The 288,358-nt window shown below is 39.0% G+C and overlaps 2 long non-coding RNA genes across 10 annotated transcripts; both read right to left on the bottom strand.

The window, feature by feature from the left end:
- Positions 1-51,204: 51,204 nt before the first annotated feature.
- LOC134736790 (uncharacterized) lies at positions 51,205-53,293 on the bottom strand. Its single transcript, XR_010121071.1, has 3 exons — positions 52,841-53,293; positions 52,139-52,170; positions 51,205-51,338 (listed from the first exon to the last, which is right to left on the bottom strand). It is a non-coding gene; the product is annotated as an uncharacterized lncRNA (long non-coding RNA).
- A 280-nt stretch (positions 53,294-53,573) lies between these two features.
- Positions 53,574-205,131, bottom strand: LOC129482497 (uncharacterized). Of its 9 annotated transcripts, XR_010121065.1 has the most exons (12): positions 129,495-129,626; positions 122,338-122,398; positions 120,608-120,849; positions 119,531-119,631; positions 101,331-101,475; positions 93,039-93,534; positions 83,548-83,669; positions 82,810-82,926; positions 75,524-75,684; positions 74,581-74,740; positions 72,530-72,670; positions 54,381-54,762 (listed from the first exon to the last, which is right to left on the bottom strand). It is a non-coding gene; the product is annotated as an uncharacterized lncRNA (long non-coding RNA). The 9 variants fall into 9 exon arrangements; XR_008657722.1 differs by lacking the exons at positions 119,531-119,631; positions 120,608-120,849; positions 122,338-122,398; positions 129,495-129,626 and adding exons at positions 53,574-54,007; positions 109,153-109,306 and having other exon boundaries at positions 54,601-54,762; XR_010121067.1 differs by lacking the exons at positions 119,531-119,631; positions 120,608-120,849; positions 122,338-122,398; positions 129,495-129,626 and adding an exon at positions 109,153-109,306 and having other exon boundaries at positions 83,548-83,696; positions 93,039-93,135; positions 93,498-93,534.
- Positions 205,132-288,358: the final 83,227 nt, after the last annotated feature.

The following is a 288,358-nucleotide window of genomic DNA, read 5'->3' as shown; positions in this document are numbered from 1 at the left end:
ATAGTTACAAATCTATTTGCTGAATAGAGCAAAATTATGTGTACATTTTCTAAGTGGCATTTTAAAAATTTGTCACTGAGACTATTTATTACTGCCTCAATGTCAGATCCATTCTTGGTCTGTTCAGGGATTCAGTTCCTCCCTGGTTCAGTCTTGGGAGGGTGTATTTGTGCAGGAATTTTTCATTCTTTCTAGATTTTCTAGTTTATGTCCATGGAGGTGTTCATTATATTCTCTGATGGTTGTTTATACTTCTGTGGGGTCGGTGGTAGTATCACCCTTGTTGTTTCTGATTGCATTTATTTGAATCTTCTCAATATCACTCATTATTCAAGCAATGCAAATCAAAACCAGTATGAAATACCATCTAATACCAGTCAGAATGGCTATATTAAAAAGTCAAAAAATAACAAATAACAAATAGTCAAACAAATAACAGAGGCTGGCAAGATTGTGGAGAAAAAGGAACACTTATATACTGTTGGTGGGAGTGTAAATTATTTAAACCATTGTGGAAGACAGTGTGGTGATTCCTAAAAGACCTAGAGACAGAACTTCCATTTGACCCAACAATATTTCTAAGTATATATCCAAAGGAATATAAATCATTCTGTTATAAAGACACATGAACACATATGTTCACTGCAGTGCTATTCACAATAGCAAAAACATGGAATCAATCTAAATTGCCCATCAACAATAGACTGTATAAAGAAAATACAGAAAAATAAAGAAAATGTGGCACATACACACCATGGAATACAATGCAGCTATTAAGAAGAACCAGATGATGTCCTTTGCAGGGACATGAATGGAGCTGCAGTCCATTATTCTTAGCAAGCTAACACAGGAACAGAAAACCAAATACCTCCATGTGCTCACTTATAAGTGGGAGCTAAATGATGAGAACACATGGACACCTAGAGGGGAACAACACACTCAGAGTTCCTGAAACCATCGGTTTGGTTTCCAATGAATGGAGCAATCAGACACAGGAGCACACCGGGGCTTAACCGTTCTGGCCACTGGAAGGGAAAGAAACTACCCAGGAACGCTACCTGCTTCCAACTAGCTGATCCCATGATTGGGGCTCTAGGGAATTTCTCTTTACCTCCCGAGATGTTTCTGTCTTGGGGAACTTCCTTTCTCTTCTTGCCACTGCACCAGCTGCCGACTACACTTCCTTACCACAGGGCAAGTGACATCTGAAGAGGTTAACCGACTTCAGAGCTGGGTAAGGCAACCAGAATACCCCCTGAACTGCCTCTGCCTGTTCTGTGATGTCACCTGAGTTCTGCTCTGTTTAGATATAGCTGCTTGTGACATCATCTGGGCATGTATGGTATCTGTATCTATGTCAAGACCCGGGCTTTGCTCCACCTGGAGTCAGCTGATTGGTGGGAGGGCATCTGAAATTGAGATGCGGTTTCAGGACTTTTACCTGGCCCTTTAGTGGGGATCTGTCCGGGACTGTGCAGTCTGAATCTGCAACTGTAAAAGTGTACAGTATCTACATTTAGGCCCTCATCTCTGTCTCTCTCTCCTCCTCCTTCTTTTCCCTGCAAGGTGATCTGCATCAGCCCCACTTCATCCAGGATCCAGCCCTGGAGGGAAATAGCCTCCACTGCCCTAGCAGGGTCATTCTTTTTAGGGCCTGGAGTACTTCTCACAACTGTGCCAGTTTTTATGGGGAAAGGAAGGATGTGAGCTATTCCATAGGTTATCTAAAGGGCTTGCCACCATGCTTATGGTGCTTAATGTTGTTTATGTGAAAAAAAGCTTAACAGGATATGGGATAAATATTTAGGCTGTCTTGACTCCAACCCCTCTGCCCTTTTTGTCTGCCTAATTTACCATTTAATTTGTTGCCATTCGGTTACCCTCTACTAGGGTACTAAGTACAGCAGAACATGGACTTGGGATGAAGTTGATGTGCTGGTGGGGCGGGGTGGGGTGGTGGTGGGGAAGTGCTGTGCTAGTTGGTGCTAATCACTAGCCTGCCCAAGGAGTTTATTCTCTGATCTCTTTGGCTGTCCCAGCTGTGCTGTGAGATTTGCACAAGTGTTCCTTTTAGGACCATGAGTGATATTAATTGCACTGCTTATATGAAGCTGGAAAAGTCTTTCCAACCCATAGAGGTCTGGTTGAAGGATATGAGCATTGCAGAACAGAAGAGAGACAACAAATAAAACTTGTCATCACTGTTTCAACACGAATGAGCAGTATGGATATAGAAACCAAGTCAGGAGGGGAAACAAAGTTTCTACCCACTCTGGGAGGCCCCTGGGGCATACCCCAGCTAACTGTAGATCCTATAGCTATGAACCCATGAGTAAGAGAAAAGTGGTCTATTATTGCAGTGCTGTTTGGACTGCGGACAACTTAGGATGTAAATTTTGACCTCTGAATGGACATAAGCAATACTAGTCTTTAATGCAGTTAAACTCATTTTGTCAGAGGTCTGGAAAATTAGAAAAAATACCGTATGTCCAAGCCTTCATGCTTTTCGAAAATCAGGATTCATACCATGAGGGAAGATGCCAGCTGCTAGCTGTACCAAAGGACAGAATAGAAAAAAGGCTCTTCATAAGCCAGAGAGCCAAACTCAGGCAGAAAGCAATGAAGAAGAATTTGGACTTTTAAATGTCCTACACCCAAGCTGTTTTAGCAGCTCCAACCACCACAGCCAGAACGCACCTGGCCTCTGCTCCATCCCAACAGCTCCCACTGCGGTACCGCCATACGGGGCCCTTAGCACTGGCCTCTGCGTTGGCCTGGATTGCCTTGATGCTACCAAGTGAGGCATCAGACCAATAAGAGGGAGCTACTCTGCCACCTGAGTATAATGAGAGAATAGAGATGGCCTCTCCCTCCAGTGCTTGACAGGGTACACGATTTAGCAAGGAAGTGCCATGGCAGGAGCAAGGGAATTCCCATTTACAAGGATGGCCATGGGTGGCTTAGATGCGAGTAGGCAACCTGTCAGACATTACTGGACATCCAGCGCATTTTCAACATCTAACTTGTGAAACGGAAAAACTCCACCCCACTTTATAGAATGGATCCCCTGAAAATGACTGATCTCTATGTGTCCATCTGTGGTACCTACCAGTGTACCTGAGCAGATGTGTAGTCTCTCCTAAATATGCTTCTGACTGCAGACCAAAGAAGATCCAGAGTCTTGGTTGCCTCCATGAAACAAATCCAAATACCCCAAACCTGAAGGGACCATTCTGGATGCAAACCCTAATTGGGGCTCCAATTAATAAGGTGACGTGGCCCATCTGGAATATTCACAAACATTCTTCCTGTTTGGACTCAGGAAAGGGGTACCAAAACAGAAAGCCTCACTAGGAATGACCCTTCCCCGATCGAGAGACAAAGAAACAGAAGTTTCAATCATAAATGTGGAATGAACAAGGAAGCCTCTGCATCAGAAAAATCGAGGCAAGCCTCTGGAACACAGCCAGTGTGCCTAGTGTAAGAAGAAAGGCCACTGAAAGGATGACTGTCCCAAAAGAAAGGACCAAGGGGCCAGAAAAAGGAGGAATATGACGAGGAAAAAGCCCACAGTCAAATAATGGAGCAAGGTCACTGCTCTGACCACGGACAGGGATGCCTGGGGGCTCTCTTTCATCTCTCAGAGACAATTAAATTTTCCCCACAGGAACCCTGGGTACAACTGACAGTGAGGAAAAAATTAAGTGATTTCCTGGTTGATATTGGGCAAACTATTCAGTTCTTAACACTTCAAGAGCAAAAAGCACCAAGATGATTGTACCTGTGAAAGGAGTTGCAAGAATAATGCAACAAAAGGCTTTCCTACAACCTTTAGAATGCAAACTAGAAAGTTTAGACCTAAGGCATTGCTATTTCTATATACTGGAATGCCCAATTCCCTTGCTGGGGAAAGACCTATTATGCAAAGTAAATACTCAAGAAATTTCTCCCCAGAGAAACAACTACAGCTGCAGGTCCTGCTAGAGCAAGCACTGCAACTAAGATGTTATTCACTTGCCTTAAGAAGAAACAAGAATTCTCCCTCAGAAGTCTATGAGAGAGTGTGGAATTGTGAATAGGCAGACGGAATCCCAGGAAAAACAAGAAATAAACAGTGAGTGCAGACAGAAAAAACAGAAGGGGCTACTGTGCCCTGGGAGGCGGGGGGGAGGCGAATAAAAAAATCAATATACATTAATAAAGGAAGTCTTGGAAGGAATACACCCTGTCTTTCAAAAATTTGAGAAGTAGACTGATTCATCCTTGGAGATCCCCATATAATAGCCCTATCATGCCTGTAAGGAAGCTACACTTCAACAAATATCAATTTGCCCAAGACCTGAGAGCCGTTAATAAAACAGTCTTGGATATTCACCCAATGGTGCCTAACCCATATACTCTACTGACTGCTATATATAGATATTATGAATGTTTTTCAGTGCTAGATCTAAAAGATGTTTTTTTCTGCATTCCAACTGAAGAAAAGACCCAGCAATTACTTTTCAAATGACAGGACCCAGAGACTAAAACAACCTTTGAATACTGTTGGACAGTGGGGCCTCAATGTGTTAAAAAATGCACCAACAATTTTTGGGGAAATAGTGGCAAAAGACTTAGGAGACCTACAACAAGATTAAGGAGTCTGGCTACAACACATAGATAATTAATACCAGCCACAACTATAGGAAATGCTTAGCTGACCTCATCTTAGTTCTAAATCACCTGGTACAATATGGATACAAAGTATTCCCAAGAAGCCCCAAATATGTAAGTAGAAAGTAACCTGTCTTGCCTTTAGGTTAAAGCAGGCCAAAGGAGCCTGGTCCGGTAAAAAAAAAAAAAACAAAAAAAAACAGGCAATCGCAGCCATAAAGCCACAGAGAATGGTGTCAACCACGGGGATTCTTAGAAAGGGTTAGCTACTGCCAGATTTGGATTCCTAAATTTGGACTAATGACTAAAACCCTTTATGAATCCCTAAAGGGACTAGACTCAGAGGCCCTTCTCTGGACATCTAAAGGCCAACAAACATTTTATACTATCAAAGAAAAGCTGATATCAGCCCCTGTACTGGGATACCAAATTCCCCAAAGTTGTTCAAATTCTATATCCAAGAGAAAAAAACCATAAGTCTGGGTGTGCTAATCCAAATGCTGGGAGGTGCCCCACAATCCATGGCCTATTTCTGTAAACAATTATGCCAAAGATTAAGGGATGGCCCCCTTTCCTCTGGGCAAAATCACCCACTGTGAAGTCCTACAGGAAGTAGAAAAATTTACTCTGGGACAGCCAGTTACCGTGTTTGTGCCCCATTAGGTGCTGACTCTGCTGGAACAAAAGGGAGGCTACTGGCTCACTGTGGGGTGAGTGGGCAGATACCAGGCCATCGTCTTACATGATCCAAATATCACCCTACAAACCACCGTGGCTCTAAACGCTGCCACACTGCTCTTAGCCACTGAACACAATCCTGGGTTAAAGCATGACTGTAAATCCTTGATGCAGCGTATTTGAGCATGCTGAACCTGTCAAACTAGACAATGAGTGCTCTGGACTTGAACTACACTGATAGGAGCAGCTTAATGAAAGATGTGTACAGAGCCTGATGTGCCACCATGACTACCAAAAGTGTAATGGAAGTCCATACCCTTCCTGCAGCTACCTCTGCACAAAGAGCTGAGTTAATTGCTCTTACCTGAGTCTTTAGAACTGTCCCAGGAAAAGACAGTACACATTTATTCTGATTCCATATATGCATTCCTGGAAATGCATGCCCACTGGGTGATGTGGAAACATAGTGGAGGCTGCTTGAAATTAGAAAATACACACATTAAACACCCAAGAGAAATCCTGGACCTAGTAAAGGCAATTGTCTTGCCTGCCCAGGCTTCCATCATGCACCTCCCCAACACCAGAGAGATAATTCACAACCAAAGGTAACCAGGCAGCTGGCAAAGCTGCAAAATGAGCTGCTTGGGAGGCACAGGTTCTGGGACATGAATACTCCATTTGGAATTACTAGATTTTGAACCTCATTACACTGAACAAGATCCCAAACGTGCCCAAGCCAGGGGTTTGAGAAAAGAGATTCCAATTCCCCTGGAAAACTGACACCTACAGGATGAGGCCTACAGGATGATGAAACCCCAAGGCCTTGGTTTATCCAATCTCAAAACATCTACGTAAAGGAACGCACTATGGGAGTGATGCCCTCGCCAACCTAGTGCAACCACATCTCAGTAGCCCACACTTCCAAAATAGCATTTGGAAAATTACACAAGGATGCATCTTGTGCACTGCAAACAATCCCAAGATGGAATGTAGTCCTCCTAAAAAGGAGATGTAGTACAAAGGGCTGAGTCCCTTCAAAGACTGAAAGGTGGGCTTCACTCAGATGCCTACCTGGTTATGTGAGCTAAAGAAAGATCTGAAGTTATTAATAAGAGAAAAAGGAGGAGAGATAAGCAACATACTTTTGTTAAGATGAAGTTCTCAGTTAATTCTAGAGTAATAAGTACACACTTGATCTTTGCTGAAACTACATGAATGGGTGTAGACAGTGGCATTCCTCCAAAACAAAACAAACTGCTGGGTCTGTGGGGGAGGTACCCCTTTCTCCACTGCTGACTTGCTGTTGCACATCTAAGCTACTACCTTGAGCACTTGGAGTTATGTTTATATGTAGGACAAGAGTAAAAATACTCACCCATTTCCCATCTATGATTACAGTACCACTCACCATGAGTGCTCCACTTTTGGGGAAACCTGGAAACCTATCTTCTATCTGGCTCATACGCAGGTTAATATCACCCCCTCTATAGACTATGCTGTACATGACAACATAGGATGGCTGATGATGGTGCAAATTCAGGCAATGAGTCATGAACCTGTATGCATCCAAAAACACAAGAGTAACACACCCCACAGTAGCAGCCAGGCTAAGGGATGGTTACCTCTTAGCAATGTGGCCAAACGCATCAACTAACTAATAATATGTGGCTAGGATGGCAAAATAGTATCAAGCTACATGGTGGGGCCTATCCTTTCTCTTGGAGTTAGCTATGGGTCTAAGGCAGTCATAGCTGGTCTTACTTACCTTGCAACTGAACAGGCAGGTCCAATCCCTTGGACAATACTGAAGCAATTTGAGCAATAAACCAAATAAATTATTTCAAGTGAAGTGTAAAATAAGTACCCATATTTGTCTATGGATAGAACAATGATGGAATGATATGGAATAATTGAAGAAAAATAGGCATTTTTTCTTTCTGATTAATTCCAAATAATTTTTGCAGACACTCTGCCTGTAGGAAGTGGAACATAATTCTTCACTTCTTATTTGTGTGTTGTGTGTAGTGACTTCTTTTGAAACATACAACATGGAAAGCAGAAGAAAAAAAACAGTGCCCTATAAGGCACCATTCCCCAGGAAGATCTGCCAATTTTCTTGTGGTAGGGTGATTACATTGGGCAGCTTTCATCAGGGAAGGGGCAGCATTTTGTTCTTCCTGGAATAGTAAGACAGTTAATCTGTCTATAAATTTTACTTCCTTGCATGCAAGTATTCTGTGGAAACTACCATCCACAGACTTAAAGAATGCCTATCTACCATCCTGGTATTCCACACAGCATTGTTTCTGAACAATGAACTCACTTCACAGACAAAGAAGGGCAGAATTGAGCTCATGCTCAGAAACTTCAGTGAATTCACCATGTTCCCTATCATCCTGAAGCAACTCACTTGAAACAATGGTGGAATGACCTTTGGGAGTTACAGTTCCAGCACCTGCTAGATGACAATACTGTGTAACTGTGGGGCAAGGTTCTCTAGAAGGCTGTATATGCTCTGAACCAGCATGTATTATATGGTGCCATTTCTCCCAAAGCAGTGTGGTCACAAACACTTCATCAATCTCTAAGGACTCCCAGATATTTCCTATCTTCTATACCCTCAGAAGAATACAGGCTTATACTAATCTGCCTCTCCAAGATTCTTTCAGCCTCTGCCCATCACCCAGTTTGAAAGACACTTTTATATTGTTAGGTATTCATTTCCAGCAACAACCTACTTGTCATTACCAGTTTTCTGTATTAGTCCCTTCTTTGTTGCTTAAAACAGAATACAAAATATTGGGTAATTTATAAAGAAAATGAATGTATTTCTTATACTTAAGGGATAAATGATGGCTTGGCAGCCTCCACAAATTTCAAAGTATTTTTTTTTTGACAGCCTGGGAGTCCAGAGAGAGAGTTGTCACAGGGCCAGATCCACTGCAGAGAGCCCCTAGTAGAAGGATGCCAAACACAAATGTGGGGTTGGAGCTGCTGCAAAGAGTCCCCAACAGGGCAATGCCAAGTGAAGCCACAGCACTGAAGTCACTGCAGAGAGTTCCACATGGGTAATGCCTAGTGGTACCAATACCAAGATCCCAGGATTGTGAAGTCCCCTGTGGCATTCAAAGACTGCCTGGAAAAATTTCAAGCAGTACAAACACCCATGGGTGATTCACCAAGGAAAACCGTAGGGGTGACACTGCCTAGGGCTTGCCACTCCAACCCTCACTGCAGTGTGGTAAGGAGTAAAAAAAAAAAAAAAAAGGCTCTCCAGCTTTCAGATGTAATGTTTGCCCACCTGGACTTCAAATTTACTTAGGGGCTGTTACTGTTTTCTTTGTGTCTATTTCTCTCTTATAGAATGGGAATGTGTAAATTATGTTTATCCTGAAAACACCTTTGAAAAAATTCTAACAGTGAGAAAATTATGACTGTAAAAGAGAGATGACCTGACTGAATCCATCTTGCCTTCTTGCCTTCATTTCTGTTATCTTCATTTCTGTCCTGTGTCGCAGGCTCTGCACTTGGTACGAAATTAAAACTGCTTTCACTAAAAATAAAAGTTGTGAAGTTTAACATTGTAACACATGTAATTGATACTACTGAGAAAAGATTTACATTCAAGGTGTATAAAAATTATAAAATGTGTTTTTGTAAAAAGTTATAAAAAGACCTAAAGATATTGTTTTTGTTTAAAAAAGTAATCTTGTCTAAATTAGAGGTTTTAAAAATTGTCTTAAGTTAAAAAATAATAGGAGCAAACAGAAGGTTTAAGCAAGTTATAAAAGGTTTGTAAAAGATGGGTCTTGTAAAGAAAGTTCTGTGTGTGAGTGTGAGCAACTTGCCAAAACTTGAAGCAGGTTACTTAGTTTTTCTACGGAATGATCATTAATGTAAAAATGACACTAATACAGGCCCAAAATCTGCCCCCTTATGTGTGATCAGCAGAGTTTTCATGGAGCGTTAATCAGTTGTTTAGTAGAAAATTGTAAACAGTTATGGTCAAACTGATTTAGATTGGATAGATTTGTTTATAAAGTTTTATGAAAAATTGGGTTTGACATTAATAAAACATTAATGGAAAGGTAAAATTTGGTTTTCTCTTTTTTTTTCTTGAGACGGAGTCTCGCTCTGTCGCCCAGGCTGGAGTGCAGTGGCGCAATCTCGGCTCACTGCAAGCTCCGCCTCCTGGGTTCACGCTATTCTCCTGCCTCAGCCTCTCCGAGTAGCTGGGACTACAGGCGCCCGCCACCACGCCCAGCTAATTTTTTTTGTATTTTTAGTAGAGACGGGGTTTCACCGTGGTCTCGATCTCCTGACCTCATGATCCGCCTGCCTCGGCCTCCCAAAGTGCTGGGATTACAAGCGTGAGCCACCGCGCCTGGCCGGTTTTCTCTTTAAACAAGATTTTTGTATAATACTGAGAGATAATAAAATATTTTTTATTTGTCTTTTAAATAAACTGAAAAAAGTAAGGGAGAGAGAAGATAGAGATTCAGATGGCCTCATGTGGTCGTTATTTGGTCCTGTTGCTTGGGAGCGGAGTCTCCTCTCTACCAATGAATAAAGGCTTTTGCCTTTTTAAATTTTTGAGCTATCATTTTGGCTAAACAAATGATTTGTGGTTATCTGGGATTCTATTTTGTGATATGAAGTGTTTTAAGCCTTTAATATTTGCACACTTTGAAAAATAAAATTATAAACTAAGAATTTTTATTTTAACTCATTAGCCTTTTAAGTGTTAGGTCCCCTGAAGTCCAAAAGAGACATATTTTGCTTATTTGGTTTATTAACCTACAGAAAACACTGTCAAATACAAAATCATGTTTAACTTTCTTTGAACTATATTTATATAAATATGTTATTAGTATGTATTCCAAAATTATATGGTTCCTATAATTCTAATATGTCTTAGTATATGTTATCAGTAATAATTATGATTATTACACTGAATTGTTATGTGCCACAGAAATGACCAGATTTCTTTGTTGATTGTGTCTTTAACAATGGCCTCGCTGGACACAGTGACTCATGCCTATAATGTCCTCACTGGGCACGGTGGCTCATGCCTGTAATCCTAGAACTTTAGGAGGCTAAGTTGGGAGGATTGTTTGAGCTCAGGTGTTTGAGATCAGCCTGAGCAAGATAGTGAGACCTTATCTCTACAAAAAATCAAAAAATTAGTTGGATGTGGTAGCACTTGCCTGTGGTCCCAGCTCCTCTGGAGGCTGAAGAAAGACGATTGCTTGATCCCAGGAAGATGAGGCTACAGTGAGCCATAATTGTGCCACTGCACTCCAGCCTGGGTGACTTGAGACTCTGTCTCAAAAAAATCAAAGTAAAATTAATAAAACAATGGCTGTCCTGAGATTATTCTCATCCACAGATTATTGTGCTCTTTTTTTTAAAAACTATTCAAAAGGTGTTTGCTCTTTGAAATGTTCTCTTGAATACAGGTTTCTGATAACTAAAGATTTTGGCATTGAAATAGGAAAAAAACAAAACCAAACAAACAAACTTCCAGGATTCTCAGAGATAGCTGGTATGTTTATGAGGACTGCAGGCCCAATGTCAGATAAAACTGACTGCATGGACTGAACTAATAGAAGACCACAATAATCATTTTATGACTTGTTGCTTGCAATGTTGCTCATCTTTTCTGTTGTTTTTCAGAGTCAAGACAACATTTTTCTTTTCAGCTATTTACAGCTTTTAATTATTAAGTACAGTATATTCCTGTGAGAAGTTGAAGGATATTTCATTTTCTCTACTCGATTTCTCCAGAATTTGAAAACTATTTATGAGTATTCTATACTATGGAGATATAGTTATTTACATAAGTAAAATAAGAATCTGATTTCTTTTGTAACAGAACACAATTGGAGACACTGCTTATTGTACCAAAGATATGGTTATTTTACCAGTGGAATGGCCTATTTTCAGATACAAACAGACAGGCTTGGGGAATTAAAGTTGACTAACAGAGATGATAAAAGCCCCTTAAGAAACTGACCTCATAACTGTCTACACAGGCCTTGTACAGGGTTCCTGACCAGTGGTAAGTATAAAATGTCACATTCTGACAGGCCTATGATTCCCAAATTATCTTGGGAGCTGAAGAAGAGAGAAATTCAACCAATCTGTACAAGTATTTGCAGGCACAGATACATCCTTTCAAGGCTTTAAAAAAGTCCAAACCGAGATTCCTTAGGGAACAAAGTTCCAGCAAACCCAATTTAGAGAGGGCTAATATGGCAAATAATTATTCTTGCTGAACTTTATGCAAATAATCAGGCTAAGTATAATAATACTAAAACTTATTTTGCAAATAAACGTGTCCTACTATGGTATGTCTTAAATAAAAATGAGAACTAGAGAGCGAAACATTGTATTTCAGAAAAATACTATAGCACATCTGTTGTTAGATTCTAGTCTTGTCCATTGTTTTTGAGCTTTTTATTGTTTTCTGCACTTTGGACTGAATCCTGAAATCTCTCAGAGCTGAAGTCCTCAAACTAACACATTCACATGTTTCTTCCACTTTTCTGACCTGGACTCAATGAAAGGGCTACGAACTTCTTCCTGAGGCCCTGCATGCTGAAGCTTATCCCTTGAGATACAGATGAGAAATACGTGAGACTGTCATCACTATCCTCCTTTGCAACTTAAATATGCTTTGAATCTAACATCTGGATGCATTGTGCCCAATATCAAGCTTTGTTATTATTTTCTATTTCCATACGAATGCCTGTTATTAAAAATATTTTTGCCTTAATCACATAAGGGGGCCTAGTTCATTTGCAGTGACATCTCCTGGAATGAAACACAGCTAGGATCTATTCCGAGGACTAGGAAACTAACTAAAAAGATATGAGATGGTGTATTTAAATTTGCTCTTTCCTGTTTATCCCAATTTGTCTTTCTAACAACCTCTGACCCAAATCTCTCTTGACTATTGACCCCATGTCTGATTGGTTCTTGGGGCTATTCACCCGAATCCCTCAGGGATTTAAACAAATTACATAAGGACTTCTGAAGCTAGGACTTCTACTCCGTACATTAGAACTCATTATCCTATAGTCAGCTGTTCACTTTAGTGCTGTACTAAAACTGTGGATGATAGTACTAACATCCTGGTCATGCAAGCCTAGGAACCCCAACCAGGCACCTGTGAATACATGCAGGCAGCTGCAAAGCAGTTTCATTCCATTTACCCTGGGGCCAAACCCTATCTCAAGTATACCCCTTGTCAGCAGGAAGAAGTTAGAATGGTCTTTGGCCTTTTCCCAACTCTGTATCTCACCCCTTAAGAATAAGAGGCAAGGAAACTTGAAAGAGGAAATTGAAATCACGTTCGCAAAAACAGTTAACAGTGAGAAAATTATGATAGGGAGAGAGATATGACCTAAGTGACTTCATCTTGCATTTAACCTCCAAGTGGCCCTTGCTTAATCCTGGGTAAAAACAAAACTAACTTTGGGAGAAATTTACTTTGTAGCTTAACTTTGAAACAAAGATAATAGCAGCTCCTCCCTGAAACAAAACCCCTCATTGTTTGGGGACCACATCACCTTAGTAAAACTAACAAATTAACCACAATATTAGAAAGTATGGCTCAGGAGTCATACAATCAGAGGCCACAATATTAATAACCTCCCCGATTGCTCCTATAAATAACATTACTATTGTAAAACCTAAGATTGGTGTTTGAGGTATTTTTCATAACTTGCATTCTGACAGATCAGGGGTGCCACCCAAACCAGTAAACTGGCTCATCTGGATACGTGGCCCACACCCAGGGCTGAGTCAGCAGAGAAGATGGCTTTGGCTTCCTGAGATTTCATCCCTGACCCAACCAATCAGCATGTCCCTTTCTCTAACCCCCTGCACACAAAAGTATCTATAAAACGTCTAGCCTCTGAATATTTGGGGAAGCAGTTTTGAGTAATAAGAAAACTCTGCTCTCTCCTTTAGCCGGCTCTACATGTATAAAATTTTCTCTACAGCAATTCCCCTATCTTGGTAAAGTGGCTCTATCTGGGCAGCAGCCAACATGAACCCATTGGCCATTAACAACCCAACTGATGAATATTGTATGAAGATAATTTGTTTTGATTTCATGGGCTGACAGAGGAGATTTCAGATTTGGGAACTTTCTGTTGGTGCTGGAATAATTTAAGCCTTTGAACTATCGGAATGAAACAAACTTTTTGTAAGTGACAGGGCGTGATTTTTAGAGTCAGAAGTGGAGTCCTGTGGTTGGAATATTGCTTCCCTCCCAAATTTATGCTGAAATTTCATCCCTAACATGGCAGTATTGAATTGTGAGACCTTTAAAAGGTGATTGGATCATGAAGAGTTTGACCCCATAAATGACCCCATAGTCCTCTCATGGATTAATAAATTAATATTTAAAGATGAACAGTCTATTATGAGAGAAGAGTGGCTTTTAAGAAGAGAGACATGATTTTGCATGCCAGCAAGCTCTACTCCATTGCCATACAATACCCTGTAGACTTCAGAACTCTTCAGAGTCCCAACCAGCAACAGGATCTCTCCACATACAACCTCTCAACCTCGGACTTTTCAGCCTCCATAACTGTATGAAATACATGTGTTTTCTTTATCAACTACCCAGTTTCAGGTATTCTGTTATAAGTAACAGAAAATGGACTAAAACAAAGTCTAAGTATTACTATGCCCTGTTATTAAGTTCAATGGATTATTACAACCATTCCAGACAAGAATACAAATGCTCCAGATCTTTCAGGAATGAAGGTTTGCATCACCCTGCCAGGTAAAGACCCAGGACCGGCAGAGGGGCTTGCTGAAGACAAAGAGAATACCAAATGGATAGCAGTAGTAGGGAGTTATAAATACCAGATACGATCAGGTGACCAGTTACAGAAACAAGGATTAAAATTGTCACTAGTACTTCCTATCTACTTTGTTAAGAATACATTTGCATGTTATATATAAATATATTAGGCAAATAACATTGTTTTTATTTCTCTCTTCTTCTTTTGTCACATAACACAAGAGTGTATTAACTTGATATTAGCAGTTAAGTGTTAGTAATTTAACATATTTGTATTGAAGTTATGGGGTATCGAGAGAAGAGTAAACATCACCCATAAACTTCTACTACTCTTAAGAAAAATAGTATAGTGTGTTCTGGTTGCACACAGGATCGTTGCATCACGTTAGGTAGAACTATTGCCTTGTTATTGTCTGTATCTGAAGATTAGTCAGGGCTTAAGGTGATACATATAGGTGCCAACTAGAAAGGTGCTGGACTTGTCATGGTTAATTTAAGGTGCTGACTGGATTACAGAATACCTAGAAAACTGGTAAAGCATTACTTCTGGGTGTGTCCGCCACTGTGTTTCCAGAGGAGATTGGTGTATGAGTCAGGGAGTTTAGTGGGAAAAATCCACCCTCAATGGGTGAAGGTAGCATACAATCTCCTTGGGGACCAAACAGAACCAAAAATGAAAAAATTTTAAAAAGTTTTCCTGTCTCTCTCCTGGAGAAAGTATACTCCCTTTCGTGTCCTTGGAAAACAGAACTCCATGATCTATGGACTTGAAACTCCAGAACTTACACCAGTAAACTCCCTGGATTCTCAGGCCATTGGTCCCAAACTGAGAATTACACCAAGGGCTTCCCTGGTTCTGAAGATTTCAGCTTTGGAATGAGCCACCACACTGCAGCATCCAAGGTCCTTAAACTCGCAGATGGCTGTCTTGGGAATTCTCCGTCTCTATAATGTTACATGAGTAAATCCCCAAACAAAATGCCGTTCATCTAACTATTGTCTATCTATCAACTCTCCATCTATGTATCCATCTATCTACCCACCTACCTATCTGCCTCCCTGTAGTTCTGTCTCTCTGAAAAAAAAAAAAAATACTGACAAATACACCCATAAAGACTTCAGCCAAATGGTGCAATACTATGTCTTTCTCTAGCTGCTCCTCTACCACCCCTGTTGCTTATGAGCATATGTCCTGGAGAGCTCTTCTCTTTCCATCGGCACTTCAAGGAATGCTGCCCTCTTCTTACTGGGATTCGTTAGTAATACATTACTGATGCCATTATACACATTTTGTTGAGTTGCCTCCTCTGTATTTCACTTTACGAACACACATGGACATCACTTTTCTCCCACTTAGCACTCTCCTAGAGAGTGGTTACCTTGGTAGAAATAAACTAGACACAGGTCAGACAGGAGCCACAGGGTGTCTTACGTATAAACAAGTACTCTGTGAGAAGGATACCTGGATGTAAGCTGGACAGTTGGGCTTTAGGCCATCGACCAGGATAAGTAAGCATCCCATGAAAGGCACAGCCAGTACCAAACCCCGAGTCATATTGGGCAAGGCTATAGGTTATAGCCACCATCCAGAGAGGCCTTAACAGCAAACAGAAGTAAAAATAAAACACATGCTGTGAGATAATTTTATAAACTATAGTTCCAGGAATCCTTGAGAGGGAAAGTAACAATGGCAAGGCATTATTTGAAAGTTTGCGCTGGAGTGGTGGCTCTCCAAAGATAAAGCAAAATCTCAGGCTGGGCGCGGTGGCTCCAGCCTGGGTGACAGAGCGAGACTCCGTCTCAAAAAAAAAAAAAAAATCTCTATCTAGAGGATATCAGCCCTAATCATAGAAATATAAACAATGATCTCTGTAACTTATTTATTTATTTATTTAATGGGGTTTCACTGTTGCCCAGACTGGAGTACACTGGTTATTCAGTGGCACAAGCATAGCACACTACACAGCCTCAAACTCCTGGTACTACATGTTCATCCTATCCACCCACCCTAGCAGCTGGGACTGACTACAGGTGTGTGCCACCACACTTGCACAGATACAATTTTTAAATCAAAAAAATTGCATTTCTTTTTCTTCTTTCCCATAGTCATTCTAATCATGTGAAGAATGACCATACAAATCATTTTATGATTAGTTACTGCAGATGTAGATGCATTATGGTTTCCATACAATCTTTAATGCTGTCTACTTGTTACTTGGATCAACTTTATTTTTGGATACTTGAGAAGAAGAATGGGTTTTAGTGTTCCCTGAAGAACAGAGTAAAATAGAAATTCATCTGATTTATATTTTATAATGTTACTGCATTTGTGCCATGAGATTTAGGTTCCATGAAGGCTCAATTAAGTTAACAGGAAGACCTGATCTCAAATATATGAGCCATGTCTACACTTCTATTTATTTTGAAATAATTTTAGATTAACAGAGAGTTGTTAAAATCTTACATAAAGTTGTATATACCCTTCAATTTCCTGTGATATTAATATCATACACATAACCATAGACTATCTATGAAAACTCAGAAGCTGATAAAGGCACAAAACTATTAACTAAAGTACTGACGGTCTTCATATTTTACCAGGTTTTCCACTAATGCCATTTTTCCTTTTTTTGGATCTAATCAAGGATAACATATTATGTTTACCATCAAGTGTATTATTGTTTGTTGCAGCATAGCCAATTACCACATAGCTTAGTGGCTCAAAAGCACATACAAATTACTCACATTTTCTCTGGGTCAGGAATCCAGATGTAGATGATGGCCAAGGCTGAGGTTCTCACCTGAGGATCAGCTGGGGAGGAATCATCTTCTAAGTTCACGTGATTGACCAGGTTGAGAAGACTTCACTGATGAATTATTCGAAACCTTTAAAATATCAACAGCAATTTTTTACTAACTGTTCTCCAAAAAAACAAAATAACAGAGAAGAGATCAGTGTGCAATACATTCTATGAGGTAGTTTCCTCTGAGGCCACAACCAAACAAAGACAGTTCAAAATAAGGAAAACTATAAACTAATATGCTTTATGGATACCCAGGCAATAATTCTCAAGGAAATCATCTGAACACAAATAAGGATCGTAAAACAGAATTAAACACTAATTTATTTTTTTATTTACTCAGGATCACAAGTTTGGTAAAACAGATAAAAAGAATTAGTGTAATAACTATATTAATATAATAAATGACAAAATTTTCATTATCACATCTAAAGATATGGAACAAGCACTTTCCAATTCAAAAACCCACTCACAGTAAAAACACTAAAATTTTGCATAAAGGGAATGTTCTCACTAACACAGGCACCTATGAAAAATTCACATGGCAACACATGGTATCAAGTAGGTTTCAGTAATTTTCCCAAAATTATAAACACAAAAGTTTACCTATTCCCACTAATTCAACTAAACATTATGCTTGAGGATGTAATCTATAAAATTAGGCTGGAAAATATAAGACTTCCAAATTGAAAGGGAAGAAGTCAAACATCTATTGGCCAGTGACATAATCTAACGTATAGAAAGTCCTAAAAAATCCACTAAAATAAGGTTGGAACAAAAAAAATTTTAGTATGCATGATCAATGTAATAAATTGCATTCTTATACAATAGAAACTAAACAAATAATGAAACTCAGAAAATAATTGCATTTAACATGGCATCATAAAGGAAATATATTTGAAAATAAACCCAATATAACTGCAAGATATATATACTGAAAATTACAAATGATATTGAAGTATTAAAGAAATCCTAAATAAACGAATAAAAGAATTAGTGTAATATACTATATGAACTAGATTTTCATTGATCGGAAAGCTATTAAGTATTAACCAAGATGGCTATACTTTCTAAATGCATCTTCAGATTCAATACAAGCCCTACTAAAATTCTAAAAGTATAACTTTAATTTTTTTTCATTTTTAGCAATTCTTGGAGCACTGATTCTAAAATACACAAAAAATGCAATTGATCCAGAAAAGCCCAAAGAATGTTAAATATTTTTTACAGAAACACAAATGACATTTATAGAAGGTCTGTCCATAGGTGAATGGGGCACAATTCCCCAATTTTTATGTATGTGCTGTGCATAGTGATGATTTTTCCAAAAGGTAAAACATGAAAAGGGGAATAATATTAATTTTATAGTGGAGAAAACTGGGCTAAACTGCCTCATCCATGTGATCAAATAACATTAACCATGATAAAGCAGCTGGGCACAGTGGCTCATACCTGTAATCCCAGCACTTTGGGAGCCTGAGGTGAGAGGATTGCTTGGGTCCAGGACTTAAGAGACGAGCCTGGGCATTGTAGTGAGACTCTGCCTCTATAAAAGTAAAAGTAAAATTAAATCACCCAGATGTGGTGGCACATGCCTGTAGTCCCATCTACTCAAGAGGCTGAGGTGGAGGATCATTCAAGCCCAAGAGCATGAGGCTGCAGCGAGCTTTGTTCACGCCACTGCACTCCGGCCTGAGCAACAGAGTGAGACCCTGCCTCAAAAAACAAACAAACAAAGTGATAGAGCATGTTGACACTATGTAGTCTTGTTATAATATCATGAGAATAAAACTTTCCCTCTGTGGTTTTCCTCTGCTAAATCCACAACAGCCATCAGCCATCCAATCATTAGGAAAACACCAGAGACATCCCAAAGGAAGGATTTCAATGACATCAGAAATAGGAAAAATCTGGGAAACTGGCACACGATACCTACATGTGATGGGGTGTCCTGGGCGGAATCCTGGAACAGAATATGGACATTAGCTAAAGACAGAACATCTGATTAATTGTGAATCTTGGTGAATGATAATGTATAATATTGTTTCATCAATTGTGACAAGTGTCTCGAATGTAAGAATTTACAAAAAGGAAATTATGTGTTGAATATATATAAACTCTATGTATGTACTTCTAACTATTCTGTAAATCCAAAACTATTGTAAAATAGATTTAAAATAAATAAATAAAATATATATTTTTAAAAAATTATACTATTGAGCTTACTAAGCAGAACATTGTCGATCTTGTAGTGTCCCAGGTGCTCACCTCCACATTCCCACCCTTTTTGTTACCCTGGTGAACATTGCTATTATTTTTAATTTTCCTTTTTCCATTCACAAACTTTTCTTTCTTAGTTTTTGATGTCTAAATTTGTATTTGTAAATAATGTCCTGTTCGCTGTTTCTTGTCTTCACAAATAGATAATTACATGTCTCTATCTATATTGCTCAGTAAAATTAAAAGAAACATTCATAGAAATCCAGATTGTGATACATTTTACAAAATATGTGACCTGTTTTCTCACAAAGGCCAAGGTCAGCAAAGTCAGTGAGGACTGAGAACTTCTCCCAGATTAAGCAGGACCTGACGTTGGCAGGTGAACTCTAAGATGGTGCATAATGATCCTCACAACTTGGTGTACACAACCCAATATTCTAATCCTTTCCTTGTGACTTTGGGGAGAAACTGAGACTTGCTTTGATACATCAGAAGACTACAGCGTGATAGGATGTCACTTGAGTAATCCTGTTACCTAAGATTATGATACCTGTCTTGCCGCAAGCTCTCTCTCATGATGGCTTTGATGACACATTCTGCCATGGGAGAGAAGCCAACATGGGAAATAACTGAATGCAGCCTCTGGCCACAGACAGCAAAAAACTGAGGCTCCTGGTTCAGTATCCTGCCCTAGAGGTTGCAATTTATATGTACAACTAATCTGAGTGCCTTTCATATAAAAATATACTACTTCAGAAGTAGTGTAACCATCTCATTAAAGAATAGTTCTAACTATTTCTTCCTTTTTCCTGTATTTTTCCTTTTGTCCCTCTTTCCCTATCTTTCATTTTACTTATAGGTGTGTGTATGTGTATATATATATATAAATATATATATATCATATACTTACAAAAATATAATTAAATAAATTGCTGCTTTTTTTTTTTTTGAAACAGAGTCTTTCTCTGTCACCCAGGCTGGAGTGCAGTAGTGCGTTCTCAGCTCACTGCAACCTCTGCCTCCCACATTCAAGCGATTCTCCTGCCTTAGCCTCTTGAGTAGCTGGGATTACAGACGTGCATCACAATGCCCAGCTAATTTTTGAATTTTTTTTAGTAGAGATGGGGTTTCACCACGTTGGCGAGGCTGGTCTTGAACTCCTGACCTCAGGTGATCCACCCACCGCGGTCTCGCAAACTGCTGTGATTAAAGGACTGAGCCACCACGCCCAGCCTTGCTACTATTTTTTTGAAAGGCACCTGTCTGCTATTGAATATAATTATTTTAAATAAGCTGTTATATGTAAGATCAATTAAGAATATGACAATTAAAAGTTTTTATCATCCTGAGTAACCGATAAAAAAGTATAAAAAAAGTCTGAGATGCTAAGAAAGATGACTGAATTGTATGAAAGGCTGAATACAAACCACAAAAAAAGGAAATGAATGGAAGACAAAAATGGAAATGGGCAGCGCAAAAACTAGAAGATAGTAACAAACATGGTGAATATTCATCCAACTACATCAATAATCACTTCGAAAAAGTGTCAAAACCTAATTCAGAACAATCACAAACAGAATACTAAGATATGTGTGAGTTAATTTATGAATTAATTTCAATATTGCTTTCATTTTTATATGAATAAAACATAAATTTAAAATTCTAGAAGGCCTTTTTCAATAAGTGTAAATAAGTCTATTATGTGTATAAGGGTTTAGACAGAGATATTATTCTTTCTTTGAGATCCTACTTGAGTTTTTGATTCACTGACAAACTGTGGATGTCCCCAATGAGACTACTACAGACATTACATATTCACCAATCTGACCTTCCCTTTAGTGATACAAAGGCCAGCTCGCTTGTCCATCTTTCTGCGTGAGTTTTGCGCACATTGTTCCTTACTCAGCTTCACACTGACAACTACATACATATAGGCGGTGGTACAGTAACGATGGAGTAATTGCAGGAAGAATGAAACAAAATGTTGTGGTAAAACTTATGGGGATTGGACATGGCTTATCACAGGTAAAAATGGACGATTTATCTGGAAGGATGGATTGCAAGACAGTGCACATCAAACAATGAAGGACAGTGACATCCGAGAGACACGAAACAATGAGGGTTATTACTGTTGCCTCAGGTTACTGCTTGGGGAGAGTTTCCAGGCTGTGGTGTGGCACAGACTCTGGAAGACACTCGGAGTTGAGAAGATGGAACTGACAGTCTGGACAAAGAGGTGACTGAATTTCATGAAGTCATTCTCCATGGCTGCATGAGGAGGGAGCACACGTGCCAACACCCATGCAGGCTGGACTGTGGTGCCATCATTACTCCACTGAGACATGGTTCACAGGACTACTGGAGCAGTACAGAAACAAAAAGCAAAGATACAAAGAAAAGTAATTTAAATGAATTCTTTAATAAAAAGTAATTCCCCTTTATGCTTTCACCTAATTTCTGACTACAAAAAGACAAAGTTTTCCATGACTCAGTGATCTTGCCTGAAACCCAAGGATGAAGGAATAGATACTGTTTAGAAATAAAGTAAATACTGTGTTAAGTAGGTTCAGTCACCCTGTGTGGACACCAACCTGCCTTTCCTATGTTATCCTGTTAGTTGTGGCTGGTAAAATCACTACATTATGACATAATTAAAGTACAGTTCTCTACTTATAAGAAAACAATACATTTGTCACCAAAAGAAGCCAATAAAGGTTTCTTCCTTCACTGATTTTCCTTAAAAATATCTCCAGTTTCTTTTGCACTTTAAAAACATTTTCTCTGTTCTTCACGACATGAATGCCACAGGCTATGTAGTTTGCATGAAGTATAGTGTTGCTCTTTAGACACAGTGAAATTAAGTTGTAACCCAGTATACTATTTTCCTAAAAATTACCTTTGCATTTTTTCTTTTTCTCAGTGTTCATCTCTTGCTTAGCTCCTTAGAAATGCAAATGTAACCTTTTCCTTCCTTTGTTTCCACCAGTGAAACAACCTGCAAGTATTGCCAGCTTGTCTAAGCGTATGTTTCCTTAGAAATTCTAAGGACCAAATGTTGAACCAAAGCAGGCACCATCCAGAATTCTCCCTCACAAGGAGACTGTCTCAAGACAATAGTTAATCCACATTCCGACTCTTTCCTCAATGACACTGGTCAGACTAACGGATGACCCTTTAGCTAAGTTTTACAGCAAATCACATAGACCTCGCACCTCCATGTTCCTTCTGCATACCCTGCACAAGAAAGTTTCTCTTTTTAAAACCCTGCTTTCTTCCCGGAAAACTGAAGCAGCCCCTTTAGATATGAACCTGGTTCTTCTCCATTGCTAAGCTGTGAAATAAAGTCACTTTCTTTTTATACCCTCATGTTTGTTATTTGATAGTGTAAGTGACAAGTGGCCAAACCTGTGTTTGGTAACAAATTTGGTGGCCCGTATGGGGAGCATTATGTGCTCTGGGCAACCCAAGCCTGTGAGCCTGGTTTTGCTACCAAGGGGGAGGGTTGCCTGTGAGCACCAGCAGCTGAAGGCTAGCAGACCCCATGGCAGGAACATTAGGGAACTTCCAAGCAGCTGCTGAAAATCTTTCGTTTCCTAGACCTTCCCTTTCATTTCCTCGCACAACTTCTGCAGCCATCAACACTTTGCTGGTACAAAGAATGTGACCTCTGAAGAAGCTGGCAGCCCTTGCAACCAAGTGAGCTAGTCGGAGTGCACCCGGCTTTCCAGTGTCTTCTGGGGTGTTGCTGGGGCTCTGCTGTTTCTTCTGGTCCACTAATGGGACTATCATTTGAGTCTTTTATGGATTTGTATTTGTGGCACTACTGGGCATTGCTCCATTTGGTCTCAGACACCCACGGAGCTGTTTTGAACAGAGGAGAGAAATTCAGGATTCTACCCAGCCCCTTAATTGGGGTTTGTTTGGAAGCTCACCATTTGTTTGGAAGTGTGAGTGTGTGACCTTTGAGTGTGGGTCCTCATCTCTTGCTATCCTTTTCACTTCCAACTTCATCTTCCTGACTATCTTGGAAGCCACCTACAGCCTTACTCATCTCAGTCAAAGGCACCCTTAGCTCTCTCCAGCTGTAAACAGTTTCCTTCACCCATGACTTGCAGAGGTGGGAGGGATTCATTCATCTCACACCGTGCGTGTGTAGGGTACTGGGGCTCTCCCTGATGGGATGTAAGCAAGAGTGTAGGGGTACCAACCCTATACCATGCAGTGGCTAGAAGGTTCACAAACCTCCTTTTCTTTCTTTTTCTCTTTCCCTCCTTTTAAAAGGCCTGGCAGGAACTTCATATTCTCATTCTCTTTGGGATTTCAGCTGGTTACTTATTAAGACCTAGTTTTGTGAACATTTTAAACAGGCAAATTACAGCAAGAAAACTTTAGAGCTCAAATGGTTAACTGCAACTATGAAGTTAAGCAGAGTCATCAAAACCTCTCTTTCTTCCTCTGTTTTCTTTTCTGCCTGCTTCAAATTGGCTGTTACTAAGCTGTTGGTGCTGTGATAAGACTCATTATTTATGGACTAACTAGAAAGTAAACATCAGAAACTTGTTTAAAACTGAAGAAAAAAAGGTAAAAGATGCTTTTTTAAAAACAAAACTGCAATAAAGATTGCTTTACCCAAATTTTGGTTCACAGTTTTCATTGGATTATATATTGGAGAAAACAAAATTTAGCCATGGAAACAGGTTTCAGTTTTGTCAGACAATAATGTGTATCCAGCTATTTTTATAAAATACTGAGTGTGTACTGTTATTTTGTGGTTAGAATCCCAAGGTAAAAGCTATTAGACCTTTGCTTGTGTGTATATACATATTTAGATATGTTTGTGTGTATGTCCATATATTGTGTGTTATGTCTAGCCTGCTACCAAATTGACTTACAAGTAAATAAGTGCTCACAAATTAAGTCAGGATGCTTTTCAAGTTCACGTAAATTTAGTAATCCTTAACAAATAAAACTGGTTTTAAGATTATTGGTGACACAATATTAGAAATATCTTCGAAATGATCAGCATATATTTTTATCTGAGTTTACTGAACAAATGGTTTTGTATTTATCTCTGTCTATATAATCAGGTGTCAGGATATGACATAAAGGTTATAAGACCATAAACCCAGCCAAAAACAGAATCATTTTTGTTTGTGTGATTTTACAGATGAGTTAGACTAATTTCATATTACCAGTTCAATGAAAACAGTTAAATCTTCTGTGCTATTGACAAAATGCCCATATATTCAACTTTAAGGTTCTTACTTAGGTAAAACACCTAATGTCCACAGACTTTAAAAATGGGTAATAGGGACATAACTAAGTAATTACTACTTTGGTGTAATATCCCAGTTTTCAAAACTACTCTAGGTAAACTGTCAAAATGGAAAAGCTGAGTACACATAAATGAGATCAATACTTCTAAGTGAAATTTTTGTATAATTTAAAATCCTAAAATCATTTTGGATGCTTACTAGATGTCTAGGTCATTTCCAATTAAGAAAGGGTTATTATATAGAGAAAACTGTTCTAAAAATTGTGAAATGGTTCTCATCTATACAATACTAATATCTGATAGTTCAGGATTTCTTTTCTCCTAGGTTTCTATAAAATGTGCCAAAGAAGAGGTGTCCTTATTGAGAAAAAGAATTATTTTGTCTCATTCCAAAGTTATCTAAAAGTTGATTCAAATTACGGGTTTGAAAATGTTATTTATGAAACAAACTAGAAAGGAAGCAGTAAGTGGTGAAGAGAGATGTGAAGAAAGATACAGATAGGAACATATACTTTTGGTAAGGAAGGTTATAAAAGAAAAAGAGTAATTTTATATTAGAAAGAATCTTGTATGGTAAATTATTCTCCTAAAGTAAAATGACTGGTTATTTAAGGAACATGTTCTTATTACAAGGTTAATCTAGAAAAAGAATATGGAAAAAAATTTAAAAAAGAAACAGGTACCATAGGACAAGTATACAGTCCAAGCATGTGACAGATGGTCTGTGTAAGTCATGATAAGGCTCGTGAAGGGGAATTTATAAAAGAAATTTTGTATGCAATTAAGTTAGCCATAATTAAAAAGGAATTGTTAATAATAGTCTTTCTAAAGAATGGTCCCCTAGGTTAAATCAAGATTTTCTTAAGGTATCAATTTACTCTTAATAAAATTACAATAAAGTTTGATTTTCTATTCTATAATCTAATTCTTTTGAAAACTTCTGAGATTCATATCTCAAATGTTCAATTGTTGTCTTGCTGCTATCAGCTTTTGCTCCCTTTGATGTGGCCTGGGATGATAACTCTATCCTTCAGCTTCTTGTCAGCTCCTATAACATTTTTCCTTAGTTCTAAATGTTGTTGTGGCTAATGCTGAAATATTTCATCTTAGAGGTCTATAAAAGAAATGTTTTCCTCCAGGATAACCTGATTCTATACTCTTGGGTTTTTTGTTGTTGTTGTTGTTGTTTTTGGTGTGTCTAAATTTTCACTGTAATCAGGAAACTTATCATGCAGCTACTAAGAGTCATGTATTCCCCAGTTCTACTCAAAACCTTGTACACATTCTTCCCATGTTTGATTAAATTCAAGCACTTTTTATCTTAAGTTGTACTTCCAGATTATCTAAATGGGCTTTGTTCTAAGGACAGGCAGTCACGCTAAAAAAGGTTTTCCTTTGACATTTTGGTAACTGGATTAAGAAACAAGATTTTACATTTTATCAAGATAGTTCCAATGCTGCCTTTATTAAGTGTTTAATTGCTTTTTAAAAACTCCTGAAATTTGAAAGGAGTAAGGTTTTTACACCCGTGTAACTTTTTCTATTGCCTTTAAATCACTTTGATTAAATGAATAACTATTGTTTTACAAGGACCTGTGCTTTAGTTTTGATCAAATATTTTAAGCTTTCTCACATCTTTCACAGATATCTCCAAAATTGAATACTAAACTAAGTCTGACTTATTGCTGAAGCTTATCAAAGCTAAAAAACATTAATCACTGTGAAGTGTATCACCACCTCCAACACCCTGAAAAAGTTCTTATCAGGTGCTGTTAACTAATCTTTGTGGTGTTAAGGTACAAGGAATTGACTCCTGGATACATGTAGCTCCTCTAAAGAAGACATAGACTCCTGCCAGCATCTAACATCAAACTCAACGTAACCAAAGCCTCATCTTTAGACTCAAGCAAAGGCAATAATCAAAGTACACTGCTTTCATGCAACACAGGGACAGGCCTGTATTATACTTTATTTAATAATTTTGCTTCTATCTGAAATAGAAATATATGAAATATAATTTATTCTGTGTCTTAATATTAAATAATTTAAATGTTTATCTACCTATAGGTTTCCTTTCCTGTCACTCATTCTTTATTTTTTCAGGAGGAGTCTCACTGTGTTGCCCAGGCTGGAGCGCGGTGGTGCGATCTTGGCTCACTGCAATCTCTGCCTCCCAGGTTCAAGCAATTCCCCTGCCTCAGCCTCCTGAGTAGCTAGGACTACAGGCGCCCACCACCACGCCGAGCTATTTTTTTGTATTTTAGTAGAGATGGGGTTTTACCATGTTGGCCAGGATGATCTCGATCTCCTGATCTCATGATCCGCCCATTTCAGTCCTGTCACTCTTAGAACAAGACAAGGCTTATGGCATTTTTGCTTAAAATGTTGTTAATGGTGAATATTTTGTTTTATTAATATATCCAGAATTTAAAACTGTTCAATTCCTCCAGACCCAAGGACTATAATGGAAGACATGAATGCAAGAGATTGTAAGGGCCGGTTCTTGTGGAATAAAATTAATTCAGACCCCCCAAATAAAGGATGGGCATACGGATGCCTAAACAGCTAAATAAAATACTTATGTTTTGTACATCTATAGTTCCTATAAGCCAAGATTACAACAGCTTAATGCATAAAATTCAGAGACAATTCAGTTATATAATCTTACCTTTTGACTTTTAGTTTTTGGCTCTTACATTGCTTAAAAGGGGTTTGAAGGATTAATGACTGCCTGCCCACATTCATTCCAGTCTGGCCTACAATATTTAATTGGATATAAGACTTTTGATTCTAAGTTCCTTGGCCATAGTTGTCGCACCAAGGAACATGGTGGACCCAGGTCAGGTAGCACGCCGCTCTGCCATTGACATGAGGGAAAATAGAAGTGTGGCTACCGATACTGCCTCTGGCATACCTTGACAAAAAAGGAGAATATAAACTATAAAATAAAGTCCTAAGCCCCCACCAACTTAATGGACACTCCCTACCCCCATGGTAGCCAAAGCAACCTGAAAAACTAATTCAGGCCATGACAACAAGAGGAGTGTTGAACATGCTTCACTATACCTTCCTCCCATTATGGGCATTTAGGCACAACTGATCAGCATTAATGTTACAATAAAAACTGTAAAACAGACTCTTTATAACAATAAAATACCAAATTATGAACAGGACTTAAGAACATGCCAAGTATGAGTTAAGTCTCACATTCCTACACTTCAAAAAAAAACAGACTATGTTTACAACTGCCACAAGGTTTCTGTGTTTCTCTAGCAGCCAGGCAAGCACTAGCCTCAGGAGAAGCTGATTGACTGACCCCAGCCACTGTTCCCCCAGCCATAACTACAGATTGAAGTAGACAAGAGACCAATTTTGGTAATTTTCTCCTGACAAAAGATCACTCACCATAAACTAGTTTTGAACAGTGTACAGTAAATGCACACTTGCATGCCTTTTTCCTAAAAAGAACTTCTGAAATATAGGGCATAATTATAATATATTTAAAAGTTAAGTCTCTGCCCCAAAATAAATAAGTCATATGTTCCATGGATAGTTGTTAATACACATGGGTCAGGATCACCTTCATGAATATTTACAACTCCTCCTGTAGCCTGTTAAGTATGTATAGTTAACCAACTTGTCCTCATATCTCCACAGGAGCTCTGGGTACAACTGACATTTGGGGCTTTGCACTATAATTAAGACTAAATGCTGTGTGTACTTCCTGGAAAACTCCAGAAACATATTCTCAGCCCTAAAAGATGTGCACAAGCAAACTAATGCTATGTCTAATCTCATGATGTCTTTAAATCATATGGCTTTAGATATCTTCACTGCAGCCCAGGGTGGTACTTGTGCATTCATTAAGGCTGACCATTTTACACACATACACACACACACTCACACACACACACACACACACACCAGATTATTCTCACAATATAACCCAAGCTATGCATGGAGACACCCGTATTTAAATATGTTACACGGATGTTCCATCCCATGTAGGAATGACACAAGACAAATATCCACATGTATGCACATTGAATATATTTTTTCCAGTAATTGTAATGTATTTATATTATTACTATATGATTTATTTATAAGTGATAAAAGTACTAGTTTCTTGATTTGTTCGTGGTTTTGTTCTTCCATTCTGGTGTATGAAATAATGACATGTTACAACTGACGCAAATGATATATCTCACAATTTATTAGAAAATTAATTTTTAGGGGTTAGTATAGGCTTGATAATATATTACATGCTTTATATGTTATCATTTCATACAGTCCACACTGACATCTCAAGAAGTAAGCACGATTTTCACTCCTCTGGTCCATTTCGGAGTCTGAGCTGACTTTCTGCAGGAAAGGTAAAAAGGAACTTTGATACTGTCTACCCCAGAGTCTTTGCTCACTTTGACTATGTAGAATGTGTCTTGTCTTACATGGTAAATAATTTTCAGGTCTAGTTAGACAGGTCAGCCTACCCTCTACCCTCTGTCATGAAGATATTTTCCTAAATTGTTTTCTGAATACTCTATTATTTTTATATTTAAGCCTATGAACCAACTAGAATTGATTCGGTATGTGAGGTCAAAGGTCAGATCTTGGTTGTTCCCTGTGGATATTCAATTTCCTGGAACATTTTAATAAAAATTGATCTTTCCCCCATGCATCAACATATAAATTAATTTTTATATATGTATATGTCTGCTTTCTAGCTCTGTTTTTATTTTTTAAGTTACTAGTTGTTTCTTCTTTGTGCAAATTCCACATTGTCTTATTATTATCATTATTATTATTATTATTATTATTATTATTATTATTATTATTATTATTTTTTGATACAGAGTCACTCTGTCACCCAGGCTGGAGTGCTATGGTGCAATCATGGCTCACTGCAACCTCCGCCTCCCAGGTTCAGGCGATTCTTGCGCTTCAGCCTCCGAAGTAACAGATTATAGGTGTGCGCCACCACACCCGGCTAACTGTCTTGTATTTTTAGTAGAGATGGAGTTTCACCATGTTGGCTAGGCTGGTCTCGAACTCCTGACCTCAGGTGATCTGCCCGCCTCGGCCTCCCAACGTGCTGGGATTACAAGTGTGAGTCACTGCACCTAGCCCACACTGTCTTATTATTGAGAGAGTCTATTTAGCACAATAATTTTCTCTCCAGAGATTGTTTTGTATTTTTTCTTTTTTAAGAGACAGAGAGGATTTCGTCCTTTTGTCTATCTAGGGTATAGTGGCTCAGTCATAGAGCATATTCTATGTTCGAACTACTGGGATCAAATGATCCTCCCCTCTCAGCCTCCTGAATAGCTAGGACTACAGGCACAAGCCACCATGCCTGGTTAATTAAATTTTTTTTTTTTTTTTGGTAGAGACCAGGTCTTCCTGTGTTTCCCATGCTAGTATAGAACTCTTAGCCACAAGCAATCCTCCCTGCTTTGTCTCCCAGGGTGCTAAGATTACAGGTGTAAGCCACTGTGCCTGGCCCAGAGCCTCTTCTTTTAGCCATGGTACTTCTCTATAATGAAGTAAAAAACGTAAGAACCTACATGTCTTGCACCTACACCAATACTTTCAGCTGTACCTTGAATAAAGCTGTAGGTTTAGAACTTTTTACAAAAAAGTTTTAATTTTAATTTTTTTTAAGTTTAATTTTAATTTTTTTTGAGACAGGATCTCGCTCTTACACCCGGGCTGGAGTGCAGTGGCAAGATCTTGGATCACTGGAGCCTCGACTTCTGGTATCAAGCAATCCTCCCACCTCACTTTCCCAAGTAGCTAGAACCATAGGTGCACAACTCCATGGCCAGTTAAATTTTTTTTTTGTATTTTTTGTAGAGATGGGGTTTCACCGGGTTGCCCAGGCTGATCTCGAATTCCCGAGTTCAAGCAATCCACCCACCTCAGCCTCCTGAAGTGCTGGGAGTACAGGCGTGAGCCACCGCATCCGGCTGGTTTAGAACTTAGAAGGTTGCTGTAGACTCTTAAATCCCTTAATATCCTTATGAATCTCGGACAATCCCCCAACACCACTCCCCACTTTATGTATAAATACTTTCAACAACAGCCAGTAGTATTGAAAACTTTGAGATGCAGCCATAGTAACCTCCTGCACTGGTGTACATGACCCTGTGACAGGTTGTTTCTCCTCCAGACCACGCCCACCAAAGTCAAAGCCACATGGGAGCCTCTGAGCTCAGAGCCACTGTATGGGGTCTCCATGCACAAGGGCAGCAGCTCCCTGTCCTTTCTGTTGGTGAGGTGGGGAATTCAGTTCTTTTGATTAAGGCTGAGTTTGTTCAATACTGATTCTGCTGGCTGACCAGTGATACCTTAAGACTTTATTTCTTGCATTGTAATATTTATCCTGGTTTTGATATCATTTGTTGTGCAAATGTGTTTAACACTTGGGTATAATTTTTTTCTTTTTTTGTTCTCATAAACATCATCTAAAACCAAATTTTTATTTTCGTGTTGTGTATTTAAGGTCTTTATTTCTCTGTTTTAAAAATGCATTCAGAATTATTTTTCAATGAGCACTTTTAATTATTTTAATCTTTTGTCATATTTCTCTCTCCTAAATTGAATGTGAATATCACTTTTATTAGAAAAGACAGATGTTACATATTCTCTGTTTTGTTTTTCTGTAAATTTTCTCTGAAATATCTGTGGTTGAAAAGGAGAAGGACAGAAACTGTTCTGGAAGCCACAAGGCAAACTTAGCTCAGATTCCTAAAAATACACAAAATTAGCTGGGCAAGGTGGCGGGCACCTGTAGTCCCAGCTATTTGGGAGGCTGAGGCAGGAGAATGGCGTGAACCCCAGGGGGCAGAGCCTGCAGTGAGCCGAGATCACGCCACTGCACTCCAGCCTGGGCAACAGCGAGACTCCATCTCAAAAAACAAACAAACAAAAAAATAAAAAAAAAAAAAACAAAAAACTGGCTCTGATCCTTATGCTTAAAAAGATGTGTGAAACTTTCCATTATATGGCTTAGTTTGCTGTACGTGTGAAAGGTTAACAAGGTATTGATTTGTGTAGCAGTACAGTAACACTTCACGTCTGAATACAAGGAGCAACCACTTCTTAATTGTGCAGGTATGAACTTCATGATGTTGCTTTATCTTCTCCTTATACAAATATTTAGACAATAGCTGGACTCCATAATTCCTTCCACCTCACTTCCATAAATGTGTACATTACATTTCTTTGTACAGATCACCTATTCTATTAGATATTAATTTTTCTTATTTTTGATGAGTGCTTATTAAATTTGGTTTTAGTTCTCAGAGATACAAAAAATACCACTTAGAAAATGTGTACATTGATCAATTCCCACCTATGAGTGAGAACATGCGCTGTTTGGTTTTTTGTCCTAGCGATAGTTTACTGAGAATGATGATTTTCAGTTTCATCCATGTCCTTACAAAGGATATGAACTCTTCATTTTTTATGGCTGCATAGTATTCCACGGTGTATATGTGCCACATTTTCTTAATCCAGTCTATCGTTGTTGGACATCTGGGTTGGTAGAGGAACATCACACTCTGGGGACTGTTGTGGGGTGGGGGTAGGGGGGAGGGATAGCATTTGGAGATATACCTAATGCTAAATGACGAGTTATTGGGTGCAGCACACCAACATGGCACATGGATATATATGTCACAAACCTGCACATTGTGCACATGTACGCTAAAAGTTAAAGTATAATAATAATAAAATAAAAAATTAAAAAAGGAAAACCCTGCAAGCAGTACTAACTGAAAAAAAAAAAAGAAAATGTGTACATCGAGTGCTGTAATCAGAAAATACTTCTGTGCCATTGAGTTGTAAAAAGGGAATTTCAATTTTTTATTTATTGTCATTTTCATCTACCTTAATATTCTCAAAAGGCTTTCATGCTTATGCCATTTTTAGATTTTAATTTTTGTTGTGTTAGTCAAAAAACATGTGAGGGTTGGGAACACTTGTTCAAGATGTGTGAGACATGAGCAATCAACAGAGCAAAAACACTGGTATTTTATGGGAATATCTATGTGTAACATTTAAATATTTATTTATTAATTTAATATTAAATTAATATTAATGAATCATTAATATTAATGAATTTAAATATTCATGAAGGTGGTTCTGACACATGTGTATTAACAAACATCCATGGAACATATGACTCATTTATTTTCAGACAGACTTAACTTTTAAATGTATGATAATTATTTCAAAAGTTCTTTTGAGGACAAAGACACACAAGTGTGCATTTACTGTAAACCGGCCAAAACTAGTTTATGGTGAGTGATCTTTTATCAGGAGAAAATTACCAAAATTGGTCTCTTGTCTACTTCAATCTGTAGTTATGGCTGGGGGAACAGTGGCTGGGGTCAGTCAGTCAGCTTCTCCTGAGGCTAGTGCTTGCCTGGCTGCTAGAGAAACACAGAAACCTTGTGGCAGTTGTAAACATAGTCTGCTTTTTTTAAAGTGTAGGAATGTGAGACTTAACTCATACCTGGCATGTTCTTAAGTCCTGTTCATAATTTGATATTTTATTGTTATAAAGAGTCTGTTTTACAGTTTTTATTGTAACGTTAATGCTGATCAGTTGTGCCTAAATTCCCATAATGGGAGGAAGGTATAGTGAAGCATGTTCAACACTCCTCTTGTTGTCATGGCCTGAATTAGTTTTTCAGGTTGCTTTGGCTACCATGGTGGTAGGGAGTGTCCAATAAGTTGGTGGGGGCTTAGGACTTTATTTTATAGTTTATATTCTCCTTTTTTGTCAAGGTATGCCAGAGGCAGTATCAGTAGCCACGCTTTTATTTTCTCTCATGTCAATGGCAGAGCGGCTTGCTACCTGACCTGGGTCCATCATGTTCTTTGGTGCGACCACTATGGCCAAGGGACTTAGAATCAAAAGTCTTATATCCAATTAAATATTGTAAGCCAGACTGGAATGAATGTGGGCAGGCAGTCATTAATCCTTCAAACCCCTTTTAAGCAATGTAAGAGCCAAAAACTAAAAGTCAAAAGGTAAGGTTATGTAACTGAATTGTCTCTGAATTTTATGCATTAAGCTGTTGTAATCTTGGCTTATAGGAACTATAGCTATACAAAACATAAGTATTTTATTTAGCTGTTTAGGCATCCATATGCCCATCCTTTATTTGGGGGGTCTGAATTAATTTTATTCCACAAGAACCGGCCCTTACAATCTCATGCATTCATATGTTTGATGATAGTCCCTGGGTCTGGAGGAATTGAACAGTTTTAAATTCTGGATATATTAATAATACAAAATATTCACCATTAACAACATTTTAAGGAAAAATGTCATAAGCCTTGTCTTGTTCTAAGAGTGACAGGACTGAGATGGGTGGATCACGAGATCAGGAGGTCGAGACCATCCTGGCCAACATGGTAAAACCCCGTCTCTACTAAAACACAAAAAAATAGCTGGGTGTGGTGGTGGGCGCCTGTAGTCCCAGCTACTTGGGAGGCTGAGGCAGGGGAATTGCTTGAACCCGGGAGGCAGAGATTGCAGTGAGCCAAGATCACGCCACTGCACTCCAGCCTGGGCAACAGAGCGAGACTCCGTCTCAAAAAAAAAGAATGAGTGACAGGAAAGGAAGCCTATAGGTAGATAAACATTTAAATTATTTAGTATTAAGGCACAGAATAAATTATATTTCGTATATTTATATTTCAGATAGAAGCAAAATTATTAAATAAAGTATAATACAGGCCTGTCCCTGTGTTGCATGAAAGCAGTGTACTTTGATTATTGCCTTTGCTTGAGTCTAAAGATGAGGCTTTAAGTTGAGTTTGATGTTGGATGCTGGCAGGAGTCTGTGTCTTCTTCAGAGGAGCTACGTGTATCCAGGAGTCAATTCCTTCCTTGTACCTTAACACCACAAAGATTAGTTAATAGCATCTGATAAGAACTTTTTCAGGGTGTTGGAAGTGGTGATACACTTCACAGTGATTAATGTTTTTTAGCTTTGATAAGCCCCAGCAATAAGTCAGAGACTTAATTTAGGATTCAGTTTTGGAGATGTCTGTGAAAGATGTGAGAAAGCTTAAAATATTTGATCAAAACTAAACCACAGGTCCTTGTAAAACAATAGTTATTCATTTAACCGAAGTGATTTAAAGACGATAGAAAATGTTACACATACACATACACATACACAGACACACCCACCAGATTATTCTCACAATAAAACCCAAGCTATGCATGTAGATACCCATATTTCTACTATAGATGTCCTCTCTCAGGACTCTATGACATCATGATTTAGTCAGCTTACTGGTGCATAAAATACTTTTATATATATTATTAATACTGTTAAATGCCCTCTTCAGCTGCTATGAACTTTTTTGCTGTTGCACACTCTGCATGGAGATGCAGGAAATCATTCTCAGAAATTATTGTTTCCTCACATCATACATGCACAGTAAGTTCCTGCTGAGAACTCAAGAATATTTCCAACTCCAGGTAAACAGATTCCATTCTAATGCTCTATAACTATGCCCTCTTTCAGTAGGAAGCAGACCAAATGAATATGATGCTCCAATTGAATAAAACTAAAGTGGAATTTGACAGAGGGGTGTTTAAACAAGTACTTCATTTTCCTTAAAAAATATTTCCTTTTTCTTTTTCCTGTGTGCTCATGTCTTACTTAGCTCCTTAGAAATGCAAATTCAAACTTTTCCCTCCTTCCTTTCCACCAGCCAAACCACCAGCAAGCACTGTCAGCTTATCTAAGTATATGTTTGTTTAGAAATTACCAAATCTTGAACCAAAATAAGCATCCACCAGAATTCTCCTCCATAGAGAGATTGTCTCAAGACATCAGTTAATCCACAACCTGACTCTGTCCCCAGTGATGCTGGGCAGGCTAACGAATGACCCACGACTAGAGATAAGTCATCCAGCAAGTCATGTAGATCCTACACCTCCACACTGCTTCTGCATGCCCTGCTTGCCAATATTTCTTCTTAAAACCCTGCTTTCTGCCCAGAAAACTTATATGGTTCCTTTAGATATGAACCCAGCCCTTCCACATTGCTAAACTCTGGAATAAAGTGACTTTCTGTTTTTTTTTTTTTTTTTGGAGACAGAGTCTCACTCTGTCCCCCAGTAGCTGGGATTACAGGCACACGCCACTGTGCCTGGCTAATTTTTGTATTTTTAGTAGAGAGAGGGTTTTGCCATTGGCCAGGCTGGTGTTGAACTCCTGACCTCAGATGATCATCCAGCCTCAGACTCCCAAAGTGCTGGGATTACAGATGTGAGCCACCACACCTGGCCATCGACCTTCTTTTTAATACCCTTTTGTTATGTGATTTTGCAAGTGGCCATGGCCAAACCTGGGTTTGGTAATAAAATGGTGCCAGGCTGTAATACCATAGATGAGGGGCACTTTTTCCCTTAAAGCAGGATCTGTCAATTCTGTTTACAGCACTGAAGCCCACAGACCCTGACTGCTGCCATACATAGCAGAGCAAGTGCCCATCTATTATTATATATTCCCATAACATATCAGTGTTTTTGCTCTGTTGATTGCTCATGTCTCACACATCTTGAACAAGTGTTCCCAACCCTCGCATTTTTTTGACTAAGACAACAAAAATTAAAATCTAAAAAGAGCATAATCATGAAAGCCTTAGGAGAATATTAAGGTAGATGAAAATGACAATAAATAAAAAATTGAAATTCCCTTTTTACAAGTCAATGGCACAAAAGTATTTTCTGACTACAGCACTCGATGTACACATTTTCTAAATGGTATTTTTTATAACTCTGAGAACTAAAACCAAATTTAATAATCACTCATCAAAAATAAGAAAATAATTAATATCTAATAGAATAGGTGATCTGTACAAAGAAATGTCATGTACACATTTATGGAAGTGAGGTGGAAGGAATTATGGAGTCCAGCCATTGTTTAAAGCTTTGTATAAGGAGAAGATAAGGCAACATCATGAAGTTCACACCTGCAAAATTAAGAAGTGGTTGCTCCTTGTATTCAGACTTGAAGTGTTATTGTACCGCTACACAAATCAATACTTTGTTAAACTTTCACACGTACAGTAAACTAAGCCATATAATGGAAAGTTTCACACATCTTTTTAAGCATAAGGATCTGGGCCAATTTTGCTTTGTGGCTTCCATAACAGTTTCTGTCCTTCTCCTTTTCAACCACAGATATTTCAGAGAAAATTTGCAGAAAAACATAAAACAGAGAATGTGTAACATCTGTCTTTTCTAGTAAAAGTGATATTCACATTCAATTTAGGAGAGAGAAATATGACAAAAGATTAAAATAATTAAAAGTGCTCATTGAAAAACAATTGTGAATGCATTTTTAAAAGAGAGGAATAAAGATCTTAAATACACAACACAAAAATAAAAATTTGGTTTTAGATGATGTTTATGAGAACAAAAAAAGAAAAAAATTATACCAAGTGTTAAACACATTTGCACAACAAATGATATCAAAACCAGGATAAATATTACAATGCAAGAAATAAAGTCTTAAGGTATCACTGGTCAGCCAGCAGAATCAGTATTGAACAAACTCAGCCTTAATCAAAAGAACTGAATTCCCCACCTCACCAACAGAAAGGACAGGGAGCTGCTGCCCTTGTGCATGGAGACCCCATACAGTGGCTCTGAGCTCAGAGGCTCCCATGTGGCTTTGACTTTGGTGGGCGTGGTCTGGAGGAGAAACAACCTGTCACAGGGTCATGTACACCAGTGCAGGAGGTTACTACGGCTGCATCTCAAAGTTTTCAACACTACTGGCTGTTGTTGAAAGTATTTATACATAAAGTGGGGAGTGGTATTGGGGGATTGTTTGAGATTCACAAGGATATTAAGGGATTTAAGAGTTTACAGCAATGTTCTAAGTTCTAAACTAGCCGGATGCGGTGGCTCATGCCTGTAATCCCAGCACTTCAGGAGGCTGAGGTGGGTGGATTGCTTGAACTCAGGAATTCGAGATCAGCCTGGGCAACCCGGTGAAACCCCATCTCTACAAAAAATACAAAAAAAAAAATTTAACTGGGCATGGAGTTGTGCACCTGTGGTCCTAGCTACGTGGGAAAGTGAGGTGGGAGGATTGCTTGAGACCAGAAGTCGAGGCTCCAGTGATCCAAGATCTTGCCACTGCACTCCAGCCCAGGTGTAAGAGTGAGATCCTGTCTCAAAAAAAATTAAAATTTATTTATTTTTGTAAAAAGTTCTAAACCTACAGCTTTATTCAAGGTACAGCTGAAAGTACTGGTGTAGGTGCAAGACATGCAGGTTGTTACATTTTTTACTTCATTATAGAGAAGTACCATGGCTAAAAGAAGAGGCTCTGGGCCAGGCACAGTGGCTTACACCTGTAATCTTAGCAACCTGGGAGACAAAGCAGGGAGGATTGCTTGTGGCTAAGAGTTCTACACTAGCATGGGAAACACAGGAAGACCTGGTCTCTACCAAAAAAAAAAAAAAATTAACCGGGCATGGTGGCTTGTGCCTGCAGTCCTAGCTATTCAGGAGGCTGAGAGGGGAGGATCATTTGATCCCAGTAGTTTGAACACAGAATCTGCTCTACGACTGAGCCACTATACCCTAAACAGACAAAAGGACGAAATCTTCTGTCTCTCTTAAAAAAGAAAAAATACAAAACAATCTCTGGAGAGAAAATTATTGTGCTAAATAGACTCTCTTAATAATAAGACAGTGTGGGCTAGGTGCAGTGACTCACACTTGTAATCCCAGCACGTTGGGAGGCCGAGGCGGGCAGATCACCTGAGGTCAGGAGTTCGAGACCAGCCTAGCCAACATGGTGAAACTCCATCTCTACTAAAAATACAAAACAATTAGCCAGGTGTGGTGGCACACACCTATAATCTGTTACTCGGAAGGCTGAGGCACAAGAATTGTTTGAACCTGGGAGGCTGAGGTTGCAGTGAGCCATGATTGCACCATAGCACTCCAGCCTGGGCGACAGAGTGACTCTGTATCCAAAAAAAAAAGATAATAATGATAATAATAAGACAGTGTGGAATTTGCACAAAGATAAAAGAAACCACTAGTAACTTAAAAAATAAAAACAGAGCTAGAAAGCAGACATATACAAATATAAAAATTAATTTATATGTTGATGCATGGGAGAAAGATCAATTTTTATTAAAATGTTCCAGGAAATTGAATATCCACAGGGAACAACCAAGATCTGACCTTTGACCTCACATAAACCCAAAATCAATTCTAGTTGGTTCATAGGCTTAAATATAAAAATAATAGAGTATTCAGAAAACAATTTAGGAAAATATCTTCATGGCAGAGGGTAGGCTGAGCTGTCTAACTAGACCTGAGAATTATTTACTATGTAAGACAAGACACATCCCACATAGTCAAAGTGAGCAAAGACTCTGGGGAAGACTGGATCAATCTCAAGGTTCCTTTATGCCTTTCCTGCAGAAAGTCAGCTCAGACTCCGAAATGGACCACAGGAGTGAAAATCGTCCTTACTTCTTGAGATGTCAGCGTGGACTGTATGAAATGATAACATATAAAGCATGTATTATACTATCAAGCCTATACTAACCCCTAAAAATTAATTTTCTAACAAATTGTGAGATACATCATTTGCGTCAGTTGTAACATGTCATTATTTCATAAACCAGAATGGAAGAACAAAACCACGAACAAATCAAGAAACTAGTACTTTTATCACTTATAAATAAATCATATAGTAATAATATAAATAAGTTAGAATTACTGGAAAAAATATATTCAATGTGCATACATGTGGATATTTGTCCTGTGTCATTCCTATATGGGATGGAACATACAAGAAAAATACATTGACAAAGGTTTTCCTAAATTTTCTCTCATTGAGATGTAACTCTCCTGAATCACTCTTCAACTCATCTGCCCATGATTTTCCCCATATTATTATCACCTGTGCTAATCTGAAGCTTTGGCGATGCTGCACTTCTTGTGAGATTCCTATGTTGCTCCTGTGAGTTTATCTTTCCAACCTTCTGAAACTCCCTATGCATCATATGATGTTGATGATATGACCTGAATATGTCAATGGAAGGTTTATAGACCAAGCTCATGTATATGTAAACGAGGACAATCACATTATGGTTGCCTTCTCGTCAATAATGTTTTAACACTATCAAATTTAAGGTGCATCTGTGTTTCATAAACGTGAAAAGGTGCCCTCTATGATGGATGGAATACACTGTCCTCTGTGACTGCCCATTTCTCAGTGTTAGATTATGGTGGCTCATCAACTGTATTCTTATCTGTTATTGAAGAAACATGCTTAAATCTTATCACATAAGTTTACCAAGTGCATTTACATTCTACATAGCTATTAGAGACATTAGAGTTATTAGTGGAATACTATAATTCTTCTGTTATGCATGAAAATGTAGTTTTATGAACTATGGTTTAAGAAATCCATTGAGGAAGAAGATAGAAATTATAAAGAGTTACTCGAAAAATTCACTGGAGTGATAGATTTCTAAAGACCTAGAAAAAGCTGTATCTTGAAACTTCCTACTGAAATCTTAGGAATATGACCAATGATCCTTGTAAGCTTCATTATAAATTCCATTCTTTCAGCTATAACATTTATGTAACTCTTTTTTCTTCATTCCCATTTGCCGTTTTAACCATACGGTTGGTGATTGTGGAAATCACTTTATAATTAGTCACTGCAGAAGTAGATGCATAATGGTCTTTATAAAATGTTTTAATCTGCCTGCTTGCTACTCTGCTCAACCCTAATTTGGGTACTTGGATTTGAGGATTGGTTTTGGTTTTCCCTCAGGAATACACTGATTGAAGAAGAAACACATAAAGTATGAGTTTCTGTATACCCAAAATTCAGTCAACTTCCTAAATTATGGGAGTTTCTTTATGTGTATGCAGAAACTCACATACACCAACATGGCACATGTATACATATGGAACTAACCTGCATGTTCTGCACATGTACCCCAAAGCTTAAAATATAATTTAGAAAAAGAAAGAAACTCACATACAAAAACAAAAACTCACATAATTTAGGAGGTTGACTGAATTTTGCCCTACAGTTTTAAATTCCAGGAAGGCTAAATTAAGTAAAGATAAAGTCATGCTCTCAAATATCCAAGACATTCTTCCATTGAACTCCAACTTCTAATCAGGTTAGAGTGTGGAGACAAAGTGTTGGGTGTTTGCCTCATGATCTGGTCTAGAATTTGATTTCTTTTAAATGGTATCTGTTTTAGAGTTGTGGTGTCCAGGCCAGCCTCTAAGGAACTGTTGGTTTAAGAGATTGTGGGAAATCACATCTTCCATGCAGTTAGCGTTTATCTGGGGACTCATTGCTCAGCAATTCGTCATCTGCTTTCTCCACTCACTAGCATCCAACTGCAAAAATCTTGTTGTGTAAAAGATTCATATCCAGGTCTCTGTAAGTAGAGACTGGCCTAAACCAATTTATTAGAAACATTTTTTGTACTCTGATTACCTGCTACCTTGGTGGCTTTAGGGTTGGCAGTGGGCAACATAATTCCACAATGTGAGTGTCAACAGAATGCATGGTCCCAAACAATTCCTGATGGAGGCTGTAGAAGGAAAAGAACTAAATTAGAACATATTTTTCTGAAAGGTTTGAACACACAGTTGTCTTTTGATTACTTGAAGAAGAAATCCCTGTACCAAGAAAACATCATCTTGAATGCAGAAATATGATTTATGTTCCCTGTCACTGAAATTTCTTATTCTTGGCTTCTAATATCTGAGAGTCATATCTCCCAAAAATGCTTCAGTGGGATCCTGAATATACACTGCTAAATGATGTCCACACATGGGGCTTTCTGGGATATGTGAATTAAAGGTAACTTTTTCTGAATAAGTGGTTGCTGGCACTCCAACTGCTGGGTAACGGAGAAGGAGAAAAAGGATTACAGTCCCTGGAGCTTGATGGTGCCTTCTTGAAGCAGGTGCACCTGGGTTTGGAAAGGTGATGAGATAAAAAGAACACTAGTTTGCTATTCTCTCCCTACGTGCCCATTCATCTCTGGAAGCCAGTTTTTTGTTTACGTCTTTGTTTTCTTTTTAAAATTATAATAGTTTTAGAAAACAAATTTATTTTGAAATGATTTCAGATTTACAAAAAGATACACAGGTAGAACAGACAGTTTCATATACCCTTCAGCTAACTAAACTGTCACTATTATAACCATAGTATATTCATGAAAACTAAGAATTTCACTATGTTTCAAAACTATTAACTGATCTACAGACTTCCTTAATATTTTACCAGAATTTCTAATAATGATATATTTATCTGTTACAAGACCTAATCTAGAATACCACATTGCAATTACTGTCAGGTATATTACTTAAGACTTGGTGCATAACAAATTACTATACATCTTAGTGGTTCAAAACCACACACATATTACTCACAGTTTCTCTGGTTCTTCAGTCCAGATGTAGGTGATGGCCCAGGCTAAGGCTCAGTTGGAGAAAGGTCTTCTTCCAAGCTCATGTAACTGTTCTTAGGATTAACCTCTCTGACCTCATCAAGAAGAATTCATTAGTGAATTATTGGAATCATTTAAACAATTAATACTAATTTATTACAAATTATTCCCAAAAAGTGGAGAAGGCATGATTTCCCATTGTATACTGAGTTAGTTTACCCTGATACCACAACTAGACAAAGACATTTTAAATATGGAAAATGAAGAGCAATATACTTTATGAATACAGGGGCAAAAATCATCAAGGAAATATTAGTAAAACAAATCAGAAACATGTAAAAAGTATTATACGTTATGTTAAGGGTATTTACCTCAGAAAAGCAAACTTTGGTTCAACATACAATACAACTAGTGCTATGCACTATATTCATATAATAAAGAACAAAAACCACATAATCATCTCAGAAGATGCATAGGCACTTGAGAATTCTCAAACTCCCTATGAGAAAAATATGCAGCAAATGAGGCAGATAAGGGAACTGTCTTCCTTTTAAAGAGGATTCATGAAAAACCAACATGTCATCATAGGTTATCTGAAACGTTCACTAATTTCTCCAACATTAGAAACAAGACAAGGATTTCCACTCTGGACAGTTGTTTTCAACATTGTACTGGAGGATATAGACATGGCAATTAGTCTAGAAAAATAAATATAAGGCTTCCGGTATGGAAAAAAAGTCAAACTCTGTCTGTTGGCACATGACATGATCTTATGTATAAAATTTCCAAAGGACTCTAATCAAATATGTTTAGAATTTATAAATGAGTTCAACAAACTTGCAGTATATAAGGTCAATATATAAACTCCTCTGAATTTCTATATGCTAGCAATTAATAATCTAAAACAAGAAACTCAATGTTCCATTTGAGATGACATCAAAAATAAGTTTATCAAATTAAGTATAAGATATATACACAAAAACTATAGAAAATGTTTTGATAAAAAATAAATGGAAAAAAACTTTGACTATTCATTGCTTATAAAGGTTAATGTTGTTAGGCTGGCAATGTTTTCCAAATGGATCTACAGACTTAACGCAACCTCTATCAAAATCCCAGGTGACATATTCTTTCTCTAAATTCACAAAGTTTATTTAAAATTCATATATAATGTAATAGACCCAGAGCAGCCTAAATAATTTTGAGAAAGAAGAAAAAAGGTTGGCATGGGAGATACATACTTCCTGACTTCAAAACTCACTATAAATTAAGAGTAATCAAGATTTACAGTACTAGTATAAGAATATAGATGTTGATGCATGTAATAGAATATAATGTTCAAAAATGAATACTTACATTTACAGTGAAATAATTTCATAATGTCACCAAATAAATTATATATGGATATTTTTACTCAAATATTTCTGAAACAAGTGCATATTCCATGTAAGTTGAACTCCTGCCTCACATTGAAAATGTAATTGACTCAAAATGATCATATATCTCTGTATAATAGCTAAACAAGCCCAAAATATATAAAATAACACAGGAATACATCTTCGTGGTCTTAGGTTAAACAATCTTTCCTAAGATATGATGCTGAAAGCAAAAGGGAAGAAGAAAAATCAGGTATATTAAACTTCATTAGAATTTGAAACTTCTGTGATTCATGCTACACCATCAAAAATAAAGACACCTAAAGAATGGGAGTAAATATTTGCAAACAAAAGCAAAAACTGGCAAATTAAATCCAATTAAACATAAGAGCTTGTGCACAGCAAAAGAAAACTATCAACAGAATATACAGACAACTTACAGAATGGGAGAAAGGTTTTGCAACCTATGTGTCCAACCAAGGTCTAATATCCAGCATCTATAAGGAACTTAAACAAATGTTCAAGAAAAAAAAAAACCTCATAAAAAAGAGGGCAAAGGACATGAACAGACACTTTCAACAGAAGATACATATGTAGCTAACAATCATATGAAGAAAAGCTCAACCTCACTGATCCTTAAAGAAATGCAAATCAAAACCACAATGTGATACCATCTAACACCAGCCATCTAACTAATTGGTGGATGTCTCAATTAGTTCAACCATTGTGGAAGGCACTGTGGAGATTCCACAAAGACCTAAAAACAGAAATATAATTTAACCCAGCAATGCCATTACTGAACATATACCCAAAGAAATAAAAAGCGTTCTATTAAGAAGGCACATGCATGCATATATTCATTGCAGCACTACTCACAATAGCAAGAATGTGGAATCAACCTAAATGCCCATCAATGTTGGACTGCATAAAGAAAATGGTACATATACACCATGGAACACTACACAGCCATAAAAAAGAATATCATGTCCTTTACAGGAAAATGGATGGAGCTGTAGGCTATTATCCTTAGCAAACTAATGCAAGAACAGAAAACCAAATACCATACTTTTTCCCTCATAAGTGGGAGGTAAATGACGAGACCACATAAACATACAGAGGGGAACAACACACACTGAGGCCTATTGGAGGGTGGAGGGTGGGAGGTGAGAGAGGATCAGAAAAAATAACTAATGGGTACTAGGCTTAGTAAATTCATGATGAAATAATCTACAAGAAACCACCATAACACAAGTTTACCTATGTAACAAATGTGCACTTGTACCCTGAAACTTGAGAAAGTTAAATTAAAAAGCAAATATTTGCAAATTTTATAGGTGATAATGGTCTATTGTTAATCATATATGACAACATCTTAGAGCTCAAAAATAAAAAGGCAAATATCTCAATCAAAAATGGAAATTATTTAAATACCCAAATCTCCAAAAAAGCTACAGTCATATCCAAATCACATGAAAAGACACTCAACGCCTTTTGCCATTATGAGGTAGGAGACCGGCAAGTTGTTTTCTAGTCACAACCCTGCTGATCAAAACAAGATCTGGTCCAGACGGCATACAGTGAAGAAACTGGCAAAAAGAGACACAGGGGTCCCTGGTTGTCCTCAGTGCTCACTGGCATGAGACATTCCCTCCAGCGCCATGACCGTTTACAAATTCCATGCCAACAACCTGGAATTTACCACCTCTTTCCATGGCAACAACCCAGAAGTCACTGCACCTTTCTTAGAAAGTTCTGAATAACCTGCCCATCAAGTTTCATTGATCCACCCCTCAATTTACATGTAATTGAAAGTGGGTTTACCTTAGTGTAAAGATAGTTGACAAGAGCCCATAGGTTACCAACCGATGCAATGCCTATGAGTTAGCCCTGCTCTTTAAGGAGCAGTACTGTTCAATAAAACATTTCTGTCTATCACCACTGGCTTGCCCTTAAATACTTTCCTGGGCAAAGCCAAGAACCCTGCCAGTTGAAGCCCCAAATTTGGGGCTTACCTGTCCTGCAACAATAGGGGAAGGGAAGTCTAAAAAAACATGATATATACTTCAAAAATCTAACAGGTATATTGCTATGTGAAAAAATATAAGTTGGAAAAGGCAAAATACTGTGTAATTCCACCTATATGATTCTCTAGAAAAGGAAAAAAGTATAGTGATAGCAAAGAGTTTGGTGGTAACACCCTTGTGTTATGGGAGTGAGAAAGGTGGATCAGTGAAATATAGGAGGTTTCTTTGGGGCAACAAAATCACTCTCTCTGATTCTTTAATGGTAGATACATAATAATGTTTTCAGAATCCTGAAGAACTTTATAACACAAAGAGTGTATCTAAATTATGCAAATGTAAAACCTCATTTAGTAGGTAGAGGGTTTCCAAGGAGGAATGCCCAAAAAAACAATATAACTATGTAATGAATGTATAGAATAGCCTCACTAAAGAAAGTGGAGGAAAGCAATGCACCTAAGTAATTTGGGTAATAAGTGGATATTCTGAGGCTAAAAGCCAAAGTATTTATACCTAAGTACTGTACTTTACTTGGTAAAATTGTTTCCCATTGGGGTATAAGTTACCAGTTCTGAAACCACTCTGCATGTATGTTAAGGTAGTATGACTAAGTGAACAGCATCAACTTCTTCACAGGGAGAGTAAGAGACTACATACATCATTCATATGGTGCTGGATTAGATCATATGGTATTGGAAACATTAGTAGAAATTACACAATTATACAATTAGCCTGGAGTACAATTAAATACACAGTTAGCCTGGAGCACCTAGTAGTGGTTAAAGAAAAGAAAATGCTAAACAACAACAAAACCAACCAACCATATAACATTGAACCTTAATTATGTGGGTATTTCAAAATTATACCAGAGACAACTAAAAAACCTTCCAACTGCCAACCATGGAACAATTTGAGCAATCAAATAAATTAGCATATGTAAATATAAAATAAATAGCCATGTTTAGATGATGATATAAATAATGTATAAATGAATAAATGTGTAACAGAATAGACACGCTTATGGTTGAGGGTTCAAATAAACTTGTAGACATTCTGCCAATAAGAAGGTAGATCATGAATCCCCACTTTTTTTTTTTTTTTTGAGATGGAGTCTGGAGTCTCGCTCTGTTGCCCAGGCTGCAGTGCAGTGGTGTGATCTCAGCTCCCCACAACCTCTGCCTCCCAGGTTCAAGTGATTCTTCTGCCTCAGCCTCCCGAGTAGCTGGGAGTACAGGCAGGAGCACTGTGCCTAGCTAATTTTTGTATTTTTAGTAGAGACGAGGTTTCGCTATGTTGGCCAGGCTGGTCTCAACCTCCTGACCTCAGGTGATCTGCCTGGCTCAGCCTCCAACAGTGCTGGGATTATAGGTGTGAGCCATCGTGCTTGGCCCATGACCCCCACTTCTTGAATGCGTGTTGTGTTAGTGACTTTGTTCTGAAACATTCCATGGGGAAACGGAAAAATAATAATAATTTCACAGTGTGTGATAATTTGATAAAAACAACCTCATTTAGGTGATCAAATTAACATTAACAGTGATAAAGCCTGTTGAGAGCCTGTGCCCTTGGTATAATGTGAGGAGAATTGCACCTTTCCTCTGTCATCTTCCTCTCCTAAAGCCACAAATCTAGTCTTATCATGAAAAAAACCTCAGATAAATCCCACATTAGGAATGTCAATGTCATCAAAAACTAGGAAACTCTAAGAAACTGCAACGGTTGGAGAAGTCTAAGAAGACATGATATCTAACTGTGCTGAGGTATCCTGGATGAGATCCTGGAATAGAAATTAGACATTAAGTGAAAACTGAGAAAATCTCAATAAAGTATGAAGAGTAGTTAATGATACTGTTTAAAATTGGTTAATTGTGACAAATGTCATACATTAAGAAGTTAATAAAAAGAACAACTGTAGTGGGATATATGGAAAGTCTATGTACTGTATTTAAAACAATTCTGTAAACCCTAAATGATTCTTAAATGTATAAAGTTTCTTTTTATTTAAAGTCACTGCTGATCTTATAAAATAGAACTTGAGCAATATGTTGATGGCCATTAATGGATCTCCTTAGCTTCATCATCTTTCTTAATCACTGAAGGTCGCTATTACTCTGATTTATCCTCTAATTTGTGTTTGTTATATTTATCTCTATGTTTATATTTCTAATATCCATAATGTTTAGTTTTTCTTGTCTTTGAACTTGGATGACATGTGTTTAATGTATACATGTCCCTAGTTTAATCATGAAAAATCATGAGACAAATCCATACTGTGGGACATCTTACAAAATATCTGACCTGTACATTCCAAAAGGGTCAAGGTCAAGAAAAATAAGTGAAGACTATGAAACGCAGATTGGAGAAGACCTAATGTGTCAGTTAGACCGTGCAATGGTGCCCAATGATCCCCACCTACAAGAAATACCTGTGCTTTGTTGAGTTGCCTCCTCCGTGTCTCACATGACCAACACATGTGAACTCAACTTTTTTCGAACTCAGAGCTCCCCTAGACAGTGGCTGCCTTGGTGGGATTGGAGTGGACACAGGTCTGACAAGTGCCACAATAGAGTCTGACAGTATAAACAAATAGCCTGTGAGAAGGATGCTGGGTCAAAGATTGTACACTTATGCTTTGGGGTATCCACAAGTATAAATAAGCATCCCATGAAAGGCAAACTGTAAACATCCAGGACACAGTTTCCTGGAGTCCTGTTGGGCAGGGTGATAATTTACAGTCACTGTCCCTAGAGAGACCTCAAGAGATTATTAGACATAACAAAAATACAAGAGATGTAGAGGTGATTTTATAAATTATGGCTCAAAGATCCCATGGAGAAGGAAGATAGAAATGGTAAAGTGTTACTTGAAAGTTTGCAGCAGAGTGCAGCTCTCTGAAGACAGAAAATCCTGTATCTTGAGACTTTTTGCCTTGGAAATATAAGCAGAGATTATTCTAAGTTGCTTTCCAAATCCGATTCTTCATCCAGATCAACTACATATTTTTTTCTCCCTCCCCTTTTATCCTTCATATCCCATGAATGATGGTCATATGAATCTCACTGTAAGCAGGGACGGCAGAAGCCTCTGCATTGCTGTTTTCATGAAATGCTTTGCTCTGACCACTTGTTACTCTTGCCAGCTCCACTTGTTGATACTTAGAAAATGAAACAGGCTTTGATGTTCCCCAAAGAGTGTACTGAATGAAGAAGAAACTCTTATAATTTATAATTTAGAATGTTGAGCATATTTGCACTGAGAGTTTCAGCTTCTACTAGGGCTCAATTCAGTGAACAAAAAGCCCTAATCTCAAGTACAGGAGTCATGCACACTTTAAACTTTATTCAGTATTCAGACTAGAGGGCGGAGATAGCATTGGGTTCTTGCCTAAGGATGTGGTCGGATGATGGGGTGTTTTCAATGGCATCTGTCTGAGAATTCTCGTGGCCAATCCAGACTCAGCTATCATGGTAATGTTTAGGAGCTTAGTGCTCAGCACTGTGTCCTCTGTGCCTAGGACATTATAGTAGTAGAGTTTTATGTGTCTATCACTTTTCCAGTCTTAACCCTGAGCACTCAGAGCTCCTCAACCCTCTTGCCACCTAGAGATGAGTCTGTCCTTCTACACATCTACTTCTGTCTCCTTCATGGCCTGCCACTTGGTGATTTTTTTTTTCCTGAAGAATTTGGTCATGGATGATCTTCACAGTACACATTATAATAGACCATATGTATGCATTGAAATAAGAGGAAAATGGGATTGTGCAAGTCACTTACCGTATAGAAACTCCTGTTATAATGAAATAAAAAGAGCAAACCTCCATTACTTAAGATTGCCAATTTAAATGAAACTGTCCTTTCCTATGGGGTGAACTGTAAGATTAGAGGGGTAAGAAGGTTTACTGAATTATAAACCCCCCAAATAATAGCACCTGAATTACTGCTACAATCTTCTCAGAAGTGAGAAATATGCTCAAGGTCAGCTGTGTCTCTGCAGGACACAGGAGTTTGTTTTCTCACTGAAGCTATGAATATGGTATGGAGAATGTAGCCCAGGATCACAGTCTGAAAAAGCAAGAGTCTTGACTTTGTGGATGTCCTTGGGAGTGTAGTATGCAGTCCCATGGCTTAGTAAGCTTTGTGAGCATGGTTCCTGGAACATCCCTGGTGTTCCTCTGTAAAGTGGTGTGGCCTGTGAACAGGGAGCTGTGTTGGGGAAGGGGGACAGTCCTCCCTGCTGTGGGGATCTTTGTGTAGCCAGCACATATGCAGAGTCAGCACTCAGCCTGTGTCCATCTCTTAGATAGCTGCATGGTGGGCTGGGGTACGTTATAATTTCTTTCCTTTTTTCTATTAGGCTATTTCCACCTCTGCACAACACACTTTGTATCACTAACATGCCTCACCTTCATATATCTGATGTCTGTCTAAAGGTTCATTTCCACGTCTTTTTGAGCAGGAATTAACCTACAACTGCATGATTATAAACTTTTTTCATATCTAGTTAACTTTCTTCCATGACAATGTCTATTCTGTGGCTTTTGGGCTTGTCGCTTGAAATGGTTTGGCTGTGTCTCAACCCAAATCTCACCTTGAATTGTAATAATCCCCATGTGTCAAGGGTAGGGCCAGGTGGAGAAAACTGAATCGTGGGGGCAGTTTCCCCCATACTATTCTCATGGTAGTAAATAAGTCTCGCAAGATTTGATGGTTTTATAAATGGGAGTTCCCCTGCACAAGTTCTCTTGTCTGCCACTATGTAGGATGTGACTTTGCTTCTCATCTGCCTTCTGCCATGATTGTGAGGCCTCCCCAGCCATGTGAAACTGTGAGCCAATTAAACCTCTTTCCTTTATAAATTACCCAGTCTCAGGTATGTCTTTATTAGCCTCATGAGAACAGATTAATATACCACAGGACAACATAGATCCATGGATGTGAGTGTCAAGAGAATGCGTGGTCCCATAAATTCGTGATGGAGTCTGCATGACGAAGAAAACTGAATTATCACAGTGTTTTCTCAAAGGTTTAAGGCATTATTTTCTTTTAAAACTTGGGGAAAAAAAAGAATCCCTGTACTAAGAAAACACTCTTAATGCAGAAATATTTATGTTCACCATCACTGGTGTTTCTCAATCTTCTCTTCTAATGTCTGGAAGTCATGTCTTCTAAAATGTCTTTATAGTGAGATCCTACAAAGACACTGCCAGAAAGTGCCTGAAAACAGGGCCTTCTAACATATGTGAGAAAGGCGTCTTTCCTCGGAAAAGTGTTTACGAACACAGGAATTGATAACTGGGTAATGGGAAGTGTGATGGGAAAGAAGAAAATGGATGAGTGTCCCTGGAGCTTGATGGTGTCTTTCTGAAGCAGATGCCCTGAGTAGGAATGGGGGATAATAAGGCAAGCTACTTTGCCATATTCTCCCTATATCTCCATTCATCCTCTGATCTGTGGTTTTATTGTGGTTTAAATCTGTCTTTCTTATTATTGTTTTATTTTTTCGTACCTGAATATTACATTTTAAGAAATAGTTTTATTTTACCATAGCTTTAGTTTTACAGAAAGTAGTAAAGATAATAGAGTTTCATATATCCTACAGCTTCCTGAAATGTTAACACCTTATATCCCCATAGCATATTTATGAAAACTCAGAAATTGACAGTGGTACAAAACTATTAACTGAAAAAGAATTTCTTCATATTTTACCAGGTTTTCCACTAGTGTCATTCTTCTGTTCTAGGATATAATCCAAGATATCATATTACATTTACTGTCAGGCATATAACTGACCAATTGTTGTATAACATATTACTACATAGTTTAGACTTTCAAACCCAGCCCTATGTAGTACTTACAGTTTCTCTGCGTCAGATGCCTGGCAGAGATTTCAAGAGAAGTCTCATCTGGGGAAGGATCCCCTTCCAAGCTCCTGGGATTCTTGGGAGGATTCAATTTCTGTCCAGGTCAAGATGACTTCACTGGTGAGTTATTCAAAGCCTTTTGAGAATTAGTAACAATCAATAAAAACAGACGAGTAGAGAACATTTTCTAATGCAATGTATGAAGCCAGAGTTCCCTGACACCACAGCTAGACAAAGACATTTCAAGAAAAGAAAATTACAGACCAATGTGAAACAGGTAAAAAGTATCAAGGAAATGCTATCAAAATTAACTAGTAACATATAAAAAGGAGTATACACTAGGAGCAAAACTATTAATCCCTGTGATGTAAGTCTGGTTAAACATACAAAAACAACTGGTGGTATAAACTATACTAATACAATTTTTTAAAAAGACTGATGGTCATCTCTAAAGACACAGAATAGGCATTTGACAAATTCCAAACTCATTCATGATAAAAGCTCTGGGAACATTGGGCATAGAAGAAAACTTTCTAAACCTACAAAGAGCATCCATGGAAAACTCACATAACATGAGGAAAGGCATATAAGCCAACAGAATAGAGTTGAGCACCCCAAAATCAATCTTTATATATAGGGCAGACTTATTTTCAAGGTCGAAAAATTAATACAAGATGAAAAATAGTTTTTCAGCAAATGTTACTGGGAGAAAGGGATATCCACATGCAAGTTAAACTGTTTCCTGCACCATGTATGTATTTGACTCAAAATAGAATATGTGGCTAAATGTAAGAGGTAAAACTAAAAATCCCACAGAAGAGAACATAAAAATAGATTTTCATGGCCTTACATGAAACAATGGATTCTAACATGTGATACAAAAGTACAAGTGACAGAAAAAAAAATAGATACATTGAACTTCATGTGGATCAATACCTTTTAAGATGCAGAGTACACCATCAAGACAACTGAAATAATGGAAGAAGATATTCTCAAGTCATATAACTGTTAGGAGACTATTATCCAGAATATATGAAACATTCAGGCATGCACCACCACACACAGCTAATTTTTGTATTTTTAGTAGAGATGGGTTTTCGCCATGTTACTTAGGCTGGGCTCAAACTCCTGGCCTCAAGTTATCCACCCACCTAAGCTTCCCAAATTGCTGGGATTACAGGCATGAGCCACAGTGCCCAGCCTCATTCTTCATTATTATTTTCTAAATTTGTATTTCTAAATAATATATTGCTCAGGATTTTTTTTGTCTTCAACATTAGATAAATACATGCATAAACTAATGTTTAATCTTACTCAAATTATGAAAAAATATAACAAATCCATATTGTGATACATCCTATGGAACACCTGACAAGTTCTTTTCACTAAGATCAAGGTCAAAAAAATAAGTGAAGACCCAGAAACTGATACAGATTAGACAGGACCTGATGTGGCAGGTAGGTTCTAAGATGCTTGCCAATGATCCACACCTCTAGATATGCAGAACCCTATTCTAATATCCTCACTGTGAGGTTTAGACAGGCCATACCACATGTATAAGCAAACACAAAAGGGGCAATGTGTACGGAACAATGGTTTGTAAGAGAGATTATATCAAACAGTGAAGGACAGTGATACCTGAGACATACAATACTGTGACATGAGCTCTACCACTGCCTCAAGATACCACGTTGGGAGATGTTCCAGGCTGTAGTGTGGCATGGACTTTGGAAGACACTGTGAGTTGAGAAGATGGAACTGAGAGTCGAGTACAGATTGGCTGGATTGCATCTAGCATTTCTTCACATCCAGTGGTAAGAATGGGAGACAGCATCCATGTCAGCACCCATGCAGGCTGGACTGCTATTGTCATCGTTACTCACTGAAATATGGTTCACAGAAGTACAGGAGCAATGCAGAAACAAAGGCAAAGACACGAAGAACAGTTCTTGAATGAAGATTTAATATTGCACAAAGACTGACGCCTTTACATATTGTACCAAAACCAAGGCTTAAAAAATAACCATTCGAAATAAAGTAAATGATGTGTATAAGTCGAATGAAACAACCAAGTGGACACAAACCTACTTTTACTATACAATTTTCATACATGTGGCTGATAAACTCACTATATTATAAAATAATGAAAGTGGAGCTTTCTATTTATAAGAGCAGAACAAAATTATCAGAAAAATAAGGATTAAAAATATTTTTACCTCCATTTGTTTCCCTATAAAACCTTAAGTTTGCTTTATATTTGGAAAATAATTTGTCACTTTCTTCACTACATAAATTCCACTGCCATTCTAGTTTGCATGGAGTATAGGGTTGCTATTTATACGCAGTAAAATTAAGTTAAATGGTGCCAGGCTGCAATATAATAGATGAGGGGTTGTTATTATTGTTGTTATTTTAACCAAGATCTGTCATTGAAATTCTGCACATACAGTATTGAAGCCGAGACCCTGACTGCAGCCCTAACTGGAAAATCAAATGCTCACCTACTGATTTGGAGTACTTGCAAAGTATCAAAATATCAGTATTCACGCTCTCTTGGTTGTTCACATCTCATAAATCTCAGACACACGTGCCCTATGTCCCCAGAATAATTTTACAGCATTATACTGATTATTACCTTTCTTGTACAGTCGACATATGTTATTGAGTTTCAGCAATTCATTCTGTATGAAGGCTTCACTCACAAGAGGATGTGTTGTCAACATAGTCGTGCTGGCATTAAGGCACTCCTCAGTGCAAGCTCTGAATAAATTCTGGTCTGTTTGTTGGAGTCCTGCTAAATAATATCTGAAAATGGGGCTTTTTGACACATGTGAGTAACAGGCATTTGTCTTTCAAAAACTGGTTACGTAGTTAGCACCAGATGCTAAAACTGGTGACTGAAAAATGCAGAATATGATGAAGAAGATGAAAGAGGACAAGTCTCTGGAACTTGGGGGGATCTTCCTGAAGCAAGTGTACCTGTGTTTGAGTTGGTAAATTGACATGGAAAAATGCTTTGCTATTCTCTCTCTCCGTGCCCTTTCATCTCCAGAGCTGAAGGTATTCTGTTTGTGCTTTAGAATTATTTTCATATCACATTTAATACTTTTTCAAAAATATTTTTTCTTTGAAATAATTTTAAATACACAGAAATATGCAGATAGTACAGAAAGCTTTAGATATCTTTGGATTACATGCAATGTAATAGATTATGTAACCATGAGCCCTAAAAAATAGTTGTCACAAAACTATTTATTGAAGTATAAGTTTTTTCCATATTTTACTAGGCTTTTAAGTAATGTGATTTTTCTGTCCAGGATACCATATTGCATTTACTGTCAAGTGTATTATTTATTGTTGAATAATAAATTCTCACACACTAAGTGGCTCTTACTCACAGTTTCTCTGTATCATGAATCCAGATGTAGATGATGGCCAAGGACGAGGTCTCAAGTGAAGGTTCAGCTGGGGAAGGATCCTCTTCCAAGTTCATGTGATTCTTGTTAGGAGTCAAGGCACTGTGCTGGTTGAGATGAATTCACTGGTGAACTATTCCAAACCTGAAAATAATTAATAACAATCTATCACAAACTCTTCATAAACACTTAAACAATAGTAAAAGTGGAGAAGAGATCACTTCCTGATGTATACTATTAGTTTACACTGATATTACAACTAAAGCAAGACATCTCAAGAAAGAAAAATTAAGACCAATATGTTTTATAAATAAAGAGCAAATGTCTTCAATAAAATGCTTGCAACACAAATCAGCAAATGGTAAAAGAATTATACACCATCACCAAAGGTATTTGTCTCAGGAATGCAAATTTGGTTCAACATACAAAATAATTAGTGTCATGCCATATAAGAATAAAATAAAAAACAAAAGCCATATGACCATCTCAAAAGATGCAGGAAAGGCACCTGAAAAATCCAAAATCCATTTTTGATAATAGTCTACAACAAATTAAACCTATAAGGAAAGTTTCTTTATTTTAAAGGGCATCCATGAAAAACTCAGTATCATCGTAATTTATTTTAAAGGCTCAATAATAGTATCAACGTGGATGTACAGATCAAAGGAATATAGTAGAATTGAATGTCCAAAAATTAATCTTTACCTTTATAGTCAAATGATTTTATAAGGTTGCCAAGCCAATTCAATATGGAAAAATATATTTGTAACAAATGTTGCTAGGACAATTGAATATCCACAAGCAAGTTGAACTTCTCACTCACACCATACACGTAATTGGCTAAAAATAATCATATATCCAAATGTAAGATCTAAATAGACCAAACCATTAGAACATAATATAGAAATACATAATTTGGGTCTTAGTTTGAACAGTAACTCCTATAATTTCTAAGATATGATACTTAAAGCCCAGGAAAAGGAAATAAAAAACATGAATATATTTAACTTTGTAAGAATTAAAATCTTCTGAGATTCAAAGTACATAATTAAAAGTAAAAAGATAATGCAACGAATAGAAGAAAATCTTCACAATCACATAGCAGAAAACAATCTATTAGCCACAACATATAAAATGTTTTACAACTCAAAATAAAAAGGCAAATATCACAATCAAATTGGTGAACTATCTGAATAGATATGTATCCAAAGATACTATATTCATGTCTAGTAAGCACATGATTTTAGGCCTAAGTCTTTTGTCTTTAGGAAAATGCAACTCTAAACAACCATGCGATAGACTTCACAAATCTAAAGGGTATATTGCAAAAAAAGGTAAATTTAAAAAGGCAAAATACTTCGTGTGATTTCGGTCATGTGATACTCTGCAATGTGAAAAAATATAGAGATAATAAAATGTTTGATATTTACTAGGAGCTTAGAAAAGAGGCAGGTCAAACTGGTGATGTACAGCAGATTTGCTCTAGGCAGTGAAATTATTCTGGTATCATACTGTAATGATAAATACATGATTATATTTTACAAATCCTAAGTAACTTTATAATACAAAAAGTGAACTTAAAATATACAAATTAAAAACCTTCTACAGTAGGTAGCAGATAGCATGGGGCTATACATATTTAAATAACACATCAGTGAAATAACCTCACTGAATGGAGTGGGGGAAAAGCAGCTGATCCAAGTAATGTAGCAAGTAAGTGGATATTCTGAGTCTAAAGGGTAAAGATTTATCCATAAAAACTTTAGTTGGTAAAGTTCTTTCTCATGGCCATATACATTTCTAATTCTGAAACCACCTATACAAGTCTTTTGGATTATGTGATTAAATAACAGAACCATCTTTATCACTGTTAGTGTGGTAGGCTACACACAAGTAAGTGGGAATAGGTGCCCTGATTCACGTGGTACTGGATTAGATCATGGGGTGCTGGAGGATTATTAGGAGTTCGTGTTTAACTTAAAGATACAGATATATGATAAAATATTTGTGTGTGTGTGTCTGTCTGTGTGTGTGTGTGTAAGAATCAGTATGCACAGATGTATTTGCTCTGTCAGCACACAAGATCACGAATCAACAGATGCCCCAGGAGCAATGAATATGCCAAGGGCCCAGATCTCCATTTCTAATTCAATTTTCCAATAAGAAGAACTAGGGCTCTGTGAAAAAAAAATGGTTAATACCAGGCATGTGAGGAAATCCACACAATTAGATTAAGCACCTAGTAGTGCCTGAAAACATAAAATGTCAAACAACAGTGCAAACAACTAAGCAACCACATAACAACAGCAAAGCTTAATTATGGTGGTGTTTCAAAATGACAAATGATCCAACTGAAAGACCTCCCAATAGCCAACACTGCAACAATTTAAACCAATAAATGACGTAGTAGAAGTAAAGAGTAAAAGAAATATTCATGTTTGCATACTGATAAAAATGACTGCATAAATACAATGATTACTAGAGGAGAATAGACACTTTCAGGATGAAAGTTCCAAATAACTTTTGGTAGACATTCTGCTCATAAAGTGGAGCATTTTTTGTTTTGTTTTGTTTTGTTTTGTGTTTCTCAAAATAGCAGGTTGGAGACTTTGTTAGTGTGCCTCACCTGCTTAGAGCAAAACAGTGTCTAGAGATTCACACTGTGAATTTGTATCCAACAAACACAGAAACTCAACAGAAAAAGTGAAAGAACCTTTGGATACTTTGAAAGGAGAAGCAGGCAGAAACTTGCACCATGTGTCAGAGGAGCAACTGAGCCTTCAGAGCGCAAAAGGGGGAGACTCTGTCCGTGATACATTCCCAATGGGGAACAAGGCATTTGAGGTCACAGGGAAGCACCTTAACCCTGCCCAGCGCTGGAGCTGACTTAGAGAGGAGGGGACCATGAAAGAAGGAGTGGCACCTGGGTGTGCTGCGTGTGCACTCCCAGATCCCAGTAGGGACAGAAGGAAGATATTCCTGACCCTAATTCATAGAAGATCTTGCAGAAATGAGCGAAGTAACCCAGGCAGCAGTCAAGCACTGGAAGAAGCTCCCAACTGAGGGAGAAGCCGACCAACTAAGGTTTGTATTTGATCTGATATTGAGCAGAGGATGAACCCCATAAGGCCCGAAGCAAGGGGCATGCAGGATGTGTTCTTGTGCCAGGGTCATGGGAGCCAGGTACTGCTGCTTCGCATGTCAAATCAAGGGTGTGGCCTCTGAGCTACTGTTTCAGTTTCAGTCTCCAGAGGGAAGTCTTGCAGCCTGGGGCAGGTTTGTGTTCTGAGCCTAGACTGCCGGGGAGTTAGCTGGCTGTCTTGGGTGTTGGCCAGCAGAAGTCTGCATGTGTAAGACCTTCTGTGTCAAGGTCATGGGAATTGACCTGCCACTTGCTTCCCCTTTCTCCATGTACAGACTCTCATGTGGCAGAGGGTGTTCTCCTCCCTGGAACATTATCCCAGTGGTCAGGGAACTGTCCACTGACCCCCATTGTGGCTTCTGCTTACACCCACACTTGGAGAGGCAGAGTATGGACTTTCCTGACCCAGCCCACACTCGGCTTTGCCCCTCTACCTGTCCTAGTAGCAGAATAGGAACAGGGACTTTTTAGAGTTCCGTGTCACTTCCCATCAGCTGACTACTTCCCTGGGTAACAAAAGTTAAGCATAAATCCCACCACCATGACTGCAGCTGGCTCTCTCCTGCAAGTGCCACCTTCTGGCCCACGGTCAACCAACACAGTCCATTACAACATCTGCTGGCATGCTAACATGGTACTGGTATACGATTAACTGATTTTCAACAAAGCAGACAAAAACATACACTGAGGAATGAACACCCCATTCAACAAAAGGTGCTGGGAAAATAAGATAGCCACATGCAGAAGAATGATTTTCAACAAAGCAGACAAAAACATACACTGAGGAATGAACACCCCATTCAACAAAAGGTGCTGGGAAAATAAGATAGCCACATGCAGAAGAATGAAACTGGATCCTTATCTGTCACCATATACAAAAATTAACTCAAGATGGATTAAATACTTTAAGACATGAAACCATAAAGACATTGGCCTAGGCAAATCTAAGACCCTGAAAGCAACTACAACATAAACAAAAACAAGTAAATGGGACTTAGCGAAACTGAAAAGCTTCTGCACAGCAAAAGAAATAATCGACAGAATAAAAAAACAACCTACAGAATGGGAGAAAATATTTGGAAACTGCCCATCCAACAAAGGACTAATCCAGAATCTACAAGAAACACAAACAAATCAGCAAGAAAAAAATAAATAACCCCATTAAAAACTGGGGAGATGACATGAACAGGCAAAATAATATATACAAATGGCCAGCAAACATATGAAAAAAAAATGCACAACATCATTAATTATCAGGGAATGCAAATTAACACCACAATGCGATACCAATCTTACCCTAGTGAGAAGGACCATTATGAAAAAGTCAATAAATGATAGATATTGGTGTGGATGAGGTGAAAAGGGAATGCTTAGACACCCTTGGTGGGAATGTAAATTAGTACAACCTGTATGGTAAACAGTATGGAGATTTTTCAATGAATTTTTAAAAGCAGAGCTACCATTCAATCTATAGCAATCACACCACTGTGCATGGACCCACATGAAAGCCACCTCTAGTCTTCCTAGACCCCGCAATTCGGGGGTTTCAGGCTCGGGACAGGTGCAGGGTTCTCCATAAAGGCAGCCTCGGTGGTGGACCTGACCCCTTGCAGCCCCATACGGAGGGAGCGGAGGGGCGCATTCGGCAGCCTTCTGCACAGGGTAAAAGGCAAATTCCACCTGGTGAGCAAGAGGCTCCTGTGGCACCTCTGCTGGGGCTGTGGGAATACAGGTGAGAGTGGCTGTTGGCCTGGCACACAAGTGTCTGCAAAGCACATGCTCAGAAAACTGGGCAGACAGGCAAAGGTGGTGGTCACAGAGACTTTGGTTCAGGGGCTCAACAGGCAGGCCAGGGATGTGGCCCATCACCTAGTCTCTGGAAGCACTTTGTGCTCCTCACTCGGCTTCCTGTTACAAATTGTGACAACGTATTTCAGAGGACTTGGGGGAAATTCGCCCTCTTGGCACCGTCAGGTTGGTTCTCTGTGGCAATCCGCCTGGGAAGGGAGGAAGTCCCCTAGGATGGTGTGAAGGAGGGGTGCCCGACCTCGGGCTTAGCACATGGGTGAGCTCCACTTCCCGGCCCTGAAGCCCTTATTGCATCTGCTGCAGACTCCGCCAGACTGGGCACGGTGATCCAAGAGTTCACCCAAGTGAGAAATCCAGGTTAAATTTGGTGTTGCTGCCCAGCGGGAGACTAGAGCCTGCCTTCTTCCTGGGCCTGAGTGAAGTGACATGGCCACTGCCAGGGCTGGGGTCCAGGGAAGCTGGTTTCTGGTGTCACTGTGCTCTGAGCCAAGTAGGGAGAAATGTTTTTAAGGAGTTGACAACAACTCCTGAGAAAGCATTTCAGTGGTTACTGGAGGACTTGCACTCTGGAAATGCAGAGAACCCAGGACTGTTGCCCGGATTAACTGGGTGACTACACAGGAGAGGGCAGACACAGCCTGGCTCATTTAGGTACTCTGCATGGGTTAGTTGCCACCATCAGCTGTGATGGGAATATGTGGTGATTGCTTCAGGAGATGACAGTGGCCCTGAGGAGTCTGGAGACTGGGAGGTCCCAGATCAAGGCGCCAGCAGGTTTGGTGTCTGGTGACAGCCCACTTCCTGGCTCATAGTCAGCGGGTTTCTCTTGTGCTGGCATCTCTCTCACTCCTAGGCTAGGCTCCTTCTGCAACCAATCCTTAGCTGCCAACCCCTAAGGGCCAGACAATACATTTGCAAATTACAACCTGGCACATCCAAGGTAGCAGGAGGAGAAAGAGCAACTTTTTGTCTTGGCAGCCAAACTTCGTTGTTGGCTGACACCCAATGTGCATTTCAGGTTTTTATGGTTCCTTGTCTGAGGTTATTGTAGCTGATTCCCAGGGTATCCTAATCAAAGAAGCAGTGAGTGAGAGTAAGTTAGAAGCAGTGAGTGAGCCTGAACTTTGGTAACTGGAGGGATTGGCCATCCCCTACCCTTACCTTCCAGTCTTTCTCACTGACTGCCCTGTACAAGATAGCCCCACCTAAAATAACTGAAGGCACTTCAGTTCTGTGGTGCTTTTCCTTGCAAAACATGGGTAAGATCTTAAAAAGATCTTGGAAGTGTGTCTTTGTGGCATGCATCGAGGTACGTATCCTTCCTTGAGGTGTGTTAGTTTCATCTTTCAGTACTCAGAGTTGTCTCCATAGTGCCAGGGAGGGAGGAGGTGCCAACCCCCTGTGCTCAGCTAGGATGCCCTGGCCTGGGCACACCTTCTCAGGTTTCCACAGACCTAAGGGGGACTAACAGCTGGGATCAAAATGTTCCTGTCACTGACGCGCTGCCTCCGGAAAGGAGATCCAGAAGGAAAAAGAAAAGATGTTGGGACCTTTTTTTTTTCTTTTCCTAGCCACATCCTTTGGGGGTTGGGGTGGGACAAAATAAATGTATGTTCAAGAAGACAGTCTATGCTGAAAATGACATACAGTGTAACCACCCAATCGATTCACCTTGTCTGCTGCCTAAAAGAGTTGATTTATCAAGGCAGGAGAATTGTAACAGAGAAAGAGTAATTCACGGAAAGCCAACTGTGTAGGAGACTGGAGGAGTTTTATTACACTCAAATCAGTCTCCCAGGACATTCAGGTGTCAGTGTTTTTAAGGATAATTTGGTGGGTGGGGGAAGGCCAGTGAGTTGGGAGTTCTGATTGGTCAGATCAGAGATGGGATCACAGGGAGTCCAAGCTGTCCTCTTATGCTGAGTCAATTCCTGGGTGGAGGCCACAAGATCAGATCAGGCAGTTTATCCACTAGGGTTGTGCCAGCTGATCCATCAAGTGCAGGGTCTGCAAAATATCTCAAGCACTGATCTTTGGAGCAGTTTAGGGAGGGTCAGAATCTTGTAGCCTCCAGCTGCATGGACTCCTAAGCCATAATTTCTAACCATGTGGCTAATTTGTTAGTCCTACAAAGGCAGTCTAGTCTCTAGGTAAGAAAGAGGTTTGTTTTGAGAAAGGGCTGTCATTGTCTTTGTTTTAAACTATAAACTGTAAAGTAAGTTCCTCCCAAAGTTAGTTTAGCTTATGCCCAGGAAAGAACAAAGGCTGCTTAAAAGGTTAGAAGCAAGATGGAGTCGGTTAGGTTAGATCTTTCACTGTCTCAGTCATAATTTTGCAAAGGTGGTTTCAGCCAGGTACAGAGGCTCACATCTGTAATTCCAGTACTTTGGGAGGCAGAGGCAGGTGGATCACTTGAGGCCAGGAGTTCCAGACCAGCCTGGCCAACAAGGCAAAACCCCATCTCTACTAAAAATACAAAAATCAGCCAGGTGTGTCACGCCTGCAGTCCCAGCTCCTCCAGTGGCTGAGGCACAAGAATTCCTTGAACCTAGGAGGCAGAGGTTGCAGCAAGACGAGATTGGGCCACTGCACTCCAGCCTGTAGGACAAAGTGAGACCCCCATTCTCTCTCTCTCTCACACACACACACACACATACACACACAGTCATTCTATCAAAAAGGCACTTACAGTTCTAGGTTTATCACAGCACAATTCACAGCTGCAAAAATATGAAATCAATCTAAGTTCCCATCAACCAATCAGTGGATACAGAAAATGTGTGTGTGTGTGTGTGTGTGTGTGTGTATCTATGTATATTACAGAATACTACTCAGCCATAGAAAAGAACAAAATAATGTTTTTCAAAGCAATTTGGCCATTATCATAAGTGAAGTAACTCAGGAGCAGAAAACCAAATACTGCATGTTCTCACTTATAAGTGTGGGGTAAGCAATGGATATGCAGGAACATGCAGAGGGGGATCACGGACATTAAAGATTCAGAAAGGAGGAGGGTTGGAGGCGAGTGAGGGATAAAAAATTACCTATGAGGTAAAATGTACACTATTCGGGTGACAGGTACACTAAAAGCCCTAGAATTCACCACCATACAATTCATGCATGTAACTAAAAACTACATGTCCCAAAGCTACTGAAATTTTAATAAATTTCAAAGAAAAAGCAGTGGTGTATGATTCTCCCAGTATTGAGTGTGTGTTGCACATAGTGACTTCTTTCTATACACACAACATGAAAAGGGAGAAAAAGAATAATTTTACAGAAGAGATTTTTAGAACTGAAAGACTTTTATCCAGGTGATCAAATTAACATTAACAGTGATAAAGCCTGTTGACAGCTTGTGCCCTGGATATTATGTGATAGGAATGGTACTTTTCATCTGTATTCTTCCTCCCTTAAGCCCAGAAGTCCAGTCTCATCATGAGAGAAACATCAGAGAAATCCCAAATTAGAAACGTCAATGGCATCAAAAACAGGGAAACTCTGAGAAACTATCACATTCAATGGAGCCTATAAAGCCATAATATCTAAATGTGACGACATATCCTAGAAGAGATCCTAAAACATAAACTTAACATTAAGCAAAAACTAAAAAATCAGAATAAACTATGTATAGTACTCAATGACAATACATGATATTGGTTGGTTAATTTTGACAAATGTTTCACACCATGAGATTAATAATAAAGGACACTGTGTATGGAGTATATGGAAACTCTCTACTAGATCTGCAACTATTCTGTAAATGTAAAACCATAGAACCATTTTTTTTTTTTTTTTTTTGAGACAGTCTCCCTCTCTTGCCCAGGCTGGAGTGCAGTGGCATGATTTCGGATTACTGCAACCTCCGCCTCCTGGTGTCAAGCGATTCTCCTGTCGGAGCCTCCAGAGTAGCTGGGATTACAATCGTCCACCACCATGCCAGGCTAATTTTTTGTATTTTTACTAGAGACAGGGTTTTGCCATGTTGGTCTCGAACTCCTGACCTCAGGTGATCTGCCCGCCTCAGTCTCCTAAAGTGCTGGGATTATAGGCGTGAGCCACTGTGCCCGGCCTTGGAAAACCATTCTTTAAAACTTGGTTTTTTTTGTTGATGTTGTTGTTTTGTTGTTGTTGTTAATGTCACTCCCAAGCTTAAAAAAAAAAATCATTAGCAATATTGTTGATACCTCCTTTGTGCATCTCCTTAATTTCTCAGTTTTCCTTAAGCACTGAACTTAACTATATTGTGAATTGTCATTCCGTACTTTAAAAATAGTTTTGCCTCTTTGAGTATTTCTGAATACTATATTCTTTAGGTCTTTTTTGTCTTCAAATTTAAGTGAAGGTGTTTAATTCATTAATATTCCTAGTTTAATCATGAGAAAACATCAGCTAAAACCATATCGTGGGACATCCTATTAAATACCTGACTGGTACTTTTCAAATGGGTCAAGGTCATGAAAAAGAAGTGAAGGCCAGGAGACTGTTTCATATACGAGAATACCTGATGTGTCAGGTAGACTCTAAATTGGTGCCCATTTATCCCCACCTTCTCATATACACAACCTTCTACTGTAATCCCATCCAAGTGAGTATAAGCAGGAATTGAGACTTGCTTTGAAACAATAGAATAGTGCAAAGGTATAGAAGTGTCACTTGGATTCTTATGTATGATTATGATTTTGGTCTTGCTAGAAATGTCTCTCTCGATGGGTTTTATGAAGCCATGTGAGAGAAGCCCCCTTGGCAAGGCACTTTATTTAGCCAATGGCCAACAGCCAGGAAGGTAAGAGGCTTTTTGGGCAATAGACTGTTCTACAGTTGGAAATATTATATTTAAAACTAACCACACTGCCCAAAGAAGTTTACAGATTAAATGCCGTTCCTACCAAACTACTAATGACATTCTTCACAGAACTAGAAAAAAACTGTGTTAAAACTCATATGGAACCAAAAAAGAGCCCCAATGGCCAAGGCAATCATAAACAAAAAGAACCAAGCTGAAGGCATCATGTTACCTGACTTCAAACTATACTACAGGGATAAAGTAACCAAACAGCATGGTGCTGGTACAACAGCAGGCACACAGACCACTTGAACAGAATAGACAGCCTAGAAATAAGGCCACACACCTGTGACCATCTGATGTTTGACAAAGCTGACAAAAACAATTAATGGGGAAAAGACTCTCTATTTAATAAATGGTGCAGGGAGAACTGGCTAGCCATATGCTGAAGACTGAAGCTGGACCCCTTCCTTACACCATATACAAAAATTAACTCAAGATGGATTAAAGACTTAAATGTAAAACCCTAAATTATAAAAACCCTGGAAGACAACCTAGGCAATACCATCCTGGTTATAGGAATAGGCAAAGATTTCATAATAAAAACTCTGAAAGCAATTGCAACAAAAGCAAAAATTAGCAAATGGGATCCAATTAAACTTAACAGCTTTGCACAGCAAAAGAAACTATCATCAGAGTGAACAAACTATAGACTGGGAGAAAATACTTGCAATTATGCATCTGATGAAAGTATAATATCCAGCATCTATGAAAAACTTAAAAAAATTTACAAGAGGAAAACAAACAACCCCAATAAAAAGTAGGCAAAGCACCGGGCGCAGTGGCTCATGCCTGTAATCCCAGCACTTTGGGAGGCCAAGGCAGGCAGATCACAAGCTCAGGAGATCGAGACCATCCTGGCTAACGTGGTGAAACCCCGTGTCTACTAAAAATACAAAAAATCAGCCAGGTGTGGTGGTGGGCACCCTTAGTCCCAGCTACTCAGGAAGGGGAGACAGGAGAATCGCTTGAACCCGGGAGGCGGAGGTTGCAGTGAGCCGAGATCGCACCACTGCACTCCAGCTTGGGCGACACAGCAAGACTCAGTCTCAAAAAAAAAAAAACAACAAAAAAGTAGCAAAGGATAAGAACAGACAATTTTCAAAACAGGACATACATGTGGCCAACAAGCATATGAATAAAAGCTCAATATCACTGATCATTAGATAAATGCAAATCAAAACCACAATGAGATACCATCTCACACCAGTCAGAATGGCTATTATTAAAAAGTCAAATTAACAGATGCTGGTGAGGTTGCAGATAAAAAGGATCACTTACACACTGTTGGTAGGAGTGTAAGTTCATTCAACCATTGTGGAAAGCAATATGTCAATTCCTCAAAGAGCTAAAATCAGAACTACCATTCAACTCAGCAATCCCATTACAGGGTATACACCCAGAGGAATAGAAATCATTATTCCAAAAAGACACATCCACATGAATGTTCACTGGAGCACTACTTACAAGGAAAAAGACATGGAATCAACTTAAACGCCCATCAATGACAGGATGGATAAAGAAAATGTGGTACATATATATCATGGAATACTCTGTAGCTGAAAAAAAAGAATGAGATCATGTCTTTTACAGGAACATGAATAGAGCTAGAAGCTATTATCCTTAGCAAACTAACACAGGAGCAGAATACCAAATTATCACATATTCTCACTTTCAAGTGGGAGCTAAATGATGAGAACTCATGAACAGAAAGAACAGAACAAAGGACATGGGGCCTACTTGTAAGTGAAGGGTAGAAGGAGGGAGAGGAGCAGAAAAGGTAAATATTGGGTAGTAGGCTTAGTACCTGGGTGATAAAATGATCTGTACAATAAACCTCCATTACACAAGATTACCTATATAACAAAACTATACATGTATCCACAAACCTAAATTTAAATATACAAAGTTAAAAAAACAAAATCATATAAAAACTATAAAAAGTAAAAAAATACTAAACTGAGCTACTTTTCAAATAAAGTTATATTGCTTCACAGTTACTGTATAATAACAAATAATCCTAATTCCTTTCTCCAGTCCTTTGCATTATTGCTGATATCCACTTCATATATACATATGTGTGTGTATATATACATATACACACATACAAACACACATGCACATGTGCATATATCTGTACACATATACACTTATACATAAGATATATGCATAGGCTTATATTATTTTATAATTTTTCTATTAGTTTCAAGAAATTGTTTTCCGTTATAATAAACTAAGAATATAAAAATGTTAAACCAAGAAAAAGTTAAAATTATATATAACTGATATTTTTAGAAATGCGAGAGATGGAAAAATATAAAATGCTCAATGAGAACCACAAAAGGCAGAAAATGAATTGAAGATGAAAATAGGAAGAAGGAAAAAGGACAACAAATTGAAAACATTGACAAATACGATAAATATTAATCCAGCTCTATCACTTACCACTTTGAATGTCAATGGTCTAACTGCACCAAGTAAAAGACACAGATTTACAAAGCGAATCAAAAAACAAGACACAACTGTTATTTATAAGCCCAATCTAAATATAAAGAGAAATAAAATTAAACGAATGGAACAAAATGTACCATGCTAACTCTAATCAAAGTAAACAAGAGGAGCTATATTAATTATAGGCAGAACAGACTTCAAAGCAAGAAAAGTTATCAGGAATAAAGAAGGGCATTACACAGAGATGAAGAGCCATTCTTCCAATAAGATGTCATAATTATTAAAGCCTATGAGCCTGATAACAGAGCGTAAAGTATGAAACAGAAATCAACAGAACCACAAGGAAAAAGACGAATTCAGTATTATAGTTGGAAACATTAAAACCCTGTATCAGATACGGACAGATCTAGCAGGCAGTAATTCAGGAGGGAAAAGCTGAACTCAAAAGCACCAACAAGCAACTGGGCATAACTGACACCTACAGTCTCCTTCCCTCAACTACTCCAGATGACACATTCTTCTTAAGCTCACATGGAATATTCAGCAAAATGTGCCACATTCCGGGACAAAAAATACCCTAACAACTTTTAAAAAGTAAATCATACAATGTCAGCTGTCAGACCACAGTGGAATTAAAATAGAAATCAAAGGATGACTGGAATGATAACTGTAAATCCCAAAATGCACTGAGATTAAACAACACACTTCCATATAATATATGGGTCAAAGAAGATATCTCCAGAGAATTTTTTAAATTAACTAAATGAAAATGAAAACACAATTTATCAAAATTTGCAGGATGAAACGAAAGCAGAACATACAGGCAAATAAATACCATTGAACCCATACATAGGAAATGATGAAAAGACCAAAAATCTGTCATCTGTGTTTCCACCTTTAGAACACAGAAAAGGAAGAATACATTAAATCTAAAGTCAGTAAAAGAAAAGCGATGACGTTGTTAACAGAGTAAAACAAAGGAAAAGTTAAAGCAACTGGATTTTTCAAACACATATTATCTTAATAGTTTTCAGAACACAGAGGCATCCAAAATTAACAGGGCAAACAAGCACATCCAACACCCCCTCTGCTTACGGGCATGCAGCCATGACCCCTCAGAAATGGGGACCCCGCGCTTCAGAAATGATCAGTCTCGGGCTACTGAGGCCGGGCAGTATCATTTCCTCCGAAGTCATGCTGTACATTTTAGAATAGCTAAATAATATATTTTTAGTGTTCTCACCATAAAGCATTAGTTAGCTGGTGAGTTGATGCACATGTTAATTAGTCTGATTGAATCTTCCCCCAATGAATTCAAGAATCAAAATATCACACTGTTATCCATAAATATACGCAATGTGTCGACTAAAAATAAATGCTTTGGTAAATTCTTTATGAATAATTCACAAATAGGAAACGTAGGTAAGTAACAATTGTTATGTTCATAATATAAAAGGGCATATGTGACAGAAAGAAAGCTTTTTAAATGTACGTTACGGTCTGGGACACACGGAGAAATCCTGAGGTTTGAGGAAGAACAGAGACGACGACACAGGCAGGCACCGCCTCAGGAACAAGCGCGCCTTCGCGGAGAAGCGACCCGGAAAGCCCAACGCGGACCCGGCAGACATCGCCCTTAGTTCCCCTGCAGATCTCACCGCCCTCTCCCCCTGTCAGCCTCGCCCTCCAATCTCCCCGCTCCACACTCCTCTCTCACTCCCTGTCAGCCTCGCCCTCCACCCGCGGCCCTCACGCCCCCTGTAGGACTGGCTCCCGCCCCCAAGCCCAGCCTGCAAGGCAGCCTCGGGTCCCCTCACTGCGCAGCTGCGACCCCCGCACCCGCACTTCCCTTCAGGCTGCTCCCAGCCTCACCTGTGTGGGCGCCAGGTGGAGAGGAGTCGGCAGATCTGAGTTCTCCTCCAGGGATCCCACCTACACCTGCAAAAGGACTGAGGGAGCAGAAACCTGCACTGGCAGGGAAGTGAGGGTCTGAGCGATAGAGAAAAGGCGGCGAACAAGGGCAGCCCCATGAGCCCTGCAGTCAGGCAGCCGGGGGTCCTCTTTGCTCTTCTCCACCCTAGTTTCTCCCAGACCCACGCCCCGCTGGCCGAGCCCAGGAGCCTCCCCGGGGGACAGGGCCCACTCACTCCTCAACGTCCTTCCCATAGGCTGAGCTCAGGGGCTGGGGTAACATCTCAGGGAACCAAACTCAGACATTCAAATCCCTCCCCACAGAGCTCAGTCCTCAGGGAGCGGCCCTCTCTGCCTCCTCTGCCCAGTCCCTCCGTGGTCTGCCCTTCCTGCTCCTGTTTCCTCACCAATTACTCATCCCAGGGGTCCTTCCAATCCACCGCCCTTTTCTCATGGCCTGACCTGTGCCGGGCACACACGTTTTCCTCCTCGCTTTCCCTCCTCTGTCTCCTGGACCCACTGCGCCTCACTCTCAGGCATCTCCTCCAGTGTTCCTCCTCCTGGAGGCTTCCCCTGTCCATCCCATCCCAGACCTGAAACCTGTCCTCTCAGTTCCCAAGGACAGCTCTTCCACCTTACAGTTTAATTTTTGTCAAGTTTCCTGAAACCCTATTGGACAGAAGCATCACAGAACATGGCAACTTTGTCTATGGTGTCTCTGAGCCCCACACATGTCCTGGACAAAAAGCAACTCTGAAAATTCTCTGGTAATCTATAAATTATAAATCACTTATTATCTGATAAAAGAAAATAAATTTAAGTTCCCACTTCTTTTCTACAGACAATAATTGGAACATTTGCTGTGTGGAGTTGTATGCACAAATTTTTGGAGTGGTTTTTTTTTTTTTTTAACTGAAGAAGCAATTTTGGTATTTACTCATCAAAGAGTAAGAGAAGAATACACACCTATATTATCAGCCATAAGTATAAGGAAATGTCTTCCAGACGTTTACAAATACTATGTAGAAGGAATCAGAGATTCAAGCCAGTATCTATAAATTTCAGGTAAAAGAAAAACAATATGCTTAAGTTTATTCATGCATATTAACAAAGTAACTGGTCTTTGTGTGCTTGATATTCTATCTGTTCAAATTAATGCTTTCAAATCTTGCAAATTAGAACAAACTAAGCCATATACAAAACCGTTTTGAAGTATGAGTCTCTATAGCAAATTTTGTCTTGTGGTTCCTAGCAAACTTTCTGCACCTCTTCAACTAGAAGTATTTCAGAGGAAATTTGTGGAAAACAATTATAGAGAATGGGTGATATTTCCATTAATTTAATAAAGAGTGATAAATATAAAAATGAAGATATTTTGAAAAATGATTATGAATAATTAAAATAAAAGGCATTAATACACAATACAAAAATTTAAATTTGGTCATACATGATGTTTATGTGATGATAAAAAAAGTACATTTACACGGAAAGTGTCAAAGGCCTTTGCACACCAAAACAAACACTGTTTCATTAGTTTTCAGACAGCAAACAGAATGATTCTTTGACACACTCAGTCTTTCCAAGAAATAACCGAGTTCTCTAACCAACACCAGAATTAGAGCAAGAAAATGTTGGTGTTTCCCATGAAGACACTACAGAGACAGGCTCAACTCTCCTGCATCTACTTAGGCACTGTCTTGGATAGCCGTGGTCTGGAGGAGGTAAACCTTGTCCAGTGAGTTGTCCGTATCTGTGCAGGAAAGTACACATTTGGTAGATGATGGCTATGTGACCAAGAAAAGAGTGTTTTCTTTGTGTTTAATACACAAGTGTTAAACACATTTGTACACAAAACCAAAAACCAAGATGTAACATTACAGCACCAGGACTGAAGGGGAAATGTGCCATTGGTCAGAAAGAAGAATGATTATTTAATAAATTCATGCTTATACAGAATAACTGAATTCCCCACCCCACCCAACAGGGAGCTCCTCCCCTTGTGCATGCAAACCCCACAGAGAGGTTCTGAGCTCAGAGGCTCCCTGCTGGTCCTGCCTTTGATGTGCATCCTCTGGAGGAGGAGACCCATGTCCACAGCATCATCTACAGCAAGGCAGGAGGCACCCGGGGCTGCATCTCCAGGTTTTCCCAATACTTGCTGTTGTTGAAGGTATGAAGTACATAAACTGAAGAGTGGGGTTCACGGATCTTATAAGATTAACAAAGACATTACAGACATAAGAGACAACAATGATATTCTAAAACTCTAAAGCCACTGACTGATTTAGAGTTTTCAGCATTAGGGAGGGACAGCACTAAGAGATATACCTAATGCTAAATGACAAGTTAATGGGTGCAGCAAACCAACACGGCACATGGATACATATGTAACAAACCTGCACATTGTGCACATGTACCCTAAAACCTAAAGTATAATAATAAAAAAAAAAACAAAGTCCAGCTGAGAGTATTGGTGTAGGTGAAAGGCATGGAGATTTTTAATCTTCTTTCACTTCATTATGGAAAAGCACAGTCATTAAGAGAATGGTCACAAAATTATTATATTAAATGAAGTCTGTTAGCAACCAAGAAAGTGTTGCATTTGCACAGAGGAATAAACCAATGAAAAAAGAAAACAGCATAAATACAGACGCGTACATATGAACAAATCATTTGTAAGTCAATAAATGGGGACAGATCAATTTTTCTAAAACTATTCAAAAAACGGAATATTCACAAGGGAATTAAAATCTGACCTTTAACTTCATTTTACACACAAAATCAGGTGGATTACAGACATATATATATATATATATATATATATTTAGTACAGATATATATATATATTTAGTACAGTATGTAGAACACATAAGAAAATACCTTTGGGACTATGTGGTAAGGTAAGATACCTGAAACTACACCTAGACAGCACTAATTATATAAGAAAATAGTCTACATATTCCACATAGTTGACTTGAGCAACGACTTTGGAGACAGACTGAATCAAACTCAAAGCACTTTTAATCCTTTCATGTAGTGCTTAGTGTCAGATTCAGAACTGGCCTGTGGCAGTGGTAACAGTGCTCATGTCTTGAGATGTCAGGTGGGTTTGTATAAAATAATATATAAAGCATGTAGTATAATATCATGTCTATACATATCACTAAGACTAATTTTTATAATAAATTGTGAGATTTATCTTTGAGATTTATATATCAGAATGAAATAATAAAACCACTAATAAATAATGAAGCAAATATTTCTAATTAGAGTTTTATAATTATTATAATAACTTTTCTCGACTAACACGTTTATATTTGTCTTATATCATTCCTGTGATTACATGAGACAGAACATATATGCAAAATACATTTACAAAGCTATTGCTAACAATTATTTCATTCAGAACAAACTCTGAATCACTTTCAACTCATCTTGTCCATGATTTTCCCCACAATATCATCATCTGTGCTAATCACAAGCATCAATGGTGCTGCATTTCTCATGGGACTCCTATATTACTCTATGTAAGTTTATTTTTCCAGTCTCCTGACACCCTTCTGTAAGTTTTGATGCTTGATGTAATTACCCAAAGATGTCTTTGGGGAGGTTTAGACCAAGTTCATGTGTATGTGCCCAAGGACAACCACATCATGACTGCTTTCTGGCAATAATGTTATAACCCTTTGAAATAGAAGATATATCTCTCTTTAAAAGATGTTAAAATGTGTACCAAAGAATTGCTTACACACTTTTTCTGTGTGACTGCCTACTTCTCAGTGTTAAATCATGGTGGCTGAGGCAGGAGAATCGCTTGAACCCCGGGGGCGGAGGTTGCAGTGAGCCGAGATTGCGCCACTTTACTCCAGCCTGGGTGAAACAGCGAACTCCACCTCAAGAAAAAAAAAAAAAATCATGGTGGCTAATCTGCTATATTTTAGTCTGTTATTAAGTAAACATTGTTGTATATATTTTCACATTAATTTACCAATTCTATTTACATTCTACTTAGTTATTAGAAATATTAGACTTATTAGTGAAGTGCTGTAATTGTTTTATAAACTATGGTTCAAGAAATCTATTGATGAGGAAGATATAAATTGTAGAGACACTTGAAATTTTTCCTGAAGTGTTAGTTTTCTAAAGACTAAGGAAAATCTATATTAAAAAAATTGTGTCCTAAAGTTAGAAATATAAGCTATGATCCCTGCAAGCTATATTACAAATTCAATTCTTTAATCTATAACATTCTTGATCTCTGTTTTTCTTCGTTCTCATTCACCCTTTTAATCACACAAATGGTGATAATACATAGTCACTATAGAAGCAGATGCATTGTGATCTTCATAAAATGCTTTGTTCTGCCCCCTTGCTACTCTGGCAAACTCTACTTTTGGACACTCGGATATTGAAATTAGTTTTCCTATTTCCTTGGGAAAATATTGAGTGAAGAAGAAACTCATACATTTCATAATTTAGGACTTCGAAATTTCACCTATTGTTTTAGACTCCAGGAAGGTTGAATTACATGGACATGAAGTACTGATGTTAAATATATGAGCCATTCATCCACTGAACTACAACTCCTAATCAGGCTAGAGTGTGGAGACAGCATGTTGGAGCGTTTGTCTTATATTGTGGCCTAACACTTGGGTTTGTTTGCAATGACATCTTTTTTTAGAATGGTGGTGGCCTTTGTGAATTTAGTGGCTTAGTATATTGTGGGAAATCATGCCTTCCATGCTATTAAAGCACTTGTTTGGGCACTCAGTGCTCAGCACTCTGTCCTTTGTGTTCATGACAAACAATATGGCAGTAGAGTTTTGTGTATAGTGCCTGTTTTCCTTTAAACTTGAGAACTCAGAGCTCAATTATTGTGACCACCATGCGGTAGTCCTCGTAACTCATGTCCAGGTCTCACTGTGGCTCGTGTCTGTTGCCCTGGCCATTTTTGGGTCCATTTATTGGTGGGCAGAATATTCACAGTATGCATCATAATAGATCAAAAAGTATGCATTAAAATAAAGATAAACAGAAGATCTGTCATTTAAGTATTGTACTATAGTATCTTCGGTTAAAATTTAAAAAAATGGAATAAACCTCCTTTAAGCTGTCAAATTTAAAAGAGGATTTGTGTCTTAAAGAGTAAAGTACATGGAACTTGGAAGACTTGGAAGGTTTCTTAAAGTATAGATGCTCAAATAACAGCACCTAAATCACTTCTATGCTGATATCAGAAGTGAAAAATGTGGTCCAGGTCAGCCATATCTCTGGCTCTAGGTCTCCAGGCTGCAAGATGTCATCTTCTCATATAAGCTATCAATGTGCTATAGAGAATATGCCCCATGTTTATGGACCATCATAAAGGCAATAGTCTTGGCTTTGTCTATGTGTGAGTGCAGCGTGCAGACTCACAGCTTGGTAGGCTTTGTAGGCATGGTTCTTTGGCACAACCCTGGTGCTAACAACACAGAGTGCTGTGAACTATGAACTGGGACCTATGTGGGGGATAGCTGGACAGTTCTTCCTGCTGTGAGATTCTTTGTTTAGCCAGAATATGTGCAGAGTCACCATTTAGCCTGTGTCCATCTCTTACATCACTGCATGGTGGGGGGAGATCTGTTACATACTGCTTTTTCTTGTATCTACTGAGCTTTCTCCAGCCATACACAGCATATACTGAATCACTCACATGACTTCACCTGCCAAAAACCAGTTGTCTACAGATCATATCAAGGTCTTAGTAAGCAAGCATTATCATAAACCACCATATTTAGAAGCATTGTTTGTGTTCTCTACTCACCTGCTGCCATGATGACATTTATTCTGTGGTCTTTGGCCTTGGAAATGGACAATATAATTCCAAGATGTGAAAAGCAACAGAATACATGGTCCCAAATAATTCATGACGAGAGAAATAGAAATTATCACAGTGATCTGATAATCAGTTGAAGAACAAATCCCTGTACCAAGGGAAATAAAACACTCTCCTGGTTGTAGAAATACAATTTGTGTTCCTTGTCACTGACATTTTGCGGTATTGGCTTCTAATGTCCAGCAGTCATTTTTTCCAGAAAGGCTTTAGTGGAATTATGTGAATAAACTGCCAGACAATGTCTGAAAATGGGGCGTACTGAGTTATATGAGGAACAGGCACCTCTCTCTGACGAAGTGGCTACTGACACTTAAAATGTTCCTGGATAATAAGTAGCATGATTTCAAAGACAAAAATGGATGAGAGTCCCCAGAGCTAACTGTGTTTAACTGAAGCAGGTGCACCCGGGTTCGGAATGCTGGCTAGATTAGGAAAGCTGCGCTGCTGTTCTTTCCCTACTTGCCCACCCCATCTCCTTAAACCAAGCTAATGTGCTTGTGTCTTTTTGTTGGTTTTTGTTTTGCACCAAAATATTATTCTAAAATTATTTTGAAATCATATTTGACTTACAGAAGGAGGTATATATAGTGCAGAAAGTTTCATATACCTTTCAGCTTAAAGGAATTTTAACACGTTATATAACCATAGACTATTAATGAAAACTGAGAAATTGACAGTGTTATAAAACTGTCAATGGAACTACACACTTTCTTCATAGTTGTCTTCAGGTTTCCAATAATGTCACTTTTCTATTCCAGTATCTAATCTAGGATACCACATTACATTAAATGCCAGGTGTATTACTTAGTTATTGTTGTATAACAAATTCCCACACAGCTTAGTGGCTGAAAAGCACATACACATTACTCACAGTTTCTCTTGGTCAGGAATCTAGATGTAGAAGATGGCCAAGGCTGAAGTCTCCCCTGAAGGCTCGGCTACGGAAGGATCCTCCCCAGGCTCACATGATTGTTGTTAGGATTTAATTCCGGTTCCATGTTAGGATGACTTCACTAGGAAATTATTTCATATCTTTAAAGAATTAATACAAATTCATTATGAATTCTCTAAAAACATTAAACAACAGCAATGACAGCGGTGAAGAGATCACTCCCAATGCACACTATGAGGTACTTTATCCTCATACCACAATTAGACCAAAACATTTCAAGAAAGGAAAATTAAGAACAATATGCCTTATGAATAAAGAGGCAAAAATCCTTAAGGAAATAATAGCAAAACAAATCAGCATCATGCAAAAAGTATTATACACTAAGGGTATTTCCTCAGGAATGCAAATTTTGTTCAACATACAATTCATGCACTGTATTAATGGAATAAAGCACAGAACCTACACAATCACCTCAAAGACACAGAATAAACACTTGACAAATCAAAAACACATTCATGATAAAGATATGCAGCAAATTAGGACTGTAAAGAAACTGTCTTCACTTTAAAGCATCCAAAAAAATAAAAACCCTCAGATGATATGAAAGTTTTCTGAAAGGCTCAGTACTTTCTCCAAGATTAGAAATAAGGAATTTCATTCTGGCCACATTTTTTCCCCACATTATGCTAGAGGATGTAGCAAGGACAATTAGTCTAGAAAAATGAATATAAGACATCTAGTATAAAAGAAAGTAAAACTCTGTTGGCAGTTGACGTGATTTCTGTACAGAACATCAAAATGACTCTAATAAAATAGAATGCAAATTAAAATATAAGTTCAATACAGTTCCAGTACACAAGGTCAGTATATAGATACATGTACTTCTATATAGTAGAAATTAACAAACTAAACAAAAAACTCAGAAACCCATGCTATTTAAAATAGCATCAAAAAGGGAAAATACATAAGAATAAATTCAACAAAATATGCGTACAACATATATATTGAAAACTGTAAAATACGTTAAATGTAATTAATAAAATTCTATAAAAATTGACAAATATTGAATGATCATTGATTAAAAGGCTTGATATTATGAAGTTGACAATACTTTTTATATGGCTCTATAGATTTAATGCAATTTCCATGAAAACCCAGGTGACCTTTTTTCACTAACTTGTCAAACAGATTTTAATTTGTATATATAATGCAATAGAGAAGAGTTAAAATAATTTTGAAAAAACCAGAATTTGTAAAATAGACTCATACTTCCTTATTTTAAAACTAAGACAAAGCCATACTAATTAATATGTGTGGTGTAGACATTCAGATAAATACAATAAAATTGAATATCAAAAATTAACCTTTACATTTACGGTCAAATAATTTTACAAGGGCTCCAAGTAAATTCAATATGGAAAAGTATTTTTTTCATCAATGGATTCTGGGACAAGTCGACATCATCAACATCAATAGGCAAGTTAAACTCCTCCCTCACAGCATATGCATAAATAGTTCAAATTAGTCACTGATATGGTTTGGACTTGCGTCCCTGCCCAATCTCATGCCACATTGTAATCCCCAATGTTACAGGAGGGGCCTGGTGGGAGGTGATTGGATAATGGGGGGAGATTTCCCCTTGCTGTTCTCATGACAGTAAGTGAATTTTCATGAGATACCATTATTTAAGTGTGTAGGACCTCACCCTTCTTTCTCTTCTTCCTTCTCAGGCCATAAAAGATGTGTCTGCTTTCCCTTCTCCTTCGGCCATGATTGTAAGTTTCCCGAGGCCTCCCCAGCCATGTTTCCTCTACAGCCTGCAGAACTATGAGTCAATTAAACCTCTTTGCTTTATAAATTACCCAGTTTCAGGTAGTTCTTTATAGCAGTGCAAGAACAGGCTAATACAGAAAATTGCTACTGGGAGTGGGGCATTGCTATAAAGATACTTGAAAACGTGGAAGTGACTTTGAAACCAGGTAACGAGCAGAGGTTGGAACAGTCTGGAGGGGTCAGAAAAAGATAGGAATATGAGGAGAAGTTTGGAACTTTCCAGAGACTGGTTAAATTGTTGTGACCACAATGCTGATAGTGACATGGGCTATGAAGTCCAGGCTGAGGTGGTCTCAGATGGAGATGAGGAACTTATTGGGAAATAGAGTAAGGGTCACTCTTGTTATGTTAGCACAGAGATGGGTGTCATTGTGCCCCTGCTCTAGCGACCTGTGGAACTTTGAATTTGAGACTGATGATTTAGGGTATCTTGTGGAAGAAATTGCTAAGCAGCAAAGTGTTCAAGATGTGGCCTGGCTGCTTCTAATAGTGTATTGTCATAGTGTGAGCAAAGTGATGCTATGAAACTAAAACTTATATTTAGAAAACAGGCAGAGCATAAAAGTTTAGAAAATTTGCAGTCCAGCCATTTTGTAAAAAAGAAAAACCAGACCAGGTGCTGTGGCTCGTGCCTGTAATCCCAGAACTTTGGGAAGCTCAGGTGGGCGGATCACAAGGTCAGGAGTTCAAGACCAGCCTGGCGAATATGGTGAAACCTCTTCTATACTTAAAATACAAAAATTAGATGGGCGTGGTGGCACATGCCTGTAGTCTCAGCTACTCAGGAGGCTGAGTCAGAAGAATTACTTGAACCTGGGAGGTGGAGGTTGCAGTGAGCTGAGATGACACCACTGCACTCCAGCCTGGGCAACAGAGTGAGACTCCATCACAAAATAAAAGTGAAAAACAAAAAAAGAAGAATCCATTTTCTGGGGAGGAATTCAAGCCAGCTGCAGAAATTCGCATAAGAGGAGCCAAATTAGCCGGGTACAGTGGTTCACACCTGTAATCCCTGCACTTTGGGAGGCTGAGATGGGTGGATCACTAGGTCAGGAGATAGAGACCATCCTGGCTAACATGGTGAAACTCCACTTCTCCTAAAAAATACAAAAAATTAGACGGGCCTGGTGGCAGGTGCCTGTAGTCCAAACTGCTTGGGAGGCTGAGGCAGGAGAATTGTGTGAACCTGGGAGGCTGGAGCTTGCAGTGAGCTGAAATCACGCCACTGCACTCCAGCCTGGGCAACAGAGCGAGACTGTCTCAAAAAAAAAAAAAAAAAAAAAAAAAAAACATGAACTGAATTTTAATAGCCAAGACAATAAGGAAAAAGCCTCATAGCCACTTCAGAAACCTTCCCATCAGCCCCTCCCATCATAGGCACAAAATCCTAGGAGAAAATAATGGTTTCAAGGACCAAGCCCAAGGCCTCAGTGCCCTGTGCAACCTTGGGCCACTGCTCCCTGTGCCCCAGCTGCTCCAACTCCAGCTATGACTAAAAGGTCCCCAGATACGTATCAGGTCACTGCTCCAGGAGGTGCAAGCCATAATCCTTGGCAGTTTCCACGTGGTGTTAAGCCTCAAGGTACACAGAGGGAAAGAGTTGAGGCTCGGGAGCCTCTGCCTAGATTTCAGAGAATGTATGGAAATGCCTTGATGCCCAGGCAGAAGTCTGCTGCAGTGATGGAGCCCTTAGGGAAAACCTGTACTAGGACGGCGCAGAGAAGAAGTATAGAGTTGGAGCCCCCACAGAGAGTCTCCACTGGGGGCCTAGTGGAACTGTGAGAAGAGGGCCACTGTCCTCCAGACTCCAGAGTGGTATATCCACCAACAGCTTGCACTATGTGCCTGGAAAAGCCACAGGCACTCCATGCCAGCCCTTGAGAGCCGCCATGGTAGCTGAGCTCTGCCAAGCCAGAGAGACAGAGCTGCCCAAGGCCTTGAAAGCCCATCCCTTGCATCAGTGTGGCCTGGATGTGAGATACAGACTCAAAGGAGATCATTTTGGAGCTTTAAGATTTAATGGCTGCCCTGCTGGGTTTCAAACTTGCATAGGGCCTGTTGCCCCTCTTTTCTAGCTGATTTATAACTTTTGGAATGAGTGTATTTACCCAATGCCTGTACCCCCATTGTATATTGAAAGTAATGACTTTGCTTTTGATTTTACAGGCTCATGGGTAGAAGGGACTTGCCTTGTCTCTGATGAGACTTTGGACTGTGGACTTTTGAGTTAGTGCTGAAATGAGTTAAGAGTTGGGTGACTATTGAGAAGGAATGATTGTATTTTGCAATATGAGAAAAACATGACATTTAGGAGGGGCCAGGGGCAAATTGATATGGTTTAGATTTGTGTCCCCTCCCAATCTCATGGCAAATTGTAATCTCCAATGTTGGAGGAGGGGCCTGGTGGGAGGCGACCGACTCATGGGGGTAGATTCCCCCTTGCTGTTCTTATGATAGTGAGTTATCACAAAATGTGGTTGTTTAAAAGTGTGTGGCACTTCCTTCTTCTATCTATTCCTCCACTTCCAGCCATGTAAGATGTGCTTGCTTCCCCTTTTCCTTCCACCATGATTGTAAGTCTTCCCAGTCATGCCTCCTGTACAGCCTCTAGAACTGTGGATATATTAAACCACTGTTCTTTATTAATTACCCAGTCTCAGGTAGTTCTTTACAGCAGTGTGGGAACAGAATAATACAATCATACACCTAAATAGCCAAAACTAAAAACAAAAACAAATTGTTTAACAATGGTTAAACAATGGTTTCTAAGATATGACAACTAATGCACCAGAGGAAGGAGAAAATAGATATATTGAAACATCACTAACAAAATATATCATAATTTAAAGTACATAATAAAAGAATAAAAACAATTTTAAAATGGGAGAAAAGTCTTTGTATGTCAAATAGCCAATAAGAATTTATAATCAAGAATATATTACAACATCTTACAACTCAAAAATCCAAAGGCAAATGCTCCAATCAAAAATAGAAAATTTGAATAGTCATGTCTCCAAAGAAGCTATAGTAATGTTTAATAAACTTATGCAAAGATGCTCAATGCCTCTGTCATTAGGGAAATGCAAATCCCAACCATAAGATATCCTTTACTAATCCAAAAGGCATATTACTAAGTCCAAAAAGCAATTTGGAAAAAGCAAAATACTGTTTTTTTTTAAATATATGACACTCTAAAAAAGGCATAAGCATAGAGACAGTAAAGAGTTTATTGGTTACCAGGATCTCAGCCAAAAGGAAAGACAAATCTGTAAAGACAGAAAATTTCTTTTTGTATATTATTACGTATGCTACTGTAATGTGGATAAAAGATACAGTTTTTCAACTCCCACAAAACTTTATAACACAAAGAGTGAACCTAAAACTATGTAAATTAACAAAAAAGCTTATTTAGTAGATAGGAACAGCCCAGGAAGAAATGCAGAGAAAATACTTTATACAAATCTATGAAATAATCCACAGAAGGAAGGGGAAAAAGAAGCTGACCTAAGCAACTGACATAGTAAGTGCAGTTTCTGTCTAAAGGCTGAAGGATTTATACATAAGCAGTTGGTATACATAAACAGGTGGTAAGGGTGTTTCCCATGGGGTTGTATGTTTCTTATTCCAAAGCCACTATGCATGCATTTTCAGGTGGTTAAATATTACAGTGGTAGGCTACACACAGTTAAATGAGATGGGTAGACAGATTCACATGGTGCTGAGTAAGATCATGTGGGACTGAGGACGCTGTAGGAATTCATGTTTAATTCAATGTGGATACACATGGAGACTTGTAGAAATCTGTAAACATATGTGTATATTTACCCTTTCCTCTGTTAGCTAACAAGGCCTCCAATCAACACATTCCCCAGTAACAATGTGTGCAACCAGAGAGTGCCCAAATCTTCATTTTTAATTTCATTCTCCAACAAAAAAGGAGGGATCTGTGAGAAAAAGGTCAATAACAGACTTGAACAGGGACTAAATACAATTAGCCTGGAGTATCTAGTGGTGATCAAACAAGACAAAATGCTCAACAACAATGCAACCAATGAATCGGCCACATAACAATGTCAAATCTTAAACATGGTGGTATTTCAAAATGACAGGGGACTCAATTGAAAGACTTTCTGATGGCACTCAGCCTCATACTGAGGGTTTAACCAAGGTTTTCTCTGGTTTGAGCATTTTGGACTTAGACTATGGTACCCAACAAGCATCCCAGGATCTCCAGCTTTACACGGCATGTGGTGGAAATGCTCAGCCTCCATAACCATGTGCTTCAGTTCCCCGAAAAATCCCTATCTATCTATCTATCTATCTATCTATCTATCTATCTATCTATCTATCTATCTATCTATCTATCGCTAGCTCCTACGTATCTATCCTATTGGTTCTGTTGCTCTAGATAACCCTGACTAGTATGGATTTAGGTAGTAAGAACGGTTCTATAGGAAGAGAATTTTAAGGATGAGTGTCCTTAATCAAATTTGGGGTTTCTAGAATAGGCCTTCTAATCTGATTGGACCAAAATTCTAAGAACTGTACTTCTAACAGTAGAAAGAGCAATGACAGTCAATGACATGAACTGTTTTTAGAGATCCCCAAAATATCTGCATTTGATACTCTTAATTAAACACTGATAAGAGGCAAGGAACTTGTATACAGACATTTGTGTAAAACCATGGAACATAATGATGACGGGTTTCTTGCTTCTAATTCACCAGGAAATTTGATGAAAGACAATAATGAGCTTAGGGATTCAATTTTGCAGAACCAACTCCACATAAACAGCCTCAGAGTTTCTACCTGTGCTCTGAGCCAGAAAACTCTCTTGTAGCCACAGGGAAGTATTTGCTAAAGGTCAAACACAAGCCCTTATCATGCCACTGGCTGAATTACAAGAAACATTGAACTCCTCAGTCTGGCAGGGTGTCTACTGTTGAGTGGAAGTTGAGAAAGAATAGCATCCTGTAACTTGGGATGAGGATGGACGGGAAGACTGATGTGGCTGGGGACATTGATCTCCTAAATTCTAATGAGTTTTTATTGCCAGCAGAAGTGGTCTCTTTACAGCCACCCCCTTGGCAATGGCCTTCCCACACAAAGTGATGTAGGCCTTTCCATATGTCTCTGAGTAGCTTACATCTACAATGCCCAAGGAAACGGTAATGGTTTCCCCTGAAGCAGCTGTCAAACAATACACTGCTTATTATCTTCAAGACCCACCCCTGACAGCTGTGTTTCTTCTAGACTCATGGTGACACTAAAGTTATAACAGGCCCCTAAAGCTGGATAGTATTTGCCATGAGGAGGTGTGATATACGTTAAAAAAGCTACCTGAGTTTTCTAACTAATGCAAACAGAAATCTGAAGATCCTATGTGGAAATAAAGATTATGGGTGTGGATAGCTGGGTGTGGTGGCTTGTACCTGTAGTCCCGGCTACACGCGAGGCTGAAGTAGGATGAATGCTGGAACCCAGGTGTTTGAAGCTGCAGTGAGTGACGATTGTATCACTGCACTCCAGCCTGGCCAAGAGAACAAGACCTCATCTGTAAGAAACCAAAACAAGAAAAAAAAAGTGTTGATAACAGTAGAAGGAATATAAACTTCAATCAGTCCAAATTTAATGATACCGGGCCATTAAGCAGATATTCTGGTTGAAGGTTACAGCTTGGGTATTTAAGGATGGTATTAGTAGTTTTATGACTGGTTGGCTGAAATATAGTTTAACAGATGTATGACCATGAGCAAGTCGGTGATTCTCCCATCTTCCCTGTATTATGTTGGATGAAGGAATTCATAGGCCTGGGGAGATAGGAATGCTAGAACGCATTTGCCATTTAAAAGCAACTTACAGCAGGGCATGGTGGCTCATGCCAGTAATCCCAGCACTTTGGGAAGGTGAGACAGGTCCATCATTTGAGGTCAGGAGTTTAAGACCAGCCTTGCCAACATGGTGAAACCCCATCTCTACAAAAAACTACAAAAATTAGACAGACATGGTGGCACACACCTGTTGCCCCAGCTACTCAGGAGGCTGAGGCAGGAGGATGGTTTGAATCCAGGAGCCAGAGGTTGCAGTGAGCTGAGATCATGCCACTGCACTCCAGCCTGGGCAAAAAAAGTGAGACTCTGTCTCTAAATAAATAAATAAATAAATGCAACTTAATCCATATTGATAGACTCCAGAAAACATACTGTTTATCAGGACTTTGTTAGGTAGATTTGTGAGGGGAGGCTGGGCACAACTGAAGAGCTCCCTGATCTCTCTTCTCTGTAGACCAGACCTTAATATAGAAACCACAGTACACCAACTGGAAAATCAAAATGCAATGTGAATAACCGGGTTTCAGGGAATCTTGGGAGCAAGTAGCAACACTCAATCTTCAAAGGCAAGGTTGGCATAGTTATGTCAATGCACAGCAAAGGCAAAGCAACAATCAGGTTCATCTGATTCCTATAGATTTATGTTGCTGGCTAGTTTATAATAGTGTTTTTGGAACTGAAGTACACAGGTAGCCTACTAAATGCTTACTTGATTTGAAGAAGCAGAAAATCTTTAGATCAAATGAACAAGATTCTGCCTCAAATCCTAAAAACCAGAGACTCATAGAACCTCACTCAATTCTCACAATTGAGCCAGTATGGAAGAAATTTTGTATGCAATTAAGTTAGCCATAATTAAAAAGGAATTGTTAATAATAGTCTTTTTAAAGAATGGTATCCTATGCTAAATCGAGATGTTCTTAAGGTATCAATTTACTCTTAATAAAATTACAATAAAGTTTGATTTTCTATTCTATAATCTACTTCTTTTGAAAAGTTCTGGGATTCATATCTCAAATGTTCAATTGTTGTCTTGCTGCTATCAGCTTTTTCTCCCTTTGATGTGGCCTGGGATGATAACTCTATCCTTCAGCTTCTTGTCAGCTCCTGCAACTTTTCTCCTTAGTTCTAAATGTTGTTGTCACTGATGCTGAAATATTTCATCTTAGAGGTCTATAAAAGAAATGTTTTCCTCCAGGATAACCTGATTCTATACTTTTGGGTTTTTTTTTTTTTTTTTGGTTGTTGTTTTTGGTGTGTCTAAATTTTCACTGTAATCAGGAAACTTATGCAGCTACTAAGAGTCATGTATTCCCCAGTTCTACTTAAAACCTTGTACACACTCTTCCCATGCTTGATTAAATTCAAGCACTTTTTATCTTAAGTTGTACTTCCAGATTATCTAAATGGGCTTTCTTCTAAGGACAGGCAGTCACACTAAAAAGGTTTTCCTTTGACTTTTTGGTAACTGGCTTAAGAAACAAGATTTTACATTTTATCAAGATAGTTCCTATGCTGCCTTTATTGTTTAATTGCTTTTAAAAAACCTATGAAATTTGAGACAAGTAAGGATTTTATACCCGTGCAACTTTTTCTATTGCCTTTAAAGTGTTTCAATGATCACTTTGGTTAAATGAATAACTATTCTTTTCAAGGACCTGTGGTTTAGTTTTGATCAAATATTTTAAGCTTTCTCACATCTTTCACAGACATCTCCAAAATTGAATCCTAAATTAAGTCTCTAACTTATTGCTGCGGCTTATCAAAGCTAAAAAACATTAATCACTGTGAAGTGTATCACCACCTCCAACACCCTGAAAAAGTCCTTATCAGGTGCTATTAACTAATCTTTCTGGTGTTAAGGAACAAGGAATTGACTCCTGGATACATATAGCTCCTCTGAAGAAGACACAGACTCCTGCCAGCATCTAACATCGAACTCAACTTAACCAAAGCCTCATCTTTAGACTCAAGCAAAGGCAATAATCAAAGTATACTGCTTTCATGCAACACAGGGACAGGCCTGTATTATACTTTATTTAATAATTTTGCTTCTATCTGAAATAGAAATATATGAAATATAACTTATCCTGTGCCATAATACTAAATAATTGAAATGTTTATCTACCTATAGGCATCCTTTCCTGTCACTCATTTTTTTTTTTGAGACGGAGTCTTGCTCTGTTGCCCAGGCTGGAGTGCAGTGGCGTGATCTTGGCTCACTGCAATCTCTGCCTCCCGGGTTCAAGCAATTCCCCTGCCTCAGCCTCCCGAGTAGCTGGGACTACAGGCATGCACCAACATGCCCAGCTATTTTTTTGTATTTTAGTAGAGACGGGGTTTTACCATGTTGGCCAGGATGGTCTCGATCTCCTGACCTCGTGATCCGCCCATCTCAGTCCTGTCACTCTTAGAACAAGACAAGGCTTATGGCATTTTTGCTTAAAATGTTGTTAATGGTGAATATTTTGTTTTATTAATATATCCAGAATTTAAAACTGTTCAATTTCTCCAGACCCAGGGACTATCATGGAAGATACGAATGCATGAGATTGTAAGGGCCGGTTCTTGTGGAATAAAATTAATTCAGACCCCCCAAATAAAGGATGGGCATATGGATGCCTAAACAGCTAAATAAAATACTTATGTTTTGTATAGCTATAGTTCCTATAAGCCAAGATTACAACAGCTCAATACATAAAATTCAGAGACAATTCAGTTACATAACCTTACCTTTTGACTTTTAGTTTTTGGCTCTTACACTGCTTAAAAGGGTATTTAAGGATTAATGATGGCCTGCCCACATTCATTCCAGTCTGGCCTGCAGACTGGAATTGGATATAATTGGATATAAGACTTTTGATTCTAAGTCCCTTGGCCATAGTGGTCGCACCAAGGAACATGATGGACCCAGGTCAGGTAGCAAGCCGCTCTGGCATTGACATGAGAGAAAATAAAAGCGTGGCTACTGATACTGCCTCTGGCATGCCTTGACAAAAAAGGAGAATATAAACTATAAAATAAAGTCCTAAGCCCCCACCAACTTATTGGACACTCCCTACCCCCATGTTAGCCAAAGCAACCTGAAAAACTAATTCAGGCCATGACAACAAGAGGGGTGTTGAACATGCTTCACTATACCTTCCTCCCATTATGGGCATTTAGGCACAACTGATCAGCATTAATGTTATAATAAAAACTGTATAACAGACTCTTTATAACAATCAAATAGAAAATTATGAACAGGACTTAAGAACATGTCAGGTAAGAGTTAAGTCTCACATTCCTACACTTTAAAAAAAGCAGACTATGTTTACAACTGCCACAAGGTTTCTGTGTTTCTCTAGCAGCCAGGCAAGCACTAGCCTCAGGATACGCTGACTGACTGACCCCAGCCACTGTTCCCCCAGCCATAACTACAGATTGAAGTAGACAAGAGACCAATTTCAGTAATTTTCTCCTGATAAAAGATCACTCACCATAAACTAGTTTTGGCCGGTTTACAGTAAATGCACACTTGTGTGCCTTTGTCCTCCAAAGATCTTTTGAAATATAGGGCATAATTGTAATACATTTAAAAGTTAAGTCTCTGCCCCAAAATAAATGAGTCATATATTCCATGGATATTTGTTAATACACATGGGTCAGGACCACCTTCATGAATATTTACAACTCCTCCTGTAGCCTGTTAAGTATGTATAGTTAACCAACTTGTCCTCATATCTCCACAGGAGCTCTGGGTACAACTGATATTTGGGGCTTTGCACTATAATTAAGACTAAATGCTGTGTGTACTTCCTGGAAAACTCCAGAAACATATCCTCAGCCCTAAAAGACATGCACAAGCAAACTAATGCTATGTCTAATCTCATGATGTCTTTCAATCATATGGCTTTAGATATCTTCACTGCAGCCCAGGGTGGCACTTGTGCATTCATTAAGGCTGACCATTTTACACACACACACCAGATTATTCTCACAATATAACCCCAGCTATGCATGTAGATACCCATATTTCTGCTATAGATGCTCTCTCAGGACTCTATGACGTCATGATTTAGTCGGCTTCCTGGTGCATAAAATACTTTTATATATATTATTAATACTGTTAAATGCCCTCTTTCAGCTGCTATGAACTTTATTGCTGTTGTACACTCTGCATGGAGATGTAGGAAATCATTCTCAGAAATTCTTGGATCCTCACATCATACATGCACAGTAAGCTCCTGCTGAAAACTCAAGAATATTTCCAACTCCAGGTAAACAGATTCCATTCTAATGCTCTGTAACCATGCCCTCTTTCAGTAGGAAGCAGACCAAATGAATATGATGCTCCAATTGAATAAAAATAAAGTGGAATTTGACAGTGGGGTGTTGTAAACAAGTACTTCATTTTCCTTAAAAAATATTTACTTTTTCTTTTTCCTGTGTGCTCATGTCTTACTTAGCTCTTTAGAAATGCAAATTCAAACTTTTCCCTCCTTCCTTTCCACTTTTCCCTCCTTCCAGCCAAACCACCAGCAAGCACTGTCAGCTTATCTAAGTATATGTTTGTTTAGAAATTACCAAATCTTGAACCAAAATAAGCAGCAACCAGAATTCTCCTCCATAGAGAGATTGTCTCAGACATCAGTTAATCCACAACCTGACTCTGTCCCCAGTGATGCTGGGCAGGCTAACAAATGACCCAAGACTAGAGATAAGTCATCCAGAAAGTCATGTAGATCCTACACCTCCACACCCCTTCTGCATGCCCTGCTTGCCAATATTTCTTCTTAAAACCCTGTTTTCTGCCCAGAAAACTTATATGGTTCCTTTAGATATGAATTCAGCCCTTCCACATTGATAAGCTCTGGAAATAAAGTGGCTTTCTTTTTTTTTTTTTGGAGACAGAGTCTCGCTCTGTCCCCCAGTAGCTGGGATTACAGGCACACGCCACTGTGCCCGGCTAATTTTGTATTTTTAGTAGAGACAGGGTTTTGCCATATTGACCAGGCTGGTCTTGAACTCCTGACCTCAGGTGATCATCCTGCCGCGGCCTCCCAAAGTGCTGGGATTACAGATGTGACCACCATGCATGGTCAGTGACTTTCTTTTTACTACCCTTCTGTTATGTGATTTTGCAAGTGGCCATGGCCAAACCTGGGTTTGGTAACAAAATGGTGCCAGGCTGTAATACAATAGATGAGGGGCACTTTTTTCCTTAAATCAGGATCTGTCAATTCTCTTTACCGCACTGAAGCTCACAGACCCTGACTGCTGCCATACCTAGCAGGGCAAGTGCCCATCTATTATTACATATTCCCATGAAATACCTGTGTTTTGCTCTGTTGACTGCTCATGTCTCACACATCTTGAACAAACGTCTCCAATCTTTGCCTAAGTTTTGACTAAGACAACAAAAGAAAAATCTAAAAAATTCACAAGCAAGAAAACCTTTTGAGACTATTAAACCGGATGAAAATGATAATAAATAAGAGATTGAAATTCCTTTTTGTAAGCTAATGGCACAAAAATATTTTCTGATTACAGCATATGATGTGCACATTTTCTAACTGGTATTTTTTATATCACTGAGAACTAAAAACAAGTTTAAAAATCACTCATCAAAAATAAGAAAATAATTCATATCTAATAGAATGGGTGACCCGTACAGAGAACTGTCATGTATACGTACATGAGGTGAGGTGGAAGGAATTATGGAGTCCAGTCAATGTCTAAATCTTTCGTACAAGGAGAAAGTGAAACAACATCATGAAGTTCACACCTACACGGTTAAGAAGAGGTTGCTCCTTGCATTCAGATGTGAAGTCTAACTTTCCTGCAACACAAATCAATACCTTAACCTTTCACATGTACAGCAAACTAAGCCATAGAATACAAAGTTTGACAGATCTTTTTAAGCATAAGAAGATCTTTTTAATGTGGGACAATTTTGCCTTGTGGCTTACAGAATAGTTTCTGTCCTTCTTTTTAACCAGAGCTATTTAAGAGGAAATTTCTGGAAAATCATAAAACAATGGGTAACGTCTGTCACTTCTAATAAAAGTGATATTAACATTCAATTTATGAAAGAGAAATAGGAGTAAAGATGAAAATAATTGATATGGTTCATTGAAAAATAATTATGAATACATTTTTAAAACAGAGAAATGAAGGCCTTAAATCTATGATACAAAAATAAATATTTGGTTTTAGATGATGCTTACATGACCAAAAAGGGAGAATATTTATACACAAGTGTTTAAGACATTTGCACAAGAAATTAAATCAAAATCAAGGAGAAATATCACAATGTAAAATCTAAAGTCTTAAGGTGTCATTGGTCAGCAAACAGAATCATTTTTGAACAAACTCAGCCTTTTTTAAAAGACTTGAATTCCCTACCTCAGCCCACAACCAAGGCAGGGAGCTGCTGTCCTTGTGCATGCAGAGCGTCCAGAGAGGCTCTCAGCTCAGAGGCTCCCCTGTGAACCTGCCTTTGTTGGGCGTGGTCTGGAGGGGGACCCTGTTCACAGGATCATCTACAGCAGGGCAGGAGGCAGCCAGGGCTGACTCTCCAGGTTTTCAACAACATTGGCTGTTGTCAAAGATACTAAATACATAAAGTGGGTAGAGGTGTTGGGCGACTGCCTAAGGTTCACAAGGACATAGAGATTTCAGAGTCAATAGCAACGTTCTAAAGTTGTATATCCACAGCCTTATTCAAGGTCCAGCTGAAAGGATTGGTGTAGGTGCAAGGCATGAAGGTCTGAACTTTTTTCACCTCATTATAAAGCAGCTCAGTGGTTAAAAGAACAGGCCCTGGGCCAGGCACAATGGATTATGCTTGCAATCCCTATGCTTTGGGAGACTAAGGAGGGTGGATTACTTAAGGCCAGGAGTTCTAGATCAGCCTGGGCAACAAAGAGAGACCTCCTCTCCATTAAAAAAAATTAAAAATTAGCGGGGCATGGTGTAGCTTGCACCTGTAGTCCCAGCTACTCAGGAGGCTGAGCGGGGAGGATCACTTGAGTCCAGCAGCTCACACACAGAATGTGTTCTGTGTTTGTGCCACTGTACCCTAGTTGGCGTGACAGAACAAAATTATCTCTTAAACAAGAAGAAAAAGAACAATCTCTAGAGAGAAAGTTCTTGAATAGACTGTCTTAAGAGTGTGGTATTTGCACAGAGATAGAATAAACAACCAATAACTTAAAAAACAGATATATGCATATATAAGCATATATTTAAGTTGCTGCATGGGGGAAACTTGGATTTTTATTAAAATGTTCCAGGGTATTGAATATCCACAGGGAGAAATTAAAATCTGACCCATGACTTGACATTACACACAAAATTAATTATAGTTGGTTCATAGATATAAATATAAAAATATTTAGTAGAGTATACAGAACACAATTCAGGAAAATAACTTCAAGACGACGAGGTAGGCTAAGCTGTCTGAAACTAGACCTGAAAAGCATTCACCATATAAGACAAAACATATTCTATGTAGTTGATGTGAGCACAGATTCTGGGGCATATAGAATCAAACTCAAGGTTCCTTTAGGCGTCTCCTGTCTAGAGTTAGCTCAGACTTGGAAATGGACCAGAGGAGTGGGAATAGTGCTTACTTCCTGAGATGGCAGGTGGATTGTATGAAATGATAACATATAAACCATGTAGTATATTACTAAGCCTACACTAACCCTGAAAAATAAATATTCTAATAAATTGTGAGATGTATCAATTGCGTTAGTTGTAACGTGTCATTATTTCCTGTATCAGAATGAAAGAACAAAACCAGTAACAGTGAAACTTAATACTTTTATCATTTGGAAATACATTGTATTATAATAACATCATTATGTTATAATTATTGGAAAAAAGCTGTTTTCAAGATATATATATGTGGATATTTGTCTTATCTTTTGTCACTCCTATGATTACATGGGATGGAACATAAAGGAAAACACACCCACAAAGGTCTTCCTAAATTTTCTCCCATTCAGATCCAACTCTCCTGAATCACTCTTCAATTCATCTTGCTCATGATGTTCCCCATGTTATCATCATTTGTGCTAATCTGAAGCTTTGGTGATGCTGCATTTCCTGTGAGATTCCTGTGTTGCTCCTGCGAGTTTGTATTTTCAACCTTCTGAAACCTCCTATGCAAGATTTGAGGCTGATGTTGATATCACCCAAAAACGTCAACAGGAGGTTTGCAGACCAAGCTCATATACAGGTAAATGAGGACAATCACATTACGACTGCCTTCTCGTCAACAGTGTTTTAACGCTTTCAAATTTAAGATGCATCTGTATTTGATAGAGGTGAAAATGTGCACTCTACGATGAATGGAATACACTGTTTTCTCTGTGACTGCTCATTTCTCAGTATTAAATTATGGTGGCTCACTGGCTATACTCTTGTTTGTTATTGAGGAAATATGCCTAAATTTTATCACATAAATTTATAAACTGCATTTATGTTCCACATGGAAGCTTCACCACTGTCCTCCATTAGGGAAGTCCAGTTTGTCCACTTCTCATTAAAGTGAGTGTCCAGAGAGGTGTTATAAACTGCATTTATAATTTTAGACACATTAGACTTATTAGTGGAGTACTAGAATTCTTATGTCACGTATGGAGATATAGTTCTATGAGCCATGGTTTAAGAAATCCATTGAAGACAAAGATGAAAATTGTAAAGAGTTACTTGGAAAATTTACTGGCGTGGTAGCTCTCTAAAGACCTGGAAAAAGCTGTATTTTGAAACTTTAAACTGTAATCTTAGAAATATGAGCAACGCTTCCTGTAAACTTTACAGTTTCCATTCTTTCAGCTGTAACATTTGTGTATCTTTTTCGTCATTCACATTTGTCCTTTTAATCACATGGCTGGTGATCGTAGAAATCACCTTATGATTAGTCACTGCAGAAGTGAATGCATACTGGTCACTTTAAGATATTTTGATCTGCCCCTTGCTACTCTGGTCAACTCTACTTAGGGTACTTCGATATTGGAATCAGTTTTGGTGTCCCCTCATGAGTACACTGAGTGATGAAAAAACTCATACAGTCATAGTTAAGGGAGTTGACTGAAATTTCACCTAGAGTTTTAGACTCCAGGAAAGTTGAATTAAGTAAACACAAAGTCATGCCATTACATATATGAGATATTCCTTCTTTGAACTCAATCTTCTTATCAGGCTAGAGCGTGGAGACAGAGCATTGGGTTTGCCTCGTGATGTGGTCTAAAAATTTGGTTTGTTTGCAATAGCATCTTTTGTAGACTTGTGTCCAGACCACCCTCTATACAAGTGTTGATTTAGGATACTGTGCAAAATCATATCTTCCATGCAGTTAAAGTTTGCCTGGGGACGCAGTGCTCAGTACTTTGTCATCTGTGCCTGTGACATCATGCTGTTCAAGATTTATGGATGTCAATGGGAGTTCAATATGTAGCTCCATGGCTTTGTAGGCCTTTTAGGCATGGTTCCTGAAAACAACTCTGCTGCTACTAAGAAGAGTGCAATGGCCTCTTAATAGGAAGCTGTGTGGAGAATTAGTGGGCAGCCAGTACGCAGGCAAAGTAATCAGGCAGCCTGTTTCTGTCTCTCAGATCACTGCATGGAGGGTTGGAGATATGCTGTATACTGTTTTTTTGTTTGTTTTGTTTTTGTTTTGCTTTTTGCCTACTGAGATTTCTCTTCTTGTGCACAACATGTATATATCACTCAGTAGCATTCGCCTGCAAAAACCCTGTTGGAAAGATTTATTCCCAGGTCTCTGGAAGCAGGGACTGTCCTAAACCAACTTATTAGAAATACTTTTGTCCTCTGCTTACCTGCTATCTTGATGGCTTTAGGGTTGGCCAAGGGCAATATAATTCCACCATGTGAGTATCAGCAGAGTGCACGGTCCTGAACAGTTCCCGATGGAGCCTGTAGAATAAAGAGAACTAAATTAGAACAGGTTTTCTGAAAGGTTTGAAGGTAAAGTTGTCTTTGGATTACTTGAAGAAGAAATCCCTGTATCAAGAAAACATGATCCTGAATGCAGAAATATGATTTATATTCCCTGTCACTGAAATTTCTTATTATTGCCTTACATCGTCTGGAAGTCATGTCTTCCGAAAAGGTTAGTGGGGTCCTGAATATACTCTGCTAAATGGTGTCCTAAAATGGGGCTTTCTGGGGTATGTGAAAAACAGGCATCTTCCTTTCAAGAAGTGGATGCTGACGCTGTAATGACTAGGTAGTGGGGAAGGAGAAAGAGGATAAGAGTCCTTGGAGCTTGATGGTACCTTCCTGAAGCAGTGGCGCCTGAGTTTCGAATGTTGCCTAGAAAAGAAAAGGTAGATTACTGTTCAATCCCTACATGCCCACTTGTATCTGAAGGCAAAAGTTTTTTGCTGATGTCTTTACTTGCTTACTTTTTTTAAAAAAACAAAATAATAATATTAAAAAACATATTTATTTTGAAATAACTGCAGATTTACATAAATGTACATAGGTAAGTACAGACAGTTTCATGTACCATTCAGCTAACTAGAATGTAAGTATCTATTATAACCATAGCAAATTCATGAAAACTAAGAATTTAACTGTTTTTCAAGACTATTAACTGATCTACAAACTTCCTTCATATTTTACCAGGTTTTCTAATAATGATATACTTCTCTATTCCAGGACCTAATCCAGAATACCACCTTAAAATTACTGTCAGGTATATTACTTACTACTTGGTGCATAACAAATTCCTACATATCTTAGTGGCTCAGAACCACACACATATTACTCACAGTTTCCCTGGGTCTTCGGTCTACATGTAGGTGATGGCTCAGGCTGAGGCTAAGCTGGGGAAGGGTCTCCTTCCAAACTCACATTATTGTTCTTAGGATTCACTTCCCTGCCCTCATCAGGAACTCACTGATGTGTTATTAAAACCACATAAAATTAATACCAATTTATCAAAAATATTTCAAAACACTACAATAATAATAAAGAAGTAGAAAATAGATTACTTCCCATTGTATACTATGAATTAGTTTACCCTGATTGAACAACTAGACAAAGACATTTCAAATAAGGAAAATGAAGATCAATATGCCTTATAAATACAGAGACAAAAGTCACCAGGGAAATATTATCAAATGAAATCAGCGTCATGTAGAAAGTATTATACACTATGGCAACGGGTATTTACCTCAGGAATGCAAATTTGGTTCAACATATGATACAATTAATGTCATACACTATATTAATAAAGAATAAAAACTACGCGATAATCTCAGAAGGTGTGCAACAAGCACTTGAAAATTCCCAGATTCAGTATTATAAAAACATGCAGCAAATTAGGCAGATAACTTTCTTCATTTCCCAGGGCATCTATGAAAAGCTCACATATCATCATAAGTAATCTGAAAGGTTCACTAATTTCTCTGATATTAGAAACAACTCAAATATTTCCACTGTTGACATTTGTTTCCAAAATTGTACTGGAGAATGTAGACAGGGCAATTCATTTAGAAAAATAAATATAATGTTTGTAGTATGGAAAGGAAGTCAAACTCTGTTTGCAAATGACATGATCTTATGTATAAAAAGTCCAAAGGACTCTAATCAAATATGTTTAGAATTTAAAGATGAGTTCAAAGAAGTTTGAAGTATATAAAATATATAAAATATTTTAAATTTCTCTATACTAGCAATTAACAATCTAAAAACAAAACTCAGAAAACCGTTCCAATTGAGATTGCATCAAAAATACTTAGGAATAAGCTTATCAAATAAGTATAAGATATGGACACTAGAAACTATAGAACACATATTGAACAAAATTAATAGAAAATCTTTGAATGCTCATTGTTTAGAAGGGTTAATATTGTTAGGTTGGCAATATTTTCCAAATGGATCTATAGAATTAATGCAACTTCTCTCAAAACCCCAGGTGGCATTACTTTCCCCTAAATTCAGAAGGTTATCCTAAAATTATACATAATATAGATCCTGAGCAGCCAAAACACTCTTGAGAAGGACAAAAAGGGTTTGTATAGTAGATATATGCTTCCTGATTTCAAAACTTACTACAAAGTAATAGTAATCAAGATCTGTGTTACTAGTATAGGGATACATGTATTGATCAATGGAGTAGAATATAATACTCAAAAATGAATCCTTACATTTATGGTGAAATGCTTTTATAATGTGGCCAAATAAATTAGGTATGAAGCGATATTTTCTTGTCAAATCTTTCTGGGTCAAGTGGATATCCACATGCAAGTTAGACTCTTGCCTCATACCAGAAACATAACTGACTCAAAATGATAATCCATCTACATATAACAGCTAAACAGGGCCAAGCCATAAAAAGGAACACAGGAATACATCTTTGTGGTCTTTAGTTAAACAAGGTTTTAAGATATGACACTGAAAAGCACAAAGGAAAGAAGAAAATATAGAAATATTAAACTTCATTAGAATTAAAACCTTTTGCAATTTAAAGTCCACCAGCAAATATAAAGAGGCACCCAAAGAATGGCAGAAAATATTTGAAAATTGCAAATTTTATAGGTGATAATGGTCTATTATCCAGAATATGCAATGTCTTACAACTCAAAGTTAAAAGGCAAATATCCCAATCACAAATGGCAAAATCTTAAATAGCCAATTCTCAAAGGAAAGCCATAGTCATATCCAAAACCACATAAAAATATGCTCAATGTCTTTTGTCATTATGAGGTAGCAGACTGGAAGGACTTGTTTTCTGGTTTCACAACCTTGACGACCAGAATAAGATCTGCTCCAGACAGGATAAAGTGAAAAAACTGGCAGACGCCTGTACATTGTGGCAAATGTGATCCCTGGCAGTCTTCATTTGTCACTCACATAAGACACTCCTACCAACCACATAACTGTTTACAAATTCCATGGACACAACTCAGAAGTTATCGCCCCTTTCCATGGAGACAACCTAGAAGTCACTGACCCTTACCTGCCTCAATTTGCATTGACCTGCCCCTCAATTTGCGTACAATTAAAAGTGGGTTTGATTGCATATAAATACAGTTGCCAAGAGGCCTATATGTTGCCAACTCTGAACACACTGCTTAAGAGTTAGCCCTGCTCTGCTAGGAGCAGTACCATTCAATAAAATATTGCCGTCTAACCTCACCCACTTGCCCTTAAATTCTTTCCTGCACAAAGCTAATAACCCTCTCAGGATAAGCCCCAATTGTGTGACTCACCTGTCCTACAAAAATTAGGTGAAGGCAAATCTAAAACCAAGAAGTGTACTTCAAAAATCTAAAAAGCATATTGCTAAAAAATATAAGTTGAAAAGGTAAAATACTGTGAAAAGGCAAACTTCTTACCTACTAAATAAGGTTTTTAATTTGCATAATTTAGCTAAACTCTTTGTGTTACAAAGTTCCTCACGATTTAGAAAACAATTATTATGTATCCACTATTACAGTATCAAAGACAGTAATTTCACTGCCCAAAAGAAATCTTCGGTAGTTCACTGATTTCACCTTTCTCTCTCCCAAGCCCCTTGTTACCACTGAACTCTTCACTATCACTACACTTTTTCCTTTTCTAGAGAGTCATATAAATGGAATTACACGGTATTTTGACTGTTTCAACTTCTATTTTTTTACATAGCAACATACCTTGTTCAGGTAGTATGATTAAATTAACAACATCAACTTGCTTGCAGGGAGTGCTAGATTACATACAAATGAGAATGAGTGGACCCATTTATATGGTGCTGGATTAGGTCATATGGTGTTGGAAACATTAGTAGAAATTATAAAATTACCAAATTACCCTGGAGTACAATTAAATTCACAGACTGGAGCATATAATAGTGACTGAACAAAAGAAAATGCCAAAAAAACAAGAAAACCAACCAACCACACAACATCAAACTTTAATTATGGAGGTATTTCAAAATGATACAAGAGACAACTTAAAAACCTTCCAGTAGCCAACACTGGAACAATCTGCGCAATTAACAAAAAATAGCGGCCGAGCATGGTGGCTCATGCCTGTAATCCCAGCATTTTGGGAGGCCGAGGAGGGTGCATCATCTGAGGTATGGAGTTCGAGACCAACCTGGCCAACATGGTGAAACCCTGTCTCTACTAAAAATACAAAATGTAGCCAGGTGTAGGGTCTCATGCCTATAATCCCAGCCAGTCGAGAAGCTGAGGCACGAGAATCACTTGAACCCAGGTGGCAGAGGTTGCAATGAGCTGAGATCACACCATTGCACTCCAGCCTGAGCAACAGAGAAAGGCTCTGTCTCAAAAAAAAAACAAATAGCATATATGCATTGTAAAATAAATATCCATATTTAGATAACGATATAAATAAAAGATGCATGTATAAATGAATAAATTAATACACATGAAATAATTGGAAAAGAATAGGCACATGTTTATGGTGAAGGTTTAAAGGAATTTGTAGACATTCTGCCAATAATGAATGTCTACTCTTGTTGATAGTTTGTAATCTTGATATGATATGATGAGAATGGCACTTTTTGGCCAGGCACAGTGGCGTGTGCTTGTAATCCCAGACTAGCCTGGCCACCATATTAAGACCCATCTCTATAACAAAATAAATATTAGTTGAGCCCAGGAGTTTGACCCCGGCCTGGGCAACATGGTGAAACCTTGCCTCTACCAAAAAAAAAAAAAACAACTAACAAACAACAACAACAATAAATTAGTCCAGCATGGTGGCATGTATCTGTAGTCTCAGCTACCCTGGAGGTTGAGAGGGAAGGATCCTTAAGCCCAGAAATGGAGGCTGTAGTAAGCCAAGCTCATGACACTGCACTCCAGCCTGGGCGAGATAGTGAGACACTGTCTCAAAATTAAATAAATAAAAATGACACTTTTCCTCATGATTTTTCTCCCCTAAGCCCACAAATCCAGTCTTATCATTAGAGAAACATCAGACAAATCCCACATTAGTAACATTAATGTCATCAAAAATAAGGAAACTCCGAGAAACTGTGACAGTCAGAGAATTCTAAGGAGACATGACATGTACCTGTGATAAGGTATCCTGGATGAGATCCTGGAACAGAAACAGGACATTAAGTAAAAACTAAAAAAAAAAAATGAATAAAGTATGAAGAGTAGTTATAGTGTTATAAAACTGATTGGTTGTGACAAATGACCTACATTAATGTAAGAATTTAATAAAAATGGAAACTTCGTGAGATATATGGAAATTCTATGTACTACATTTACAACTGTTCTGTAAACCTAAAACCATTCTTAAATTTATAAGGTTTCTTTATCTTTAAAGTCACTGCCGACCTTATAAAACAACATGAGCTATATGTCTGATGGCCCTTAGTGCATCTCCTTAGCTTCACCATCTTCCTTAAGCACTGAAAGTAGCTATTACTGTGAATTATTTGTTATCTTCTAATTTGTGTTTATTATATTTACCTCTATGTTTATATTTCTAATATCTATAATGTTTATTTTTCTTGTCTTCAAACATACATGCATAGTTTTAATGTATTTATGTCCCTAGTTTAACCATGAGAAATCATGAGACAAATTCGTATTTTGCAAAAACCAACAAAGTATCTGACCTGTACATTTCAAAACAGTCAAGTTCACAAAAAATAAGTGAAGACAGAGAAATTTGCAGATTGGAGAATACTTGATGTGTCAGGTAGACCCTACGATGGTGCCCAGTGAACCTCATCTGTAAAAAACACACTGCTTATGTTATTTCATGTGCTCTATTGAGTGGCCTCCTCTGTGTCTCACATGACCAATACACCTGAACTTAACATTTTTCCAATTCAGAGTTTTCCTAGAAAGTGGTTGTCTTGATATGAATGTAGTGGTCACAGGTCTGAAAAGTGCCATAAGGGCATCTGACAGTATTTAAAAGTTTACAGTAATCCAATCCCAATGACCACCAATCAATGAATGGATAAGGAAACTATGGTATATATAATGGACTACTACTCAACCATAAAAAGGAATGAGTTAATGGCTTTTACAGCAACCTGGAAGAGATCAGAGATTATTATTCTAAGTGAAGTAACTCAGGAATAGAACACCAAACATCGCAGGATCTCACTCATAAGTGGGAGCTAAGTTATGAGGATGCAAAGGCATAAGAATGACACAATGGACTCTGGGGACTCAGGAGAAAAGGGTGGGAAGGGGGTGAGGGATCAAAAACTACAAATGGGGTGCAGTGTATACTGTTCGGGTGTTGGGTGCACCAAAATCTCACAAATCACCACTAAAGAACTTACTCATGTAACCCAAACCACCTGTTTCCCAATAACCTATGGAAATAAAAAAAATTACAGTAAGGATGCCTGGTCAAAGACTGGACAATTAGGCATTGAGTCATCTGCCAGGGTAAATATCCCATGAAAGGTGCACTGTAAACATCCAGGACCAATTTCCTGGAGTCCTGTTGGACAGCGTTATAATTTGAAGCCATTGTCCCAAGAGAGACCTCAAGAGAGTATTAGATACTACAAAAATACAACATAGATGTAGAGGTAATTTTATAAATCATGGCTCAAACATCCCATGGAGAAGGAAGATAGAAATGGTAAAGTGTTACTTGAAAGTTTACGGAGTTGCAGAGCGTAGCTCTCTGAAGACAGAAATACTCATCTTGAGGCTGTTTGACTTAATCTCAGAAATATAAGCAGAGACTGTTCTAAGTTGCTTTCCAAATCCAGTTCTTCATTTAGATCAACTACCCATCTTCTTCTCCCTCTCCTTTTATTCTTCCTATCTCATAAACGATGGTCATGTGAATCTCACTGTAAGCAGTCGCTGCTTACGCAGGCACATTACAGTTATTGTGAAATGCTTTGCTCTGACCACTTGTTAACTCTTGTCAACTCCACTTGTTGATACCTGGAAAATGAAACAAGCCTTGGTGTTCCCTGAAGACTGTACTGCATGAAGAAGAAACTCATACAATTTATAATTTAGAATGTTGAGCATATTTGCCCTGAGAGTTTCAGCTTCTACGAGGGTTCAATTCAGTGAACAGAAAGCCCTAATTTAAAATACAGGAGTCATGCACCTTTTAAGCTTTATTCTCTATTCAGGGTAGAGGGTGGAGACAGGGTTGGGTTCAGGCCTCATGATGATGTCAGCCAATGAGATGTTTTCAATAGCATCTTTCTGAGAATTCTGGTGGCCAGTCCAGCCTCAGTACAATGTGGTCACAGGTGTTTTACTGTATTGTGAGAAATCATAACTTCCATGCTATGGTGGTAGTGTTTGGGAGCTCCGTGCTCAGCACTGTGTTTGTTCTCTGTGCCAGGGATATCATGGTAGCACAGTTCTGAGTCTATCACCTTTCCTGTCTTAACCCTGGGCACGCAGAACTCATTGACCCTCTTGCTACCTAGAGATGAGTCTCTCCTTATACACATCTACTTCCACCTCCTTCATGGCCTGCCACTTGCTGATTTTGTTTGTTCCCGAATAGTTTCGTCATGAATGATATTCACAGTACACATCATAACAGACCATTTGTATGCATTGAAATGAAGAGGAAAAAAGGGATTTGACGTCACTTACCTTATAGAAACTCCTCTTATAATGAAATGAAAAGAGAAAACTTCCATGTACTAAGATTGGCAACTTTGTTTTTTTGAGACGGTGTCTTGCTCTGTCCCACAGGCTGCAGTGCAGTGGCACAATCTCGGCTCACTGCCAGCTCCGCCTCCTGGGTTCATGCCATTCTCTTGCCTCAGCCTCCCGAGTAGCTGGGACTACAGGCGCCCGCCACCACGCCTGGCTAATTTTTTGCATTTTACTAGAGACAGGGTTTCACTGTGTTAAGCAGGATGGTCTCAATCACCTGACCTTGTGATCCACCCGCCTCGGCCTCCCAAAGTGCTGGGATTACAGGCGTGAGCCACTGTGCCCGGCCTAAGATTATCAATTTAAATGAGGCTCTCCATCTTACGGGGTGAATTGTAAGCTCAGAGGGGTAAGAAGGTTTATTGAATTATAAATGTCCCAAATAATAGCACCTGGATTGAGCCACTGCACTCCAGCCTGGGCGAAAGAACGAGACTCCATCCCCCCCAAAAATAATAATAATAATAATAATAGCACCTGAATTACTGATACAATCTTCTCAAAAGTAAGAAATATGGTCAAGGTCAGCTGTATCTCTTACTCCACGTCTGCTGGATGCAGGAATTTATCTTCTCACTGGAGCTATGAAGTTGGTATGGAGAATGTAGCCCATGATCACGGTCTGAAAAAGCAAAAAGAGTCCTAATTTCGTAGATGTCCTTGGGAGTGTAGCATACAGTCCCATGGCTTAGTAAGCTTTGTGGGCATCGTTCCTGGAACAACCCTGGTGCTCTCCCGTACAGTGGTGTGGCCTGTGAACAGGGAGCTGTGTGGGGGATGAGGGGACAGTCCTCCCTGCTGTAGGGATATTTGTGTAGCCAGCACAGATGCAGAGTCAGCACTCAGCCCATGTCCATCTCTTAGATCACTGCATGGTGGGCTGGGGGATGCTGTACTGTGCTGTTTTTTCCTTTTTTTCTATTAGGCTATTTCCACCTCTGCACAACACACTCTGTATCACTAACATGCCTCACTTTCATATGCCTGGTGTCTAAAGGTTCATTTCAGGTCTCTGTAAGCAGGAATTAGCCTACAACCCCATGATTAGAAGCTTTTATTTTCATACCTAGTTAACCTTCTACACTATGATATTGTCTATGCTGCAGCTTTTCGGCCTCTCACTGGACAAAAGAAATCCATGATGTTATAGCATCAGGGGACTGTGTGGTGCCATGAATTCATGATGGAGTGTGCATAATAAAGAGAACTTAATTATCATAGGGTATTCTCAAAGGCTTTAAAAAACTTTAAAACTTGAATAAAAGAATCTCTGAACTAAGAAAACACTCCTAATGTAGAAATATTATTTATGTTCCCGATCACTGGTGTTTCTCAATCTTGTCTGGAAGTCATGTCTTCCAAAATGTCTTTAGTGAGATCCTACAAAGACACTACCACAAAGTGCCTGAAAATACGGCCTTCTAACATATGTGGGGCGGGCACCTTTCTTTGAAAAAGTGGTTACTGATGTATGAACTGGTGACTGGGTAATGGGGCATATGACGGGAAAGAAGAAACTGGATGGCAGTCCCTGGAGCTTGATGAGCTGCCTGAAGCCTGAAGCAGGTGCCCTGTGTAGGAATGGGGATAATAAGGCAAGTACTTTGCCTTTCACTCCCTGCATCTCCACTCATCCTCTGGTCCAAGGTTTCTTGTTGTTTATGTCCATCTGTGTTGGTATTTATTTTTTGTTCCAAAATAATGCATTTTAAGAATATTTTTATTTGAAAATAATTTTAGTTTTACAGAAAGTTGCAAAGATAATGCAGTTTTACATAATCTACAGCTTCCTGAAATGTTAACAACTTATGTAACCTGAATGTATTTATGAAAACTCAGAAATTGACAGAGGTACAAAACTATTAAGCGAAATACAGTTAATAGTTTCGAAGCATTAACTGAAATACAGACTTTCTTAATATTTCGCCAGATTTTCCACTGATGTCATTTTCTGTTCTAGAATCCAATTACATTTACTGTCAGGTATATTACCTATAGGTTTCTGTATAACATATAACCGAACAGCTTAGATGTTCAAACCCACACATAAATATTACTTAACATTTTATCTGGGTCAGATGACCCAGGCTGAGGTTTCAAGCGAAGCCTCCCCTGGGGAAGGATCCCTTTCCCAGCTCATGTTAGTGTTGGTAGGATTCAATTTTTTTCTAGGTTGAGATGACTTCACTGGTGAATTATTCTAACCTTTGAGAATTAATAAGAATCCTTTATTAACTAATCTTTCAAGAAAAAAATAAAAACAGAGGAGTAGAGAACATTTCCCAATACGCCGCATGAAGCCCGTTTTCCCTGATGGCACAACTGGACAAAGAGATTTCAAGAAAGGAAAATCACAGACAAATATGCCCCATGAAATAGAGACAAAAATTCTGAAGAAAATACTATCAAAATAAACCAGTAATCTAATAAAAATATACATTATGAGCAAAGTCATTTGTCCCTGAAATATGTTTTGTTAAACATACAAAAACTATTACTGTAATACACTGTATTAATAGAATGAAGGACAAAAGCTTCATAATTATCTCTAAAGATACAGAATAAGCAGTTGAAAAATCCAAAACACATTCATGATAACAAGGCCGAGCAAATTAGGCATAGAAGGAAATTTTCTTAACTGATAAAAGGCATCTATGAAAAACTCACACAGCAACACACCATATTATGAATGTTTCAGCAATTTCTTCAAAAAATTAGCAACAGGACAAGGATGTATGCTCTTGCTACTTTTATTCAGTATTGTATTGGAACATGTAGCCAGGGTAATTAGGCAAGAAACATAAATATAAGACTTCTAGAATGAAAAGGATGAAGTTAAGCTATCTCTATTCATAAATGACATAATCCTGTGTATAGAAAATCCTAAGGAAATCACTAAAATAAGATTAGAACAAAAAATGAGTTCAGTAACACTTTAGTATACTAGGGCAATAAAAATCAATTGTATTTCTATATATTGTCAATTAATCTAAAATAAAACATAGAAAACAATTCCATTGAAAATATTGTCAAAAAGAAATAGACATTTGGGGGCAAAGGGGACCAACCTAAGAAATATAAAAATAAGGAGAGATTCTTAGTTTAAATGTCAAAGTATCTGTACATAAATTCTCTTGTTTAGTTAGAAACATTCTTTCCCATGGGGGTATGAGTTACCAATTCTAAAACTACTCTGCATGTATTTTGGACTCATTGATTATATAAAGGGGGCCAACTATCTCACTGTTAGCGTGGGAGGTTACATACAAGTAATGGGAATGGGGAAATTGATTCATGTGGTCTTGAATTAGATCATGGGTGCTGGAAACATTAATAAGAATTCATGCTGAACTTTACATAGCTATAAATGGAGAAATGTTGTAGAAATGCATGTACATATGTGAGTGTGAGTTACAAACATACATATAATCCTTTGCTCTGTCAGAAGACAAAGCATAGAATTAACAGACGCCTAGCAGAAATGAGAACACCATTGCTGACACCTTTGTTTGTAATGCCATTCACCAAAAAAGGAACTAGGAATTTGGGGGAAAATGGTTAATGGTAAGGTTGGGAAGGGAATCAACACTATTAAGGTTAAGTGCCTTGTAGAGCCAGAAAGTAAGAAAAAGTTAAACAACACAACCAACCAACACACTACACAAACCAAATCAAATAGCAATAATGTGGGTATTTCAAAGTGGTAAAGCAGCTGACTGAGAGGCCTTCTAATGACCAGCACTAGAGCAATTTGAACAATACAATAAACTAGTCTAATCACAGTGGAAATAAATATTTATTATTTGCCAATATGCCATATAATATAAATAATTGATTGAATAAATGTAAAATAAATGCTGGAGAACAGACGCATTGCCTATGGTAATGAAATAAAATACAAATGAAATACAGATACTATAGAAGTTCTGCCCTAAGGAGGTGAAGAATAATTCCCCACTTGTTAAGTATGTGCTTGCATGGTGACGTTTTTTTCAAAAAGTACGACATGGAAAGGGGGAAAATTAATTTTACAGTGGAGAAACTGGACCCACACTGCCTCATCCAGGTGCTCAAATTAGTATCAATAGTGATAAAAAGCATTTTGATAATATATGCCCATGGTACAATGAGTATTACACCCACCCCTGTCTCTTCTTCTTCCACATCTACAACTTCAGTCTAATTGTTAGTAAAAACAATCATAGAAATCCTAAATGGAGGATGTCAATGCCACGAAAAACATGGAAATTCAGAGAAACTGCAGAGACAAAAAAAGTTTAAGGAGACGTGATATCTAAATGTGTTATCTTGGAAGAGATCCTAGAACAGAAAACAAACATTAAGCAGGAAAAAAACAAATCTGATTAATATGTGGATATCAGTGAATGAGAATGCATAATGTTGGTGTGTTAATTGTGACAAATACCCATGCCAATATAAGAGGTTAATAATAATGGAAACTCTGTTTTATTTGCATATTAACTCTCCATGCTGTCTATGCAACTGTGCTGTAAGTCCAAAGCTAACGTAAAATAGAAAAGTTTTTTCTTTTTTTAAAAATTCACTGCTGACCTGAACAAACTGAATATTATCAATATTGTTGATGCCCCAAATGTGCATCTCCCCAATTTCATGGCATTTTTTACCCCCATGAAGGTTACTATTATTTTCAGTTTCCTCTTTGTCATTTCCTTTTTATATTATTTTTATGTCTAGGTTTATATTTCTATTTGTTCAGTTTTTATTATCTTCAAATTAAGATAAAGGTGTTCAAAATAAGTCTATAATTCTATTCAAATAATGAGAAATCATCCGAAGAATCCACATTGCAATGCTTCTTATAAAATACCTGACCAGTTCTTTTCTTAGGGGCTAAGATTCTTCAAGATAAACAAAGACTGGGAAACTGTTGCACATCAGACAGGACCTGATGTGGCTGGTAGACCTTAAGATGGTGCCCAGTGACCTCCACCTGCCAGGGTGCATGACCTTGTATTGTAATCCTCTCCCTGTGAGTATAGGCATGAAATGTGACTTGCTTTCATACAACACAATAATACAAGAATATTAGATGTCACATGACTGATCATGTTACGTAAAGTTGTGATTTTTTTTTTTTTTTTTTGTCTTCCTAGCAAGCTCTTTGCCTTGATGGCTTTGATAGAGCATTCTGCCACGTGGGAGAAGTCAACATGGGAAGAAACTGAATGCAGCCTCTGGTCAACAGCCAGCAAGGAACTGAGGCTGCCCTACAGTTTGCAATTTAAATTTCTGATTAATCCAAGCCCCCTTTCAAGTAACAATATATCACTTAAGATGTAGTGTGAACACCTTACAGTAACAGAATAACCCACATTCTTTCCTTCTGTCATTTATTGCAGTTATTCATCTCACTTATATAAGCATAAATGAACATAAATATTTGTATGTATATAGATATACACACACAATGACATATATTTTATCATATCTAATGAAATATATTCATTCTACTATTGTTTTTCACAAGCTGTTATTTGTTAGATTAAGAATAAAATTATTACCTAGATTAGCCACTAAAAAGGTAAAAAAAAAACAGAGATATGCTAAGAAATGAGATGAACTGATATAAAGTGCTCAAAACAACGAAAGGTAGAAAATGAGTGAAATACAAAAATAGGAACAAAGACAAATCAACAACTGAAAGATAGTAACAAATTTGGTAGATTTTTAATCCAACTGTATCAATCATCACTTTAAATGTCAATCTTCTAAATGCACTACTTAGAGGACAGAATGCATCAATAAAAGGGGACATGGGATAGAAAGAATAAATTCATGTAACACGTTACAATCTGAGAACCACGAGAACATCATGAGGTTTGCAGGAGAATATCAAAGAACATTTAAGAAGTCACGCAGACAGGCTGGGCATGGTGGCCAACACCTGTAATCCCGGCACTATCGGAGACCAAGGAGGGTGGATCACTACAGGTTACGAGTTAGAGACCAACCTGGCCAACATGGGGAAACGCCATCTCTACTAAAAATATAAAAATTAGCTAGGCATGGTGGCACCTGCCTGTAATCCTGGCTACTCAGGAGGCTGAGGGAGGAGAATCGCTTGAACTCGGGAGGCAGAGGTTGCAGTGAGCTGAAATGGAGTCACTGCACTCCAGCCTGGGCTACAAGAGCAAAACTCCATCCCAAAAATAAAATAAAATGATAAAATAAAGACCAAAACTACCAGACAGCTTATGGGTAGGGGATTTTAAAGACACAGAGGCAGGCGTAATACACAGTCACAAATTAATATATTGAGGTTACACAATGGTTTCAACCTAAAAGGAAGAAGTATCTTGAAGTGGACGCTTACAGGTCATAGGGGGATTCAAAGATTTTCTGATTTGTGATTATTTAAGGAAGTAAAATTTGTCAGAAAATTTGGGATCAGCAGAAAATAATGGTACTTCTGGCTCATAGACAGAACATCCTGTAGGCCCCTCAGGAAGAAATTCAGATTAACGAATGGCAGAGTTCGTTTCATAGATCCCCTTTACCTGAGGTCTATGTGCCAGTGGATCCATTTAGTAGAGGGGCAGCTTTCTGAAAAACAACTCAGGGATATACGTTAAGCTTTGATTTTTAGTTTCTATAGGGAACCCCATATTCTCATGACTCTCAATTCCTTGCTACTGTTTTAACTTACTATTACCTTCTTGCTTCTCAAGTGGCTCATGTACTTCTCAGAGGTAGAAAGGTGCCTGGAATTTCTCTGAAGGGACTCAAGATTTTCCTTTATTTCCATGCTTGGGGTGGTACACAGGCCCCTATGAGGGGACCCTGCACCTTCTCAGGCCCTAAATAAATCCTCATCTGCTTGTGGGACTCCTGAATTTCTTCTAACATGTTCTTGCTTTTGTATTGCTTGCTGCTTTCAGGTGAGAAAATTCCTGTCCAACCTTGGTGGATGAATCTCATCTTCACTGGCCAAGACATTTGGATGACTATTCATGTATGAATTGTGTCAAGAGTGCCAAAGTTCAGTACAAAATAATACACATCAGTTGATCCACTATTATTTAATAGAAAGGTGGGTAAATTATTGACTATGTCAATGAAAATGGAGATATAAATAGTTGCCAGCAGAAAAATATTTTTAAAATATTAAGCTAAATGAGAAAAAATAATAAAATATTTTAACATCCTTCCTAAAAGTGATTGTTCCAAATCTATTTGCTGAATAGAGCAAAATTATGTGTACATTTTCTAAGTGGCATTTTAAAAATTTGTCACTGAGACTATTTATTACTGCCTCAATGTCAGATCCATTCTTGGTCTGTTCAGGGATTCAGTTCCTCCCTGGTTTAGTCTTGGGAGGGTGTATTTGTGCAGGAATTTTTCATTCTTTCTAGATTTTCCAGTTTATGTGCATGGAGGTGTTCATAATATTCTCTGATGGTTGTTTATACTTCTGTGGTGTCAGTGGTAATACCACTGTTGTTGTTTCTGATTGCATTTATTTGAATCTTCTCAACATCACTCATTATTAGAGCAATGCAAATCAAAACCAACATGAAATACAATACCATCTAACACCAGTCAGAATGGCTATATTAAAAAGTCAAAAAATAACAAATAACAAATAGTCAAACAAATAACAGAGGCTGGCAAGATTGTGGAGAAAAAGGAACACTTATATACTGTTGGTGGGAGTGTAAATTAGTTAAGCCATTGTGGAAGACAGTGTGGTGATTCCTAAAAGACCTAGAGACAGAACTTCCATTTGACCCAACAGTCCCATTTCTAAGTATATACCCAAAGGAATATAAATCATTCTGTTATAAAGACACATGAACACATATGTTCACTGCAGCACTATTCACAATAGCAAAAACATGGAATCAATCTAAATGGTCCATCAACGATAGACTGTATAAAGAAAATGTGGCACATACACACCATGGAATACAATGCAGCTATAAAGAAGAACCAGATGATGTCCTTTGCAGGGACATGAATGGAGCTGCAGTCCATTATTCTTAGCAAGCTAACACAGGAACAGAAAACCAAATACCTCCATGTGCTCACTTATAAGTGGGAGCTAAATGATGAGAACACATGGACACCTAGAGGGGAACAACACACTCAGAGTTCCTGAAACCATCGGTTTGGTTTCCGATGAATGGAGCAATCAGACACACAAGCACACCAAGGCTTAAGCGTTCCGGCCACTGGAAAGGAAAGAAACTACCCAGGAACGCTACCTGCTTCCAACTAGCTGATCCCATGATTGGGGCTCTAGGGAATTTCTCTTTACCTGCCGAGATGTTTCTGTCTTGGGGAACTTCCTTTCTCTTCTTGCCACTGCACCAGCTGCCGACTACACTTCCTTACCACAGGGCAAGTGACATCTGAAGAGGCTGACCGACTTCAGAGCTGGGTAAGGCAACCAGAATACCCCCTGAACTGCCTCTGCCTGTTCTGTGATGTCACCTGAGTTCTGCTCTGTTTAGATATAGCTGCTTGTGACATCATCTGGGCGTGTATGGTATCTGTATCTATGTCAAGACCTGCGCTTTGCTCCACCTGGAGTCAGCTGATTGGTGGGAGGGCATCTGAAATTGAGATGCGGTTTCAGGACTTTTACTCAGCCCTTTAGTAGGGGTCTGTCTGGGACTGTGCAGTCTGAATCTGCAACTGTAAAAGTGTGCAATATCTACATTTAGGCCCTCATCTCTGTCTCTCTCTCCTCCTTCTTTCCTCTGAAGGTGATCTGCATCAGTCCCACTCCATCCAGGATCCAGCCCTGGAGGGAAACAGCCTCCACTGCCTTAGCAGCGTCACTCTTTTTAGGGCCCTGGAATACTTCTCACAAATGTGCCAGTTTTTATGGGGAAAGGAAGGATGTGAACTATTCAAAGGGTTATCCAAAGGGCTTCCCACCGTGCTTACATGCTTAATGTTGTTTGTGTGAAAAAAAGCTTAACAGCATATGGAATAAGTATGTAGGCAGTCCTGACTCCAACCCCTCTGCCCTTTTTATCTGCCTAATTTACTATTTAATTTGTTGCCATTCGGTTACCCTCTACTAGGGTACTAAGTACAGCAGAACATGGACTTGGGATGAAGTTGATGTGCTGGTGGTGCGGTGGTAGGGGAGTGCAGTGCTAGCTGGTGCTAATCACTAGCCTGCTCAAGGAGTTTATTCTCTGGTCTCTTTGGCTGTCCCAGCTGTGTGGTGAGATTTGCACAAGTGTTCCCTTTAGGACCATGAGTGGTATTAATTGCACTGCTTATATGAAGCTAGAAGTCTTTCTAACCCATAGAGGTCTGGTTGAAGGATATGAGCATTGCAGAACAGAAGAGAGACAACAAATAAAAGTTGTCATCACTGTTTCAACAGGAATGAGCAGTATGGACATAGAAACCAAGTCAGGAGGGGAAACAAGGTCTCTATCCCCTCTGGGAGGCCCCTGGGGCATACCATAGCTAACTGTAGATCCTATAGCTATGAGCCCTTGACTAAGAGAAAAATGGTCTATTATTGCAGTGCTGTTTGGTGGACAAGTTAGGATATAAATTTTGACCTCTGAATGTACGTAACCAATACTAGTCTTTAATGCAGTTAGACTCATTTTGTCAGAGGTCTGGAAAATTAGAAAAAATGCCATATGTCCAAGCCTTCATGCTTTTCGAAAATCAGGATTCATACCATGAGGGAAGATGTCAGCTGCTAGCTGTACCAAAGGACAGAATAGAAAAAAGGCTCTTCATAAGCCAGAGAGCCAAACTCAGGCAGAAAGCAATAAAGAAGAATTAGGACTTTTAAATGTCCTACACCCAGCTGTTTTTGCAGCTCCAACCACCACAGCCAGAATGCACCTGGCCTCTGCTCCACCCCTAACAGCTCCCACTGTGGTACCGCCATATGGGGCCCTTAGCACTGGCCTCTGCATTGGCCGGGACTGCCTTGATGCTACCAAGTGAGGCATCAGACCAATAAGAGGGAGCTACTCTGCCACCTCAGTATAATGAGAGAACACAGATGGCCTCTCCCTCCAGTGCTTGACAGGTACACGATTTAGCAAGGAAGTGCCATGGCAGGAGCAAGGGAATTCCCATTTACAAGGATGGCCATGGGTGGCTTGGATGCGAGTGGGCAACCTGTCAGACATTACTGGACATCCAGCCCATTTTCAACATCTAACTTGTGAAACGGAAAAACTCCACCCCACTTTATAGAATGGATCCCCTGAAAATGACTGACCTCTATGTGTCCATCTGTGCTACCCACCAGTGTACCTGAGCAGATGTGTAGTCTCTCCTAAATATGCTTCTGACTGCAGACCAAAGAAGATCCAGAGTCTTGGTGCCTCCATGAAACAAATCCAAATACCCCAAACCTGAAGGGATCATTCTGGATGCAAACACTAATTGGGGCTCCAATTGATAAGGGGACATGGACCATCTGGAATATTCACAAACATTCTTCCTGTTCGGACTCAGGAAAGGGGTACCAAAACAGGAAGCCTCACTAGGAATGACCCCTTCCCCACTCGAGTGACAGAGAAACAGAAGTTTCAATCATAAATGTGGAATGAACAAGGAAGGCTCTGCATCAGAAAAATCGAGACAAGCCTCTGGAACACAGCCAGTGTGCCTAGTGTAAGAAGAAAGGCCACTGAAAGGATGACTGTCCCAAAAGAAAGGACCAAGGGGCCAGAAAAAGGAGGAATATGATGAGGAAACAGCCCACAGTCAAATAATGGAGCAGGGTCACTGCTCTGACTACGGACAGGGATGCCTGGGGGCTCTCCTTAATCCCTAAGAGACAATTAAAATTTCCCCACAGGAACCCTAGGTACAACTGACAGTAAGGAAAAAATTGATTTCCTGGTTGATACTGGGCAAACTATTCAGTTTTAACACTTTATGAGCAAAAAGCACCGAAATGATTGTATCTGTGATAGGAGTTGCAAGGATAATGCAACAAAAGGCTTTCCTACAACCTTTAGAATGCAAACTAGAAAGGTTGAACCTAAGGCATTGCTATTTCTTTTTTTTTTTTTAATTATACTTTAGGTTTTAGGGTACATGTGCACAATGTGCAGGCTTGTTACATATGTATCCATGTGCCATGTTGGTTTGCTGCACCCATTAACTCGTCATTTAGCATTAGGTATATCTCCTAATGCTGTCCCTCCCCCCCTCCCCCCACCCCACAACAGTCCCCGGAGTGTGATGTTCCCCTTCTTATGTCCATGAGTTCTCATTGTTCAATTCCCACCTATGAGTGAGAACATGCGGTGTTTGGTTTTTTGTCCTTGCGATAGTTTACTGAGAATGATGTTTTCCAGTTTAATCCATGTCCCTACAAAGGACGTGAACTCATCATTTTTTATGGCTGCATAGTATTCCATGGTGTATATGTGCCACATTTTCTTAATCCAGTCTATCGTGTTGTTTCTCTGGGGAGAAATTACTTGAGTATTTAATTTGCATAACAGGTCTCTCCCCAGCAAGGGAATTGGGCATTCTGGCATATAGAAATAGCAACGCATTGATTTGCATGGCCATCAGAGAAATGCAAATCAAGGCGTTGCTATTTCTATATGCCAGAATGCCCAATTCCCTTGCTGGGGAAAGACCTACTATGCAAATTAAATACTCAAGTAATTTCTCCCCAGAGAAACAACTACGGCTGCAGGTCCTGCTGCAGCAAGCACTGCAACTAAGATGTTATTCACTTGCCTTAAGAAGAAACAAGAATTCTCCCTCAGAAGTCTATGAGAGAGTGTGTAATTGTGAATAAGCAGACGGAATCCCAGGAAAAACAAGAAATAAACAGTGAGTTCAGATAGAAAAAATAGAAGGGGCTACTGTGCCCTGGGTGGCAGGGGGGAGGCAAATAAAAAAATCAGTATACATTAATAAAGGAAGCCTTAGAAGGAATACAGCCTGTCTTTCAAAAATTTGAGAAGTAGACTGATTCATCCTTGCAGATCCCCATATAATAGCCCTATCATGCCTGTAAAGAAGCTACACTTCAACAAATATCAATTTGCCCAAGACCGGAGAGCCATTAATAAAATAGTCTTGGATATTCACCCAGTGGTGCCTAACCCATATACTCTAATGACTGCTATACATAGATATTATGAATGCTTTTCAGTGCTAGATCTAAAAGATGTTTTCTTCTGCATTCCAACTGAAGAAAAGACCCAGCAATTATTATTATTTTTTTTATTGACAGGGCTGAGAGACTAAAACAACCTTTCTATACTGTTGGACAGTGGGGCCTCAATGTGTTAAAAAATGCACCAACAATTTTGGGGGAAATAGTGGCAAAAGACTTAGGAGACCTACAACAAGATTAAGGAGTCTGGCTACAACACATAGAAAATTAATACCAGCCACAACTATAGGAAATGCTTAGCTAACGTCATCTTAGTTCTAAATCACCTGGTATAATATGGATACAAAGTATTCCCAAGAAGCCCCAAATATGTAAGTAGAAAGTAATCTGTCTTGGCTTTAGGTTAAAGCAAGGCCAAAGGAGCCTGGTCTGGTAAAAAAACAGGCAATAGCAGCCATAAAGCCACAGAGAATGGAAGCAACCACGGGGATTCTTAGAAAGGGTTAGCTTCTGCCAGATTTGGATTCCTAAGTTTGGACTAATGACTAAAACCTTTTATGAATCCCTAAAGGGACAAGACTCAGAGGCCCTTCTCTGGACATCTAAATGCCAACAAACATTTTATACCATCAAAGAAAAGCTGATATCACCCCCTGCACTGGGATACCAAATTCCCAAAAGCTGTTCAAATTCTATATCCAAGACAAACAAACCATAGGTCTGGGTGTGCTAATCCAAATGCTGGGAGTTGCCCCACAATCCATGGCCTATTTCTCTAAACAATTAGGCCACAGATTAAGGGATGGCCCCCCTTCCTCTGGGCAAAATCACCCACTGTGAAGTCCAACAGGAAGTAGAAAAATTTACTCTGGGACAGCCAGTTACTGTGTTTGTGCCCCATGAGGTGCTGACTCTGCTAGAACAAAAGGGAGGCTACTGGCTCACTGTGGGGTGAGTAGGCAGATACCAGGCCATCGTCTTACAGGATCCAAATATCACCCTACACACCACCATGGCTCTAAACCCTGCCACACTGCTCTCAGCCACTGAACACAATCCTGGGTTAAAGCATGACTGTAAATCCTTGATGCAGCTTATTCAAGCATGCTGAACGTGTCAGACTAGATAATGAGTGCTCTGGACTTGAACTACACTGATGGGAGCAGCTTAATGAAAGATGTGCACAGAGCCGGATGTGCCACCGTGACTACCAAAAGGGTAATAGAAGTCCATACCCTTCCTGCAGCTACCTCTGCACAAAGAGCTGAGTTAATTGCTCTTACCTGAGTCTTTAGAACTGTCCCAGGAAAAGGGAGCAAACATTTATTCTGATTCCATATATGCATTCCTGGAAATGCACGCCAATTGGGTGATCTGGAAACATAGTGGAGGTTGCATGAAATCAGAAAATACAGACATTAAACACCCAAGAGAAATCCTGGACCTAGTAAAGGCAATTGCCTTGCCTGCCCAGGCTTCCATCATGCACCTCCCCAACACCAGAGAGATAATTCACAACCAAAGGTAACCAGGCAGCTGGCAAAGCTGCAAAATGAGCTGCTTGGGAGGCACAGGTTCTGGGACATGAATACTCCATTTGGAATTACTAGATTTTAAACCACATTACACTGAACAAGATCCCAAATGTGCCCAAGCCGGGGGTTTGAGAAAAGAGATTCCAATTCCCCTGGAAAACTGACACCTACAGGATGAGGCCTACAGGATGATGAAACCCCAAGGCCTTGGTTTATCCAATCTCAAAACATCTACATAAAAGAACGCACTGTGGGAGTGATGCCTTCACCTACCTAGTGCAACCACATCTCAGTAACCCACACTTCCAAAATATCACTCGGAAAATTACACAAAGATGCATCTTGTGCACTACAAACAATCCCAAGACGGGAATGTAGTCCTTCTAAAAAGGAGATGTAGTACAAAGGGCTGAGTCCCCTCAAAGACTGAAAGGTGGGCTTCACTCAGATGCCTACCTAGTTATGTGAGCTAAAAAAAGATCTGAAGTTATTAATAAGAGAAAAACGAGGAGAGATAAGCAACATACTTTTGTTAAGATGAAGTTCTCAGTTAATTCTAGAGTAATAAGTACATACTTGATCTTTGCTGAAACTACAGTGTAGTCAGTGGCTTTCCTCCAAAACAAAACAGACTGCTGCATCTGTGGGGGAGGTACCCCTTTCTCCACTGCTGAGTTGCCGTTGCACATCCAAGCTACCACCTTGAGCACTTGGAGTTATGTTTATAAGTAGTACAAGAGTAAAAATTCTCACCCATTTTCCATCTATGATTACAGTATCACTCACCATGAGTGCTCCACTTTTGGGGAAACCTGGAAACGTATCTTCCATCTGGCTCGTAAGCAGGTTAATATCACCCCCTCTATAGACTATGCTGTACATGACAACATAGGATGGCTGGTGATGGTGCAAATTCAGGCAATCGGTCAGGCACCTCTATGCATCCAAAAACACAAGAGCAACACACCCCACACTAGCAGCCAGGCTAAGGGATGGTTACCTCTTAGCAATGTGGCCAAACCCATCAACTGACTAATAATATGCAGCTAGGATGGCAAAATAGTATCAAGCTACATGGTGGGGCCTATCTTTTCTCCTGGAGTTAGCTATGGGTCTAAGGCAGTCACAGCTGGTCTTACTTACCTTACAACTGTACAGGCAGGTACACCTGGGGGTGCCCTTACCTACCAGGACACATCCTGTCCCATCTGGACTCTTTGCCTGACAACTGGGAAAATGTGAAGGCCAGACAACACCATCAAAAATGGGCACCCTGTTGGTTCTACTCACTAGCTGCCTTTTCCTCCCAGATAGCAAACATAGATGTAGAATTATAAGTAGAGACCTTAAGTATAGAGCTGCTGCCTGTAATAACACCTAACCCAAGATTACCCTTCCCACTGAAAAAACTCGCAGATTAGACAAGTGACCCTATAGAACCCTTTGGCCTTAGATATCCTAACTGCAGCCCAGTGTGACACTTGTGCATTAAGACTGAATTGTGCATATACATACCAGATTATTCTCACGATACAATCCAAGCTATGCATGCTCTGAATACCCATATTTCTGCTATAAATCTCCTCTCCCAGGATCCTTCAATATCATGGTTTAGTCGACTTCCAGGTCCATGGAAGACTCTCATATATGGTATAATTGGTATTCTGCTCCCTGTTCTGTTTGGTTGCTGTAGTTTTTGTTGCTTTGCAAGATCTGTATGGAGATGCAGGAAAAACTTTCCCAGAAATTTTGGGTCCCCACACTATAATGCTCCAACACATTCTCACATTAGTCTGGGAACCCACGAATATTTCCAACTCCAGGTAAACAGATTCCAATCTGATACCCTCTAACTGTGCCCCTTCTCAGCAGGAAGAAGCTAGATGGACTGTGTTGCCCACTTTCCTTGGAAATGGAATTGTCTTTTATGGTGAAGGATTGCAATTGAGTCATGTAGCTTCAAAATACACTTAAGTTTTTCCTTTCTCTTTTTTTTTCCTTCCTCCCAGTCTCAAGATGTAACCTTGAAGCAAACTGCAGAAACCATTGCCTTAGTCTTGAAACATACTTTGGAACCACACCCCATTCAGTTTCCCACTGTACACGTCGATGCCTTATACACATTTATCTAACTGTTTGCTGGCTAAACTCACACCATGCATACTTATCTAACTATATGCCTGTCAAAAAATACCAGAGGGTAATTTAAAACGAATCAAACATAAAGGCCCAGCTGTGGAATTGTCTCTCTCTTAAAGATTGCCTCAGGATGGATACCTACGGCCTGGCACTATCAAGATGGTATCAATCTGTGGCTCCAGGTGGACCATAACTCAAGATACACATTGGAGTAAGACACAGACTCCCTGAATCTGCACAACTCCTGCATGCCTCCCATGTCATGAGTTATGCTTCCCTTTCTTTAAATCCCTGCCCTCAGCCCAAACTTCTGAACTGGTTTATAGAGGTGTAATCCAGCCACTTCCCCACTGCTGGATTTGAAAAATAAAGTCACTTTCCTTTTAGCCTGCACGTCCTCCTTGTCATTGCTTTTGCATGCATAGAACAGCCGGACCTGCACTAGGTTACATGTGTATCATAGGAGGAACAGAATATGGCACTTTTCTCCCTGACTGCCAATGACTACTTGGAAAAAGGGGTACCACATCTTCTGTATTACGGTATATTATTGAAGAAATAGACTTATACTTTCACATAAGCTGACCAACTACATTTACCCTCTACTTAGCAGTGGAGGCAAAAATAACTCAGTCTTGAAAGCTAATTCACCTTGTTGACTTCTGATTAACCCCAGTTCTGGGACTGCCTCTAAGCTTTCTGTATAAATATTTTTTCCTTTATATGCTCACTAGGGGATAAGATTTCTATTGTATCTACTGTTCCTTCTGAAAATCATGATTTTTCTGTAAATCCTGCCCTTAGGTCAGAACCACCATGACTATAAATCCTGTGCTTAGATTCACATGGCATTTCTGTCTCTCCCTGACAGGTAGACTTCCGTTTTCCTACACATTCTTTCCCCATGGTATATAAGTCCTATGTGAGACTCAAATATTTGCTCATAAATCCCTACTAAATGTTTCTTTCTAAGAGACTGGTTATATCAGCCTCTATCTTCAGCTGTTCAGCTTCCTCATATTTTGGTAGCAGGTTTGCATAGATCTGTCCTCCATGGAATGCTAACTATTAAAAACGTAGAGCTTTTTGTGGAGTACTGAAATCCCTGTTTTACGTATGTAGAAGTAATTTAAAAAATGATGGTCCTAGAAATCTGTTGAGGAGGAAGCAGAATTGTAATGAGTTACATGAATATTTCCGAGATTTAAGGCTTCAGGAAGACTGAATAAAGTGAACATGAAATCATGATCTCAATTATATGAGCCATCCATCCATTAAACTCTAACTTCCAATCAGTCTAAAGTGTGGATGGAGAAAGAGTGTTAGGTACTTGCCTCATGAAGAGGTCTAGGAATTTGGCTTGTTGCAATGATAGTTTTTGAAAATTGTAGTGTCCAGGCCAGCCACTCTGAAACCTGGTAGCTTAGTATATTATGGGAAATCATAATTTTTGTGCTGTCAGAGAGGTTGTTTGGGAACTTGGAGCGCCACCCGATGTCATCTGTGCCTCTGACATCATTTAGCACAGCTTTCAGTTTAGTGCCTGTTTTATTTTAAACCTCATCTCTCCAATCTCCATCTCCCTGATATGCCACATTGAGATGGGTTACACCTTGTATGCATTTACCTATGTCTAACTTATGGCTTGCCATTCTAGCTTTTTTTTTTTTATTGCTTCCTGGTTTGGTGAAGCACAATCTTCACATTCTTCATCATGATAGATTAGAAAACATACATTGAAATGAAGAAAAAAAGGGATTTGACAAGTCACCTAAGTATGATCATATCTCCAGTTCAAATGAAATAAATGGAAACACCCACCATGTTTTAAAATGGGAACCTTAAATGAAGCTGTCATGTCTCAAGTAATAAAGTACAAGCTTAAGGAAGTTAGTTTTCTTGAATTACAAATGGTCAAATAACACCACATAAGTAACATTTATCCTCATCTAAGAATGAGAAATAACATCCATGAAGCTGAATGTCTCTTCCAAGTTTCTAGGTCACAGGAGCTCATTTTCTCACTGTCACTATTACCGTGGTGTAGACAATAGACCCCATGTTTATAGACCAAAAAACAAGTCAACATTATACATGGCCATGGGTGTGCAGAATAAAGTCTGATGTCTTTGTGGGTTTTTAGGCATACTCCGTGGAAACAACCCTGGTGCTGTCCAGCGGTGTGTTGAACAGGAAGTTGTGTGTGGGGTGAGTGGAGAGTCCTTCCTGCTGTGGGATTCTTTGTTTAGCCAGCACATATGCAGAATCACCACTCATCCTGTGTCTATCTCTTAGATCACTGCTGGAGGGTTGGGGTTATGTTGTATTTTCTTCCTTCCTTTCCTTCCTTCCCTCTTTCCTTCTTTCCCTCTTTCCTCTCTTTCTCTCTCTCTTTCTTTCTCTCTTCCTCTCTTTCTCTCTTTGGTATCACTTTATTGCTCAGGCTACAGTGCAGTTGCACAATCATAGCTCACTGAAGCCTTGACCTCTTGGGCTCAATCCATCCACCTGCCTCAGACTCCTGAGTAGCTGGGACCACAGGTGTGTGCCATTATACTCAGCTAATCTTTCTATTTTTTTTTTTTTTTTTTTTTTTTTTTGTAGAGACACAGTTTCTCCATGTTGCCTAGGCTGGTCTTGAACTCCTGCACTCAAGCAGTCCACCCATGTTGGCCTCCCAATATGCTGGCATTACAGGCATGAGTCACCACACCTGGCTTGTTGTTTAGCCTCTATCAGGTTTTCCATGCCTGTGCAAAACCTATTTTGAATCTCAGCTGCCAAAAATCTGACGTGAAAAGATTTTTTTGTTCAGGTCCAGATAAGTAGAAACTGCCAAAACCACCAACCACCATAAATATATATATATATTGTATTCCACCCACCTGCTGTCATGATGATGCCCATTTGGTGACTTTGACTTTGGGGCTTGGGGATTGCTGATATAATTCTGGTATTCAACAGAATACAAGGTTCCATAAAATTCCTGATGGGGAACGTGGAGTGAAAAAAAATTATCACAGAATTCCAACAAGGCTTCAAGGCAGAATTATCTTTAGAAAACTAGGCCTGTATTAATAAAAAAATCATAATATGAAAAAATAATTTATATTTCTTGTCATTAACATTCCTCTATCTTGCTCTTTGGTATCCAGAAACTTTGTCTACCAAAATATGTTCAGTGGGATCCTGTAGATATGTTCCTAAATGATATGTGAAAATGGGCCTTTCTGGGGTATGTGAGGCATAGGCAAATACCTCTGAAAATGACACTCAAACAAGTTACTTGGTAATAAAGAGTGTGATGGGGAGGTCAAACGTGGACAAGACTTCCTTGAGTTTTGTGATGGCTTCCTGAAGTAGATAGATTTATGTATGGAAGGTAAATATATGCGGAAATCTGCTTGGCTATGTTTTTTCTATGTGTCCATTCATCTCCTGAGGCCAATCTTTTTTTTTGAGTCATGATCTCACTCTGTTTCCCAAGCTGGAGTGCAGTGACACAATCATGGCTCACTTCAGCCTGGAACTCCCGGGCTCAAGCAATCCTCCCAAGTCAGCCTCCCCAGAAGCTGGGATAACATATGCATGCCTGTCTTTTTTAATTAAAAATAAAATATCAAAGATTTCATTTTAAAATAATTTTGATATACATAAAGATGCAAACATAGTACAGCTAGTTTTACATACCCAGGAGTTTACTAGAATGTTAACATCTTATTTATATGCCCATAGTGTATTTATGAAAACTAATAAATTTATAGTGGTATAAAACTATTAACTGAACTACAGACTTTCTGGAGAGTTAACCAGGTTTTCTAGTAATGCCATTTTTCTGTTCCAGAATCAAATCCAGGGTAGTATTATAAATTAAAGGTACTATCTTTTGTATTAGTTATCAGTTGCTGCACAACAAATTGGCACATAGCATGGTGGCTCAAAACCACACACACATTACTTACAGTTGCTCTGGGTCAGGAATCCAGATGTAGATGATGTCCAAGGCTGAGGTCTCAACTGAAGGCTCATCCAGAGAAGGATCCCCTCAAAGCTCATGTGATAGTTGTTAAGATTCCATTTCCTACCCTGGACTGATCATGGTGGGTCAAACATGTAATCACAATACTTTGGTAGGTTGAGGCAGGAGGATTACTTGAGGCTAGGGGTTCAGGACCAGCTTGGGCAACATAGTGAGAACCTGTTTCTACCAAAAAAAAAAAAGAAAAAAGAAAGAAAGGAAAAAAAAGAAAAGATTAGCCAGACATGGTGGCATGTGCCTGTGGCCCCAGCTATTCAAGTGGCTGAGGCAAAAGGATTGCTTGACCCCAGGAGTTCATGTCTGCAATGAGATACATTCATGCCACTGTGCTCCAGCCTGGATGCAGAGTGACACCCTGTCTCTGAAAAAAAAAAAAAAAAAAAAAAAATTCCTGACTTGGTCAAGAAGACATCACCAGTGAATGATTTTACATCTTCAAATAATTGATACCAATTTATCATATCTGTTTCAAAAAAGAAACAGTAAACCCAAGCCTGTGGCACCCAGCAGTGAAATGAGGAGCAAGCAACCCAGCCAAGGATTTTGACATAATGTGGTATTGTCCCTCCGTCCATCAGCCATCAGCACCTGCAATTCAAATTCCACTTCCCAGAGAGGGAGGAAACTGGTGGCAGCCACATGTGCAGCACAGCAGTTTTGGCTCCAGCAACAGCCCAGTTCCCAGGGTGTGCCTCTGGCTTTAAGGAAGTCACCTGCTGCACTGGTTTGCCAACTGTTTGTTTTTCTAAGTCCTCATCTGGGAATAGGTAACAACTTTAATAATAATATTTAAATCCTTGTTTTGTTCAACTTTTAAGTTTTTAAAAACTCTACTTTTTATAGACAAAATGTGTCACTTCAAATGTCTACATGTTAGGTCTCCTGAGCATACAAACTAAATTGACCTTAATGAAATACCAGAATTTAAATTTTGTATTTCTTCTAAATAATGAGCACCTGTTTGTCAACCCATATTTTCATCTTTGTCTATACTTGTAGGTACTGTATTTAAAGAAAAAAATATGCAAAATAGTGAAAATCATATTAAAAAGAGTAATTTATCACCCACCTTTCTCTCTCCCTTTCTAGTGTATTGTAAATCTCCATCTATGTAGCCCAATTACATCTCTTTACTACTCTGATTTGGTTTTATTCACTTACGCAATATAATTGTTTGCAAAGTCTGAAAATTATCTTGAAAAAAATGTACATTTCTTTCTCCTTTTTATGTGTTCAATTCTATGTGTGCTAAATAAATTTAGACCTTTCACATAAAAAACAGTAAGAACAGCAGTGAAGAATGGATCACTTTCCAATGTCAATTATCAGCCTTATACCACAGCTAGACAAAGTTACTGAAGAAAAACTATGATCAATATGACTTATGAACATAAACACAAAAATTAAAGGAAATACTATCAAAACAAATGACAGACATGTAAAAATTTATAAATTTTGACGAAGGTATACATCTTACGAATGCAAATTTGGTTCAACATACAAAAAGAATTGGTGCCATAAACTATATTAAGAGATAAGGGACACAATACACATGGTCATTTTAAAAGATGAGCAACAAGCACTTGCTAAATGGAAATTTCATTCATTATAAAAACATGCAACAAGTTAGGCAAATAAGAAAAATTTCCTCACCATGAAAGCACAGAAAACCTCACATGACATCCTAAATGTTCTGAGAAGCTCAAAAACTTTCCTGTAAAATTAGAAACAGAAGGATATCACTTTCACAGTTTTATTCACCACTGTATTAGAGGATGTGGCCAAGGTAATTGGTGTAGAAAATAAATATTAAAAAGTCAGATTGGAAGGAAAGTCAAATTATGTCTCTAAATGACATGATCCTGCATAGAGACATCATAAAAACTCTAATAAAACATAACAAAATACGTCCCACTTCGGGGACGGCTGTCTTTTATGGTCGAAGCTGTAGGGATGAAATAAGCCCCAGTCTCTGGTAGCACTCCCAGGCTTACTAGGACGAGGAAATTCTCGCCTAATAAATTTTCGACAGACCGGTTGTCTGCTCTCAAACTCTGTCTCCTAATGTTATCAATGACAATGCGTGCCCGAAACTTCATTAGCAATTTTAATTTTGCCCTGGTCCTGTGGTCCTGTGATCTCACCCTGTCTCCATTTGCCTTGTGATATTCTATTACCTTGTGAAGCATGTGATCTCTGTGACCCACACCCTATTCGTACACTCCGTCCTCTTTTGAAAATCACTAATAAAAACTTGCTGATTTTATGGCTCGGGGGCGTCACAGAACTTGCAGACATGTGATGTCTCCCCCAGACACCCAGCTTTAAAATTTCTCTCTTTTGTACTCTGTCCCTTTATTTCTCAGACCGGCTGACACTTAGGGAATATAGAAAAGAAACTACGTGAAATATCGGGGGTGAATTTCACCCGATATCTGGCTGAATTTCCCCTGATAGAGAGACATATATATCAATGGAATAAAACCAAACGTCGAAAATTTATTCTTACATGCATGGTAAAACAATTTTACAAGGTTGCTAAATCAATTCAATATAAAGAAATATTTCCTCACACAGTGTTGCTGGGACAAATGGACATTGACATGCAAGTTATCTCCTCCCTAGCACCATATACATGACTGAATCAAATTAATAATGCATCTAAACATAGGAGCCAAATAGACCAAATCCATAGAAGAGAACCTAAGAATACATCTTCATCGCTGAAATAAATTGGATCTTTGTCCCCACCAAACCTCATGTCAAATTGTAATCTGCAGTGTTTGCCGTGGGATCTGGTGGGAGGTGATTGGATCCTGAGGGTGATTTTTCATGAATGGTTTAGCATCACTGGTGTTGTTCTCCTGATAGTGAGTGAGTTCTCACAAAAGCTGGTTGCTTAAAAGTGTGTAGCACTCCAGCCCCTCTCTTCATCCTGCTCTGGCCATGTGAAGTGCTGGCTCCCCCTTTGCCTTCCACCATGATTGGAAATTTCCTGAGGCCTTCCCAGAAGCAGAAGTCACTATACTTCCCATACAGCCTGCAGAACCACGAGCCAATTAAGCCTCTTTTCTTTATAAATTACCCAGTCTCAGTATTTCTTTATACCAATGGGAGAACAGACTAATACAGTAGCCTTGGGTTAAAAAATGGTTTGTAAGCTACGACACCTAAAGCAAATGAACATAATTTTAAAAAGACATAATGAACTTCATCAGAAATCAAGTATTAAAATTAAAAAACAGACACAATGAACTCATTACAAAAAAGTATTGTGTGATTCAAAGTACACCCTTAAAAGAAAAAACGTAACATCAAAGAATGAGAGAAAATCTTTAAAAATCTCACAGCTATTTAGGGTCTGTTACCCAGAATAGATAAAAAGTCTTACTTCTCAAAAATAAAAAGGCAAACCATCTTAATAAAAAAGGCAAATAATTTGAAGAGTCATTTTTCCAAAAAAAGTTGTAATCTTGTCCAATAAACACATGAGAACATGCTCAATTATTTTGTTATTCAAGAAATGCAGATCTAAACAACCATAAGACATACTTTACAAACCTAAACGGTATTTTGATAACTAAATAAAACAAGTTGGAAAAGGCAAAATACTATCTAATGCCATTTATATAACACTCTGAAGAAGAAAAATGTACAGAGACAGTAAAGTATTCGGTGAGTATGAAGGGATTGGATCACAGAAAATTTGAATCAGTGAAGTACAAGAAATGTCTCTGGGGCTGTGAAATTGTTCTACATGACAATGTGACACTTAATATGTGACACTGTTATTCAAGACCTACAGAACTTCGTAACACACAGACAGTAAAATAAAAAGCTTATTTAGGCTGGGCACCGTGGCTCACGCCTGTAATCCCAACACTTTTGGAGGCTGAGGTGGAGGGGATCACTTAAAGACAGGGGTTTGAGACCAGCCTGGCCAACATGGAAAAACCCTGCCTCTACTAAAAATACAAAATACAAAAATTAGCCATGCATGGTGGCACATGCCTGTAATCCCAGCTACTCAGGAGGCTGAGGCAGGAGAATTCCTTTAACCTGGGAGGCAGAGGTTGAGCTAAGCCAAGATCGCACCACTGAACTCTAACCTGGGCAACAGAGCGAGACTGTATACAAAAAAAAAAGCCTTATTTAGTTGATATGACAGAGAGATTAACTAAATAATATAACTGTATAAAAAATGTGTGAAATAAGCTCACTAGAGTGGGAAAAGGGGGCTGACCTAAGTAAATTAGGAAATAGAGGGAGATTCTGAGATTCTAAGTCAAAAGGACAAATAATTTGTATATAAGGACTTAGTTTTAGTTGGTAAAGTAGTTTCCCAGGGGTGTATAAATTACCACTTTTGAAAACACTATGCATGTATTTTTGGATGATACCATTAAGTTAACAAAGCCAACCAGTTCCACGTTAGAGGTGCAAGCTACATACAAACAAGTTGGAACAGGTAGATAGCTTCATGTGGTACTGGATTAGATCATGTGCTTCCAGAAACATTAGATGGAATTCATGGTTAGTTTAATATAGATACATATGCATACATGTTGAAATATTTATACACATGTATATATTTGTAAGTCAGTAAACACATGTGTATTCTTTTGCTCAGTCAGCTGACAAGGCCTCATGTTATCAGATGCCCTAAGGGCAATGAATATACCACAGTCTCTAGATCTTCATTTCTAATTCCATTTCCCATTCAAAGGACCTAGGGCATTGTGAAGAAACGGAGGATAATAGGGTTAGACAGAGAATAAATACAATCAGCCTGCAGCACCTAGTAGTGCCAGAAGAAAAGAAAATGCCAACAAACAATGCAACAAACCAAACAGCCACACAACACCAACAAACCATAATTATGGGGAGATTTCAAAATTATAGACGATCCAACTGAAAGAAAGTCCCAGCCAGGCGCAGTGGCTCACGCGTGTAATCCCAACACTTTGGGAGGCCAAGGCGGGCAGATCACGAGGTCAGGAGATCGAGACCATCCTGGATAACATGGTGAAACCCTGTCTCTACTAAAAATACAAAAAATTAGCCGGGTTTGGTGGCAGGTGCCTGTAGTCCCAGCTACTCGGGAGGCTGAGGCAGGAGAATGGCGTGAACCCGGGAGGCAGAGGTTGCAGTGAGCCGAGATTGCACCTCTGCACTCCAGCCTGGGCAACAGAGTGCAACTTCATCTCAAAAAAAAAAAAAAAAAAAAAGACAAGAAAAAAAAAAAAAGTCTCTTGGACAATACTGAAGCAATTTGAGCAATAAACCAAATAAATTATTTCAAGTGAAGTGTAAAATAAGTACCCATATTTTCCTATGGATAGAACAATGATGGAATAATATGGAATAATTGAAGAAGAATAGGCATTTGCATTGTGATTAATTCCAAATAATTTTTGCAGACACTCTGCCCCTAGGAAGTGGAACATAATTCTTCATTTCTTATCTGTGTGTTGTGTATAGTGACATCTTTTTGAAACATACAACATGGAAAGTAAAAGAAAAAAAACAGTAATTTCGCAGTGTAGAAATTTGATTGGAACTATCTCATTCAGGTGATTAAATTAACATCAAAAGTGATAAAGCATGTTACAGTCTGTACCCTTAACAGGATGTGATGAGAATGGCACTTTCCCTCTGTGGTCTACCTCCCTGAAACCCACAATCCAGTCTAATCACGAAAGAAACACCAAAGAAATCCCAAATTAGAAATGCCAATGTCATAGCAATCATGGAAACTTGGAGAAATTGTCACGGTCTAAGACGATTAAGGAGCATGAATTGTAAATGTAATGAGGTATCCTGGATAGGATCCTGGAACAGAAACTCAACATTAAATGACAACTCAATCAATCTGAATAACGTGTGGATAGTTAATAATAGTGTAATATTGATTGGTTCATTGTGACTAGTATCCCACACTAATGTAAGGGAGTTATTAAGGAACATGGTGTATGGAGTCTGTGGAAACTCTATGTATTATATTTGGAACCGCTCTGTATAGCTAAAACTATTCTCAAATTTCAAAAGTTTATTTTAAGCCTTTGCTGAGCTTATAAAACAGAAAGAACATTAACAGTATCATTGATGCCCCATGAATGTATCTCCTGAATTTCATCATCTTTGTTAACAGCTGAAGGTAACTATTATTATGGATTATCTTTGTCAATCTCTAATTTTCTTATATTCATTTTTCCTGTATGTTTGCGTATATAAATACTATATTGTTTAGTCTCTTATCTTTAAACTTAAATAAATATAAATATTGAAAATATTGAATTTAATCCATTCGCTAGTCTAATTATGAGAAGACATCAGACAAATTCATATTGTGGGAAATTTTACAATAGAACTGACTAGTGGCCCTTGTCAAAAGGGTCAAGGTAATAGAAAATAAGTGAAGACTGAAAAACTATTTCATATTGGAGAAGATCAGATATGGTAGGTAGAACCTAAGATGGTACCCAATGACTCCCACCTCAAAGTATAAGTAACGTTGATAAGTAACTCTGTATTTTAATTCCTTCTAAAGAATGTAGTCAGAATCTGTGAGTTGCTTAAAATCAACAGAATACTACAATGGTGATGGGACATTAGTAGGATGATTATGTTATATTAGCCTGTGATTCTTGTGTTGCTAGCAAAATCCCTCCCTTAGTGGCTTTGATGGAACATTTGCCATATGGGAGAAGCCAACATGGGAGGAAACTGAATGCAGAAACAGGCCAAAGCCAGCAAAGAACTGAGGCCCTTGGTCCAAAACCCTACCCAGAGTTTGCAATATTACATTTAAAATGAATCCAAGATACTTTTCAAAAAACACTGTATCACTCACAGATAGTGTGAATATCTTAGAATAACAAAATAATCTTAACTCTTTTGTTCTCCCTATTAGTGCTGTCATTCATTTCACTTATACCTGAGTACACATTCACATATACATGTATATTTATATACACATAACACGTAGACATAAGCACGCCTAATCAAATACATCAGTGCTATTATTATTTTCCAGAAACCATTATCTGAGAGACTAAATTAAGAATATGATAAATAGAAGTTTTATTCCATAGGGCAACCATTAAAATAGTAAAAAAAAAAAAGTTATGTAATTGATATGCTAAGAATGGAGAGAAAACAGAATTGCATAAAATTCTCAATTAAAACCACAAAACACAGGAAATAAGTGAAGTATAAAAATGGGAAGAAAGAACAAGGGCAACAAATCAAAAAGAGTAACACATGTGGTTGATATTAATCCAACTCCACTGGTTGTCAATAGTCTAAAAGCATCAATCAAAGAACTGAGAATGTCACTGTAGATCAAGAAAGTCAACCCAACTGAATGATGTTAATTAAAATCTATGAAATATAAAGACATGTATACATTTAAAGTAAATACATGAAACCAAATAGCCTAGGCTAACACGTATCAAATAAAGGAAGAGTCGCTGCATGAATTACACACAGAGCAGTCTTCAAGCAAGGAAAGTCACTAAAAATAAAGACGGGCATTACACAAAGATGAAGGGGTCAGTTCTCCAGTAGAACATGATACTCCTTAAAGCATTTTCAGTGCCTAAAAACAGAATGTCAAACTACGTAAGGCCAAAACTGACATAACTGCAAAGAGAAAGAGATTAATTCATTATTATAGTTGGAAACCTCAACACTCTGTCAGACAGTATTTGTCTGCAACTGTACAGTTACTGCCATCTATACACAACGGTTACCTCAGCTCCACCCATCTAATTGCGAAGCGTTTTCAGGAATGGAGATGTGCCTTCGTATATTACTGGTGGCATCTCCTGCAGGGGCTCCACAACAGGGGCAGCACTGGTCTCATAGTGTCCTGGCCCTAAGATAGCATGCATCTCCCAAGGGACTCATGGAGAGGGCACTACATTGTTGCAGGTATGCATGTCACTGCTGCATAATGCAGGCTTGAGAAATAGCTGATATAGGCCTGGAAAACAACCCTTCTATCCAGCCCTTAATGGAGAGATCTGTTCTCATTGTTACTGGCAGATGATCAGTTATAGGCTCAATGTGCTGCATGGCCTTACATGCTCCCAGAACCTGTTGTTCAATTGGAGAATACTGGGTTTCAGCACACTTCCATAGCTGTGACCAGAATCTCAGAAGAACTGCTTTCCCATGCTGAATGTGCCAGAGGACCTGTCTTGTCCCTTCAGGGTTTACAGTCACATCAAAAGACACTGGTATCCCGGAAGGGGGGAAATAGAGCTTGTGCCTGAGCCATCAATATTTTACCTTTCTCAAGTACTACCACTTGTTCTTTATCCTAGATAACTTTTTTTTTTTTTTTGAGACAGGGTCTCTCACTCTTGTCACCCAGGTTGGAGTGAAGTGACATGATCTCAGCTCACTAAATCCTCTGCCTCCCAGGTTAAAACAACTCTCATGCCTCAGCCACACAAGTAACTGGGATTACAGGTATGAATCACCATGCCTGGCTAATTTATTGTATTTTTAATAGAGAAGAGGTTTCACCATGTTGGCTACGCTGGTCTCAAACTCCTGGCCTCAAGTGATCTGCCCGCCATGGTCTCCCAAAGTGCTGGGATTACAGGTGTGAGCTACTGTGCCCAGCTTAGATTGCTTCTTTAATAGTCAGTATAGGGGAGGCAAACGTTGAGATAAATATGAGATGAAAGCCCACAAGTATCCCAAAAGATGTAGGAAACTTTGAAACTGTTTAACTGCTTTAGGTATGGAAAACTGTTGTATTTTTTCAATGACCAAGCCTGAAGTACGGTATGTCTTACCTGGCCAAGTGATCCGTAGGAACTTTGCAGCTGGTCCCAAGCCTTGTACTTTTTGAGTTGATGGCCCATCCTCTGGACTGAAGAGTGCCAATGCATCTCGGTGTTGCTGTAGCAATGACAAGTCTTCAGAAGTTAGAATATCATCCATAGAATGCCTGCAAGTCAGGGTAAAAGGGATGCTTAAGAAGGCATTAGCTAAATCTAACACAGCATGATAAGTGCCTATGTTTTGTATTAATTGCTCAATCACTTGAGTTATATTACACACAGCAACATGTATCTTGGAAAGATTAGTAGTGTCCAATTGTCTACTGTCATATCCAAGTGCCATCAGATTTTCTTAGTGGTCATACAGGATGGTTGAAAGGACTCTGGGCTGGCCGGATAATATTAACTTTGGCCAGTTTCCCCATGGTGGCTGTGATTTCTTGTATTCTACCAGGAAGATTATATGTCTCACATTAACAATACATCGTGGGGAGGGAGGTGTACACCTTCCCATTTTGCTTCCCCTCTTAATATAGCCTTTTGCCATGGGTGAAATTCCCCCACAGATGTTTGTAAAGTGCATCCTAAGAAGACATCTATCAAGATGTTTACTGAAATAGATGAGTTAAAGACAGGAGAGTAAGAAAGGGGGGGACTCCAGACAAAACTAAGGAGCAGAGGGGTTTGTTTCACTCAGATTTTTAACCCCTCACAACCATCTATAGCTTCCCACTTACCAGGGCGTCTCTGGATTTCCTTCAATTAAGACACATTCTGCACCTGTGCCCACTAAAACTAAGGTTCTCCAATCAACAGTGAGCTCCAAATATGGCCTCTGGTCACCCCCTATTGCTCTTACACAGAAGCAGCCTTGACCCTACCTATGGTCTCCAGGCTGGAAAGAAGTCCACCACTAATTGCAGAGATTGGGATCCTTCTACCAAGGGTTTCTTCTTGTCTTTCTCCCTCTTCTGTTGGAGCACGGGTACTAAGAAGGGGTCTACAGTATTGATCAGGGGTCAGGTCTTTCCAAAGCCCCCTAATATGCCATTGGGTAGCCAATCTGTATTCTCTTTGTCAATCCCAGCTGAAATCAGATCACACCACACTTGTTTCCTAGTAATCCTAATTGCGCCTTTTTTAACTCCTTTTTTCAGTCCAGCAGACTTTGTTTCTCCCTTTTTCCATTTTCCTTTAGCAACCAGTCATACCTAATCTCTTCCCTTTTGAGTTTTCAGGAAATCTGAAATGGCTTTCCCTGTAACTTGTCCCATAAAGTTGTCCCTGTAACTTGTCCATAAAGAAGCAAGGATTCTTTATGGGACAGGACTATTTCACCTCCGGGGGTACTCCTGTCTCGATTTTTCAGGTTCATTCCCTTCTAGGGAGATATCATCCTCACTAGTGTCCCATAGCAGCACCATTCATGTACATAAGGCTTTCTCTTGGCAACTGTTTAAAAGTTTTTGCTATATCCAGTAATCCTCCCCAGGCCTGTGTGTGTTGGAATTTTGCTTTCCACTGCATGAACAATTTCACTCTCAAATGGGGAGGATAATGATCTTCCTCCTCTGAGTTAACCTCTATGTCATCATCTGGCTCACTGGTTGGTTCCCAAGAATTGCAGGTATTTGCATCCCAGCCTGGATTGGTAAGGACAGTCCACACATTCAGCTGGCACAGCTTTCTCTCTCCCAGCCACACAAAGTGGCAAGGTACAATTTCCGACTGTGCCTCTTGAGTTTCAAGTTTATCAAAAAAAACAGACATTAAAACAGACGTGGAAGTTCTCATTCCTTTCTCACTGCGATTCTTTTCCTAGCTTCTCTACACTTGCCACAGCTGCTACCTGTGCTTTCGTGACCACTCACATAGAAAATAACAGCAGCAAACTCACTGCTGTCACTGCTTGGCAACCTTTCTCACCACCGTGAGTCATACCTTTTAGTAGCATTTTACTAACAACCTTTCTACACCCTCTGTCACTTTTGAGGCACCCTCAAACACACATAGTGGCCGACAGACATGTAGCATATGGGCAATGCCACCCACATGGATGAGGAAGGCCGCTTGTAGAACTTCCTCCACAGATGCTTCCTTCCCCTTGTCCATACTTTGGTTTCCCGGCTGGCCATTTGCTCCGTTAAAAGGCCATACACACAAAGCAACTCTCAAATGCCAAAGGATCCGAAAAATTAAAGAAGGAGGCAGAAAATCAATGTAGTCAGTACTGGTTAATTTATTGATGGAACTTACACACAGAAGCATAACCTTTGATGGCTGCAGGTAGGTAGTTATTCACACTGTTACTCTCCAGACCCAGGGTTAATACTCCACAGGGAAAGAGTATACATGCTTTAGCAAGGCAATGAAAAGCAACCCTCCAGAATGGACAAGGAGGCCACATGCATCATAGCCTATAATTTTTGTGATAACACCCGGGTTGACATGATTTTACACTAAGGACAGTAAATAAATGGGAGATCAGAAGGCATTCATGGAACTGGGGCAAATCAGAAGTAACGTGGTGGACTAGCATCCAAGATGGGTCATTTTGTCTTCACAGATTCTATGACCTGCTGTTTTTTTGAAGTACAGCTGGGAATATTAATGTAAGTGCAAGACATGCAAGGTTTTATCCTTCCCTGTCTTCAGTAGTACAGTGATGAAGAGAACAGTCTCTGGAGGGAAATTTCTAGTGTGAAATGAACTCTCCAAAATATAAGAAGATGTAATATTTGAGCACAGATACAAGAATAAATAGGTCAGGCATGGTGGCTCACGCCTGTAATCCCAGCACTTTGGGAGGCCAAGGCAGATGGATCATGAGGTCAGGAGTTTGAGACCAGCTTGACCAACATGGGGAAATCCCATCTCTACTAAAAACAAAAATAAAAAATAAAAATAAAACTAGCTGAGCGTGGTGGCATGCATCTGTAATCCCAGCTACTCAGGAGGCTGAGGCAGGAGGATTGCTTTAACCCAGGAGGCAAAGGTTGTAGTGAGCCAAGATCGCAACATCTCACTCCAGCCTGGGTGACAGAGAGAAACTCTGTCTCAGAAAAAAAAAAAAGAAGAAGAAGAATCAGTAAAAATAAAAAAGAGTTGAAAATATGATAGATGTATATATAAACAAATAATCCAAAAGAAAAATTAATGGAAAAAATGAATTTTCAATAAATATTTCAGGATACTGAATATCCATCTGGAGAAATAAAATTTACTTTTAAACTCATGCACAAAACAAATTTCAGGTGGATTGTAGATCTCAATAGAAAAAAGAATTAAATAGAGTATTTAGAATTTAACATAGGAAAATAATTTCATTATAACAGGGTACGTGAGGAATTTTTAAAAAGCATCTGGAAAGTGTTCACTCTAAGAGACAAATGCTATTCTAACATAGTTGATGTGAGTAGGGACACTGGGTCAAGCTCAAGGTTGTTCTAAGTCTTTTTATGTAGGGCTTTAGCTCAGATTCAGAGCTAGAACTTTCAGAAGGTCATAGTAGTGTCTACCTCTTGAGATGCTGTGACAGCTTAATGCACTCATACACAAAATGTGTAGACTAATAGCAGGTTTGAAAGGAAAATAAAATCTCAGGACACTAAATCATTATGCCCAATGGCAAAGTTAGGCTTGGGAACCGTGTCACACAAAAACTGACTTCCCTTTTTTCCAAAATAGATAGCTGTAATTATACATGGTCACTTTATCTTATGCAAAATGTAGATCTAGTAAACATGAGATGAATGCATAATCAACTTTATCCCCCACTCCTCTATTTTCACATATAAAATGTGGTTTCAGTGAGTGCTAATCAAAGCCTCATGAGAATGCAAACACTTGCCTCATTGCTTTGCCCTCTTTTCTTCTTTTTCCCTCCTCCCTGTACTGCTCACTTTTTCCCCTTTAAATGCTTGTCATCAAAACTCTTTGGAAAAAGCACAGACCACAGATCCTGCTGTAACTTGTGTTTCTTTTTCCCATGAACATCCTCAATGTTGGCAAGATCCAGCTCTAAATTTATTGAGACCCGCCTCAGTCACTTTTTGGTTTACATTTTGGAAACCACAATGAGTTCTGTGCAGAGTTTGGCCCTTTGGCCTGCAGCAACTCTCCTAGCAGGGCCCTGGTATAGCCAACTGGAAGCTTTGTATTGCTCTGACTGATTGGATGATTTGCTGAGGTCTGGGAGCCTCCCCCACAGAGATCCCTGATCTCCCAAACTTTTTGTTTGAGGTCTGAGGTATGTTCTCTTATAGAACTCCCTTTCTGGGAGTTTGCTGCTTCTGAGGAGGCAGAGAGCAGTCTTCCGCTTGGGCCAGCATCTCCAAGTAAGGAGCTGGCTGGGGGTTTTTTAATTGGATTTGGTAGCTTTAAGTCTAGGTTTCTTGTTAGCCAGTTATAAATTCTTTGGTTCAAAGATCTCAACTTATGTAAATTGTGCAATCATTTTTTCTTCCTGTTTTGGTAAAAATCACTGTTTCTCTCCTCTACAAAGTTTTGATTGGAGATACATAAAAAAGGTTTTAGAGATCTCATATTCTTAATAATTGATTAGAAAATCAAATTTTACAAATGACTTACAATAGCCTCACGACTGTCCTTGAGAAGTCTGGCTCTGTACAATAAAATCTCTTAGCATTGCTTAAAATTCATAAGACATATCCTTGATTAAAGGGCATGGTCAAATATTTAACTTTCTTTGGATTCAATGAACATACATGTGTTAGTGTATGTTCCAAAATTGTACACCAAACCTCTGTGACACACAATTTACCTGTATTATAAACCTGCAAATGTACCCCGAAGCTAAAACCAAATAATTGGTAAAATAAAATAGAAATGCCTTCAGAATTTAATTTAGATATTTGGTCTGAACTGGTCAGGCAAGTCAGATTCTGTTTTTGCTGGATGTTTTAGGGCCATAAACTGCTCTGTGATATTTTAAATACTTGTTTGACTTATCTTTCTTATAGCCATAGTAAGGTCAGGGGACATACAGTGTTCTCCCTAGCCCAACTGTGCCCTCTGACTACACTGGGAAGGGTCAGATGTTATTGGCAGCTCTGTGTTTTGTCCCTGGCTCTGCACCTGATACACAAGTAAAATTTCTTACTTCCTAGATTTTTTCACTAAAAATAAGAGTTACTGAGAGGTAACATTACAATTATCATATATAATTAAATCTGCTAGATGCATCCAAAGTGTATAATATAAGCGAGATGTTTTTAGAAAAAAATTGCTATAGAAAAACCATTAACACCTAATAAATATAGTATGAGACCAACTGAACTTTACTCCCCTCTTCTTTTTTTGCAATTTGCCCAAAAGACAAACAAAAATCTTTCAGTCTCACATTTCGGTATGAGAAATGTGTTTTCCTTACAACGGGAAAGTAATTTCGTCTACTGTAGAGGTTTTCAAGTTGTCTTTAAATAGAAGACAAATTGATGGATAAAGCTAAATGGATACAGAAAGTTGGGGCTTGGTGTGATGGTTCATTCCTGTAATCCCAGCACTTTTGGAAGCCAAAATGGGAGGACTACATGAAGCCAGCAGTTTGTGACCAGCCTGGGCAACAAAGTGAGACACCACATCTACAAAAAAAAAAAAAAAAAAAAAAAAAAAAAACTGAGCCAGGCACAGTAGTGTGTGCCTGTTGTCTCAGCTACTCAAGAGGCTAAGGTGGGAGGACTGCTTGAGGCTAGGAATTTGAAGCTATAGTAAGCTATGATTGTGTCACTGCATTCCAGCCTAGGTGATAGAGTGAGACCTTGTCTCAAAAATAAGGTAAAGGAAGCTTTTGCAAAAAAAGTTTTTTGTTGTTCCAAGGTAAAATGAAGGGAAAAAACTGAAAGTTTGACAGAATTGTAGATTTGCAGCAGATTGATCTCACAAAAGAAATATTGTGTGTGACCAAGTGGGCTGAAATTTAAAGGGTATTATTTAGTCTTTCTATAAATTGAACGTTAAAAAGCACACTTACGCAAGCCCAGTATCTGGACATGATTTTCTCAGTGAACTTATCTGCTCCTCAGTAGAAAACAGTAAAAGGTTAACAAGCATTTCTTAAATCATACCTTATGATTAAACTGATTGATATTTGATGAATTCATCTATAAAATTTTATTAAAATTGCTTTAGTATTAATACCACACCATGCAAAGGTGAAGCTGGTTTTCTTTTTTGAACCAGGATTTTGTTTAATATTAAGAGACACCGAAAGATTTTTGTTTGTCTTTTGGGCAAATTGCAAAAAAAGAAGAGGGGAGTAAAGTTCAGTTGGTCTCATACTATATTTATTAGGTGTTAATGGTTTTTCATTTTTTCAGGGTATTTTTGTTCGTTTTTCTGAGACGGTCTCACTCTGTCACCCAGGCTGGAGTGCAGTGGTGTGATCTTGGCTCACTGCAACCTCCACATCATAGGTTCAAGTGATCCTCTTTCCTCAGACTCTGTAGAAGCTAGGACTACAGGCACACACCAATACAAGCAGAAAATTTACAAATTTCTTTTTTGTAGAGACGAGGTCTCACTATATTGCCCAGGCTTGTCTTGAACTCCTGGGCTCAAATGATTTTCCCATGTTGGCCTCCCAAAGCAATGGAATTACAGGCACAAGCCAGTGCACTCAGCCTGATATTAGACCTTATTATTTGAGAAACTGAATCTCCCTTCTCTATATCAAAGAAAAAGGTTTTTGCTTTCTAGAAATATTTAAAATATCATTTTGGCATAATGAGTAATTTATTTCATCGTGATTGGTGATTTTACTTTGTAACATCAAGTGTTTCAAATCTTTGACATTTCACAAACTTTCCAAATCAAATTCCAATTCAGCCTTAGTGACCTAATTCATTTTTTGAATATTAGGTCACCTGAAGTCCTACAGGGACACATTAGCCATATTTAATATGTTAAAATCATACAGGAAGCATGGATGAATATTTAACTTTCTTTGAGTTATATTTACCTAAGTGTTAGCATGTGCTCCAAAATCATAAGAGATGCCAATAATTCTGACATGCCTTATTATATGTCATCAGTAATAATTATGATTATTATGTTAAATTGTTGTATGACACAGAAATAACCAAATTTCTTGTCAACTGTACCTGTAACTACGACTGTCCTAAGAGTTTTTCTTTCACAATTATTGTTTTACTTTGAGTATTCTCAATAAGTAGTTTATAAAAAACCAGTGGTGCAAAACTTGCTTCTTTAGGGGAGTTCATGAAAATGATTCTGATAGGTTTTCTTGAATTTAGGTTTCTGATAACTTTGGAGATTGTGCCATTGTACTAATGAAAACAACAACAATAAAAACAACAAAACTCCCAGGACTCTAATTAACAGGCTGATGTGTTCATGAGGATTGCTAAGCCCATATAAAGTCGAACAAGGTAATTATGTGGGACTGAAGTAACAGAAGACTGAAACAGTTTTTTAGGACTTTTTGTTTGAAACATTGATGACTATTTTTGTTTTGTTTTTCAAAGTAAACTTTATTCTTAGATATTTTTAGTTTTTAACAATTGAATATGGTATACTCTTTATAGAGAAAAATTTGAAGTATACTTCTTTCTCTTACCTGATTTCCCCAGAGTTTGAAAACTATTTATGAATATTCTTAATTGATGGTATTATAAGTTATTTGCATATGATCAATAAGATTTTTTTTTTGTATCGGGACACAATTGGAGACACTGGTTACCTTGCCAAGGCTTTGGCTGGCTATGAGCAGATTGCTTTGAGAAATTTAGGTTGAATAATACAGCCAATAAAATTCCCTTGGAGAGACTGGCCTTGTACCTTCTCTATGCAGTTTCTTTATAGATTTTCTAACCTGTGGTAAGAAAAGCATGTTACTTTCTGACAGGCCTAGAAACTCCAAGTAATCTTGCGATCTCAAGATGAGAGGAATTCACTCAGTTCATACAGTTATTTTCAAGCACAATAAATCCTTGTTTGAGCTTGAGGGGCTTTTTGAAAAGTGAAATCTTAGACACTTTGTTTAAGAAAAAAGTTCCATCAATGCCAAATTAAAAGAGTCTATATGGAAAAAAAAATATCCTTGCTGCACTTTGTGAAAATAATCAGGCCAAGTACAATAAAATGAAATCTTATTTTGCAAATAAATTGGTCTTACTATGATTTTTCTTTAGTAAAAATGGAAGACCATAGAAAGAAAAATGTATTTCAAATGAAACTACAGTACATCTTTTATTGGATTCTCGCCCTGTTCATTGCTTTCCAGTTTTATTATTTGTCTACAATTTAGCTAGACTGGATCCTAAATTCTTTGCTGGTTACAAGTCTCCAAACTAACATTTTCAATGTTTTTTTTTTTTTTTTCCCATTTTTTTCTGACTTGGAATTAGTAGAAATTAAAACTGTGCTTTTTGTAAAGCCATGCAGACTGAAACTGGAAAACTTAAACTTTGGGAGAAATAACAGCATCTTATTTATTTACATAAAACATTTCATGACTGTCTAGTTATCTATGGACTGCTGTGTAATATAGTCTATTGGTTTTCAAGGATTGCTTTCTACTTTGTTGCTATAATCCAGCTGTGTCTCTTTTTTCTTATTTTTCCCTTTATTTCTTATTCCTCCTATTTCTTCACATCCTTCTAGAATGAGTCTCCTTAAAAATGTGGATCCTAATCTTCTAGGAATAAACCATCCTATTGTTGAAAGATCAGGGGAAAAATATAACCAAACACTCATTTTCTTCTAAAATGCTTTCTCTGAAATATTTTGAAGAACAAGGAAAATAAAATTTTGGGATCCCAAACTCACTATGCCAAAGGAAAAGTTGGGAACTGACTCATGCTAATACTACCTTCCTTTTGTTCCCAAAGAGCCAGCTGTAATTTCACATTTGCTTATCTTATGTAAAATGTAGATCTACCATGCACAAGACAAATGCACAATCAACTTTTTCCCCATTCCTCTTTACACATGCAACATCCGGAGGCAGTGAGGGCTAATCCAGGCCTTATAAGGATGTAACACTTGCCTCACTGTCTTTCCCCCTCTTTCTTTATGCTCCATCTGCTCCTCCCTGGTCTCACCCCTAAAAATACGGAAGTCAGCAAAACCTTCCTTGGAAAAAGCAAAGGCCACAGAGCCTACCATGACTTGTGTTTCTTTATCCTTAAACTTGGCAAAATAATTCACTGAATTGAATGAGATTTGTGTCAGTCATTTTTGTTTTACATAGGTCTACACTAAACACTGTCAGTATTTGCTACTAGTGACAGCTTTTTCCAAGTAATTGCAATAGTATCATATGTATCAACTGTAAAATACATCATTATTTTACATCACAACCAGAGCATATAACTAAGGAAAAACTATGACATCACAAAAATTTTATCTCATATATGTTGAAAATAATACTTTTTGTTTGAAATGCCTGTTTCACGGTGCCATAAAGAAATAGCACTTGCATATAATTTCCTCAGCAAGGCCATTTTTATATTTTCTGCAGAAAGAGTACACTTGCCAGCAGTTTTGCCATGAGAGTACACCGAACAAAGGAGACAGGGTCATTTATAACCTGATGCATCAACCCTACTGCTGTGTCTGATTTCCATTGGCTGGAACAGGACCACACATTCTGTATTTGTCCTGACTGGCTAGCAACTTAGAACTTTTTAAAAGAGGCAAAGACAGAGGAGAACAAAGGAAGGAGGAAGTAACTTTTGGAATGTTGAGAAAGGTAAAAACACCTTCAAATAAGGAAGGGGAACAGGCTATGACCGAATGCTTGCTTGGACCAGTATAAGAATGCCAGGGCAAATATTTAGGCTAAATTGTGGGAGCTAAGAACATAAAGTACATTGATTTCTTTATTACAGCTAGCAGATATTTAAGAATGTTAAAACAGGTCTTTGAATAAATTTTGCTTCTAAAAGAAGTTACTATTTATTCCTAATTAGATGGGGAGGAAAGTCTTTGAAGAGGAACCTCTACTTTACTTTTTACACTTTTGAACTCATATAAATATGTGTATTTATTTATATCACTCCTATGATCACATGAGATAGAAAGTGAAAGCAAAATAGGTAATAAAAGTTTTCTAAAATTTCTCATATTTGGATAAAACTCTTCTAAATCACTGTGCAACTCACCTTGTCCATGGATTTTTTTCTACATTAGCATCATGTCTGGTAATTAGGAGCTTTGCAGATGCCATATTTGTAGTGTGAGAACTATAAAAGTTTATGTTAGATTATGTTTCTCATCTACTAATGTCGCTCTCCAAGTTATGATGTTAAAGATACCACCAGAATGTGAAAATGGAAGTTTTTTACATCAAGTTCACTTGTGTGCACACAAAGTCCATCACATTATGACTGTCTTCTAAACAATAGTCTTTTTACAATATTATGGTCCATCTCTATTGGGAATACGTAAAAAATATGCCTTTTAAAATAAATGGAACACACTATTTTTTCTCTGTGACTGTCCCCTTCTCAGTATAAAATTGTGTCGGCTCATCATACGTATTCTGGTCTATTATTGCGAAAACATGCTTACCTATACTTTCAAATTAGTTGAACAACTCGATTTACCTGCTACCTCAGGATCAGAGAGAGAGTTATTATTGGGCGACTAGAATTCCTATTTTAAATGTTGCTGTGAATTGTTTTAATTTTATATAACCTGGGCATTCATTTTGTACATAGTTTTGACATTCTCATACCAGAAATAGGGTTTAGAAATCCATGAGTTTCCAGTTTTTGGCCTCTTCCACGTTCCTCAAGGTGGTCATTGAATATAGTCCCTTATAAAACCTGCTCAAGGTGAGACTACTCCATATAAGACAGCTGAATACCACCTTTATCTCACCTCACTGTACCCTGTGGGAACTGCACAGATATTCGGCAACAACCACCTCTCAGTCACACTTTGACCCTAAGGAAATCATCGTTGCTTCACCTTAACCCAGCAATTTGAACTCCTCATGAGAAACTGCTTGGGTAACACTCCAAAACTCAACGTGATGTTTAGTTTTAGGAGTCAACTAACTGTATTAAGGAATACCTAGAACACTGGCAAAGCATTACTTCCAGGTCTATGAGGTTTCACCAGAAAGGTCTGAAATGTGAGTCGGTAGACAGACTGGGTAAGATCCTGTGATGGAGCAGGGACCCTTTGTTAGGGGCCTGTAGCTTCCCCAAGCAGGGAAATAAACGAAAATCATGAGTCCCTTCAAGGGAATTCCCTGGTACCTAGCTAGCACTGAGAAGGAAATGAGGAACTTGATAAGCAAGAAGGTAATAGTAGCCTAAACAACAGCCAAGGAAGTTACAGTCAGGAGATGTTTGTTTTGTTCCAAAGATCACATCTTAACATACATTCCTGAGTCATTTTTCATAAACCTAGACCCCCACCAAATGCATCTGCTGACAAGTACACCTCAGATAAGGGGGTCCTGAAAACTGAATTCTGACTGCCATTCTTTGTACTAAATTTCTTCCTGAGGGGCCTAGAGGGAGGCAAATCCATTAGCCAAAGAGCTAACATTTTTTTCTGCTGACCCCCAAATTTTAAAACAAACCTTCTTTTCTTTAACCAATTACAAATCAGAAAACCCTTGAATCTATGTATGGGCTGTAAGCCCCTGCTTCCAAATATCATGACTTTTCAGGACAAAACCAATGTGTAACCTCCATGTACTGATTTATAATTTTGCCAGTAACTTCTGCTTTCCTGAAATTTACCTCTGCTTTAAAAAAAACCCTTACCTGCAAGCCACCGGGGAAGCCAGAACTTAAGCATTAGCTGCGTCATCTACCTTGCTTCACAATGTCCAGATAAACACCTCCTTTTCTCCCACTGCAAATGTCAGTGTGGATATCTAGTCTTGAGCAGACCTGAGCTGAATTCTGTAACAATCCACCCTCTATGTGGGTACGCACCATTCAGTGGGCTAGGGGCCCTGATAGAATGAAAAAGTAATGAGAATGATTTTGCTCTCCCTCTCTCCTGGAGCTGGTACACTCTCTGCCTCCTGCCCTTGGACATCTTAACTACCGACTCTCTTCTTTGGGACTCCAGGACTTACTTCTGCATCCCTCCACATTCTCAGGCCTTTGGCCTCAGACTGAGAATTGCACTGTCAGCTTTCCTCATTCTGAGACTTTCAGCCTTGGAATGAGCCATGCTACTGGTACTCCATGGTTTATAGCTTACAGAAGACCTGTCTTGGCTTCCATAATCACGTGACCCAATTTATCTAATTAATGCCCCCCCCATCTGTCTATCTATATATGTATCCTATTGGTCCTGTATCTCTGAAGAATGCTAAAACAGGTTTTATTTTTTAAACCATGAATGATTGTAGAGAACCAGAATTTTAGGAATGAGTTTCTTTCATTGGTTTTGGGGTTCCTAAAATTAGATCTCTAAACTGATGATACCTAAAAATGCTAAAGACTCCATTTCTAATAGTCCAGACAGCATTGCTAGTCTATGTCATAAACAGCTCAAGAGATATGCAAACATCTACCTTTGACACTCCTAATCAACCACTGATAAAAGACAAGGAACTTGGTGACTCTGACAGCACATCTTTAAACATCTGTGGAAAATGAAGGACTCTGCTTCTAGTGTTCATGAGTAAAGTGATCGATAAAAAAGATAAGCTAAGAGATTCAAATTTCAGAATTCGGCTTCACATAAAACGCCTTAGAGCTTCTTACAGTGCTCTGAGTGAGAATTTTATCTCCTATAGTCATGGGGCTGAAAATGCTAAAAGTCAAACACAGACCCTCACTGTGCAGTTGGCTGAATTACTATGAAAGTTGAACTTTCAGCCTGGCAAGGTATCTACTATAAATTTACAGCACTGTACAGAGAAGAATGGAACTCTGTAGATTGGGTTGGGAACATTTTGGGAGACCATGTTGAGGCTGGAGACATTGAACTCTGAAATTGTGATGTCTTCTTTGCCAGAGGACCTGACCCACTACTGATATCCTCTTGGCAGTAGCCTCTTCACCCACACTAGTATAGGTGGTTCCACCTCTGTCTGAAGGGATTACGCCAGCATTGCCTGAAGGAAAGTCAACGAACTCCCCTGAGGCAGTTGCCAAGGAATGCAATGTGGATTCTCCTAAGGCCCCACACCCATTACTACTTTTTGCTTCTAGACCTGTAAGGAGACTCAAATCTCAAATTGCCCTTAAAAATGATATACAATGTTTGGCCCACGGGAGGTTCATGACAGTTCAAGAAAACTATTTGAGTTTATAATTTATACAAGCAGAAATCTGGAGAACATGTGTGGAAAAGGGTATTAAGAGTTAGGATAATAGTGGAGGAAACATTAAGTTGGATCACCCAGATTTACTGATATGGGCCCATTAAAAAAGATACTGCTTGTAGTTTTGCAGCATGGGAAATTAGAAAGGGCCCTAACAGTTTGGTTGGTTGGCTGAACCATGAATCAAAAGATGGCCCTTATTTAGCCAGTTGGATATACCTGATCTCCCTTGGACTAACATAGAGGAAGAGATTTAAAGGCTTAGAACAAATGGAACTCCAGAGTGTATTTGTCATTTGGCCCGTGCCCGGCCAGTGGGAGAGCTTTTATATCTTAAATTACTCAAAAGGTAGCCCAAGGCCTACAAATCCCCTGAAAACTCCACACAGCAAGGAGACCCCAGTCCTCAGGAGAAGCAGAAAAAGCCACTTAAAGCTTAAAGAGAACGTTGGCTAAACTGTGCTGGGAAACAGAGGAAAACTGGCTCACTCTCTTATCATAGCTCTTCTGGACCCTAATCATCCAGTGGATGTGCTCATGCATTCTCTGACAGTAGTCAGCCTCTTTTCCCAGGCACCTATGTCATCAGTCACCGGGCTTATGAATAAAGTGGCCACAGTGGTAGGGGCTGAGGTTTTGCATACACACAGCAACTTGGAATTCCTTTCACCATGGCCAACCAGGTTACAGCCACCTCTGAGTGTTCCAACCGTCAGCAGCAGAAACTAACACCGAGCCCCTATATGGCACCATTCCCCAGGAAGATCTGCCAATTTCCTTGTGGTAGGTTGATTACATTGGGCAGCTTTCATCAGGGAAGGGGCAGAATTTTGTTCTTCCTGGAATGGTAAGACAGTTACTCTGTCTATAAATTTTACTTCCTTGCATGCAAGTATTCTGTGGAAACTACCATCCATGGACTTAAAGAACGCCTATCTACCATTGTGATATTCCACACAGCATTGCTTCAGAACAAGGAACTCACTTCACAGACAAGGAAGGGCAGAAATGAGCTCATGCTCAGAAACTTCAGTGAATTCACCATGTTCCCTATCATCCTGAAGCAACTCACTTGAAACAATGGTGGAATGACCTTTGGGAGTTACAGTTCCAGCACCTGCTAGATGACAATACTGTGTAACTGTGGGGCAAGGTTCTCTAGAAGGCTGTATATGCTCTGAACCAGCATGCATTATATGGTGCCATTTCTCCCAAAGCAGTGTGGTCACAAACACTTCATCAATCTCTAAGGACTCCCAGATATTTCCTATCTTCTAAACCCTCACAAGAATACAGGCTTTTACTAATCTGCCTCTCCAAGATTCTTTTAGCCTCTGCCCATCACCCAGTTTGAAAGACACTTTCATATTGTTAGGTATTCATTTCCAGCAACAACCTACTTGTCATTACCAGTTTTCTGTATTAGTCCCTTCTTTGTTGCTTAAAACGGAATACAAAATATTGGGTAATTTATAAAGAAAATGAATGTATTTCTTATACTTAAGGCATAAATGATGGCTTGGCAGCCTCCACAAATTTCAAAGTATTTTTTTTTCGACAGCCTGGGAGTCCAGAGAGAGAGTTGTCACAGGGCCAGATCCACTGCAGAGAGCCCCTAGTAGAAGGATGCCAAACACAAATGTGGGGTTGGAGCTGCTGCAAAGAGTCCCCAACAGGGCAATGCCAAGTGAAGCCACAGCACTGAAGTCACTGCAGAGAGTTCCACATGGGTAATGCCTCGTGGTACCAATACCAGGATCCCAGGATTGTGAAGTCCCCTATGGCAATCAATGCCTGCCTGGGAAAATTTCAACCAGTACAAGCACCCATGGGTGATTCACCAAGGAAAACCATAGGGGTGACACTGCCTAGGGCTTGCCACTCCAACCCTCACCCCAGTGTGGTAAGGAGTAAAAAAAAAAAAAAAAAAAAAAAAGGCTCTCCAGCTTTCAGATGTAATGTTTGCCCACCTGGACTTCAAATTTACTTAGGGGCTGTTACTGTTTTCTTTGTGTCTATTTCTCTCTTATAGAATGGGAATGTGTAAATTATGTTTATCCTGAAAACACCTTTGAAAAAATTCTAACAGTGAGAAAATCATGACTGTAAAAGAGAGATGACCTGACTGAATCCATCTTGCCTTTCATCTCCAAGCTGCATGTGTTTGTTCCTGGACAAAGGGAACATGAACATTACAGCCTAACTTTGAAACAAAGATGACAGCCCTTCCTTGAAACAAATCCCTTAATTGCTTGGGGACCAGATCACCTTTGTAAAACCAACAAATTAACTACAACATTAGAAAATATGGCTCAGGAGTCATACAGCCAGAGGCCATAAGATTACTAACATCCTCAATTGCTCCTAGAGATAGCATTCATACCGTGAACCCTAAGGGGCCTAGGATCCCTATAAGCCCACTGTTTGGGCTGGCCCTGTAGACTCCTCAGTTACATAATTTGCTACACCTCCCTGAAACAAAAACGTTGAAGTTTCCCTCTTATCTTGTTTTATGTCCTTGAAAACTTGAATTCATAACCATGTGAGGGTGCTGTCCCTTGTTCTCCCACATACAGAGGGTTGGAATTCTTGGATTCATGTCAGGCAGCCAGTCTGAAAGGATACATGATAATGTCACAGCTAGCTTTAAGGATTCTCTTGAACAGTTAAAATCCTTGAAGCTTGGAGCTGACTGACCTACATTATTTCTGACCAACAGCAACTGCCCCATACTGTAGCTCAGTAACTAAGGTTTTTCCCTTTTACTGCAGCAGCCTGGGTTTGATTCTCAGCTACAGCAGTAAGCCCTTTCTAGTGTGATATTTGGAGACTTTTTGCCATTCATTCGATGATTTTCTTCACCATGGACATCTTCTAAATTTCTGTCTTAAATTTTCCTTTCTAAGCTATCTTTGGGGAAATTCTAAATCTTGCAAAAAACTGCTTGCCATCTCTCTGAGACACCTCATGCATCCATGGTTAAGTCATAACCTTAGTTAGGCTTCTAAGTTTCTCATGGGCAGTTACCTTTGGAAAAGTTTAAAGCCAAAAATACTACCTATTTGTCCTGGCTGAAATCTATTAATAAAAGATTTTAGTAGATTTTCTTTTGAGATCTCTGTAATCAAAAATCAACTTGATTAAGGCTGATATTGAGCTACATGTGTACAGATACTATTTTAAAGCCTTTGCTCTCCCTCTGTAAAAGTTTCTCATTCAATGGAATTCTTTCCGTTCCCCATTTACTCCTGTCTTTTCCTCCTTCCTCTTGTATCTAACCTTAATCCCATTTAAAAACTTAACAACTTTATGAAAATCTCCACATATAAGAGTGTCTGCTTTTCCTGGCCATCGTGACTGAACTTTTGCCCCCACATTTTTCCTTGGTTTAGATAAAATATAAATTTTCTATAATTATTTCACCTAAGAATTATCCCTTTAAAATAAAAATTTGGAACTGCATGGTTAAAAACTGTTTAGGGCAGGAAACAGGTAATCAAGAGACTGATGATCTAAAATGAAAAAGAAAAACTTAAAAACTGACAAATGAAGAATCCGTATAACTCTACTAGATCTGCTCCTCTATGTCTGTGTATATGCTTCATATATGTAATATTTTGCTAACAAACTATATAAAAGACTCTAATCAACTGGCATATATATGCACTTAAATAAAATATTTTATCAGAAAAAATTTAACTAAAATGCTTTTTAGTTCACATGACTCTAATAATCTTTAAATAATAAAGATAGCTTTAAAGATCATTGGTACAATAAAATTATTTCTTCAACATTTAGACATTTGGTCTAAATTAGGCAGGTCAGATATTCTCTTTGCTGTTTTAAGGTTATGAATATCTATGACTTTTTGTAATTGTCCAACGTGCTAGCATTAGAGCCAGCAGCTTCTAGGTTAAAGCCTGGAGACATGTTGAGTTAGCCATGCCCCCGAGCTATGTTGGAAAGAGTCAGACATTATCTTCATTTCTGTCCTGTGTCCTAGGCTCTGCACTTGGTATGAAATTAAAACTGCTTTCACTAAAAATAAAACTTGTGAAGATTTAACATTGTAACACATGTAATTGATACTACTGAGAAAAGATTTACATTCAAGGTGTATAAAAATTATAAAATGTGTTTTTGTAAAAAGTTATAAAAAGACCTAAAGATATTGTTTTTGTTTAAAAAGGTAATCTTGTCTAAATTAAATCTTTTCTAAATTTTTAAAACCTCCAAGTTAGAGGTTTTAAAAATTGTCTTAAGTTAAAAAAATAATAGGACAAAACAGAAGGATTACGCAAGGTATAAAAGTTTTGTAACAGATTGGTCTTGTAAAGAAAGTTCTGTGTGTGAGTGTGAGCAACTTGCCAAAACTTGAAGCAGGTTACTTAGTTTTTCTACAGAATGATCATTAATGTAAAAATCACACTAATACAGGCCCAGAATCTGCCACCTTATATGTGATCAGCAGAGTTTTCATGGAGCATTAATCAGTTGTTTAGTAGAAAATTATAAACAGTTATGGTCAAACTGATTTAGATTGGATAGATTTGTTTATAAGGTTTTATGAAAAATTGGGTTTGACATTAATAAAACACTAATGGAAAGGTAAAATTTGGTATTCTCTTTAAACAAGATTTTTGTATAATACTGAAAGATAATAAAACATTTTTTATTTGTCTTTTAAATAAACTGAAAAAAGTAGGGGAGAGAGAAGACACAGATTCAGACGGCCACATGCGGTCATTATTTGGTCCTGTTGTTTGGGAGCGGAGTCTCCTCTCTACCAATGAATAAAGGCTTTTGCCTTTTTAAATTTTTGAGCTATCATTTTGGCTAAACAAATGATTTGTGGTTATCTGGGATTCTATTTTGTGATATGAAGTGTTTTAAGCCTTTAATTTTTGCACACTTTGAAAAATAAAATTATAAACTAAGAATTTTTATTTTAACTCATTAGCATTTTAAGTATTAGGTCTCCTGAAGTCCAGAAGAGACATATTTGGCTTATTAGGCATATTAACCTATAGAAAACATTGTCAAATACAAAATCATGTTTAACTTTCTTTGAACTATATTTATATAAGTATGTTATTACTATGTATTCCAAAGTTATATGGTTCCTATAATTCTAATGTCTTAGTATATGTTATCAGTAATAATTATTACATTGAATTGTTATGTGCCACAGAAATGACCAGATTTCTTTGTCGATTGTCTTTAACAATGGCCTCGCTGGACACAGTGACTCATTCCTGTAATGTCCTCACTGGGCACGGTGGCTCATGCCTGTAATCCTAGAACTTTAGGAGGCTAAGTTGGGAGGAATGTTTGAGCTCAGGTGTTTGAGATCCACCTGAGCAAGGTAGTGAGACCTTATCTCTACAAAAAAATCAAAAAATTATTTGGACGTGGTAGCACTTGCCTGTGGTTCCAGCTCCTCTGGAGGCTGAAGAAAGACGATTGCTTGATCCCAGGAAGGTGAGGCTACAGTGAGCCGTAATTGTGCCACTGCACTCCAGCCTGGGTGGCTTGAGACCCTGTCTCAAAAAAATCAAAGTAAAATTAATAAAACAATGGCTGTCCTGAGATTATTCTCATCCACAGATTATTGTGCTCTTTTTTTAAAAACTATTCAAAAGGTGTTTGCTCTTTGAAATGTTCTCTTGAATACAGATTTCTGATAACTAAAGATTGTGGCATTGAAATAGGAAAAAAACAAAACCAAACAAACAAACTTCCAGGAGCTGGTATGGTTATGAGGACTGCTGGTCCAATGTCAGACAATACAAGAGTTAACTGCATGGACGGAACTAATAGAAGACCAAAGGAATCCTTTTATGACCTGTTGCTTGAAATGTTGCTGATCCTTTTTGTTGTTTTTCAGAGTCAAGACAACATTTTTCTTTTCAGCTATTTACAGCTTTTAATTATTGAGTACAGCATATTCCTGCGAGCAGAAGTTGAAGGATATTTCATTTTCTCTACTTGATTTCTCCAGAATTTGAAAACTCTTTATGAGTATTCTATACTATGGAGATATAGTTATTTACATAAGTACAATAAGAATCTGATTTCTTTTGTAACAGAACACAATAGGAGTCACTGATTATTTTACCAAAGCTATGTTTACGTTACCAGTGGAATGGCCTACTTTCAGATACAAACAGACAGGCTTGGGGAATTAAAGTTGACTAACAGATGATAAAAGCCCCTTAAGAAACTGACCTCATAACTGTCTACACAGGCCTTGTACAGGGTTCCTGACCAGTGGTAAGTATAAAATGTCACATTCTGACAAGCCTATGATTCCCAAATTATCTTGGGAGCTGAAGAAGAAAGAAATTCAACCAATCTGTACAAGTATTTGCAGGCACAGATACATCCTTTCAAGGCTTTAAAAAAGTCCAAACCGAGATTCCTTAGGGAACAAAGTTCCAGCAAACCCAATTTAGAAAGAGCTAATATGGCAAATAATTATCCTTGCTGAACTTTATGCAAATAATCAGGCTAAGTATAATAATACTAAAACTTATTTTGCAAATAAACGTGTCCTACTATGATATGTCTTAAATAAAAATGAGAACTAGAGAGCGAAACATTGTATTTCAGAAAAATACTATAGCACATCTGTTGTTAGATTCTAGTCTTGTCCATTGTTTTTGAGCTTTTTATTGTTTTCCACACTTTGAACTGAATCCTGAAATATCTCAGAGCTGAAGTCCTCAAACTAACACATTCACATTTTTCTTCCACTTTTCTGACCTGGACTCAATGAAATGGCTACGATGTCATTCCTGAGGCCCTTGCATGCTGAAGCTTATCCCTTGAGATACAGATGTGAAATATATGAGATTATCATTGCTCTCCTCCTTTGCAACTTAAAAATTCTTTGAGTCTAACATCTGAATACATTGTGCCCAACATCAACCTGTTATTATTTTCTATTTCCTTACAAATGCCTGTTATTAAAAATATTTTTTGCCTTAATCACATAGGGAGGCCTAGTTCATTTGCAGTGACACCTCCTGGAATGAAACACAGCTAGGATCTATTCCGAGGACTAGGAAACTAACTAAAAAGATATGAGATGGTGTATTTAAATTTGCTCTTTCCTTTTTATCCCAAATTGTCTTTCTAACAACCTCTGACCCAAATCTCTCTTGACTATTGACCCCATGTCTGACTGGTTCTTGGGGCTATTCACCTGAATCCCTCAGGGATTTAGACAAATTATATAAGGACTTCTGAAGCTAGGACTTCCACTCCTTATATTAGGACTCATTATCCTATAGTCAGCTGCTCACTTAAGTGCTGTGCTAAAACTATGGATGAGAGTCCTACCATTTTGGTCATGCAAGCCCAGGAACCCCAACCAGGCACCTGTGAACACATGCAGGCAGCTGCAAAGCAGTTCTATTCCATTTACTCTGGAGCCAAACTATATCAAGTATACCCCTTGTCAGCAGGAAGAAGTTAGAATGGTCTTTAGCCTTTTCCCAAATCTGTACCTCATCCCTTAAGAGTACGATGCAATGAAACTCAGCAAGGGGAAATTGAAATCACATTTGCAAAAACAGTAACAGTGAAAAAATTATGATAGAGAGAGAGACATGACCTAACTGACTTCAGCTTGCATTTAATCTCCAAGAAGCCCTTGTTTATTCCTGGGCAAAAACAAAACCAACTTTGGGAGAAATTTACTTTGCAGCTTAACTTTGAAATAAAGATAATAACAGCTCCTCCCTGAAACAAAACCCCTCATTGTTTGGGGATCACATCATCTTTGTGAAACTAACAAATTGACCACAATATTAGAAAGTATGGCTCAGAAGTCATACAATTAGAGGCCACAAGATTAATAACCTCCCCAATGGCTCCTATAAATAACATTACTATTGTAAAACCTAAGATTGGTGTTTGACTTATTTTTCATAACTTGCATTCTGACAGATCAGCGGGTGCCACCCAAACCAGTAAACTGGCTCATCTGGATATGTGGCCCACACGCAGGAGCTGAGTCAGCAAAGAAGATGGCTTTGACTTCCTAAGATTTCAGCCCTGACCCAACCAATCAGCATGTCCCTTTCTCTAACCTCCCGCACACAAAAGTATCTATAAAACCTCTAGCCTCTGAATATTTGGGGAAGCAGTTTTGAGTAATAAGAAAACTCTGCTCTCTCCTTTAGCCGGCTCTACATGTATAAAATTTTCTCTACAGCAATTCTCCTATCTTGGTAAAGCGGCTCTATCTGGGCAGCAGCCAACATGAACCCATTGGCCATTAACAACCCAATTGCTGAATTTTGTATGAAGATAACTTGTTTTGATTTCATGCGCTGACAGAGGAGACTTCAGATTTGGGAACTTCCTGTTGGTGCTGGAACAATTTAAGCCTTTGAACTATTGGAACGAAATAAACTTTTTGTAAGTGACAGGGCATGATTCTTACAATCAGAAGTGGAGTCCTGTAGTTGGAATATTGCTTCCCTCCCAAATTTATGCCGAAATTTCATCCCTAACATGGCAATATTGAATTGTGAGACCTTTAAAAGGTGATTGGGTCATAAAGAGTTTGACCCCATAAATGAATTAATCCTTTCATGGATTAATAAATTAATATTTAAAGATGAACAGTCTATTATGAGAGAAGAGTGGCTTATAAGAAGAGAGACATGATTTTGCATGTCAGCAAGCTCTACTCCATTGCCGTACAATACCCTGTAGACTTCAGAACTCTTCAGAGTCCCAACCAGCAACAGGATCTCTCCACATATAACCTCGCAACCTTAGACTTTTCAGCCTCCATAACTGTATGAAATACATGGGTTTTCTTTATCAACTACCCAGTTTCAGGTATTCTAAGTAACAGAAAATGGACTAAAACAAAGTCTTAGTATTACTATGCCCCGTTATTAAGTTCAATGGATTATTACAACCATTCCAGACAAGAATACAAATGCTCAAGATCTTTCAGGACTGAAGGTTTGCATCACCCTGCCAGGTAAAGACCCAGGTACAGCAGAAGGGCTTGATGAAGACAAAGAGAATACAGAATGGGTAGCAGTTGAAGGGAGTTATAAATACCAGACAGGGCCAGGCACGGTGGCTCAGGCCTGTAATCCCAGCACTTTGGGAGGCCAAGGCAGGCGGATCACGAGGTCAGGAGATCAAGACCATCCTGGCTAACACGGTGAAACCCCATCTCTACTAAAAATACAAATAAATTAGCCAGGTGTGGTGGCAGGCACCTGAGGTCCCAGCTACTCAGGAGGCTGAGGCAGGAGAATGGTGTGAACCTGGGAGGCAGTGCTTGCAGTGAGCCGAGATCGCGCTACTGCACTCCAGCCAGGGCGACAGAGCGAGACTCTGTCTCAAAAAAAAAATAATAATAATAATAAAGCAAATAAATAAATATATACATACCAGACAGGACCAGGTGACTAGTTACAGAAACAAGGATTAAAATTGTCACTAGTATTTCCTATCTACTTTAAGAATACATTTGCATGTTATATATAAATATATTAGGCAAATAACATTGTTTTTATTTATCTCTTCTTCTTCTGTCACATAACACAAGAATGTATTAACTTGATGTTAGCAGTTATGTGATAGTAATTTAACATATTTGTATTGAAGTTATGGGGTATCAAGAGAAGACTAAACATCACTGGCAAATTTTTACTAGTCTTAAGAAAAATAGTATAGTGTGTTCTGGTTGCACACAGGATCGTTGCATCACCTTAGGTCCAACTAATTGCCTTGATAGTGTCTGTATATGAAGATTAGTTATGGCTTAAGGTGATACATATAGGTGTCAACTAGAAAGGTGCTGGACTTGTCATGGTTAATTTAAGGTGCTGACTGGATTACAGAATACCTAGAGAATTGGTAAAGCATTACTTCTGGGTGTGTCTGCCAGGGTGTTTCCAGACGAGACTGGTGTATGAGTCAGGGAATTTAGTGGGAAAAATCCACCCTCAATGGGGGAAGGCAGCATACAATCTCCTTGGGGACCAAATAGAACCAAAAATGAAAACATTTTTAAAAGTTTTCCTGTCTCTCTCCTGGAGAAAGTATACTCCTTTTCCTGCCCTTGCAAAACAGAACTCCATGATCTATGGCCTTGAAACTCCAGAACTTATACCAGCAAATGCCCTCGATTCTCAGGCCATTGGTCCCAGACTGAGAATTACACCAAGGGCTTCCCTGGTTCTGAAGATTTCAGCTTTGGAATGAGCCACGACGCTACAGCATCCAAGGTCCTTAAACTCGCAGATGGCTGTCTTGGGAATTCTCCATGTCTATAATGTTACATGAGTAAATCTCCAAATAAAATGCCGTTCATCTAACTATTGTCTGTCTATCAACTCTCCATCTATGTATGTATCTATCTACCTACCTACCTATCTACCTCCCTGTAGTTCTGTCTCTCTGGGAAAAAAAAAAAAAAAAAAAAAACTGACAAATACACCCACAAAGCCTTCAGCCAAATGGCGCAATACTATGTCTTTCTCTAGTTGCTCCTCCACCATCCCTGCTGCTTATGAGTGTACGTCCTGGAGAGCTCTTCTCTTTGCATTGGCACTTCCAGGAATGCTGCCCTCTTCTTACTGGGATTCGTTAGCAATACATCACTCATGCCATTATACACATTTTGTTGAGTTGCCTCCTCTGTATTTCACTTTACGAACACACATGGACATCACTTTTCTCCCACTTAGCACTCTCCTAGAGAGTGGTTACCTTGGTAGAAATAAATTAGACACAGGTCAGACAGGAACCACAGAGTGTCTTACAGTATAAACAAGTACTGTGTGAGAAGGATACCTGGATGTAAGCTGGACAGTTGGGCTTTAGGCCATCGACCAGGATAAGTAAGCATCCCATGAAAGGCACAGCCAGTATCAAACCCTGAGTCATATTGGGCAAGGCTATAGGTTCTAGCCACTACCCAGAGAGGCCTTAACAGCAAACAGAAGTAAGAATAAAACACATGCTGTGAGATAATTTTATAAACTAGAGTTCCAGGAATCCTTGAGAGGGAAAGTAAAAATGGCAAGGCATTATTTGAAAGTTTTCACTGGAGTGGTGGCTCTCCAAAGATAAAGAAAAATCTCAGGCCAGGCACAGTTACTCATGCCTGTAATCCCGGCACTTTGGGAGGCCGAGGCAGGCGGATCATGAGGTCAGGAAATCAAGACCATCCTGGCTAACATGGTGAAACTCCGTCTCTACTAAAAACACAGAAAAATTAGCTGGGCGTGGTGGCAGGCACCTGTAGTCCCAGCTGCTGGGGAGGCTGAGGCAGGAGAATGGCATGAACCTGGGAAGTGGAGCTTGCAGTGAGCTGAGATCACGCCACTGCACTCCAGCCTGGGTGACAGAGCGAGACTCTGTCTCGAAAAAAAATATATCTCTATCTAGAGGATTTCAGCCCTAATCATAGAAGTATAAACAATGATCTCTGTAACTGATTTATTTATTTATTGAGGTTTCACTATGTTGCCCAGGCTGAAGTGCACTGGTTATTCACTGGCACAAGCATAGTTCACTACACAGCCTCAAACTCCTGGTACCACATGTTCATCCTACCCACCCTCCCTAGCAGCTGGGACTGACTACAGGTGTGTGCCACCACACCTGCACAGATACAATTTTTAAATCAAGAAAGCTGCATTTCTTTTTCTTCTTTCCCAAAGTCACTCTAATCATGTGAAGAATGATCATACAAATCATTTTATGATTAGTTACTGCAGATGTAGATGCATTATAGTTTCCATACAATCTTTTATGCTGTCCACTTGTTACTTGGATCAACTTTATTTTTGGATGCTTGAGAAGAAGAATGGGCTTTAGTGTTCCCTGAAGAATAGAGTGAGTAAAATAGAAAATCATCTCATTTATATTTTATAATGTTATTGCATTTGTACCATGAGTTTTATGTTCAATGAAGGCTCAATTAAGTTAACAGGAAGACCTGATCTCAAATATATGGGCCATGTCTACACTTCTATTTATATTGAAATAATTTTAGATTTAGAGAGTTGTTAAAATCTTACATAAAGTTGTATATACCCTTCAATTTCCTGTAATATTAATATCATGCACATTCCCATAGACTATCTATGAAAACTCAGAAACTGACAAAGGCACAAGACTATTAACTAGAGTACTGACTGTCTTCATATTTTACCAGGTTTTCCACTAATGCCATTTTTCCTTTTTTTTGGATCTAATCAAGGATAACATATTATGTTTACTGTCAAGTGTATTATTGTTTATTGCAGCATAGCCAATTACCACGTAGCTTAATGGCTCAAAAGCACACGCAAATTACTCACAGTTTCTCTGGGTCAGGAATCCAGATATAGATGATGGCCAAGGGTGAGGTCTCACCTGAAAGATCGGCTGGGGAGGAATCATCTTCTAAGTTCACGTGATTGACCAGGTTAAGAAGACTTCACTGATGAATTATTCCAAACCTTTAAAATATCAATAGCAATATTTTACTAACTGCTCTCCAAAAAAATAAAATAATAGAGAAGAGATCAGTGTGCAATGCGTTCTATGAGGTAGTTTCCTCTGAGGTTACAACCACCAAAGATAATCCAAAAAATGAAAACTATAAACTAATATGCTTTAACCCAGGCAATAATTCTCAAGCAAATAGCTTCAACACAAATCAGGATCATAAAACAGAATTAAACCTAATTTATTTATTTACTCAGGATCATAAGTTTAGTAAAACAGATAAAAAGAATTAGTGTAATAACTATATTAATATAATAAATGACAAAATTTTCATTATCACATCTAAAGATATGGAATAAGCACTTTCCAAATAAAAAACCCACTCACAGTAAAAACACTAAACAAATTTTGCATAAAGGGAATGTTCTTACCTAACACAGGCACCTATGAAAAATTCACATGACAAAACATGGTATCAAGCAGGTCCGAGTAATATTCCCAAAATTATAAACACAAAAGGTTATCTATTCCCACTAATTCAACTAAACATTATGCTTGAGGATGTAATTTATAAAATTAGGCTAGAAAAATAAATATAAGACTTCCAAATTGAAAGGGAAGAAGTCAAACAATCTATTGGCCAGTGACATAATCTAATGTATAGAAAATCCTAAAAAATCCATTAAAATAAGGTTAGAACAAAAAAAAATTCAGTATGCATGATCAATGTAATAAAGGGCATTCTTATACAATACAAACTAATCAAATAATGAAACTCAGAAAATAATTTCATTTAACATGGCATCAAAAAGGAAATATATTTGAAAATAAACTTAACATAATAACTGCAAGATATACATACTGAAAATTACAAATGATATTAAAGTACTAAAGAAATCCTAAATAAATGAATAAAAGAATTAGTGTAATATACTATATAAACTAGATTTTCATTGATCAGAAGGCTATTAAACATTAACCAAGATGCTTATACTTTCCAAATGCATCTTCACATTCAATACAAGCCCTACTAAAATTCTAACTTTAATTTTTTTCATTTTTAGCAATTTTTGGACCACTGATTCTAAAATACACAGAAAAATGCAATTGATCCAGAGAAGCCCAAAGAATGTTAAATAATTTTTACAGAAACACAAATGATATTTATAGAAGGTCTGCCCATAGTGGGATGCGGCATAGTTCCCTACTTTTTATGTATGTGCTGTGCATAGTAACGTTTTATCCAAAAGGTACAACATGAAAAGGGGAATAATATAAATTTTATAGTGGAGAAAACTGAGCTAAACTGCCTCATCCATGTGATCAAATAACATTCCCATGATCAAGCAGCTGGGCACAGTGGCTCACACCTACAATCCCAGCACTTTGGGAGCCTGAGGTGAGAGGATTGCTTGAGGCCAGGACTTAAAGACCAGCCTGGGCAATGTAGTGAGACTCTGTCTCTACAAAAGTAAAAGTAAAATTAAATCACCCAGATGTGGTGGCATATGCCTGTAGTCCCATCTACTCAAGAGGCTGAGGTGGAGGATCATTCAAGCCCAAGAGCTCAAGGCTGCAGCGAGCTTTGTTCACGCCACTGCACTCTGGCCTGAGCAACAGAGTGAGACACTGCCTCAAAAAACAAACAAACAAAGTGATAGAGCATGTTGACACTATGTAGTCTTGTTATAATATCATGAGAATAAAACTTTCCCTCTGTGGTTTTCCTCTGCTAAATCCACAACAACCATCAGCCATCCAATCATTAGGAAAACACCAGAGACATCCCAAAGGAAGGATTTCAATGACACCAGAAATAGGAAAAATCTGGGAAACTGGCACACGATACCTACATGTGATGGGGTGTCCTGGGTGGAATCCTGGAACAGAATATGGACATTAGGTGAAAACAGAACATCTGATTAATTGTGAATCTTGGTGAATGATAATGTATAATATTGTTTCATCAATTGTGACAAGTGTCTCAAATGAATAAAAGAATTTATAAAAAGGAAATTATGTGTTGAGTATATATAAACTCTGTATGTACTTCTAACTATTCTGTAAATCCAAAACTATTGTAAAATAGATTTAAAATAAATAAATAAATATATGTAGTTTATTAATTATATTATTGAGCTTACTAAGCAGAACATTGTCGATCTTGTAGTGTCCCAGGTGCTCACCTCCACATTCTCATCCTTTTTGTTACCCTGGTGAACATTGCTATTATTTCTAATTTTCCTTTTTCCATTCGCAAACTTTTCTTTCTTAGTTTTTGGTCTCTAAATTTGTATTTGCAAATAATGTCCTGTTCGCTGTTTCTTGTCTTCACAAATAGATAATTACATGTCTCTATCTATATTGCTCAGTAAAATTATAAGAAACATTCATAGAAATCCAGATTGTGATACATTTTACAAAATAAGTGACCTGTTTTCTCACAAAGGCCAAGGTCAGCAAAGTCAGTGAGGACTGAGAACCTGTCCCAGATTAAGCAGGACCTGACGTTGGCAGGTGAACTCTAAGATGGTGCGCAATGATCCTCACAGCTTGGTGTACACAACCCAATATTCTAGTCCTTTCCTTGTGACTTTGGGGAGAAACTGAGACTTGCTTTGATACATCAGAAGACTATGACGTGATAGGATGTCACTTGAGTAATCCTGTTAACTAAGATTATGATACCTGTCTTGCTGCAAGCTCTCTCTCATGGTGGCTTTGATGACACATTCTGCCATGGGAGAGAAGCCAACATGGGAAATAACTGAATGCAGCCTCTGGCCACAGACAGCAAAAAACTGAGGCTCCTGCTCCAGTATCCTGCCCTAGAGGTTGCAATTTATATTTACAACTAATCTAAGCTCCTTTCATATAAAAGTATACTGCTTCAGAAGTAGTGTAACTGTCTCATTAAAGAATAGTTCTAACTATTTCTTCCTTTTTCCTGTATTTTTCCTTTTGTCCCTCTTTTCCTATCTTTCATTTTACTTATAGGTGTGTGTATGTATATATATAAATCTTATACTTACAAATGCCTTGCTACTATTTTTTTGAAAGGCACCTGTCTGCTATTGAATATAATTATTTTAAATAAGCTGTTATATGTAAGATCAATTAAGAATATGACAATTAAAAGTTTTTATCATCCTGAGTAACCAATAAAAAAGTATAAAAAAAGTCTGAGATGCTAAGAATGATGACTGAATTACACGAAAGGCTGAATAAAAACCACAAAAAAAGGAAATGAATGGAAGTCAAAAATGGAAATGGGCAGCGCAAAAACTAGAAGATAGTAACAAACATGGTGGATATTCATCCAACTACATCAATAATCACTTCGAAAAAGTGTCAAAACCTAATTCAGAACAATCACAATCAGAATACCAAGATATGCGTGAGTTAATTTATGAATTAATTTCAATATTGCTTTCATTTTTATATGAATAAAACAAATTTAAAATTCTAGAAGGACTTTTTCAATAAGTATAAATAAGTCTATTATGTGTATAAGGGTTTAGACAGAGATATTATTCTTTCTTTGAGATCCTACTTAAGTTTTTGACGCACTGACATACTGTGGATGTCCCCAATGAGACTACTACAGACATTACATATTCACCAATCTGACCTTCCCTTTAGTGATACAAAGGCCAACTTGCTTGTCCATCTTTCTCCGTGAGTTTTGCACACATTGTTCCTTACTCAGCTTCACACTGACAACTACATACATATAGGCGGTGGTATAGTAACGATGGAGTAATTGCAGGAAGAATGAAACAAAATGTTGTGGTAAAACTTATGGGGATTGGACATGGCTTATCACAGGTAAAAATGGACGATTTATCTGGAAGGATGGATTGTAAGACAATGCACATCAAACAATGAAGGACAGTGACATCCGAGAGACGTGAAACAATGAGGGTTATTACTGTTGCCTCAAGTTACTGCTTGGGGAGAGTTTCCAGGCTGTGGTGTGGCACGGACTCTGGAAGACACTCGGAGTTGAGAAGATGGAACTGACAGTCTGGACAAAGAGGTGGCTGAATTTCATGAAGCCCTTCTCCATGGCTGCATGAGGATGGAGCACACATGCCAACACCCATGCAGGCTGGACTGTGGTGCCATCATTACTCCACTGAGACATGGTTCACAGGACTACTGGAGCAGCACAGAAACAAAAAGCAAAGATACAAAGAAAAGTAATTTAAATGAATTCTTTAATAAAAAGTAATTCCCCTTTATGCTTTCATCTAATTTCTGACTACAAAAAGACAAAGTTTTCCATGACTCAGTGATCTTGCATGAAACCCAAGGATGAAGGAATAGATACTGTTTAGAAATAAAGTAAATACTGTGTTAAGTAGGTTCAGTCACCCTGTGTGGACACCAACCTGCCTTTCCTATGTTATCTTGTTAGTTGTGGCCGGTAAAATCACTACATTATGACATAATTAAAGTACAGTTCTCTACTTACAAGAAAACAATACATTTGTCACCAAAAGGAGAAGCCAATAAAGGTTTCTTCCTTCACTGATTTTCCTTAAAAAAATCTCCAGTTTCTTTTGCACTTTAAAAATATTTTCTCTGTTCTTCACGACATGAATGCCACAGGTTATATAGTTTGCATGAAGTATAGTGTTGCTCTTTAGACACAGTGAAATTAAGTTGTAACCCAGTATACTATTTTCCTAAAAATTACCTTTGCATTTTTTCTTTTTCTAAGTGTTCACCTCTTGCTTAGCTCCTTAGAAATGCAAATGCAACCTTTTCCTTACTTTGTTTCCACCAGTGAAACAACCTGCAAGTATTGCCAGCTTGTCTAAGCGTATGTTTCCTTAGAAATTCTAAGGACCAAATGTTGAAAAAAAGCAGGCACCATCCAGAATTCTCCCTCACAAGGAGACTGTCTCAAGACAATAGTTAATCCACATTCCGACTCTTTCCTCAATGACACTGGTCAGACTAACGGATGACCCCTTAGCTAAGTTTTACAGCAAATCACATAGACTCTGCACCTCCATGTTCCTTCTGCATACCCTGCACAAGAAAGTTTCTCTTCTTAAAACCCTGCTTTCTTCCCGGAAAACTGAAGGAGCTCCTTTAGATATGAACCTGGTTCTTCTCCATTGCTAAGCTGTGAAATAAAGTCACTTTCTTTTTACACCCTCATGTTTGTTATTTGATAATGTAAGTGACAAGTGGCCAAACCTGTGTTTGGTAACAAATTTGGTGGCCCGTATGGGGAGCATTATGTGCTCTGGGCAACCCAAGCCTGTGAGCCTGGTTTTACTACCAAGGCGGGGAAGATTGCCTGTAAGCACCAGCAGCTGAAGGCTAGCAGAGCCCATGGCAGGAACATTAGGGAACTTCCAAGCAGCTGCTGAAAATCTTTCATTTCCTAGACCCTCCCTTTCACTTCCTCACACAACTTCTGCAGCCATCAACACTTTGCTGGTACAAAGAATGTGACCTCTGAAGAAGCTGGCAGCCCTTGCAACCAAGTGAGCTAGTTGGAGTGCACCCAGCTTTCCTGTGTCTTCTGGGGTGTCGCTGGGGCTCTGCTGTTTCATCTGGTCCACTGATGGGACTATCATTTGAGTCTTTTACAGAATTGTATTTGTGGCACTACTGGGCATTGCTCCATTTGGTCTCAGACACCCATGGAGCTGTTTTGAACAGAGGAGAGAAATTCAGGATTCTACCCAGCCCCCTTAACTGGGGTTTGTTTGGAAGCTCACCATTTGTTTGGAAGTGTGAGTGTGTGACCTTTGAGTGTGGGTCCTCATCTCTTCCTATCCTTTTCACTTCCAACTTCATCTTCCTGACTATCTTGGAAGCCACCTACAGCCTTACTCATATCAGTGAAAGTCACCCTTAGCTCTCTCCAGCTGTAAACAGTTTCCTTCACCCATGACTTGCAGAGGTGGGAGGGATTCATCTCACACCGTGCGTGTGTAGGGTACTGGGGCTCTCCCTGATGGGATGTAAGCAAGAGTGGTAGGGGTACCAACCCTATACCATGCAGTGGCTAGAAGGTTCACAAACCTCCTTTTCTTTCTTTTTCTCTTTCCTGCCTTTTAAAAGGCCTGGCAGGAACTTCATATTTTCATTCTCTTTGGGATTTCAGCTGGTTACTTATTAAGACCTACTTTTGTGAACAATTTAAACAGGCAAATTATAGCAAGAAAACTTTAGAGCTCAAATGGTTAACTGCAACTATGAAGTTAAGCAGTCATCAAAACCTCTCTTTCTTCCTCTGTTTTCTTTTCTGCCTGCTTCAAATTGGCTGTTACTAAGCTGTTGGTGCTGTGATGAGACTCATTATTGATGGACTAACTAGAAAGTAAACATCAGAAACTTGTTTAAAACGGAAGAAAAAAAGGTAAAAGATGCTTTTTTAAAAACAAAACTGCCATAAAGATTGCTTTACCCAAATTTCGGTTCACAGCTTCCATTGGATTATATATTGGAGAAAACAAAATTTAGCCATGGAAACAGGTTTCAGTTTTGTCAGACAATAATGTGTATCCAGCTATTTTTATAAAATACTGAGTGTGTACTGTTATTTTATGGTTAGAATCCCAAGGTAAAAGCTATTAGACCTTTGCTTGTGTGTATATACATATTTAGATATGTTTGTGTGTATGTTCATATATTGTGTGTTATGTCTAGCCTGCTACCAAATTGACTTACAAGTAAATAAGTGCTCACAAATTAAGTCAGGATGCTTTTCAAGTTCACGTAAATTTAGTAATCCTTGACAAATAAAACTGGTTTTAAGATTATTGGTGACACAATATTAGAAATATCTTCAAAATGATCAGCATATATTTTTATCTGAGTTTACTGAACAAATGGTTTTGTATTTATCTCTTTCTATATAATCAGGTGTCAAGATATGACATAAAGGTTATAAGACCATAAACCCAGCCAAAAACAGAATCATTTTTGTTTGTGTGATTTTACAGATGAGTTAATAATTTCATATTACCAGTTCAATGAAAACAGTTAAATCTTCTGTGCTATTGACAAAATGCCCATATATTCAACTTTAAGGTTCTTACTTAGGTAAAACACCTAATGTCCACAGACTTTAAAAATGGGTAATAGGGACATAACTAAATAATTACTACTTTGCTGTAATATCCCAGTTTTCAAAAGTACTCTAGGTAAACTGTTAAAATGGAAAAGCTGAGTACACATAAATGAGATCAATGCTTCTAAGTGAAATTTTTGTATAATTTAAAATCCTAAAATCATTTTGGATGCTTACTAGATGTCTAAGTCATTTCCAATTAAGAAAGGGTTATTATACAGAGAAAACTGTTCTAAAAATTGTGAAATGGTTCTCATCTATACAATACTAATATCTGATAGTTCAGGATTTCTTTTTTCCTAGGTTTCTATAAAATGTGCCAAAGAAGAGGTGTCCTTATTGAGAAAAAGAATTATTTTGTCTCATTCCAAAGTTATCTAAAAGTTGATTCAAATTACGGGTTTGAAAATGTTATTTATGAAACAAACTAGAAAGGAAGCAGTAAGTGGTGAAGAGAGATGTGAAGAAAGATACAGATAGGAACATATACTTTTGGTAAGGAAGGTTATAAAAGAAAAAGAGTAATTTTATATTAGAAAGAATCTTGTATGGTAAATTATTCTCCTAAAGTAAAATGACTGGTTATTTAAGAAACATGTGTTCTTATTACAAGGTTAATCTAGAAAAAGAATATGGAAAAAAATTAAAAAAAGAAACAGGTACCACAGGACAAGTATATAGTCCAAGCATGTGACAGATGGTCTGTGTAAGTCATGATAAGGCTCGTGAAGGGGAATTTATAAAAGAAATTTTGTATGCAATTAAGTTAGCCATAATTAAAAAGGAATTGTTAATAATAGTCTTTCTAAAGAATGGTCCCCTAGGTTAAATCAAGATTTTCTTAAGGTATAATTTACTCTTTATAAAATCACAATACATTTGGATTTTCTATTCTATAATCTACTTCTTTTGAAAACTTCTGAGATTCATATCTCAAATGTTCAATTGTTGTCTTGCTATCAGCTTTTTCTCCCTTTGATGTGGCCTGGGATGATAACTCTATCCTTCAGCTTCTTGTCAGCTCCTATAACATTTTTCCTTAGTTCTAAATGTTGCGGCTGATGCCGAAATATTTCATCTTAGAGGTCTATAAAAGAAATGTTTTCCTCTAGGATAACCTGATTCTATACTCTTGGGTTTTTTGTTGTTGTTGTTGTTGTTTTTGGTGTGTCTAAGTTTTCACTGTAATCAGGAAACTTATCATGCAGCTACTAAGAGTCATGTATTCCCCAGTTCTACTCAAAACCTTGTACACATTCTTCCCATGTTTGATTAAATTCAAGCACTTTTTATCTTAAGTTATACTTCCAGATTATCTAAATGGGCTTTGTTCTAAGGAGAGGCAGTCACGCTAAAAAATGTTTTCCTTTGACTTTTTGGTAACTGGCTTAAGAAACAAGATTTTACATTTTATCAAGATAGTTCCAATGCTTCCTTTATTAAGTGTTTAATTGCTTTTGAAAAACCACTGAAATTTGAAAGGAGTAAGGTTTTTACACCCGTGTAACTTTTTCTATTGCCTTTAAATCACTTTGATTAAATGAATAACTATTGTTTTACAAGGACCTGTGGTTTAGTTTTGATCAAATATTTTAAGCTTTCTCACATCTTTCACAGACATCTCCAAAATTGAATACTAAACTAAGTCTCTGACTTATTGCTGAGGCTTATCAAAGCTAAAAAACATTAATCCCTGTGAAGTGTATCACCACCTCCAACACCCTGAAAAAGTTCTTATCAGGTGCTATTAACTAATCTTTGTGGTGTTAAGGCACAAGGAATTGACTCCTAGATATATGTAGCTCCTCTAAAGAAGACATAGACTCCTGCCAGCATCTAACATCAAACTCAACTTAACCAAAGCCTCATCTTTAGACTCAAGCAAAGGCAATAATCAAAGTACACTGCTTTCATGCAACACAGGGACAGGCCTGTATTATACTTTATTTAATAATTTTGCTTCTATCTGAAATAGAAATATATGAAATATAATTTATTCTGTGCCTTAATACTAAATAATTTAAATGTTTATCTACCTATAGGTTTCCTTTCCTATCATTCATTCTTTATTTTTTGAGACGGAGTCTCACTGTATTGCCCAGGCTGGAGTGCACTGGCGTGATCTTGGCTCACTCCAATCTCTGCCTCCCGGGTTCAAGCAATTCCCCTGCCTCAGCCTCCCGAGTAGCTGGGACTACAGGCACGCACCACCACACCCAGCTATTTTTTTGTGTTTTAGGAGAGACCGGGTTTTATCATGTTGGCCAGGATAGTCTCGATCTCCTGACCTAGTGATCTGCCCGTCTCAGTTCTGTCACTCTTAGAACAATACAAGGCTTATGGAATTTTTGCTTAAAATGTTGTTAATGGTGAATATTTTGTTTTATTAATATATCCAGAATTTAAAACTGTTCAATTCCTCCAGACCCAGGGACTATCATGGAAGTTATGAATGCATGAGATTGTAAGGGCCGGTTCTTGTGGAATAAAATTAATTCAGACGCCACAAATAAAGGATGGGCATACGGATGCCTAAACAGCTAAATGAAATACTTATGTTTTGTATAGCTATAGTTCCTATAAGCCAAGATTACAACAGCTCAATGCATAAAATTCAGAGACAATTCAGTTATATAATCTTACCTTTTGACTTTTAGTTTTTGGCTCTTACATTGCTTAAAAGAGGTTTGAAGGATTAATGACTGCCTGCCCACATTCATTCCAGTCTGGCTTACAATATTTAATTGGATATAAGACTTTTGATTTTAAGTCCCTTGGCCATAGGTGTCGCACCAAGGAACATGGTGGACCCAGGTCAGGTAGCACGCCGCTCTGCCATTGACATGAGCGAAAATAGAAGTGTGGCTACCAATACTGCCTCTGGCATATCTTGACAAAAAAGGAGAATATAAACTATAAAATAAAGTCCTAAGCCCCCATCAACTTAATGGACACTCCCTACCCCCATGGTAGCCAAAGCAACCTGAAAAACTAATTCAGGCCATGACAACAAGAGGGGTGTTGAACATGCTTCACTATACCTTCCTCCCATTATGGGAATTTAGGCACAACTGATCAGCATTAATGTTACAATAAAACCTGTAAAACCGACTCTTTATAACAATAAAATACCAAATTATGAACAGGACTTAAGAACATGTCAGGCAAGAGTTAAGTCTCACATTCCTACACTTTAAAAAAAGCAGACTATGTTTACAACTGCCACAAGGTTTCTGTGTTTCTCTAGCAGCCAGGCAAGCACTAGCCTCAGGAGAAGCTGACTGACTGACCCCAGCCACTGTTCCCCCAGCCATAACTACAGATTGAAGTAGACAAGAGACCAATTTCAGTAATTTTCTCCTGATAAAAGATCACTCACCATAAACTACTTTTGAACAGTGTACAGTAAATGCACACTTGCATGCCTTTTTCCTAAAAAGAACTTCTGAAATATAGGGCATAATTGTAATATATTTAAAAGTTAAGTCTCTGCCCCAAAATAAATAAGTCATATGTTCCATGGATAGTTGTTAATACACATGGGTCAGGATCACCTTCATGAATATTTACAACTCCTCCTGTAGCCTTTTAAGTATGTATAGCTAACCAACTTGTCCTCTTATCTCCACAGGAGCTCTGGGTACAACTGACATTTGGGGCTTTGCACTATAATTAAGACTAAATGCTGTGTGCACTTCCTGGAAAACTCCAGAAACATATCCTCAGCCCTAAAAGATGTGCACAAGCAAACTAATGCTATGTCTAATCTCATGATGTCTTTAAATCATATGGCTTTAGATATCTTCACTGCAGCCCAGGGTGGTACTTGTGCATTCATTAAGGCTGACCATTTTACACACATACAGACACACACACAGACACATACACAGACACATATAACCCAAGCTGTGAATGGAGACACCCGTATTTCTGCCATAGATGCCCTCTCTCAGGACTCTATGACATCATGATTTAGTCAGCTTCCTGGTGCATAAAATACTTTTATATATATTATTAATACTGTTAAATGCCCTCTTCAGGTGCTATGAACTTTATTGCTGTTGCAAACTCTGCATGGAGATGTAGGAAATCATTCTCAGAAATTCTTGGATCCTCACATCATACATGCACAGTAAGTTCCTGCTGAAAACTCAAGAATATTTCCAACTCCAGGTAAACAGATTCCATTCTAATGCTCTATAACTATGCCCCCTCTCAGTAGGAAGCAGACCAAATGAATATGATGCTCCAATTGAATAAAAATAAAGTGGAATTTGACAGTGGGGTGTTTAACCAAGTACTTCATTTTCCTTAAAAAATATTTACTTTTTCTCTTTTTCCTGTGTGTTCATGTCTTATCTCCTTAGAAATGCAAATTCAAACTTTTCCCTCCTTCCTTTTCACCAAACAACCAGCAAGCACTGTCAGCTTATCTAAGTATATATTTGCTTACAAATTACCAAATCTTGAACCAAAATAAGCATCCACCAGAATTCTCCTCCATAGAGACTGTCTCAAGACATCAGTTAATCAACAACCTGACTTTCCCCAGTGATGCTGGGCAGACTAACGAATGACCCATGACTAGAGATAAGTCATCCAGCAAGTAATGTAGATCCTGCACCTCCACACCCCTTCTGCATGCCCTTCTTGCCAATATTTCTTCTTAAAACCATGTTTTCTGCCCAGAAAACTTACATGGTTCCTTTAGATATGAATCCAGCCCTTCCACATTGCTAAGCTCTGGAATAAAGTGACTTTCTGTTTTTTTTTTTTTTTTGGAGACAGAGTCTCTCTCTGTCCCCCAGTAGCTGGGATTACAGGCACATGCCACTGTGCCCAGCTAATTTTTGTATTTTTAGTAGAGAGAGGGTTTTGCCATGTTGGCCAGGCTGGTCTTGAACTCCTGACCTCAGGTGATCATCCTGCCTCGGCCTCCCAAAGTGCTGTGATTACAGATGTGAGCCACGGCACCTGGCCAGTGACTTTCTCTTTACTACACTTCTGTTACTTGATTTTGCAAGTAGCCATTGCCAAACCTGGCTTTGGTAACAAAATGGTGCCAGGCTGTAATATGATAGATGAGGGGCACTTTTTTCCTTAAAGCAGGATCTGTCAATTCTGTTTACAGCACTGAAGCCCACGGACCCTGACTGCTGCCATACCTAGCAGAGCAAGTGCCCATCTATTATTACATACTCCCATAAAATACCAGTGTTTTTGCTCTGTTGATTGCTCATGTCTCACACATCTTGAACAAGTGTTCCCAACCCTCACATGTTTTTTGAGTAACACAACAAAAATTAAAATCTAAAAAGGGCATAAGCATGAAAGCCTTTTGAGAATATTAAGGTAGATGAAAATGACAATAAATAAAAAAATGAAATTCCCTTTTTACAAGTCAATGGCACAAAAGTATTTTCTGATTACAGCACTCGATGTACACATTTTCTTTTTTTTTTTTTTCAGTTAGTACTACTTGCAGGGTTTTCTTTTTTTATTTTTTATTTTATTATTACTATACTTTAAGTTTTAGAGTACATGTGCACAATGTGCAGGTTTGTTACATATGTATACATGTGCCATGTTGGTGTGCTGCACCCAGTAACTAGTCATTTAGCATTAGGTATATCTCCTAATGCTATCCCTCCCCCCTCCCCCCACCCCACAACAGTCCCCAGAGTGTGATGTTCCCCTACCAACCCAAATGTCCAACAACCAACAACGATAGACTGGATTAAGAAAATGTGAGGGGTGGAGCCAAGATGGCCAAATAGGAACAGCTCTGGTCTACAGCTCCCAGCGTGAGCGGCACAGAAGACGGGTGATTTCTGCATTTCCATTTGAGGTACTGGGTTCATCTCACTAGGGAGTGCCAAGCAGTGGGTGCAGGACAGTTGGTGCAGCGCACTGTGTGTGAGCTGAAGCAGGGCGAGGCATTGCCTCACTCAGGAAGTGCAAGGGGTCAGGGAGTTCCCTTTCCTAGTCAAAGAAAGAGGTAACAGATGGCACCTGGAAAATCGGGTCAGTCCCACCCTAATACTGCGCTTTTCCAACGGGCTTGGGAAACGGCACACCAGGAGATTGTGCCCCGCACCTGGCTCGGAGAGTCCTATGCCCACAGAATCTCACTGATTGCTAGCATAGCAGTCTGAGATCAAACTGCAAGGCGGCAGCAAGGCTGGGGGAGGGTTGCCCACCATTGCCCAGGCTTGCTTAGGTAAACAAAGCAGCCAGGAAGCTTGAACTGGGTGGAGCCCACCACAGCTCAAGGAGGCCTGCCTGCCTCTGTAGGCTCCATCTCTGGGGGCAGGACACAGACAAACAAAAATTCAGCAGGAACCTCTGCGGACTTAAATGTCCCTGTCTGACAGCTTTGAAGAGAGTAGTGGTTCTCCCAGCATGCAGCTGGAGATCTGAGAACGGACAGACTGCCTCCTAAAGTGGGTCCCTGACCCCCGAGCAGCCTAACTGGGAGGCACCCCACAGTAGGGACAGACTGACACCTCACTCGGCCAGGTACTCCTCTGAGACAAAACTTCCAGAGGAACTATCAGACAGCTGAATTTGTGGTCTCACAAAAATCCGCTGTTCTGCAGCCACCGCTGCTGACACTCAGCCAAACAGGGTCTGGAGTGGACCTCTAGCAAACTCCAACAGACCTGCAGCTGAGGGTCCTGTCTGGTAGAAGGAAAACTAACAAACAGAAAGGACATCCACACCAAAAACCCATCTGTACATCACCATCATCAAAGACCAAAAGTAGATAAAACCACAAAGATGGGTAAAAAACAGAGCAGAAAAACTGGAAACTCTAAAAAGCAGAGCACCTCTCCTCCTCAAAAGGAACGCAGTTCCTCACCAGCAATGGAACAAAGCTGGACGGAGAATGACTTTGACGAGTTGAGAGAAGAAGGCTTCAAACGATCAAACTACTCCGAGCTACGGGAGGAAATTCACAACAATAGCAAAGAAGTTAAAAACTTTGAAAAAAAATTAGACAAATGGATAACTAGAATAACCAATGCAGAGAAGGGCTTAAAGGAGCTGATGGAGCTGAAAGCCAAGTATCGAGAACTACGCAAAGATTGCAGAAGCCTCGGTAGCCAATGCGATCAACTGGAAGAAAGGGTATCAGCGATGGAAGATGAAATGAATGAAATGAAGCGAGAAGGGAAGTTTAGAGAAAAAAGAATAAAAAGAAACGAACAAAGCCTCCAAGAAATTTGGGACTATGTGAAAAGACCAAACCTACATCTGATTGGTGTACCTGAAAATGATGGGGAGAATGGAACCAAGTTGAAAAACACTCTGCAAGATATTATCCAGGAGAATTTCCCCAATCTAGCAAGGCAGGCCAACATTCAGATTCAGGAAATACAGAGAATGCCACAAAGATACTCCTCGAGAAGAGCAACTCCAAGACACATAATTGTCAGATTCACCAAAGTTGAAATGAAGGAAAAAATGTTAAGGGCAGCCAGAGAGAAAGGTCAGGTTACCCACAAAGGGAAGCCCATCAGACTAACAGCTGATCTCTCAGCAGAAACTCTACAAGCCAGAAAAGAGTGGGGGCCAATATTCAACATTCTTAAAGAAAAGAATTCTCAACCCAGAATTTCACATCCAGCCAAACTAAGCTTCATAAGTGAAGGAGAAATAAAATCCTTTACAGACAAGCAAATGCTGAGTGATTTTGTCACCACCAGGCCTGCCCTAAAAGAGCTCCTGAAGGAAGCACTAAACATGGAAAGCAACAACAGGTACCAGCTACTGCAAAAACATGCCAAATTGTAAAGACCATTGAGGCTAGGAAGAAACTGCATCAACTAACAAGCAAAATAACCAGCTAACATCATAATGACAGGATCAAATTCACACACAACAATATTAACTTTAAATGTAAATGGGCCAAATGCTGCAATTAAAAGACACAGACTGGCAAACTGGATAAGGAGTCAAGACCCATCAGTGTGCTGTATTCAGGAAACCCATCTCACGTGCAGAGACACACATAGACTCAAAACAAAGGGATGGAGGAAGATGTATCAAGCAAATGGAAAACAAAAAAAGGCAGGGGTTGCAATCCTAATCTCTGATAAAATAGACTTTAAACCAACAAAGATCAAAAGAGACAAAGAAGGCCATTACATAACTGTAAAGGGATCAATTCAACAAGAAGAGCTAACTATCCTAAATATATATGCACCCAACACAGGAGCACCCAGATTCATAAAGCAAGTCCTGAGTGACCTATAAAGGGACTTAAACTCCCACACAATAATAATGGGAGATTTTAACACCCCACTGTCAACATTAGACAGATCAACGAGACAGAAAGTTAACAATGATATCCAGGAATTGAACTCAGCTCTGCACAAAGTGGACCTAATAGACATCTACAGAACTCTCCACCCCAAATCAACAGAATATACATTTTTTTTCAGCACCACACCACAACTATTCCAAAATTGACCACATAGTTGGAAGTAAAGCTCTCCTCAGCAAATGTAAAAGAACAGAAATTATAACAAACTGTCTCTCAGACCACAGTGCAATCAAACTAGAACTCAGGATTAAGAAACTCACTCAAAACCGCTCAACTACATGGAAACTGAACAACCTGCTCCTGAATGACTACTGGGTACATAATGAAATGAAGGCAGAAATAAAGATGTTCTTTGAAACCAAAGAGAACAAAAACACAACACACGAGAATCTCTGGGACACATTCAAAGCAGTGTGTAGAGGGAAATTTATAGCACTAAATGCCCACAAAAGAAAGCAGGAAAGATCCAAAATTGACACCCTAACATCACAATGAAAAGAACTAGAAAAGCAAGAGCAAACACATTCAAAAGCTAGCAGAAGGCAAGAAATAACTAAAATCAGAGCAGAACTGAAGGAAATAGAGACACAAAAAACCCTTCAAAAAATTAATGAATCCAGGAGCTGGTTTTTTGAAAACATCAACAAAATTGATAGACCACTAGCAAGACTAATAAAGAAGAAAAGAGAGAAGAATCAAATAGATGCAATAAAAAATGAAAAAGGGGTTATCACCACCAATCCCACAGAAATACAATCTACCATCAGAGAATACTACAAACACCTCTACGCAAATAAACTAGAAAATCTGGAAGAAATGGATAAATTCCTCGACAAATACACCCTCCCAAGACTAAACCAGGAAGAAGTTGAATCTCTGAATAGACCAATAACAGGTTCTGAAATTGTGGCAATAATCAATAGCTTACCAACCAAAAAGAGTCCAGGACCGGATGGATTCACAGCCGAATTCTACCAGAGGTACAAGAAGGAATTGGTACCATTCCTTCTGAAACTATTCCAATCGATAGAAAAAGAGGGAATCCTCCCTAACAAATTTTATGAAGCCAGCATCGTCCTGATACCAAAGCCTGGCAGAGACATAACCAAAAAAGAGAATTTCAGACCAATATCCTTGATGAACATTGATGCAAAAATCCTCAATAAAATACTGGCAAACCGAATCCAGCAGCACGTCAAAAAGCTTATCCAACATGATCAAGTGGGCTTCATCCCTGGGATGCAAGGCAGGTTCAACATACGCAAATCAATAAATGTAATCCAGCATATAAACAGAACCAAAGACAAAAACTACATGATTTTCTCAATAGATGCAGAAAATGCCTTTGACAAAATTCAACAACCCTTCATGCTAAAAACTCTCAATAAATTAGGTACTGATGGGACGTATCTCAAAATACAAGAGTTATCTATGACAAACCCACAGCCAATATCATACTGAATGGGCAAAAACTGGAAGCATTCCCTCTGAAAACTGGCACAAGACAGGGATGCCCTCTCTCACCACTCCTATTCAACATAGTGTTGGAAGTTCTGGCCAGGGCAATGAGGCAGGAGAAGGAAATAAAGGGTATTCAATTAGGAAAAGAGGAAGTCAAATTGTCCCTGTTTGCAGATGACATGATTGTATATCTAGAAAACCCCATTGTCTCAGCCCAAAATCTCCTTAAGCTGATTAGCAACTTCAGCAAAGTCGCAGGATACAAAATCAATGTACAAAAATCACAAGCATTCTTGTACACCAATCACAGACAGACAGCCAAATCATGAGTGAACTCCCATTCACGATTGCTTCAAAGAGAATAAAATACCTAGGAATCCAACTTACAAGGGATGTGAAGGACCTCTTCAAGGAGAACTACAAACCACTGCTCAATGAAATAAAAGAGGATACAAACAAACGGAAGAACATTCCATGCTCATGGGTTGGAAGAATCAATATCGTAAAAATGGCCATACTGCCCAAGGTAATTTATAGATTCAATGCCATCCCCATCAAGCTACCAATGACTTTCTTCACAGAATTGGAAAAAACTACTTTAAAGTTCATATGGAACCAAAAAAGAGCCCGCATCACCAAGTCAATGCTAAGCCAAAAGAACAAAGCTGGAGGCATCACGCTACCTGACTTCAAACTATACTACAAGGCTACAGTAACCAAAACAGCATGGTACTGGTACCAAAACAGATACATAGATCAATGGAACAGAACAGAGCCCTCAGAAATGATGCCTCATATCTACAACTATCTGATCTTTGACAAACCTGACAAAAACAAGCAATGGGGAAAGGATTCCCTATTTAATAAATGGTGCTGGGAAAACTGGCTAGCCATACGTAGAAAGCTGAAACTGGATCCCTTCCTTACACCTTATACAAAAATTAACTCAAGATGGATTAAAGACTTACATGTTAGACCTAACCATTAAAATCCTACAAGAAAACCTAGGCAATACCATTCAGGACATAGGCATGGGCAAGGACTTCATGTCTAAAACACCAAAAGCAATGGCAACAAAAGCCAAAATTGACAAATGGGATCTAATTAAACTAAAGAGCTTCTGCACAGCAAAAGAAACTACCATCAGAGTGAACAGGCAACCTACACAATGGGAGAAAAGTTTTGCAACCTACTCATCTGACAAAGGGCCAATATCCAGAATCTACAATGAACTCAAACAAATTTACAAGAAAAAAACAAACAACCCCATCAAAAAGTGGGCAAAGGACATGAACAGACACTTCTCAAAAGAAGACATTTATGCAGCCAAAAAACACATGAAAAAATGCTCATCATCACTGGCCATCAGAGAAATGCAAATCAAAACCACAGTGAGATACCATCTCACACCAGTTAGAATAGCCATCATTAAAAAATCAGGAAAAAACAGGTGCTGGAGAGGATGTGGAGAAGTAGGAACACTTTTACACTGTTGGTGGGACTCTAAACCAGTTCAACCATTGTGGAAGTCAGTGTGGCGATTCCTCAGGGATCTAAAACTAGAAATACCATTTGACCCAGCCATCCCATTACTGGGTATATACCCAAAGGACTATAAATCATGCTGCTATAAAGACACATGCACACGTATGTTTATTGCGGCACTATTCACAATAGCAAAGAGTTGGAACCAACCCAAATGTCCAACAATGATAGACTGGATTAAGAAAATGTGGCACATATACACCATGGAATACTATGCAGCCATAAAAAATGATGAGTTCATGTCCTTTGTAGGGACATGGATGAAACTGGAAAACATCATTCTCAGTAAACTATCGCAAGGACAAAAAACCAAACACCGCATGTTCTCACTCATAGGTGGGAATTGAACAATGAGAACTCCTGGACACAGGAAGGGGAACATCATACTCTGGGGAGTGTTGTGGGGTGGGGGGAGGGGGGAGGGACAGCATTAGGAGATATACCTAATGCTAAATGAGGAGTTAATGGGTGCAGCAAAAGAACATGGGACATGGATACATATGTAACAAACCTGCACATTGTGCACATGTACCCTAAAACCTAAAGTATAATAATAAAATTAAATTAAATTAAAAAAAAGAAAGTGGGTTTACCTTAGTGTAAACATAGTTGACAAGAGCCCATAGGTTACCAACCGATGCAGTGCCTATGAGTTAGCCCTGCTCTTTAAGGAGCAGTACTGTTCAATAAAACATTGCTGTCTATCACCACTGGCTTGCCCTTAAATACTTTCCTGGGCAAAGCCAAGAACCCTGCCAGCTGAAGCCCCAAATTTGGGGCTCACCTGTCCTGCAACAATAGGGGAAGGGAAGTCTAAAAAACATGATGCGTACTTCAAAAATCTAAAAGGTATATTGCTATGTGAAAAAATATAAGTTGGAAAAGGCAAAATACTGTGTAATTCCACCTATATGACTCTCTAGAAAACGAAAAAAGTACAGTGATAGCAAAGAGTTCGGTGGTAACAAGGGGCTTGGGAGTGAGAAAGGTGGGATCAGTGAAATATAGGAGGTTTCTTTGGGGCAATGAAATTATTCTCTCTGATTCTGTAATGGTGGATACATAATAATGTTTTCTGAATCCTGAAGAACTTTATAACACAAAGAGTGTATCTAAATTATGCAAATGTAAAACCTTATTTAGTAGATAGAGGGTTTCCAAGGAGGAATGCCCCAAAAAATAATATAACTATGTAATGAATGTATGGAATAGCCGCACTAAAGAAAGTGGAGGAAAGCAATGGACCTAAGTAATTTGGGTAATAAGCAGATATTCTGAGGCTAAAAGCCAAAGTATTTATACCTAAGTACTGTACTTGGTAAAATTGTTTCCCATTGGGGTATAAGTTACCAGTTCTGAAACCACTCTGCATGTATGTTAAGGTAGTACAACTAAGTGAACAGCATCAACTTCTTCACAGGGAGAGTAAGAGGCTACATACATCACTCGTATGGTGCTGGATTAGATCATATGGTATTGGAAACATTAGTAGAAATTACACAATTATACAATTAGCCTGGAGTGCAATTAAATACACAGTTAGCGTGGAGCACCTAGTAGTGGTTAAAGAAAAGAAAATGCTAAACAACAAAACCAACCAACCATACAACATTGAACCTTAATTATGTGGGTATTTCAAAATTATACCAGAGACAACTAAAAAACCTTCCAATTGCCAACCATGGAACAATTTGAGCAATCGAATAAATTAGCATATGTAAAGTATAAAATAAATAGCCATGTTTAGATGATGATATAAATAATTTATGTATAAATGAATAAATATGTAATAGTTAGAATAGACACATGTTTACAGTTGAGGGTTCAAATAAACTTGTAGACATTCTGCCAATAAGAAAGTAGATCATGAATCCCCACTTTTTTTTTTTTTTTGAGATGGAGTCTGGAGTCTCGCTCTGTTGCCCAGGCTGCAGTGCAGTGGTGTGATCTCAGCTCACCACAACCTGTGCCTCCCAGGTTCAAGTGATTCTTCTGCCTCAGCCTCCCGAGTAGCTGGGAGTACAGGCACGAGCACTGTGCCTAGCTAATTTTTGTATTTTCAGTAGAGACAAGGTTTTACCATGTTAGCCAGGCTGGTCTCAAACTCCTGACCTCAGGTGATCTGCCTGGCTCAGCCTCCAACAGTGCTGGGATTATAGGCGTGAGCCATCGTGCTTGGCCCATGACCCCCACTTCTTGAATGCGTGTTGTGTTAGTGACTTTGTTCTGAAACATTCCATGGGGAAAGGGAAAAATAATAATTTCACAGTGTGTGCTAATCTGATAAAAACGACCTCATCTAGGTAATCAAATTAACATTAACAATGATAAAGCCTGTTGAGAGCCTGTGCCCTTGGTATAATGTGAGGAGAATTGCACCTTTCCTCTGTCATCTTCCTCTCCTAAAACCACAAATCTAGTCTTATCATGAAAAAAACCTCAGAGAAATTCCACATTGGGAATGTCAATGTCATCAAAAACTAGGAAACTCTAAGACACTGCAACGGTCAGAGAAGTTTAAGAAGACATGATATCTAACTGTGCCGAGGTATCCTGGATGAGATCCTGGAATAGAAGTTAGACATTAAGGGAAAACTGTGAAAATCTCAATAAAGTATGAAGAGTAGTTAATGATACTGTTTAAAATTGGTTAATTGTGACAAATGTCCTACATTAAGAAGTTAATAAAAAGAGCAACTGGAGTGGGATATATGGAAAGTCTATGTACTGTATTTAAAACAATTCTGTAAACCCTAAATGATTCTTAAATGTATAAAGTTTCTTTTTATTTAAAGTCACTGCTGATCTTATAAAATAGAACTTGAGCAATATGTTGATGGCCATTAATGGATCTCCTTAGCTTCATCATCTTCCTTAATCACTGAAGGTCGCTATTACTCTGATTTATCCTCTAATTTGTGTTTGTTATATTTATCTCTATGTTTATATTTCTAATATCCATGTTTAGTTTCTCTTGTCTTCAAACTTGGATGACATGTGTTTAATGTATACATGTCCCTAGTTTAATCATGAGATATCATGAGACAAATCCATACTGTAGGACATCTTACAAAATATCTGACTTGTACTATTCAAAAGGGTCAAGGTCAAGAAAAATAAGTGAAGACTATGAAATTTGCAGATTGGAGAAGACCTAATGTGTCAGACCCTGCAATGGTGCCCAATAATCCCCACCTACAAGAAATACCTGTGCTTTGTTGAGTTGCCTCCTCCGTGTCTCACATGACCAACACATGTGAACTCAACTTTTTTCGAACTCAGAGCTCCCCTAGACAGTGGCTACCTTGGTGGGACTGGAGTGGACACAGGTGTGACAAGTGCCACAAGTGTGTCTGACAGTATAAACAAATAGCCTGTGAGAAGGATACTGGGTCAAAGATTGTACACTTATGCTTTGGTGTATCCACCAGGATAAATAAGTATCCCATGAAAGGCACATTGTAAACATCCAGGACACAGTTTCCTGGAGTCCTGTTGGGCAGAGTGATAATTTATAGTCACTGTCCCTACAGAGACCTCAAGAGATTATTAGACATAACAAAAATACAAGAGATGTAGAGGTGATTTTATAAATTATGGCTCAAAGATCCCATGGAGAAGGAAGATAGAAATGGTAAAGTGTTACTTGAAAGTTTGCAGCAGAGTGCAGCTCTCTGAAGACAGAAAATCCTGTATCTTGAGACTTTTTGCCGTAATCTTAGAAATATAAGCAGAGATTATTCTAAGTTGCTTTCCAAATCTGATTTTTCATCCAGATCAACTACATATTTTTTTCTCCCTCCTCTTTTATCCTTCATATCCCATGAATGATAGTCATGTGAATCTCACTGTAAGCAGGGACTGCAGAAGCCTCTGCATTGCAGTTTTCACGAAATGCTTTGCTCTGACCACTTGTTACTCTTTTCACCTCCACTTGTTGATACTTAGAAAATGAAAGAGGCCTTGATGTTCCCCAAAGAGTGTACTGAATGAGGAAGAAACTCATATAAAGTATAATTTAGAATGTTGAGCATATTTGCATTGAGAGTTTCAGCTTCTACTAGGGCTCAATTCAGTGAACAAAAAGCCCTAATCTCAAGTACAGGAGTCATGCACCCTTTAAACTTTATTCAGTATTCAGACTAGAGGGCGGAGATAGCATTGGGTTCTTGCCTAAGGATGTGGTCGGATGATGGGGTGTTTTCAATGGCATCTGTCTGAGAATTCTCTTGGCCAATCCAGACTCAGCTATCATGGTAATGTTTAGGAGCTTAGTGCTCAGCACTGTGTCCTCTGTGCCTAGGACATTATAGTAGTAGAGTTTTATGTGTCTATCACTTTTCCAGTCTTAACCCTGAGCACTCAGAGCTCCTCAACCCTCTTGCCACCTAGAGATGAGTCTGTCCTTCTACACATCTACTTCTGTCTCCTTCATGGCCTGCCACTTGGTGATTTTTTTTTCCTGAAGAATTTGGTCGTGGATGATCTTCACAGTACACATCATAATAGACCATATGTATGCATTGAAATAAGAGGAAAATGGGATTGTACAAGTCACTTACCTTACAGAAACTCCTGTTATAATGAAATAAAAAGAGCAAAACGCCATTACTTAAGATTGCCAATTTAAATGAAACCATCTTTTCCTATGGGGTGAATTGTAAGATAAGAGGGGTAAGAAGGTTTACTGAATTATAAATGCCCCAAATACTAGCACATGAATTACTACTAGGATCTTCCCAGAAGTGAGCAATATGGTCAAGGTCAGCTGTGTCTCTCATTCTAGGTCTCCAGGACACAGGAGTTTGTTTTCTCACTGAAGTTATGAATATGGTATGGAGAATGTAGCCCATGATCATGGTCTGAAAAAGCAAGAGTCTTGACTTTGCGGATGTCCTTGGGAGTGTAGTATGCAGTCCGATGGCTTAGTAAGCTTTGTGGGCATGGTTCCTGGAACATCCCTGGTGTTCCTCTGTAAAGTGGTGTGGCCTGTGAACAGGGAGCTGTGTTGGGGAAGGGGGACAGTCCTCCCTGCTGTGGGGATTGTTGTGTAGCCAGCACATATGCAGAGTCAGCACTCAGCCTGTGTCCATTTCTTAGATCACTGCATGGTGGGCTGAGGTACGTTGTACTTTCTTTCCTTTTTTCTATTAGGCTATTTCCACCTCTGCACAACACACTCTGTATCACTAACATGCCTCACCTTCATATATCTGATGTCTGTCTAAAGGTTCATTTCCATGTCTTTTTGAGCAGGAATTAACCTACAACTCCATGACTATAAACTTTCTTCATATCTAGTCCATGATAATGTCTACTCTGTGGCTTTTGGGCTTGTCACGTGAAATGGTTTGGCTGTGTCTCCACCCAAATCTCACCTTGAATTGTAATAATCCCCATGTGTCAAGGGCAGGGCCAGGTGGAGAAAACTGAATCATGGGGGCAGTTTCCCCCATACTATTCTCACGGTAGTAAATAAGTCTCACAAGATTTGATGGTTTTATAAATGGGAGTTCCCCTGCACAAGTTCTCTTGTCTGCCACTATGTAGGATGTCACTTTGCTTCTCATCTGCCTTCTGCCATGATTGTGAGGCCTCCCCAGCCATGTGAAACTGTGAGCCAATTAAACCTCTTTCCTCTATAAATTACCCAGTCTTAGGTATGTCTTTATTAGCCTCATGAGAACAGATTAATATACCACAGGACAACATAGATCCATGATGTGAGTGTCAAGAGAATGTGTGGTCCCATAAATTCGTGATGGAGTCTGCATGACGAAGAAAACTGAATTATCACAGTGTTTTCTCAAAGGCTTAAGGCATCCTTTTCTTTTAAAACTTGGGGGAAATAAAAGAATCCCTGTACTAAGAAAACACTCTTAATGCAGAAATATTTATGTTCACCATCACTGGTGTTTCTCAATCTTCTCTTCTAATGTCTGGAAGTCATGTCTTCTAAAATATCTTTATAGTGAGATCCTACAGAGACACTGCCAGAAAGTGCCTGAAAACAGGGTCTTCTAACATATGTAAGAAACGTGTCTTTCCTTGGCAAAGTGGTTATGAAGACAGGAATTGATAACTGGTTAATGGGAAGTGTGATGGGAAAGAAGAAAATGGATGAGTGTCCCTGGAACTCGATGGTGTCTTTCTGAAGCAGGTGCCCTGTGTAGGAATGGGGGATAATAAGGCAAGCTACTTTGCCATATTCTCCCTATAACTCCATTCATCCTCTGATCTGTGGTTTTATTGTGATTTAAATCTATCTTTGTTATTGTTGCTTTATTTTTTGGTACCTGAATATTACATTTTAAGAAATATTTTTATTTTATCATAGTTTTAGTTTTACAGAAAGTAGTAAAGATAATAGAGTTTCATATATCCAACAGCTTCCTGAAATGTTAACACCTTATATCCCCATAGCATATTTATGAAAACTCAGAAATTGACAGTGGTACAAAACTATTAACTGAAAAAGAATTTCTTCATATTTTACCAGGTTTTCCACTAGTGTCATTCTTCTGTTCTAGGATCTAATCCAAGATACCACATTACATTTACTGTCAGGCATATAACTGACTGATTGTTGTATAACATATTACTACATAGTTAAGACTTTTAAACCTAGCCCTACATAATACTTAGTTTCTCTAGGTCAGATACCTGGCAGAGATTTCAAGGGGAGGCTCATCTGGGGAAGGATCCCCATCCAAGCTCCTGGGATTCTCAGGAGGATTCAATTTCTGTCCAGGTAAGATGACTTCACTGGTGAGTTATTCAAAGCCTTTTGGGAATTAATAACAATCAATAAAAACAGACAAGTAGAGAAACTTTCCTATTGCAATATATGAAGCCAGTGTTCCCTGACACCACAGCTAGACAAAGACATTTCAAGAAAAGAAAATTACAGACCAATATGAAACAGGTAAAACGTATCAAGGAAATACTATCAAAATTAACTAGTAACATATAAAAAGGAGTATACACTAGAAGCAAAACTATTAATCCCTGTGATGTAAGTCTGGTTAAACATACAAAAACAACTGGTGGTATAAACTATACTAATACAATTTTTTAAAAAGACTCATGCTCACCTCTAAAGACACAGAATAGGCATTTGACAAATTCCAAACCCATTCATGGTAAAAGCGCTGGGAAAATTAGGCATAGAAGAAAACTTTCTAAACCTACAAAGAGCATCCATGGAAAACTCACATAACATGAGGAAAGGCATATAAGCCAACAGAATAGAGTTGAGCACCCCAAAATCAATCTTTATATATAGGGCAGACTTATTTTCAAGGTTGAAAAATTAATACAAGATGAAAAATAGTTTTTCAGCAAATGTTACTGGGAGAAAGGGATATCCACATGCAAGTTAAACTGTTTCCTGCACCATGTATGTATTTGACTCAAAATAGAATATGTAAGAGCTAAAACTAAAAATCCCACAGAAGAGAACATAAAAATAGATTTTCATGGCCTTACATGAAACAATGGAATCTAACATGTGACACAAAAGTACAAGTGACAGACAAAAAATAGATGCATTGAACTTCATGTGGATCAATACCTTTTAGGATGCAAAGTACACCATCAAGACAACTGAAATAATGGAAGAAGATATTCTCAAGTCATATAACTGTTAGGAGACTATTATCCAGAATATATGAAACATTCAGGCATGCACCACCACGCCCGGCTAATTTTTGTATTTTTAGTAGAGATGGGTTTTCGCCATGTTACTTAGGCTGGGCTCAAACTCCTGGCCTCAAGTTATCCACCCACCTAAGCTTCCCAAATTGCTGGGATTACAGGCATGAGCCACAGTGCCCAGCCTCATTCTTCATTATTATTTTCTAAATTTGTATTTCTAAATAATATATTGCTCAGGATTTTTTTTGTCTTCAACATTAGATAAATACATGCATAAACTAATGTTTAATCTTACTCAAATTATGAAAAAATATAACAAATCCATATTGTGATACATCCTATGGAACACCTGACAAGTTCTTTTCACTAAGATCAAGGTCAAAAAAATAAGTGAAGACCCAGAAACTGATACAGATTAGACAGGACCTGATGTGGCAGGTAGGTTCTAAGATGCTTGCCAATGATCCACACCTCTAGATATGCAGAACCCTATTCTAATATCCTCACTGTGAGGTTTAGACATGCCATACCACATGTATAGACAAACACAAAAGGGGCAAAGTGTATGGAACAATGGTTTGTAAGAGAGATTATATCAAACAGCAAAGGACAGTGATACCTGAGACAATACTGTGACGAGCTCTACCACTACCTCAAGATACGACAGTGGGAGATGTTCCAGGCTGCAGTGTGGCATGGACTTTGGAAGACACTGTGAGTTGAGAAGATGGAACTGAGAGTCGAGTACAGATTGGTTGGATTGCATCTAGCATTACTTCACATCCAGTGGTAACAATGGGAGACAGCATCCATGTCAGCATCCATGCAGGCTGGACTGCTATTGTCATCATTGCTCACTGAAATATGGTTCACAGAAGTACAGGAGCAATGCAGAAACAAAGGCAAATACACAAAGAAAAGTTACTTGAATGAAGATTTAATATTGCACAAAGACTGACGCCTTTACATATTGTACCAAAACCAAGGCTTAAAAAATAACCATTCGAGATAAAGTAAACGATGTGTATAAGTCGAATGAACCAACCAAGTGGACACAAACCTACTTTTACTATACAATGTAAATCACACATGTGGCTGATAAACTCACTATATTATAAAAAAATGAAAGTGGAGCTTTCTATTTATCAGAGCAGAACAAAATTATCAGAAAAATAAGGATTAAAAATATTTTTACCTCCATTTGTTTCCCTATAAAACCTTAAGTTTCCTTTATATTTGGAAAATAATTTGTCACTTTCTTCACTACATAAATTCCACTACCATTCTAGTTTGCATGGAGTATAGGGTTGCTATTTATATGCAGTGAAATTAAGTTAAATAGTGCCAGGCTACAACATAATAGATAAGGGATTATTATTATTGTTGTTATTTTAACCAAGATCTGTCATTGAAATTCTCCATGTACAGTATTGAAGCCAAGAGACCCTGACTGCAGTCCTAATTGGAAAATCAAATGCCCATCTACTGATTTGGAGTACTTGCAAAATATCAGTATTCACGATCTCTTGGTTGCTCACATCTCATAAATCTTGGACACCTGTCTCCTATGTCCCCCGAATAATTTTAGAGCATTATTCTGATTATTACCTTTCTTGTACAGTAGACATATGTTATTGAGTTTCAGCGACTCATTCTGTATGAATGCTTCACTCACAAGAGGATGTGCTGTCAACATAGTTGTGTTGGCAGTAAGGAACCCCTCAGCACAAGCTCTGAATAAATGCTGGTCTGTTTGTTGGAGTCCTGCTAAATAATATCTGAAAATGGGGCTTTTTGAGACATGTGAGTAACAGGCATCTGTCTTTCAAAAACTAGTTATGTAGTTAGCACCAGATGCTAAAATTGGTGGCTGAAAAATGCGGAATATGATGAAGAAGATGAAAGAGGACGAGTCTCTGGAACTTGGGGGATCTTCCTGAAACAAGTGTACCTGTGCTCGAGTTGGTAAATCAATAAGGAAAGATGCTTTGCTATTCTCTCTCTACATGCCCTTTCATCTCCTGAGCTGAAGGTATTCTGTTTGTGCTTTGGAATTATTTTCATATCACATTTAACACTTTTTTCAAAAACATTTTTTCTCTGAAATAATTTTAAGTACACAGAAATATGCAAAAATAGTACAGAAAGCTTTAGATATCTTTGAATTACATGAAATGTAACAGATTATGTAACCATGGGCCCTAAAAATAGTTGTCACAAAACTATTTATTGAAGTACAAGCTTTTTCCATATTTTACTAGGTTTTTAAGTAATGTAATTTTTCTGTCCAGGATACCATATTGCATTTACTGTCAGGTGTATTATTTATTGCTGAATAATAAATTCTCACACACTGAGTGGCTCTTACTCACAGTTTCTCTGTATCATGAATCCAGATGTAGATGATGGCCAAGGATGAGGTCTCAAGTGAAGGTTCAGCTGGGGAAGGATCCTCTTCCAAGTTCATGTGATTCTTGTTAGGAGTCAAGGCCCTCTGCTGGTTGAGATGACTTCACTGATGAACTATTCCAAACCTGAAAATAATTTATAACAATCTATCACAAACTCTTCATAAAAACTTAAACAACAGTAAAAGTGGAGATCACTTCCTGATATATACTATTAGTTTACACCGATATTACAACTAAAGCAACACATTTCAAAAAAGAAAAATTAAGACCAATATGTTTTATAAATAAAGGGCAAATGTCTTCAGTAAAATGCTAGCAATACAAATCAGCAAATGTAAAAAGAATTGTACACCATCACCAAGGGTATTTGTCTCAGGAATGCAAATTTGGTTCAACATACAAAATAATTGGTGTCATGCCCTATAAGCATAAAATAAAAAACAAAAGCCATATGACCATCTCTAAAGATGCAGGAAAGGCACCTGAGAAATCCAAAATCCATTTTTGATAACAGTATACAACAAATTAAGCCTATAAGGAAAGTTTCTTTATTTTAAAGGGCATCCATGAAAAATTCAGTATCATCATAATTTAATTTAAAGGCTCAATAATAGTATCAACTTGGATATACAGATCAAAGGAATATAGTAGAATTGAATGTCCAAAAATTAATCTTTACCTTTATAGTCAAATGATTTTATAAGGTTGCCAAGCCAATTCAATATGGAAAAATATATTTGTAACAAATGTTGCTAGGACAATTGAATATCCATAAGCAAGTTGAACTTCTCACTCACACCATATACATAATTGGCTAAAAATAATCATATATCCAAATGTAAGATCTAAATAGACCAAACTCTTAGAAGATAATATAGAAATACATAATTTGGGTCTTAGGTTGAACAATAACTCCTGTAATTTCTAAGATATGATACTTAAAGCCCAGGAAAAGGAAATAAAAACATGAATATATTTAACTCTGTATGAATTAAAATCTGAGATTCAAAATACATAATTAAAAGTAAAAAGATAATGCAACAAATAGAAGAAAATCTTCACAATCACATAGCAGAAAAGAATCAGCCACAACTTATAAAATATTTTACAACTCAAAATATAAAGGCAAATATCACAATCAAATTGGTGAACTATATGAATAGACATGTATCCAAAGATACTATATTCATGTCTAGTAAGCACATGATATGAGGCCTAAGTCTTTTGTCATTAGGAAAATGCAACTCTAAACAACCATGCAATACACTTCACAAATCTAAAGGGTATATTGCAAAAAAAAGTAAATTTAAAAAGGCAAAATACTTTATGTGATTTCAGTCATGTGACACTCCACAATGTGAAAAAATATAGAGATAATAAAATGTTTGGTATTTACTAGGAGCTTGGAAAAGAGGCAGGTCAAACTGGTGAGGTACAGCAGATTTGCTCTAGGCAGTGAAATTATTCTGGTATCATATTGTAATGATAAATACATGATTATATTTTACAAATCCTAAATAACTTTATAATACAAAAAGTGAACTTAAAATACACAAATTAAAAACCTTCTACAGTAGGTAGCAGATAGCATGGGGCTATACACATAATAGATTTAAATAACACATCAGTGAAATAACCTCACTGAATGGAGTGGGGGAAAAGCAGCTGATCCAAGTAATGTAGCAAGTAAGTGGATATTCTGAGTCTAAAGGGTAAAGATTTATCCATAAAAACTTTAGTTGGTAAAGTTCTTTCTCATGGCCATATACATTTTTAATTCTGAAACCACCTATACAAGTCTTTTGGATTATGTGATTAAATAACAGAACCATCTTTATCACTGTTAGTGTGGTAGGCTACACACAAGTAAGTGGGAATAGGTGCCCTGATTCACATGGTACTGGATTAGATCATGGGGTGCTGGAGGATTATTAGGAATTCATGTTTAACTTAAAGATACAGATATATGATAAAATATTTGTGTGTGTGTGTCCGTGTGTGTGTGTGTGTGTCAATCAGTATACACAGACGTATTTGCTCTGTCAGCACACATGATCACAAATCAACAGAGGCCCCAGGAGCAATGAATATGCCAAGGGCCCAGATCTCCATTTCTAATTCAATTTTCCAATAAGAAGAACTAGGGCTCTGTGAAAAAAAATGGTTAATACCAGGCTTGTGAGGAAACCCACACAATTAGCTTAAGCACCTAGTAGTGCCTGAAAACATAAAATGTCAAACAACAGTGCAAACAACTAAGCAACCACATAACAACAGCAAAGCTTAACTATGGTGGTGTTTCAAAATGACAAATGATCCAACTGAAAGACCTTCCAATAGCCAACACTGCAACAATTTAAACAAATCAATGAAGTAGTAGAAGTAAAGAGTAAAAGAAATATCCATGTTTGCATACTGATAAAAATGACTGCATAAATACAACGATTATTGGAGGAGAATAGACACTTTCAGGATGAAAGTTGCAAATAACTTTTGGTAGACATTCTGCTCATAAAGTGGAGCATTTTTTGTTTTCTTTTGTTTTTTGTTTTTCAAGATGGCAGATTGGAGACTTTGTTACTGTGCCACACCTGCTTAGAAAGAGCAAAATAGTGTCTAGAGATTCACACTGTGAATTTGTATCCAACAAACACAGGAACTCAACAGAAGAAGTGAAAGAACCTTTGGATACTTTCAAAGGAGAAGCAGGCAGCAACTTGCACCATGTGTCAGATGAGCAACTGAGCCTTCAGAGCGCAAAAGGGGGAGACTCTCTCCGTGATACATTCCCACTGGGGAACCAGGCAATCCAGGTCACAGAGAAGCGCCTTAACCCTGCCCAGCGCTGGAGCTGACTTAGAGAGGAAGGGACCATGAAAGAAGGAGTGGCACCTGGGTGTGCTGTGTGTGCACTCCCAGATCCCAGTAGGGACAGAAGGAAGATATTCTTGATCCTAATTCATAGAAAATCTTGCAGAAATGAGCGAAGTAACCCAGGCAGCAGTCACGCACTGGAAGAAGCTCCCAACTGAGGGAGAAGCTGACCAACTAAGATCTGTATTTGATCTAATATTGAGCAAAGGATGAAACCCCTAATGCCCAAACCAAGGGGCATGCAGGAAGCCTTCTTGTGCCAGGGTCATGGGAGCCAGGTACTGCTGCTTCACATGTCAAATCAACGGGTGTGGCCTCTGAGCTACTGTTTCAGTTTCAGTCTCCAGAGGGAAGTCTTGCAGCCTGGGGCAGGTTTGTGTTCTGAGCCTAGACTGCCTGGGACTTAGCTGGCTGTCTTGGGTGTTTGCCAGCAGAAGTCTGCATGTGTAAGACCTTCTGTGTCAAGGTCATGGGAATTGACCTGCCACTTGCTTCCCCTTTCTCCATGTACAGACTCTCATGTGGCAGAGGATGTTCTCCTCCCTGGAACATCATCCCAGTGGTCAGGGAACTGTCCACTGACTCCCACTGAAGCTTCTGCTTACACCCACACTTGGAGAGGTAGAGTATGGACTGTCCTGACCCAGCCCACACTTGGCTTTGCCCCTCTACCTGTCCTAGTAGCAGAATAGGAACAGGGACTTTTTAGAGTTCCGTGTCACTTCCCATCAGCTGACAACTTCCCCTAGGTAACAAAGGTTAAGCATAAATCCCACCACCGTGACTGCAGCTGGCTCTCTCCTGCAAGTGCCACCTTCTGGCCCACGGTCAACCAACACAGTCCATTACAACATCTGCTGGCACACTAACATGGTACTGGTATAAATGCAGACATACAGACCAGAGGAACAGAACACAGACCCCAGAAATGAAGCCAAATACTTATGATTAACTGATTTTCAACAAAGCAGACAAAAACATACACTGAGGAATGAACACCCTATTCAACAAAAGGTGCTGGGAAAATAAGATAGCCACGTGCAGAAGAATGAAACTGGATCCTTATCTATCACCATATACAAAAATTAACTCAAGATGGATTAAATACTTAAATGTAAGACATAAAACCATAAAGACATTGGCCTAGGCAAATCTAAGACCCGGAAAGCAACTACAACATAAACAAAAACAAGTAAATGGGACTTAGCGAAACTGAAAAGCTTCTGCACAGCAAAAGAAATAATCGACAGAATAAAGAAACAACCTACAGAATGGGAGAAAATATTTGGAAACTGTCCATCCAACAAAGGACTAATTCAGAATCTACAAGAAACACAAACAAATCAGCAAGAAAAAAAATAACCCCACTAAAAAGTGGGGAGATGACATGAACAGGCAAAAGAAGGTATACAAATGGCCAGCAAACATATGAAAAAACAATGCACATCACTTATCATCATGGAATGCAAATTAACACCACAATGCGATACCAATCTTACCCTAGTGAGAAGGACCATTATGAAAAAGTCAATAAATGATAGATATTGGTGTGGATGAGGTGAAAAGGGAATTCTTAGACACCCTTGGTGGGAATGTAAATTAGTACAACCTGTATGGTAAACAGTATGGAGATTTTTCAATGAACTTTTAAAAGCAGAGCTACTATTCAATCTATAGCAATCCCACCACTGGGCATGGACCCAAATGAAAAGAAGTCATTCTACAAGGCGCCACCTCCAGTCTTCCTGGACCCCACAATGTGGGGGTTTCAGGCTCAGGACAAGTGCAGGGTTCTCCATAAAGGCAGCCTCAGTGGTGGACCCGACCCCTTGCAGCCCCACAGGGAAGGAGCTGAGGGGTGTGTTCTGCAGCCTGCTGCACAGGATAAAAGGCAAATTCCACCTGGTGAGCAAGAGGTACATGTGGCAGCTCCGCTGGGGCTGCGGGAGTACAGGCGAGAGTGGCTGGTGGCCTGGCGCTAAGTGTCTGTGGAGCACATGTTCAGAAAACTGGGGCAGACAGGCAAAGGTGGTGGTCACAGAGACTTTGGTTCAGGGGCTCAACAGGCAGGCCAGGGATGTGGCCCATCACCTAGTCTCTGGAAGCACTTTGTGCTCCTCCTGTTACAAATCTTGACAACATATTTCAGAGGACTTGGGGGAAATTCGCCCTCTTGGCACCGTCAGGTCGGTTCTCTGTGGCGATCCGCCTGGGAAGGGAGGAAGTCCCCTAGGATGGTGTGAAGGAGGGGTGCCCGACCTCGGGCTTAGCACATGGGTGAGCTCCACTTCCCGGCCCTGAAGCCCTTATTGCATCTGCTGCAGACTCCGTCAGACTGGGTACGGTGATCCAAGAGTTCACCCAAGTGAGAAATCCAGGTTAAATTAGGTGTTGCTGCCCAGCGGGAGACTAGAGCCTGCCTTCTTCCTGGGCCTGAGTGAAGTGACATGGCCACTGCCAGGGCTGGGGTCCAGGGAAGCCGGTTTCTGGTGTCCCTGTGCTCTGAGCCAAGTAGGGAGAAATGTTTTTAAGGAGTTGACAACAACTCCTGAGAAAGCATTTCAGTGGTTACTGGAGGACTTGCACTCTGGAAATGCAGAGAACCCAGGACTGCTGCCAGGATTAACTGGGTGACTACACAGGAGAGGGCAGACACAGCCTGGCTCATTTCAGTACTCTGCATGGGTTAGTTGCCACCATCAGCTGTGATGGGAACATGTAGTGATTGCTTCAGGAGATGACAGTGGCCCTGAGAAGTCTGGAAACTGGGAGGTCCCAGATCAAGGCGCCAGCAGGTTTGGTGTCTGGTGACAGCCTACTTCCTGGCTCATAGTCAGCGGGTTTCTCTTGTGCTGGCATCTCTCTCACTCCTAGGCTAGGCTCCTTCTGCAACCAATCCTTAGCTGCCAACCCCTAAGGGCCAGACAATACATTTGCAAATTACAACCTGGCACATCCAAGGCAGCAGGAGGAGAAAGAGCAACTTTTTGTCTTGGCAGCCAAGCTTCCCTCCCCTTACCTTCCAGTCTCTCCCCCTGACTGCCATGTACAAGATAGCCCCACCTAAAATAACTGAAGGCACTTCAGTTCTGTGGTGCTTTTCCTTGCAAAACATGGGTAAGATCTTAAAAAGATCCTGGAAGTGTGTCTTTGTGGCATGCATCGAGGTACGTATCCTTCCTTGAGGTGTGTTAGTTTCATCTTTCAGTACTCAAAGAGTTGTGTCCATAGTGCCAGGGAGGGAGGAGGTGCCAACCCCCTGTGCTCAGCTAGGATGCTCTGGCCTGGCCACGCCTTCTGAGGCTTCCACAGACCTAAGAGGGACTAAGAGCTGGGGTCAAAATGTTCCTGTCACTGACGCCCTGCTTCTGGAAAAAAGGAGATCCAGAAGGAAAAAGAAAAGATGTTGGGACCTTTTTTTTTCTTTTTTCCTAGCCACATCCTTTGGGGGTTGGGGTGGGCCAAAATAAACGTATGTTCAAGAAGACAGTCTATGCTGAAAATGACAGTGTAACCACCCTATGGGTTTACCTTACCTGCTGCCTAAAAGAGTTGATTTATCAAGACAGGAAAATTGCAATAGAGAAAGAGTAAGTCATGGAGAGCCAGCTGTGCAGGACACTGGAGGAGTTTTACTTTTTTATTTTTTTTTACTTTTTTCTTTTTTTGAGACGGAGTCTCGCTCTGTCGCCCAGGCTGGAGTGCAGTGGCACAATCTCGGCTCACTGCAAGCTCCGCCTCCCGGGTTCACGCCATTCTCCTGCCTCAGCCTCTCCGAGTAGCTGGGACTACAGGCGCCTGCCACCACGCCCGGCTAATTTTTTGTATTTTTAGTAAAGACGGGGTTTCACCGTGGTCTCGATGTCCTGACCTCGTGATCCGCCCGCCTCGGCCTCCCAAAGTGCTGGGATTACAAGCGTGAGCCACCGCGTCCGGCTGGAGGAGTTTTATTATTACTCAAATCAGTCTCCCAGGACATTCAGGTGTCAGTGTTTTTTAGGATAATTTGGTGGGTGGGGGAAGGCCAGTGAGTTGGGAGTTCTGATTGGTCAGACCAGAGATGGAATCACAGGGAGTCCAAGCTGTCCTCTTATGCTGAGTCAATTCCTGGGTGGAGGCCACAAGATCAGATCAGGCAGTTTATCCACCAGGGTTGTGCCAGCTGATCCATCAAGTGCAGGGTCTGCAAAATATCTCAAGCACTGATCTTTGGAGCAGTTTAGGGAGGGTCAGAATCTTGTAGCCTCCAGCTGCATGGACTCCTAAGCCATAATTTCTAACCATGTGGCTAATTTGTTAGTCCTACAAAGGCAGTCTAGTCTCTAGGTAAGAAAGAGGTTTGTTTTGAGAAAGGGCTGTCATTGTCTTTGTTTTAAACTATAAACTGTAAAGTAAGTTCCTCCCAAAGTTAGTTTAGCTTATGCCCAGGAAGGAACAAGGGCTGCTTAAAAGGTTAGAAGCAAAATGGAGTCAGTTAGGTTAGATCTTTCACTGTCTCAGTCATAATTTTACAAAAGTGGTTTCAGCCAGGTGCAGAGGCTCACACCTGTAATTCCAGTACTTTGGAAGGCAGAGGCAGGTGGATCCCTTGAGACCAGGAGTTCCAGACCAGCCTGGCGAACAAGGCAAAAACTCCATCTCTACTAAAAATACAAAAATTAGCCAAGTGTGTCACGCCTGCAGTCCTAGCTCCTCCAACGGCTGAGGCACAAAAATTCCTTGAACCCAGGAGGCAGAGGTTGCAGTGAGACGAGATTGGGCCACTGCACTCCAGCCTGTAGGACAAAGTGAGACCCTGTCTCTGTCTCTTTCTCTCTCTCTCTCTCTCTCTCTCACACACACACACCCATACACACACAGTCATGCTATCAAAAAGGCACTTACACTTCTAGGTTTATCACAGCACAATTCACAATTGCAAAAATACGAAATCAATCTAAGTGCCCATCAACCAATTAGTGGATAAAGAAAATGTGTGTGTGTTTGTGTATGTATGTATGTATATTACAGAATACTACTCAGCCATAGAAAAGAACAAAATAATGTTTTTCAAAGCAATTTGGCCATTATCATAAGTGAAGTAACTCAGGAGCAGAAAAGCAAATACTGCATGTTCTCACTTATAAGTGTGGGGTAAGCAATGGATATGCAGGAACATGCAGAGGGGGATCATGGACATTAAAGATTCAGAAAGGAGGAGGGTTGGAGGCGAGTGAGGGATAAAAAATTACCTATGAGGTAAAATGTACACTATTCGGGTGACAGGTATACTAAAAGCCCCAGAATTCACCAACATACAATTCATGCATGTAACCAAAAACTACATGTAATCCCAAAGCTATTGAAATTTTAATAAATTTATTTCAAAGAAAAAGCAGTGGTGTATGATTCTCCCAGTATTGAGTGTGTGTTGTACGTAGTGATTTTTTTTTATACACACAATATGAAAAGGGAGAAAAAGAATAATTTTACAGAAGAGATTTTTAGAACTAAAAGATTTTTATCCAGGAGAGCAAATTAACATCAACAGTGATAAAGCCTGTTGACAGCTTGTGCCCTGGATATTATGCGATAGGAATGGTACTTTTCATCTGTATTCTTCATCCCTTAAGCCCAGGAGTCCAGTCTCATCATGAGAGAAACATCAGAGAAATCCCAAATTAGAAACGTCAATGGCATCAAAAACAGGGAAACTGAGAAACTATCACATTCAATGGTGTCTATAAAGCCATAATATCTAAATGTGACGACATATCCTAGAAGAGATCCTAAAACATAAACTTAACATTAAGCAAAAACTAAAAAATCAGAATAAAGTATGTATAGTACTCAATGACAATACATGATATTGGTTGGTTAATTTTGACAAATGTTTCACACCATGAGATTAATAATAAAGGACACTGTGCATGGACTATATGGAAACTCTCTGCTAGATCTGCAACTATTCTGTAAATGTAAAACCATAGAACCATTTTTTGTTTTTGTTTTTGTTTTTTGTTTTTGAGACAGAGTCTCCCTCTGTTGCCCAGGCTGGAGTGCGGTGGCATGATCTCGGCTTAATGCAACCTCCGCCTCCTGAGGTCATGCGATTCTCCTGTCTCAGCCTCCCGAGTAGCTGGGATTACAATCGGCCACCACCATGCCAGGCTAATTTTTTGTATTTTTATTAGAGACAGGGTTTTGCCATGTTGGTCTCGAACTCCTGACCTCAGGTGATGTGCCCGCCTTAGTCTCCTAAAGTGCTGGGATTATAGGCGTGAGCCACTGTGCACGACCTTGGAAAACCACGCTTTAAAACTTGTTTTTTGTTGTTGTTGTTAATGTCACTCCTAAGCTGAAAAAAACCAATCATTAGCAATATTGTTGATACCTCCTTTGTGCATCTCCTTAATTTCTCAGTTTTCCTTAAGCACTGAACTTAACTATATTGTGAATTGTCATTCCATACTTTAAAAATAGTTTTTCCTCTTTGAGTATTTCTGAATACTATATTCTTTAGGTCTTTTTTGTCTTCAGATTGAAGTGGTTTAATTCATTAATATTCCTAGTTTAATCATGAGAAAACATCAGCTAAAACCATATCGTGGGACATCCTATTAAATACCTGACTGGTACTTTTCAAAAGGGTCAAGGTCATGAAAAAGAAGTGAAGGCCAGTAAACTGTTTCATATACGAGAATACCTGATGTGTCAGGTAGACTCTAAATTGGTGCCCATTTATCCCCACCTTCTCATATACACAACCTTCTACTGTAATCCCATCCAAGTGAGTGTAAGCAGGAATTGAGACTTGCTTTGAAACAATAGAATAGTGCAAAGGTATAGAAGTGTCACTTGGATTCTTATATATGATTTTGGTCTTGCTAGAAATGTCTCTCTCGATGGGTTTTATGAAGCCATGTGAGAGAAGCCCCCTTGGCAAGGCACTTTATTTAGCCAGTGGCCAACAGCCAGGAAGGTAAGAGGCTTTTTGTGCAATAGACTGTTCTACAGTTGGAAATATTATATTTAAAACTAACCATACTGCCCAAAGAAGTTTACAGATTAAATGCCGTTCCTACTAAACTACTAATGACATTCTTCACAGAACTTAAAAAAAACAGCCCCAAAAGCCAAGGCAATCATAAACAAAAAGAACAAAGCTGGAGGCATCATGTTACCTGACTTCAAACTATACTACAGGGATAAAGTAACCAAACAGCATGGTGCCCGTACAACAGCACGCACATAGACCACTTGAACAGAATAGAGAGCCTAGAAATAAGGCCGCACACCTATGACCATCTGATCTTTAACGAAGCTGACAAAAACAAACAATGGGTAAAAGACTCGCTAATCAATAAACGGTGCTGGGAGAACTGGCTAGCCATATGCAGAAGACTGAAACTGGACCCCTTCCTTAAACCATATACAAAAATTAACTCAAGATGGATTAAAGACTTAAATGTAAAACCCTAAATTATAAAAATGCTGGAAGACAACCCAGGCAATACCATCCTGGATATAGGAATAGGCAAAGATTTCATAACAAAAACTCTGAAAGCAATCATAACAAAAGCAAAAATTGGCAAATGTGATCCAATTAAACTTAACAGCTTTGCACAGCAAAAGAAATTATCATCAGAGTGAACAGACAGACTATAGAATGGGAGAAAATATTTGCAAACTATGCATCTGATGAAAGTATAATATCCAGCATCTATAAAAAACTTAAACAAATTTACGAGAGAAAAACAAACAACCCCATTAAAAAGTAGGCAAAGCACCGGGCGCAGTGGCTCGCGCCTGTAATCCCAGCACTTTGGGAGGCCAAGGCGGGTGGATCACAAGCTCAGGAGATCGAGACCATCCTGGCTAACATGGTGAAACCCCGTCTCTACTAAAAATACAAAAAATCAGCCAGGTGTGGTGGCATGCACCTGTAGTCCCAGCTACTTGGGAGGGGGAGACAGGAGAATCGTTTGAACCCGGGAGGCGGAGGTTGCAGTGAGCCGAGATCACACCACTGCACTCCAGCTTGGGTGACAGAGTGAGACCCAGTCTCAGAAAAGAAAAAAACAAAGTAGCAAAGGATAAGAACAGACAATTTTCAAAACAGGACACACATGTGGCCAACAAGCATATGAATAAAAGCTCAGTATCACTGATCATTAGATAAATGCAAATCAAAACCACAATGAGATACCATCTCACACCAGTCAGAATGGCTATTATTAAAAAGTCAAAATAACAGATGCTGGTGAGGTTGCAGATAAAAAGGATCACTTACACACTGTTGGTAGGAGTGTAAGTTCATGCAACCATTGTGGAAAGCAATATGTCAATTCTTCAAAGAGCTAAAATGAGAACTACCATTCAACTCAACAATCCCATTACAGGGTATACACCCAGAGGAATAGAAATCATTCTTCCAAAAAGACACATCCACATGAATGTTCACTGGGGCACTACTTACAAGAAAAAAGACATGGAATCAACTTAAATGCCCATCAATGACAGGATGGATAAAGAAAATGTGGTACATATATATCATGGAATACTTTGTAGCTGAAAAAAAAGAATGAGATCATGTCTTTTACAGGAACATGAATGGAGCTAGAAGCTATCCTTAGCAAACTAACACAGGAGCAGAATACCAAATTATCACATATTCTCACTTTCAAGTGGGAGCTAAATGGTGAGAACTCATGAACACAAAGAACGGAACAAAGGACACGGGGCCTACTTGTAAGTGAAGGGTAGAAGGAGGAAGAGGAGCAGAAAAAGTAAATATTGGCTAGTAGGCTTAGTACCTGGGTGATAAAATGATCTGTACAATAAACCTCCATTACACAAGATTACCTATATAACAAAACTATGCATGTAGTTCAAACCTAAATTTAAATAAAGTAAAAAAATCAAAATCATATAAAAACTATAAAAAATAGAAAAATACTAAACTGAGCTACTTTTCAAATAAAGTTATATTGCATCACAGTTACTGTATCTTATAACAAATAATCCTAATTCCTTTCTCCTGTGCTTTGCATTATTGCTGATATCCACCTCATATATATATGTGTATATATATACATGTACACACACACAAACACACATGCACATGTGCATATATCTGTACACATATATACTTATACATAAGATATATACATGGGCATATATTTTTTTATTTTTTCAAGAAATTGTTTTCTCTTATAATAAACTAAGAATATAAAAATGTTACACCAATAAAAAGTTAAAATTATATATAACTGATATTTTTAGAAATGCGAGAGATGGAAAAATGTAAAATGCTCAATGAGAACCACAAAAGGCAGAAAATGAACGGAAGATGAAAATAGGAAGAAGGAGCAAGGATAACAAATCAAAAACATTGACAAATATGATAAATATTAATCCAAATGTATCACTTACCACTTTGAATGTCAATGGTCTAACTGCACCAAGTAAAAGACACAGATTTACAAAGTGAATCAAAAAACAGGACACAACTGTTATTTATAAGCCCAATCTAAATATAAAGAGAAATAAAAGTAAATGAATGGAACAAAATGTACGATGCCAACTCTAATCAAAGTAAACAAGAGGAGCTATATTAATTATAGGCAGAGCAGACTTTAAAGCAAGAAAAGTTATCAGGAATAAAGAAGGGCATTACATAGAGATGAAGAGCCATTCTTCCAATAAGATGTCATAATTCTTAAAGCTTATGAGCCTGATAACAGAGAGTAAAGTATGAGACAGAAAACAACAGAACCACAAGGAAAAAGACGAATTCAGTATTATAGTTGGAAACATTAAAACCCTATATCAGATACGGACAGATCTAGCAGGCAGTAATTCAGGAGGGAAAAGCTGAACTCAACAGCACCAACAAGCAACTGGGCATAACTGACACCTACAGTCTCCTTCCCTCAACTACTCCAGTTGACACATTCTTCTTAAGCTCACATGGAATATTCAGCAAAATGTGCCACATTCCGGGACAAAAAATACCCTAACAACTTTTAAAAAGTAAATCATACAATGTCAGCTGTCAGACCACAGTGGAATTAAAATAGAAATCGAAGAATGACTGGAATGATAACTGTAATATCCCAAAATGCACTGAGATTAAACAACACACTTCCATATAATATATGGGTCAAAGAAGATATCTCCAGAGAATTTTTTTAAATTAACTAAATGAAAATAAAAGCACAATTTATCAAAATTTGTAGGATGAAAGGAAAGCAGAACATATAGGCAAATAAATACCATTGAACACATACATAGGAAACAATGAAAAGACCAAAAATCTGTCATCTGTGTTGCCACCTTTGGAACCTAGAAAAAAAAGAATATATTAAATCTAAAGTCAGTAAAAGGAAAGCGATAACGTTGTTAACAGGGTAAAACAAAGGAAAAGTTAAAGCAACTGGATTTTTCAAACACATATTATCTTAATAGTTCTCAGAACACAGAGGCATCCAAAATTAACAGGGCAAACAAGCACCCCCAACACCCCCTTTGCTTAGGGGCATGCAGCCATGACCCCTCAGAAATGCGGACCCCGCGCTTCAGAAATGATCAGTCTCCCGCTACTGAGGCCGGGCAGTATCATTTCCAGCGAAGTCATGCTTTACATTTTAGAATAGCTAAATAATATATTTGTAGTGTTCTCACCATAAAGTATTAGCTGGTGAGTTGATGCACATGTTAATTAGCTTGATTGAATCTTCCCCAATGAATACAAGAATCAAAATATCACACTGTTATCCATAAATATACGCAATGTGTCAACTAAAAATAAATGTTTTGGTAAATTCTTTATCTATGAATAATTCACAAATAGGAAACGTAGGTAAGTAACAATTGTTATGTCCATAATATAAAAGGGCATATATAACAGAAAGCAAGCTTTTTAAACGTACTTTACGGTCTGGGAAACACGGAGAAATCCTGAGGTTTGAAGAACAAACAGGGACGACGACACAGGCAGGCACCGCCTCAGGAACAAGCGCGCCTTCGCGGAGAAGCGACCCGGAAAGCCCAGTGCGGACCCCGCACACATCCGCCCTTAGTTCCCCTGTAGATCTCACCGCCCTCTCCCCCTGTCAGCCTCGCCCTCCAATCTCCCCGCTCCACCCTCCTCCCTCACTCCCTGTCAGCCTCGCCCTCCACCCGCGGCCCTCACGCCCCACGTGGGCCTGGCTCCCGCCCCCAAGCCCAGCCTGCGCGGCAGCCTCGGGTCCCCTCACTGCGCAGCTGCGACCCCCGCACCCGCACTTCCCTTCAGGCTGCTCCCAGCCTCACCTGTGTGGGCGCCAGGTGGAGAGGAGTTGGCAGATCTGAGTTTTCCATTGATCCTACCTACACCTGCAAAAGGACTGAGGGGGCAGAAACCTGCACTGGCGGGGAAGTGAGGGTCTGAGCGATGGAGAAAAGGCGGCGAACAAGGGCAGCCCCATGAGCCCTGCAGTCAGGCAGCTGGGGGTCCTCTTTGCTCTTCTCCACCCTAGTTTCTCCCAGACCCACGCCCCCCTGGCCGAGCCCAGGAGCCTCCCCGGGGGACAGGGCCCACTCACTCCTCAACCTTCTTCCCATAGGCTGAGCTCATGGGCTGGGGTAACATCTCAGGGAACCAAACTCAGACATTCGAATCCCGCCCCACAGAGCTCAGTCCTCAGGGAGCGGCCCTCCCTGCCTCCCCTGCCCAGTCCCTCCGTGGTCTGCCCTTCCTTCTCCTGTGTCCTCACCAATTATTCATCCCAGGGGTCCTTCCAATCCACCGCCCTTTTCTCATGGCCTGGCCTGGCCTGTGCCGGGCACACACGTTTTCCCCCTGGCTTTCCCTCCCCTGTCTCCTGGACCCACTGCGCCTCACTCTCAGGCATCTCCTCCAGTGTTCCTCCTCCTGGAGGCTTCCCCTGTCCATCCCATCCCAGGCCTGAAACCTGTCCTCTCAGTTCCCAAGGGCAGCTCTTCCACCTTTCAGTTTAATTTTTGTCAAGTTTCCTGAAACCCTATTGGACAGAAGCATCACAGAACATGGCAACTTTGTCTGTGGTGTCTCTGAGCCCCACACATGTCCTGGACAAAAAGCAACTCTGAAAATTCTCTGGTAATCTATAAAAGTATAAATCACCTTTAAAAGATTATTATCTAATGAAAGAAAATAAATTTAAGTTCCCACTTCTTTTCTACAGATGATAATCGGAAAACATTTGCTGTGTGGAGTTGTATGCACAAATTTTTGGAGTGGCTTTTTTTTTTTAACTGAAGAAGCAATTTTGGTATTTACTCATCAAAGAGTAAGAGAAGAATACACACCTATATTATGAGCCATAAGTATAAGGAAATGTCTTGCAGACGTTTACAAATACTATGTAGAAGGAATCAGAGATTCAAGCCAGTATCTATAAATTTCAGGTAATGGAAAAACAATATGCTGAAGTTTATTAACGCATATTAACAAAATAACTGGTCTTTGTGTGCTGGAAGGGAGTCTAGATGTCTTGATGTTCCATCTATTCAAATTAATGCTTTTGAACCTTGCAAATTAGAACAAACTAAGCCACATACAAAACCCTTTTTAAGTATGAGTCTCTAGCAAATTTTGTCCTGTGCTTCCTAGCAAACTTTCTGCACCTCTTCAACTAGAAGTATCTCAGAGGAAATTTGTGGAAAACAATTATAGAGAATGGGTGATATTTCCATTAATTTAATAAAGAGTGATAAAATATAAAAATGAAGATATTTTGAAAAATGATTATGAATAATTAAACAAAATAAAACGCATTAATATGCAATACAAACATTTAAATTTGGTCATACATGATGTTTATGTGATGATAAAAATGTACGTTTACACGGAAAGTGTCAACATCCTTTGCACACCAAAACAAACACTGTTTCATTTGTTCAAAACAAATACTGTGTCATTTGTTTTCAGACAGCAAAGAGAATGATTCTTTGACGCAATCTTTCCAACAAATAACCGAATTCCCTAACCAACACCAGAATTAGAGCAAGAAAATGTTGGTGTTTCCCATGAAGACACCACAGAGACAGGCTCAACTCTCCTGCATCTACTTAGGCACTGTCTTGGATAGGCGTGGTCTGGAGGAGGTAAACCTTGTCCAGTGAGTTGTCTGTGTCTGTGCAGGAAGCACCCAGGGATGTTTGTTTCGTAAAAATACAAAAGTATAAATTTGGTTGTACATGATGGCTATGTGACCAAGAAAAGAGTGTTTTCTTTGTGTTTAATACACAAGTGTTAAACACATTTGTATGCAAAACCAAAAACCAAGATGTAACATTACAGTGCCAGGACTGAAGGGGAAGTGTGCCATTGGTCAGAAAGAAGAATGATTATTTAATAAATTCATGCTTATACAGAATAACTGAATTCCACACCCCACCCAACAGGGAGCTCCTCCCCTTGTGCATGCAGACCCCACAGAGAGGTTCTGAGCTCAGAGGCTCCCTGCTGGTCCTGCCTTTGATGTGCATCGTCTGGAGGAGGAGACCCATGTCCACAGCATCATCTACAGCAAGGCAGGAGGCACCTGGGGCTGCATCTCCAGGTTTTCCCACCACTTGCTGTTGTTGAAGGTATGAAGTACATAAACTGAAGAGTGGGGTTCACGGATCTTATAAGATTAACAAAGACATTACAGACGTAAGAGACAACAATGATATTCTAAAACTCTAAAGCCACTGATTAATTCAAAGTCCAGCTGACAGTATTGGTGTAGGTGAAAGGCACAGAGATTTTTAACCTTTCACTTCATTATGGAAAAGCACAGTCATTAAGAGAATGGTCACAAAATTATTGTATTAAATGAAGTCTGTTAGCAACTAAGAAAGTGTTGCATTTGCACAGAGACAGAGGAATAAACCAATGAAAAAATAAAACAGCATAAATACATACGTGTATATATGAACAAATCATTTGTAAGTCAATAAATGGGGACAGATCAATTGTTCTAACACTATTAAAAAAACTGAATATTCACAAGGGAATTAAAATCTGACCTTTAACTTCATTTTACACACAAAATCAGGTGGATCACAGACATATATATATATATATATATATATATATATTTAGTACAGTATGTAGAACACATAAGAAAATATCTTTGGGACTATGTAGTAGGGTAAGATACCTGAAACTAGACCTAGGAAGCACTAATTATATAAGAAAATATTCTACATAGTTGACTTGAGCAACCACTTTGGAGACAGACTGAATCAAACTGAAAGCACTTTTAATCCTTTCATGTAGTGCTTAGTCTCAGATTCAGAACTGGCCCATGGCAATGGTAACAGTGCTCACTTCTTGAGATGTCAGGTGGGTTTCTATAAAATAATATATAAAGCATATACTATAATATCACATATATACATATCATTAAGACTAATTTTTATAATAAATTGTGAGATTTATCTTTTAGATTTATATATCAGAATGAAATAATAAAACCACTAATAAATAATGGAGCAAATACTTCTAATTAGAGTTTTATAATCATGTTAAAAACTTTTCTCGATTAACAATTAACACGTTTATATTTGTCTTATTCTTGTGATTAGGAGACAGAACATATATGCAAAATTCATTTACACAAGTATTGCTAACACTTATTTCATTCACAACAAACTCTCTGAGTCACTTTGAACTCACCTTGTCCATGATTTTTCCCACAATATCATCATCTGTGCTAATCACAATCATCAATGGTGCTGCATTTCTCATGGGACTCCTATACTACTCTATGTAAGTTTATCTTTCCAGTCTCCTGACACCCTTCTGTAAGTTTTGATGCTTGATGTAATTACCCAAAAATGTCTTTGGAGAGGTTCAGACCAATTTCATTAGTGTGTGCCCAAGGACAACCACATCGTGACTGCTTTCTGGCAGTAATGTTATAACCCTTTCAAATAGAAGATGCATCTCTCTTTAAAAGATGCTAAACTGTGCCAGTTTTCAAATGGAATGCTTCCAGGTTTTGCCCATTCAGTATGATATTGGCTGTGGGTTTGTCATAGATAGCTCTTATTATTTTGACATGTGTCCCATCAATACCTAATTTATTGAGACTTTTTAGCATGAAGGGCCCTCTCTCACCACTCCTATTCAACATAGTGTTGGAAGTTCTGTCCAGGGCAATTCAGCAGGAGAAGGAAATAAAGGGTATTCAATTAGGAAAAGAGGAAGTCAAATTGTCCCTGTTTGCAGATGACACGATTGTATATCTAGAAAACCCCATTGTCTCAGCCCAAAATCTCCTTAAGCTGATAAGCATCTTCAGCAGTCTCAGGATACAAAATCAATGTACAAAAATCACAAGCATTCTTATACACCAATAACAGACAAATAGAGAGCCAAATCATGAGTGAACTACCATTCACAATGGCTTCAAAGAGAATAAAATACCTAGGAATCCAACTTACAAGGGACGTGAAGGACCTCTTCAAGGAGAACTACAAACTACTGCTCAATGAAATAAAAGAGGATACAAACAAATGGAAGAACATTCCATGCTCATGGGTTGGAAGAATCAGTATCATGAAAATGGCCATACTGCCCAAGGTAATTTATAGATTCAGTGCCATCCCCATCAAGCTACCAATGACTTTCTTGACAGAATTGGAAAAAACTACTTTAAAGTTCATATGGAACCAAAAAAGAGCCCGCATCGCCAAGTCAATCCTAACCCAAAAGAACAAAGCTGGAGGCATCACGCTACCTGACTTCAAACTATACTACAAGGCTACAGTAACCAAAACAGCATGGTACTGGTACCAAGAGAGATATAGATCAATGGAACAGAACAGAGCCCTCAGAAATAATGCCACAGGCCGGGAGCGGTGGCTCATGCTTGTAATCCCAGCACTTTGGGAGGCCGAGGCGGGTGGATCACAAGGTCAGGAGATCGAGACCAAGATGAAACTCCGTCTCTACTAAAAATACAAAAAATTACCCAGGCGTGGTGGCGGGCGCCTGTAGTCCCAGCTACTCGGAGAGGCTGAGGCAGGAGAATGGCGTGAACCCAGGAGGCGGAGCTCGCAGTGAGCCAAGATTGTGCCACTGCACTCCAGCCTGGGCGACAGAGCGAGACTCAGTCTCAAAAAAAAAAAATTAAATTAAATTAAAATTAAAAAATAAAAAAATAATTTAAAAAAAAGACATAATGCCGCATATCTACAACTATCTGATCTTTGACAAACCTGACAAAAATAAGCAATGGGGAAAGGATTCCCTATTTAATAAATGGTGCTGGGAAAACTGGATAGCCATATATAGAAAGCTGAAACTGGATCCCTTCCTTACACCTTATAAAAAATTAATTCAAGATGGATTAAAGACTTACATGTTAGACCCAAAACCATAAAAACCTTAGAAGAAAACCTAGGCATTACCATTCAGGACATAGGCATGGGCAAGGACTTCATGTGAAAAACACCAAAAGCAATGGCAACAAAAGCCAAAATTGATGAATGGGATCTAATTAAACTAAAGAGCTTCTGCACAGCAAAAGAAACTACCATCAGAGTGAACAGGCAACCTACAGGATGGGAGAAAATTTTTGCAACCTACTCATCTGACAAAGGGCTAATATCCAGAATCTACAATGACATGAACTGTTTTTAGAGATCCCCAAAATATCTGCATTTGATACTCTTAATTAAACACTGATAAGAGGCAAGGAACTTGTATACAGACATTTGTGTAAAACCATGGAACATAATGATGACGGGTTTCTTGCTTCTAATTCACTGGGAAATTTGATGAAAGACAATAATGAGCTTAGGGATTCAATTTTGCAGAACCAACTCCACATAAACAGCCTCAGAGTTTCTACCTGTGCTCTGAGCCAGAAAACTCTCTCGTAGCCACAGAGAAGTATTTGCTAAAGGTCAAACACAAGCCCTTATCATGCCACTGGCTGAATTACAAGAAACATTGAACTCCTCAGTCTGGCAGGGTGTCTACTGTTGAAGTGGAAGTTGAGAAAGAATAGCATCCTGTAACTTGGGATGAGGATGGACTGGAAGACTGATGTGGCTGGGGACACTGATCTCCTAAATTCTAATGAGTTTTTATTGCCAGCAGAAGCGGCCTCCTTACAGCCACCCCCTTGGCAATGGCCTTCCCACACAAAGTGATGTAGGCCTTTCCATATGTCTCTGAGTAGCTTACATCTACAATGCCCAAGGAAACGGTAATGGTTTCCCCTGAAGCAGCTGTCAAACAATACACTGCTTATTATCTTCAAGACCCACCCCTGACAGCTGTGTTTCTTCTAGACTCATGGTGACACTAAAGTTACAACAGGCCCCTAAAGCTGGATAGTATTTCCCATGAGGAGGTGTGATATACGTTAAAAAAGCTACCTGAGTTTTCTAACTAATGCAAACAGAAATCTGAAGACCCTATGTGGAAATAAAGATTATGGGTGTGGATAGCTGGGTGTGGTGGCTTGTACCTGTAGTCCCGGCTACATGGGAAGCTGAAGTGGGATGAATGCTGGAACCCAGGTGTTTGAAGCTGCAGTGAGTGACGACTGTACCACTGCACTCCAGCCTGGCCAAAATAACAAGACGTCATCTTTAAGAAACCAAAATAGAAAAAGAAAGTGTTGATAACAGTAGAAGGAACATAAACTTGAATCAGTCCAAATTTAATGATACGGGGCCATTAAGCAGATATTCTGGTTTAATGTTGCAGCTTGGGTATTTAAGGATGGTATTAGTAGTTTTATGATTGGTTGGCTGAAGTATAGTTCAACAGATGTATGACCATGAGCAAGTTGGTGATTCCCCTATCTTCCCTGTATTATGTTGGATGAAGGAATTCATAGGCCTGGGGAGATAGGAATGCTAGAATGGATTTGCATTCCTATCTCCCCAGGCCTATATAAATAGAATATATTTAAACTATATAAATAGAATAGTTTAAAAGCAACTTACAGGAGGGCATGGTGGCTCATGCCTGTAATCCCAGCACTTTTGGAAGTCAAGACAGGTCCATCACTTGAGGTCAGGAGTTTAAGACCAGCCTTCACACCTAAGGTTAAATGACGAGTTAATGGGTGCAGCACACCAACGTGGCACATGTATACATATGTAACTAACCTGCACGTTGTGCACATGTACCCTAAAACATAAAGTATAATAAAAAAAATTGAAAAAAAAAGAAAAACTCATTCTAAAATTCAAATGGAAAAAAGAAAAAAAAAATAAAAAAAGACCAGCCTTGCCAACATGGTGAAACCCCATCTCTACAAAAAACTACAAAAAAATAGACAGACATGGTAGCACACACCTGTTGCCTCAGCTACTCAGGAGGCTGAGGCAGGAGGATGGTTTGAATCCAGGAGGCAGAGGTTGCAGTGAGCTGAGATCATGCCACTGCACTCCAGCCTGGGCAAAAAAAGTGAGACTCTGTCTCTAAATAAATAAATAAATGCAACTTACCCACATTGATAGACTCCAGAAAACATACTGTTTATCAGGACTTTGTTAGGTGGATTTGTGAGGGGAGGCTGGGCACAACTGAAGAGCTCCCTGATCTCTCTTCTCTGTAGACCAGAACTTAATATAGAAACCACAGTACACCAACTGGAAAATCAAAATGCAATGTGAATAACTGGGTTTCAGGGAATCTTGGGAGCAAGAAGCAACACTCAATCTTCAAAGGCAAGGTTGGCATAGTTATGTCAATGGACAGCAAAGGCAAAGCAACAATCAGGTTCATCTGATTCCTATAGATTTATGTTGCTGGCTAGTTTATAATAGTGTTCTTGGAATTGAAGTACACAGGTAGCCTACTAAATGCTTACTTGATTTGAAGAAGCAGAAAATCTTTAGATCAAATGAACAAGATTCTGCCTCAAATCCTACAAACCAGAGACTCAAAGAACCTCACTCAATTCTCACAATTGAGCCAGTTGACAATCTCGGAATCCCTTGAAAGGAGCAGCAGCCCAGTCCTCTTGAAGTAGGACACAAGTACACCACCAAAATGTTATAGTTTATATTTCTGCTATTCTTCCTAAAAGGAATGTACAACCATTTACTAGAGTAATGACAGCAGCAGCAGGTAGACACATCCTTAGGCAGATATGGGCCACTCCCCGATGAAATCCCACCTTCAAACCAAAGACTGTTTAAAGCCTGCAAGCCAAGCTCCAAGACTCGGATAAATCCACAGACCATATTGGGAAACTCCTCATTTGGCACACTTTCCTCTGATTGGTCCCCATCCTTCACCTACTTTACATATACCTACTCTTTCCTAATTTTTTTTTGCACCATTGCACCCACCTTTGAGTGGTCACTTATTTTACTGTTTTATGCATTCTCACAAACCAATCAGCATGCACTCCCCCATTCTGAGCCGATAAAAGCCCTGGAATCAGCCACACCTGGGGACTACCTGCCTCTGGGTGGTGAGGACCACCTGCTTCAAGTACTCTCTCTACTGAGAGCTGTTCCATCACTCAATAAAACTCTTCTCTGCCCTTCTGACACTTTGTCAGTGTAACCTCATTCTCCTTGGACACAAGAACTCAGGAGCTACCAAACAAATGCGAGTACAAAAAAGCTGTAACACTGTTGCCCTCCACACTCTGCTGGCACCCAGCAACCACTGCACACGATGGGAAGCAGCAGCAGGGCTGGGCCAGCTCTAGAGTCATGAGTCAGAGTGAGGCAGTGGTACTGAACGAGCTCTAGCATGCTATAACACCCACTTTGGCGCTTTGGGGTTACTGATGTCTCTGAGTTTTTTGGGTGCCACTGCATTCCCCTCATCCAGATGCCAGTGCCCAAGGTGAAGGAGCTTGTGGCAGGCCCAGCCCAGCTGCGGGCAAAGCATGGATCTCACGGCCAGTGTGGGATCCAGGGCAGAGTGCAAGCCAGGTGCCATCCGGAAGGGTGAGAGGGCGGGGTGCCTCCTGTGGTGAGCCCGAGGTGGAGGGAGGCCTGAGCAGGGGCATCGCCAGCCATGGAAGTCTCCAGCTGTTTAAGTGGCACTGAAAATCATCCTTCGTTAACTGTGCTTTAATAAAATAAATTTTAGGGATCACTGGACACTGACTGCATTTGACATTGATTCCAGGAGACCAACAGTAACCCTGTAGTCCACTAATTAGAGTACCTTCTTATAGAGGTCAGGTGATTAATGGAGTTTTAGCTCATGTCTGACTCACAGTGGGTCTGGTGGGTCCCTGAAGCCATTCTCTAATAATTTTCCAGTTCCTGATGCATAATCGGAATAGAAACCCATAACAGCTGAAAGAATGCCCATATTGGTAGCCTAACCTGTGGTGTGAGAGTCATTATGGTGAGAAAGCACAAATGAAATCCAAGAGAGATGCTTCTATCTAGGAAAATATTAAGTCAAAAACATAACTGCATCTTTGGAGGAATTTAAGGCATTAGTGCCAAGAATGGTTATTTTCACCACATTCCCATGCAACTCTCCTATTTGGCCTATGCAGAAGATAGATGGATACTAGATAATGACAGTATATTCCCAGAAGCTCAATCAAGTATCAACTAAAATTGAAGTTGTTATACAGAATGTTGTTTCATTGTTCCAGCAAATTAACACATTTCCTGGAACTGGTAGGTAGCTACTGATCTAGTGAATGCTTTATCTCTATCTCTGTCCATAAGTTTCAAAAGAAGTTTGTTTTCAGATGCCAAAGACAGCACTAAACCTTAACTGTCCTACCTGAGGAGTGTATTAACCCTCTATCCCATGTTACAAACAGAACACTTCATTAACTTCCCTTCCACAGGTATTACACTGGTCCATTTCACTGATGGGATAATGGTGATTGGACCAAGTGAATGTCAAGTAGCATCTACACTTAGCATAGCCATAAAATATTTTTATGTTAGACAGTGGGCAACATATTTAACTGAAATTCAGAGGCCTTCTACGTTAGTGAAATTTGTAGATATCCAGTGGTGTGGAACATTTTGAGGTATTCCTTCTAAAATAAAGTAAAATTGGTTGCATCTGGTCTCACCAACAACCAAGAAAAAGGCACAAGGCCCAGTGGGCCTATTTGGATTTTGGAGGCAACACTTTTGTCCTTTGGGTGTGTTACTCTGGCCCATCTACCAGACAACTCAAAAAGCTTCTAGGTTTGAGGGGGCCCAGAACACAAGACTTCAGCAGTCCAGGCTGCCATGCAAGCAGCTTTTCCACTTAGGCCATATAATCCAGCAGGTCCAATGGTACTTGAGGTGTCAGTGGCAGATAGAGATGTTCTTTGGAGTCTTTCTTAGGCTGCCACAGGTAAATCACAGTAGAGGCTCTTCAAATTTAGGAGCAATGCACTGCCCTTATCCATAAATAAATACCCTCCTTTTCGGGGTCAGTTTCTGGCCTACCACTGGGTTGTAATAAAATAAAATGCATGATTTTGAGCCACCAAGTTCCACGTATCCTGAGCTGCCCATCATGAATGAAGTGTTTCCTGACCCACCTAGCCATAAAGTTGGGTGTGCATGGTAGCACTCTATCAAATGGAAATGGTACATATGTGATTGGGCCAAAACAGGTCCTGAAAACACAAGTTACATGAAGAAATATACAACTGCCTACAATCTCCACTCCTGCCACATTGCCTTCTCTCTCCTAGTCTGCACTTACGGCCTCATGAAGAGTTCCCTATAATCAGTTGACAGAGTAAGAGAAGACTGTTCAGATGGTTCTTCAGGATATACAGACACCACCTGAAAGTAGACAGCTGCAGCACTATGGCCCTTTATGGGACATCCCTGAAGGACAGTGGGGAAATAAATCTTCTCTATCGACATAAATCAGTCACTATATCTAGCTGTGCACTTTGCTTGGAAGGAAAAATTACTGTGAATGTGCTTACATATTGATTCATGGGCTGCATACAATGATTTGATCAGTCAGAAACTCGGAAATACATGATTAAAACATGCTGACAAAGTAATTTGCAATAGAATCATGTGGATAGCCCTCTCTGAGTGTCAAAAGAAAATGTGAAGATATTTGTGTTCCATATGGATTCCCACCAAAAGACCAACATTGAGTCCCTGATAAGGCACCATTCCCCAGAATAGTCGACCATTAACCTGGTGGTAGGTTGGTTATATTGACCTACTCTGATCATGGAAGGGGCTGGGGTTTGTTTCTTACTGAATAGACCCTTATTCTGATTATGTATTTTCCTTTTCTGCATGCAGACCTTTTGCCAAAACTCATCCATGGACTTAAAGCCTGCCTTATACACAATGATAGTATTCCACACAGCACGCCTTCTCAACAAAGAACTACACAACTATAAAATTGTTGCAATGAGCTTATGCTCATGAATTTCACCGGTCTTTCCATGCACACCATAATCTTGGAGAAACTGGTTGGATAAAATGGTGGAATATGCCTTTGGAAGTGACAGGTATGGTACCTGCTAGGTGACAATACTATGCAGGTTTGAGTCAAAGTTCATCAGAAGATTGTATATGCTAAAAAAATCAGAATGTATTATATAGAAAATTGTATCCCAAAACCATAATTTACAGGTTTAGAAATCACAGGATTAAAAATTAGAGTTGCACCATTCACTATTCCTAATGTGACACTAGCAAAAATTTTACTTTCTGTTCCTGTGATTTTAAGCTATACTGGTCTAGAAGTCTTAGTTACAGACAGAGGAATGCTGCTGCTAAGAGATACAGCAATTATTCAACTGAACTAAAAGTTAAGACTGCCACTCAGCCATATCAAGCTCCTTATATTTCTGAGTCAAAAGACTGAGAACACAGTTGCAGTGTGGTCAGGAGTAATTGTTCTAGACTACCAGTTTAAAATGGGACTAATACTCCACAACATGGGTAGAAGAGTATTATATGGGAAACAGCGGATCTTTGACAGTTACTGTTGTTGGAACATTTCCCCTTAACCGAACTCATTTTTTAATTTTATCCCCAATGTGGCAGTATTGAGAGTTGGGGCCTCATAGAGGTGACCATATCATAAGTGCTCTGCCCTAATAAGTGGATCCATCTATTAAAGTATTAATGGGCTAAAGGATTAATGGTTTATTATGTGAGGTTAAGTGGTGACTTTGTCAGAGGAAGAGAGGTCTGCACCAGCAATCCAAACCTCCAGCCAGCCGATACCCTGTGTGGCCTCAGGACCCTTCGGAGAGTCTCCACCAACAACAGGCTATCGCCAGATACTGCCCCTTAACCTTGGACCTCTCAGCCTCCATAACCAAAAGAAATAAATTTTAAAAATAAATTATCCAATATTCTGTATTCTGTTTTATAAGCAAAGAACAAAGGTTACTACAGAAATTGGTGATGAGAAGTGTGATCTTGCTGATAATGAATACCATACCTGAAAGTGTAGAACTTGCCTTGGAACTAGGTATTAATAGGGCAGAAGCTTGAAGAATTTGGAAAAACAGGCTAGAAAAAGCCTAGGTTCTGGTGAGGGGTTAGAAGACAAAAAATGGGAAAAGTCTGGGAGTCCTTAGAGACAGGTGAAGTTGTTGTGATCAGACTGTTTTTAGAAATATGAAGATTTAAGGCCATTCTGACTAAGTTTCAGATGGAGCTGAGGAATTAGACATTGGAAATTAAGGCCATTCTTAAAATCAACAGGCAAGTAATGTGGCTGTGTCCATGCCCAAGGGCTTTGTGAGAGGCCTATCTTCAGAGTGATGAACTAGGGAACCTGACAGAAGAAATTTCTAAGCTTCAAAGTGTTCAAGCTGTAGCATAGTTACTCCTAACTGCTTAAGGTAAAACTGCTAGAGGAAAGAAAAACACAAAGAAAAAATCTGAAGCTTGGCCAAGTGAGAATGAAAAAGCCTTTCCAGGAGAAAAGTCCAAGGTTCTGGCAGAGCCACAGGGTTCCAGAGATGGGCATGATTTAAAGGGAGCTAGGTGTCAATACTCAAGACAATGGAAGAAAAACCCCACAGGCATTTCAGTAATCTTCTAGGCTGTCCATCCCATCAGAGGCCCAGCAGCATAAGGGGACAGGATTGTCTCTGGGGACAGGTGGTGGCACTGCCATGTGCCACTTTAGGGTGCTGCTCTCTGAATTCCACCTGCTTTGGCTCCCCAGTGGGGCTTGTACCCCAGCTCTGGAAGATACAAATTGTACTACCTGGAAATGCTTATGAGGTGGTAATTCTGTAGGCTTACAGAAAACAAAAGCTCTGGAGGCTTGGTAGCCTCCACAAATTTAAAAAATTATTTCAAAAGCCTGGGGTCCCAATCAGAGATTTCTCACAGGGGTAGAGCCCCCAAAGAGAGCCCCCAGTAGAGCAATATTAAGTGGGAATGTAGGTTGGAGCTGCTGCAAAGACTCTCCACAAGGGCATGCCTGGTGAAGCTATAGAAGCAGGGTCAGCACAGAGTCCTCACTAGGGTAATGCCTAGTGCTGCTGTGGAGGTGGTACCACCACCAGGACCCCATAACTGCAGAGTCACTCACAGCATCGACCACCTGCTTGGGAAAGCTTCAGGCACCTGAATGCAACCAGTACAAGCAGCCTTATGGCTCCCAGAATAGCTCTGTTTTTCTCCTTTTCAAACAGAGATATTTCAGGAGATTTTTCTGAAAAATGCTAAAACAGAATGTATCACACCTGATATTTATTCAAAACATGATATTGGAATTCAATTTAGGGCAGAGAATGTGTGAACAGATTACAATAATTGAAATGGTTATCTGAAAAACAATTATGGGCTAGCTGCAGTGGCTCATGTTGGTAATCCCAGTACTCTGAGAGGTTGAGGCAGGAAGATCGCTTGAGCTCAGGAGTTTGAGACCAGCCTAGGCAACATGGCAAAATCCTGTCTCTACAAAAAAAGTGAAAAATTAGCCAGGCATGGTGGCATGCATCTGCAGTGCCAGCGACTCATGTGGCAGAGGCAAGAAGATTGCATGAACCTGGGACGTCAAGACTGCTGTGAGCTGTGATCATGCCACTGCACTCCAATGTGGGTGATAGAGTAAGACTGTATCTCAAAAAAGAGAAGGAGAAGGGGAAGGGGAAGAGGAAGAAGAAGAAGAGGAGAAGGAGGAGGAGGAGGAGGAAGAAGAAGAAGAAGAAGAATAAGAAGAGGAAGAAGAAGAAGAAAACAATTACGAATGCATTTGAAAAAAAAGAATGTCTTATTGCACAACACAAAAATAAAATTTTCTTTATATATGATGATTATGTGACCACAGAGGAAATTTAACCTAAATGCATTTGCAGACAAAAACGAAAAACAGGAAATAGTATGAAACAGAAATGCAAGAATAGTCAGTGAATTGGAAAAGATAATTTTTTCAAAAATGTTCTAGAAAATTGAATATCCTTTAAGAAGAATTAAAACCTGAAATGTGACCTCGCATTAAATGCAAAATATATTCCAAGTGGATCATAGACCAAAATATAAAAATATTTAATCCAATATATACAACACAATTTAGGAAAATATCTTCATGAGCATGGAGCAGGGTAAGATTCCTAAAACTAAACTTAGAAAGTATTTACCATATAAGAGAAAACACATTGGAATACAGTTCATGTGAACTAAGTCTCTGGAGACAGATTGTATCAAACTGAGATTCTCGTAATTCTTTCCTTCAGAGTTTTTGAATCACATTCAAAATTGGACTATGGAAATGGTAATAGCATACTTCTTCAGTGTTGGCTGGATTGTATGAACTAACAGTATTTAAAACATATAGTGTACACTAACAAGTATGAAAACTTTTTCTAGTAAATTGTGAGATGTATTACTGTATCAATTGTAACATGTATCACTTGTTTATATATAAGAACGGAAGAATAAAACCACAAACAAATGAGTAAACAAATACATTTCACGTAACATATTAGAAGTTTTAGGGACCGGGCGTGGTGGCTCACGCCCATAATCCTAGCACTTTGGGAGGCCGAGGCAGGTGGATCATGAGTCAGGAGTATGAGACCATCCTGGCCAACATGGTGAAACCCCATCTCTACTAAAATACGAAAATTAGCTGGGTGTGGTGGTGCACCTGCAATCCCAGCTACTTGAGAGGCAGAGGCAGGAGAATTGCTTGAACCTGGGAGGGGCAGAGACTGTGGTGAGCCAAGATTGCACCACTGCACTCCACTCCAGCCTGGCGAGAAAGTGAGAGTCCGCAAAAAAAAAAAAAAAAAAAAAAAAAGAGAGAAAGAGAAAAAAGAAAAAAAAGAAATTTTAAGTGATTTCTGAATTGCATAAAAATTTTACATTGTAATTGATTTTAAAGCCTTTTCCATTTAGATCGAAGTCTTTAGAATAATTTTTACTTCACTAGCCCATGATTGATTATTCATCATCTGTGCTAATCTGAAGCACTGGTGATTCTGCATTTCTTGTGAGAGTCCTGGACTACTCTTTGTGAGATTATCTCTCCAAACACTTCTGTAAATTACACAGATTTATAGACTACTCTTTGTGAGATTATCTCTCCAAACACTTCTGTAAATTCATGTATGTGTACATGAGGACAGTCACATTAAAACTGCCTTCTGGGCAACAGTGTTCTGACACTATCAAATTTAAAATGCTGCATCTGTATGTGAAATGTGAAAATGTGCACTCTCAGATGAATGGAACACAGCATTTCTGTTAATGCCCATTTCTCATTGTTAAGTAAGGGTGGCACACCTGTGTATTCTGGCCTGTTATTGAGAAAACGTGCATAGAAACATTTTCACAGAAATTGACCACCTCCATGTCTTCCCAGCTATTAAACACATGAGAGCTTTTGCTGGGGTTTTGGAATTCCTATTTTCTATGTGGAGAAGTTGTTATATAAACTATGTTTCATGAAATCCATTGAGAAGCAAAATAGAAATTTTAAATAGTTATTTGAAAATGCAAATTTGGTTAAATACACAAAGAACATTAGTGTCATGCAATATATTAAGAGAAAGAAAAAAAAGATCAAGATTTGTAGTACTGAGAGGTGACAATGTGCTAGCAGCCCTCGCTCACTCTCAGTGCTGCCTGGGGCTCCGCGTCCACTCTGGCTGCACTTGAGGAGCCCTTCAGGCCACTGCTGCACTGTGGGAGCCCCTCTCTGGGCTGGCCGATGCTGGAGCCGGCTCCCTCTGCTTGTGGGGAGGTGTGGAGGGAGAAGCATGGGCGGGAACCTGGGCTGCACGTGGCGCTCGCAGGCCAGTGCGAGTTCTGGGTTGGCGTGGGCTCAGCAGGCCCCGCACTCCCAGCGGCAGGCTGGTGCCACCGGCCCCGTCCCAGGCAGTGAGGGGCTTAGCACCCGGGCCAGCAGCTGCAGAGGGTGCGCCAGGTCCCCCAGCACTGCTGGCCTGCCAACGCTGCACTCAGATTCTTGCCGGGCCTCAGCTGCCTCCCCACAGGGCAGGGCTCAGGACCGCAGCCTGCCATGCCCAAGCCCCCCAACTGGAGGGCTCCCACCGAGCCTCCCTGATGGGTGCAGCCCCCTGCTCCATGGCAACCAGTCCCACTGACCGCCCATGTGCTGAGGAGTGTGGGCGTGCAGAGCGGGACTAGTGGGCAGCTCCGCCCTTGGCCCCAGGCATAGGATCCACTAGGCAAAGCCAGCTGGGCTCCTGAGTTGGGTGGGGACTTGGAGAACTTTTATGTCTAGCTAAAGGATTGTAAATGCACCAATCATCGCTCTGTCTAGCTAAAGGTTTGTAAATGCACCAATCAGTGCTCTGTGTCTAGCTAATCTAGTGGGGACTTGGAGAACTTGAGTCTAGCTAAAAGATTGTAAATGCACCAATTAGCTCTGTGTCTAGCTCAAGGTTTGTAAAGGCACCAGTCAGTGCTCTGTGTCTAGCTAATCTAGTGGGGACTTGGAGAACTTTACTGTCTAGCTAAAGGATTGTAAATGCACTGATCAGTGCTCTGTGTCTAGCTCAAAGTTTGTAAAGGCACCAATCAACACCCTGTGAAAACGGACCAATCAGCTCTCTGTATAATGGGCCAATGAGCTCTCTGTAAAATGAGCCAATCAGATCTCTGTAAAATGGACCAATCGGCAGGATGTGGGTGGGGTCAAATAAGGGAATAAAAGCAGGCTGTCGGAGCCAGCAGAGGCAACCCACTTGGGTCCCCTTGCATGTTGCGGAAGCTTTGTTCTTTCATTCTTCGCAATGAATGTTGCCACTGCTCATTCTTTGGGTCCATACCACTTTGAAGCCAGCGAGACCACGAACCCATTGGGAGGAACAAACAACTCCGGATGCACTGCCTTTAAGAGCTGTAACACTTACCGTGGGGATCCACTGCTTCATTCTTGAAGTTAGCAAAACCAGGAACCCACCAATTCCAGACACAGTACTAGTATAAAAATAGGTGTATGTAGGAAACAAATGACTAAAAGAAAAATAATTTTAAAAAGGAATAAAGTAACAATAAAAAGGATAGGTATATAGATCAATGGAATAAAGCTGAATGTGTAAAAATTACATCTTTATGATCTCATGATTTTATAAGAATGTCAAGTTAACTCAATGTGGAAACTTTGATCAAGTGTTGCTGGGTCAAGGGGATCTCTATATGTGAGTTGAACTACTCTTTAATCTGACACATTGTATATGTATACAAATGACTCAAATTATGATTCACTTAAGTACAAGAAATAAATAGGCTTAACCCATAGAAAGTCACATAGGAATACATATAGCTTCAGGTTAAACAATGGTCTCTATGATATGAATGCACAAGCACAAGAAACTGAGGAAAAAATAGATACATTAAAATTTTTCTGAAATAAACACTTTTGCGACTTAAAATACACCATTAACTAAAAAGACTCACAAAATATTGAAGAAAATCATTGCAAGTCATATAGCTAATAAGCTTCTCCTATCCAGAATACATAAAAGCATCTTACAACTGAAAAATCAAAAAGCACATATCCCAATCAAAAAAGGTAAACTATTTGAATAGTTATTTCTTTAAGGTCTTTAAGGAAGTGACAGTCATGTACAATAAGCACATCAAAAGATGCTCAATGCTTTTTGTCATAAAAAATGCAAATCGCACCTGTAATCCCAGCTACCCAGGAGGCTGAGGCAGGAGAATCGCTTGAACCCAGGAGGCGGAGGTTGCAATGAGCCAAGATTGCGTCATTGCACTCCAGCCTGGGAGACAGAGTGAGACTCTGTCTCGGGGAAAAAAAAGCATTTCAAAACAACTAAGAGATATACTTCCCAAACTTAGAAGGCATATTGATATGTAATTATTTTTTAAAGTCTTTTCAACTTATATTCATGTGGCTATTTATCTTGTGATAAATCTGACATCATATTCTAGAAAAGGCAAACATGTAGAGACAGTAAAGTTTAGTGGTTATAACAGCATCAGGAGAGGAAATGCCAGTCAGTCTTAAGTACAGAGGATTTGTTTTGGGCAATAAAATTATTCTGTATGATACTTTAAGTGCGGATACATAACACTGATTTTCAAATTCTAACTTACATTATTACTAAGAGTGAGCATAAAGGTATGCAAATTGAAAACCTTATTCAGTAGGTAGGGGCATCCCAGGAGGAAATGCAGGCAAAAATTAAATACAACTGTATAATAACTATAAGACATAACTTCATTGAATGGAGTGGGGAATGAGGGACTGAACTATGAAACAGGAAATAAATGGAGATGCTGAGTCTTAAAGTCAAAGATTTTATACATGAGCACTGTACTTTAATTGGCAAAATTCTTTCTCATGGGAATATTAATTACCATTTCTAAACTCACTATATATGTACATATACATGTGCATTCCTAAACTTTTGGGGTTTCTTATTTTGAATTGAAGAATATGCCAAGACTGCATAAAAGGGAAAAATAATAAATATACTATGTTCAATTAAAAAAATCGAAATTTTAAAATGCCATCCAGCAGAATGCCTCCTCATCCACAAGGGATGCATTTCCTAGTTCCTCAACTGTTTCTGATGTTTCTTCTCACCTATTAAAATAAAATATGATGTACAATAAGCTTTAAATCAAAACATAACATCATAGGAGGAGGCAGAAAACATGCCATCATTTGTTATTTGTGGTAAAGGTACAGTCATGCATTGCTCAGTGAATGAGAGTTCTGAGAAATGGGTTAGGTGGCTTCATCATACATGAACATCCTACAGTGTACACATAGAAACCTGGAGAGTATATAGCCTCTTGCCCTTAAGGTACAAACCTGTATAACATATTATTATACTAAATACTGCACAAAATTGTAACACAATGGTACCTATATATCTAAACACACCTCAACATAGAAAAGATAGAGTAAAAATGTGGTATAAAAGATAAAAAATTGATCACCTGTCTAGGGCACTTACCATGAATGGAGCTTACAAGACTGGAAGTTTCACTGGGTGAGTCAGTGAGGAAGTGGTGAGTGAATGTGAAGGCTAGGATATTACTGTACATGAATGTAGACTTTATAAACAGTGTATACTTAGACTACAATAAAATTATAAAAATTGTTTCCCTATATTCAATTATAAAAATGTATCTTAGTGCAGCTGTTTTAACTTTATAAACTTGTTTTTTTAACATTTGCACTGTTTTGTAATAACACATTGTACAGATGTAAAAAAAATTTCTTTACATTCATATTTAATGAGTTTTTTCTACTTTAAATTCTCTTAATTTTAAATTTCCAACATTTTGCTAAAACCTCAGAATAGCTTAGGCCTACATATGGTAGGGACCATCAATATCACTATCTTTTACCTTCCTTTACTGGAAGGTCTTCGGTGGAAAAATACAGCCATGGATCTGTCCTCTTCTACAACAGTACCTTCTTCTGGTTACCTCCTGAAGCACTTGTCTGAGCTTGTTTTACAGTTAACTTTTTTTTTAATAAATAGAAGGAATTCATTCTAAAATAACACTATAGTATTGTAAAAACATAAACCAGTAACATAGTTTACTATTATTATCAAGTATTATGTACTGTACATAACTGTATGTGCTATAGTTTTACACAACTGGCAGCACAGAAGGTTGTTTTTGTTATCAAAACACCAGGCGTTCAATCTAGGTCCTTTTGCTCACCACACAGAAAGTTAATTACTGAGACAAATTTTGCCAAGGAAGAAGCCTTTATATTCAGGTGACATCAGCTAGAGAGATGGGAGATCAGCCTCAAATCCATCTCTTCCAACCAACAAAAATTGAGGGTTTATGTAGTTCAGAAGGAAGGTAGCCACCAGCAAGAAAACAGGCATTAGAGGGATAAGGAAGCCCTAATGACAATGAGGAATCTAGCATCTCATTGTCTACATGCAGTGAAGTGGTCAGTTTCAGTTCCTTGCCTGAGGGTCAGTTTCCTGAGGAAGGAGTTCAGATAAGACAGATAAGTTTCAAGTTTAAGACCAGTGTGGGTCAATATTTATGTTTATTCAAAAAAATTATATTTGTCCCATGGAACAGTTGGGCTGGCTTCATTTTCCCAACATCGCAATAAACAAACACATGAGTAATGCTTTCTACATAGCTAGAAGATAGACAATTTTGAGTTCCATTATATTCTCATGAGATCTCTACCATATCCGCAGCCCACCTTTGACTGAAATGTCATTATGGGGCATGTGACTTTATACTAGGGATGCTACTGTGTTGCTTAGTTACCCAGAACACACAACTATTTCACTGTATTAAAGGAATATCATTCTTTAAAATGTTAAGCACTTATGTATAAATAAGTGTAAGAAAATAATTGCTTATCAGTAACATAAATTCAGAGTCAAGGACGATGGCGATGCTAAACAACCAAAGATCGTCTGCATGGGAGGCCAAGATAGTGACACCTCTGCTTTCTGATGGCTCAATATATGTAAGCTTTGTTTCATGTACAGTTATTAAAATATTGTGTAAAATTACCCTCAGACTACGTGTATGTCATATTTAAAATATAAATGCCTATTCCATTCCCATTGCTTCATTTAAGTAGACTTTTAAAAGATATTTAAATATTAATGAAACAAAATATAAATGAATCCATGTATGGACTTGTGTCCCATCCATAAAATATCTCATCATGTATATACAAATATTCCAAAATCCCCAAAAATCAAAAATCTTAAACATTTATGGTCCCAAGCATTTTGAATAAGTAATACTCGACCTGTATTTTCAAGTGGTATTGCTAGAGTAGGTAGTTAGCAGACATGAGCAGTGCAGAAGAGAGTTCCCCCTCCACCAGGAATGTCAGGCAACCATCAGGTGATGGTCAGGCGATTGTTAAACTGTCTAAATAATAATTGGTTGCAACTGGCACTGGGGGAGCAGGCTCCCAATAGATAGAAAACACCTGAAGCTGGTGATCAGCAGTTTCCCCATAAGATCTCAGCATGTGGGAAAGTGGACTCAACCAGGTGCATTAAGAGGCAAAATGGCAGTGTTTGGTGTATGATCTTCCTCTAGGAACCCTTGACTGGTAAGGGAAAAATGCCTCGACTGAGCATGTGCACATCTTTTTTTTTTTTTTTTTTTTTTTTTTTGGAGACGGAGTCTCGCTCTGTCGCCCAGGCTGGAGTGCAGTGGCGCAATCTCGGCTCACTGCAAGCTCCGCCTCCCGGGTTCACGCCATTCTCCTGCCTCAGCCTCTCCGAGTAGATGGGACTACAGGCGCCCGCCACCACGCCCGGCTAATTTTTTCTATTTTTAGTAGAGACGGGGTTTCACCATGGTCTCGATCTCCTGACCTCGTGATTCGCCCGCCTCGGCCTCCCAAAGTGCTGGGATTACAAGCGTGAGCCACCGCGCCCGGCCGCATGTGCACATCTTTAGTAAACACACCGCGCACGCGGCCCCTCCCATGTGCTGGCAGGCCACTGCATATGTGCACAGCCCACCCCATGGGAAGAATCAGAAGAGAAGAGATGCAACACCCCGGAAGCCTGTTAATGTACAAAACCTCAAGTAAAAGGTGAAACCAGGCACTTGGATCTCTCAAGTCACCCACTTGGCCCTCTTCCAAGTGTACTTTAACTTCGTTTCACTCCTACTCTAAAACTTTTTAATAAAGTTTCATCCTGTTCTAAAACTTGCCTTTGTCTCTCACTCTGCTTTATGCCCCTGGGACAAATTATTTCCTCTGAGGAGGCAGGAAGCAAGTTGCTGCAGACCTGTACAAATGTGCCCCTGCTAACAGCATAATTAAATCAACAGAACCAACTAGCTCATTATTAGAGCAGTAGGCTATATACAAGTAAGTGGTAAAGAATAGACAGATTAATGTAGGACTAAATAAGATCCTGTGTAGCAAGAAACATTAGTAAAAATTCCTGTTTAATTTAATATGGATACATATTGACACGTTGATATATATTGTGTCAGTATACAAAGAATGCACAGATATATCTGTTTGCACTTTCAGTTAACAAAGCATCAAATCAATAGATTTCAAAGGCACAATGTATGCACCCAGTGCGTGGATCTTCATTTCTTTCCTTCTTCTTCTTTTTTTTTTTTTTTTGAAACAGACTCTGCCTCTGTTGCCTAGGCTGGAGTACAGTGGCACGATCTCAGCTCACTGCAACTTCTGCCTTCCGGGTTCAAGCAATTCTCCTGCCTCAGCCTCCAGAGTAGCTGGGATTAAAGGCATGTGCCACCACTCCCAGCTAATTTTTGTATTTTTAGTAGAGACCGGTTTTTGTCATGCTGCCCAGGCCGGTCTCAAACTCCTGGCCTCAAGGGGTCCACCCACCTCGGCCTCCCAAAATGATGGGATTACGGATGTAAGTCACCGCATCCGGTCCATTACTAATTCCATTCTCTAACTTAAAAAAAGCTAGAACTTTGTGAACAAATGATTAATACAAGGCTTAAATAGGGAATAAGCACAATTAGCCTGGTGCACCTAGTAGTCCCAAAATAATAGAAAATGCTAAAAAACAATACAACCAACCAACCACACATAAAATTGCAAAGATATAGGTATTGGAAATTAATAGAGTATCCAACTGAAAAAACTTCCAGTGACATTCAGCCTGATTCCACAGTTATACCAAGCCCTTCCATGGTTCTGAGGATTGTAGTCTTGCACTTAGGTGCACTATCAGCATCCCTGCATTTCCAGCTTCTAAAGAGCCTTTTGTGAAAGATCTCAGCCTCCATATTTATGTGATCAAATACCATAAAGTAAATCTCTATGTATCTACCTACCTACCTACCTACATATTCTGTTGCTTCTGTTTGGAGAACATTGACTAATACAGATATTGGTAGTAAAAATGGTTCTAGAGAAACAACATTTTTAAAATTACCATCCCTAAATTGGTGTGGGGGTTTCCAGAATTGGCTCTCAATCTGATTACACCTAAAATTCTAACAATGCTACTTTTTTTTTTTTTTGAGACAGAGTCTTGCTCTGTCACCCAGGCTGGAGTGCAATGGCACGATCTTGGCTCACTGCAACGTCTGCCTCCCTGGTTCAAGCCATTCTCCTGCCTCAGCCTCCCAAGTAGCTGGGATTACAGGAACCTGCCATCATGCCCAGCTACTTTTTGTATTTTTGTAGAGATGGGGTTTCACCATGTTGACCATGCTGGTCTTGAACTCCTGACTTCAGGTGATCCACCTGCCTTGGCCTCCCAAAGTGCTGGGATTACGGGCATGAGCCATCGCTCCTGGCCACAATGCTACTTCTAATAGAAAAAGAACACTGATTGTTCATGGCACGAACTGTTCATAGAGACATGCAAAGTATCTGCATTTCTCACTCCTAATCAGTTTGTTTAGCTGATTGGCTGAAGTAAGGTAAGAGGCAAGGAATTTGGTGATCTTTGAGCATCTGTGAAAAACCAAGGAAGATAATGGCGTTGTGTGTTTGCTTCTCATGTGCCTTGGCAAAGAGATAAAATGACATGAAGTGACTAGATATTCAAATTTCCGGAACCTTCTCTGCATAAATAGCCTAATAGCTTTTAATTGTGCTCTGAGTCAGATTCTTCCCTTCTGTAGTCAACAGGGCTGAAATTGCTAAAAGTCAAAGAGAAGCTCTCATTATGGAAGTGGCAAAATTACAAGGAAAGTTTAACTCTCAGTCTGGCAAAGTGTCTAAAGTTTAAGTGAGGGCAATGGTTAGGAAATAACGGATTCTGTAAAACGGGGAGAGGATAGTTGGGAAGATACTGATGATGCAGGAACATTGAACTCCTAAATTCTAATGAATTTTGTTTGCCACCAGAAGTGAACTTTTTAACCCTATCCACAGTGGAAGTAGCTTTCCCATGTACAATGATGTAAGCCTTGTATTCTCTGTCTGAAGGGATTAAGTATTTATTTACCTGTGGAAATGATAATGGACTCACCTGAAGCATTTGCCAAGCAAGACAATGGTGATTTTCATTAGGACTGACCACTGACAGCACTGTTTCTATAATAGAACTATATCTAGGTGCAAGTTTCAGTGGGACCTTAAATATGAGATACAAATTGTTACTCATGAGGATGTGCACTACATTTAAAAAAAAACCTACTTGAATTTTTTTTTTAAATATGTATCAACTGAAACCTTCAGAAAGTCTGTCGAAATGGATCTTAAATGGCAGTAAGGTTGTGGGATAGTGGAAGGAAAATAGCGTTGGATCAAGTTGAATTGATTAACATGGCCAATTAATGTTCCCATTTGGGGAGTCACAAAAGATTCTAATAGATTCTAATAGTTTGTTTAGCTGATTGGCTGAAGCAAGGATAAAAAAATGGCCGACCATGGGCAAGTTGTGCCATCTATCTTGGTTTACCACAGAGGAAGGTATGCAAAGGCTTAGAGACAGATTAATGTTAGAGTGAATTTGTCATTAAAACCTATTCATTCACACTGGAAGGGTCCAGAAGACCTATCATTTACCAATACTGTGAGAAATAGATTTGTGACGGGAGCCCCAGCATCCCTGAAGAGCTCTGTGGTCGCTTTTCTCTGTAGGACAGATCTTACACTGAGAACCAAAATCAGTTCAGTGAAAAGTTTAAATGCAATGAGAATAAGTGGATCCGGGGGTGGCAGGAACCAAGCAGTGGTCCTCAACCATCAAAAGCAAGGGGGCATTGTTATGGTAATGGAGAGCAAAGGTAAAGCAACAATAAGAACTATCTGACTCCTACAGATCTATGGACTTAACCAGTTATCCACAGTTTTCCTGGAAGTGAAACAGGTAGGAAGCTGACTAAATTCTTATTTGAGCTCTCTAAGCAAAACACATATTCGTGTCCATGAACACAACTCTAACTCAAAAAAGAAAAAAAAAAGAATTATAGACCCACAGTCAATTCCTAGACTTGAGCCAATTTATAGTCTCAGAAACTTTTCTTGAAGGGGAGGCAGAGATCCTCCAATAAAGACAGAGGTACACTACCAAAACTATACATTAATCTTCCTCCCATACTTTCCTAAAAAGACTTACCGCTTTTTATTAAGGTAATTGTTTACTGACAAAAGGGATATAATCACATCATTTAGGGATGCCTGGACACTGGCTGTGAATGGACATTGATTCCAGGTGACCTGAAACATCAATGTAACCTTCCAGATAGAATTGGCACTAATGGAGGTCAGGTGGTCAATGATGTTTTAGCTCATGTCCTAGTCACAGTGTGTCCAGTTGGTCCCGAAACCCATCCTCTGTTAATTTCCCAGTTCCCCAATGCATAATTGGAATAGACATACTTAGCAGCCTGCATCTTTGCCACATTGGTTTCCAAAGCGATGTTGTGAGAGATATGAAGGTGGAAAATGCCAAATTGTTATAGGTAGTTAGAAAGGCATGAGTAGGGTAGAAGAGGGCTCTCTCCCCCAACTCACAAGGAATAGCAGGCGATCATCAGATGATTGCTCAGCAGTTATCACATTGCCTCTCTAAAAATGATAATTTGGCAGCCAGTGCCAGGGAGGGACAATCTCCTGATTGCCCAGAGCTGTCACACTAAAGTGTTAATTGAATGCAGGTGCCGGGGAGAAGCAACTTTCCAAATGGATAAAAACACTTCCTAAACACATTGCCGCATGTTCACTTCCCAAGCATGAGGAGGGCACTGTACAGGTCCACAGCCCACCGTAATGGAAGAGTCATGGGAAAGGGGAGCAAGACGCCGAAGGTGGGCCAGCATATTAAGTCCTATGATCAAGGTAGGACACTGTACTTGTCCTTCAAGTTGCCCACTTGGTCTCTTCCAACTGTACTTTCCTTTCTTTCCTGCTCTAAAGTTTTTAAAAGTTTTCCAAAAAGATAAACTTCCACCCCTGCTCTGAAACTTGCCTCAGTCTCTTTTTCTGCCTTATACCTCTCAGTCAAATTCTTTATTCTGAGGAGGCAAGAATTGAGGTTGCTGTAGACCCACTTGGATTCACCACTGGTAACTTGGAGACCTTCTACCCCTAATGTATGTGGCGCCGTGTGACTCAGATCATTCCCTAGTGTTAAGAGAGCTCTGTGCCTCACCTTCTTTGGCTTGAGGCATCTGACCCAGAGCATGGTTTTTCTTCTTCCCTTTCCCTCTCTCTCTCCTGCTTACTAACCAACATGCAGAGCAATTCCTCTTGGCCATAGTTGACTAGGCTCCCCGTGGCTGATTTCTCAGCTTACCCAGGCTGGTGGCTTGTGGGAGTGCAAAGGACCTTAGGGTCCACACCCAGCAGATCTGAGGCACTAATGGCCATCCTAAACAGGAGGCTCAAGAGATTGGTGAGGCTAAGGCCTAAAAATCCTGCAACATCTGGGGTTTCCTTTGCTTTTATTAAACTAAAATCGGCTCTTTTCCAAAAACCTGTACCACCCATTTTCTGGTTTTCTCTGTGTGTTCTTCAATGGGCTAGCGCACACCCTGGACCTTCTGCCTTAGGGGCAAGTCTGCCTCTTTGCTTTTACTTTGCATGCCACGGGACTTCTAAACACATACTCCCTGTTATTCGTACCCTGCGGCTCTCTGCATTGCATGGCAGCAAAGACACAGGCTCCCTGGTGGATATCCCCTGAGGTTTATATTTGTTTTAACCAGCTCAGGTGACCTTCAATCCTTCCCCTGCATGCTGGCACATGGCCAGGACAGACTCTAATTGGAACTCTGGCTCTGCTGGCATCTTATAACTTACCACATGCTTTTCAGTTCCTGTATGCCACGGGGCCAAGTTTCTGATGGCTTTTAAAAGCAGTTTGTCTGCCTGCATAGGTCTTCATTCTGGCCCTTTAAGAATCCCACCCGCTTGCTTTTTTGAGATAGCACTATTTCAGGAGGAGAAAAAATTCTCCCTTTGCTGCTTGTGAGTTCTTACCCGAAGCCCTAAGTCTTCTGGAGCTCACTGCTTTATGTCCAGAGTGTGAATAAACGTTGCTGTTTTGAATCCAAGGACTGTTATTTACGTGAGCATGTGAAGGCTTTCCAGATGTAGGAGTCAGATGGTTCTTTTTCCTCTCACTTCCTTCCACTTCCTCCTGTAGCCTCCATTTCTCTAATTACTTCCATGCCCTTCTCAACATGCATCAAGACCTTTAAAGACATATTCTAAGGGATCAGGGCGGAAACTCAAGTCTCTGTGGCAGTTAGCTGAAAAACAGGCTTCTGAGAAAAAGAGTTACTCATTTTATTGTTAAAATACTCTGAGTGAGAGTTGCTATAAGGTCATGGAGACAAGGTCAGCCTGAGGCCACAGATGCAAGAGACCCATAGGACAGAGACAAAGGGTGGTCGCAGGCCAACAGATTACCACTGGAACAGAGATGAGAGGCTCAGAGGGTACATGGTAAAGACCAGTTCTTTCTGGAACCCCAAAGATTAACAGGGGCCCACTGTTCACTCCACTATCTCCTCTACTTTCAAGTGGGTAATTGTGTTGAGATGGGACCATGGGTACACAGTAAGACCGGTTCATTCTGGAACCCAGGACCATGGGGGATGCCCCAATCATGATAATAGAAAGAAAGGGATCTTCTTTTTCCTCTTTCTCCTCTGCTATCTCTTCACAGATGGGTTATCACATCTCTATACCACAGGACATGCCTCTTGGATGCATCCCCCAAAACTGGGAATAGTTTAATTTCCCCAAACCTTCAACTGGCTTAAAAATGAACTAAGAGGAAAATTATAAAAGTCAGCATTGGAACCTATTGACGCTGTGCAGGGGTCCTCAGATTAGCTTCTTCAGTCTTTTATAACTAAGAGCAGAATAAGGACAGGGCTAAGGAGGACAAGGCAAATGGCATCCCCTCCCTCCAAAAGAAAAGATTCACACCTCTTTATATTACTTAAGGGACCAATTACCATTCTCCCACCAGTCCCTGGTAATGTCTAAATACCCAACACCTCTTTGGGCAAAAGTATACTTCCTAAGATCTGTGCTGATTTAATATTTACCCAGCCTCTGAACTCCTCTTTCTCTCTAATAGCCTGTTTGTCTCCACCTAAATCGTTAACCAAATCTATAACCTAAACAGTGCTACATCAGGGGTCTAGAAGTAGCCCATACTTATTCAGACAAGCCCTGGCAAAAATATAACTGAGCAATCTCTTGAGGGGGGATAACTTCTACAGTATGCAGATAGCCTCTTTATCTGCTCCCCCTTCACAGGATGCATACAGTAATATGCAGTACAAATCTTAACTTTCTAGCAGGAGGAAAATGACTTTTGTCTAATTCAAAAGTTATAAAGGTAAAAAGGTATTTTTGGTAAAGACAGTTTTAAAGAAAAGAAACTTTATATAAGAAAGGATCCCGTATGGTAAATTCTTGTCCTAAAGTAAAATGACTGGTTGTTTAAATAGAGGGATATTTAGGACAAGTCAAAAAGTAGAAACATGTAGATGGTTTGTGTATTTCATGGAAGAATTTGTGAAAGAGAATTTATGAAAGAAATGTACAATTTAAAGGTTACCAGGACTCATAAATGCTACACAAAATGCCAGTGTGACTCTCAATTGCACAACTTAACTACTTTATGGCTAGTTAAGGCCTGGGGTCATGTGGAGTTAGCCACGACCCTAACTATGCTGGAAAGAGTCAGACCTATCTGCACTCTGGTTTCCTAGGCTCCACACCCGGTACGTAAGTAAAATTGCTTAATACCCAGGTTTTTCACCAAAAGTAAAAGTTGCTAAGAGTTAATGATATAACATACAATTGAAACTACTGAAGAAACAGCTTTACACACAACTGCGTAAGGAAAGTAGAATGTCCTTTTGATAAAAGATTATAAGAAGGCATGGGAATGTAGATTTCTTGCCTAACTATAGAGGGCTAAAGGATTGTTTTAAGTAAAATAGGAAAACTCTGACGGTTTGAACAAGTTGTGGAAGGTTTGTGAACAACTAATTATAAAATAGATTCTGTGTGTAAATCTACTGGGGAAAGTTTAAAGGGGTATTATTCAGTTTTTCCATAAATTGAACATCGTAATAAAAGAACGAGAGTTTTCTTGGAGCATCAACCTTCTCTTTGGCAAAAAAACTGTAAAGGGTTATAAAAGGTTTCTTACCTTATGGTCAAACTGATTAAAATTGAATAAATTTGTCTACAAGGTTTTATTAATAATTGACTTTAACATTACTAATACACTAGTGCAAAGGTGAGATTTGGCTTTCTCTTTGGAACAAGAATTTTTTAATATTAAAAGATAATGAAAGATTTTCATTTGCCTTTTGAATAAACTGTACGAAAAAGAAGAGAAAGAAGAGACAAATTGGAAAGCTAAGTCTCTCTCTTAATAGGGTAGAGGTTTTTGTGTTTTTAAAATTTTTGAGTTATTATTTTGTTTAAATGAATGATCTATGGTAAACTCACATTTATTTTGTAATATAAAGTGTTTCAAAGTTTTCATATCTGACAAACCTCTGAAAATTAAATTGTAAATTATCTTTTTCTGACCTAATTAATTTTTAATATACTATGCCTTCTAAGTCCAAAAATGACATTGGCTTCCTTCATATAAAAATCATAGAGGAAGCATTGTCAAATATGAAATGGTTTTTGGCTTTCCTTGAGCTGTATTTGTATAAATATGTTACTGATATGTGTTCCAAAGTTATGGAATTCTGATACAACTTAGGGTACATTATTAATAGTCAGAATTGTTATGTAAAATTGTTGTGTGTCACAAAAGTAACAAATTTCCATCAATTGTGCCTTTAACTGTGGCTGCCCTAAAACTTTGTTATTCTCAGACAGTTGTCTTGTTGTAATCCTCTTCAAATGTAGTTTATAATTGGATACAGAACTTTGATAGGTGTTCTTAAGTGCAGGTTTCTGATAACTTTGGAGATTGTGACATTAGAATAAAGGAAAAAAATCCTTTCAGGACTCTCACGGAGAGGTGAAATGTTCATGAATATCAAGCAAAACAGGAGTTAACTGCATGGACTGAACTAATAGAAGTCTGAAGTAATCTTTTTTAAATTTTTGTTGAAAACATTGCTGATCTTTGAAGCAGTTGTGAATGGGAGTTCACTCATGATATGTAGAAAGCTGAAACTGGATCCCTTCCTTACACCTTATACAAAAATTAATTCAAGATGGATTAAAAACTTAAATGTTAGACCTAAAACCATAAAAACCCTAGAAGAAAACCTAGGCAATACCATTCAGGACATAGGCATGGGCAAGGACTTCATGTCTAAAACACAAACAGCAATGGCAAAAAAAGCCAAAATTGACAAATGGGATCTAATTAAACTAAAGAGCTTGTGCACAGCAAAAGAAACCACCATCAGAGTGAACAGGCAACCTACAGAATGGGAGAAAATATTTGCAATCTACTCATCTGACAAAGGTTTAATATCTAGAATCTACAAAGAACTCAAACAAATTTACAAGAAAAAAACAACCCCATCAAAAAGTGGGCAAAGGACATGAACAGACACTTCTCAAAAGAAGACATTTATGCAGCCAAAAGACACATGAAAAAATGCTCATCATCACTGGCCATCAGAGAAATGCAAATCAAAACCACAATGAGATACCATCTCACACCAGTTAGAATGGCCATCATTAAAAAGTCAGGAAACAACAGGTGCTGGAGAGGATGTGGAGAAATAGGAACACTTTTACACTGTTGGTAGGGCTGTAAACTAGTCCAACCATTGTGGGAGACAGTGTGGCAATTCCTCACGGATCTAGAACTAGAAAAACCATTTGACTCAGCCATCCCATTACTGGGTATATACCCAAAGGACTATAAATCATGCTGCTATAAAGACACATGCACACGTATGTTTATTGCGGCACTATTCACAATAGCATAGACTTGGAACCAACCCAAATGTCCAGCAATGATAGACTGGATTAAGAAAATGTGGCACATATACACCATAGAATACTATGCAGCCATAAAAAAGGATGAGTTCATGTCCTTTGTAGGGACATGGATGAAGCTGGAAACCATCATTCTCAGCAAACTATCACAAGGACAAAAAACCAAACACCGCATGTTCTCACTCAGGTGGGAATTCAACAACGAGAACACTTGGACACAGAAAGGGAAACATCACACACCAGGGCCTGTTGTGAGGTGAGAGGAGGGGGGAGGGATAGCATTAGGAGATATACCTAATGTAAATGATGAGTTAATGGGTGCAGCACACCAACATGGCACATGTATACATATGTAACAAACCTGCATGTTGTGCACACATACCAAAGAACTTAAAGTATAATAATAATAAAAAAAATTGCTGATCTTTTTTCTGTTTTTCAGAGCCAAGAAAACTTTCCTTTTGAGCGATTTAAGGCTTTCCACAATTTCAAGGAGTAAAGTATATTCCTGTGAACAATATATATACATATTAAAAGCACATGTGATATGGAAGAGGGGAAGGGAAGTGCTGGGAAGAGAATGGTGTGGTCCCTTTAAATGATACAGAATGGTGGAAGGGCATGGTCCCTGGCTAGGGCTCCACCCCCAGGCCTGTGCCCATGAACCTAGGTTAGAATAGGCATTTTTGTTTTCCTGCCCAAATGTTGCATTTCCCAAGACAATCCTGGCCTGCCACACCCCCATCCTGTGCCTGTAAAAACCCCGAGACCCTAGTAGGCTGAGACACAGGCAGCTAGTCAGCAGAGGAACACACAGGTGGCTGGACGTCAAGAGTAATACACCAACAGGCACTGGCATGGTGGCCAGCCACAGACCGGCAGAATGACATGAAGTTTGGCTGGGGCAGTCAGAGGAGAGCCCGGGCTGCCAAGCAGCCCAACTCCAGGGGAAAATCATCTCCCTTCTGGTTCCCCCATCTGCTGAGAGCTACTTCCACTCAATAAAATTTTGCACTCATTCTCCAGTCCTATGTGTGATCTGATTCTTCTGGTACACCAAGGCAAGAACCTCGGGATACAGAAAGCCCTCTGTCCTAGTGATAAGGTGAGGGTCTAATTGAGCTAAATAACACAAGCCACCTATGGACGTCCAAAGTAAAAGAGCACCCTGTAACACACGTCCACTGGGGCTTCACCTTTAAACATTCATCCCTAGACACTGCCGTGGGGTTCAAGCCCCACAACTTGCCCAACTGTATGCTCCCCTAGAAGTTTGAGCAGGGGGGCACTGAAGAAGTGAGCCACACCCACATCGCAGGCCCTGTGAAGGGGACAAGGCAACGTTTCCTGTTTTGTATATGCGTGTTTATCAGTTTAAAGAGTAGTTCAACTCAAACATAGATATCCCCTTGACCCAGCAACACTTGATCAAAAAGTTTCCATATTGAATTAACTTGACATTCTTATAAAATCATGAGATCATAAAGGTAAGAGTTAATTTTTAGACATTCAGTTTTATCCCATCGAGCTATATACCTATTTTTTAATTTACTTGGTTTTTTCTGTTTTTAATTCTTTTTTTGTTTTGTTTTAGACATTTGTTTCCTACATATACCTATTCTTATACTACTACTACAAATCTTGCTCATTTGTTTTCTTTTCATTCTATTAATGTAATGCATGGCACTAATGGTTTTTGAGTATTGAACCAAATTTGCATTTCTGAGAAAAATACCCTTGGTCATATGGTATAATAATTTTTACGCATTTCTAATTTGTTTTGCTAGTGTTTCTTGGGGATTTTTTTCTGTGTTTTTATGGCATATTAGTCTTCATTTTTCCTTTTTTGAAATGCCCTTGCCTTGTTTTGTTACCAGTATAAACTAACTCATAGTAACTGTTGTAGAGTGATTTCTTCTCCACTGTTAGTATTACTGGTGTTGTGGTTATTTTATTTTTTGGAACAATTTGTGATAGATTGATGTTATTTATGATTTACAATAATTTATCAGTGAAATCATCCCAGTGAGGGGAGAGATGTGAATCACATGACTTTGAAAGTGGTTTCTTCCCCCACTGATCCTTCATTTAAGACCTCGGCCTTGGTCATTATTTCCAGTTGAATTCTTGACACAGAGAAACTGTGAGTAATGTGTTTGTGGCTTGGAGCCACTAATCCGTATGTTAATTTGTTATGCAGAAACTGGTAAGTATTAACCTGACAACAAATGTAATTTGGTATCCTGGATTACATTTAGGTACACAAAAAAGTCATTATTAGGAAACCTAATGATATGAAGAACAGCTCTACTGCAGTTAATAATATTGTAACATGGTCCATTTCCTAGTTTTCATGAATAAACTACAGTTATAGAAATGTTAACATTCTAGTTGGCTGAAGGATTTATGAAACTCATTTGAATATGTGTACATCATTCTGTAAATCTAAAATTATTTCAAAATTTAAAAATGTTTTCCATAGTATTACTTTGGTCCAAGAAGAAAACAAAACAATGGAGGACATAAGCAGAATACCTAGTCCTCAGGAGATGGATATGTAGGGACAGAATAGCTAAACAGCTTTCCTTATCTATCCAACATTCCATATACACATGCACCTACTTCAGTACAACATAAGCAGAACACCTAGTCCTCAGGAGATGGATATGTAGGAACAGAATAGCTAAACAGCTTTCCTTATCTATCCAACATTCCATATACACATGCACCTACTTCAGTACGACATAAACAGCCTCCAAGGACTCTCTCATTCATTTCTACATTCACCATCATATTCTTCACTACCCAGTAAGGAGTTTTAGTTGCAGCAAGCACTGCTTCACAGATAGGTGCCTGTGCTTCACACATCCCCACAATCTCCATTTTTGCATATTGTTCAGAAATGTGTCTGCAGAATTTCACTAAAGCCTTTTTGGAAGACATAACATCTGGACATCTGGTGCCAAAATTGAGAAAGTCTAGTGTTACAGAATTGAAATCTTACTTCAGCACTCAAAAGAGCATTTTCTTGGGACAGGGATTCCTTCTTCAAGTGATCAAAAAAGAACTTTACCATCAAGATTCTTTTGGAGAAAAAAAAAACCCTTCCATAACTTCTTTTAATTCCAAAAACTCCATGATGAATTCTTTGTAACCATTTATTCTGTTGACACTTACACTGTAGAATTATATTACCCATTGCTAACAGGAAAAAATTCCACAGAATAGCTATGGCCATGCAGATACAACATAAAAGCTTACAACTATGGTGGTTTAGGTTAGTCCTTGCTTACAAAGACCTAGACATACATCTCTACCAGGTGTTTTGCAGGTAAAGGCTAGTGAGTGATATACATATACTGTGCATAGGTGGAGAAAGTGCCATACGAACAGAAAAAAGAACAGACCAGTTACAACATATCCTAACTTCACCATGCAGTGATCCAAAAGATGAACACAGGATGACTGATGATTCCGTATATGTTCCACATTACAACAGAGATGTTGACCACTGGTTCCCCACACGATGCCCTGTCACAGACCACAGCACTCTGTTGGGTAGCAGCAGCATTGTCTCCAGAAACCATGTTTGCAAAAACTACAAAGCTTACAAACCATACTGCACACTCCACTCCTAGTATCCACAAAGTCAAGTATCTTGTTTTATGTTTAATATCATGGGGCATATTCTCCATACCACATAGTTTCACATAGTTTCAGTGAGAAAATGAGTTTCTGTGACCTGGAGTGACAGAGAAAGCTGACCTGGACCACAAACCTCATCTGTAAATCAGGATAACAGTTATTTAGGTGCAGTTATGTGAGCATTTGTTATTGAAGAAAGATTGTAACTTCATATTCATACCTCACTCATTAAGACATGACAGCCTCATTTAAATTCCACATCTTAACATGTCAAGGGTTATTCCATTTATTTAGTTTTAACTGGATATTGTATAAGAGGTACCTGACAAGTCAAATCCCCCTTCCCTCTTCAATTACATGCATCTATTCTAATGTATCATGATGTAGACTGTAAATACAGTGACTCACCTGAATCTAGGATGAAAAAAAAAACCAGGCAGTCCATAAGTGAGACACTAGTAGATCTAGATGGAAGGGATGCATTTAAATGTGGCAAATCAGGATCAATTAAATTATAAAGGTCAGGATTTAAAAAAAGCAGGCAGTAAGCAAAACTGTATTAATATGATGCCACATGCACAGATGACAAACTACAGTGAAGCAAAGCACCAAACTCCCCAGTAGAAAGGAAGGTATGATTTTCCACAGTATATTAATATATTAAACCACCAGATTTACTAGTAGCTTGCCTTTTCAAGAAGCTGTCATGACAAACAAGCCAGATTCTCAGACCACATCATGAAGCAAGTACCCAAAACTCTACCCTGATCAGAAGTTAGTGTTCAGTGAATGAATGGCCTGTATATTTGAGATGATAACTGCATGTTCACGTAATTCGTAATTCCTGGAGTGCACATCTCTAGGTAAACTTTCAGTCAATATCCTACATTGTAAACTCTAAGGGTTTCTTTATCACTTAATCCTAAACTGCATGTTTCCTTTCTAGTCAATAAATTCATGAGGGAACACCGGAAGTTATTCCTATATTCAATAGCCCCTAAGTGGAGTTAACCAGAGTAGTAAGCGGGCAGAACAAAACATTTTATAAAGACCATAGAGCACCTAGTTCGCAGTGACTGATCATAAGGTAATTTGTGTAATTACCTGCTATGTGATTAAAGGATCAGCATGAGGAAGAAAAAAGAAACATATGTTATGGATAGAAGCACTGAATTTATATTGCAGATTGTAGAAAACATTGCTCATATTTCTTGAATAAGGAAAGAAATTTGAAATATACAGCTTTTCCCAAGTCTTTTTTTTTTTTTTTTTTTTTTTTTTTTTTTTTTTTTTTGAGACGGAGTCTCGCTCTGTCGCCCAGGCTGGAGTGCAGTGGCGCGATCTCGGCTCACTGCAAGCTCCGCCTCCCGGGTTCACGCCATTCTCCTGCCTCAGCCTCTCCAAGTAGCTGGGACTACAGGCGCCCGCCACCACGCCCGGCTAATTTTTTGTATTTTTAGTAGAGACGGGGTTTCACCGTGGTCTCGATCTCCTGACCTCGTGATCCGCCCGCCTCGGCCTCCCAAAGTGCTGGGATTACAAGCGTGAGCCACCGCACCCAGCCCCAAGTCTTTAAAAAACTATCACTCCAGTTATTTTCAAATAACTCTTCAAAATTTCTATTTTGTTTCTCAATGAATTTCACGAAGCATGGTATATAAAACAACTTCTCCATACAGAAAATAGGAATTCCAGTACACCAGTAAAAGAACCTGATATTTTTAATAGCTAGGAAGAATATAAATGGAGGTGGTTAAATTTGTGAAAATGCTTTGATACACGTTTTCTCAATAATAGACTAGACTACAGCAGATGTGCCACCCTAACTTAACAATGATTAATGGACAGTTGCAGAGAAAAAATGGTATGTTCCATTCATCCTAGAGTGCACATTTTGACATCTTTCAAATAGAGACGCAGCATTTTACATTTCATAGTGTTAGGACACTATTGGCCAGAAGGCAGTTATAATGTAACTGTCCTCACGTACACATACATGAACCTGGCCTAAGGATCTTCCTTGATATCTTTGGATAATATCATCAACAAACTTGTAGAGGAGGTGTGATAAGGTTGGAAAGATAATCTCACAAAGAGTAGTCCAGGACTCCCATAAGAAATGCAGTGGCTGGGGATGGTGGCTCACGCCTGTAATCCCAGCACTTTGGGAGGCCGAGGAGGGCAGGTAACTTGGTTTTTTTCATGATACTTACACCTACATTTGGAAGTTCTTTGACGTTTTTCTGATGATTCGACTGGTGTGGGTTTAAGTGAGGAAGACCACAGAGGACATGTGCCATTCTGATGACATTATACCAGTTACACGTATTAGTGAATCTATTTCCCCCCTTTCCATGTTGTGCTTTTATTTTAAAGTCACTAAGTACAAAACATACTTAACAAGTGAGAAATTATGCTTTAAATTTTATTGGCAGTGCTTGTAGAAATACCATTTGCATTTCTTTTCCATAGGCAATTTATCTGTTCTCCATCATTTATTATATATTTTAAACCGATTATTTATATCATATGGGGTATTAAATAAAATTATCGATAAGTATTGTAAGCTATACTTATACTAATTTATTTACTTTGCTACTCAAATTGTTTCAGGGTTTGTCGTTGGAAGGTCTTTCTGTCGGCTCTTGTACCATTCGGAATTGCCAACATGATTGCTGTTTGATTTTCTTTGGTTGGTTGGTTGGTTGGTTGGTTGATTCTGTTGTTCATTAGCATGATTTTACTTGCTAGCACTTTTAAGGTGTTCCAGGTTTATCGTGTTGTTTCCCTGTGCATGCCAGGTACTGAATATTTTTCAAGGAATCATAGTTTCTTGTTTTTGTGCATGGTATTAGAAAAAACCTTTGGTCTATGTGTGTTCCCATTTCTACTAGGGATCACATTGTCAGCCAACAAGGCTAACTCTCACATACACATATATACACACAACATATGTGTATCTATACACGTACACATATTTCTACATTTGATCATATATATGAATATGAAGTCAAACATGAATTACTACTAATGTCTTCAGTATCACATGATCTAATTCAGTACCCCATGAATCAATTTTTTCATTTCTACTACTTGTGGGTAATCTCTCATTTTTTTTAATTTAAGACATTTCCTTTATTAAGTACAGCATTGAAGGTCTCACATAGGTTTTAACATTTGTTATTTAGATCATAATTTTATTTACATATTTACATATCTAGCAGTAATTTTTTTTTTCTTTTTTGTTATACTTTAAGTTTTAGGGTACATGTGCACAAGGTGCAGGGTTGTTACATATGTATACATGAGCCATGTTGGTGTGCCACACGCATTAACTCGTCATTTAACATTAGGTATATCTCCTAATGCTATCCCTCCCCCCTCCCCCAACCCCACAACAGGCCCCAGTGTGTGATGTTCCCCTTCCTGTGTCCAAGTGTTTTCATTGTTCAATTCCCACCTATGAGTGAAAACATGCGGTGTTTGGTTTTTTGTCCTTGTGATAGTTTGCTGAGAATGATGGTTTCCAGCTTCATCCATGTCCCTACAAAGGACATGAACTCATCCTTTTTTATGGCTGCATAGTATCCCATGGTGTATATGTGCCAATTTTCTTAATCCAGTCTATCATTGATGGACATTTGGGTTGGTTCCAAGTCTATGCTATTGTGAATAGTGCCACAATAAACATACGTGTGCATGTGTCTTTATAGCAGCATGATTTATAATCCTTTGAGTATATACTCAGTAATGGGATGGCTGAGTCAAATGGTATTTCTAGTTCTAGATCCCTGAGGAATTGCCACAATGACTTCATGTGTCTTTTGGCTGCATAAATGTCTTCTTTTGAGAAGTGTTTGATCATATCCTTCGCCCACTTTTTGATGGGGTTGCTTTTTTCTTGTAAATTTGTTTGAGTTCTTTGTAGATTATAGATATTAGCCCTTTGTCAGATAAGTAGATTGCAAAAAATTTTCTCCCATTCTGTAGGTTGCCTGTTCACTCTGATGGTGGTTTCTTTTGCTGTGCAGAAGCTCTTTAATTAGATCCCATTTGTCAATTTTGGCTTTTGTTGCCATTGCTTTTGGTGTTTTACACATGAAGTCCTTGCCCATGCCTATGTCCTGAATGGTATTGCCTAGGTTTTCTTCTAGGGTTTTTATGGTTTTAGGTCTAACATTTCAGTCGCTGATCCATCTTGAATTAATTTTTGTATACAGTGTAAGGAAGGGGTCCAGTTTCAGCTCTCTAAAGATGGCTAGTCAGTTTTCCCAGCACCATTTATCAAATAGGGAATCCTTTCCCCATTTCTTGATTTTTTTTCAGGTTTGTCAAAGATCAGATAGTTGTAGATGTGTGGCATTATTTCTAAGGGCTCTGTTCTGTTCCATTGATCTATATCTCTGTTTTGGTACCAGTACCATGCTGTTTTGGTTACTGTAGCCTTGTGGTATAGTTTGAAGTCAGGTAGCGTGATGCCTCCTGCTTTGTTCTTTTGGCTTAGGATTGACTTGGCAATGCAGGCTCTTTTTTGGTTCCATATGAACTTTAGTTTTTTCCAATTCTGTGAAGAAAGTCATTGAATGTTCCTCCATTTGTTTGTATCCTCTTTTATTTCGTTGAGCAGTGGTTTGTAGTTCTCATTGAAGAGGTCCTTCATATCCCTTGTAAGTTGGATTCCTAGGTATTTTATTCTCTTTGAAGCAATTGTGAATGGGAGTTCACACATGATTTGGCTCTCTGTTTGTCTGTTATTGGTGTATAAGAATGCTTGTGGTTTTTGCACATTGATTTTGTATCCTGAAACTTTGCTGAAGTTGCTTATCAGCTTAAGGAGATTTTGGGCTGAGACGATGGGGTTTTCTATATACACAATCATGTCGTCTGCAAACAGGGACAATTTGACTTCCTCTTTTCCTAACTGAATACCCTTCATTTCTTTCTCCTGCCTGATTGCCCTGGCCAGAACTTCCAACAATATGTTGAATAGCAGTGGTGAGAGAGGGCATCCGTCTTGTGCCAGTTTTCAAAGGGAATGCTTCCAGTTTTTGCCCATTCGGTATGATACTGGCTGTGGGTTTGTCATAAATAGCTCTTATTATTTTGAGATATGTCCCATCAATACCTAATTTATTGAGAGTTTTTAGCATGAAGGGCTGTTGAATTTTGTCAAAGACCTTTACTGCATTTATTGATGATGATCTAGTCATGTGCTTTTTGTCTTTGGTTCTGTTTATATGCTGGATTATGTTTATTGATTTGCATATGTTGAACCAGCCTTGCAACCCAGGGATGAAGCCCACTTAATCTTGGTGGATAAGCTTTTTGATGTGCTGCTGAATTTGGTTTGCCAGTATTTTATTAAGGACTTTTGCATCGATGTTCATCAGGGATATTGATCTAAAATTCTCTTTTTTTGTTGTGTCTCTGCCAGGCTTTGGTATCAGGATGATGCTGGCCTCATAAAATGAGTTAGGGAGGATTCCCTCTTTTTCTATTGATTGGAATTGTTTCAGAAGGAATGGTACCAGGTCCTCCTTGTACCTCTGGTACAATCGGCTGTGAATCCGTCTGGTCCTGGACTTTTCTTGGTTGGTAAGCTATTAATTATTTCCTCCATTTCAGAGCCTGTTGTTGGTCTATTCAGGGATTCAACTTCTTCCTGGTTTAGTCGTGGCAGAGTGTATGTGTCCAGGAATTTATTCATTTCTTCTAAATTTTCTAGTTTATTTGTGTAGAGGTGTTTATAGTATTCTCTGATGGTAGTTTGTATTTCTGTGGGATCAGTGGTGATAACCCTTTTATCATTTTTTATTGCGTCTATTTGATTCTTCTCTCTTTTCCTCTTTATTAGTCTTGCTAGTGGTCTATCAATTTTGTTGATCTTTTCAAAAAACCAGCTCCTGGATTCACTGATTTTTTGAAGGGTTTTTGTGTCTCTATCTCCTTCAGTTCTGCTCTGATCTTAGTTATTTCTTACCTTCTGCTAGCTTTTGAATGCGTTTGCGCTTGCTTTTCTAGTTCTTTTAATTGTGATGTTAGGGTGTCAATTTTAGATCTTTCCTGCTTTCTCTTGTGGGCATTTAGTGCTATAAATTTCCCTCTACACACTGCTTTGAATGTGTCCCAGAGATTCTGGTATGTTGTATCTTTGTTCTCATTGGTTTCAAAGAACATCTTTATTTCTGCCTTTGTTATGTACCCAGTAGTCATTCAGGAGCAGGTTGTTCAGCTTCCATGTAGTTGAGCGGTTTTGAGCAAGTTTCTTAATCCTGAGTTCTAGTTTGATTGCACTGTGGTCTGAGAGTAGGAGAACTACTACTGTCTTCCAATCTGTCAGACAGGGTCATTTAAGGCTGCAGAGGTTTCTGATGCCTTTTGTTTGGCTATGCCCTGCCCCCAGAAGTGGAGTCTACAGAGGCAGGCAAGCCTCCTTGAGCTGCGGTGGGCTCCACCCAGTCTGAGCTTCCTGGCCACTTTGTTTACCTACTCAAGCCTCGACAATGGCGGGTGCCCCTCCCCCAGCCTCACTGCCACCTTGCAGTTTGATGTCAGACTACTGTGCTAGCAATGAGTGAGGCTCTGTGGGTGTAGGACCCTCCAAGCCAGGCATGGGATATAATCTCCTGGTGTGCCATTTGCTAAGACCATTGGAAAAGCACAGTATTAAGGTGGGAGTGACCTGATTTTCCAGGTGCCATCTGTCACCTTTCCTTGGCTAGAAAAGGGAATTCCCTGACCCCTTGCGCTTCCCAGGTGAGGCAATGCCTCGCCCTGCTTTGGCTCACGCTCGGTGCACTGCACCCACTGTCCTGCACCCACTGTCTGACAGTCCCCAATGAGATGAACCTGGTACCTCAGTTGGAAATGTAGAAATCATCTTTCTTCTGCATCGCTCAAGCTGGGAGCTATAGACTGGAGCTGTTCCTATTTGGCCATCTTGGAACCACCCCCCTCTCCCACTTTTGACAGTGAAACAGTTCACCTCCTTTGTGTAATTATTGAGTTCCACAATACTTGCGTAGTGGTTTCCAAATTGGTAGTGGAAAGTGTCTGCACCAAGTAAGATGCTCACTTGCAAATCACAAATGTTTTAGACTATGAATCTCCCCTTATTTCCTAAGTTACTTTGGTCAGTCTCTTTTTCACCCACTCCCTTTACGAGTTTTTTTCATACATGTGTTACACATTTATATTATGTTGTCTGCATTGCTCCCTGGGATTCCCCAACCTACTAAGTAATGTTTTTAATTTGCATACATCTGAGTTCACACTTTGTGATGTAAAATTCTTCAGGATTTGAGAAATAGTATCATTCACCCACTATTCAGAATATTTTTTACCTATTCAGCCTTTTTCTCTGAAGTCCCTGCTAACCATTAATCTTTTTACTGTCTCTATAATTACACCTTGTCACAATATCGTTTAAATTTAATTACCCACAGAATTCACTCTCCTCAAACTGGATTCTTTTGCTTAAAAATATGCCTTTAAGGCCAGGTGTGGTGGCTCACACCTGTAATCACAACAATTTGGGAGGCCAAGGTGGGCAAATCATGAGGTCAGGAGATCGCGACCATCCTCTCTAACACAGTGAAACACCGTCTCCACTAAAAATACAAAAAAGTTAGCCAGGTGTGGTGGTGGGTGCCTGTAGTCCCATCTACTCGGGAGGCTGAGGCAGGAGAATGGCGTGAACCCAGGAGGCAGAGCTTGCAGTGAGCCGAGATTGTGCCACTACACTCCAGCCTGGGCGATAGAGCAAGACTGAGTCTCAAAAAAATAATTATAGTAATAATATGTTTTTAATATTTGTGAAGTGTCTCTTGGTTCAGATTTGCATTTTAGTCAAAAGGTCAGGTATTGAGCAACTTTTCATGTGCTTTTTGGACATCTACATAGCATTTTTGAAGGAAAGAGTCTATTCATAATATTTACCCACTTTTATTTTTATTTATTTATTTTAAGTTGTCTAGAAATGGGGTCTGGCTCTTCCACCCAGGCTGTAGTGCAATGGGGTGGCCACTGTAGCTCACTGTGGCCTCAAACTCCTGTACTCAAGTGATTCTCATATCTCACTGTCTCGAGTAGCTGAGACTACACGTGCATGCTACCACACCCTGCTAATAAAAAAAAATTGTGGGGACAGGGTCTCCCTATGTTGCATAGACTGGATTCAAATTCCTGGCCTCAACTGATTCTTCCACCTTGGCCTCCCAAAGCTCTGGGATTACAGATGTGAGCCACCACACTCAGCCTCACCCACTTTTAATTAGGATATGTCACTTTTAATTTTTTAGTTGTGCAATGTTCTATGTATTTTGAACAATACACTGCTATCAGTTTTATGATTTGCAAACATTTCTCCCTTTTTTAAAGTTGTTTTGAAGGTGGACTTTGAATTATGAAGTCATTCAATTTTTTTTTTTTTTTTGAGACAGGGTCCCACTGTGTCACCCAGGCTGGGGTGCAGTGGCGTGATCTTGACTCAGTGCAACCTCCACCTCCGAGGTTCAAGAGATTCTTGTGCCTCAGCCTCCCAAGTAGCTGGGATTACAGGTATGTGCCACCATATCTGGCTAATTTTTGTACTTTTAGTGGAGATGGGGTTTCATTATGTTGGCCAGGCTGGTGTCAAACTCCAGACCTCATTTGATCCACTTGCCTCAGCCTCCCAAAGTGTTGGGATTACAGGTGTGAGCCACAGCACCTGGCCTAAAATTATCCAGTTTCTTGGTTTAAAGGAGGAAGACCACACAGAGAAAATGACATCACATCACATCAAGGTTAAATATTACTAACCTGGTTTATAACTATCAGTATTAATTTTATCACCTGGGTGAGATCATTCTTATCAAATTTCCCCACTGCAAAAATTACTCTTTTTCTCCCTTTCCATATTGTTATGTTTCAAGAAAAAATGTGAGTATATACAACATACACTTAAGAAGTGGGCAATCACACTCTCCTCCTGATGAGGCAGAATTAAAACAAAACACAACAAAAAAAACCCTATTTGGACATGTGTCTATATTTCTGTATTTATCGAATTATTTATTTAAATCAGTATACCAACATAGATATCTAATTTCCACTTATTACTTATTCCACTTATTACTACTTCATTGATTTTCTCCCTAAATTTGTTCCAGTGTTGGGCACTGATACCTCAATAATTATGGTTTGATGTTGTTATGTGTTTGGTTGGTTGGATATGTTGTTGTTTGTCATTGTTTTTAGTTTTGGCACTACTAGGAACTATAGGCTAAATGTGTTTATTCTCTTCACATGCCTAGTATTCACAATTTCTTCACATTTATTGGAAAATAGAATAAAAAAGAAGATCTGGGCACTCAATGGGTGTACTAATTATTCTTGGGGTTTCTGTTAAATCACGGTTTTCTTGGCTGACAGAGCAAATAAACGTGTATATTTGTGAGCAAGTATACACTGATATATGTGTACAAAATTCTAATATAAAGTTCTTCAGTATATGGAAAACATTATTATGTATCCACCATTACAGTATCAGAGAAAGTAATTTCACTGCCCAAAAGAAATCTCCCGTACTTCACTGATTCAAACTTTCTCTCTCTCCCAAGCCCCTTGTTACCACCTAATTCTTTACTATCACTATATTTTTTCTAGAATCATACAAAGGGAATTACACAGTATTTTGTCTTTTCCAACTTCCATGTTTTTACTTAACAATATGACATTTAGATTTTTGAAATATATTTCATGATTGTTTAGATTTTCCTTCCACTGATAATTGCAGGACAGGTGAGCCCCCAAATTAGGGCTTAGACTGGGAAGGTTCTTAGTTTGCCCACGAAATAATTTAAGGTTGAGCTGCTGGTATTAGACAGCAATTTTTTATTGAGTATTGCTTCTTCCAGAGCAGGAGTAAGACACAGGCATTGCATCCAGAGTTGGCAACCTGTGACCTTTTGGCAACTGTATTTATACTAAGGTAAATCTGCTTTCAATTACATGCAAATTGAGGGACAGGTTATTTAGGACTTTCTAAGAAAGGGGCAGTAACTTCTGGGTTGTTGCCATTTAAATTGCGGGTGGTTGCAATGGAATTTGTAAACAGTCATGGTGCTGTTGGGAGTGTCTTATGGCAGTGAGCAATGAGGATAGCCAGGATCACTTTTGTCTCCATCTGCTTGTTTCCGGTGGTTTCTTTACTTTATCCTGTGTGGAAGAGATCTTGTTTTGTTCAGTAGGGTTGTTAACAGAAAACAAGTCCTGCCATTCTCTCACCTCATAATGTCAAAAGGCATTGAGTGCATTTTCATGTGATTTTGGATATGACAATAACTTTTTGGAGAGTTGGCTACTTGAATAATTTTCCAATTTTGATTGGGATATTTGCCATTTTATCTTTGAAGTGTAAGATATTGCCATATATTCTGCATAACAGACCATTATCAGCTATAAAATTTGCAAACATTTTCTCCCATTCTTTGGGTTTCTCTGTATTTGATGGTGTACTTTTAATTTCAAAAGTTTTCAATTATAATGAAGTTAAATATATATTTATTTTTTCCATCTTTTCCTGGTACTTTCAGTGTCATATCTTAGAAAACATTGTTTAACATAGGACCACAAAGATGTATTCCCATGTTCTTTTCTACAGTTTGTACCTATTTAGCTCTTATATTTGATGTACGATCATTTTGAGCGAAGTTTTCAGTGTAAGGCAGGAGTCTGACTTACACGTTGATACCCACTTCTTCCAGAAACACTTAATGAAAAAATTTCTCCATACCTAATTTATATGGCCGCAGTACACAATTATTTCATGATAAATGTAAGAATTTATTTTTGAGCATTATATTTTATTCCATTGAACAATATAAATAGATCCTTACACTACTACCATAAATTTTGATTACTCTTACTTTGTAGTAAGTTTTGAAATCAGGAAGTATGTGTCTATTATGCCAACCTTTTACTACTTTTTCTACATTACGTAGGCTGCTCTGGCTGTACTGTATTATATATGAATTTTAGAATAACATTGTCAATTTAGGGGAAATTTAAGGGTCAGAACACACTAGTGAATTCTTCTTGATCAGGGCAGGGAAGTGAATCTGAAGAGCAATCACATGAGCTTGGAAGGAGACCCTTCTCCAACTGAGCCTCAGCGTGGGTCATCATCTACATCTGGACTGAAGACTCAGAGAAACTGTGAGTAATATGTATGTGATTTTGAGCCACTAAGGTACGTAGTAATTTGTTATGCACCAAGTAATAATAAGTAAAATACCTGACAGTAATTGTCATGTGGTATTCTGGAACAGGTTCTGGAATAGATAAATATATCATTACTAGAAAAGGTAAACGTGTGCCTCGGTAGTTTGCTGCACAGCTAATCCCATCACCTAGGTATTAAGATCAGCATCCATTAGCTATTCTTCCTGATTGCTCTCCCCTCTAAAGGCTTTAGCCTTTTCCTTAGTCTTAAAGTATATTCTTGAAATATATTTTGAAACTCCACTACCTTCCATTTCCCACTGTATACTCCTTTGCCTTATGCACAGTCTCCACTGCCCTGGCTTGGTCATTCTAGGACCCTGGAGTACTTCTCACAACTGTGCCAGTTTTTATGGGGAAAGGACACATGTGAACCATTCCATAGGTTGTCTAAAGGGCTTTCCACCATGCTTATGGTGCTTAATGTTTGTGTGAAAAAAAGCTTAAGAGTATATGGGATTAGTATTTAGGCAGTCCTGACTCCAACCTCTTGCCCTTTTTGTCTGCCGAAGTCACCATCTCTTTTGTTGCCATTTGGTTACCCTCTACTAGAGTACTAAGTACAGCAGAACATGGACTTGGGATGAAGTTGATATTCTGGTTGAGGGAGCAGTGGGGGAGTGCTGTGCTAGCTATTGCTAATCACCAGCCTGGCCAAGGAGTTTATTTTCTGATCTCATTGGCTGTTGCAGCTGTACGGTCAGATTTGCACAGACATGCCTTTTGGGTCCATGGGTGGTACTACTTGCACTGCATATATGAAGAGCTAGAAAAATCTTTCCAACCCTGGAGTTATGGTTGAAGGAATGAGCAGTGCAGAATGGAAGAGACACAACGAATAAAAGTTGTCATCACTGTTTCAACAGGGGTGAGCAGTATGGATATAAGAACCAAGCCAGGAGGGGAAACAAGGTCTCTACTTCCTTTGGAAGGCCCTGTGGTATATCCTAGCTAAATGTAGAGCCTATTGCTAATGTGTCCATGACAGAGAAAGGTTGCAATGCCGTTTGGACTCTCTACCAATTAGGTTATGAATTTTGGTCTCTGAATGTAAGTAACCCACACTGGACTATAATCCAGTCCATTGTGGACAAAAGCCACTTTGTCAGAGGTCTGGAAAATGGAAAGTAATATCATGTATCCAAGCCTTTATGCTGTTACATAATCAGAGTTCAGACCACAAGAAATGATGCTGGCTGCCAGCTGTACAGAAGGGTAAGAGGAGAAGAAGGTTCTTCACAAGCCATAGAGCCAAACTCAGCCAGAGAGCCAAACTCAGGATAAAAAACTGAGTCTCTTTTTTTTCTTTGATGGAGCCTTGCTCTGTTGCCCAGGCTGAAGTGCAGTGGCGTGATTTCAGCTCACTGCAAGCTCTGCCTCCTAGGTTCACGCCATTCTCCCGCCTCAGCCTCCCGACTACCTGGGACTACAGGTGCCCGCCACCGCACCTGGCTAATTTTTTGTATTTTTTAGTAGAGATGGGGTTTCAACGTGTTAGCCAGGATGGTCTCGATCTCCTGACCTCGTGATCCGCCCACCTTGGCCTTTTAAAGTGCTGGGATTATAGGCATGAGCCACTGCGCCCAGCCAGAACTGTGCCTTTTTAATGCTCTCCACCCAGCTGTTCCCACAGCTACAGCCACAGCTGCAGTCCTCTCTGCCAAAGCTAGATCTAGTTTGCCCAAGATGGTTTCCCTACATTCTGGGGCTATTGCTTGGGTACCAAGGGTTAGGACATATCTTAAGTATTTAATCTTTTGAGTTGAAATCTGGGCCTTATGTGTTGAGACCCTATACCCATTAGTTCACAGAAAATTTAGAAACTTAATGGTATTTTCATCTGAATCTCTTTTGGTTGGGCTGGAGAACAAGAAGTCATCCATATATTAGATAATAGTACCTTATTCAATTGTAACATCCTTAATTCTCTAGCTGATGCATTTCCAAATAGATGAGTGTGTCCCTAAACCTCTAGGGAAGAACTATCCAAGTTAATTGAGAAATAAAATGACTAGCAGGGTCAGCCCATTCAAATGCAAAGAGGAATTGCAAATCAGGATGTAGTCAATTGAAAAAAAAAAGCATCTTTAAGATCTAAGAGCTAAACTAATTGACATCCCCAGGGACCTGGGCTAACAGCATGTAGAGATTAGTTACTATAGGATGTATGGGAATAACAGCCTCACTGACAGCTTGAAGATCTTCAACAAATCTATAGTCTCCATTTGATTTTTCAACAGGCAAAACTGGTGTATTACAAGGAGACTCACAGGGCCTTATCTATCCAAACTGCAAAAACTTAGCTATTAATGGCTGGATTGCATCTTTGGTTTTAAGGGGTAGTGTCTCTTCCAGGGGTGTGGGTCACTAAGCTTAAGTTGGATGCAAACCAGAGGAACGTTTAACACTTTGCCTGGAAACTCAGAGTCCCATATTATATGATTTACTTGTGAGGTTACTTTAATACATAAGCTAGATAAGTTTCCTACTGACTTTCCTCTCTTATCACAGGGAAGAAGGAGCAATCCCTCCTCTGCCTTGTGATTTCCAAAAGATACCACTGTTTGCAGCTATGTCAACAAATCCCTTTCCAACAAGGGGATGGGGCATTCAGGCATGACAAGAAAGGCATGTGAGAAACCACAATCTCTGAAGAGAAGCTTTAAAGGATAGGTAACATAGCATATGAGCTTGTCCACATGTTCCCATGACCATACAGTTTTGTGGTGACAGATGTCCATTATAATGGATTAAAACAGAGTAAGCAGCCCCTGTATCCAAAAGGAAGTTAATATTCTTATCTACCACTTCAAGGGCAAGTATCCATTAGCTATTTGATGCTCTCCCTACCCAACCCTACCCTCGACAGGCCCTCGTGTGTGTTGTTCCCACTATGTGCCCATGTGTTCCCATCATTCAGCTCCAGTGTTTGGTTTTCTGTTCCTGTGATAGTTTGCTGAGGATAATGGCTTCTAACTCCATCCGTGTTTCTGCAAAAGGAGATAATCTCATTCCTTTTTATGGCTGTATAGTATTCCAGGGTGTATATGTAACACTTTATCCAGTCTTGATTCCATGTCTTTGCTATTGTGAATAGTGCTGCAATGAACATAGGTGTGCGTGTGTCTTTATAACACAACAATTTATATTTTGGGAGGTGTATACCCAGTAATGGGCTTGGTGGAACAAATGATATTTCTGACACTAGGTCTTTCAGGAATCACCACACTGTCTTCCACAATGGTTTACCTTTTTTACACTCCCACCAATGGTGTAAAAGAGTTCCTTTTCCTCCACAATCTTGCCAGCATCTGTAGTTTTTTTGACTTTTTAATAATTGCCATTCTGACTGGCATGAGATGGTATCTCATTGTGGTTTTGATTTGCATTTCTCTAATGATCAGTGAGGTTGAGATTTTTTTTCACATTTTTTGGCTGTCTGTATGTCTTATTTTGAAAAGTGGTCATTCATCTCACTTGCCCACTTTTTAATGGGGTTGTTCATTTGTTTTGTTTTGTCTATTCAAATTTGTTTAAGTTCCTTGTAGACTATTAGACCTTTGTTAGACGAATGCATTGCTAAAATTTTCTCCCATTCTGTAGGTTGTCTGTTTACTTTAATGTTAGTTTCTTATAATGTGAAGAAGCTGTTTAGTTTAATCACATCTCATTTGACAATTTTTGCTTTGGTTGCAATTGCTTTTGGCATTTTAATTATGAAATTTTGCCTGTGCCTATGCACTGAATTTTAGTGCCTAGATTTCTTCTAGGATTTTTATAGTTTTGAGTTTTACATGTAAGTCTTTAATCCATCTTGAGTTAATTTTTGTATATAGCTTAAGGAAGGGGACCAATTTCAATTTTTCTGCATGTGGCTATCCAGTTCTCCCAGCACCATTTATTAGGTGGGGAGTTCTTTTCCAATTGCTTGTTTTTATCAGGTTTGTTGAAGATCAGAGGGTTATAGGTGTGCAGTCTTATTTCTATAAATAAGACTGTGTTTATATGTGTTTTCTTATATTTACACCTAAATATAAGAAATAAATAGGCTTAACCCATAGAAAGTCAGATAGGAATATATACTTACAGCTTCAGGTTAAACAATGATTTCTATGCCATGAATGCACAAGCATAAGAAACAGATGAAAAAATAGATATATTAAAATTTCTCAGAATTAAACACTTTTACGACTCAAAGTATACCATTAAAAGACTCCTAAAATATTGAAGAAAATCTTTTCAAGTCATATAGCTAATAAGCTTCTCCTGCCCAGAATATATGAAAGCACCTTACAGCTCAAAAATAAAATATCAAAAGGTAAATAATCCCAATAAAAATAGTAAAGTATTCGAATAGTGATTTCTCCAAGGAAGTGATAGTCATGTACAATAAGCACATCAAAAAATGCTCAATGCCTTTTGTCATAAGAAAAATGCAAATCAAAACAACTGTCAGATATATTTACAAACATAGAAGGTATATTGATAAGTGAAAAAAAGGAAGTTAGAAAAGGCAAAGTACCATGTAATTTTGCTCACATGGTACTCTGGAAAGAGCAATCACATACAGACAGTAAAGTTTAGTGGTTATTAAGGAATTTGGAGAGACGAAAGGAAAATATACGTACAGAGGATTTCTTTTGGGCAGTGAAATTATCCTGTGATAGCGTAAATGTGCACACATGACACTGAGTCTCAAATCTTATCTTACATTATTACTAAGGGTGAGCATAAAAGTATGCAAATTAAAAACTTTATTCAGGGCCGAGCACGGTGGCTCATGCCTGTAATCCCAGCACTTTAGGAGGCTGAGGCGGGCAGATCACAAGGTCAGGAGATCGAGACCATCCTGGCTAACACAGTGAAACCCAGTCTCTACTAAAAATACAAAAAGTTAGCTGGGCATGGTGGTGGGCACCTGTAATCCCAGCTACTCGGGAGGCTGAGGCAGGAGAATGGCATTAACCTGGGAGGCAGAGTTTGCAGTGAGCCAAGATCGCACCACTGCACTCCAGCCTGGGTGACAGTGAGACTCCATCTCAAAAAAATAAATAAATAAAATAAAATAAACAATAAATAAATAAATAAATAAAAAACCTTATTCACGAGGTAGGGGGATTCCAGAAAGAAATGTGACAAAAATATATACAAATATATAACAATGGTAAGAAACAACCTCATTGAAGGGATGGGGAATGAGGGACTCATCTATGAAATAAGTAGTAAGTGGAGATTCTGAGTCTTAAAGTCAAAGGTTTTATACATAAGCACTGCACTTTAATTGGTGAAGTTCTTTCCCATAGGGATATCAAGTACCAATTTTGAACTCACTATACCTGTACATATACATGTGCATCCCTAATAAAAAATAAATTAACATTTAAAATGCCATCCAGCAGAATGCCTCATCTATACAGGATGCACTTCCTGGTCCCTCAAATGCTGATGTTTCTTCTGGCCTACAAAAATATAGTGTACAGTGAGCTTCAAATCAAAACACAACATTATAGAAAGAAATTGAAACCATGCCACTGTTTGTTATTGGTGGTACATGAGGCAGGAGAATAGAACCCGGAGGCAGGGAACCTTCAGTTCCTAGAACTAAATTAAATGGAAACAATTCAGCAATGACAGGAATATGAAAGGCTTTGTAACTTTACTTCATCCTCTCTATTTTCATAGGCCACAAATCAAATAACATCCTCTCCATTTACATAGCGCACACACCAAGTAACCAATAGTAAACCACTAGAGGGTTCTGAAACCCCAGAAAATTCTGTAACCAGGGCCCTTGAGCCACTGCTTGGGCCTGCTCCCACCCTGTGGTACATGCTTTCATGTTCAATAATTCTGTTTTTGTTGCTTCACCCTTTCCTTGCTTTATTTGTGCAAAACTTTTGTCCAATTCTTTGCTCAAAACGCCAAGAACTGGACACCCTCAAGTGGTAACATGTTTTGGTGGGCCAGGCGGGAAGTAAGACCAAAGTTTGGGGTTTATTTTTCTTTTTTCCCCTTCTCTCTCTCTCTCTCTCTCTCTCACTCTCCCCCCATTTCCAGCTCGGGACCCTCGGTGGATGGCACCTAAGCATGGAGACAAGTTTATGGCCAGGGCCACTCTCTGGTGAAACTGAAAGGTTTCCACGTGGAAGCACCTGATTGCCAGGGCCAGGTTTGGGAATGGGACCTGAGTCCTTTTCCTTTTTCAGAGTCCTATTCCTTTTTACCTTTTACTGAGGTCTTCTCTTTTCTTCCTTTCTCAGTCTTTCAGTGGCCATTTCCTAGCAGCTCCTTTGTAAGTGAAGGCAACTGGCTGGGGCCACTCTCCAGCATTGCCTGAAGCCAAGGAATGAACAGGGATGGCCACTTCCCCAGAACGGGGACTCTTTTCTATCCTTTCTGATTATAATTTCCAATCCCTACATGTGATGCAATTGGCAGCGGCAGTTTGTCCAGGGTGAACTCTCACCTTTCTTTCTTATCTTTCTTAAACTCTCTTTCCATATGCTAAATTCTTCCTTTCCCCTACTCAGCCTGCTAAAGACAAGTCAGAGGGTTTGGGCATGTCACAGATGGTCTGCAAGAGTGATTGGAGTGATTCACAAAAGGGAATTTATGTACAATTAAATTGTACCTAAATTTAGTGAGTTAAATAATTAAGTGGGATAAAAAAAATCCAAAGGTTTGACTGAAAATTAATTCTACAAGTTGAGGCCTTCATCCAGAAACAAGAGGGAAAGCTAATAGTAGACCATCAGTGGTGGAAGGAACCATTCCAAAGCAGTGCTGTCACCTATCTAAGGTCAGAGATGTCTGACAGACTAAGATGAGGCTCAGTAGGGGGACACCACTGGTGACCCCAGTCAGGGCCCAGCATTTTTCCAGGGGGACACCACAGGTAAAATTTGGGTCACCTGATAAACCCTCCACTTTTCAAAGTACTTTTCCCTTTTCCAGACCACTATGGGCAACTCTCCGTCTATTCGACCTGATTCCATTGTAGACAACTCTCCATCTATTCCACCCAATCCCACTGTAGACAACTCTTTGTCTATTCCACCTGATTCCACTGTAGACAACTCTCCATCTATTCCACCCAATTTCACTGTTCTGTGATTCCCAATAGACAGGGACTACACTCCAAGCCACCATGAAGCAGTTACAGATTAAAGCATTGGTCCCTCTGCCTACATAAAGACTTATGAGGACCACGTCTTTCAGGGGGGAAATGAGGCAGAAGAATAGGGGCCTGGAGGCAGGGAACCTAAGGACTTCCTAGAACTAAATGAAATGGAAGCACTTCAGCAATGACAGGAATGTAAATGGCTTTATAACTCCATCCTCTTCATTTACATAGGGCACACACCAAGTAACCAATGGGAAACCTCTAGAGGGTATTCAAACCCCAGAAAATTCTGTAACCAAGGTCCTTGAGCCGCTTGCTTGGGCCCACTCACACCTGTGAAGCATGCTTTCATTTTCAATAAATCTTTGCTTTTGTTGCTTCATTCTTTCCTTGCTTTATTTGTGCAAAACTTTTGTCCAATTCTTTGTTCAAGACACCAAGAACCTGGATACCCTCAACCAGGAATGTACAGGCACAGCCATGTGTCACTTAATGATAAGGATATGTTCTGAAAAATAATGAGCTGTTTGGTGATTTTGTTATTTTGGGAATATCCTAGCATACTTACAGAACCTGGAGAATATAGCCTATTGTCCTTGGCTACAAACCAACATAGCATGTTATTATAGTACTTGTATATGTAAACACACCTCAACATTAAAAAGATACAGTATGGGGGGAGGGACAGCATTAGGAGATACACCTAATGCTAAATGACGAGTTAACGGGTGCAGGAAATCAACATGGCACATGGATACATATGTAACAAACCTGCACATTGTGCACATGTACCCTAAAACCCTAAAGTATAATAAAAAAAAAAATATAGAAAATGGTATGCCTGTCTAAGACAGTTATAATGAATGGAACTTGCAGGACTGCAAGTTACCCCAGGTGAGTCAGTGAGTGAGTAGTGAGTGAATGTGAAAGCCAGGATGTTACTGTACACTATTGTAGATTTTATAAATGTTATACACTTAAACAATAAACTTATAAAAATTGTTTCCCTATATTCAAGTATTAAAACAGATCTTAGTTTAACTATTTAACTTAATAAACTTTTTGATTTTTAAAGTTTTTACTGTTTTGCAATAACAATTTGCATTATAAATTGCACATCTGTACAAAATATTCTCTTTATATTCTTATTTTTGAGCTTTTATCCATTTTAAATTTTAAAGTTTTTCCTTTTAAACTTTTGCTTAAAACTAAGATACAAACACAGAATTTCTTAGGCCTTCACAGAGTCAGAATCATCAGTATCACCATTGTCCACCTCCACATCTTATTCCACTAGAAGGTCTTCAGGGGCAGTAACAGGCATGGAACTGTCCTCTCCTATGATAAAAACAACTTCTCTGGGGCCGGGCACTGTGGCTCACGCCTGTAATCTCAGCACTTTGGGAGGCTGAGGCGGGCAGATCATGAGGTCAAGAGTTGGAGACCAGCCTGGCCAACATGGTGAAACCCCATCTCTACTAAAAATACAAAAATCAGCTGGGCGTAGAGGCGGGCACCTGTAATCCCAGCTACTCAGGAGGCTGCGGCAGAATTGCTTGAGCTCAGGAGGCGGAGGTTGCAGTGAGCCAAGATCACGCCACTGCACTCCAGCCAGGGCAACAAGAGAGAAACTCCATCTCAAAAATAAATAAATGAATAAATAAATAAAAACTTCTCTGGATACCTCAAGGGAGGCCAAGATAGTGACACTGCTTTCTGATGGTTCAATGTATGCAAGCTTTGTTTCATGTGCAGTTATTAAAATACTGTATACAACTAGCTTCAGGCTATGTGTGTAAAGCATATTTGAAATATAAATGCCTGTTCCACTCCCACTGCTTCACTTGACTAGCCTTAGAATTTTTTTAAAATAAAATAAAATATAAACGAATCCATGTATAGATTTGTATCCAATCTGTCAGGTCCTAATTAGCGAAAGGGAATCAGGCTGGAAGGACCAGGGGAAAGCAAAAGAGATAAAGCAAAGAGGCTATCAATAGGCCCTTCTGCATGTCCAGAAAATTTAAACAAGAGAAAGCAGGTAAGTTACAGGTCTGCTTTTCTTTATGGCCCAGGACATATGGTCCAAGACATACGGCCCTCCTGCTTAGATAATATACATAACTCACAACCTTCCTGCTTACTATCAGTTGCCTCAATTTATCAAACACCCCTGACAGAAGAACGCAGGTTAAGTGCCCCTGCTACTCGGTGTTATTAATCAGTCCAAGTTCCATTCTATGAAATCCTCAGCAAGCCTTTGTGTCTTCACAGTTACCTTCCCCCATGCTAACTTGTCCACTGACTTTAGTGCAACATATTTTCCTACTTTCTCTAATAAATCTAACCTATCTCTAGCTACGGCTGTCTTGGTAAAAATTCTTTTACCCTATGCACCACTGGCCATTGTTCCTCTACATTTTAGTGGCCCATAAGGGGACTTTCCTGTACAGGAACTCTCTCTCCTCACAGGGAACTCCCTCCCTTCTCTCTCTTTCCCTTTCCCTATTTTGGACCCTCATTGAAGAGTGTCTAAGCACAGAGACAACTGCAGGTTTCTGGCCAGGGCTATACTCTGGGACTGAATGGTGTGACTAAAGAGTGCCCATGTGGAAGCAACTGATTGCTGCTGCCTGGTTTGGGTGAGTGACCTGAATCCTTTTCTCTTTTTAGTCTTTCAGTGGCCATTTACTAGTAGCTTTTTGGAAATTGAGGGTAACTGGCCAGGGCCACTCTCCGGAGTTGTCTGAAGGCCAAAAAGTGAACAGGGATAGCTGCTCTGCCCAGAACGAGGAAAGGCTCTTTCCTCTCTTTTCTGGCCATAGTCCCTCATCCCTACATAGGAGACAATTGACAGTGGACGCTTGTTTCAGGTAACTCATACACTCTCTTTTTCAATTCCAAATTCTCCTGTGGACAGTCAGCCAGCCATCCTGTTCTGGACTTGCCAAATCAGATGATCTCAGACAGCCTAAGAATGATGAACTTTCCTACTGGGCTGGAACCAGATGAAGATCTTCCTTTACCTTCTTTCCTCGTACCTAGGCTGATGATTCAGTAAGAGTACCTGGACTGGCCATCCAGCATAAGGCCCTTGAGGGACCGAGTGGTCTTTTCCAATAGGTGGGTACACCTTTAATGTACCCTGAGTCCCTCAGTGGATGTACATGAAACTGTTCATTTTGGCAGGACACCCTGAAAGAAGGTGTGGTTTGTGCACCCAAGTAGCACTGGCCCTCGAGCAGCATGTTTTCCAGTCCAACTGTACGACCAACCCTGTCCATTCCTGCAGACTCACTTAGGCTGTATTTTAAAGCATTGGGACAAATTCAACCCCCAAACCCTCAGAAAGAAACACCTTCTTATGTAATACAACATGGCTCCTCTAAGAAAAATCCTCAAATTACCCTCCCTAGCCTAAATTTATAATGGAGAGCAAAACGAGGAGAAAAGGGTTAAGGAAAAAAGCCAAGACAAAACGGAGGCTCAACTGTTGGCTGCTTTACAAGCCCCATCCCCTTATAGGTTTAGGTCTAAGGAGCTAAAGGATAAAAACAAAAGGAAAAAAAGTGCTGGCTCCACACCCTACAGTGACTAAGAGGCTCACAAGCTCTCCTGTAAAACTTATCCCTTTCTTCTCCACTCCTTTCTTTTCATTTTTCTGTCCAATCCAAAGATCCAGCCTTAAAAGGGGGAAAAAAAAACAGTTTCTAACAGCTAACCCTTGATTTTATCATTCTGTTTAAAACTCCAGCTAGTTACTTGTTATAGCCTGTTTTGGTGCACATTTTAAATGAATGGGTAAATCACTACCAAAAAAAAAAAAAATCGGAGCTCAAGTGTTTAACCTGCACTGTAAAGTAAAATCTGCTAAATAAAGCTCTCTATCTTCCCCTTTTCTTTTCTGCCTGCTTTAAATCTGCTTTCACTAAGCTGCTAGTGCTGAGATAAAGCTCATTGTTTATGGTCTATATAAAATGTAAAAATTAAAAACTCATTTGAAATTAAAGCGTAAAAGAGGTTTTATTAAAACAAACTGCCATAAAGATTGTTTTACCCCAAATTTTGGTTCAAAGGTCTCCTTGGATTACAAAGGTTAGCCATATAAACAGGTTTCGAATTTATCAGAAAAATAACTTAAGTCAGGTATCTTTTATAGGTTAGTAAGTTTGTAATACTGAATCATGGCCAAAATTCTAATGTAAAAGCTACTCAATCTTTGTATATGTATTCATGTTTAAATATGTTTTTGCAATGTACATGTTATCTTGCTTTTTCTGTAGCATGCTACCCAACTGGCAATATAAATAAATCAGTACACATAAATCATGTCCAAATACTTTTCAAGTTCACAAGAGCCTTAAATAAGCAAGCTTTAAAAATTCTTGATAAAATAATATAAACAATGTTTTTTTAAATTTTATTATTATTATGCTTTAAGTTTTAGGGTACATGTGCACAATGTGCAGGTTAGTTACATATGTATACTTGTGCCATGTTGGTGTGCTGCACCCACTGACTCGTTATTTAGCATTAGGTATATCTCCTAATGCTATCCCTCCCCCCTCCCCCCACCCCACAACAGGCCCCTTCCTGTGTCCATGTGTTCTCATTGTTCAATTCCCACCTATGAGTGAGAACATGCGGTGTTTGGTCTTTTGTCCTTGTGACAGTTTACTGAGAATGATGATTTCTAGTTTCATCCATGTCCCTACAAAGGACATGAACTCATCCTTTTTTATGGCTGCATAGTATTCCATGGTGTCTATGTGCCACATTTTCTTAATCCAGTCTATCGTTGTTGGACATTTGGGTTGGTTCCAAGTCTTTGCTATTGTGAATAGTGCCACAATAAACATACATGTGCATGTGTCTTTATAGCAGCATAATTTATAGTTCTTTGGGTATATACCCAGTAATGGGATGGCTGGGTCAAATGGTATTTTCTAGATCCCTGAGGAATCGCCACACTGACTTCCACAATGGTTGAACTAGTTTACAGTCCCACCAACAGTGTAAAAGTGTTCCTATTTCTCCACATCCTCTCCAGCACCTGTTGTTTCCTGACTTTTTAATGATCACCATTCTAACTGGTGTGAGATGGTATCTCATTATGGTTTTATTTGCATTTCTCTGATGGCCAGTGATGATGAGCATTTCTTCATGTGTTTTTCAGCTGCATAAATGTCTTCTTTTGAGAAGTGTCTGTTCATGTCCTTCACCCACTTTTTGATGGGGTTGTTTGGTTTATTCTTGTAAATTTGTTTGAGTTCATTGTAGATTCTGGATATTAGCCCTTTGTCAGGTGAGTAGGTTGCGAAAATTTTCTCCCATTTTGTAGGTTGCCTGTTCACTCTGATGGTAGTTTCTTTTGCTGTGCAGAAGCTCTTTAGTTTAATTAGATTCCATTTGTCAATTTTGGCTTTTGTTGCCATTGCTTTTGGTGTTTTAGACATGAAGTCCTTGCCCATGCCTACGTCCTGAATGGTATTGACTAGGTTTTCTTCTAGGGTTTTTATGGTTTTAGGTCTAACATTTCAGTCTTTGATCCATCTTGAATTAATTTTTGTATAAGGTGTAAGGAAGGGATCCAGTTTCAGCTTTCTACATATGGCTAGCCAGTTTTCCCAGCACCATTTATTAAATAGGGAATCGTTTCCCCATTGCTTGTTTTTGTCAGGTTTGTCAAAGATCAGATGGTTGTAGATAGGCGGCATTATTTCTGAGGGCTCTGTTCTGTTCCATTGATCTATATCTCTGTTTTGGTACCAGTATCATGCTGTTTTGGTTACTGTAGCCTTGTAGTATAGTTTGAAGTCAGGTAGCGTGATGCCTCCTGCTTTGTTCTTTTGGCTTAGGATTGACTTGGCGATGTGGGCTCTTTTTTGGTTCCATATGAACTTTAAAGTAGTTTTTTCCAATTCTGTGAAGAAAGACATTGGTAGCTTGATGGGGATAGCACTGAATCTATAAATTATCTTGGACAGTATGGCATTTTCACGATATTGATTCTTCCTAACCATGAGCATGGAATGTTCTTCCATTTATATCCTCTTTTATTTCATTGAGCAGTGGTTTGTAGTTCTCCTTGAAGAGGTCCTTCACGTCCCTTATAAGTTGGATTCCTAGGTATTTTATTCTCTTTGAAGCAATTGTGAATGGGAGTTCACTCATGATTTGGCTCTCTGTCTGTTATTGGTGTATAAGAATGCTTGTACATTCTTATACATCAATTTTTGTACATGGATTTTGTATCCTGAGACTTTGCTGAAGTTGCTTATCAGCTTAAGGAGATTTGGGGCTGAGACAATGGGGTTTTCTAGATATACAATCATGTCATCTGCAAATAGGGACAATTTGACTTCCTCTTTTCCTAATTGAATACCCTTTATTTCCTTCTCCTGCCTGATTGTGCTGGCCAGAACTTCCAACACTATGTTGGATAGGAGTGGTGAGAGAGAGCATCCCTGTCTTGTGCCAGTTTTCAAAGGGAATGCTGCCAGTTTTTGCCTATTCAGTATGATACTGGCTGTGGGTTTGTCATAAATAGCTCTTATTATTTTGAGATACGTCCCATCAATACCTAATTTATTGAGAGTTTTTAGCATGAAGGGTTGTTGAATTTTGTCAAAGGCCTTTTCTGCATCTATTGAGATAATCATGTGGTTTTCGTCTTTGGTTCTGTTTATATGCTGGATTACGTTTATTGATTTGTGTATGTTGAACCAGCCTTGCATCCCAGGGATATAACAATGTCTTAAAAACTGTGAATATGTATTTTTTGTTTGGTTTTATTGCCCTCTAAAAATTTCTCACACAATGGAATTCTGTCTCAATTCTCCATTTCTGTGTATTATATGATATATATGTGATGTTTATAAAAAACAGCTCTTATTAATTGGATTAAAGAAAAATAAGTGCTTCAGGCAGGGAGCAGGGGCTCAGGCCTGTAATCCCAGCACTTTGGGAGGCCAAAGCACGTGGATCACGAGGTCAGGAGGTCAAGACCATCCTGGCTAACATGGTGAAGTCCCGTCTCTACTAAAAATACAAAAAACTTAGCTGGGCATGGTGGTGGGTGCCTGCAGTCCCAGCTACTCGGGAGGCTGAGGGAGGAGAATGGTGTGAACCCAGTAGGCAGAGCTAGCAGTGAGCCAAGATTGTACTACTGCACTCCAGCCTGGGTGACAGAGCTAGGCTCCCGTATCAAAAAAAAAAGGGCTTTGGCTGGGCGCGGTGGCTCACGCTTGTAATCCCAGTACTTTGGGAGGCCGAGGCAGGCGAATCACGAGGTCAGGAGATCGAGACCACGGTGAAACTCCTTCTCTACTAAAAAAAATACAAAAAATTAGCTGGGCGTGGTGGTGGGTGCCTGTAGTCCCAGCTACTTGGAGAGGCTGAGGCAGGAGAATGGTGTGAACCCGGGACGCGGAGCTTGCAGTGAGCCGAGATTGCGCCTCTGCACTCCTGCCTGGGCGACAGAGCGAGATTCCGTCTCAAAAAAAAAAAAAAAGGGTTTCAATCAAACATATTGTCAAAAAATGGAAACTTTAGTGGCTTTAGGTCACATGACTCTAATCTTTAAACAAAGATAGTTTAAAAGATTGTTGGTAAAATAAGTGTCTTCAAAGTTCTGACATTTAATCTAAATTAGGCAAGCTAAATACTGTTTGCTAAATGTTTCAAGACCATAAACTGCTTCTATGACTTTAATAATTGTTTAACTTTTCTGTTTTCCAGCGATTACATTCTAGGTAAGGCCTAGGAATACATGGAGTTAGGCAAGTTGCCTGGCTAGGCTTAGAAAAGTTATGGGCTTTGCAATCTTATAAATGGTTGAAGTTGCTGAATTACTAGATTTCTCACCAAAAGTAAAAGTTGCTAAGCGTTAACAGTGTAACATGTACTTCAACTACTAGAAGAGCAGTTTTAAGAAAAGTAAAATGTGTTTTTGGCAAAAGTTTGTAAGGAGGTATGAGAATATGATTTTTCTTAAAGGGAATGTAATTTTGTCTAGTTGAGAAGGTTTTAAGGATTGCCTTAACCTAAAAGTAATGGAATAAAATGGAAGGTTTAAGCAAGTTGTAACAGGTTTGTAAAAGGTTAATCTTGTAAAGAAAATTCTGTGGATCTCCTTAACAAATTGCTAAAATTTTCAAGATTATTTAGTTTTTGCAGATATTAAATACTCTAAAGTCCCAAAAAACCCATATTTGGCTTATTTGGTATTAAATTCATACAAGAAATATTATCAAGTACAAAATGGTGTTTAGCATACTTTGAGTTACATTTATATAACTGTGTTATTGTCATTGATGTGTGTTCCAGAATTTTATAAGATTCCCATAATTGTGATATGTCTCAGTATACATTATCAGTAATAATTATGATTGTTATGTTAAATTATTGTGTGCCACAGAGATAACCAGACCTTAACCATGGGTGTTCTAAGACTTTTCTCATCTACAATTGTTTTACTTAGTTATTGTCAAGGTCGTTCTATAATCAGTTATAGAACTCTTAACAGGTGCTTTTGGATGTGGGTTGCTGATAACTTAAAAGATTGTGATATTAAAATAAATAGCTTCCAAAAACTCCAATTGAAAGCTAATGTGTTCCCAAATATTGAGCAGAGTAGGAGTTAATTACATGAACTAACAAAATACTAAAATAATCTTTTTATGACATTTGGATATTACTAATTTTTTATTTTTCAAACTCCAGAAAAACTTTTTTTAAGCTACTTATAGCCTTTTACAATTAAATGAAGTACAATCTCATCACCAAAAATCTGAAGCATATTTCTCCAGAATTTAAAAACTATTTGTAAGTATACTTAGTTTATGGCAGTATAGTTATTTGTATAAGTTCATTAAATATCTGTTTTCTTTTATAACAGGACACAATTGGAAACACTGGTTATTTTACCAAAGCTTTGGCTGGAATGGCATGCTTTCAAATATAAACAAAATGCTTTAAAGAAGCAAAGCTGACTTACAGAGCCAATCAAAGCTGGAAAAATTGACCTCATACCTTGTCTTCAGTCCCTGTACAGGGTTTCTTGCTTGCAGTAAGTAAAGAATGTCACTTTTGAACAGGCCCAGGAACCCCAAGAGGAGAGGGACCTCAAGAGGAGAAGAATTTGGGGACCTCAAGAGGAGAGGAATTTACACAACTCATACAGGTATTTAATGGCACAAACGCATGACTGGGTTCAAGGCTTTAACATCTGAGATTCCTTATGGAATAAAGTTTCAGCAAAGCCAATTTTTAAAAAGAGTATATATGGAAAATAATTATTCTTGCTGACTTTATGCAAACAGTCAAACCAAGTATAACATGACCAAAACTTATTTTGGCAATAGATTTGTCCTACTATAATTTGTCTTTAGTAAAAACAGGGACTGGAGAGAAAAATTATGTTTTGAAAAGCTGTAGTATACCTATTGTCAAATTCTAGTCCTGTCCAATGTTTTTACATTTTTCTTATTTTCTGTAGTTTTAACTGAATCCTACAAGTTCCCAAACTGAATCCTACAAGTTCTCAAACTAGTATACTTTCCGTTTGTTTTCCTTTCATTTTTCTAACTTAAACTCACTAGAGCTCTTTGCTAAGGTCCTGCAAACTGAAACTCTGTAATACAGGCAAGAGAAAGAAAAAAATGCCACTGCCTTCCTTCTCTATAACTAAAATTGCTTTAAGTCTAACATCGGCAAAAATTGTGCCCAATGCTAATCTTGATTTTTCTTCTATTTACATAAAAATGTCTCTTATTAGAAATTTGTTTGCCTTCATCATACGTAGAGGCCTGTAGGCTATCTTCTACATCAGCAAGTCTGAGGGTCTAATTCTTCCCTAAGGGCTTTAACACCAGCCCATTGCAATTACACTTCAACTATAAACACACCAAAATGGGAGACGAGTTCAGTACGTGTACCTCTGCAGGTTTTCTCTATGGTGGGGAAACAACGAAGTGAATGGCAGCAAAATTTATAGTGATTCCTTTATGCCTATAAATAGTTCAGCAACCAGGATGGAATATATAAGAATGGGGTCAAGACTAGGTAACTTCTCAACCTCACTAATACATTTACAACTTTCCCTCAATTTTCTCTTATCCTACTAATATTTAAAAGTCTTTTCTATCAGGCTCCACTTTGTCACCTATAACAATGCTCATATTCATTAATTTGCACCATGTATTATTCATGCAATATCTTGTTTTGTGTCTTCTAGAATGCAACAATTTTGAACCCAGACGTTACTGTAGCAAAAATAACAGTAAGAGAAATTCATAACTCTCCTTTGGATGCAGCAGGACAAAATTTTAGGCTGCAAATGTTGTTCCCCTATTGTTCCACATCAACTCTGCCCAGTTTAAGTCCCAATTCAAGGATTTAGGCCCATGTAACCACCTGACCTACTAACAATCCTAGATGGGGCCAGCTCTGCACCTCCAATCAGCAGGAAGCAGTTAGAAGATAAGACCTTCACCCACATGCCACATGGCAGGACTAGGAGAACAAAAAGAGTTAAAGCAAATAAGCAAATAAGCTATAAATATGCCTTTCTCCATGTCCAGAAAATTTAAACAAGAGAAGGCAGATAAGTTACAGGTCTGCTTTCTATATGACTGAGGACATATGGCCCAAGACACATGGCCCTCTTGCTCAGAAAACATACATAACTCACAAACTTCCTGCTTACCATCAAATGCCTCAATTTATCAAACACCCCAGCGGACCCCAGCTAAAAGAATAATGCAGGTTAAGAGCCCTGCTACCTTGACATTATCAATTAGCCCAAGTTCCATCCTATAAAATCCTCAGCAAGCCTTTGTTTCCTCAGTTAGCTTCCCTCACGTTAACTTGACCGTTGCCATCCTTGCAATGTTTTCCTACTTTCTCTAATAAATATGCGTTTCTCTACCTATGAGTCTCTTGGTAAACTATTTTATCCTCACACCACTGGCCATTGTTACCGCACACCACCATCCATAAAATATCTCATGTATACGAAAATATTCTAAAACCCCAAAATTCCAGAATCTGAAATACTTCTGGTCCCACACAGTTTGGACAGGTAATACTCAACCTGTATTTTCAGGGTATGATTACATTAACAGAACCATCTAGCTTACTGTTAGAGCAGTAGGCTATATACAAGTAAGGGGTAATGGGTAGATAGATTCCTGTGTTACTGAATCAGATCATGTGTGGCTGGAAACAATAGATTTGCCTTTAATTTAATGTAAATGAATACTGATCCACGTTGACATATATATTCTGTGTCAGTAAAACAAGAATGCACAGATGTGTTTGTTTGCTTTTTCAGGTATAAAGTCTTGAATCAACAGATTTCCGATTCATAATGCATAAACTCGGTGGCTAAATATTCATTTCTAATTCCATTTTCTAATTTAAAAAAGCTAGAACTCTGTGAAAAATTGATTAGAGTTCAATTAGGTGGCGAATAAGCATAATTATCCTGGAGCATCTAGTAGTCCCAACACAATAGAATATGCTAGAAAATGAAACACCCACACATCAAACAGCAAACATACAGGTATTTGAAATTGACTGAGGATACAACTGAAAAAACTTCCCAGTGGCATTCAGCCTAAACTCAGTTACACCAAGCTTCCATGGTTCTGAGGACTGTGGTCGTGCACTTAGGTGCACTACCAGCATCCCTGCATCTACAGCTTCCAGAGAGCCTTTTGTGGAAGATCTCGGCCTGGATCTATACTTATGTGAGTAAATACCATAAATAAATCCCCTCTCATCTATCTACCTACCTACCTAACCTACCTACCTACCTACCTACCTACCTACATACATACTTATCCATTCTATTGCTTCCGTCTATTTGGATAAAATTAACTAATACAAATATTGGTAATCAGAATGGTTCCAGAAAAAAACATTTTATTTTTTAAATTGTTTTTATTGAGATGGAGTCTCACTATTTATTTCTCTTGCCTGATTGCCCTGACCAGAACTTCCAATATCATGTTGAATACAAGTGGTAAGAGAGGGCATCCTTGTCTTGTGTCCATTTTCAAAGGAATGCTTGCAGCATTTGCCCATTCAGTATGATATTATCTGTGGATTTGTCATATATAGCTCTTATTATTTTGAGGTACATTTCTTCAATACCTAGTTTATTGAGAGTTTTTAACATGCAGGGATTTTTTTTGATGTACTGCTGGATTTGGCTTGCCAGTATTTTGTTGAGGAGTTTTACACTGAGTTCATCAAGGATATGGGCTTGAAGTTTTCCCTTTTTGTTCTATCTCATCAGGTTTTTCTATCAGGATGATACTGGCCCCATAGAATGAGTTAGGGAAGAGTTTCTCCTTTTCACTTTTTTGGAATAGATTCAGCATAAATGGTACCAGCTCTTCTTTGTATCTCTGGTAGAATTCAGCTGCGAATCCACCTGGTCCTGGGCTTTTTATGGTTGGGAGGCTATTTATTACTGCCTCAATTTCAGAACAGAACTTATTATTGGTCTATTCAATTTCTTCATGGTTCAGTCTTGGGAGGGTGTGTCAAGGAATTTATCCTTTCTTCCAGATTTTCTACTTTGTGTGCATAGAGATTATAGTTATAGTATCCTCTGATGGTTGTATTTCTGTGTGGTCAGTGGTGATGTCCCCCTTATCATTTCTGATTGTGTTTATTTGAATCTTCTATCTTTTCTTCTTTATTAGTCTAGCTAATGATCTATAGCCAATCTATTTTATTAAATTTTCAAAAAAACAGCTCCTGGATTCATTAATTTTTTAAGGGTTTTTCGTGCCTCTATCACCTTCAGTTCATCTCTGTTCTTGGTTATTTCTTGTCTTCTGCTAGCTTTGAGGTTTGTTTGCTCTTGGTTCTCTAGTTCTTTTAGTTGTGATGTCAGGCTGTTAACTTGAGGTCTTTCTAGTTTTTTGATATGGGCATTTAGTATTATACATTACCCTCAACACTGTTGTAGCTGTGTCCCAGAGATTCTGGTGCATTGCATTTTTGTTCTAATTAGTTTCAAAGAACTTCTTGATTTATGTCTTAATTTCATCATTTACCCAAGAGCATTCAGGAGCAGGTTGTTCGGTGTCCATGTAGTTGTGTGGTCCTTTTGGCTTTTCTTCATATGTTTAAATTTTCAATGTAATCAGAAAACTGCTCATGTAGTTACTAAAAATTATAAATTCCCCTGCTATACTCATAAACTTGAAGATACTCTTTCTGAGTCTGATTAAATTCAAACACATTTTCATAAGATTTAATATCCTGGTTATCTAAATATACTTCCTATAACTGCAAGTTTTACTCTCTGCCTTTCTGGAAACTGGTTTAAGAAACATTTTTTTTGTTTTGTTTATCAAAATAATTCTATATTTTATTAGTTTTTTAATTGCTAAAAAAATACCTAAAAGGGTTAAGGTTTTTACACTTATGTAACCTTCTTTATTGCCTTCAGAGTATTTTGATTATTGCTTTGGTTAAATGAGCAACTACTGTTTTACAATGACTGGTGGTTCTGTTTTAATCAAATGTTTTGAAACTCTTAACATCTTTTAACATCTTTGACAGAGGTAAAGTCAAATCCTAAATTAAGTCTCTGACATATTGCTTAAGTTTTTATCAAAGCTATAAAATTAAACACTGAATGATAGTTTTTTTTTTACCACTTCCAGTCAGGTCATAGACTACAGTATGACCACCTCCAGCCCCTTAAAAAAATCCTTGTTAGGTGCTATTAACTATCTTTGTGTTGTTATGTTACAGGGCTTTGACTCCTGAGTACACATATCTCATCTAAAAAGTGGCACTGACTCATGCCATTATCTAACACCAAATTCAAGTTAACCAAAGTCTCATCTTGGCACCAGGGCAAAGGCAACAATCAGAGTAAACTCCTTTCATGAGTTACCAGGACATACCTCAATTCAAAAACATTAAAATTCATTCAGATCCTTCAATATGTAGTTCTATATGTGCTACTAGAATTGGTGTTTGGTCTGATATGTGGCTTTTTATGTAATGACATCCTTTGGTTGCTATTTGTTTATAATAGCATTTATATATCTACTATGTGTGCTTTCCATTGATTTGTGATGTTAACAAATGCTTGGCTGTAGCTATATAAGGTGGGTGAGTCGTCTTTAGTTATGTCATGTATGCATTCTTCCAAGGTGTATTTAGGAATACATAAAGAACTTCTATGAAGATGCACTGATTAAAAAGCCAAGGCAGGAGGATCACTTGGGCCCAGGAGTTTAACACCAGCCTGAACTACATTATGTGAACCTGTCTCTATAAAAAATAAAATGAGCTGAGCATGGTGGTGTAGACCTGCAGTCCTAGCTTCACAAGAGACTGAGGTGTAAGGGTCACTTGACCCCAGGACTTTGAAGCTACAGTGAACTGTGATGGTGCCAATGCACTCGAGCCTGGACAAAAGAGTGAGACCCTATCTCTGTTATTAAAAAAAGTAGATGCACTGAATAGATGTGTGTATGGAAACTCTTCAGGCATTGTATTGGGTCAAACGAATGTGAAGGAAATGGTCTAATTGAAGCTCTAAATATTATTATCAATTCCTTGGTTTTCCAGCAATTGTTCCAAACATGATATATTTTTGTAAAGTACAAATTGTGGAGTGTGTTCTGGTAATCCTACAAATTTAGGTGCTGTGTGAGTTTGCATTGTTTGATAAGCATATATTCAAGGCTCAGGAATTGTTATGATTGCTTTAGGACAAGTAGTAAAAACAGAAATGTCCATTATTCCCCTTTAAAATATCTTAAAATATTTTAATCTATTTGTATGAATCCTGTTTGATATTAATTATCTGATATTAAAAATTAAACATAACACTGCAAATAAACTAAGATACAATACCCCACTGATACATTGCATCTTTATCTGTTCTTTCTCTAACGGCACAGTATAGGGTTGCTGTTAACGGCGGTATGGCAGTTTGAGTAAGGTGAGGTAAATAAAGCAAAGTAAGGTAGTTCTATGGGTTTTCTCTTATCTTATTAAGCAGTTTAGCAATACAATTTATATAACAAGGGGACCACCGTAATCCTCAAAGCCTGTGTATTCAGCTGAGCTTAAAATGGTTCCTAATGCTGTATTTACTTCACAAACATAGACAGGATAAAACTGGTAGTAGTGTCTGGTTTCTACCATGTCTGGTTTGACATTCCAGTTTGGGCCTACCTGATGGAGCTCACATGCTTCAGCTGATTCATCAAGAAAATCTGGTGAGATGGTCATAAAGATTCTAGACAGTGAAGATGTGGCTGAAGATAAAGAGAAAGGGGAATAAGGCAAGAACATAAAGGGGTGATAAGGGATCTTGGAGATGCTGAATGTGATCTTGGAGATGCTAAGTCCATATACTGGAGGTGCATTACAGGTGTTGGTGTGCAAATTATTAATCCAATGATGTAATTAGCAAGAAAATAGTGTAATTTTTAATTTTTCTACAGTGAGAGAAGTGTGCGCTTGCATTACTCTGGTTTGCAATCTCTCTGGTGGCAATATAAGGAATCACAAGACTGTAAAATAATTATGATGGCTAGTTAGATGTGAATAAGAAAGGTGGTAAGACCACTTGAGAAGCTACAAGAATTCATAGGTGTGATGTTGTCTTAAGCGACTAACGTATTTTATTATTCCAGTGATGGCTATAAGTGATGGTAAAGTTAACGTATTAGGTTAGTAGCAAGTAAAATTCGATTGAATTGAATACAAGTTCAATTACATTAATACAATGATTAGAAAACAGCAGTGCAGTACCAATTGTGCAAGAAGTGTGATAACAAATATAGTTCTAGTGAAAACCAGGAGAAAGGTTGGAGATTGTGTATAATTGTACCTCTCCTCTTTTTCCTATAGTCCAGTAAGTATTTACATGTCCATTGGCCACAATGTCCACTTGGGGGATAGTGATGTCATTAAGTCTAGTGCTTACCTTGTAAGATACAAATAATATTTACATCATTTTCTTCCTTATTCTATTTTTTTTAAGACAGGGTCTCACTCTGTCACCCAGGCTGGAGTGCAGTGGTGTACTCTTGACTCACTGCAACCTCCGCCTCCCGGGTTCAAGTGATTCTTATGCCTCAGCCTCCCGAGTAGCTGGGATTAAAGGTATCTGCCATGACACTTGGCTAATTTTTGTATTTTTAATAAAGAAAGGGTTTCATCATGTTGGTCAGGCTGGTCTCGAACTCCTGACCTCAAGTGATCTGCCCACCTCAGCCTCCTGAAGTGCTGAGATTACAGGAGTGAGTCACCACACCTGGCCTCCTTATTCTGTTAAGACCATTAAGGTCAGTTGATTAAAATAAGAGTAGGGTTGCTCTTATTGAGTCTTTCTCATTGTTTTAAATTAAAATATATCAGGTTATTGGATTGTACTCATTTTTTCTAGAGTTTTTAATTCTCTATTTGATAGTCCATTTTTAATGTCTATATATCCAGCTGCTGTGAGATGATAGGGTAGGAAAAAATTCCATTATATATCCCATTTATCTACCAATGCCTGTTATTGCTTGATGCAAAATGAGTTACCTGATCACTTCCAAATTTTTTAGGGGCTGCATAGTGAGCTACCATAAATTCTAAGGCTGAGATGGTGTATTTGGCAGATAAGTGGCTAACTTTATTGCTATGCAAACTGCTGTACATATATCCAGCTTTGTTAGTGCATATTTGTGTGGGTAGGGATGATTCAGTATCCAATAAAAATCTTTTGTTAGCTCAAGTTGAAGGTGCTAGGTTTATACACATCTATAGGTTTAGTATAGCTATACTTTTCCAGATTGGCTTTATATTGTTCACAATTATCTATGCCCTATTGAATTTGATGCGATACCACTTTTAATTTCTGTCTGATCACCACCTGTACAGTGATCATGTGCCTAAGTCTCTTTTTTTCATTATATACTTACAGGTGTGTTTGTGAAGTGTAAGCTGCTTCTGGTGTCTGTCTAATTGTAAAGTCATTTTCCTGTTTTACTATAATTACTAGGGGTACTTGTGGTATCTCCCATTTATTGTCCAATTTTCTGCTGAGTTGTAGAGGTGGTACTGCAATGTCCCATGAGTTGTCTGGATTTCTGTGTTGCTTTAGTTGGGGTGTGTTTTGTGTGCAATGGTTATATTCCCTGATAATGCATCTACTTGATTATTGAAGTTTAAGGTCTCTGAATTATATTTTTGTTGCACTAAGTATAAGTATCTTAATTCTGTTTGATAACTCACTTCCTCCCAATAAAACTTGGACCATAAATCTTTACCATTAATTTTAAAATTATTTTGTATATTTTTGTGACCATACGTTTATGCCATTTGCAACTGCCCATAAGTCTGTAAAAATGCAAATTTCATGTTGTTTTTCTAATACTGAGTTTCTGACTGCTAGAACATCTGCAATCACTCCTGCATGCTGTGCAGAGAGTAACTGATCTGCTTCCTTCAGGATTGTGTGGTCCTGGGATCTGAGTGCTGCTTTGTCCATTGGATCTGGCTTTGGGTCACGGAGGCTCATCCATCTGTGTGTTGAGCAAGACATTAGACCAGACAGGGCCCCATTTGCCTAGATTGCCATGGATTGTCCCTGTCCTCAGAATACATTCTGGCAAGTCTATTTCAGTCTTGACAATCTCCTCAGTGAGGAGACCTGGTTGACCCTTAAGGCCAGTGTTTCAACCCTGGATGTACCATTTTCAGGTGAGCAGCTTTAATCAATTTGGATACCTGTCAATTCTTCAGGACTCAATTTTATCCAGTGAAGGAGAGCCACATAGCATCTAACTGTAATGATGTTGTTGCCAGGCAGAAGCTCAGTATCTTAGGTACATGTAAGCCATGTACATTTTTCAAATGGGCTTTTAATTTGTTGTTAGAGTGTGGAAATTTTATTGTACAAAATCCCACTGGCAGGAAGAATTTAGAATCTAATTTCTTGGTCCACAATGACCATGGACCTTTCCACATTCAGCACGCATCAGAATTTCCAACTAAAGTTGTGAATCAGAAGATGGATGATGCAAAGTGTGAAATGTGTTAATGTAGCCTTTCAGTGTTGCAAGTGCTTATGTTTGTTTTTGTCCCCACACGAAGCCTTGGAAATTCTTAGTTGTCTTATGTATTGGTTTTAGGATGATGTTTAAATAGGCATATGCTGTCTCCCATATCCAAATAAACCTACTAATCTTTGCCCTACATGTTAATTGATGACTTAGGGGCTTTTATCTATCATTGTCATCATTACTTTTCTCCCTTCTGATGGCCATTGTACTCCTTAAAATTTGCAATTGGTGTCTGGGCCTGTGGTTTTTATATGAATAGTCTATCTCAGTGATCTTAAAAGCAATATTAATTGGGATGTTTCTTGTTTAACATTTATCTGGTCATTGTGTTAACATTTTAATGTCATGTATGTATATTATTAATGATGTGTATTTTAATTCATCTATGAGTGATGGTAAAATACAGTGGGCTGGCTAGGTGTGGTGGCTCACACCTGTAATGCCAGCACTTTGGGAGGCTGAGGCAGGCAGATCACGAGGTCAGGAGATCCAGACCATCCTAACATGGTGAAACCCTGTCTCTACTAAAAATACAAAAAAAAAAAAAAAAATTAGCCGGGCGTGGTGGCGGGCACCTGTAGTCCCATCTACTCAGGAGGCTGAGGCAGGAGAATGGCGTGAACCTGGGACGCAGAGCTTGCAGTGAGCCGAGATTGCGCCACTGCACTCCAGCCTGAGAGACAGAGCAAGACTCCATCTCAAAAAAAAAAAAAAAATACAGTGGGCTGTTTAATTTCCTTGCATTAAACTTTTAAATTAGTATTTCTACATCTGGTAATGTTTCTGGCATTTTAGGTGAGACTTTATTTAAATTAGTATCATCAATATTTCATCTACAGCTCTTATTTGGTTTCAGGACAGGCCATACCAGACAATTAAAGTTATTCAATATGCCCACTATAGTAATATCTTCCTTGAGGAGTTCCACAGCCTTTGCTTTTATTTCTTCATGTCTTCCCTGTAATGGGTATTTTTTAGTGTATGTAGCCTGGTGGGATGTAGTCACTGTTAAGAGATTTCATTTTAATTTGTGTTAGGTCAGAGAACTTTCATTCCTTTAGTTTCTTAATAAGCCACCTCAGGTTTAAAAGCTTTGGAATCAATCCATTCCTGTAATATTTTCTAATTTTGGTGAACAGTAAAACATGCAAGAAATACATTTATAGTGTATATAGAAGCAGAGACTGGGGAGACTCTAGTTAATATTCCTCAGTCCTTTATACAGATGTTTGTATCAAAGTGTGGTACACTGTATCTAAGAAGGCTTATTTGTGATCTGGTGTCTAAAGGAAATGTGTCCATATGTGTATATTTGTCTATCTCTATAGCCATTGTATATATGTCCTGTGGTCCCCAGGTTCAAGTATTATAGCCTGTACCTGGCTGGGGTGGGGGTCCAAGATTTAAGAAAAAAAGTCTTGTAAAATTCCTGTTTTCACTGCTGTTTCTGAAGAGGTGGGTTTAGTCTTGGAATTCAGGAGTGTCTTTCCCATTATTTTGGTATCTGGATGGTGGCCTTTGATGGTCCTGTTGCCAGTTTGGCCTTTATGTCCTTGGTTGCCAATCATTTTGTTTAGATTGTGAATTACTTTACATGGGTTACCAATTTCTCTATCTTGGTTTATTCTGCCAAGGCATATAGCTCAATTTTAAATAAAATTTGAGACTTTTATACTGAACATAAACAATTTTGGTGCCTTCCAGGGTTTATTTCTTAGCATTTTTATTAGGTTTGTAATAAATATTACCTTATAGGCAGCTGATTTATCTGCCAAAAGTTTGAGTGTTTCCAGTGTATCTTACATGTTTGGCCATGCCTAGAGAGTGTTCATTTAGGAGACTTTCGGTTAGGAGGTACTCATAATAGGTGCTCTTAATTTCATTTGAAGCTAGAATTTCAAATGAGTGGCATATCACTTCTAGCTATAATATACCAATTGTAAAATGACTAATTTCCTTTTATTTCTTTGTGGCTGATGGTAAATCATTGCATTTGAGTTCACCTCTAAATTTTGTTGGGTCTAAATATGGTTGGATGGATCTACAGGTGAATGTGACCCAGTCCCAGAGATATAAGACTGTGTTGGGTATTTTATAGTTCTATGCTGGCAGACCAAACAGTGGATCAAAAATGTTTTTCTGATCCACTTGAAGCCCCTCTGATCTGGGAAGGCTCTATAAGATAAATAAAACCTCAATATTCTTCTGTGGAAACAGAATGGGCCACCTCTCAGGGATACATGTTTCAGTCTTCAGGATGGTTACAATCAGAGGATGGCAAGGTTCATCTACCAGCTGCCGACCAATGGAAACCTTCACCAGGCCTTCCAACGAAGTAAGGATAAAACCTATCAATTGGCCCAGAGATTGTTTTCAGGTAAAAATCTGCTAACAGTCAAATAGGTCATTAATGCTTGTGAGACTTGCCTTAAGAATTATCCCCTCAATCAACAGCTTCTTACCTCCAGAACCCAAAGAACAGGAGCTATCCAGGGAAAGAATATGTTGCCCAGGCTGGTCTTGAACTGCTGGGATCAAGCAATCCTCCTGCCTTGGCCTCCCAAAGTGCTGGGATTATAAATGTGAACCATCACACCAGGCCCAATATTAGACCTTATTGTTTGAGAAACTGAATCTCTTCTCTATCAAGTAATAAAGGTTTTGGTTTTTAAAAATATTTAAAATACCATTTTTGGCTTAATAAATAATTTCTTCTATACTGATCACTGATTCTGTTTTGTAACATCAAGTGTCCTGAACCTTTGATATTTGACAAAATTTCCAAATTGAATTCTAAATTCAGTCTTAATGGCCTAATTAACTTTTTAAATATTAGTTCCCCTGAAGTCCAAGAGACACACATTTGGCCTATTTAATGTGTTAAAAATAATACATGTTTTAGGTCTAACATTTAAGTCTTTAATCCATCTTGAATTAATTTTTGTATAAGGTGTAAGGAAGGGATCCAGATTCAGCTTTCTACATATGGCTAGCCAGTTTTCCCAGCACCATTAAATAGGGAATCCTTTCCCCATTTCTTGTTTTTGTCAGGTTTGTCAAAGATCAAATGGTTGTAGATATGTGGCATTATTTCTGAGAGCTCTGTTCTGTTCCATTGGACTGTATCTCTGTTTTGGTACCAGTATCATGCTGTTTTGGTTACTGTAGCCTTGTAGTATAGTTTGAAGTCAGGTAGCATGATGCCTCCAGCTTTGTTCTTTTGGCTTAGGATTGATTTGGCAATGCGGGCTCTTTTTTGGTTCCATGTGAACTTTAAAGTAGTTTTTTCCAATTCTGTGAAGAAAGTTATTGGTAGCCTGACGTGGATGGCACTGAATCTATAAATTACCTTGGGCAGTATGGCCATTTTCATGATACTGGTTCTTCCTAGCCATGAGCATGGAATGTTCTTCCAATTGTTTGTATCCTCTTTTATTTCATTGAGCAGTGGTTTGTAGTTCTCCTTAAAGAGGTCCTTCACATCCCTTGTAAGTTGGATTCCTAGGTATTTTATTCTCTTTGAAGCAATTGTGAGTGGGAGTTCGCTCATGATTTGCCTCTCTGTTTGTCCATTATTGGTGTATAAGAATGCTTGTGATTTTTGCACATTCTCCAACAAATTTACAAGAAAAAAACAACCCCATCAAAAAGTGGGCAAAGGATATGAACAGACACTTCTCAAAAGAAGACATTTATGCAGTCAAAAGACATGAAAAAATGCTCATCATCACTGTCCATTAGAGAAACGCAAATCAAAACCACAATGAGATGCCATCTCACACCAGTTAGAATGGTGATCATTAAAAAGTCAGGAAACAACAGGTGCTGGAGAGGATGTGGAGAAACAGGAACACTTTTACACTGTTGGTGAGACTGTAAACTAGTTCAACCATTATGGAAGTCAGTGTGGTGATTCCTCAGGGATCTAGAACTAGAAATACCATTTGACCCAGCCATCCCATTACTAGGTATATACCCAAAGGATTATAAATCATGCTGCTATAAAGACACATACACACATGTTTATTATGGCACTACTCACAATAGCAAAGACTTGGAACCAACCCAAATGTCCATCAATGATAGACTGGATTAAGAAAATGTGGCACATATACACCATGAAATACTATGCAGCCATAAAAAAGGATGGGTTCATGTCCTTTGTAGGGACATGGATGAAGCTGGAAACCATCATTCTCAGCAAACTATCACAAGGACAAAAAACCAAACACCGCATGTTCTCACTTACAGGTGGGAATTGAACAATGAGAACACATGGACACAGGAAGGGGAACACCACACACTGGGGCCTGTTGTGGGGTGGGGGAGGGGGAGGGATAGCATTTGGAGATATACCTAATGTTAAATGACGAGTTACTGGGTGCAGCACACCAACATGGCACATGTATACACATGTAACTAACCTGCACGTTGTGCACATGTACCCTAAAACTTAAAGTATAATAAAAAAAACATACAGGAAGCATGGTTGAATATTTAACTTACTTTGGGTTCTATTTATCTAAATGTTTTATTAGTTTGTGCTCCATTATCACATGAGATGCCAGTAATTCTGATATGTCTTACTATATGTTATCAGTAATAATTATGATTATGTTAAATTGTTGTATGCCACAGAAATAACCAAATCTCCTTGTCAACTTTGCCTGTAAACATGGTGTCTTAGTTTTTCATTCACAACTATTATTTTACATTAAATATTCTCAAAAAAGTGGTTTATAAAAAAGCAGTGGGCCAAAGCTCGCTTCTTCAGTGGAGTTCATGAAAATGACTCTGACCAGTTTTCTTGAATTTAGGTTTCTGATAACTTTGGAGATTCTGCCACTGTAGTAGTGAAAACAACAATAAAAAAAAACCAAAAAACTTCCAGAACTCTAATTAGCATGCTGATGTGTTCACAAGGATTGCTAAGCCAATATAAAGTAGAACAAGTTAATTATGTGGGACTGAACTAATAGAAGACTGAAAAAACTTTTTAGGACTTTTTTGTTTGAAACACTAATGACTCTTCGTTTTGTTTTTCAGAGTAAACTTTTTAAAAGTTATTTATAGCTTTTAACAATTGAGTACAGAATACTCTTTTGAGAAAAATTTGAAGCTTATTTCCCTTTACCTGTACTTCTCCAAAATTTGAAAACTATTTCTGAATATTCTTAATATACAGCAATATAAGTTATTTGCATATAATCGATAATAATCTTTTTTTAATGGGACACAATTGTAGACGCTGGTTATCTTGCCAAGGCTTTGCCTGGAAGGGCATATTTTCATCTATAAGCAGATTGCTTTGAGGAATTTAGGTTGAATTATAGAGCAATAAAATCCCCCTGGGAAAGACGGGATTTGTACCTTCTCTATGCAGTTACTTTGCAGGTTTTCTGACCTGTGGCAGGAAAAGTTACTTTGAGATGCCTAGGAACTTCAAGTAATCTTGTGATCTCAAGATGAGAAGAATTCTCCTAATTCATGGAGTTATTTGCAGGCACAGTAAATACTTGGTTGAGCTTGAGAGGCTTTTTGAAAAGTCACATCTTAGATACCTTATTAAAAATGCCCCATCAAAGCCAATTTATAAGAGCCTATATGAAAAAAATTATTCTTGCTACACTTTACGAAAATAATCACGTCAAGTACAATAAACTAAAACTTATTTTGAAAATAAATTGATCCTGCTATGATCTGTCTTAAGTAAAAATGGGAGACTGGAGACAAAAATATATATTTCAAATGAAACTACAGTACATCTTTTATTGGATTCTAGCCTTGTCCATTGCCTTCCAGTTTTATAATTTTCTACAATTTAGCTGGACTGGATCCTAAATTCTTTGCTGGCTACAAATCTCTAAACAAGCATTTTCAACATCTTTTTTTTCTTCTTTCCCATTTCTTCTGACTTAAAATCAGTAGAAATTAAAACTGTGCTTTTCATAAAGCCCTGCAGACTGAAGCTAGAAAACTTAAACTTTGGGAGAAATAACAGCATCTTATGTACACAAAATATTTTCATGACTGTCTAGTGATATATGGACTGCTCTGTAATATAGCCTGTGTAAGTTTTCCAGAATTGCTTTCTACTCTGTTGCTATAATCCAGCTGTTTCCTTTTTTCTTATTTCTTTCCTTTATTTCTTCTTCCCCCTATTTCTTCACAACCTTCTAGAATGAGTCTTCTTAAAAATGTGCAACCTAACACTCCAGGAGTAAACCATTGTAGTGTTGAGATATCAGGGAGAAAAACGTAACCAAACACTCATTTTCTTCTAAAATGCTTTCTCTGAAATATTTTAAACAAGGAAACTAAAATCTTGGGACCCCAAACTCACCATGCCAAAGGAAAAGTTGGGAACTGAGTCATGCAAATACTACCTTCCTTTTGTTCCGAAAGAGACAGCTGTAATTTCACAAGTTCACTTATGTAAAATGTACATCTACCAAGCATTAAAGAAATGCACATCGACTTTTTCCCCACTCCTCTTTATGCTTCCAACGTAAGAATGTAGTGAGTGCTAAATGCCCACAAGAGAAAGCAGCAAAGATCCAAAATTGACACCCTAACATCACAATTAAAAGAACTAGAAAAGCAAGAGCAAACACATTCAAAAGATAGCAGAAGGCTAGAAATAACTAAAATCAGAGCAGAACTGAAGGAAATAGAGACACAAAAAACCCTTCAAAAAATTAATGAATCCAAGAGCTGGTTTTTTGAAAACATCAACAAAATTGATAGACCACTAGCAAGACTAATAAAGAAGAAAAGAGAGAAGAATCAAATAGATGCAATAAAAAATGAAAAAGGGGATATCACCACCGATCCCACAGAAATACAATCTACCATCGGAGAATACTACAAACACATCTATGCAAATAAACTAGAAAATCTAGAAGAAATGGATAAATTCCTCGACAAATACACCCTCCCAAGACTAAATCAGGAAGAAGTTGAATCTCTGAATAGACCAATAACAGGTTCTGAAACTGTGGCAATAATCAATAGCTTACCAACCAAAAAGAGTCCAGGACCTGATGGATTCACAGCTGAATTCTACCAGAGGTACAAGGAGGAACTGGTACCATTCCTTCTGAAACTATTCCAATCTATAGAAAAAGAGGGAATCCTCCCTAACACATTTTATGAAGCCAGCATCGTCCTGATACCAAAGCCTAGCAGAGACATAACCAAAAAAGAGAATTTCAGACCAATATCCTTGATGAACATTGATGCAAAAATCCTCAATAAAATACTGGCAAACCGAATCCAGCAGCACATCAAAAAGCTTATCCACCATAATCGAGTGGGCTTCATCCCTGGGATGCAAGGCTGGTTCAACATACGCAAATCAATAAATGTAATCCAGCATATAAACAGAACCAAAGACAAAAACCACATGATTATCTCAATAGATGCAGAAAAGGCCTTTGACAAAATTCAACAACCCTTCATGCTAAAAACTCTCAATAAATTAGGTATTGATGGGATGTATCTCAAAATAATAACAGCTATCTACGACAATCCCACAGCCAATATCATACTGAATGGGCAAAAACTGGAAGCATTACCTCTGAAAACTGGCACAAGACAGGGATGCCCTCTCTCACCACTCCTATTCAACATAGTGCTGGAAGTTCTGGCCAGAGCAATCAGGCAGGAGAAAGAAATAAAGGGTATTCAATTAGGAAAAGAGGAAGTCAAATTGTCCCTGTTTGCAGATGACATGATTGTACATCTAGAAAACCCCATTGTCTCAGCTCAAAATCTCCTTAAGCTGATTAGCAACTTCAGCAAAGTCTCAGGATACAAAATCAATGTACAAAAATCACAAGCATTCTTGTACACCAATAACAGACAAACAGAGAGCCGAATCATGAGTGAACGCCCATTCACAATTGCTTCAAAGAGAATAAAATACCTAGGAATCCAACTTACAAGGGATGTGAAGGACCTCTTCAAGGAGAACTACAAACCACTGCTCAATGAAATAAAAGAGGATACAAACAAATGGAAGAACATTCCATGCTCATGGGTAGGAAGAATCAATATCGTGAAAATGGCCATACTGCCCAAGGTAATTTATAGATTCAATGCCATCCCCATCAAGCTACCAATGACTTTCTTCACAGAATTGGAAAAAACTACTTTAAAGTTCATATGGAACCAAAAAAGAGCCCGCATCACCAAGTCAATCCTAAGCCAAAAGAACAAAGCTGGAGGCATCACGCTACCTGACTTCAAACTATACTACAAGGCTACAGTAACCAAAACAGCATGGTACTGGTACCACAACAGAGACATAGATCAATGGAACAGAACAGAGCCCTCAGAAATGATGCCGCATATCTACAACTATCTGATCTTTGACAAACCTGACAAAAACAAGAAATGGGGAAAGGATTCCATATTTAATAAATGGTGCTCGGAAAACTGGCTAGCCATATGTAGAAAGCTGAAACTGGATCCCTTCCTTACACCTTATACAAAAATTAATTCAAGATGGATTAAAGACTTAAATGTTAGACCTAAAACCATTAAAATCCTACAAGAAAACCTAGGCAATACCATTCAGGACATAGGCGTGGGCAAGGACTTCATGTCTAAAACACCAAAAGCAATGGCAACAAAAGCCAAAATTGACAAATGGGATCTAATTAAGCTAAAGAGCTTCTGCACAGCAAAAGAAACTACCATCAGAGTGAACAGGCAACCTACACAATGGGAGAAAAGTTTTGCAAACTACTCATCTGACAAAGGGCTAATATCCAGAATCTACAATAAACTCAAACAAATTTACAAGAAAAAAACAAACAACCCCATCAAAAAGTGGGCAAAGGACATGAACAGACACTTCTCAAAAGAAGATATTTATGCAGCCAAAAAACACATGAAGAAATGCTCATCATCTCTGGCCATCAGAGAAATGCAAATCAAAACCACAGTGAGATACCATCTCACACCAGTTAGAATAGCCATCATTAAAAAAGCAGGAAACAACAGGTGCTGGAGAGGATGTGGAGAAATAGGAACACTTTTACACTGTTGGTGGGACTGTAAACTAGTTCAACCATTGTGGAAGTCAGTGTGGCGATTCCTCAGGGATCTAGAACTAGAAATACCATTTGACCCAGCCATCCCATTACTGGGTATATACCCAAAGGACTATAAATCATGCTGCTATAAAGACACATGCACACGTATGTTTATTGCAGCACTATTCACAATAGCAAAGAGTTGGAACCAACCCAAATGTCCAACAACAATAGACTGGATTAAGAAAATGTGGCACATATACACCATGGAATACTATGCAGCCATAAAAAATGATGAGTTCGTGTCCTTTGTAGGGACATGGATGAAACTGGAAAACATCATTCTCAGTAAACTATCGCAAGGACAAAAAACCAAACACCGCATGTTCTCAATCATAGGTGGGAATTGAACAATGAGAACTCATGGACACAGGAAGGGGAACATCACACTCTGGGGACTGTTGTGGTGTGGGGGGACGGGGGAGGGACAGCATTAGGAGATATACCTAATGCTAAATGACGAGTTAATGGGTGCAGGAAATCAACATGGCACATGGATACATATGTAACAAACCTGCACATTGTGCACATATACCCTAAAACCTAAAGTAAAATTAAAAAAAAAAAAACCTACAAAAAAAAAAAAAAGAATGTAGTGAGTGCTAATCAAGGCCTTACAAGAATGTACCACTTGACCCACTGCCTATCCCCCACTTTATTTTCTTTTCCTCCTTTTCATTCTGTGTGGTCTCAGCCTTACAAATACTGAAGTTAGCAAAACCCTCTTTGGAAAAAGTACAGGTCAAACATCCTACTGTTACTTGTGTTTCCTTTTCCCAGGCGTAACCTTAAAATTGACAAAATAATTTTCTAAAATGAATGAGATACGTCTCAGTTGTTTTTGGTTTACAAAGGTCTACACCAAACATTAAAAGTCAGTATTTGCTACTATTGACAGCTTTTTTCAAGTAATTGTAAGTATCATATGCATCAATTGTAAAATACATTGTTATTTTATGTCTCAATAAAAGCATAAAACTATGGAAAACTGTAACTCTTCTTACCACTTAAAAATTTTATCTCATATATAGTGAAAATAATACTTTTGAACTTACATATATGTCTTATATAACTCCCAAGATAACATGAGATAGAAAATAAGAGTAAAATAGATGATATGGTTTGGCTCTGTATCTCCACCCAAATCTCATCTTGTAGCTCCCATAATTCCATGTCATGGGAGGGAGCTAGTCAGAGATAATTGAATCATCTTTCATTGGTTTCATCTTTCTCATGCTGTTCTCACCTTAGCCAATGTCTCCTGAGATCTGATGGTTTTAAAAAGAAGAGTTCTCCTGCACAAGCTCTCTCTTGGCCTGCTGCCATCCATGTAAGACGTGACTTGCTTCTCCTTGCCTTCACCATGATTGTGAGGCCTCCCCATCCACATGGAACTCTAAGTCCAATAAACCTTTTTCTTTTGTAAATTGCCCAGTCTCAGGTATGTCTTTATCAGCAGCATGAAAACAGACAAATAGGTAATATTTAGATAAAACTCTTCTAAATCACTTTTCAGCTTAGGTTGTCCATGAATTTTCCCAACATTAGCATCATCGCTACTAATTAGAAGCTTTGTTGATGCCACAATTATTGTGAGTACCATAAAACTTTCTGTTAGATTATCTTTCTTATCTACTGATATCCCACTATGAGTTATTATGTTAACAATATCACCAGAATGTGAAAATGAGAGTTTTTTACACCAAGTTCATGTGTGTGCACACAAAGGCAATCACATTATGACTGTCTTCTGATCAACAGTGTTCTTACAATATTAATTTTTGATCCATCTCTACTTGAAATATGTAAAAAATATGCCCTTTAAAATAAATGGAACACACTCTTTTATGACTGCCTCCTTCTCAGCATAAAATCATGGTGGCTCCTCTGATGTATTCTGGTCTATTATTGAAGAAACATGCTCAACTAGTTTCAAATTAGTTGAACAACTGGGTTTACCTGCTACCTAAGGATTAGAGTTAAGAGTTATTACTGGACTACAAGAACTTTTATTTTAAATGTTGCTATGAATTATTTAAATTTCATATTACTTGGGCATTTATTTTGGATATAGGTTTGACTTGCTCATACCAGAAATAGGGTTTAGAATTCCATGAATAGTTTCCAGTTTGTGCCCTCTTCCAACTTCCTCAATGTGATAATTCCATATTTGTCCTTATAAAATGCTCTCCAGGTGACTACTGCATGTAGGACAGCTGGACACAACACTTATTTCACCCCCACAGACCCTTCAGGGAAATGCATCGATATTCTGCAATAATCAACTCTTGCAGCATGATGCTATGGAAATCATGGTTGCTTGACATTACCCCAGCACTTTGAACTCCTCATGAGAAACCTGCTTGGGTAACACTCCAAAACCCAATTGTGATGTTTTATTTTAGGAGTCAACTAACTGTATTAGGGAACACCTAGAACACTGGCAAAGCACTGCTTCTGGGTCTGTGAGGGTTTCACCAGAAAAGTCTGATATGTGAGTCAGTGGACAGAGTGTGGAAGATCCTGTGATAGAACAGGGACCCCTTGTTAGGGGCCGTTGGCTTCCCCAAGCAGGGAAATAAAGGAAAATCGTGAGTCCCTTCAAGGCAAATCCCTGGTACCTAGCTAGCACTGAGAAGTCAATGAGGAACTTGATAAGCAAGAAGGTAATAGTAGCCTAAACAATAGCCAAGGATGTTACAGTTAGATGATGTTCGTTTTGTTCCCTACGAAAACCAAAGATACCATCTTAACATACATTGCTGAGTCATTTCTCATAAACCTAGACCCCCACCAAATGGATCTGCTGACACATAGACCTCAGATAAGAGAGACCTGAAGGCTGAACTCTGACTGCCGTTGTCCTAAATATCTTCCTGAGGGGCCTACAGGGAGTCACATCCATGAGCCAGCACTAACACATTTTTCTACTGACCCCAAATTTTAAAACAAAGCTTTGCTAATTTAACCAATTGCAAATCAGAAACCCTTGAATCTGTATATAACCTGTAAGCCCCTGCTTGGCCGCTGCTTCAAGATATCCCATCCTTGGCCAGGCACGGTGGGTCATGCCTATAATCCCAGAACTTTGGGAGGCTGAGGTGGGCGGATCACAAGGTCAGGAGTTTGAGACCAGCCTGGCCAATATGGTAAAACCCTGTCTCTACTAAATTTACAAAAATTAGCCAGGCATGGTGGCAGGTGCCTGTAGTCCCAGCTACTCAGGAGGCTGAGGCAGGAGAATCGCTTGAACCCGAGAGGCGGAGGTTGCAGTGAGCCAAGATTGCACCATTGTACTCCAGCCTGGACAACAGAGTGAGACTCTGTCTCAAAAAAAATAAAGAAAAAGAAAAGAAAAAGATATCCCATCGTTTTGTAACAAAACCAATGCAATACTCCATGTATTGATTTATAGTTTTGCCAAGAACTTCTGATTTCCTGAAATTTACCCCTTCAGTTAACCCTTACCTACAAGCCATTGGGGAAGTGGGAACTTAAGCATTAGCTTTGTGATTCTCCTTTCTTGACACCATGCACATAAACACCTCTTTTTCTCCCACTGCAAACATCAGTGAAGATATCTGGGCTTGCTGCCCTGTGTGAACAGACCCCAGTTCGGTTCTATAACAATCCACTCACTTTGTGTGTGAGCAATATCCAGTGGGCTGAGGGCCCAGAAAGAACGAAAAAGGAGTGAAAATGATTTTGCTCTCCCTCTCTCCTGGAGCTAGCACACTCTCTACCTCCTGCCCTTGGGCATCGTAACTACAGGCTCTCTTCCCTGGGACCCCAGAACTTACTTCTGCATCCCTCCACATTCTCGGGCCTTTAACCTCAGACTGGGAATTACATTGTCAACTTTCCTCATTCTGAGATTTTCACACTTGGAATGAGCCATGCTACTGGTATTCCAGGGTTTCTAGCTTGCAGAAGATCTGCCTTAGGTTCCATAATCATGTGGCCCAATTTCTGTAATTAATCTCCCTCTATCTGTCTGTCTATGTATCTATCCTATTTGTTCTCTCTCTCTAAAGAACCACAATACAGATTTTTTTTAACCATGAATGGGTTATAGGGAACAAAATTTTAAGGATAAGTTTTTTTCACTGGTTTAGGGGTTTCTAAAATTTTGGATCGGTAACCTGGTGATACCTAGAAATGCTTAAGAGTCTACTTCTAATAGTAAAGAGAACACACTGCTAGTCCATTTCATGAACTGCTTAAGAGACATGCAAACATCTGCCTTTGACATGCAATCAACCACTGATAAGAGGCAAGGAACTTGGTGATTCTGAAAGCATATCTTTAAATATCAGTGGAAAATTTAAGGACTCTGTTTCTAGTGTTGCTGAGCAAAGGGATGAATAAAAAAAGATAAACTAAGAGATTCAAATTTCAGAATCCAGCTCCACATAAAAAGCCTTACAGTGCTCTGAGAAAGAATTGTTATCTCCTGTAGTCATAGGGCTGAAAATGCTGAAAATGAAACACAAGCCATCACCAAGCAGTTAGCTGAACTACTGTGAAAGTTGTGTTTGCAGCCTAGCAAGGTGTCTACTGTAAATTTATAGCACTGTTCAGGAAAGAATGAAACCCTGTAAACTGGGTTAGGAACATGTTGGGAGACTGTGTGGAGGTTGGACACACTGAGCTCTGAAATTCTGATGTCTCTGCCAGTGAAAATGGCCCCCTACACCCATCTCCACGGCAGTGGCCTCCCCACTCACATTGGTATATGCAGTTCCACCTCTGTTTGAAGGGAGTAACCCAGCATTGCCTGAGGAAAATATAGTGGACTCCCGAGGCAGTTGCTGAGGAATGCAGTGCTGCTTCTCCTCAGGCCCCATACCCACCACTCCCTTTTTACTTCTGGACCTGTAAGTAGACTCGAATTCCAACAGTCCCTTAAAAATGAGATATAAAGTTTGACCCATAGGAACTTCATTACAGTCCAAGAAACCTATTTGACTTTTCTAATTTATACAAGCAGAAATCTGGGGAATACATGTGGAAAAGGATATTAAGAGTTGGGATAATGGGTGGAGAAAACATAAAGTTGGATCAGCCCAAATTTATTGATATGGACCCATTAAACAAAGACACTGGTTTTAGTGCTGCAGTATGGGGAGTTAGAAAGGGCTCTAACTGTTTGGTTGGCTGAACCATGAATCAAAAGATGGCCCTCCTTTATCCAGTTGGATGTGTGTGATCTCCCTTGGCCTAATGTGGACGAAAAGATTCAAAGGCTTAGAACAAATGGGACTCTGGAGTGCATTTGTCATTTGAAATTTACTCACCTACCCTGGGAGTGTCCAGAAGACACACCTTTCAGCAATACTTTGAGAAACAGATTTGTGGGGGGAGCCCAGCATCCTTGAATAACCTCGTGACTGCTTTCTCTGCAGAATGAAGCTTATAATGAGAACCACAGTCGCTCAATAAAAAATTTAAATACATTGAGAATAATTGGATCTCAGGGGTCCCAGGGCCAAATGGCAGCTGTCAACCTTCAAAGTCAAGGTGGGCATAGTTACTATAATGGTCAGCAAAGGTAAACCAACAGTCAGGTTAGTCTGACTCAATTTGATCTATGGTTTGGCCAGAAAATCCTGGTACTCTTAGAAGTGAAATACGTAAGAGCCTAGTAAGTTGTTAATTGATCTGAATATACTGAAAACATTCATGTTAAGTTTACAGAAGTTTAACTCAAAACAGAAAAGTAGAGAATAACAGCCTCTACTCAAATCCCAGATTAGAGCCAGTTTACAGTCAAGAATTCCTTGAAGGAGGGAGCAGCCAGGTCCCCTTGATGAAGGACCCAGGTATACCACAAAAACTTTTATTCTGTTCATCTTTCTCCTATCCTTCCTAAAAGGGAAACTACAGCCTTTTAACAGGCTGTGTTTCAGGGAAAGGAATGTAGTAAGAACTTTGGGGAACTACTAGACACCAGCTCTAAGCTCACATTGATTCCACAAGACTCAAAAACATCACTATGGATGCTAGTCAGAGCAGGGGCATATGGAGGTCAGGTGATTAATCAAGTTTTAGTCAGATCAAATCACAGTGGGTCTAGTGGGTCCACAAACACATACCCTGGTAATTTCCCCAGCTGCAGATGCACGGCTGTGACAGACATAGTTAGCACCTGGCCCATTTCCCACATTGGTTCCCTGACCTGTGGAGTGAGGGCTAGTATGGTGGGAAATCCTAAATGGAAGGCACTAGAGCTACCTAGGGAAACAGAAAATCAAATTCATAACCACATCTCTGGAGATATTTCAGAGATTACCACCACTATCAAGGTCTTGAATGATGCAGGGGTTGTGATTTCACCACACACCTGTGTAATCTGGCCTGTGCAAAAGACAGATGGATCCTGGAGAGTGACAGTGGATTCCCGTAAGGTAAACCAAGTGTTCCCTCTAATTGCAGCTACTGTATCAGATGTTATTGCTTGAGAAAATTAACACATACCCTGGTACCCTGTATACTCCTATTGATCTAGTGAATGCTGTTTCTCTATTTCTCTCCATATGGTCCATTAGAAGCAGTTCAATTTCAGCAACAATGCCAGTAATATACCTTCTCTGTCTTACCTCAAAGGTGTTATCAACTCTCCTTCACTAAGTCACAATTTGCAGGGAAGTTGATCACCTTCCCCTTTCACAAGGTATCACACTGGTCCATGGCATTGATGGCATTATGCAGATTCAACCCAGTGGATGTGCAGTAACAACTACTCTGAAAATATTTATAACATATTTTCATTTCAGAGAATGGGAAAATCTCTTAAGAAGACAGCTTTTGCCAAAAGCAAAAAGCAGTACTTCGTGGCCCTATGCCAGAATAAGGGACTGCAAAAGAAGTGTAAATTGACTTCCACAAAGATAAAACCCAGAGAAGGCAAGCAAATATTTCCTGAATTAGACTCTCCCCCTGAAGAACCTTATGATACCTGGTCTCTCCTGAGACCCACAGCCTCCTTAACACCAGCAGCTGCTGTATCAGACATGGTATTATACAGCAGTTGCTGTAGGTGACACACCGGCTCCCTAGCAGTAACCCCCAGAGAAGTCTTCCTAAAAAGAAGAGGATATCTAGGACGGCTTGAAAACTCCCAGGGACAAGTGATTTCTCGAAAAGCCATAGCCACCCAGGTAGTTAAGGAGGCCCAGGAGAGCTCAAATTATGGTAGAGAACCCTGTACAATTGGCTCCTTCAAATGATGACCACTCTCAACCTTGGAGAGACAGCACAGCAAGTGACTAAGGGTTACTCTCTCTGCCAGACTAACAGCCCACTAACAGACCACCCCAAAGGCCTCATGTTAAGCCAGTACAACTCAGGGAGTTTACCCTGGTGAGGACTGACAAATACACTTTACAGTCATGTCCCAAACTTCCGGGAACTTTAGATACCTTCTAGTTGTGGGTGATATCTTCCCAGGATGGGTGCAGGTGTTCCCAACTCACTCCGAGACTACCTCCTAGGTAGCATGCCATCTCTTAAAAATTTTTTTTCTGGGCGGACACAGTGGTTCACGCCTGTAATCCCAGCACTTTGGGAGGCCGAGGCAGGTGGATTATGAGGATCAGGAGTTCAAGGCCAGCCTAGTCAACATGGTGAAACCCCATCTCTACTAAAAATACAAAAATTAGCTGGGTATGGTGGCATGTGCCTATAATCCCAGCTACTCAGGAAGTTAAGGCAGAAGAATTGCTTGAATTGAGACCTGGGAGGTGGAGGCTGCAGTGAGCTGAGATGCAGCCACTGCACTCCAGCCCGGGCTACAGAACAAGACTCCGTCTCAAAAAAAAAAAAAAAAAAAAATTTCCTGGCTGGGCATGGTAGCTCTCGCCTGTAATCCCAGCACTTTGGGAGGCCAAGGCAGGTGGATCACGAGGTCAGGAGTTCAAGACCAGCCTGCTCAAGATGGTGAAACACCGTATCTACTAAAAACATAAAAATTAGCTGGGCGGGGTGGCAGGCACCTGTAATCCCAGCTACTTGGGAGGCTGAGGCAGAAGAATCGCTTGAACTTGGAAGGTGGAGGTGGCAGTGAGCAGAGATGGTACCACTGCACTCCAGCCTGGGTGGCAGAGCAAGACTCTGTCAAAAAAAAAAAAATTCCTATGTTCAGACTGACTGAAGCCATACAGTGACAGCAGGCCAGCTTCTATATCTGAACTTATGCAAAAGTTAGTCCAAGGCCTAGAAATCCCCTGAAAACTCCACACAACATGGAGATCCTAGTCCTCAGGAGAAATGGAAAGAGTCAACTAAAGCTTAAAGAGAATGTTGGCTAAACTGTGCTGGGAAACCGAGGAAAACTGGCTTCCTCTCTTGCCATAGTTCTCCTTAAAATAAGGACTGCACCCCCCAGAATAATTTTAACTGAGTGCATTTTAACTCGGTGTTCAATGTATGGGAGATCAATCCCAGAGGCAACCACAGGGAAGTGGTTGAGGCTACAGGAACTGGAACAACTAAAATATGTATTATATATTAGGAACGTGGCCCATGTTCTTGAAGCTTATAGAAACCAGGATTCTCCATCACTGACAGACCTGGTTCTGCATCCTTATGTCCATGGATATTGGGTATATTTGAAAATCTGGAAGGTTCAAAGTCCAGAGAGGCAATTAGGTCGAAAATGAATGGGGCCATACGTGGTGATTCTGACAACAGGTTCTGCCTTAAAGCTTCAGGGAGTCACCCTGTAGCTTCATCACACATGAGTGAAATGAGTGGATGCACCAGTGCAGTAAATTCCCTCGTACAAGGCTGAACCCATCTCAGATTTAAAATTGCTGTTCTGAAAAACCAACCTGACTCCCAAAAATATAAGTACAGGATACTTTGACCCATCTAAATGGTCGCTGCTATAACACTTAAATGTCTACCCACCAAGAGTGTTCTTGATGGCACTTTTGGGCCGTCTGATTGCATTAGGGCTTGTCCTGTAGTCCTCAAAGCTGGTCTCTGGCTTAGAGATCTGTTTCCTTTTATTCCAGATAATATTGATCACGTATCCCTGACTTGTGGCCCTCCTGGCATCTTGATAGAAAATTACATGTATCTTAACTATACACCTTCAGGATTCCCTGATAGTCCCATGGTGTTTCCTTGAACTGTCTTGCCCTCTACCTCCTCATCTCTTAGCAAACTCAGGATACTTAAGCTAGGTAAATAAAAATTTACTGACTTTGTTCTTGTATCACTTGGTCCTTTTAGTCCTCAGCATCCAAGGGTCTCTGGGACACCATCACAACAGTCAAATTTTCCCGTGTTATATAGCCAATGCGAACAATCTGTCTGAATGCTATATAACCATAGCTACCCCAAGATTGGGGGAGCAGGGCCCAGTATGTACCTTCGGGAAGGTGGTTTCAACCTCACAATGCTGCCATGAAAATCTAACCACCCACATCTGTTGCTGTCTACCTGAGAAATTCTCAGCATATGGGTTGCATGGATCCTGCTCCTAAAATCAACTACTTTTGTAGTCTAGCACTCACCTCAGGAAATGAAAAATATTGTTGACTCTACTATGCACCCTCTCCTCCAGCAATATTTCCAGCTCCAATAAGAAATATAAATTTCACCTGAACTCAAGAGGGTCCTCTGTCATTGTCAGAAGACTTCCCCTCCCCCTTGAGGCTCTCAATTACTTTATGGGCTAAACTTCCCCATTCCCACAAGAGTTTGTGCGTCCCCAGAGTATGTGGTCATTTGTGGCTCTCCTCACCACCACCTCCCTAACAGCTCCTCTGCTGCTACTTTTTCCTCCCCATTGCTAGTGGTAGATCACCCTTCTGTAGATAATGAAATACACATAGGACAATGTACAACAGGTGTTATGGAATACAGTGAGATAATCATTCATAATACAACTTGCCATTACAGTAAGCCAAAGATGAGTCTTGGGCTGCTCCTGGCTCGAGGACTTGCTGTAGGGTTGGCTGACCCATGAGTGGGGAAAGCACTGTACCTATATGAGGATACCCTAATAAATACAACCCAAACAAAAAATCTAGCAAGTAATACCAGCAAGGTTATTCAAAATATACAAACTTCTTTCAACTGGCTATCCAATGTAGTGCTGGACAATCAGTTAGCCTTAGACTAGCTCCTAGCAAAATAAACAGGAGTATGTGTGATCACCAATACCACCTGTTGCACCTGAGTTAAACCCTCTATGGAGACAGAAGTTAAAATAAAGCAAATATT

The sequence above is a fragment of the Symphalangus syndactylus genome, chromosome 5, assembly GCF_028878055.3.
Source record: "Symphalangus syndactylus isolate Jambi chromosome 5, NHGRI_mSymSyn1-v2.1_pri, whole genome shotgun sequence".
Taxonomy (NCBI): domain Eukaryota; kingdom Metazoa; phylum Chordata; class Mammalia; order Primates; family Hylobatidae; genus Symphalangus; species Symphalangus syndactylus.
The sequence above is the reverse complement of the archived record's forward strand: the minus strand, read 5'-3'. Positions and strand labels throughout refer to the sequence as shown.